The sequence below is a fragment of the Heteronotia binoei genome, chromosome 4 (assembly GCF_032191835.1).
Source record: "Heteronotia binoei isolate CCM8104 ecotype False Entrance Well chromosome 4, APGP_CSIRO_Hbin_v1, whole genome shotgun sequence".
In the NCBI taxonomy this organism is placed as follows: Eukaryota; Metazoa; Chordata; class Lepidosauria; order Squamata; family Gekkonidae; genus Heteronotia; species Heteronotia binoei.
The window spans coordinates 12,576,531-12,863,787 of NC_083226.1; the positions used below are offsets into that span (position 1 = coordinate 12,576,531).

The 287,257-nt window shown below is 48.0% G+C and overlaps 5 protein-coding genes across 6 annotated transcripts in view; 1 reads left to right on the forward strand and 4 right to left on the reverse strand.

Moving 5' to 3' along the window:
- Positions 1-1,583: 1,583 nt before the first annotated feature.
- LOC132570288 (cytochrome c oxidase copper chaperone) lies at positions 1,584-6,757 on the reverse strand. Its single transcript, XM_060236795.1, has 3 exons — positions 6,489-6,757; positions 2,835-2,948; positions 1,584-1,908 (listed from the first exon to the last, which is right to left on the reverse strand). The coding sequence occupies exons 1-2, from the start codon at positions 6,710-6,712 to the stop codon at positions 2,864-2,866; spliced, it is 309 nt and encodes a 102-aa protein (XP_060092778.1). The 5' UTR covers positions 6,713-6,757; the 3' UTR covers positions 1,584-1,908; positions 2,835-2,863.
- Positions 6,758-10,710: 3,953 nt separating this feature from the next.
- Positions 10,711-65,913, forward strand: CFAP91 (cilia and flagella associated protein 91). The gene is made up of 17 exons (XM_060236339.1): positions 10,711-10,871; positions 14,221-14,297; positions 16,595-16,752; positions 20,094-20,177; positions 24,055-24,111; positions 26,854-27,035; positions 28,508-28,685; positions 31,472-31,629; positions 36,985-37,167; positions 37,502-37,644; positions 39,120-39,236; positions 42,304-42,375; positions 44,876-45,022; positions 49,439-49,660; positions 50,909-51,057; positions 54,862-54,953; positions 65,404-65,913. Exons 1-17 carry the CDS (start codon positions 10,775-10,777, stop codon positions 65,655-65,657), a joined length of 2,370 nt encoding a protein of 789 aa, XP_060092322.1. The 5' UTR covers positions 10,711-10,774; the 3' UTR covers positions 65,658-65,913.
- Positions 65,914-77,288: 11,375 nt separating this feature from the next.
- GSK3B (glycogen synthase kinase 3 beta) lies at positions 77,289-199,194 on the reverse strand. Of its 2 annotated transcripts, XM_060236806.1 has the most exons (12): positions 198,903-199,028; positions 153,811-154,004; positions 134,606-134,689; positions 129,949-130,059; positions 120,963-121,093; positions 115,937-116,043; positions 112,508-112,605; positions 111,276-111,371; positions 100,073-100,111; positions 95,236-95,422; positions 93,316-93,414; positions 77,289-77,451 (listed from the first exon to the last, which is right to left on the reverse strand). In XM_060236806.1, the coding sequence occupies exons 1-12, from the start codon at positions 198,988-198,990 to the stop codon at positions 77,384-77,386; spliced, it is 1,302 nt and encodes a 433-aa protein (XP_060092789.1). In that variant the 5' UTR covers positions 198,991-199,028; the 3' UTR covers positions 77,289-77,383. The 2 variants fall into 2 exon arrangements, with proteins under 2 accessions (XP_060092789.1, XP_060092790.1); XM_060236807.1 differs by lacking the exon at positions 100,073-100,111 and having other exon boundaries at positions 198,903-199,194.
- A 32,349-nt stretch (positions 199,195-231,543) lies between these two features.
- GPR156 (G protein-coupled receptor 156) lies at positions 231,544-254,316 on the reverse strand. The gene is made up of 9 exons (XM_060236340.1): positions 254,179-254,316; positions 250,799-250,935; positions 249,403-249,538; positions 240,665-240,775; positions 239,231-239,356; positions 238,376-238,471; positions 235,899-236,135; positions 233,884-234,045; positions 231,544-232,873 (listed from the first exon to the last, which is right to left on the reverse strand). Exons 1-9 carry the CDS (start codon positions 254,308-254,310, stop codon positions 231,554-231,556), a joined length of 2,457 nt encoding a protein of 818 aa, XP_060092323.1. The 5' UTR covers positions 254,311-254,316; the 3' UTR covers positions 231,544-231,553.
- A 26,155-nt stretch (positions 254,317-280,471) lies between these two features.
- LRRC58 (leucine rich repeat containing 58) overlaps positions 280,472-287,257 on the reverse strand; it is an 18,974-nt gene continuing 12,188 nt past the window's right edge. The window contains exons 3-4 of the mRNA XM_060236302.1: positions 282,739-283,016; positions 280,472-280,714 (exon numbers count right to left, since the gene is read on the reverse strand). Coding sequence (XP_060092285.1) covers positions 280,506-280,714; positions 282,739-283,016 — 487 coding nt within the window. The 3' untranslated portion in view covers positions 280,472-280,505. The remainder of the gene's footprint in view (positions 280,715-282,738; positions 283,017-287,257) is intronic.

Consider the following 287,257-nt stretch of genomic DNA (forward strand, 5'->3'; position numbering starts at 1 on the left):
TCTGTCCCGTATGGACCTTGGAGGATAGCTGCTCTGTGTTTTGAGTGACAGCAGTGCAGAGATCAGAATGCTGGGACTCGAACGAAGGCAAGTCGGGGACACAGAACAGGACACGGAACTAACTGGGATGATTCTCTCCCAGCCCAACCACCTTCATGGGCTTATTGGTGTGACTCGCAGGGGTCACGACGTAGAAAAAGAGGTGCCGGAGCTCGTTAGCACAACTCATTTGCGTATGCCACACCCACCCAACGTCACCGGAAGGTGTACGTAATTATATCAGCTCAGCATCTACCTTAAAGTGCTTCTTGAATTATATTGTCATAATCAAACAGAGCCCCGTGGCGCAGAGCGGTAAAGCTGCAGTACTGCAATCTGAACTCTCTCCTCACAACCTGAGTTCAATCCCGGTGGAAGCTGGGTTCAGGTAGCCAGCTCAAGGTTGACTCAGCCTTCCATCCTTCCGAGGCCGGTAAAATGAGTACCCAGCTTGCTGGGGGGGGGAAGTGTAGATGACTGGGCAAGGCAATGGCAAACCACCCCTGCTGCTGCAAAAACGTCGTGATGCGGCGTCACCCCAGAGTCTGGGGTGACTGGTGCTTACACAGGGGGCTACCTTAACCTTTTAATCAAACCTTATCCCCATCATACTTTTAAAATTACTTTCTCCTATGTGGCCAAAGCGGCATGATGAAGATTTCTGTCTGTACGCTTTATATGTTTTGGTTATTCCCCCATTTTCTGGTGGGGAAAAATATTAGGAAGTTTGTCAAATCTTAGATGTGAGCAAAATTCTCACAGGGGGGTTGAACAATGGAGCCCAGGAGAGAGTAAGAAACAAAAAGAAACAAAGGAAGGAAGGAAGGAAGGAAGGAAGGAAGGAAGGAAGGAAGGAAGGAAGGAAGGAAGGAAGGAAGGAAGGAAGGAAGGGAGGGAGGGAGGGAGGGAGGGAGGGAGGGAGGGAGGGAGAGAGGGGGGGGTTGAACAATGGAGCCCAGAAGAGAGTAAGAAACAAAAAGAAACAAAGGAAGGAAGGAAGGAAGGAAGGAAGGAAGGAAGGCAGGAAGGAAGGAAGGCAGGAAGGAAGGAAGGCAGGAAGGAAGGAAGGAAGGAAGGAAGGAAGGAAGGAAGGAAGGAAGGAAGGAAGGAAGGAAGGAAGGAAGGAAGGAAGGAAGGAAGGAAGGAAGGAAGGAAGGAAGGAAGGAAGGGGGAGGGAGGGGGGTTGAACAATGGAGCCCAGAAGAGAGTAAGAAACGAAAAGAAACAAAGGAAGGAAGGAAGGAAGGAAGGAAAGGAGGGAGGGAGGGAGGGAGAAAGAGAGAAAGGAAGGAAGAAAGAAAGAAAGAAAGAAAGAAAGAAAGAAAGAAAGAAAGAAAGAAAGAAAGAAAGAAAGAAAGAAAGAAAGAAAGAAAGAAAGAAAGAAAGAAAGAAAGAAAGAAAGAAAGAAAGAGCACAATAAAATTTAGAGGTTCCAGAGCTCTGCTCCTGAGAACCCCTGCCCAAAATGAGGCCTGTGCGTGAGAGGATAAATCCATCCATATACACCACCCCGAGTGACGCGGAAAGAGAACGAAACACAAAGGTGAGGAATGAAAGCACAGTGAACTGGTGGCAGCTTTACTGATTGCGCCAACTTCGCCTTTAGGGAAAGGAAGCACAGAAAATGCGCTCCAGCGAGAACTTTTTAAAAATATATATATCCAACTGCCATGTCATTGCACAGTCTGGATCCTGCAATGGGGGAAACCAGTCAGACTATATCAATATATATAACTTTGATTTTTAGAAATCTGTCATAAATATATTTGCAATAAATTTAAATAAAGTCATCTTCTGATAGAGATTAAAAAAACCCATTCAAGCTGATACGAACATCCAAGTGCCTGCAGTCGTCCAGCAGCAAATCACCTGGAAGAAAAAGGAAGAAAAGGCCCAGTAAGAAGCAGCTTCAGCTAGTTTAGTCTCTCCCCTGCATCTTTCTTCTTCACTACTGACACTGGGAAGCATCGCAGCCTAGCAAGCTTGACAGTAACAACTTGCTTGTCCTGCTGCAGAAGCACCATCTAGTGATCTCAGAGAGCAACACCACCATTGTGAAACTTTATGAACTTGCCTCGAAGCTTCCATGCAAGTTACTATGAATCTGGACTTGTCAACCGAGAGGACGCTTCCAGATCACGGAAGAAAAGCTTAAGAGCTGGAGAGTGTTTCAGAGGAGAGCCGCGGTGGTCTGCGGTACGACGGCTAGATTCGAATCCAGTAACAACTCAAAGAGTCCCAACAAGATTTTTGGGGTACGCGCTTTGACTCTCAAAAGCTCACGCCCCCAAAATCTTGGTAGTCTCTTAAGGTGAGACTGGATTCAAATTCAGAGCTGAAGGACTCTTCCTGCAGGTTTGCCCAAGGAAGGACCCTTTTGGTGGTGGCACAGTTCATTCCAGAGCCGGAATGCTCTTACTAATCCTCTACTAATCCCTCCAGTAGCAGCAGGCCTGTTGAATCAATCAGAAGTGGCCAACCAGATGCCCTTAAAAGGCCATAATCAGGGCCCTGAGGCCACAGCTAGGTTGTTTTGGTTATTTTGGTTTAATATTAGGTCATTTTGAGTGTGGTTCTGAGTTTCAATTGTGAACCATTGATGGAGACACACGTCTAGGGGGTCAATCTTTGTCCTCGGACCGCGTACAAGTAGGGAAGGAGACTGTACAAAAAAAATCCCTGCAAACCCCTCCCTAAGTAATTTTACCAGGAAGGAGCAACACGCCATAAACTGGGTACATTTCCAACCAACTCTCTTGAGAAGAACACCACTGAGAGACTGTCGGTCTGCCTACCATCCATCCGGATCCGTAGCTGAGCATGTTTATATCTTAAAGCCGAGGGCTCTCATGCACTCTTTGTGGGCCTCAATGAGCGGACCGCAGCGCTCTTCTCCTTTTTCGATGATGCTGCAAATCAAAGGCTTCCGATTAGGCAATCTCACACGTTATGAAGTTTCACAAAGGCCGGACTTGCGTTAAGGGTTCTCGGAACAGGAGTGTGTTACTGTATTGTTCTACTTTGTCTTTTTCGGTGTTCCTTTTTTTCAGATTACCACTCGGGGGTCTATTCAAACCATTTCCAGAGTGTTACGAATAGTGCAACAGCAGCAAAGACAAACCCAGGTGCTTCGCTCCAACTGCATTTGCAGCTTTTGGGAAGAAGATACTGGATTTCTATCCCACCCTACACTCTGAATCTCAGAGCGGTCACAAGCTCCTTTACCTTCCCCCCTCCCCACAACAGACACCCTACGAGGTAGGTGGGGCTGAGAGAGCTCTCACAGCAGCTGCCCTTTCAAGGATAACTGCAAAAGCTATGGCCGACTTAAGGCCATTCTAGCAGCTGCAAGGAGAGGAGCGGGGAATCAAACCCAGTTCTCCCAGCTAAGAGCCTGCGCACCAAACTGGCTCTGCATTACAACGGTATGTTAATTTGTTTTTGGAAAAGGAAGCACTCAAAAGGCAAAGCCCAGTCACGTGGGCGTCTAGTGCACTGCCGACGGTAGGAAAATCTTCCAGAAATTCCTACCGGAGCCAAAGTCTGTACGCTTTCAGAATATCTGCGAATCGAAGCTCTTTTTAGCTTCAGTCGCACAGGGGAAATGGTTTGCGTTGGGGTGGCAGCTGCTGCCAAAGCAGTACTTTTAAAAGCCAATCAAATCTTCAATAGTCAATCAGGGAGGCTGCCAGAAAAGGTGTTCGCGAGCACCACCTTGGAGACCCCTGTTGTAGCAGAAGGTTCATTTGTGGAGAGATGTGCAATGCACAAACCTAGCCAGGGGAAACAGGAATCAAGCACTTTGCAGAGCTTTGGAAGTGTCGCTAATCCACCGCGACAGAAGCCTTGCAGCATGAAAGCTCACACCGCCACAAGTCCCAGGGCCTCTCCCACAGCAACAGAGGCAAACCGGCCTACTTCTGAAACACGACACAAAGCATGTGAGCTTTGCGGGACAGCAGAGCGCCGTTCTGAGGATTTCAAGTCCGCGTCAGGTCTTGTCAGGCACACATGACTTGGGAATTCCTTGCTGAAACTTAATTCCCAGGCACGCACAGGCTGGATTTGGGGTAGAGGGGCAGTGTGTGAGGAGAGGGGGCTTCACCCCCGCCCCCAAACACACACACACAGCTGGCCTAACCTACAATAGACTAGTTGTTTGTCCCTCTGGGACAAAACACACATACCCCTGGCCAGTGTGATCTGGGAGACCCCGATTCGAATGCCCACCTGCCATGGAAGCTTGCTGGGTGGGCCTTGGTGAGACAGCCCAGCCTACCTCACAGGGTTGTTGGAAGGGGGAAACGAAGGAAGAATGAAAAAGACTGCAGATTTATACCCTGCCCTTCTCTCTGAATCAGAGCGGCTTATAATCTCCTATATCTTCTACCCCCACAACAGACACCCTGTGAGGTGGGTGGGGCTGGAGAGGGCTCTCACAGCAGCAGGGAAAGAAGAAGACTGCAGATTTATATTCCGCCCTTCTCTCTGAATCAGAGACTCAGAGCGGCTTACTATCTCCTATATCTTCTCCCCCCACAACAGACACCCTGTGAGGTGGGTGGGGCTGGAGAGGGCTCTCCCAGCAGCTGCCCTTTCAAGGACAACCTCTGCCAGAGCTATGGCTGACCCAAGGCCATTCCAGCAGCTGCAAGTGGAGGAGTGGGGAATCAAACCGGTTCTCCCAGATAAGAGTCCATGCTCTTAACCACTACACCAAACTGAAGAAGAAAAATTGCAGATTTATACCCCGCCCTTCTCTCTCAGTCAGAGACTCAGAGTGGCTCACAATCTCCTTTCCCTTCCTCCCCCACAACAGACACCCTGTGAGGTGGGTGGGGCTAGAGAGGGCTCTCACTGCAGCTGCCCTTTCAAGGTCAACTCCTACAAAAGGCTCTGGCTGACCCAAGGCCATTGCAACAGGTGCAAGTGGAGGAGCGGGGAATCAAACCCGGTTCTCCCAGATAAGAGAGCTCTGGCTGACCCAAAGCCATTCCAGCAGGTGCAAGTGGAGGAGTGGGGAATCAAACCCGGTTCTCCCAGATAAGAGAGCTATGGCTGACCCAAGGCCATTCCAGCAGCTGCAAATGCAGGAGTGGGGAATCAAACCCGGTTCTCCCAGATAAGAGAGCTATGGCTGACCCAAGGCCATTCCAGCAGCTGCAAGTGGAGGAGTGGGGAATCAAACCCGGTTCTCCCAGATAAGAGAGCTCTGGCTGAGCCAAGGCCGTTCCAGCAGGTGCAAGTGGAGGAGTGGGGAATCAAACCCGGTTCTCCCAGATAAGGGAGCTCTGGCTGACCCAAAGCCATTCCAGCAGGTGCAAGTGGAGGAGTGGGGAATCAAACCCGGTTCTCCCACATAAGAGAGCTCTGGCTGACCCAAGGCCATTCCAGCAGGTGCAAGTGGAGGAGTGGGGAATCAAACCCGGTTCTCCCACATAAGAGAGCTCTGGCTGACCCAAGGCCATTCCAGCAGGTGCAAGTGGAGGAGTGGGGAATCAAACCCGGTTCTCCCACATAAGAGAGCTATGGCTGACCCAAGGCCATTCCAGCAGGTGCAAGTGGAGGAGTGGGGAATCAAACCCGGTTCTCCCACATAAGAGAGCTCTGGCTGACCCAAGGCCATTCCAGCAGGTGCAAGTGGAGGAGTGGGGAATCAAACCCGGTTCTCCCACATAAGAGAGCTATGGCTGACCCAAGGCCATTCCAGCAGGTGCAAGTGGAGGAGTGGGGAATCAAACCCGGTTCTCCCACATAAGAGAGCTCTGGCTGACCCAAGGCCATTCCAGCAGCTGCAAGTGGAGGAGTGGGGAATCAAACCCGGTTCTCCCACATAAGAGAGCTCTGGCTGACCCAAGGCCATTCCAGCAGGTGCAAGTGGAGGAGTGGGGAATCAAACCCGGTTCTCCCAGATAAGAGAGCTCTGGCTGACCCAAGGCCATTCCAGCAGGTGCAAGTGAAGGAGTGGGGAATCAAACCCGGTGCTCCCAGATAAGAGAGCTATGGCTGACCCAAGGCCATTCCAGCAGGTGCAAGGGGAGGAGTGCGGAATCCAACCCGGTTCTCCTAGATAAGAGAGCTCTGGCTGACCCAAGGCCATTCCAGCAGGTGCAAGTGGAGGAGTGGGGAATCAAGCCCGGTTCTCCCAGATAAGAGTCCGCACACTTCACCACCACACCCAAGTGTCTCTCCAACTACTTTGTCAACCACTTTGGGGAGGAAAGATAAATGAAGTAAAACAAAAGAACACCCGTCATGAGGCAAGCAGAGGCTCCCTGCAGCTATTTGACGTTGCGACATTACAGGAAAGCCCGCGGGAAGGGAGGGGGAGGCCGCTGAAGCCCCGAGAAGGCCTTCGCGCACACGCGTGTATGTGTGAACCCTCTCCGGGACGCGTGTCACCGCCACCCGCCCGCGCCCACCCACCGTCGTTCGGGCTGCCTACCCACCAAGCGTCGCGGGCCTGCTTCGTCTCCGGGCAGGCGCAGCAAGGCTTGAGGTCAGGCGGCGGCTTCTGCTCGGCCGGAGGGGGCGCGGGAAGACCCGAAGCGGCGCTGGCCGCCACGCTCGACATGGCTCCCGATGGCGCATGCGCAAAGCCCGGGGAAAGGGCCAGCGGCCGGCACTTCCGCCTTTCGCTAACAAAGGGCCGGCCCGGCGCCTGTGACGTCATATGCACGCGACCGCGTGTCCCATGGAGATGAAGGAGTGGGGAGAGAGTGGCGCGCTTCCTCGGAGATCCAAGGTTATAGCGTTGGTTTGAAGCCGCAGCAGCGAGTTTGAATCCGGCGGCACCTTTTAAGACCAACAAAGTCTTATTCATGGTGTAAGCTGTTGTGTGCACGTATTTATACCTTGAATAAAACTTTGTTGGTCTTAAAGGCGCTGCTGGGCTCGAACTGTTTTATGAAAGAGAATGGCACCCTTGCCACCTACTGCAGGGGTGGCCAACAGTAGCTCTCCAGATGTTTTTTGCCTACAACTCCCATCGGCCTCAGCCAGCATAGTCAATGGCTGGGGCTGATGGGAGTTGTAGGCAAAAAAAACATCTGGAGAGCTACAGCTGGCCACCCCTGACCTACGGCATTGATCCACCCTTCTCTATTTTAGCCCGAACAAAGAAAACATTCGGGGCACTTCCTGGTCTGGCCCACGTTCAACAGAAGCAGAGATTCAGGTGGGCAGCTGTGTTGGTCTGAAGCAGGAGTGGCCAAACGTGCCCAAAGTAAGAGCCACATAGAATAAACATCAAATGTTTGAGAACCACAAGCAGGAAGAAAGGAAGGTAGAAGCAGAAGAATTGCAGATTTATACCCCAAATAGATGAGGGGAGAGGTGGAAAGAAAGCAACTTTATCTTTAAATGCCTTCTCCAAGCTGCCAGCTGGCTTGGAGAAGTGATTTAAAGAGACAAATGCTTTCGCCAAGCCAGCTAATGGTGGTGGGAGCTTCAAGAGCCACACAATATGTGTGAAGGAGCCACATGCGACTCTCGAGCCACAGTTTGGCCACCTTTGGTCTGAAGCAATAGCACAAAGTTGCTCTTAAAGGTGCTACTGGAGTCTGTTCAACAGAAGCATGTTTCATCAGGAAGATCAATTAAATTGACAGTTGCTTTGCAGACCAAATTTCTTGGTCACATTTCTGAAACCTTAGTAAACCTCATAGTAGTAACAGCAAGACTAGGATCCTATGTCTTTTATTTATTGATTTGCTTTGATTTATATCCCGCCCTCTCCGCCGAAGTAGGCTCAGGGCTTCCTACTTACAATAAGCGAAGCACAGCGGTACAGACCATAGTCCTCAATCTTTTATCTCAGCACGTTTGAAAACCACTTTGTGCAGTACAACCCTAGCATGTGAGCACAGAGGAGCTCTTGAACCATTCAGTTTTGCATAGTTTGTGGAAAGCCAGGAGTGCCGGGCTTTCCTCACTCCTTGGGCAGGCTGTGCCACAAAGCAGGAGCCACGATGGAGCAAGCACCTGTACCAGCAGTTGTCCGTTTTACCTGTATGCAGGTCAGCACCTGCAGAAGCCCCTGCTGACCTCAGTGAAGTCGTCCTGGTGGCACATTGGGAGAGAGATCCTTTGGCAAATAAGAGGGGTGTCAAGCGCCGATATTTCCCAATAACAGAGTCCTTTTGTTTTGAATCAAAAGATAGGTTTATTGTAAGAAACGCAGGAGCTTTGCCAAGGACACAAGCCTTGGGAGTAATGGGGTACAGACAGTTACACAGTTGCTATAAAGGATCTCATCAAAGGGTTACATTGCAGATGCATACTTGAGTCACGGGTTCAAAGGTTACTAAGCAACTATCTATTTTACTACTAAGGACTCCTAGGCTATTGGAAACATCAAATCTTCTCACACTCCTCTGTGAAGAGATAAGAGTTGTCCGTGTGAAAAGGGGGTGGGGTGGGCGGCTTGGAGGTACCAGTGGCCGGCTTCTAGTATGAACATCCCAGGGCCAGATGTTTTCACTACGTGCCCTCTGGATTGTAAATAATGGGGAAGAGCTGGAGAGCTGATGGCATGCTCTCTATATAGTAAAATGTGGTCCAGAAATGAGTGTGCTCGACAAGGGGCCAAGGCCATGGAGGGCTTTGTATGCAATAGTTGTTGTTCAGTCGCACAGTCGATTCTGACTCTTTGTGACCCCGTGGAACAAGTCACGCCAGGCCCTCCTGTCTTTCACCATCCTCCGAAGTCTGCTCAAATTCGTGCTAGTTACATCAGTAACGCTGCCCAGCCATCTCATCTTTTGCCATCCCCTTCTTTTTGCCTTCTTTCTTTCCCAGCATCAGGATCTTCTCCAGGGAGTGCTCCCTTCTCATTTGGTGGCCAAAGTATTTGAGTTTCAGCTTCAGCATCTGACCTTCCGGGGAACAGTCTGGGTTGATTTCCCTTAGGACTGACTGATTGGATCTTCTTGCAGTCCAAGGGACTCTCAAGAGTCTTCTCGAGTACCACAGCTTGAAAGTATCTATTCTTCTGTGCTCGGCCTTCCTTATGGTCCAGCTCTCACAGCCATACATTACTACTGGGAAACCATCGCTTTGACTATACAGACTTTTGTTGGCAGGGTGATGTCTCTACTTTTTATTATACTGTCTAGGTTTCCTACAGATGCCCTCCCAAGGAGTAAATGTCTTTTAATTTCATGGCTACAGTCACCATCTGCAGTGACCTTGGATCCCAGAAATGTGAAGTCTGTCACTACTTTCATGTCTTTCCCTTCTATTTGCCAAGGTGTGATGGGGCCAGATGCCATGAGCTTAGTTTTTTGATGTTGAGTTTCAAGCCTACTTTTGTGCTCTCCTCTTTCACCCTCAGCAAGAGGGTGCCCAACCAGAACAAACAATACCTTAAACTGAGCCAAGTAATAGATGGGCAGCCAATGGAGTCTCCGCAGAATGAGGGCAAAAATGCATACTCTTGTCTAGCTCCCATGAATGGCTATTTACGATATTTTTTTTTGTTTTGCGCTTTTAATAGTAACTTGCACAGGATCTTGCCTGAAAAAGCTGAGGCACCTACTAAGCTGGTGGGCAAACAGTGCAGGGCGCCCCTCACCTTTCAAAACATCAAGAATGTCGCCAGCTCGAATGTTGCAGCCAAATTTGGAACGTGTATACATCTGGTTGCCTTTGAGATGCAGGGATCCTGAGCATATGTGCAATGAAACCATGGAAACTGGTTAAAAATAACCTTGGAAGAGCAACGCTGGCTGTCAATAAATTCCCGAACACAACTCAGTGTCCTACCCTTAACATCTACCTGGATGTATGATTTGTTTGTTTAGAATATTTTACCACCGCTGCTCCAGGAACCAGTCCAAACATTTTTTTTAACAATTAACTAAATCCAGTTGTAAAAAAAAGACCCAACCCAGACTGGGTTGCCAATCCCCTGGTTTGGAGGCCCTCCTCCTTCTTCAAGGTCATCAGAAAGGGGGGGGGGAACGAGGAGGGAAATGTCTGTTGGGCACTCCATTATTTCCTTTGGAGACTGAGTCCCATAGGGAATAATGGAGAATTGATCTGGGGCTCTGGAGGGGCTGTTTTTTTGAGACAGAGGCACCAAATTTTCAGCATAGCATCAAGTGCCTCTCCCCAAAATACCCCCCAAGTTTCAAAAGGAGTGGACCAGGAGGTCCAATTCTATGAGCCCCAAAAGAAGGTGCCCCTATCCTTCATCACTTCCTATGGAAGGAAGGCATTTAAAAGGTTTGCGGATCTTTTAAATGTGATGGCCAGAACTCCCTTTGGAGTTCAATTAGGCTTGTCACACCCTGGCTCCACCCCCAAAGTCCCCAGATATTTCTTGAAATGAACTTGGCAACTCTAAACGCAGTATATAACTATGATGAAGAGTCCCAAAGAACTGGAGAATCTGCACAACGTTTTGAGAGATTTGGGTCGCATCTAAATTTGATTTCCCGCAGTCACTTTTACAGTAAAATCCAAAGCAGGATCCCACCAATCAGAGTAACTCCGCCCCCCCAGGGGCCGATGAGCGGCACCCTCCTCAGCCAATCGGCGTTCAAATCCGTGGGCGTTCCTTCTTCCCTTTGGCGCAGAATCAGAGAGACGGGCCGTCCCGCCCCCTTAGAGGGGCGTGGCCTCTGCTGCCGTCGGCGTTCTAAGGACGCCCCGCCCCCGTGCCCCGCCGCGCTTCCGCGTTGCCGTGGTTACGGCGTCCGCCGGCCTGGAGCTGTAGCAGAAGGCCGCCGAGATGAGCCAGTCCGTGATCGTGACGCGGCAGCGGGCCCACGCCTCGTCCCGGTACCGCAGGGACATGGCGCCCAATCGTGCCTTCGACTTTCTCTACGGTAATGAGGAGGGGGCGGTGGGTGGGGCCGCGCGCCCCCTGCTGGTGCTTAACGGTCGCGAGGGAGGGCTGCGAGGCGGTACTTCCGGTGGGCTGGAGGCGGGGCCTTCCTGAATTTGCTGGTCAAAAGGAGGGGAGATGTTTCCCCATAGAGACGGCTGGGGAGCGGAAGCTGTTTCTTGCGTCTCTGGAGAACCATAGAGATCAGCTTTCTTATTCAGACCGGCACTTCCGGTTTCTCCACGAACTATCATAGATTGAAAACTCCTAGAGCGGTTGCTCAGCGGAGACCGGATTTCCTGAATGTTTTGGGTTGCTTTGCTGGCTCTGTCCGGGGGGGGGGGGAGAGTTTGCCAGTGATTTCTCTCTCCTGGAAGTTTCCTACTACGCATTAGGGGGAAATATTCGGAGCTGCTTAAAAGCCACACCCCTAACCCCGTGCAAGTTGCATCTGTTCCGTCCATCCCATTGGCAGGTGCTTGCAAGCGCCTCGAGTGCAAAGCAGAACTCAGGCTGGAGCAGAGGTGGCCAGACTTCCTTAACTTAAGAGCCACATGGTATAAATGTCAGACGTTTGACAGCCGCAAGACATGAACGTCAGATGTTTGAGAGCCAGAAGGAAGGAAGGCAAATAGATGAGGGAGGGAGAGGTGGAAAGAAAGCAACTTTAAATGCATTCTCCAAGTCGCTGGCTGGCTTGGCTTGGGGAAATGATCTAGAGAGACAAATGCTGTCCTCAAGCTGGCTGATGGGTAGTGGGGGCTTCAAGAGCCCCACAATCTGTGTGAAAGAGCCACATGTGGCTCCCAGACTGCAGTTTGGCCACCCTTGGTCTGGAGAGTCTTCCTTTGCATTTCAGGAGTTTGCATTTGCAGAAGTGAAGAAGAACGTTTGCAATCTCCTGGGAGTGAAGGGAGGAATTTCTGCAGAATTGCTTATACCAGGGACAACCCAGCTGTGGCTCTTTCACACATATTGTGTGGCTCTTGAAGCCCCCACCACCCCATCAGCCAGCTTGGAGAAGGCACTTGTCTCTTTAGTTTACTTCTCCAAGCCAAACAAGCCAGTGGCTTGGAGAATGCATTTAAAGTTAACCAGGTTCCATAAGGAGGTCCACTAGTGGGGCCAGGACACTAGAAGCCTTCCCACTGTTGCCCCCCAAGCACCAAGAATACCGAGCATCACGTTGCATCCAGCAGGGTTTTCTCCCAAGCCTAACAATGCAAAGGCTAACTTTTTGGGGTGTAAGTCCCACTGCGCAGACTTCAGTCGAATTCTGAGTAGACCTTCATAGGATTGCACTGTAAATCACCTACAGCCATAGCATCGGCATTCTGAAGACCAAATGATATTTCACGTGGAATATATTTCATGGCAAAAGGGAAACAACACCTCCATGCGGCGATTCAGCGGAAGGTGGGCACCGTCGGCCTTGTTCATTTGCCTGCAGGCCTTGTGCTTTAGCTGTTCTCTCAGTATCAGATGAAGAGCTCGGGTCTCACTAAGCCCAGAGCAACCCGCAGCTATGTGCAGACGTGTGCAATGCACCGTGGCAAAAAAAGCTTCCCATTATCCTGCAGAGAAGGATGCATGTTTGATTTTCAGCCTGTCTTACCTCCTGCATAAGTTCCATTCTGTCCTCCCGGAGGTCAGGTTGGCGGATTCTAGACTGAAAGGTTGAGTTGCTCCCACCTTCATGGTCCTGTACCTCTTCTCTAACAAGCCAGTCCTGTGCCTCTTCTCTAACTTCATGGTCCTGTACCTCTTCTCTAACAAGCCAGTCCTGTGCCTCTTCTCTAACAAGCCAGTCCTGTGCCTCTTCTCTAACAAGCCAGTCCTGTACCACTTCTCTAACAAGCCAGTCCTGTGCCTCTTCTCTAACTTCATAGTCCTGTACCTCTTCTCTAACAAGCCAGTCCTGTGCCTCTTCTCTAACTTCATAGTCCTGTACCACTTCTCTAACAAGCCAGTCCTGTACCTCTTCTCTAACTTCATAGTCCTGTGCCTCTTCTCTAATTTCATAGTCCTGTACCTCTTCTCTAACAAGCCAGTCCTGTGCCTCTTCTCTAACTTCATAGTCCTGTACCTCTTCTCTAACAAGCCAGTCCTGTACCCTCTTCTCTAACAAGCCAGTCTTGTGCCTCTTCTCTAACTAGCCAGTCCTGTACCTCTTCTCTAACTTCATGGTCCTGTACCTCTTTCTCTAACAAGCCAGTCCTGTGCCTCTTCTCTAACTTCATGGTCCTGTACCTCTTCTCTAACAAGCCAGTCCTGTACCTCTTCTCTAACCAGATGCAGAAGACTTCTGAAGGCTCCCTTCATGGTGGGAGCAACTCAGTGGTGGAACCAATTATTGGGGGAGAGGGGCTCCGCCTTGCTGGAGGTCTCCCAGCAGTGGTTCCCAACCTTTTCTGTATGGGGACTAGGGTGCCAACTCAGTGTTGGGAAATCCTTGGCGTTTGGGGGGATGGAACTGAAGGAGGGTGGGGTTTGCAGCATAATGACATAGAATCCAACTTCCAAAGCGGTCGTTTCCTCCAGGGGAACTGATCTCTGTCTCCTGGAGATAGGGTTGCCAAATCCAATTCAAGAAATATCTGGGGACTTTGGGGGTGGAGCCAGGAGACACTGAGGGTGGAGCCAGTAGCAAGGCTGTGACAAGCATCATTGAACCCCAAAGGGAGTTCTGGCCATCACATTTGAATGGACCTTTTAAATGCCTTCCCTCCATTGGAAATAATGAAGGATAGGGGCACCTTCTTTGTGGGGGGTGGTCATAGAATTGGACCCCCTAGCCCAATCTTTTTGAAACTTGAAGGGTATTTTGGGGAGAGGCACTGGATGCTATGCTGAAAAATTGGTGCCTCTACCTCAAAACACCACCTCCCCAGAACCCCAGATACCCACAGATCAATTCTTCATTATACCCTATGGGAATCGATCTTCATAGGGAATAATAGAGTTCCCAGCAGACATTTCTCCCTCCCCCCCTTTCTGATGACCCTGAAGTGGGGGAGGGCCTCCAAACCGGGGGATCCCCTGCCCCCACCTGGGGATTGACAACCCTACCTAGAGATCAGTTGTAACAGTGGGAGATCTCTAACTGCCACCTGCAGATTAAAACCTTAATGAAGACCCACAAACCCAATTATTCTTGGTATGGTGACCGGTTCAGGGCTGGCCCAGGTTTTTCGGTGACTTGTCGTGGCTCACGATACCAAAAAGGTTGAGAACCACTGTTCTAAAGACTGCATGGCATTCCTGCCGGCCGTTTCAAATTCATGCGAACGTCTAGGCAGACAGTCCTCCTTGAATCTAGAAATGTTTCCATTTGTGTCTCTGCATTTTAGATCCATTGTACACCCTTTCAAGCGAGAGAGACCATGCGCAAGCCACCGTTCGGGCGCATCTGCTGAACGATGAAATGGTAAGTGGCCATTGTTTGAAACAGAGATTCCTTTTCTCGTGTGCCCATAAAAATGGACTTGTTGCGGCTGAGAATTTACACCAGAATTCTGCTAGTTAGAAGTAACTAGGACAGGGGTGGCCAACGGTAGCTCTCCAGATGTTTTTTTGCCTACAACTCCCATCAGCCCCAGCCAGCATGGCCAATGGCTGGGGCTGATGGGAGTTGTAGGCAAAAAACATCTGGAGAGCTACCGTTGGCCACCCCTGAATTAGTATATTGTTCATACAGAATATCACATACTGATTTACAATCTGGCTTGAGACAACTGAGTTCAAAAGAGGTGGCCAGTGTTCCCTCTAAGCCGTTTAGTCTTGTGAGCAAAAATTCTACTTTGGGTGCTGCTGGCATTAAAGTGGCGAGCTCCTGCGTCAATTGGTTTGCCCTGGGGCTATTTTTCCTGAGCTAAGACAGAAATGTGGGAGCCGGAGGCCAAAAATCTGTGAGCTAGCTCACACTAACTCAGCTTAGAGGGAACACTGTCTGCTACTACTACTGGATCCGGTACTGAAAACAATATAATTCTTCTCCAGAATGGTTTTCCATGTTCCATAACTACATTTGATTTATGTAGCCGCAGAATGTCTGTCAACAACCGCTGCCCTCTGATGCATTTCTTTTGTGATACTTGTATAATTCAGGGGTCTCCGACTTTTTTAAGCCTCTGGGCTTAAAACCACTCAGTCGATTGGGAGGTGGGTTACAAAACTCCCTTGTTTCTGCCGGTGAGGGCCTTCAGAGAACCCCAAGTTACTTTTCCAGTGCCATCCCAAGCAGAATTACACCCTTCTCAGCCCAGTGACTTCAGCGGACAGAAGGACATAACTCCACTTGGAACTCCACTGTTCCGGCTAAGATGGTGACTTCCGCTGACCTCTCCTTCCTGCTGCAGTCCCTCAACCCCCCCCCCCCACACACACACACATGCCATTCCTTGGGGTCCCCTTTGTGGCAGAAGTAGCGTTTGGTGGTGATCAGTTCATGGCAGTGGGAGGGGAGAGGCTGGAAAATTCACTCTGGATTCAACCCCTTGCCCTGCACTGTAAATTACAGCAGGGTCTCCGACGCGGGGCCTGTGAGCACCAGGCCACTCACTCACTCACCCCATTCCCAGCACCTACCAAGCACTGTTAAAAAAAATAGGAGAGACTGAGGGGGCTTTAATCCAGCAAGGCTTGTAATTGTGCGCAATAAAAGATGCCTTCTACTACTGAGCTCTGTTTGAAATGTTGAAGAGTTACTGTTAGATATCACACTAGTTTATGTCGGGCATAAAAAACTTGCGGGGAGCCATGCTAGACGTAAACCAGTGCAATATTGTATTGACCACTGGAGGGAGCAAAACAAGTGTGGAACAGCAGCACCCCCACCCTGAAGAAACCAGGAAAATGAGAATGCAGAAAAGCCCATCATCTTCTCAGCTGAATTTTATAGATACTTCCAGAACCTTTTTTTGTAGCGGGAACTCCTTTGCATATTAGGCCACACACCCCTGATGCAGCCAATCGCCCAAGAGCTTACAGCAGGCCCTGTATGAAGAGCCCTGCAAGCTCTTGGGGGATTGGCTACATCAGGGGTGTGTGGCCTAATATGCAAAGGAACCCCTGCTAGAATTCTATCTCTGGGCCCTGCACTTAGAGCCCTGTAAGCTCTTGGAGGATTGGCTCCAGCAGAGGTGTGTGGCCTAATATGCAAAGGTGCCACTGGTAGAATTCTATCTCTGGGCCCTGTACTAAGAGCCCTATAAGCTCTTGGAGGATTGGCTACAGCAGGGGTGTGTGGCCTAATATGCAAAGGAGCCCCTGCTAGAATTCTATTTCTGGGCCCTGTACTAAGAGCCCTGTAAGCTCTTGGAGGATTGGCTACATCAGGGGAGTGTGGCCTAATATGCAAAGGAGCCCCTGCTAGAATTCTATCCCTGGGCCCTGTACTAAGAGCCCTGTAAGCTCTTGGAGGGTTGGCTCCATCAGGGGTGTGTGGCCTAATATGCAAAGGAGTTCTTGCTACAAAAAAAGCCCTGGGTCTATCAAAAGCCCCCAAGCCATCCTCTAGCTCCCCGTATGTTCTCCATATACGTGAACTGGGAACTCTGGAATGTCTAAACGGTGGACCCGTCTCCCCAGATTATAGATAACATATTCGGCAGTTACGTTCCCGCAAACCCTGTGTTTGGCTGTGATGTTGCTTCAAACGTCTTGGTGAACAATATTTGCATTTCTTTTCTTCCCCCCCCCCCACCCGCTCCCCCATCGCCGAAGAGAAAGCTGCCAGTGTTCAGAGCTATGTTCAGCAACCTGGTTCACTATCCGCCGTTCACAATGAAGCTGGAAGCGAAAAACCCTATCCCCCCCTTCATTGACCAGCGGTGGAGGGGAAGAGCGCAGCAACGCCTGGAGGCTCTTCAGAATCTGGTCCTGTAAGTCTCCCCCTCTCTGTTGGGCTGGGCGGGGGGGCGGGGCTTTTAAAAATTAATCTCTCCGAATATACCGGAGGAGTTAGCCTTGTGAGTCTGTTGCTGCAAAATAGGAGAGTCCGGTAGCACTTGAAGACGTAACACTTTTTATTGTAGCGTAAGCTTTCGAGAAACAAGTCCGGTGGCGCCTTTAAGACCAACAAAATTTTATTCAGAGTATAAGTTTTATTAGGTACGCATGCATGCTTTTTCAGACGAAGGGATGGGCTACAGTGAGCTGAAATACAGGCAGTTGGTGGGTTGTTTAAACTGTTCCAAAGGATCAGATGGCAAAATAGTATAATAAGTTGGAAGACCATTGGTCTGGATAGCAATAAAAGGTAATAAAAGTTGCCTGTTAATTGCTGTTGCTGGAGCACCACATTATAAACATCACTTACATTGCACTTGAAGGATTGAGTTCCATTGTCAATTTTGTAATTTTTTGCATTAAGCCTGTGGAAGCTTCAGAGGAACGGAGGCAGAGAGGCGCCGCCTTCGTAGCTGTCTGCTACTGTTGGCTTTTTTTCTGCAGCAGTTTGAATCGTGAAGAAGACTCTTATCTTGCCAGTTCTTGGTTGAAACCATTTGGAGGAGTATTGGTCCCAAGAAAGACCGTGCATATTATAGAACTTCACCTATTTTGTCCTTTTCAAGGACCATGCATGTTGTATGACTTCATCTTATGTACAATTTATTGCTCTAAGTGTTTGTTTCTGTTTCTGTTATAAACCTTAATGAGAATTTGTTGAGCATATCGGAGGCTGGTTTAGTCACAGAACCCTTAGGGGCTCCCTTGCTAGTCATTTATCTGTGATTCTCTATTGATATTGGGAAAGTCTAGGTAAAGCAAAGGGACATGCATTTTCTCGTTCTTGTCATCCTAATCTACTTTTTTTTAACATAATTGTATCGTATCGTTTTATTTTAGTACGAGCAGAGTGGTAAGCTGCAGTACTGTCGTCTCTGCTCACAATCTGAGTTCGATCCCGGCGGCAGCTGGGTTCAGGTAGCCGGCTCAGGTTGACTCAGCCTTCCGTCCTTCCGCGGTCGGTCAGATGAGTCCCCAGCTTGCTGGGGGGAAAGCGTAGAGGACTGGGGAAGGCAATGGCAAACAACGTCGTGATACGACGTCCGCCCCAGAGTTGGAAACGACAGGTGGCTTGCACAGGGGGCTACCTTTTTTACCTTTCTAAGCTTTTGAGAAACACAGCTCTCTTCATCAGATGCATGGAGGGTATGTAGAAACTGGCCAGAGATACATAGGTGGTGAGGGGAGGGCAGAGTTTTGTATTCTGCCTTCCAGTTGACTGAGTCGAACTTGTAATCCACCCTGAGTCCCAGTGAGAAAGGCTGGCCATAAATAAAGATAAATAAAAACAAATACATGCAGTAATGAAGCAGAACCAGGAGATCACTGGTCTTCTGGATTTGACCGGAGTTGAGTACAAGTTTCAGGGATCTGGTAAGACAACATCAAGTGGTGAAATGGCTGGAGGTAGGGGCACGTGGACCACATGGAGTATCCCTCTGAAGCCACGAATATGTGGTATATGACATAGGCCAGACATTCCTTGTAAGATCGAGTTCACAGTCTAGGCATCCTCATGGTTGTCTGTTGCACTCCTGGATTCCCGGAGTGCTTTTCTGTTTGGCCTCCGCTGCTCTGCTGGCTGCTTTTTGTGCAGGACAATCCGGCTCTCCCCACAGCGACCTCTCGATCAGGCTCTTAGATGCATCAGGCACATTCAACGAGGCAAAGCTTTTGCGCGCTTGTGAGCCAACCGGGATCCTGTTTCTTCATTGCCGAACCATCCGGCCTGTTCGTCTTGCCAGTTTCCCCAGGATCACGCGAGAGATTTGGCCCAGCCTAGCTACACCTTCCCTCTGGATTTAATGTGCGCAGGGCTTTTATTTTATTAATAAAAAGCCCAGCAGGAACTCATTTGCATATTAGGCCACACCCCTGACAATCAGGCTCCAGCTGCCTCAGTTAACTTCCACATACCTTACTCCATTGAGACTTACCGCAACTGCGACAGCTGTCATCTTAAGAGGGAGCAAAGTGTAACTTCAGAATGCTCTCTCTCTGGGCGGGCTCACGCTGGGAATTTGGCGCGGCGGTTTTTCAAAGCCGGTTCTCTTTGACGCGTGCTGCAGCAATTGCACATCTCCCACCCTGTTGCCCGGAGGGGCACGTACCTCAACGCTAGAGGAACGTGCAGACTGTTCCTGCGTGTGCAGGGTAGATGCCCATTCAGACAGCTGGGAAATCCACCCTGCATTATTATTATTATTTGTTCGATTTATATCCCGCCCTGCCCCACCAAGGCGGGCTCAGGGCGGCTTACAATACAAAAAGCTAACAAAGATCAGTTTAAAATACATTAATAATTATACAATAGAATACATAAAAATTCATAAAACTCACATCAATATGCACTATGCTACCTTTTCCTTAAATCAATTCTGCAAGTATTCCAGTGTTCAATATTCTGATGTTCAAAGTTTAAATATTCAGGCATCCTGATATCAATTAATTGTATGTCAACCGGAAGAGGGCTGTTTTACAGGCCCTGCGGAACTGTTCAAGGTTCCGCAGGGCCCTCACCTCCTCCGGGAGCTGGTTCCACCTACAGGGGGCTGCAATCGAAAAGGCCCTGTCTCTGGTCGCTTTCAGACGGGCCTCCTTTGGCCCAGGGATTGTAAGGAGGTTCTGAGACCCCGATCTCAGCACTCTCTGGGGAACATGTCGGGAGAGACGGTCCCTAAGGTAGGTAGGTCCCAGGTCACAAAGGGCTTTAAAGGTCATAACCAGCACCTTGTACCGAACTCGGTATGTTATTGGCAGCCAGTGCAGTCCCCGGAGCCCCGCCTGAATGTGCTCCCGTCTAGGGAGCCCTAACAACAGCCGGGCAGCGGCATTCTGCACTAGCTGCAACTTCCGGGTTCGGCACAGGGGCAGCCCCATGTAGAGGGCATTGCAGTAGTCCAGCCTCGAGGTGACCGTTGCATGCATTTTAGATGTTTGCTACCGGGAAGTTCTGGCTGTGGCTAGCTTGGTGTCAGGGGTGTGGCTGGCTTGGTGTCAGGGGTGTGGCTGGCTTGGTGTCAGGGGTGTGGCCTAATACGCAAGTGAGTTCCTGCTGGGCTTTTTCTACAAAAAAAAAAAAAAAACGCCCCGTGCACATTAAATCCAGAGGGAAGGTGCGGCTAGGTTGGGCCAAATCTCTCGTGCGATCGTGCCCTCTGTCTCTAGAATGTCAGATCCAGTACTGAATTTTCATCTTGCCTTTTCCTTCGAGATCTCAGCCTTCCCTTCAGCTTCCCAGAGTCGAGTACGAAGATCCTGAAGTCACAGGAAGGAATCGCTGGAAGTATTTTGAACGGTGAGGCCTGAACAGGGCTGGCGGTGTCGAATCCAAAGGCAGACTGCCAGTGCGATGCAAGCGCTGCTCAAATGCAGGGAAGGAGGCCCGGGTTCCAATCCCCGCTCTGCCATGACAGGTTGCTGGGTGACCTTTGGCCAGTCACACACCCTCAGCCTAGCCCACAACGCACAGGATAAAATGGAGGAGGCGAGAGAGATGGAAACTGCACGGGATCTCCATTGCAGAAGGTCCCGGGTTCCGTCTCCGGCATCTCCAGTTGAAACGACCAGGCGGTAGGTGATGTGAAAGACACTGGAGAGCCACTGCTGGTCTGAGCAGATGATACTGACTTGGAGAGGTCCCAGGTTCAATCCCCGGCACGTGCAGTTGAAAGGACCAGGCACGAGGTGATGTGAAAGACCTCCGCCTGACACCCTGGAGAGCCCCTTCAAGTCTGAACAGCCAATACTGAAAAGATATAAATTCTCTAAAGTATAATAAATAAAGAATACATGAACCACACGTGATTGTGCCTTATGCTGAATCAGACACTCAGTCCATCAAAGTCAGTAAAGTTTTCAGTGGCCCCGGAAGGTAGGACCAGAACCAGTGGGTTGCAATTAAATCAAAAGAGTTTCCGGCTCAACATTAGGAAGAACTTCCTGACCGTTCGAGCGGTTCCTCAGTGGAACAGGCTTCCTCGGGAGGTGGTGGGCTCTCCTTCCTTGGAGGTTTTTCAACAGAGGCTAGAGGGCCATCTGACAGCAATGAGGATCCTGTGAATTTAGGGGGAGGTATTCGTGAATTTCCTGCATTGTGCACAGGGTTAGACTGGATGACCCTGGGGCTCCCTTCCAACTCCATGATTCAGTATTGTCTATTCAGACTGGCAGCGGCTCTTCAGGGTTTCAGGCAGAGGTCTTTCACATCACCTACCACCTTTAACTGAAGATGCCAGGAACTGAACCCGGGACCTTCATGCCTAGCAGATGCTCTGCCAGTGAACCACAGATAAGCTCCCATCTCCCCAAAGCACTCCAAAATGATATCGTGCCGGCCCGGGACAGGATCTTAATCAAGCGGCTAAGAGCCTTATTTAGGGGATCCTTTAGTCGCAGTTTCTTGCTCTCCTGTTTCTAGTGGTGGAAACAAAAAAAGGAGCGTATGGAGCTCTCCTTCCATGAGCTGCGGATTACACTCATCTAAGCTGTTAGCGTGAGCCAGCTTGCAGATTTTTAACCCCCCAACGCACACATTTTTTGCCTTAGCTCAGGAAAAATAGCCCAAGAGCACACTGATTTATGCAGCAGCTCACCATTTTATTAGCTCACAAAGTTCATCTTTTGAGACGGTGCCTCCTTTCCCCTTGTTTCCCGTAGCAGCCTCACGTATGACTCCAAGCGGCGTAAGGAACCGGAGGGCAAACAGCACGCCTTGCAGCTGGAGAGCTGTGATCACCTCGCTCCAAAATCCCCACCTCCCCCCACCCCTGGCCTTCAAGCAGACAAGCGGGGCGAGGCTGTGTCCCATTCTCCCTCCCCCCCCTCAAAAATCCCTGTTAGCCACTGGCCAGCGGGCTCCCACATAAGAGCAGGGTTCCAATATAAGAAATGCATCAAGAACACCAGCACAAACTGGAGAGCCAGTTTGGTGTAGCGGTTAAGTGTGCGGACTCTTATCTGGGAGAACCGGGTTTGATTCCCCACTCCTCCACTTGCACCTGCTGGCATGGCCTTGGGTCAGCCATAGCTCTGGCAGAGGTTGTCCTTGAAAGGGCAGCTGCTGGGAGAGCCCTCTCCAGCCCCACCCACCTCACAGGGGGTCTGTTGTGGGGGAGGAAGGGAAAGGAGATTGTGAGCCGCTCTGAGACTCTGTCCTTGAAAGGGCAGCTGCTGTGAGAGCCCTCTCCAGCCCCACCCACCTCACAGGGTGTCTGTTGTGGGGGAGGAAGGGAAAGAAGATTGTGAGCTACTTTGAGACTCTGTCCTTGAAAGAGCAGCTTCTGTGAGAGCCCTCTCAGCCCCATCCACCTCACAGGGGTGGTCTGTTGTGGGGGAGGAAGGTAAAGGAGATTGTAGGCCGTTCTGAGACTCTGTCCTTGAAAGGGCAGCTGCTGTGAGAGCGCTCTCCAGCCCCACCCACCTCTCAGGGGGTCTGTTGTGGGGGAGGAAGGTAAAAGAGATTGTAGGCCGTTCTGAGACTGTCCTTGAAAGGGCAGCTGCTGTGAGAGCCCTCTCCAGCCCCACTCACCTCACAGGGTGTCTGTTTTGGGGGAGGAAGGTAAAGGAGATTGTGAGCCGCTCTGAGACTCTTCGGAGTGGAGGGCGGGATATAAATCCAATATCTTCTTCTTCTTCACTTATTTAAGTATCCAAAATAGAACTGGGTTAAAAAGGATGGAATGAGTCCAGTTGTAGCCATGAAGACAGCTGAATGTGTGTGTGTGTGTTTTAAAAACTGAAATATGAGGGTGTGATGTTGTATCGTGTATAATTGAGATGTAGAATCAGAACCGCAGAGTCGGAAGGGGCCATAGAGGCCATCCAATCCAACCCGCTTCTCAGTGCAGGATCAGCTTGCAGCGCCCCTGACAAGTGTCTGTCCAGCTGCTGCTTGAAGAGTGCCAGTGGCGGGGAGCTCAACGCCTCCCGAGGAGGCTGATTCCACTGCTGAACTACTCTGACTGGAAAAACCAGAGGTTACCTTTCTGCCTGCAATTTAACCCCATTCTTGCGAGTCCTCTCCTCTGCTGCCGACAGGCACAGCTCCCCGCCCTCCTCTGAGCGACAGCCCTTTAAATAAGTCAAGAGAGCAATCATGTCCCCTCCGCCAAACTGAACACTTAGCCTTTCCATGTGGTCTCTTGAAGATCGGATGGGCACCAAAGGATAGCTGCGTAATGCCCTTGCTGACAAAGAAGAAGATGATGATATTGTTGTTATATCCCGCCCTCCACTCCGAAGAGTCTCAGAGTGGCCTACAATCTCCTTCCCCTTCCTCCCCCACAACAGACACCCTGTGAGGTGGGTGGGGCTGAGAGGGCTCTCACAGTAGCTGCCCTTTGAAGGACAGAGTCTCAGAACGGCCTACAATCTCCTTTCCCTTCCTCCCCCACAACAGACACCCTGTGAGGTGGGTGGGGCTGAGAGGGCTCTCACAGTAGCTGCCCTTTGAAGGACAGAGTCTCAGGGCGGCTCACAATCTCCTTTCCCTTCCTCCCCCACAACAGACACCCTATGAGGTGGGTGGGGCTGAGAGGGCTCTCACAGCAGCTGCCCTTTCAAGGACAGAGTCTCAGAGCGGCTCACAATCTCCTTTCCCTCCCTCCCCCACAACAGACACCCTATGAGGTGGGTGGGGCTGGAGAGGGCTCTCCCAGCAGCTGCCCTTTCAAGGACAGAGTCTCAGAGCGGCTCACAATCTCCTTTCCCTTCCTCCCCACAACAGACACCCTGTGAGGTGGGTGGGGCTGGAGAGGGCTCTCCCAGCAGCTGCCCTTTCAAGGACAGAGTCTCAGAGCGGCTCACAATCTCCTTTCCCTTCCTCCCCCACAACAGACACCCTATGAGGTGGGTGGGGCTGAGAGGGCTCTCACAGCAGCTGCCCTTTCAAGGACAGAGTCTCAGAGCGGCTCACAATCTCCTTTCCCTCCCTCCCCCACAACAGACACCCTGTGAGGTGGGTGGGGCTGAGAGGGCTCTCACAGCAGCTGCCCTTTCAAGGACAACTCTTGTGAGAGCTATGGCTGACCCAAGGCCATTCCAGCAGGTGCAAGTGGAGGAGTGGGGAATCAAACCCGGTTCTCCCAGATAAGAGTCCACACACTTAACCGCTACACCAAACTGGCTCTCCGTTAGCTTTCCAGAGAGCTTCACTGGTTTTCTGTCTTTTTCAGGCCTTTCATTCCATTTCACAAGCCAATTCCAATGAGCGTCGTTTACGCAACAGCCAAGTAAGTAGAGGCTGCATTTTTGTTTTCTAATAATGAAGCTATGTCGGAAGAGCAACTTTGACACACAGAGCGGAAACTTGGTGGGGTTTGGGAACAGCACCCAGATGTCCTGGTCCCTGCAGAGACCCCAGACGTATGACCATGTTGCCCTTCAGACGGCTTGTTTGAGACAGATTGTCGTCTGGGATTATTGCAAGTGGCATTTTCAGAATCGTTTGGTGTTAGCATGAATGTGCCAAACAAAAATGTCTGAGAGAGCAGTTTTGTAAAGGGGTGGACAGAATTTTGATAAGCAACAGGTTTGCAGTCTGTTGCAATATTTATTGTATGTGTCGTCTTGCTCTTGCTGCATTGTCTTCTCATTTCTGCATTGCTTGTGGCAGGCTTCCCCAACATGGGCGTCCGAGTGTCTCCTGACACCTTTCCTGGCGCTTTGGAAAAGTGGGCGGGTCTAGGAGGGGCTTTTCCCCAGTAGGGCTTCTGATTGGCTGTACGGATTAAACAGAGCTTCTGCCTGAATCATTGAAGAAGTACTGTGAGAGCTGCATCTAACTCAATCCCTGGCATTTTGTAGTTGGCCCCACCCGCTGCGGCAGTCATTTTATGACTGGCTTTGCCTCTTGTGGCAGCCATTTTGTAATCGCGTCCACCGTCCTTTGCCCGAGTTCCAACGGTGCCCTCCGGCACAAAGCGGTTGGGGATCCCTGGTTTATCGTATGACACGCCTTCGACAGTTTTTCTTCCTGGCGCTGTTTTCGAATTCTGTCATCCTAGTCCTATTGCGCTGTGTCTAGCCCCAGGGGACTCCATCTTTGCTACTTGCCTGGAGTCTCTCGGGAGAGGACAGCATGAGCCACTCTCGGGGGAACATTCTCGCTCTCACGATCGTTAGCAGGTCCTTATTTTCAAGGCTGGGGTGGTTTCTCCCCCCCCCCCCACTCATCTAAGGCTTGGGGAAGCCTGGCTTATCCAAGAGTTTGGGATAGCTTGTTTAATCACTTCCAGACTCTCTGCCAGCATTTAGGATATAAGACTAGTGTAGTTATGGTCTTGGTCTCAAGGTTTGGCTAAGGTCAGCTGCATGTGTGTGGGCATCTTGAGTCCCAGACGATAGAAGCTCAGCTCAGGCCTGCCTCTGCTTTGAGAACTGTGATCGGTGATTAAAGCTCTCCTCATAAATAAACCTGAAACTCTTGAGTCGGTTCCTTGGGGACTTCAGCAAACCTGTGGAGCCCCTGGCCAGGGTCCTTAACACATTGTTTATTGGACGTCTTGGGCTGTTCCTCTGAATTTACATCTATAAAAATACAGACAGACAGCAGAGTATCCAATAGCAATAGTAATTTCCCTTGAGCCTTGGCTAGATAGGCAGATTGTGGATGAAGTATATAAATAAACAGGTCTTTTTTTGTAGCAGGAACTCCTTCGCATATTAGGCCACACACCCCTGATGCAGCCAATCCTCCAAGAGCTTAGGGTAGGCCCTATACAAAAAGGCCCGGAAGCTCTTGGAGGATTGGCTACATCAGGGGTGTGTGGCCTAATATGCAAAGGAGTTCCCGCTACAAAAAAAGCCCTGCAAACAAATAAAATTTTGAAGGGGACAGCAAGCTGCGGAGGAATGAAACATCTGCTAAGAGCCTTTCTGCAGGTTTTCTTCTTGTAAAATCACCCGTGGCCATTTGGCAGTTATGAGGATAAACATTCGACAGCAGATATAGTATTAGGTGGCTGCTGAAGGCTGCGGCTGTGTGGCGGCTACAGTGCCGCACTGTGTCTGTGGTCAAAACCCTGCTCTGTCCTTAAGTTCAATGGTAGACCAGGGTCAGTAACTGCAGCTCAGGTTCACCAGTGTCTCAAGCTGGCGATGGTTGGGCAAGGGAGTGAGAGTGAGCATTTAGTACAGTGCAGTTCTGTTGGGGCATAATGTGCGTCGCTCCGGTCGCCACAGCTCGCAACGGACAGCGCACAGTTGGGGAAAGTACAGAAGAGGGCAACCGCATTGGCTTAAGGGGTTGGAGCACCTTTCCTTTGAGGAAGAATCTGGGACTTTGCGGTTTAGAAAAGGGACAACCACAGGAGGTGGGGGAGGCATGATAGAGGTTTATAAAACGATACTTAGAGGAAAGTGATTTCTCCTCCCAAAGTGTGAGAACTTGAGGACGCTCAATGAGGCTGACGGGCAGTAGGTTCAGAACCGTCAAAAGGAAAGACATCTTTACGCAGCAAAGAATTAAGCGACGAGCGGAGGTACCGAACAGCTGCCTTCAAAGGGAGGATTAGACAGATTCATGGAGAAGTCCACCAGTGGCTTCTAGCCAGCTAAAGTAAAGGGAAAGTACTGTATTCAGAGGCAGTAAACTGCTGCACAGCAGTGCCAAGGGGCAACGTCAGGGGAAGGCCGCAGCCTCTGTCCCCTCATTGTCGGTTCTCCAGGGCAACCAGTTGGCTGCTTTGTGAAACAGGTTGCTGGACTAGATGCACCACCGGTCTGAGCCAGCAGGGCTGTTTTGACGTATGTTACGGGGTGGGCAACCATGCGTTCTCCTCTGAGCTCTTTAAGGAAGTGCGGGGTAAGACATTAATAAATAAGACGATCAAGCCATCTGAATCGTAATCTGAGATTGGTGGGAACATCCGGCAGCCGTCCGAAGCAGGTCTACCCAGAAGTAAGTCCCGTGTTATCCGACGCAGTGTGTGGGGACGGTCTGGAAGCGGGTTGGGCTCTTCTTTGCCTTTCAGGCCGGAGCCGTTCAGCCTCCACGCGGCACCCAGCGATAAGCCCTCCTATCTCATCTCCCAAACCGTGGCTACCCAGACCGATTATCGGGACAGCGAAGCCCAGACGGATCCCTACAGCCCGGAATATGTGGTGACTTCCGGATCAATCCCTGAGTTACTGACCCTTGCCACACTGACCTGGGGTGAGCTGCCTAACATGCAGATGGTTTTTCTCAAGCGTCGCTTCTCAGGGTCTGACGTGGACACAGGCAAGGGGGGGTGGAGGGGTTTGTTCCCACTTCTGGTTTTGCATTACTGCATCTTCAGTAATACAGGCCCCTAGGAATCATACGTTAAAAACTTGCCATTTTTGCAGTGCAGTCTTAAGGGGTGTTGCCCCCACGGTTGCTAGGCAGTGGGAAGGGTTTGGAGAGGAGGGTCAGAGTCCCAGGAGAAATTATTATTTTTAAAGAAAAATAAGGCTTTGCTACTTACTGGAAATCAGAGCCCTGTGGCGCAGAGTGGTCGGCCGCAGTACTGCAGTCCAAGTTCTGCTCACGACCGGAGTTCGATCCCGACAGAAGCTGGGTTCAGGTAGGCAGCTCGAGGTTGACTCAGCCTTCCACCCTTCTGAAGTCGGTGAAATGAGTACCCAGCTTGCTGGGGGGGGGGGGGAAGCGTAGAGGACTGGGGAAGGCAATGGCAAACCACCCCGTAAAGAGTCTGCTGTGAAAATGTCGTGATGTGATGTCACCCCAGAGTCAGAAATGACTGGTGCTTGCACAGGGAACTACCTTTACTTTTACTTACTGGAAATTCTGCCTGTAGAGTTCTTGGCAATTCCTAGAGCTACCTGGTAGTGTCAAGGGTAGCTCTAGCAATCACCAGGAATTCAATTGTAAAATTACAATAGTATTTCTGGAAATTGTTAGAGCAACCCTTGTAACTTCTGAGTAGTGTTAGGATTCATCAAGAACACTACCGTCAGAATTTCTGGTAAGTAGCCAAGGCCTTATTTTTTTTCTTTTTTCCCCTCCCCATGACAATTGCACCCTCTCTTTTGGCCCCAGTTTCTCGTGGTCAATACTTTGAGCCTAAGAGCCAGGGGAAAACATGAAATGGCTGGGCAATCGACTGAGCCTTGGCGGGCCAGGGCTACAATTGGCCAGAGGCTTCCCGCTCTAAACGGGTAGATGGGAACTCTAGTTGCCCACTTCTAAACCAGTTTATTCCTGACAGACTTAAAAGAAGAAGATGATGATATTGGATTTATATCCCGCCCTCCACTCCGAAGAGGCTCAGAGCAGCTCACAATCTCCTTTCCCTTCCTCCCCCACAACAGAGACCCTGTGAGGTGGGTGGGGCTGGAGAGGGCTCTCACAGCAGCTGCCCTTTCAAGGACAACCTCTGCCAGAGCTATGGCTGACCCAAGGCCATGCTAGCAGGTGCAAGTGGAGGAGTGGGGAATCAAACCTGGTTCTTCCAGATAAAAGTCCGCACACTTAACCACTACACCAAAAGGGCATGACTCTATTATGGATGGCGTTGGAGGTATCTTCCTTCAAGGTGCAGCCGTTCAGCCATGATCGCGCTTGGCCTTGCACGTTGCCGTTTGAAGCAGCGCTCCTCAGATCAAGCTGCTGTTCCACATTTTGTTCTTTCCTGTCCTCCCAAGGTCGGGGCCTTCCAGCGACCCAGGCAGAGGTGGAGGTGATTGAGCGAGCGCGAGAGAAACGGGCCTGGGAGGCGACTCTTCCCCCTCTGAGTGACGCCGCACACATTGCCAAGAGGAGGAGAATGATGGAGGATATGGAGAGGAAAGAGTGGGCCTTTCGAGAGGAAGAGATAGAAGAGTAGGTGCTGAATTCTTCCCTTGGCTTATCCTTCCCTCTTAATCAGGGGTGTCAAACTCATTCGTTACGAGGGCCAGATCTGACATAAATGAGACCTTGTCGGGCTGGGCCATGTCAGGTTAGGCCATGTGTGTACCTGTTTTAAGCTTAATTAGCAGAGATATATTTTATAAAGAACACAGACAAACACAGATATATATTTAAAAAACTTAAAACATGCTTAAAATGTTAGCACTCGTTGGTCTTAAAGATGCTTTCTTTGTATTTCTTCCATGGGATCCAGGGAACTGGGCAAAGGAAGCTCTGGCTCTTTCCTTCCTTCCCCAGGGGACTGGGGAGGGAGCCTCAGCCAATAGAAGGAAGAGGGGCTTGGTTCATAGTTCTGCTGTGCGATTGAGAGAGCCTGGCAAAGCAAGATGTTCCTCCTCCCTTCCTCCCCAAGGAAGGAGTCTCAGCCAATGGAGAATGTGGCGGAACCGGCCCGATTCTGCCTTCAGACCCGGTCCCGTCAGCTCCCTATGGAGTCGCCAACTCCTGGAGGGAGCTATTTCTCCTCCTGCCCCTTGGGCGCGCTGCCACCACCTGCTCAGTCCTGGGGTTCAGATTGAGAGGAACAGGACTCCCAATCCCCCTCTCCTGCTGTGAGGCCAGGCCTCAAGGTCCTCTGCCACTCTGCACTTGGGTTTCACAGAGACCTCAGCGCTTATTTGGGGCACCCCTGGAGGATTGGCACCTTATCCAACTGCATGCCTTCCCCCTTCCCCGGGGCCCCCTTCTGGACACAGCGTGGTCTAAAGCGGTTTGGGGATCTATGTGGTACAGAGTTTGACTGCCAGCATTTAAAACAGAAAAAACATTTATTTAAAAGAGAAAAATATAGGGAAAGAAAAACAAAACAAAAACAGTTGCATCTACAAAATTAGCACAGCACAGCACACGCACAGCAAACAGCCTGACAAACAAAATGTGTTATAAACGCGTCCTGCTGGCCCTGATCTAAACTTGCCCTGTCTTGTGAATTACTTACTTAGTCAGCCTGGCTGGGGGCCTCCCAGGCAGGAGCCTCCATTGCTCACCACATGCTCGCTCGAGCCCCAGTTCAAATCTGCCTTCTCTTCCTGCCTAACACATGCAAGGAACAACAGCACTTCCTGCCTCTCTAGGAGATTTCCCCCCCTAGCGTTGTTGGTTTGGCTCTGGAAGGGAGGGGGGGAGTGAGGGGAAGGCTACAAAGCCTGCTGAGGGATTTACTGACCCCTGCCAAATGAAGCACCACCACTGACTAAAATGGCGTTTCTCCACAGAGAAAATAGAGGTTTTGCTCTGTAGCTCCTGTGCGATTCAGCAAGCCTGGCAAAGCAAGATGTTCCTCCTCCCTTCCTCCCCAAGGAAGGTGTCTCAGCCAATGGAGAAAATAGAGGTTTTGCTCTGTAGCTCCTGTGCGATTGAGTAAGCCTTGCAAAGTATGGAGAAGGAAGCAGATGGTGCCATTTGCTCAGGGGCCTGATAGGAGCCCTCCGGGGGCCTGATTCGACCCCTGAACTGCATGTCTGGCACCCCTGCTCTTAGTCCTGAGGCTCAGCCTACTGGGCAGCAGGACCTGCAGAGAGAGCGCTGGTTGGCCACAAGCGCTGACCTTTCCCAAGAAATTCTCCTCCCCACTTTATCTCTACCAAATTTATCTCCCGCTCTCCTGAACGGGACTCAAGGCGGTTTCCTTTTTCCCCTTTAGGGAGGCACTTCTTCCTTTAAGCTTCCGTCACCGTTACACTTTGATAGCCAGTAATGCTCATTCTGTATGTTGTGTGTGTGTGTGTGTGCTTGTGTATAAAGTGCCATCAAGCCACAGCTGCCTTATGGCAACACCTATAGGCAAGAGCGTAGCCAGGGTTTCTTCGATCTGGGGGCTTGTTGAAAATTTGGGAGGCACTCGAATTTTTTTTTAAATCCCCCTGACCTAAAAAGGCATAGACCCACCATAGACCTAAAAAGGGACCCACCGCCTCTCGCTCTCCCATCCTGCTCTGCCAAGCAGGAGGGGAGGGAGAGGTGGGGCCATTGGGCCCTCTATGGCTGGGGGGAGCCTCTACCAGAACTCAGGGGTGAGGCCCCCAGAGGCCACCCCCATAGCTGTGGGCCGGCCTGTAGGGCTCTCAGGACAAGAGACAGAGAGAGGTGGTTTGCCATTGCCAGCCTCTGCACAGCCATCCTGCACTTCCGTGGAGATCTCCCATCCAGGGGTGGGATTCTAGCAGGAGCTCCTTTGCATATTACGCCACTGATGTAACCAATCCTCCTGGAGCTTACAAGGCTCTTTTTTGTAAGCTCTTGGAGGATTGGCTACATCAGGGGGTGTGGCCTAACACGCAAAGGAGCTCCTGCTAGAATCCCATCCAAGTAGCACCAGGGCTGATGCTAACTCAGCTTCAGAGATCTGACGAGTTCAGGCTAACCTGGCCCAACCAATCAGGGCACTCTCTGTTTGGAACCTTGAAATGTCCCCTGATGGACGGCAGCAGTGACAGAGTTCCTACTACCCCCTTGGCCCACTGGAATTGCCACTCATGGAGCCAGGCACCGATTCATGTGTCACTGAGATGCCTTGGAGTACTGAAATACGCTGTTACTCCCCACAGAGAGTAATACGGCCTGCACTCTTTTTTATTAGATAAATTAGATTTGAGTCCAGTAGCACCTTAAAGACCAACCAGATTGGGGGGGGGGGGGTGCGAGGATTTGAGAGTCGGAGTTCCCTTTGTCAGGTCCCTCTTCTTTTCATCCTGAAGACTGCAAGAAGTCCGACTAGTACTTTTAAAGGCTCTGCTGAAGAATCGGGAAGAGAGGCACAACGAGATGGACGTCAGCCGCTTAGACAACCGCTGGTTTTACCTCACGCGGCAGAAAGAAGAGAAAGTGAGGAAGATTCTCCACGAACACACAAAAGGTAAACCGGCCGTTTTGACCCCTGCGGGCACCTTTGAAAATTCTGGAAAAGCCTGATGGGGGCGACCACAGAATGGCTGCCGCAGGAGGTGGGGCCAGCCATAAAATGGCTGCTGGAGCCAGCAGTGATTAAAAGTGGGTTTGATTCCCCATTCCTCCTCCACGTGCATAAGAACATAAGAGAAGCCATGTTGGGTCAGGCCAATGGCCCATCCAGTCCAACACTGTATCACACAGTGGCCAATATATATGTGTGTATATGTGTGTGTGTGTGTGTATATATATACACACACACACACACACACAGTGGCTAATAGCCACTGATGGACCTCTGCTCCATATTTTTATCCAATCCCCTCTTAAAGCTGGCTATGCTTGTAGCCGCCGCCACCTCCTGTGGCAGTGAATTCCACACATTAATCACCCTTTGGGTGAAGAAGGACTTCCTTTTATCCGTTCTAACCTGACTGCTCAGCAATTTCATCGAATGCCCACGAGTTCTTGTATTGTGAGAAAGGGAGAAAAGGACTTCTTTCTCTACTTTCTCCATCCCATGCATAATCTTGTAAACCTCTATCATGTCACCCGACAGTCGACATTTCTTCAAGCAAAACAGCCCCAAGCGTTTTAACCTTTCTTCATAGGGAAAGTGTTCCAAACCTTTAATCATTCTAGTTGCCCTTTTCTGCACTTTTCCCAATGCTATAATATCCTTTTTGAGGTGCGGTGACCAGAATTGCACACAGTACTCCAAATGAGACTGCACCATCGATTTATACAGGGGAATTATGATACTGGCTGATTTGTTTTCAATTCCCTTCCTAATAATTCCCAGCATGGCGTTGGCCTTTTTATTGCAATCACATACTGTCTTGATATTTTCAGTGAGTTATCTCCCACAACCCCAAGATCTCTCTCTTGGTCAGTCTCTCCCAGTTCATACCCCATCAACTTGTATTTGTAGCTGGGATTCTTGACCCCAATGTGCATTACTTTGCACTTGGCCACATTGAACCTCATCTGTCACGTTGACGCCCACTCACCCAGCCTCAGCAGATCCCTTTGGAGTGCCTCACAATCCTCTCTGGTTCTCACTTTCAAGCATGCTATTTCTGTGTATTAAATCAATGTAGGTATTGGAAGCTATTTCCTCTCTGCCTTAAAATCCTTCTCTCTCAAAGTTGCATTTCAAAGCTTCCCCCCCCCCCCTTTCTCTCCTCTCCTTTCTTTCTCACCCCTGGGTAGAAGAGTTAGAATATGCAAGTAACCTTGATGATAGAAGAAAGTCGCCTCCCCCGAACTGTTCCCATTCATACATCTTATCAGAAAAGCAGGAATGTCTAGGAACCGGGAGAAGTTGTAACCACATAATGGTAGTTGGTAGTACCCTTTGAACATCTGTTGCAATTCACATCTGTATGTTATGGTTTGAAGTTATCTTTCCTATTGCCCTTGAAGTAGCCTTTAAGAATCTATACCGTGTGAAACTTTGCATCACTTCCAAGGTATCGTACCTTGGGCAAGTACCAGATTCTCATTAAAACGAGTCTTTGTATCAAACAATTGCTTGGTTAGGGCTTGTAGAGTCTTTCGGGATCAAGTGCCGTGTTCTACTGGAGACAGTTTTCCTTCCAGACGTTTCGTTCTCAGCTGCGGAGAACATCCTCAGTGGCGTTGCAGCCGGAGCAGGCGCTCAGACCTTCTTGGCTGCTGTGCATTGAGTGAGGCCAGGGCTGCTGGAGAGCTAGAAATTCCAGCCTAGAAATAGCAGCTCTCCAGCAGCCCTGGCCCCACTCAATGCACAGCAGCCAAGAAGGTCTGAGCGCCTGCTCCGGCTGCAACGCCACTGAGGATGTTCTCCACAGCTGAGAACGAAACGTCTGGAAGGAAAACTTTCTCCAGTAGAACACGGCACTTGATCCCGAAAGACTCTACAAGCCCTAATGATGTTACCAGCCGTGAAAACCTGAAATCTTTGATAATTGCTTGGTTATTCGAAATACCCATGTTTGGCACTCACCACCAGCTGCTGGGTGACCTGGGGTCAGTCACAATTCTCGCAGGGCTCTCACGGGGGTGTCTGCTGTGGGGAGAGGAAGGGAAGGAGATTGTAAACCGCTCTGAGCCTCCTCCTCCTCCTCCTCATCAGGCAGTGAAGATCTTTGTGCTGTGGCGGCAGCTGCTTCCAAAGCAACTGCAGCGAAAGGGGGGAGCAAGAGGTGCCTAGACAGATATGGTGATGGAACGTGGTCCGTGCCGATGAAGAAGGGGAGAAATACGGCGTGCTCCATATGTCAGCGAAGGTTCATTGAAGCTCCCAAAATAAGCAAGCTTGGTTATTTGAATCAAAAGTTGCATTTATTGTATACGCCAAAGTTACTTCAGCGTGATAGGCATTGGAACTGACGGCAAGCAGTTCGAATCATTGGTATTTAACATTCTACATCAAAGCAATTGCAACTACCCCCCAATTCCCAAAACAAAGGCTGCTTTTGCATGTGAGACTTTTCACACGGCTCCCCGTTATCTCCTACAGTTGGTGGTTACATTTCCCGGCGGCGATGTCCTTGCTGCCTCTAGGGGGGAGGTGAGAATCTGCCGGGCATTCTCCACTTCAAAGACTGCCTAACAACCTTTGATATTCCTGGGAAGCTACTCTTCGGCTATTCCCTACTTGGCCCCCCTTCTGTTACTAGCATAGGTTAGTGAGCATATATGTGCATTAATCAATCTGGTTAGTAATCAATGAATCAATGAACAGAGTCTGACACCATACAGCGCATCCCTTTCCAATTGGAAGGGACAACCCGCTAGTTCAGAGGTGTCCAAATTATTTGTGATGCGGGCCAGATGCTGACGTCAGCTAGACCTTGTTGGGCCAGGCCATTTGTGTCATAAAATGCAATCCCAGGTAGGAGAGCGAGACACTTTATAAAGTGACACAGACAAACAGTTAAAGTTTTTTTTCTTAAACACCTTAAAATAAAATTTGATTAAAACATTAGCACTGCTGCAATATTTTGGTTGTCGAAGTCCCTGATAACTGACACCGCTTGCTCTGGATTGCTGCATCGAAATCTGGAGACAACGTCTGTGCTGTAGCAGTCTTGAATATGCTGCTCACGTGTATCTATAAGTTGGAAACCTACTTTTGATTTATTGACATCCGTTACAGAAATCTCATGGTCAATGCTGTGAGCCTAAGACTCAGGGGGAAACATGAAATGGCTGGGCATTGTGAGCTTTTGTACATGAGTTGCTTCATGCGCTGGTCAGCCAATGGAGAACACAGAGGCTTTGCTCTGTAGCTCCTGTGTGATTGAGCAAGCCTGGCAAAGCAAGAAGGAAGCAAGAGAGGGAGGAGGAAGCAGACAACAGTGAGTTGCTCGCCAAACTGATAGGAGCCCTCCGGGGGGCCTGATCTGGCCCTCAGGCCACAGGTTTGACACCCATGCATCCTTTGATGTGTTAACCGTTTCTCAGTTGGAGGGTCCAGGTTAAGTGGGCTTGACTCCCAAGGCTTGCATCCAAATTGGCTGGAAGTCCCAGAACACACGTGGGGAGAGATGTGAAAAAGGGAGTTGTCCCTTTGTTAGGGGACTCTGTTTTGGCACCTCTGGAGCATGTGAGGCTAAAGTTTTTAATAGTTTTAATAGTTTTTAATTATCTGTCGGTTTATATTGTTAGTTATAACTCAACGTATTTTAACTCAATGCATAACTCAATTAATTTTGTTGTTAGCCGCCCTGAGCCTGCTCCGGCGGGGAGGGCGGGAAGAATAAATAAAATGTGAATGAATGAATGAATGAATGAATGAATGAATGAATGAATGAATGAATGAATGAATGAATGAAGAGATTTGCAGATGCACCAGAGAGAGGAACATCTTGCAACCTCCAGAGATCAGATATACTTTAGTTAACAGCTATCTTTTGGTATATTTTATTGAGTGCATCTAGATTCTGTCCTTTACAACATCCTCAGTTTGGGCCTTGTGGAAATAAAGTTTGTTTCGCTTGAGAGAGAAGAAGATATTGGATTTATATCCCACCCTCCACTCCGAATCTCCGAGTCTGAGCGGCTCACAATCTCCTTTACCTTCCTCCCCCCCCCCACCTTGTAAGGTAGGTGGGGCTGAGAGAGCTCTCCCAGAAGCTGCCCTTTCAAGGACAACTCTGCGAGGGCTGTGGCTAACCCAAGGCCATTCCAGCAGCTGCAAATGGGAGAGCCTGCATGAGGCTTTACCTGCCTGCCGGTCCATGTGGTAGGCTGTTGACCGACACCCCAGAATGGGTAGCTTTGGGCAATTGATTGGAAGGGGCGCTGGATTTTACCCAAAGTGGTGGCAGCGACCATAAAGGGGAAGGGGGGCAAAACGGTGGCTAGTCTTGCCTCCACAATATGGCAGAGACTGTGAAAGAAGCATTACCCACAGTGCCAGACCGCCCGTTTTCGGAAAACAGTTGGGCACCAGGAAAGATATTGACGAGCGCTGTGGCAACCCACAGGCACCATGGTGGGGTACCCCCGAGGTCAAAAGAGAGGAGGAAAACGTTTACCTGGTGATCCAAGTTACGGCCAACTCTGAATGAAGGGGTCCATGGGCTCGGTTGAGTAACTCCGTGGGGAGAACAAAGTAGGAGAGTCCGGTAGCAATTTTAAAGACCAACCACGTTTTATTCCGAATGTAAGCTTTCGTATGCATGCAGACTTCGTCAGACAACGGAATGGGGTACAGTGAGCAGAGCTACATATAGCTGAGGGGGCAGTGGTTAAGAATGCAAAGTGGCACCAAGTTAGAATCCGACGGTGAAATAGTGAAATTAAATTGCAAGAACATTTGGTCTGGATAGCATTTGCGTGGGAAACCAATAAAACAGTAACATGTCAGAATGGGAGAATGAGACAATAAATATTGTCTGTTAATTGCTCAATAGCTTGAAAGTCTGGGTTAAACTGAGGACACGTCTTTCTCAGAGGTGTTCCTGTCCATCTAATTTACTTTTGAACTGGATCTGTCTTCATGGGGAAAAGAAGAGAAGAGCTGAGATTTATATCCCACCCTTTGCTAGCTAAAGGAGTCTCAGAGTGGCTTACAAATCTCCTTTCCTTTCCGCTCCCTACAACAGACACCCTGTGAGGTAGGTGGGGCTGAGAGAGCTCTGACAAAAACTGCTCTTGAGAGAAACAGTTCTACGAGAGCTATGGCATGTGGAGGAGTAGGGAATCAAACCCAGTTCTCCCAGATAAGAGCACTCAAACCGCTATATCGGACTGGCTGTTGAGCCGCTGTTTATCTAAAAGCCCGAGTGGAGTTTTCACTCAAAAATGCCTCTTGCCTGGAATTTCTTTTCAGCCATCCGAAAAATAATTGCCAAGGGGAAGAACGTGGAAAGGAAACTGGAGAAGAGAGACATCATCAAGGACTACACGGAGTACGAATCGCAGACTTACGCCCCACTGTCTAGAATTGGTTACTTTCCAGACAATCACGCTGACCGTTACGTAGTGAAGAATGCCTACCTCAGCACCTATGAGGGTAAATGACCTTTAGAGAGCTGTCTGGGTGCTTTTTTCCTGCCCGAGGGCACTGTGTGGAACTAGTGGGGCCCCCCTTCCGTTGGAATGGAAGGAGCAGTTCTGGTCCGTGACTTACGGGCACGGGAGTGGTCCCCTCCCTGGAAAACAGTGCAGGAGGTCTTTGGGAACAACGGAGCTCTGGGTGTGTCTTGGCACTGGAGCCCCTGTCCCTGGGGAGGCCTCACTGGCCTAGGGAGAGATTCTCTTTCATGGCCCAGTTAAAATCCGCTTTCTCCTTGACCTCTTCCTTCCTCTTCCCCCCACCCGCCCTGCTCTCATTTTATCCTCCTTAGGACTGCTGGAGCTGGAGGCGTCTCTCCCGGACTCCATCACCCAGCCTCGGACGGAAGCTCCCAAGCCCCGAAGCCCCACCACTAAAGACGGGTTTACGAAACGGAGCGCCCGGCTGGAGATGGAACTGGCGCAGGTCTATGAGGTAATGGGGGTTGAAGGTACATAAGAACATAAGAGAAGCCATGTTGGATCAGGCCAGTGGCCCATCCAGTCCAACACTCTGTGTCACAGAAGAACATAAGAGAAGCCATGTTGGATCAGGCCAATGGCCCATCCAGTCCAACACACTGTGTCACAGAAGAACATAAGAGAAGCCATGTTGGATCAGGCCAATGGCCCATCCAGTCCAACACTCTGTGTCACAGAAGAACATAAGAGAAGCCATGTTGGATCAGGCCAATGACCCATCCAGTCCAACATTCTGTGTCACATAAGAGAAGCCATGTTGGATCAGGCCAATGGCCCATCCAGTCCAACACTCTGTGTCACATAAGAACATAAGAGAAGCCATGTTGGATCAGGCCAATGGCCCATCCAGTCCAACACTCTGTATCACACAGTGGCCAATATATATATATTGGCTATCAGTGGCTATTAGCCACAGTGTGTGTGTGTATGTGTGTGTGTATACACACACACACACACACTGTGGTTAATAGCCACTGATGGACCACTGCTCCATATTTTTATCCAATCCCCTCTTGAAGCTGGCTATGCTTGTAGCCGCCACCACCTCCTGTGGCAGTGAGTTCCACATGTTAATCACCCTTTGGGTGAAGAAGGTAATTGAAGGGAAGGAGACTGTAAATTGCTCTGAGACGCCGAGCCAAGGACAGGATATAAATCCAACCTCCTCCCATCCCCCCCTCATAGCTGCACCTACCTTCCCCCGTTTCTTCTAGCATATCAGGACAATACCTAGCAACGTCTGATTGCGATTTAAAAAACCCGAAATTTGGACATCCACAGCAAAAACTATGATATATAATAGATCCAGGTGGGCAGCCGTGTTGGCCAGAAGCAGTTGAACAAAGCAGGAGTCAAGTGGCACCTTTAAGACCAACCAAATTTTATTTAGGACGTAAGCTTTCGTGCGCTCTCTTAAGCACACTTCATCAGACGAGGGGATCAGGTGTAGTCATTATATATATGATATATAATGTTTATGGTAAATGGGGACGAAGGAAGGGAGGAAAAAGGCATGTGAGAAATGCATGAAGTTGCCTTCTACTGAATCTGTCCCTTGGTCCATCAAAGTCAATGTCTACTCAGTCTGGCAGCGGCTCTCCAGGGTCTCAAGCTGAGGTCTTTCCCATCACCTACTGTCAGATCTTTTAACTGGAGATGCCGGGGATTGAACCTGGGACCTTCTGCATGCCAAGCAGCAGCCACTGAGCTACAGCCCACTTCATGGCTCTCCAAGATCTCAGGCTGAGGTCTTTCCCATCATCTTCTGCCTGGATCTTTTAACTGGAGATGCCGGGGATTGACTCTGGGGCCTTCTGCATGCCTGGCAAATGCTCTACCACTGACCCGCGGCCCTTCCTAAAGAGAGGGTGGGGAAATGCCATTGAAGCCCACAAACCAGGTTCCTTAGCTGTGATTTGCCCCTTTCAGATCCTGCAAAGCAAGAAGATTCAGGTTCAGGAACCGCGGAAGCCGCTTCGATTCCTCCAGAAGGTATCCAAAGTGATCAGCCGTGCTCCAACTCCGTCGCTGGAAGTACCTTCACTGGTATGTCAGCTGTTTCTGGCAGGTCATGGCATAAAGCTACCACTGCTTGTAGTATTATAGGAGTCCCGGACAAGGAGAACTAGAGACTATCTAGAGCACTTTGCTTTAAAATCTAGCTCTTTAAAAGGGACTTTGCTGACTTTTGCCAAATTAGAAAGCTGCCTAGCTCAAATGTCCCTAACGTGGTGCCCGCAGGTACCATGGCACTGCCAACACCTTACATGGTACCTGCCAAGTGTTTTCAGAAAGTGGGTAGAGCCAGGTGGGGGCTCTTGGCCAGGGCAGCTTCTGATTGGCCATCGGAGATGTGATTGGCTGGGCAGGTCAAAACAACATCATCTCAGCAGCAGCTGCCCCTTGTATTAATTTTATTCTCTCAGCCCTCTTTCCCAGTGTATTTTTCAAATTACCGTTTTTCTCCCCTGCAGCGGGACTCCCTCTGGGTGTCTCTGTAGCTCCGCCTCCTGCGACAGCCATTTTGTGCTTGTGCTCACTATTCTTTGCCTGAATTCCAAAGATGCCCACAGGCTCAAAAACGTTGGGGACTTGGCCTAGCTGTTGAAACGGGGCACGTTCACATTTAAAAGAACATATGCTTTAAAGTTATGAGGCTGATTGGTTTCCTAGATCCAAGAGGGCAGCCGTGTTGGTCTGAAGCGGTTGAACAAAGCAGGAGTCAAGTGGCACGTTTAAGACCAACCAAGTTTTATTGAGAACATAAAGCTTTCGTGTGCTCTCTAAGCACACTTCATCACACGAGGGGAGAGGATCAGGTATTGTGGGCTGAATACATGCAGTGTGAGTGCAAACTGGCTGTGGTCACGTGATAAAAACAGTGGGGCTTGGCCATTTGGTCTGGATAGCCATAAAAGGTAATAAAGTTCCTTCCGATTGGTGTTTTTGCAAATCACAGAAGGACATGTATTTCCTAGTTGTAGGCTACCTACTTTATTTATCAGCCTCAATCTATACATTATAAACATTATTCTAATCTGCCATTAGAAAACAAGAATACATAAAATGAAAACGGGTTAGGTATACGTAATGAGAGGAATAGCCAATATCCCTTATTTGAGCATGTCAGTATAAAACGGGTGGCCAACGGTAGCTCTCCAGATGTTTTTGCCTACAACTTCCATCAGCCCCAGCCAGCATGGCCAATGGCTGGGGCTGATGGGAGTTGTAGGCAAAAAACATATGGAGAGCTACCATTGGCCACCACTGGTATAAAACATTCTTCTGATACACTATTATAAAAGAGAAATACTTTGGAATACTGTGGGTGTATAGCTATACTCACTGAGAGTGGGTTTACCATATGTAATGAGATTTTAAAAAAACCCCAATATCCTTGTTAAGTCCTGGGGTTTCCTGTTTTCATCTCACGACGGAATGGATTGGCATGTGCTTTGACCTAATGCTATAGCGGGGAAGAAAAGAGCCAGGGTCTGGTAGCGCCTTAAAGACTAAGAACGTTTGTGGCAGCAGATGAGCTTCCGTGAGCCACGGCTCACTTCTTCGGCTGGCAAGGATTTATTATAAAATCAGCTGGGAATATTCATTGCTAAGTGTTGTATAGGAACTTGGAGATCGTCTCCGTTTCAGTCTTGAAAAGGGAACTATTCTTTTGCCAAAGTCACAGGCTGCCTTCCGCTTCCAAACGTACAGCTTCATGCTCCATTTCCAGATCTCTTCTTTTCTGTAACACAAGGCTTTTTAAAGAAATGTGTCAATCATGAATTTGCTCGTAAACCGTTCATCTTTGGGCATGGAGTCCCCCCAGAACTCCCTATTTATTTTATCTTCCTAGACGGAGAAGAGAGCCCCATGGCGCAGAGTGTTAAAGCTCTGTGTTACTGCAGAGTGTTACTGCAGTCCTAAGCGCCGCTCACGACCTGAGTTCGATCCCCGGCGGAAGCTGGGTTTTCAGGTAGCCGGCTCGAGGTTGACAGCCTTCCATCCTTCCGAGGTCGGTCAAATGAGTACCCAGCTTGCTGTGGGGAAAGTGTAGATGACTGGGGAAGGCAATGGCAAACCACCCCATAAAAAGTCTGCTGTGAAAACGTTGTGAAAGCAGCGTCACCCCAGAGTCCGAAACGACTGGTGCTTGCACAGGGGACTTTTCCTTTCCTTCCTAGAGGAAGAACTAGAGACTTTTTCCATGTGTGGTGTTACCAAAAGGACCCCTGCAACAGGGTGTACACATCTGGGAAAATAGTTTCCAGGGGACCTTTTAAGTATATGTATACATACAGCTCCAGGCAATTTTCTATAAGCTTCCAGAAGAGAATGAAAGGAGTAGAGATTAATGCTTAAACAAAGGGTAACTGTATTGTTGTAACCAAGATACAGAGTAAGAAATAGAAGTTAAACGATCACTTCCTCTTATGCGGCAAAACATGGTAGCAAGTCTTGGCAGGTCATTGATACAGTGCGGTGGCGGTTTCCTTGTGGCCACCTTCCTTTGCAGGATCCCGTTATCTATTTGTTGTTATTTTAACCCCAAATAATGTGTTCCTCCCACAAGGCTAGTTAGTTAAACCACTCAGGAGCAGAGAAAGGTGCGGGGTTGTCCCAAAAAGGGGACACAAAGATCAGGAAGGGGAAAGAGGTTCAGTAGCAAAAGGGAAGGTCCCTAGCTGGCGTTAGAAGGCAGGAAAGTCCACGCGTAGCTGGGGGCAATAGCACAAGCTGGGAGGGAGAGGTGGAAAGAAAACAACTTTAATTTTAAATGCATTCTCCAAGCCACCAGCTGACTTGGCTCGGAGAAGCAATTTAAAGAGAGAAATGCCTTTTCCAAGATGGCCGACTGGGCGGTGGGGGCTCCGAGAGCCACACGATGTGTGTGAAAGAGCCACACGTGGCTCCCGAGCCCCCGTTTAGCCACCCCTCGGCTAGCTTGAGCTATCCAGGTTGAGGCATACCGGGATGGAGTGGGCCATATATGAGCCCTTTATAGAGGCAATCAAGGAGATGTCTTGTGGGTCCACCCTCTGTGCCTTTCCCTGCGCGCCTTCCTGAAACCAAGCTGCGGACGACGAACGATTCCTCCGTTGTGTTTTGGCAGATAGAGGAAGAGAGAGAGCTGGCTGTGATTAACCTGCAGAAGTTAATCCGAGGCAGAGCCGTCCAGAACATGGTACCCTCTTTTTTCCCCCTTTTGGTATTTAACAACCCAGTGACAAGGCTCTGTGTGATCCTGGGTGGGATTCTGTTTCTCTCCCCGCCACGTGCATCATGCAGAGTTTGCCCTGAGAGCTCCATCATACAAACTGGGTTCAGAGCTTAATAGGAGGGGCCCTGCGGCTGTCGGGTTCATTCCATCCCTCTCGCCAAGCCGTGGTTTGCAGAATCATAGAATCCTAAAGTTGGAAGGCACCTCTTGGCCAACAGTAGCTCTCCAGATTTTTTTTTTTGCCTACAACTCCCATCAGCCCCAGCCAGCATGACCAATGGCTGGGGCTGTTGGGAGTTGTAGGCAAAAAACATCTGGAGAGCTACCATTGGCCACCCCTGCTCAAGGGTCATCTAGTCCAACCCCCTGCACAATGCAGGAAACTCACAAACACCTCCCCCTAAATTCACAGGATCTCCATTGCTGTCAGATGGCCATCTAGCCTCTGTTTAAGAACCTCCAAGGAAGGAGAGCCCACCACCTCCCGAGGAAGCCTGTTCCACTGAGGAACTGCTCTAACGGTCAGGAAGTTCTTCCTGATGTTGAGTCGGAAACTCTTTTGATTTAATTTCAACCCATTGGTTCTGGTCCTACTTTCTGGGGCCACAGAAAAAATTCCACACCCTCCTCTATATGACAGCCCTTCAAATACTTGAAGATGGTGATCATATCACCTCTCAGTCGCCTCCTCTCCAGGCTAAACATCCCCAGCTCCTTCAACCTTTCCTCATAGGACTTGGTCTCCAGACCCTTCACCATCTTTGTCGCCCTCCTCTGGACGCATTCCAGCTTGTCTATAGCCTTCTTTAAAAAACCAGATGGGCTTTTGTTCTCCCTCTGAGCAGCGCTTCACCGTCTCTGGAGGCCACGGCCTTTGGTGGCCAAGTCACATCCCTCACTGTGGTTTGATCATTCAGATGTCACGGTAAACCCCAGTTAGCACAAACCATGTTTTTAAAAAACTTTGGCTCGTTGGGCATTTTGCAAACCACGGCTGGTCAATCTGGACTTCCTGTCAGACCACAGTCAGTCCTCCTCAAGCACGTTTTCAGCACAATGACTGAACTCAGCAGACATATATATACATTTCACGGAGTTTTGTGAAAACCAGACAGACAGACCTGCTTTGTCTGTTTTGAAAATAATGGCCTTCGGGTCAGGAGTCTTTTTGTTTCCCAGTGTGGGAGGGAAGGTGATTCATCTTCATCGTCATCACCACCACCACCACCAATCAGGGCTCTGTTTCTAGCAGGAGCTCTTCTGCATATTAGGGCACACCCCCTGACGTAGCCAATCCTCCTGGAGCTTCCAGTAGGCCCTGGACTAAGAGCCCTGTAAACTCTTGGAGGATCGGCTACATGAGGGGGGTATGGCCTAATATGCAGAGGAGCTCCTGCTAGAAAAAGAGCCCTGATCGTCATCATCATCATCTCCTCCTCCTCTCCCCAGTTCCCAACACCAGCGGTCTCCACCTGTGTGCCCGACCCACTCACAGCATCTGTGTTTTGCTGATGAATGACATGCGAGAGAGCTAGATCGTGGGTCTGCTCTGTTACATGCAGCTTGGTCCCTAGGCACACCCAGATGTCTTGTCCTCTGAGCTTGCCTGCGCTGTGTCTCTGGGACCAGGCTTGGGGGGGGGAGGGGGCTTACCAGATGGGCTCGGAACCCCCAGCAGTTTTTGAGACCTCACGTTCAGGTGCACGGCTGGACGCTCCGAACCCAGAACCTGCAGCACCTGTCCAGTAAGTATGGTTTACCAGACGACAAGGGAAGCAGGGGCAGGCAAGGAACTGTCAAGCATGCAAATTTCTATGTGCAAAGTAGACATGGCAGACATAGAGCAGAACACCACTCTGGTCTGTTCCCCCCCTCCTCCTTTACAACAAGAGGGTGCATAATAAATCCACCTGGACCCAGGATGTTTAGGTTCGCCTTGCAGTAACTGTGTAAAGTGCCTCTCCCCCAGATTCACACATTCAGATCTTATCTGCTCTCAGAGAATGTGTGAGATAGGGAGATGTTTTTATTAGCTTGCATTCCTTAGCCATAAAAGAGAGACTAGCGAGTAGCCTTTGAACCCGTGACTCAAATTGCATCTGTATATTATCCTTTTGAAGTTTTCCTATAAGTAACTATGCAATGCTGTATACGTTATTACTTCCAAGGAATCCGTCCTTGACCAAGCTATGGAGTTTTTACTATAAAGCAACTTTTGATTGAAGAACAAAAGCTTGATTATTGAGAAATAGCGATGCTTGACGTTTTGGAAGTAATGACGTATACGGCACTGAATAGTTACTTATCGGAAAACTTCAAACGCATTACATACAGATGACTTCAAAAGGCTCGATTATTGAGAAATATCGATGCTTGACAGGGACTCCCAGCCCCCACGTCGGAATGGGATGACGATGTCAGTTTTGCCTTCCCTGACCTATGATCTCTTGACTTTAAATGAAAGATGTTCGAAGGGAAGGAGAAGCGCTTGGAGTTGATCCGGGAGCTGCGCACCACTCACGCTCTCCAGGAAGACGGCCAGCTCTTGAAGAAAGCCGAGAAGCAAGTGACGCTGGCCTTGCAGCGGCAGCGAGATTTACACGAGAGCAAGGTTGGGCTCCGCTGTTCATACCCCCCCCCGTCGCATTTAAAGCCCCTCCCCTATGTGTGCTTCACAGCTGTGGAGTGGAGGGGAGAGAAGGAGCCCCCCTCTGGCCCAGGAGCAAAGTCTGACGTAGACCCACCTCGAGAGAAGGGCGAGGAAGGGGCAGTCTTAAAGGTGCTTTCTTTGTATTTCTCCCATGGGATCCAGGGAACTGGGCAAAGGAAGCTCTGCCTCTTTCCTTCCTTCCCCAGAGGACCAGGAGGGGGAGGAGCCTCAGCCAATAGAAGGAAGAGAGGCTTGGCTTAGTAGCTCTGCTGTGTGATTGAGAGAGCCTAGAAAAACAGGCTCTGCTTCCTCCCCCCCCCCCCACCACCCTCCCTCTGGTGTCCGAGCAAGAGCAGTTTGTGGAGCGAAAAATACAGGAGGGCTTTTGCAGTTCTCCAAAGTAGGAAGCGAGCGGGGGACGTTGACGTACGTGCACTGGATTATGTCAGCTCACCGTGGCTGATGACCAGAACTGTGGATCCTGAAAAAGTGCAGGCAGTGTCCATTGGGCACACGGAATATTCTTCAGAGGTGGATTCAGGTGAGGTGGCCATGAAACGACAGAACAGAGATTGCATCCAGTGTTGGTCTTAAAGGTGCCACCGGACACGTTTTTAATGGCCTCAGAGATCCTCTGTAGACGATGGAATGCAGTCCTTCTCAGGGGACTCTTCAAAGCCAAAAAGAAACCCCACTGGAGTTCCTCATCAGCCAAAGTAAATCCCCTCAGAACTTCACATGCATTTCTTGGCCCGCCCCCCCTACCTAGAAGGGATAGGCAGCAGGTGTTAAGATCACCTTCTCTGCCCAGAACAGAGGTTCTGATCTGCCCGTCTGTTGACGAGCAGCTCAATCCTCCATGACCCAAACCGGAAGCCAAGGCCCTCAGCCCCACCACCCTCGCAGCGCACCCTTCCTTCTCTCCCCACCTGCGCACACAGCCCGGGCTTTGCCTGAGCGGAGGGGGGTGGGAAGAGGAGAGGTGGAGGCAGTGAGGCTGCTGCGCTGTTCCCGCTCAGCCTTCCCGAGTCTGTGCTTCCAACAGAAGCACAGACCCGTCGAAGGCTGAGCAGGGTTGGTGCGGCGGCGGGCGCAGTTGGAGCCTGGCTCCGAGCACGGCCACTGCTGTGCTGACCTGCTGATCCCGCTCAGCCTTTCCGGGTCCCGAGAAGACTTGAACGGGGTCAGCACGGTAGCGGGTGTACTTGGACCTGGTCCCGAGCATGCCTGCTGCTGTATTGCCCTGCAAACCGCGGTGCCCTTTCCTCCCCACCCACCCACAGGTAGGCGGAGAGGCGGGCAGCAAGGGCTGGAGCAGCAGGGAAGGGGCACCGAGGGCAGCGGGGTACGTACGGGGGTCTCGCAAGCTGCCCCTGAGGCCAGGTAACACCCTAGGCGACCTGGGATGTGCTGGCCCTTTCGCTGGTTCAGCCCCACCGACCTTCTTCGGCTCCAAGCTGTTTCTCTTGGGCTGGGCTGGGCTGGGGGGTGGCAGAAGTGGAAAAGGAAGACCTTTCACTGGTTCAGCCGCACCGACCTTCTTCGGCTCCAAGTTGTTTCTCTTGGGCTGGGCTGGGCTGGGCTGGGGGGTGGCAGAAGTGGAAAAGGAAGACCTTTCACTGGTTCAGCCGCACCGACCTTCTTCGGCTCCAAGCTGTTTCTCTTGGGCTGGGCTGGGCTGGGCTGGGGGGTGGCAGAAGTGGAAAAGGAAGACCTTTCACTGGTTCAGCCGCACCGACCTTCTTCGGCTCCAAGCTGTTTCTCTTGGGCTGGGCTGGGCTGGGGGGTGGCAGAAGTGGAAAAGGAAGACCTTTCACTGGTTCAGCCGCACCGACCTTCTTCGGCTCCAAGCTGTTTCTCTTGGGCTGGGCTGGACTGGGCTGGGCTGGGGGGTGGCAGAAGTGGAAAAGGAAGACCTCTTCGGAATTATCCAGGAGCTCAGGCAGCGTCAGATTTCTGTGGCGCTCTTGGACCACGTTTTCAAAGAACTAATCAGTGCTGTAAGGCTGGAAAGACCCTGGGCCCGCAAGTGCTTAACGGTTACGACATCCGTATTATATGGAGTGGAAGGAGATGGGGGCTGGTCCGGTACGGAAGCCGATTTGAAAGCCCAGATAAAAAAGCTTGTTGAGAAAACGGTCGGTGTCAGACCAGCATCATTATGTCCCTTTAAAGGTCATGAATCACAAAGTTCAGTAAACTTGGCCTATGTAACAGAACCTCTATAAGCTGGCCGCATCCTAGAACCCTTGTAATTCAATGAAATCGACCTTCCCCCTCTTTGGGCAAAGCTCTGCGTAAGAAGCTTTAAAACGTAACCATTTTCCTTAAAGTCAACTTAGACAGAATAGGAATGACTTAGGTCAGGGGTGTCAAACTCATGAGGGCCAGATCTGACCTAAATGAGGCGTTGGGCTGGGCCATGTGTGCACCTATTTAAGGTTAGATAGCAGAGATATAAACTTTTTAAAGGACACAGGCTTAAACATTAGCACTCATTGGTCTTAAAGGTGCTATCTTTGTATTTCTCCCATAGGATCCAAGGAACTGGGCAAAGGAAGCTCTGGCCCTTTCCTTCCTTTCCCAGAGGACCAGAAAGGGGAGGAACGGAAGCAGATGACAGCCAGTTGCTCGGGGGCCTGATTTGGCCCCCAGGACACATGTTTGACACCCCTGACTTAGGTGTTTATATAGAACATAAGAACATAAGAGAAGCCATGTTGGATCAGGCCAGTGGCCCATCCAGTCCAACACTCTGTGTCACCTAAGAACATAAGAGAAGCCATGTTGGATCAGGCCAGTGGCCCATCCAGTCCAACACTCTGAGTCACATAAGAACATAAGAGAAGCCCTGTTGGATCAGGCCAGTGGCCCATTCAGTCCAACACTCTGAGTCACATAAGAACATAAGAGAAGCCCTGTTGGATCAGGCCAGTGGCCCATTCAGTCCAACACTCTGTGTCACATAAGAACATAAGAGAAGCCATGCTGGATCAGGCCAATGGCCCATCCAGTCCAACACTCTGTGTCACATAAGAACATAAGAGAAGCCATGTTGGATCAGGCCAATGGCCCATCCAGTCCAACACTCTGAGTCACATAAGAACATAAGAGAAGCCATGTTGGATCAGGCCAATGGCCCATCCAGTCCAACACTCTGTGTTACATAAGAACATAAGAGAAGCCATGTTGGATCAGGCCAATGGCCCATCCAGTCCAACACTCTGAGTCACATAAGAACATAAGAGAAGCCATGTTGGATCAGGCCAGTGGCCCATCCAGTCCAACACTCTGAGTCACATAAGAACATAAGAGAAGCCATGTTGGATCAGGCCAGTGGCCCCTCCAGTCCAACACTCTGAGTCACATAAGAACATAAGAGAAGCCATGTTGGATCAGGCCAGTGGCCCCTCCAGTCCAACACTCTGTGTCACATAAGAACATAAGAGAAGCCATGTTGGATCAGGCCAATGGCCCATCCAATCCAACACTCTGTGTCACACAGTCTGCCCCAGGAGCACAGCCACTCCTAATCAATCAGCAACAATCACCTTCAGCCCACTCAAACCAAACAAACAGCAGTTCCCCAGCAACCACAAACTCAGAATTTTCAGCAATCACACAGTCACACAAACTCAGAAATTCTCAGCAACTTCCCCAGCTGTTTAGAAAGCCAGACCTCACCCTTATAGCACTTCTTACCTGCTCTCTCTCAGAGCTCTCTGAAATGTGCTCAGCCTCTGGCAAAAGGTGCAGCTTAATAATGCAAAGAGGGTGGGGCCTCAGTCTGCCCCAGGAGCACAGCCACTCCTAATCAATCAGCAACAATCACCTTCAGCCCACTCAAACCAAACAAACAGCAGTTCCCCAGTTCGCAAATCAATATAAGATTGATTCCTGTGGGATACACCAGTGTATCTGTTCAGTCAAGTAACGTTGAATCAGATCTAGAAGTTATCAGAATTCTTTGAAATAAAAGCTTTCATTTATACATAGTTTGAGTGCTGATTATCTGAGAAGTCCAGAGATTCGCTTTGAGTGTAGAATAAATAAACCAACCTTAGCACCTTCCTTAGATTGAGGGCCGCGACTTGCACGACTGAATGTATTAAGGCAGTATTTGATTACCAAGCAGCGCTGCGGTTTAGTGACTATCGCATCGCTTCCATCAAAGAGGTTTCAATCTCCATCTGGCTATTTCAAAGCAACGCCTCCCCGCGGGTGGGTTCCAGCAGCTGCCCCATTAGCTCAAACAATGAGATGTGGATAAAGCCTTCGGTCTCCTTCTAGGTGGGGTCCTGGGGCCCCCGAGCACCACTTTCATGGAAGCGGGTCGCTTCGTCTAATGCAGTGCGATCCTCCTTGTTTTGCCCTCAGCTGTACATGATGGAAAAGCATCTGGCTCAGGTGGAAGGAAGGGCCATCGCAAACCTGGTGGACTTTTTGTCCAAGGAGCTTGTCAGGCTCCAGGAAGAGCGGCGGATCCACGCTTTTGCGATGCTGGCCGAAAGGCAACGGCGGATGCGGGAAGCAGAGGAGAGCGGGCGCCGGCAATTGGAAGAGAGGCGCCGACGGGAAGAGGATGAGATCTTCAAGCAGGCATGCGGGGGGGCAGGCGGTCAGAAAGATGCACGATGGCCTGGTCACCGGCCAGTGGAGCCTGAGAGCCAGTTTGGTGTAGCGGTTAAGTGGGCGGACTCTAATCTGGGAGAACCGGGTTTGATTCCCCACTCCTCCACTTGCAGCTGCTGGCATGGCCTTGGGTCAGCCATAGCTCTGGCAGGAGTTGTCCTTGAAAGGGCAGACTCTTATCTGGGAGAACCGGGTTTGATTCCCCACTCCTCCACTTGCAGCTGCTGGAATGGCTTTGGGATAGCCATAGCTCTCGTAGGAGTTGTCCTTGAAAGGGCAGACTCTTATCTGGGAGAACTGGGTTTGATTCCCAACTCCTCCACTTGCACCTGCTGGAATGGCTTTGGGCTAGCCATAGCTCTCATATGAGTTGTCCTTGAAAGGGCAGACTCTTATCTGGGAGAACCGGGTTTGATTCCCCACTCCTTCACTTGCACCTGCTGGAATGGCCTTGGGCTAGCCATAGCTCTCGTAGGAGTTGTCCTTGAAAGGGCAGCTTCTGGGAGAGCTCTCTCAGCCCCACCTACTTCACAGGGTGTCTGTTTTGGGGGAGGAAGGTAAAGGAGATGGTGACCGCTCTCTTGAGATACAGACTGTAGGGTGGGATATAAATCCAATATCCTCCTCCTCCTTCATAGCTGTGCAGTGGGGCCAAATGGTGGCGTCAATCCAACCATCCTCTAAGTAGCCTTCCTCAAACTTACGCGGCTCTTCCTCTGATGTTTGAGGCTATCTGTAAGTTTTGCCAATATGTAGAACTCCCACGCTTTCTTGTGCCATTGAGAAAGTGAGGAGGAAACGGCACTGTCCCAATTCCTAGCAGCTGTTGCCTTTGCAGCAGATAAAAGCAGCAAGATCCATTCAGTCGTTGAAGAAGCATGTTTTCATGAAACCCAACCATTTTAAAAAAGATAGTTCTGGAGTGGGAAGGATGTTGATGCGTAATTGATTTCTTCCTCTACAGTCTTGAGTAAGTTCAAACATGCGGGCAAATGATGGATCCTTTGAGTAAAAACCAAGGGCTTCACATATGTCCTCAGCTAACCTCCATCATGAGTAAGCTCCACAAACACAGTAAGCTTGAGAAGGCAGCCGGGGGAATGACGGGGAATCCTCCAGTATGGTGTGGTGTTATTGTCTGGGGCCACACGACTGGCCGAAGTGCAGAAAGCTCCTCCTATGATTTGAGGCTAAGACGACAATTTTCTCTCCTAGGTTGTTAACATACACCAAAAGACAGTTGACTCCTACCTAGAAGATGTGATTTTGAACAGCATGGAGACGACGGCTGACGAACAAGCCAGAGAGGAGATTCAGAAAGTAGCCATGGAAATCAACGATGTTGCTTATGAGATGGAAAAACGGTAGGGGCTCTTTCAGGAAGCAGAGCCTATGGGCGTGTAACAGAAGGGAGTTTGTCTTCATGGTCTTTGTACCGTCACACTTAAGGGTTCTGTGCCTCTGGAGAAGCAGCTTTAGAACATTCTAGAGCTCTACCCAAAGGCCTCAAATCCCCTCCCCCAAAAGAGAGCTTTGCCTTTTTGCACATTACGTGAGGGGGACGAGCAAGCACCTCCTCACGCAGTTCTCTTCTAACCACCATGTTTGAAGCAGATCTTCTCTCACCTTTCTCTTCAGGAATATTTTCCCTCAGATTTAGCCTTCCTTTCCAAGCAAGCCCCCTCCCTCACGCAGTTTTCTTCTAACCACCATGTTTGAAACAGCTCTTCTTTCACCTTTCTCCTCAGGAATACTTTTCCTCAGCTGTAGCTTTCCCTTTCCTATTCTTAGCCTAGACTTTCACCTCTGGAATCCGCATTTGTCCTTGCTTCATTCCCTCGGGTTATTTCTTCTACATTTTAAAAATGATTGGACTTGAGGCTCCAGACAAGCTGTGTGAGTAATGTCCTCACAATCTGCGCCTCAGGAATATTTCTTTTCCCCTCCGTTTTAGCCTCCTTTCCCCTAATTTTAGTTTAAGCCTTTGTTTCTGTGTTAGAAGTAGGTGGACATTTGCCCTCCTTTCCTTCCCTTAGAGAATTTTCTGCATTTAAGTATTGCTGGGGGAGGCAGATCCGTAATTATATGCTAAGCTGCTCTTTTCCTGAAGGTAATATTTGCCTCAGTTTTAGTCCCCTTTCTTTCTGTGCCCCCTCCCCCTCACAATTTCTAGTTTGCCCTTTAACTTCTCGGTTAGAAAAGGGGCCTGTATTTTTGGCTCAAACTCTACCAGCTCCAGTGTTATACTTGCTTATTCCCTTCAGTAACTTCTCCAGCCTTACAAAGAGAACAAAAACTCGAGTTGCTGGTGAGAATTGCCCCTCTCTCCCCATCTTTGCTCTAGCAGCCCTCTGTCATGCTTCCTCGTGTGCAGTTCTGATGCCTCGCGTTGCCTCTGCTCCACCCTCAAGAAGCCCCTCTCCATCTTGTACACGCCACAGCTGCTTCTTGTCTTCTGTGACTTCGGCTAAGTTTTGTAGGCAAACAGCTGGTTTGTGGTTGGACGGATAGAAGCAGCGGGCACAGACAAGTGCAAAGAAGCAGCGGCGTCACTAGGGCGGGGCCAAGGGGGCCATCGGCCCTCCCCCAGAGCATTCTCATTGGCCCCAGGCACTGACCCATGGTCCCCCCCAACAGGAAGGGGCTGGCCCTGGGACTAGAATGCTGCTGCTGTGTGTGGGCTGGCCGGGATTCTGAAACCGGGGCCGCGCTGCCGCCGACTCAGCTAAAAGCGTGTGGGTGAGTGGGGAAAACTTAAATGCTGCAAAACTGGTATCTTGGATTACGGATGAGGGAGGGGCCATGTGAAGTGGGCGGGGTTGTGTGCGGAGGGGGTGACGCAGCCCTCCGAAAGGGGTGATGCCCAATGGGGGGGTGACTTGAATCAGTTACACCCCAGGGTGCAACCCACCCTAGTGACGCCTCTGCAAAGAAGGCAAGCGCCCTTTGATGCTGAAGCCTGAAGAGATGAGCCCCCTTCATTTCTGGTGCTTTGTGCCCTCTTTCCTTCCCCGTCACTAGAGAAAGGCAATGCTTTGCCCTGACGCAGCCATTTTACCTCAGTTTCTTTGTTTTCCCTGTCAGGATGTCCCCCTTTCTATTGCTCTTGCCTCCTCCCCACTCCCACTGGCAGCTCAAAGGCCTCTAAAACTTGAAAGGCTGAACATGCAGCACTGGCCAGGGCCTGGAACAAACCTTTTCAGTATAGCAAAAGGTCAAATTGGTAAAAGAAAGGCTGTTGCCCTTTCAAAACAGCAGTTTCCTCCTGATTCATGTCCAGAATTCAGTTGCACAGCCTCCCCTGACCTGACCGTTGTCCATCTCACACAGTGCCCCTGTTTGGCTCAGGTTGTCAGTCCGACATTCCATTCCCACTGAGGTGACCCAGCACCCACTTCCTAACAGATAAGCGACACAGAGATCCCAAAGAGGAAAGACAGATTACTCACTTGTAAGCGATGTGGTCATCTGGGCAGCCTCACCACCCACTGTCTCCCCTCACCACTTGGTGTATCCCCTTGTGACATACGGAGAAGAGCTTACGGCAACCAGAAGGAGCCAAGTGGGGCCCCTCCCCTTGGAGTGTGCTCAGAGGAACAGTGCCCCGCCTCAGGGGTTTGAGGGCCTGTATTTTTGGCTCAAACTCTACCAGTTCCAGTGTTAAGAGCACAAGAACATAAGAGAAGCCATGTTGGATCAGCCCAATGGCCCCTCCAGTCCAACACTCTGTGTCACATAAGAACATAAGAGAAGCCCTATTGGATCAGGCCAGTGGCCCATCCAGTCCAACACTCTGTGTCACAGAAGAACATAAGAGAAGCCCTATTGGATCAGGCCAGTGGCCCATCCAGTCCAACACTCTGTGTCACAGAAGAACATAAGAGAAGCCCTATTGGATCAGGCCAGTGGCCCCTCCAGTCCAACACTCTGTGTCACACAGTGGCCAAAAACCCAGGTGCCATCAGGAGGTTCACCGGGGGGGCCAGGACACTAGAAGCCCTCCCACAGTTGCCCCCCTAAGCACCAAGAATGCGGAACATCACTCTCCCAGACATAAAATCCTAAGAGAAGCCATGATGGATCAGGCCAAAGGCCCATCCAGCCCAACACTGTGTCACACAGTGGCCACAGATAGAAGCAGTGGGGCACAGACACATGCGAAGAAGGCAAGCGCTCTTTGATGCTGAAGCCTGAAGAGATGAGCCCCCTTCATTTCTGGTGCTTTGTGCCCTCTTTCCTTCCCCTTCACTAGAGAAAGGCAATGCTTTGCCCTGACACAGCCATTTTACCTCAGTTTCTTTGTTTTCCCTGCCAGGATGTCCTCCTTTCTATTGCTCTTGCCCCCTCCCCACTCCCATTGGCTGGACAGGGGCCATCAGGAGGTCCACCAGTGGGGCCAGGACACCAGAAGCCCCCCACTGTTGCCCCCGCCCAAGCACCAAGAATACAGAGCATCACTGCCCCAGACATAAGAACATAAGAGAAGCCATGTTGGATCAGGCCAATGGCCTCTCCAGTGCAACACTCTGTGTCTCATAAGAACATAAGAGAAGCCATGTCGGATCAGGCCAGTGGCCCATCCCGTCCAACACTCTGTGTCACACAGTGGCCAAAAACCCCAGGTGTCATCAGGAGGTCCACCAGTGGGGCCAGGACACCAGAAGCCCCCCCCCCCCACCCCCCCCCCCCGTGACAGGTTAACAATCTACTAGCGTCTTCAAAGACTGTTTGGAACGTTAAACCTGCATGGACCGGGACTGACTTCATCAGCTTGGCCAGAGCAGCATTTTCTCGGTCGTCACAGTTTGCTCCACACTACATCTTTTTCTTAGTTTTGGAAAATGCCCCAAGGCTCTGTGTGCTGTCCCCGATGAATGCAGCTGCCATTCTGTAAAAAGAGAATAGCTGGCCCTTTGATGCATTCCTCTGAAAAACCAGTGGTTCTGGGGCCAGCTAACAGAGGCTCACCATGTTCTCAAGCCATGGCAAGACCCCAGCCGCTGCGGATCCGAGCCTGGGTCCCAGAGGACGTGTGTTGTTTGGCCCTAAGATCTCCTCTCAGCCGCAGGGGCAGAGTTCTTCACAAACAGCGGAAGAGGCAAAAGGAAAAGTATAGTGGAACTGGCAGAACGGGGAGACAAAACTTACTTTCCTGCTCTGCTTTACAGCCAAACTCGCCTGCAGTCAGAGGAGATTGTGGCCGAACTGGTTTATCGCTTCCTGATTCCAGAAGTGCAGAAAATGGCCATCAAGGAGAAAGGTGAGAAGTCCGGTTTGCTGAAATGTCTCTCTCCTATGAATCCCTGGCTCCACTGTCCAGCCACAGGGGGTAGTGTTGGCCCCAGCAGCAAACCAGTGTCAGAAGATTGGGGTTTTTTGCCAAGTTCTGTGCAACATTCATTAATTACACCTCTTTGTCGTAAACTCTGTCATAATAGGTGATTTTAACTACCCGCAGATTGATTGGGTCAATATGTGTTCCGGTCGAGAGAAAGAGATTGAGTTTCTTGATGCTCTCAATGACTGTGCTATGGAGCAGATGGTCTCAGAACCTACCAGGGGTGGGGCGATCCTGGATTTGGTCCTAAGTAACGCCCAAGACTTGGTGAGAGATGTAAAAGTGATGGCACCGCTTGGGAGCAGTGACCATAACGTTATTGATTTCACCGTTTGTATAAATAGGGAGTTGCCCCAAAAGACCGGCACAACCACATTTAACTTTAAAAGTGGTAAATTCTCTGAGATGAGGAGGCATGTGAAGAGGAAACTGAAAGAAAAGGTAAATACAGTCAAAACCCTTCGGGAAGCTTGGAGGCTATTTAAAACTACAATCCTAGAAGCTCAGATAAAATATATACCACAAGTTAGGAAAGGCACAAACAGGTATAAGAAAAGGCCTGCATGGTTAACAAACAAAGTAATGGAAGCTGTAAAAGGTAAGAAGGACTCCTTTAAGCGGTGGAAAACCAGTCCAAGTGAGATTAATAAAAGAGAACACAGGCTGTGGCAAATCAAATGCAAGACTGTGATCAGGTAGGCAAAAATGGACTATGAGCATATTGCAAAAAACATAAAGACCAACAATCAAAATTTCTTCAAATATATTAGAAGCAGGAAACCAGCCAGGGAGGCAGTGGGGCCGTTGGATGACCAAGGGGTCAAAGGATTACTGAAGGAGGATAGGGAAATGGCTGAGAAGCTGAATGCATATTTTGCCTCCGTCTTCACTGTGGAAGATGAGAAATGTTTGCCTGCTCCAAAACCACTTATATTGGAATGGGTGTTGAAAGACCTGAGTCAGATTGAGGTGACAAGAGAGGAGGTCCTACAACTGATAGACGAATTAAAAACTAATAAGTCACCAGGTCCGGATGGCATACATCCAGGAGTTCTGAAAGAACTCAAAGTTGAACTTGTGGATCTTCTGACAAAAATATGTAAACTTTCATTGAAATCTGCCTCCGTTCCTGAGAACTGGAAGGTAGCAAATGTCACCCCCATCTTTAAAAAGGGTTCCAGAGGAGATCCGGGAAATTACAGGCCAGTCAGTCTGACTTCAATACTGGGAAAGTTGGTAGAAACCATTATCAAGGACAGAATGAGTAGGCACATTGATGAACACGGGTTATTGAGGAAGACTCAGCATGGGTTCTGTAGGGAAGATCTTGCCTCACTAACCTGTTACATTTCTTTGAGGGGGTGAACAAAGGAGACCCGATAGATGTTGTTTACCTTGACTTCCAGGAAGCTTTTGATAAAGTTCCTCATCAAAGGCTCCTTAGAAAGCTTGAGAGTCATGGAGTAAAAGGACAAGGTCCTCTTGTGGATCAAAAACTGGCTGATTAATAGGAAGCAGAGAGTGAGTATAAATGGGCAGTCTTCGCAGTGGAGGATGGTAAGCAGTGGGGTGCCGCAGGGCTCGGTACTGGGTCCCATGTTCTTTAACTTGTTCATAAATGATTTGGAGTTGGAAATGAGCAGTGAAGTGGCCAAGTTTGCAGATGACACTAAATTGTTCAGGGTGGTGAGAACCAGAGAGGATTGTGAGGCACTCCAAAGGGATCTGTTGAGGCTGGGTGAGTGGGCGTCAACGTGGCAGATGAGGTTCAGTGTGGCCAAGTACAAAGTAATGCACATTGGGGCCAAGAATCCCAGCTCCAAATACAAGTTGATGGGGTGTGAACTGGCAGAGACTGACCAAGAGAGAGATCTTGGGGTCGTGGTAGATAACTCACTGAAAATGTCACGACAGTGTGCGAATGCAATAAAAAAGGCCAACGCCATGCTGGGAATTATTAGGAAGGGAATTGAAAACAAATCAGCCAGTATCATAATGCCCCTGTATAAATCGATGGTGCGGTCTCATTTGGAGTACTGTGTGCAGTTCTGGTCGCCGCACCTCAAAAAGGATATTATAGCATTGGAGAAGGTGCAGAAAAGGGCAACCAGAATGATCAAAGGGTTGGAACACTTTCCCTATGAAGAAAGGTTGAAATGCTTGAGGCTCTTTAGCTTGGAGAAAAATATAGAGCAGAGGTCCATCAGTGGCTATTAGCCACATTGTGTGTGTGTGTGTGTATTTTGGCCACTGTGTGATACAGTGTTGGACTGGATGGGCCATTGGCATGACCCAACATGGCTTCTCTTATGTTCTTTGATGTAAATAAAATTAGGCTTTATTTAATGATGAGCATGTTCACAGCAAGGAGTGGTCTTGCTAAAACTGACCTCCAGGTCAGGCAATACCTTTATACTTTACTGTGACGGTTAGTCATGCAGGCATTTAGGAGCACAAATTCTGGCGGGCAAATACAGTAAGTCAAAGAAAGACACTCTCCCTCTTCCCCCCAAAGTTCAGACAGTTTTCTTCAAAATCAAAAGATAACATTCTCTAACCGGACAGAACAACAGGTGACCTTCAGTGCTCATGAAAGGAATGTGTGTTGCTGGCTATGGCAGAGAGATTACTTCTACAACGTTACAAAGAATGTGGGCATACAGACAGAGAAACCAAAAGCATGAGAATACAGAATACATGAAAAGGCAGGTTACATGATAACATGGCAAGAGCCGGATCTTGACCGTTTTTGCTTATCCCTGGAGAAGATGATGATGATGATGATGATATTGGATTTATACCCTGCCCTCCACTCTGAATCTCAGAGTGGCTCACAATCCGTGTTCCCTCTAAGGTGAGTTAGCGTGAGCTAGCTCACAGATTTTAGCCTCCAGCTCACACATTTTTGTCTTAGCTCAGGAAGGATGACCCATCCCAGAGCACAGTAATTTATGCAGTCGCTCACCACTTGAATGCCAGGAGCTCACAAAGTAGAATTTTTGCTCACAAGGCTCTGCAGCGTAGAGAGGACATTGCTCCCAATCACCTTCCTTTCCTACCCCCACAACAGACACCCTGTGAGGTGGGTGGGGCTGAGAGGGCTCTCCCAGAAGCTGCCCTTTCAAGGACAACCTCTGCCAGAGCTCTGGCTGACCCAAGGCCATTCCAGCAGGTGCAAGTGGAGGAGCGGGGAATCAAAGCCGGCTCTCCCAGATAAGAGTCCGTGCACTTCACCACCACCTCAGACAGTCCAAAGAGTCCGTGCAGCTCTCCACTTTGCCCTGTCCCAGGCACCCCTGGTGGGTGTATGTGAAGAGCCCTCAGTGTGTGGAGCAGAACCCTTTTCTGTGGCATTGAGGGGTTTTTAAAGTAGTTCTGAAGGCAAGTCCCCAGAAGAGCTAACAGCACCAATGGCTCTTCCTAGGAAAACAGTAGGCCTCGGCCGCCTTTAGAATCTTGACGGGGTAGTTAGCACAATCACAAAATGGTTGCCGCAAGAGGCGGGGCCAATCACAAACTGTCAGGGAGCAAGGCTTCACGTAACTGTAATAGCACCTCTTCAACAGTTCAGACGAAAATGCCGTTGACTAGGACGCCTTTTAATCTGCAGAGCCAATCCGAAGCCCTGCTGGGCAAGAGCCCTGCTGAGCCCCACTTGCTCAGTGGGCACCAGGAAAGAGGTTGGCGGGCACCATAGGCGCCCATGGGCACCACATTAGGGACCTGGTGTAGGCCACCATCTTAAAAGTGTTACCCATTTCCTAGCGATGGCAACCATACCCTGATGCAGCGGCAAATGCCTGGGAGCTGAGAGGAGTTTACAAAGTAATTGTGGGATTGGGGAACAAAGAATTGGGCCAGTTTATTGCTTTTTCTTGGCTCCAGGCCTGCAGCGTCTCCAGGAAAAATGGCGCCCTGGAATTCCAAAGCAGGCAGATCCTTTCCCCTGCTTGGCCAGCAGTGTTCCTTTGCAGGAAGAGCTCATGCTTCTCAGGCAGCTGAGCTGGGTAGGGATAAGTAGAAGCCGATGTTTCCTGGAGACCCAGACTACACTTTTTAAAGCGTCCCAATCAAGCCCCGTTTTGGGCAGAAGCTCACAGGAGTGGAGCTCCAGAACCCCTAAATTTTATTGCGCTCTTCCCTTCTCCTCCCCCCCTCCCTCCAAATAGTTGCTTCCGGGCTCTGTTGTTCAAACCCCCCTGTGAGAATATTGCTGAACTCGAAGATTTGACAAACTTTCTAATATTGCCCCCCACACACACAAAAAACCGGGGAAATGACCAAAACATATAAAGCAGACAGATGGAAATGATCATTGTGGCCCTGTGGCCTACACAGGAGAAAGTCATTTAAAAAGTATGATGGGAGGAAGGTTTGATGAGGACATTTAGAATTCAGGAAGCATTTGAAGGTAGATGCTGAGCTGCTATAATTTAGTCCACCTTCCGGTGATCTCAGGGGTTTATCGCTTTATATGCAAATAAGTTATGCTAATGAGTTATGCTAGTGAGCTCCAGCACCTCTTTTTCTACCAAATGACCCCTGGTCCCGAGCAGGGTCAACATAAGAACATAAGAGAAGCCCTGTTGGATCAGGCCAGTGGCCCCTCCAGTCCAACACTCTGAGTCACATAAGAACATAAGAGAAGCCATGTTGGATCAGGCCACTGGTCCATCCAGTCCAACACTCTGAGTCACATAAGAGCATAAGAGATGCCATGTTGGATCAGGCCACTGGCCCATCCAGTCCAACACCCTGTGTCACATAAGAACATAAGAAAAGCCCTGTTGGATCAGGCCAGTGGCCCATCCAGTCCAACACTCTGTGTCACATAAGAACATAAGAGAAGCCATGTTGGATCAGGCCAATGGCCCATCCAGTCCAACACTCTGAGTCACATAAGAGAAGCCATGCTGGATCAGACCAATGGCCCATCCAGTCCAACATTCTGAGTCACATAAGAACAAGAGTTGCCATGTTGGATCAGACCAATGGCCCATCCAGTCCAACATTCTGAGTCACATAAGAACAAGAGTTGCCATGTTGGATCAGACCAATGGCCAACCCAGTCCAACATTCTGAGTCACATAAGAACAAGAGTTGCCATGTTGGATCAGGCCACTGGCCCATCCAGTCCAACACCCTGTGTCACATGAGAAGCCATGTTGGATCAGGCCAATGGCCCATCCAGTCCAACACTCTGTGTCACACAGTGGCCAATATATGTGGCCAAGATCGAGACAATCTCTGGGGATGACCAAGGACTGCCTTTAGTTTATTTTAACTTTCTTTCCCGGTGAGTTTTTCCACCCCCCAGCCTTAATCTCCTGGCCCTCCTGGTTACTTGCCATTGTGGATTTCTTTGCTGAATTGTGTGAAGAACAGTACCCACAGCAGCCGCAGTCCTCGGTTCCCTGACCTTCCACTTCGTGTCTGCAGCCAGTGGCGTAGGACCACAGTCTCTCATGAATGACATGGTGTGTGTCAGCACACAAGCCTGCAGCTATCTACGTGAGATGCTCCTCCACGTGTTGAAACTAATATGCATCAAAGGGGCCCGAGCACATCTGCTCTCTGGCTCATGTGCATGGCCTCTCTGTGTGTAGTAGTCTAGAGAGCCAGTTTAGTGTAGTGGTTAAGTGCACGGACTCTTATCTGGGAGAACCGGTTGGATTCCCCGCTCCTCCACTTGCAGCTGCAGGAATGGCCTTGGGTCAGCCATAGCTCTCGCAGGAGTTGTCCTTGAAAGGGCAGCTTCTGGGGAGAACTCTCTCAGCCCCACTCACCTCACAGGGTGTCGGTTGTGGGGGGAGAAGATAAAGGAGATTGTAGGCCGTTCTGAGACTCTGTCCTTGAAAGGGCAGCTGCTGTGAGAGCCCTCTCCAGCCCCACCCACCTCACAGGGTGTCTGTTGTGGGGGGAGAAGATAAAGGAGATTGTAAGCTGTTCTGAGACTCTGTCCTTGAAAGGGCAGCTGCTGTGAGAGCCCTCTCAGCCCCACCCACCTCACAGGGTGTCTGTTGTGGGGGGAGAAGATAAAGGAGATTGAAGGCTGTTCTGAGACTCTGTCCTTGAAAGTGCAGCTGCTGTGAGAGCCCTCTCCAGCCCCACCCACCTCACAGGGTGTCTGTTGTGGGGGGAGAAGATAAAGGAGATTGTAGGCTGTTCTGAGACTCTGTCCTTGAAAGGGCAGCTGCTGTGAGAGCCCTCTCAGCCCCACCCACCTCACAGGGTGTCTGTTGTCGGGGAGGAAGGGAAAGGAGATTGTGAGCCGCTCTGAGTCTCTGATTCAGAGAGAAGGGCGGGGTATAAATCTGCGGTCTTCTTGATCTTGGGTACAAAGAGGCCGTCTGTGCTCTGAAGCCAGCGATCACACAAAGGCAAGGCAGGCAGACTTGGCCTGCTGCTGCCCTTCGTGCCTCGATTTTAGGATGCCTTCCTCCAGACAAGTCGAAAGCGGGCTCCTTAAGCTGACATTTCAAGCCGGCTCCTTCGGCTGGGGGAAGAGCTTTGAACTGTGTTTGGGGGGGGGGCGGGGTCGGAGAGAGGAAAGACCCCCCCCCCTTTTCTAGACACATGCAACAGTCTGGGGAAAAAAGAGGTTTGTTTTCTGCCTTGTATCAGGTCTTATGCTTGGAACAGAACCCTTGTTAAACAACGGGAAGGAGCTCTTTTGAGGGCCTGGCTGGGCTCCCAAGGACTACGTGGGACCTCCCCACCCTCTGGGCTGAAGAAGACGACGACTGCAGATTTATACCCCACCCTTCTCTCTCAGTCAGAGACTCAGAGCGACTCACAATCTCCTATATCTTCTCCCCTCCCCCACAACAGACACCCTGTGAGGCGGGTGGGGCTGAGGGAGCTCCCCCAGAAGCTGCCCTTTCAAGGACAGAGTCTCAAAGCGGCCTACAGTCTCCTTTCCCTTCCTCCCCCACAACAGACACCCTATGAGGTAGATGAAGATATTGGATTTATATCCCGCCCTCCACTCCAAAGAGTCTCAGAGCGGCTCACAATCTCCTTTCCCTTCCTCCCCCACAACAGACACCCTGTGAGGTGGGTGGGGCTGAGACGGCTCTCACAGCAGCTGCCCTTTCAAGGACAACCTCTGCCAGAGCTATGGCTGACCCAAGGCCATTCCAGCAGCTGCAAGCGGAGGAGTGGGGAATCCAACCCGGTGCTCCGAGATAAAGAGTCCGCTCGCTTAACCACAACAGCAAACTGAAGCCCTGCTCCCTTCCTGCTTCAGCTCCTTTCAGCCCAAGGGAAACTCTTTCCCCCAGACGCTGCAGCCAGCAGAAGGAACCTTTGAAAGCACAGAATGGATTGACCTTTGGCCGTTATAAGGCTTGTGAGCCACCCTGAGCCAGTGTTTCTTTTCTTTTTTTTAATGGAGATGTGGCCCAGGCAGATTCTAAATCAACTTTGGCCAAAGAGACCTCCGCTTGCCCCTGTGGTTTTCTCCAGGGCTACTCCTTCTGAGAGGGAGAGGCCAGGCTAGGCCTCAGAGTCCAGCACAAAGTCCCCAGACACTGCAGTTGTCCTAACACGGCCAAGTTACAAAGTCATTCCTTCAGTAGCATAATCCCTTGGCAACAAACAATCCAATGACAAGTGCCCACCTTCCCAGGAAATAAACCACTGTGCTAAAAACTCTCACTCAGAATTTCAAAATATAAATCAGTTATTCAGCATTAGCCGCAGTAACAGTACAAAAGAATATAAATGACAATAAGCAGCACAGCACCGATGTCAAGTAAATGGCTCCAAAAATCTCCTTAATCTTTCAGTTATAAGGCAAAAAGTCCATTCTTCAGTGGAGTTGTAGGAGTCCATATAACCATGGTCGGTTTTGAAGGGCATAATAATCCTTAATCCTTCACGTGATCGCTAGCTGGAGGTCTCATGTTTCGCTGTAAAATAGCTTCTTCCAAAAGCCAAAATTCTTATTTTCAATTAGTAAAGTACAACACAAAACACACCGCATATCTAAAATCACAAAGCACATTTGTGACCTGGAGGGAAGGAAATAAAAGGCCAATTGTTGTCTCTGGAGAGGCTGCAGTCAGGCGGGTTCTCTCTGGGAAAGGACTGGGCTGGAAAAAAGGCTGCAGTCATGAGAGCTCCCTCATCCAAAGAGTGGTGAGTCAGTTGGAATTAGAGGAAGGGAACATATAGCTAGTTGTGTCAGAGCTTTTTTTTTCCCCCTTTGCTCCACCTTTACTGTTGTTTTTCACTTTCACTGTTGCACTAATAATTAAAACCACTTCTTGTTCTTGAGCATTTACAACAAACTTATTGTTGTTACACTGCCTGGGTCTGCACACCTCATAAGCCACAGATAAAAGGTGCTTGTTGAGAAGGAAGGAAGGCCTCTGGCCCTCCCAGACAGACCCTTCCCAGAGTCGTGGCAGCCAGTAGAGGCCCTCCCTGATCTCCTGCTTGTGATGAAGACTCGCAGCTGAAATGTGGCAGTGGAACTAGCAACCTCCTGGTAGCTTGAGTGGGGCCTGGGAACGTTGCTGGTTTTCACATTTAGCTGAGGGAGCGTTGGTGCTTTGCAGAATGTCTCAGGTTCAATCCCTGGCATCTCCCGTTAAAAGGACCAGGCAGTAGGTGGTGTGAAAGCCCTCTACCCGAGACCCTGGAGAGCTGCTGCTGTCTGAGTAGACCATACTGACCTTGATGGACCCCAGTGAGCTGAGTCAGCAGAAGGCACTTCATATGTTTAACTACTGGGGTGGGGGAGGAGGAGGGGTGCAGGATCCCTATTCAGTTTGGTGTAGTGGTTAAGTGTGTGGACTCTTATCTGGGAGAACCAGGTTTGATTCCCCACTCCTCCACTTGCACCTGCTGGAATGGCCTCGGGTCAGCCATAGCTCTCTTATCTGGGAGAACCGGGTTTGATTCCCCACTCCTCCACTTGCACCTGCTGGAATGGCCTTGGGTCAGCCATAGCTCTGGCAGAGGTTGTCCTTGAAAGGGCAGCTGCTGGGAGAGCCCTCTCCAGCCCCACCCACCTCACAGGGTGTCTGTTGTGGGGGAGGAAGGGAAAGGAGATTGTGAGCCGCTCTGAGATTCTGTCCTTGAAAGGGCAGCTGCCGGGAGAGCCCTCTCCAGCCCCACCCACCTCACAGGGTGTCTGTTGTGGGGGAGGAAGGGAAAGGAGATTGTGAGCCGCTCTGAGATTCTGTCCTTGAAAGGGCAGCTGCTGTGAGAGCCCTCTCAGCCCCACCCACCTCACAGGGTGTCTGTTGTGGGGGAGGAAGGGAAAGGAGACTGTAGGCCATTCTGAGACTCTGTCCTTGAAAGGGCAGCTGCTGTGAGAGCTCTCTCAGCCTCACCCACCTCATAGGGTGTCTGTTGTGGGGAGGAAGGGAAAGGAGATTGTAGGCCGTTCTGAGACTCTGTCCTTGAAAGGGCAGCTGCTGTGAGAGCCCTCTCAGCCCCACCCACCTCACAGGGTGTCTGTTGTGGGGGAGGAAGGGAAAGGAGATTGTGAGCCGCTCTGAGATTCTGTCCTTGAAAGGGCAGCTGCTGTGAGAGCCCTCTCAGCCCCACCCACCTCACAGGGTGTCTGTTGTGGGGGAGGAAGGGAAAGGAGATTGTGAGCCGCTCTGAGACTCTGTCCTTGAAAGGGCAGCTGCTGTGAGAGCCCTCCAGCCCCACCCACCTCACAGGGTGTCTATTGTGAGGAAGGAAGGGAAAGGAGATTGAGAGCCGCTCTGAGACTCTGTCCTTGAAAGGGCAGCTGCTGTGAGAGCCCTCTCCAGCCCCACCCACCTCACAGGGTGTCTGTTGTGGGGGAGGAAGGGAAAGGAGATTGTGAGCCGCTCTGAGACTCTGTCCTTGAAAGGGCAGCTGCTGTGAGAGCCCTCTCAGCCCCACCCACCTCACAGGGTGTCTGTTGTGGGGGAGGAAGGGAAAGGAGATTGTGAGCCGCTCTGAGACTCTGTCCTTGAAAGGGCAGCTGCTGTGAGAGCCCTCCCAGCCCCACCCACCTCACAGGGTGTCTGTTGTGGGGGAGGAAGGGAAAGGAGATTGTGAGCCACTCTGAGACTCTGTCCTTGAAAGGGCAGCTGCTGTGAGAGCCCTCTCAGCCCCACCCACCTCACAGGGTGTCTGTTGTGGGGGAGGAAGGGAAAGGAGACTGTAGGCCGTTCTGAGACTCTGTCCTTGAAAGGGCAGCTGCTGTGAGAGCTCTCTCAGCCTCACCCACCTCACAGGGCGTCTGTTTTGCGGGGAGGAAGATAAAGAAAATTGTGAGCTGCTCTGAGACGCTTGAGATTCAGAGTGGAGGGTGGGATATAAATCCAGTGTATTATTGTTGTTGTTATTTCTGGCCTTTCTCGTTTCTCCCTTTCGTGTGCAGTGAGGCAGGCCCAGAGAAAACACATCCACGCCGCCCATCAGATCATCCACGGGAGTACGCCGACAGCCGTCGGGACGCTGTTTCCCAGAGAGGCTGCGAGCCAAACGGCTGAGGTCGGAGGCCCAAGCGCTCCCCCCACAGCCGGACCCCAGGACGTTCCAGAGGCGCCAGGCCAGCCACCTGCCGCCGAGCCAGAACCGCCGCACAGAGGAGGACACTGCGATCATGACCACGTTCTGCCCCACAGCCACTGAGGACGGGGGAGACAGATAAGATGCACTTCGCTTCCCCGAACACTGGGCCCCATTTGTAAGAACAGCAGCCGAGGATTGACGCTTGTACAACTCCACTTTCCCTGATGCGACCTTCGGACCGGGCGAGGAACTGAGGAGTAGAAGGGACTCTCCCCCCAGATAGTGTGTGCTTCGGCCTTGGAGAACGGTGCGGGGAGCGAGACAAATTCCTTCTGTTTCTGTTTCTCACCCAGTCAAGAAAGTTATTTCACGAAAAAGCTCGAAGGCCCATTTTGTTCGCCAAAACCCCAACCCCCACAACGATTCTGTACCCCCACCCCATCCCTGGCTGTGTCCTTCTTCATCTCCAGGCCAGTCCAGTAGAGAAGTTCTCTGGTCTTTGCCCAGAAGCTCTTCTAGACCTGCTTAATTCCCCCCCCCCCAAAAAAAAAATTCTCTGGAAGAAGAACTACCTCAGAACAACAGCCTGGGGCAAAGCAGGGGGGGAGGAGGAAGCCGTGAAACAAAACAGGTCTGCAAAACAGCTCGGCCAAGCAGCCGTCAGAAGGCTCAGCGGGTGGACCAAAGGCCGGAAGACCACTTGCCTCATCAGAACGCTGCACCGTGCCTTGCCCCCTGGCCTTTTGGTTTGTGGCTCAAAACGTGCCGATCGCTTGTATGTACAAAGAAATAAAGCCCAATTGCTACCAACACGGCAGGGCTGGTTTCCATCAGAGGCAAGTCATGAAAATACATCCAGCTGGGCAGCCGTGTTGATCTGATGCGATAGACTAAAGTTAGCGCCTTTAAGACCGACCGAGTTTTATTCGAGGTAGGAGTAAAATTACAGAGCAACCCACCAGTGTCTCAGAGACTCACGCAGAGACACTAAACGAGCCACTGTGGCGAGCACTCTGCAGAGGGTGGGTCTCATGGTGTACCCCCCCCTCCCCGTGGCAGCTGGTTCTCTTCCCGCTGCAAGGCATTTCGGGCTGTTTGGCTCTTCCTGCCCCACTCCCCAGGAGAAATCACATTCATTGCCATATCATTCCCACGGCCACCAGGAGAAAAGTTACCACAGAAGAAGAGGTTTCAGCGTGAATGCAAGCCAAAAAAAAAATAGAATCATAGAGTTGGAAGGGACCTCCAGGGTCATCTAGTCCAACCCCCTGCACAATGCAGGAAACTCACAAACCCCTCCCCCTAAATTCACAGGATCTTCATTGCTGCCAGGTGGCCATCTAGCCTCTGTTGAAAAACCTCCCAAGGAAGGAGAGCCCACCAACTCCCGAGGAAGCCTGTTCCATTGAGGAATCGCTCTAACGGTCAGGAAGTTCTTCCTCACGTTGAGCTGGAAACAATGCAGATGCTTCAATCCTAATATAATTTTAAACCCATGTATACCAAGTTCTGAAATTCTTTCAAGTAGGAAGAGCCAGGAAATCTTTACAGCCTTCATAAGACGTCCCCTCTAGATTTCAAGACGTTCAGTGCTGGTCTTTTTCAGTTATCAGGCTGTCAAACTGGAACCCGATTTCATTAGGAACCCGCATCTTGCCGAAACGATTCTCGGGATCCCCTCACTTGATTTGCTCAAATCGATTGAACGACAAACCAAAAACAACACTTTGCAAACCCACCCGCCCCAGTTTCACCCACTGAGATATTTTGCAAAAAGAAAAAACAAAAAAAGGGGGGGGGGCTTTTAAAATTCCCCTTTCCAGTACCAAATCAAAATATGGAATTAGGGGTGGGGGAGGAGAAAAGATCGGTCTCCCCACATGTACGTTGTGCCTTCAGAAAACCCCAAACCCGTGACTACAAACCAGATCTAGGCAGGCCTCAGTCTTGCAGCTCTGAATGGGTGGGGGAGCCAAGCAAGGCTGGAAGGTACCAGAGGAGGCAAAGACTGTCACATGGAAGAGAACAAAGCAGGAGTCAAGTAGCATCTTTAATACCAACAAACTTTTATTCAGAATGTAAGCTTTCATAGAATCATAGAGTTGGAAGGGACCTCCAGGGATATCTAGTCAAACCCCCTGCACAATGCAGGAAACTCACAAACACTTCCCCCTAAGTTCACAGGATCTTCATTGCTGTCAGATGGCCATCCAGCCTCTGTTTAAAAACCTCCAAGGAAGGAGAGCCCACCACCTCCCGAGGAAACCTGTTCCACTGAGGAACCGCTCTAACGGTCAGGAAGTTCTTCCTCATGTTGAGCCAGAAACTCTTTTGATTTAATTTCAACCCATTGGTTCTCGTCCTACTTTCCAGGGCCACAGAAAACAATTCCACCCCATCCTCAAGATGACAGCCCTTCAAGTACTTGAGGGTGGTGATCCTATCACCTCTCAGCCGCCTCCTCTCCAGGCTAAACATCCCCAGCTCCTTCAACCTTTCCTCATAGGACTTGGTCTCCAGACCCCTCACCATCTTTGTCGCCCTCCTCTGGACCCGTTCCAGCTTGTCTATATCCTTCTTAAAATGTGCACACTTCAGACGAGGAATGAGGTACAGTAAGCAGAGCTTCATATAGCTGCTGGGGTTTAGAATGCAAAGTGGTCCAAAGTTAAAATCCAATAGCAGAATAGTAAAATTAGCAAATTCGGAAAACCCTTGACCTGGGTTGCATCAGCATGAGAAACCAATAAAACAGTAACACGTCAGAATGCCTTTCCTGAATTTCAGGTTTTCTGAATCTGTGCCTCATTCCTCGTCTGAAGAAGCGTCCATGCACACGAAAGCTTGCATTCGGAATAAACGTTTGTTGGTCTTTAAGGTGAAACTTGACTCCTGCTTTGTTCTACTGCTTCAGACCAGCATGGCTGCCCGCCTGGATCTATCTACGTGGAAGAGGAAGACGAGGAGGGAAGGTAAACCGAGGAGGCCAAGACGGTGATCTGTTGGCGGGAGACCTGGAATCGGGCTTGAAAGAGAAATCAAATGGGGAAGTGAAACACCCTGACCTGGATAGATCAGGCTAGTGTGGTTTCATCAGATCTCAGAAGCTAAATGGGTGCAGCTGGTGGTTAGTAGTTGGATGGGAGACCAGTAAAGAAGTCGTTACGCAGCTCTTTCCGAAGGTCCCTTCTCTCCACAAGCCAACTGTGACTCGGCTGCTTTGAAGGGCCTGGACTTCACCAAGAAACACAGAGGGCTAAATAGTGAGACAAAAGGAGCATCTACACTGGGGTGGGGTGTGGAGCGGCGTTCCCTCTAAGCTGAGCTGGTGTGAGCTAGCTCACAGTTTTTCAACCTCCAGCTCACACACCTTTTTTTTGTCTCGCCTCAAGCAAAACAGCCCCAGAGCAAACAAATTTAGTACAGTAACTCACAATTTTAAGGCGGGTAGTTCATGAAGCAGAATCTTTGCTCACAAGATTCCACAGCTTAGAGGACACATTGTTGTGGAGGCAATTCCTTCGCTGGCTGGTCCCCATACCTAAAGTAACACGAATGTCAACTTACCATATCCAGGCGGGCCCACAATACCCAGCTTGCTGGCCTTCCAGGGAGGCGGAAAAGTAGACCTGGTTAGAACAGCACCCAGGGCCAAGCGCACCTCAGCTGTCGTCCAGAGTACCGATACCCTGGCTTGTTAGTCTTTGGGGCTTCCTCGACATCAATCCCATTACTAAATGATTCTAATTCTATCACTATTAACCTCGTTTAGGGTCTAAGCCAAGTTAGAAGAGAAAGGAGGCTGGTTACTTTTTAAAAAAAAAAAAAGCCTGACATCCCTCAGTAAAAACGATCAGCGCTTCCTTTCATAGTGTTTTTCGTCTTTGGTGGTCTATACTGGGGATCCCCAATCCCCGGGCTGTGGACTGGTACTGATCCATGGCCTGTTAGCAACTGGGCCATGAGTTGTATCATTATTTCATTGTATATTACAATGTAGTAATAATAATAACAAGACACTGGATTTATATCCTGCCCTCCACTCTGAATTTCAGAATCTCAGAGCGGCTCACAATCTCCTTTCCCTTCCTCCCCCACAACAGACACCCTGTGAGGTGGGTGGGGCTGAGAGGGCTCTCACAGCAGCTGCCCTTTCAAGGACAGAGTCTCAGAACGGCCTACAATCTCCTTTCCCTTCTTCCCCCACAACAGACACCCTGTGAGGTGGGTGGGGCTGAGAGGGCTCTCACAGCAGCTGCCTTTCAAGGACAGTGTCTCAGAACGGCCTACAATCTCCTTTTCCTTCTTCCCCCACAACAGACACCCTATGAGGTGGGTGGGGCTGAGAGGGCTCTCAGAGCAGCTGCCTTTCAAGGACAGTGTCTCAGAATGGCCTACAATCTCCTTTCCCTTCCTCCCCCTCAACAGACACCCTGTGAGGTGGGTGGGGCTGAGAGAGCTCCCCCAGAAGCTGCCCTTTCAAGGACAGAGTCTCAGAGCGGCCTACAATCTCCTTTCCCTTCCTCCCCCACAACACCCTGTGAGGTGGGTGGGGCTGAGAGGGCTCTCACAGCAGCTGCCCTTTCAAGGACAGAGTCTCAGAACAGCCTACAATCTCCTTTCCCTTCCTCCCCCACAACAGACACCCTGTGAGGTGGGTGGGGCTGGAGAGAGCTCCCCCAGAAGCTGCCCTTTCAAGGACAACTCTGCAAGAGCGATGACTGACCCAAGGCCATTTCAGAAGCTGCAAGTGGAGGAGTGGGGAATCAAACCCAGTTCTCCCAGATTAAGAGTCCGCGCACTTAACCACCATACCAAACTAAATGAAATAAAGTGCACAATTGTATCATCCCAAGACCATCACACACATACCCCAGTCTGTGGAAAAATTGTCTTCCATAAAACTGGTCTCTGGTGCCAAAAAGGTTGGGGACCGCTGGTCTATACCACCCCACCTCCCCCTGTACTGCAGGACTGAAGCTTCCGGGAGAATCCAGTGATTTCATTGCTGGCACATTTGGCCATGGAAACAAAAGGCCACTTGCTATATCACCTGGGACCGTAGACGGCAGTTCTTTTATCACTTGACAAGTTTGGGCTGCACAAGTGGACTGGAAATAAACGTCGTTGGGCAACCTTGTTTCTTTGCTGTGTGTGAAAAATGCTCGGGGCTTTTATTCCGTCAGCCCACCTGCTTGGACAGATGGGTGTGGTTGCCCGAATCCTCTCTATGCTTTTTCTTTTTTTTAACTAAATGATCTGTGGGAATCTTTTATGGCCCCTTACGAGACCAGCTTTGTAGAGAGTCCTGTGAAAGAACGGAAAAGTTCGGCAGGGACGGCTGCAAAGAAAACATGACGAAGAGCAAGGAGGAATCCTCATAAGGTATCCGCAAGAACCATCATCCCAATAAGGGGAACTGGAGAGCCAGTTTGGTGTAGTGGTTAAGTGCTCGGACTCTTATCTGGGAGAACCGGGCTTGATTCCCCACTCCTCCACTTGCAGCTGCTGGAATGGCCTTGGGTCATCTATAACTCTTGCAGGAGTTGTCCTTGAAAAGGCAGCTTCTGGGAGAGCTCTCTCAGCCCAACCCACCTCATAGGATGTCTGTTGCGGGGAAGATAAAAGGAGATGGTGAGCCGCTCTGAGATTTGGAGTATAGGGGGCAGGATATAAATCCAGTATCATCATCATCTTCCATGCAGCTATTGTCATGAGAAAAAAAAGGCCTCTTTCAGTTTAGAGAACCTTTTGCTTGCTCATTTTTTGTAATTCCGCATTTGTGCTTTTGCAGACGCCTGGAGCCACGTTTCCCATAGAGTCCAAACAGCGTATCCCTAGAGGCAGAAATCAAGACCCCAAACCCTTTCAAGCCTGCAGGCGACTTGAGAATTCTGACCCTGGATGCAATCATAAAATGGCTGCTACCGTAGGCGGAGCCAGTCACAAAACATCAGTGAGGTCACACAGAACCCTAACAGTAACTCCTCAACATTTCAGGCAGACACTGTTTAACAGGATGCTCTTTTTAAATGAGCGTATTATTTAAAACTGTCTTGCACATACGCGGAACAGGAAGATCCTTGTGGTGCGGTGGCCACTGCAGCCGTATCGACTTCTTAAAAACCTCCGCAGCCAATCAGATCTCCGGTAGCCAATCAGAAGCTCTGCTGGGCGAAAGCCCCACCAGGCAGCTACCAGGAAAAGGCACTGGCGGGGTGGGTGTGTGTGCAGCGGTGCCCACTGAAACCATGTTGAGGAACCCTGCCCTAGAGAAACACATATTGCAGTTGTCTACAGCTCTCGCTCCACGACTCAAGCTCTTGAGGCCTTTCGGGGAAGGGCCATACCACCACTTTGTGCCTAGCATACTGCAGCAACACTGAGCACGCTCCTTCCTGGTGGAAAGAAGAGTGCAGGGCTTTCCTTTGAGCAGGGATGCGGTTCCGGCTGGCTTGGTGGCAGGAGGTGGGGCCTAATATGCAAACGAGCTGCTGCTGCGCAAAACAATGATGCTGCCAGAGGGAGTGGCCTAATATGCAAGTGAGTCCCTGCTGGGCTTTTTCTACCCAAAAAATAAAGGCCCTGGTAGAGTGTATGAACAAGGGTAGCAGTTAATGAGTGGGTGTAATAGAAATCACGTTTAATACATAAGTTATCCAGGACGGAAAAAGAAAAACCCAACTCAGAGATGGTATGCCCCACGAGACATGGTTATGGCAAACTCTTCACAGCACTGCCGAAAGAAGGGGCAGGAAGAAAGGAAGAACTTTCGAGGACGTCTCTGCACATCTGGCAGTTGTACTGCAAACGGGCATTGCTATTAATGTTCGTGGCAAATTAGGAACCTGCATCTCTCCACCAAATCAAACCATTTGGGTGGGAGACGGGAACGCTTTTCACTTGCAAAAAATATCTGATTAATACAGGCTATTTTTTTTTTAATGACATTTTTTCTGCATTTTTTTCTCTTAGTCAAAATAACTGATTTTTGGAGCAAGTGGGGACTTTTGGACAGAAGTGAACAGTAGAAGAAAAGGAGTTTTAAGACAAGTGAACAGAAATGGCTACAAGTTGTGAAATAAAGACCACACACGTTGCATTTTTTTAAAGTTCATGTCCAGGCTAACCTACTTTTTATTTAATGCAAATTACAGTACCAGTTAACTATTTCCGAACCAAGTCACACGGAACAAAATGTATTTACAGGAGCAGAAAGGGAGGAGGTAAAAATAATAAAACATTAAGCATACTTTCCACAAAAAAGTTTATATTTAAAATGAAAAAAAAAAATCAGTCACAGAGGCATTCAAGTAGTAATAATGTTATACATGTTTTGCTTCTTGGAATCAAGACAGCTTTGCACAAGTGTATGCCATAGTTTGTATACAACCCACAGTCCATTATATATATATTTTTTTAGATTTCTGCTTTGAAGATGGAAGTGATAACACTCATTGTGTGTACAGGCCCGAGTGATCTATCAGCAACATAGTAACAAATGCAAATTGTACAGGCAAGCATATTATTTATATATATAAATTGTTACTTATATATATAAACTGTCCCCCCCCCCCACACACACACACAAAAAAAGCCCTCCAAGAACAAACAAGACAAGGAAGGAATATACGTATCTCAAGCTAACCTTCCGGATGCTTGCCTTAATATGCCTTTCCATTTTGCTTTTTACTGCCTTGAACACAAAACGGAGAACAAAATTTGAGAAGTTCGGTTAAAGCCCCAGTAAAAAATATCGAGGATTCTAAGGCTGTCTGATGCTTACACCGAAAAACAGGCCCTGGGGGGGGATACGGAACTGTGCTTTTCATTAATGGGTTTTGACCTCCAGTCGATGAGATCTCTTTAATGGAGAAAAGTTCTTTAAGGGAACGTCTCTTACTAAGCCGGGGACGTTTCAAAGGAACATTAATTACAGACATCCACCATTACTTGGTTTATTAATAACAGGAACTATGTCCAAGCATCAGCCAGACTGGTTTAGAGCAATCTACCTCGAGTAAAATGTTAGTTATTTCCTCTTTTTAGCTGAAGGAAAGTACTTCGGAGTCAAAATAACCAGTGTCTTGCCTGACATTTTCGTCATGGACACGGGAGCAAAATTAATGCCGTTTCGGGGACATGCAGCGTAGACAAAAGGAGAAACCGAGAGGCCGTGTCGGACTTCGAAAGTGAGCCACGAAACTAAAACTCCAGAGTGGACTGTCGGAAATAAAATGCTACCACTGACCTCTGTGTCGCCAGGAAAAAAGTGCAGCCTCTGCTTTAGTGGAATGAACACAAGATGGTTGACGTGCGCACGCACACACATATACGCAGCCCTCCCCACCCCCACCCCCAACAAAAGCCAGCAACCTTTGGTATGATAAAAAGTTCAGCATTTTGCCATTGAAGACACTCTTACGTGGAATACTAACAAGGTAGAACACACACGTGAGCAAAGATAAAAGCAAGGCCTTTTTGTGCTGGGCACAAGAATTAAGGGCAACGTCCTTAAGGAAACAGCAATTTGGGGGTGGGGGGTGGAGGCGGGAGGAAGAGTGGTAATTTTATAGCCCCTCAATACCACAGATTAATCCCTGGCCAATATATATTTTTAATCTCTGCACAGTAGCGGGGAGGGGGGGATGTGTGTCGATTATTCTACCCCCCCCCCTCTCCGATTACAACCTCTTCTGTGCAAAATCCAAATTTTGCCTCGATAGGAGGAACAGAGTCCCAAAAATGGAGGTTCCCGGAAGCTGCTGTCTACGAGAACTCTTCGTGAAGATACCAGGAGCAAAAGGAATTCCTGCCACCTCAGTGCCAAGAAAGCAAACGACAAAATGAAAACCGGTCACTGTTATAAGGGAGGGCGGCGGGGAGAGAAGAAGAGAAGGACAAGACTTTGAAACGCCGACGACAAAAGCCATGGGTTCAAAACGAAACCAGTCGCGGACACAGTTTCTGTGAATGATGCTACTGACCCTGGAACTGCTGAAAGGAGGGAAGCAAAGATATTTCCATACGAGAGGCATTTGTTATGGAAAAGAAAGAAAGGAAAGAAAGAAAGAAAGATGAACAATGAAAAACAAAATCCAAAACATCATGGAAGCAAAGGCACTCCAAACTATATAATTATACTATACATCGCTAAGAGTTATTGTTACAATAATACAGGCCGGTTATCTACTGTACAGAGTTAGAACTATATGGCTTTAAAAAGCTCGCCTACATTTTGTCTGATTATTAAAACAGAGTTAACTGCCCTGAATGGTAACTTTTTGCTCAATAACAACAGTTCCTGGGTCCACTTATTTACATACAAAGCAATAAAACTAAAAAAAAAAAATTCTGTTTTCGTTTTAAAAACAACTAATGTACAAACTTGAATTTGGTGAGGAGCTTTGTCGGCTTATTTACAAAAAAAAAAAAAACTGGTATCGAAACACCTGGATCTAAATTTGTATAAAACTGTTTTGCGGTCCTGCCATGATCCTCAAGAAAATAAAACTCTCAGGATCCTCGTCTGCACGCAAGCACACACACACACAAAATAATTTTTTTTTAAAAAAGAATTAAAGCTTTTAATTCTTCTCCCCTACGAGTTTTAAACTAAAAAAAGAGCAATGCGCGTTCTAAGACACCACGTTCTCATCCTAAAAGAAGCAGCAGCCGTCGTTCTGCACCCAAGCCTGCTCTTCGAAATGGACCCTTCTCTCTGCCGCTGCCCGGGTTTTCTTCAAAGGCGTCCGGAGCTCCGATCGCGAAGGCCTCAGACTCGACATGGAAGACACGCGTCGGACTTGTTTCCCACAACCACTGCCCCTTTCTCCCTGCCAGGCCTTTCGTCTTCCGCAGGTTCTTCTGGAACAGTTGAAGAACCTGCTTCCGTAAGCGTAGCCCTTGCAGTGCTTGGCGAAGAGCACAGTCAAGTTGCTAACAGTTTCTGACCCGGCCTTTGAGGCGGTCGACTCACTCCCTCCCTCCCTCGCAGGCACCTTTTGACCAGATCGGACCTTAGTTGGGCTGGCTCACTTTCTGTCGGCAGCAAAGAGAGTGCCGGAGTCCAGAAGTCCTCACTTGTCCTGGGGGTGGAGGAGGGGGGGGGGAAGCAGCATTTGCATAAGTGCATCGGTCGTAACAGTTGATCGCGTTTCAAAAGGCACGCTTATCAACTAAGACTCCCAGGAGCACCAGATGACTAAAAGTTCATTTGAACGTTCACGTAAGGCCTAGGTGGACACTCCCGAGGACACTCCAAATCCGCGAGGAAGAAGCGAGGCCCGAGAGCCCATTCGTTGCTGCAGCAGCAGCAGCAGCGACGTCTCCACCCACCGCTTGACAAGCCCCTTCCGAGGAGTATTGCTTTAACTACAAAAACAAGACTCTTGACTTCGCCGCTACAAAAATAACCCAGGACTAAAGACACCAGAACGCATTTCCTGCTTCAGTCAGACCGGTTATAGATTAAAAATAAAAAATAAAAAGCAGCACTGCATCTATGTATATATTTATAATATATATATGCATATGTATATGTGCATATATACACACACAATTCACTTTTCTCTTAAGTCAGCAGGTGCCAAGTAAACCGATTTGTCTGCTTATCAATATCCACTGTGAAAACCTCAACAGCAGCGATTGCCAAAAGATCAATAAATAAAGGGTTAGAAAGGAAACGGTTTAAGTTACAACCTGTCCTAAAATTTGTCTTTAAAGTTAACCTGTAAAACAACGCTGCAATTTGAAAGTTCCAATCGCACTGAAAACAGTACGTGTCATAAAATACCTTATAAACCGGGTCGTTTCTTTGCTTCTTGGGTAGAAAGCCAGTTTTAGAGTCAGAAATGGGGTACACGGCGGGTGCGGAAGTACCTTTTATGGTTGGTTTCCGACCCCTTTTCTGCCCCAGGAAGGATCACACCTTGCCCGTCTGTAGGAGGCGGCAAGCGACTGGCCACCGTCGTTTTTTTTTTTGTGCTTTACAGATCCTTGAATGTCCAGGTCCAAACTATTGTCACACAATCACAGGTTCGGCGAGCGAATTTTCTGAGTTCAAGCTGACGGTCTGTGTGTATATATGTAACATACATATCTACAGGATTTCCCCAATGCAAGAACGGAATTTTCGATCAAGTCCTGTCCCTAACGGTTCCGAGCATTATTCACTTTGCAAACCCCCACCACCACCCCAGTTCCCTTTGGCAATCCAGCATATCCTTAGCGCCTCCCTCTTGCCCTTCTTTTCCTTCCCTTCCGACGCAGATCCAAAGCAAGTTAAGGGCTCCTGTGAACAGTATTCAAGGTAAGCGACTCCTGCTAAAGCTCTTGACCAAATTCAAGTTGCGCACTACACCAAAAGTTGAAACTTTACTTAAAAATAGAAGGCTTTAAAAAGGAGCTTCAGCAGAATAAGGGTTTTCCTTCTCCCCCCCCCCCTTGCTGTGGGAGGGGGCATGAAACATGATTCCTGATTCTGAAAGCAGATCAACAGCAATTGGTTGAAATAAAAAGATTGTCAATGGGAAGAGAACCCCGGCGTGGTCTAATGGCTCCACTTCCCCCCTCTTCCCACCCTACCAATCCCCTGCCCCAAAGAGCCTGCAGAGAGTGAGGATACAATGAAACTGCTTTGTATTTATAGATATTTTACAAGGTTAAATAAGAACAACAATAATTATAAAAAAAAACAAAAAACCGAACACTATAATGAACAGGGTTGTTTTTTTTTTTTTTATCCCCCCCTCTTTTTAATTTTTCTTTCCAAATGTGACCAGCGTTGCTGAGTGAGACTCAAATTACTGGCGACTGTTCTGTACAAGTTGTTGCTTGTGACCTGTTCAGGTGGAGTTGGAGGCCGACGCCGAAGCTACATTATTGGTCTGAACTCGGTCTCCTGCGTTAGCATCTGCAAACACCAAAAGAGAAGAAAGAAAGAGGTTACATGCGGGCAAGTTTTGTGGGCAGGGCCCTCATCTTTCTCTGCGGCTCTTTCACGCGTATCGTGTGGCTCTCGAAGCCCCCACTGGCCCATCGGCTGACTTGGAGAAAGGTTTTTCTCTTTAAATCACTTGGAAAATTGCATTTAAAGTTAGTTGCTTTCTTTCCACCTCTCCCTCCCCATCTATTTTCCTTCCTTCCATCCTGCCTTGCGGCATCCAAACATCTGACATTCATGCCTTATGGCTCTCAAACATCTGACGTTTATTCTATGTGGCTCTCTTGTTAAACAAGTTTAGCCACTCCTGCTCTTGACCCATCCGGGACCCTGAATCCATGCAGAACGGCACCTGAAGAGCCAACTGGGTAGCACAGAGTCCCGTTTGACAAGTAAGAATTCAGTTTGGCTCCATAAGCCAAAGACTTGGATTCACGCATCCCTCCTCGTTTCTTCCCTTCCCCCTTCTTTCCTTTCCCTTCCCCCCTTCTTTCCTTTCTTCTCCTGTCTCTCTTTGGCTTGAATGCAGCGGAAAACTTCTCTTTGCCATGAATGAGGGAAAGAATCCAAGCGTGCAAGAGGGGGGGGGGGATTGATGTCGTATTTGAGATAAGCCAGGGGTGTTCTACAACAGCTGGACTTGCTCCATGTTTGGGGCTCAGGGGAGACCAACACCAACATTTGATCCCAGGCACGGGCTTCATAGACAATCCTAAACCTGTCCACGCCACAACGGCAACTCTCTCCGCCCTTGTTTCAAGTATGGCGCTGGCAACTGGTAAGTACGGTCGATGCTCCGGAGTAGGGTATCTGCAGGGCATGCAGAAAGTCTCAGGACCCTGTCAGTTCATATCTCCAGCATTTCTGGTTTAAAGGATCAGGCAGGGTGATGGGACACACCTCAGCCTGAAACTCTTGAGTAGACAAGACCAGTGCTCCCTCTAAGCCAAAGGAGGCCAAATGGAAGAGTACAAGAGAAAAGGGCCTTTTCGATCGCAGCTCCACACTGGGGGAACCAACTACCGGATGAACTGCGGAGTCCTGTTCAATTCCGCAGGGCCTGCAAGACTACCCTTTTCCAACTGGCCTTCTCTTAAGGTGGATTTTAGTCTACTACATACGGCCGTCATAATTTACAAGAGGAGAACATCTAGATCGTGGCACCTGGAAATGTTAGTTGTTAACTTTTGATGGTTTTAATTACCATGGTTTTAAATAGCAACTATTATGAATTATATATTGTATTGATATAATGTTTATATTGTAATTATGTATCTATTATATGTTGTGAGCCGCCCTGAGCCTGCTGCAGTGGGGAGGGCAGGATAGAAATAAAATATTATTATTGTCGTTATTATTATTATTTTTAGCTTCCAGCTAACACATTTCTGTCCTAGCTCAGGAAAAAATGGCCCCAGGACGCATTTGTGCAGTGGCTCACCATTTTAATGCCGACAGCTCGCAAAGTAGCATTTTCGCTCACAAGACTCTGCAGCTAAGAGGGAACATTGGACAAGACTGACCTTGATGGACTAAGAACCAGCGTACGGCAACCTTAGATGTGTTCCCTTCGATATCTACTCCTGACGTGCCGCCATTCAGGGATGAGGCAATGTGGAGAGAGGGGAGCACTAGAAGGGCAGCCTGCTGGATGTGAAGAAGAACCCTGCTGGATTAGACCAGCAGCCCCTCTGCCCAAACAGCTGCCCCAGATGGCCAAGCAAACAGGGCACAGGGGCGGAGGCCCTGACTCCTGACTCACAAACCCAGCATGTACTTTCACATTATGATTAGCACCACAGTGATGTATTATGGTTTTGCACGGTTAGCCGTTTTAATGTAATCTGTGTTAGCAAATGCAACTTTTTAGCTGTTTAATGTACTTTTTTAGCTGTTGTTGGCTAGCCTGAGCCCGCTCGCGAGGATATAAATTTAAAGTAAACCAATAAATACCCTCTGACTCTGTGCATGAATCTCCCCATGGAATCGTCCCGTTGTGTAATGATGAACCCAGTTAAGGATGGCCATACGTGTAAGAGGAGAGGGGAAATAAATACCTTGGGACTTTTCACTGAAACAGTCTGTCTTCTGAAATAATTATTATACTCAAATTACAAACGGACATGATGAAATTCTCTATCACAGGCCAAAAGGGGCGGGAAGACTGACAACTGACACAATTCAATTCTATGAAGTCTGAGCAAAAAACTCCGAAACAAAACAAAACGCGACCAGACCCGGGGAAAAAGGGAAAGGGTTATGTAGCTGGAGGTTTGCATGCCCTCTGACTCTGCGTGAATCTCCCCACGGAATCGTCCCGCTGTGTAATGATGAACCCAGTTAAAGATGGTCATACGTGTAAGAGGAGAGGGAAAATAACTGCTGTAAAATGGACACGTGTGTGTGTGTGTGTGTGTGTGTGTGAGAGAGAGAGAGTGTGAGTGAAAGAGAGAGAGAGGGAGTTCTACTGACCCATATCCCAAGTTGCTAGACCTTAATGAGGAATCTGTCTCTCCAGTCTGGTTCCCCCCCCCCCCAAAAAAAAAAAATAAAATAAACCAACCCAGAAATAAGAACCTCTCATTGCTGACTACCACCAAAAGCCTGAGGAGATGCACCACCTGAGTCAGCCTTCTGGGACAGCTAGCATGGTGCAGAAGTTAAGAGCGGCAGATTCTAATCTGGAGAAAGGGGTTCGATCCCCCATTCCTCCACCATGAAGCCTGATGTGTGACCTTGGGACCAGTCACAGTCCTCTCAGGACTCTCTCAAAGTGCCTGATGTGGGGAGAGGAAGGGAAGACGGCTGGGAGCTGCTTTGAGACTCCTTTGGGTAGAGAAAAGCAGGGTGCAAAAAACCAACTCTTCTTCTAAACCATCTTTGACTATATAAAAACTCCGCTCTGAGATGAAGAACCACAAGCTTTTCCTGGTCAGTTTAACTCTGACGCTATTTTTTTTATTGCGCTTGTACTCCTCCATTCTCCCCAGTGGTGTCTCAAAGCGGCATACACGGTTCCAAAGCGGCATACACGGTTCTCCTCTGTTCCACTTTGATCTCACAACAATCCTGAAAGAACAGGTTCGGGAGAAGAGGAAAGAAGAAGAAGAAGAAGAAAGGAAGAAGTGCAGATTTATACCCCGCCTTTCTCTATGAATCAGACTCAGAGCAGCTTACAATCTCCTATATCTCCTTACAATCTCCTATATCTTCTTGCTGGGGGGAAAGTGTAGATGACTGGGGAAGGCAATGAAAAACCACCCCATAAAAAGTTTGCTGTGAAAACGTTGTGAAACCAACGTCACCCCAGAGTCGGAAACGACTGAAGCTTGCACCCTTTACCTTTCTCTCTAAATCAGAGACTCAGAGCAGCTTACAATTTCCTTTATCTTCTCTCCCCACAACAGACACCCTGTGAGGTGGGTGGGGCTGAGAGGGCTCTCCCAGCAGCTGCCCTTTCAAGGACAACCTCTGCCAGAGCTATGGCTGACCCAAAGCCACTCCAGCAGGTGCAAGTGGAGGAGTGGGGAATCAAACCCGGTTCTCCCAAATAAGAGTCCACGCACTTAACCACTACGCCAAACTGGCTGGAGCGTGTGGCTAGGATCTGGGAAACCAGTTTCTTCTCCTCACCCTGCTATGGAGGCTTGGGCCACTATGCATACAAGTGGCCCAAGCCTCCATAGCAGGGTGAGGAGAAGAAACTGGTTTCCCCAGATCCTAGCCACACGCTCCAGCCGCTGTACCACTCTGGTCGAGGGTCAGGTCTTAGGAGTCCAGCCTGTTTGGAATCACTCAAGTCCAGGCAGGAGTTGCTTCGCCCTCTCTTTGTAAAAACGTCTCCACCTTAGGATTCCAACGTGTGGCCAGAATGACCGACCTGAGACGGCAAAAGACTTTAACAGGAACGGAAGCCACCAATGACTCAAAGCAAAAAATCCATAATGAGTGAATAAAAGTCTAACTCCTCCTGAGAGAAAGGGAACTAGAAACTTCACAGGGTGTCTGTTGTGGGGAAGGAAGGTAAAGGAGATTGTAGGCCGCTCTGAGACTCTGTCCTTGAAAGTTCAGCTGCTGTGAGAGCCCTCTCCAGCCCACCCACCTCACAGGGTGTCTGTTGTGGGGGGGGAAGGTGAAGGAGATTGTGAGCCGCTCTGAGATTCAGAGTGGAGGGCGGGATATAAATCCAATATCTTCATCTACCGCACAGGGTGTGTTGTGGGTGAGGAAGGGAAAGGAGATTGTGAGCCGCTCTGAGACTCTTCAGAGTGGAGGGCGGGATATAAATCCAATATCATCATCATCTTCTCTCTTCCATATTCCCACCTCAAATTCTTCTTGCCATACAGGGGGCCCTAGAATGGGCTGTGCCTCCATCCTTCATCTCTGTGGGATGAGATCCGTATCCTGCGACTCTTGCAGCACCTTTTGCCACTGAGCTGCCTTCTGCTCCTTCTTGGGCACGTGGCCCTCCCGGCCTCTGCAAGATGCTGCAGGCACTGCCTACGCAAGGACACCGCTGGGGCTCAGTGGGAGAACATCTGTTTGGCATGCAGGAGGCCTCAAGTTCAAAACTCCTGGAATCTCCAGTCAAAAAGGAGCAGGCAACACTGACACTGGTGGACTGACTCAGTATAAGGCAGCTGGGTGTGTTCCCCCGTAGCAGGACCTGAACCCTTCACTTGGGAGCCATTACATCTCTGTACAGACCTCCCACCCACAGCTCCATGGCGGCTTGCACAGGAGCAGGCACTGGGGTTTCTTACCCACCTGCGAACAGGTCGTCGTATGCTCACGCACGAGCGAATGGGGCTCGCTGATATCGTTTGGTTGTCGCCGTGTATAGAATGGTGTCTTCCATGCACGGGAAATGTGGGAGCTCTGTCAGCGTGCTTAGCGAGCAGGGCTTCAAGCGTGTGCGCGCGCCGAGACAGCCTTAGACTGCCTAGCGCCCTAGCCAAGGGCTAACTTCTGGCACCCCTCCACCCCCCACTGATAATGTCACTGAGTCACCAATCTGGCGCCCCAGGAGGTCAGCACCCTAAGCAATTGCCTAGTTTGTCTCGCAGCAGGGCATGCATGCTGGTATATGTGGTGTTGCTACATCAGATTTTATTACGTGGACTATTATCCTTGTGGCCCTGTTGTTAAAGGAGCGCGCAGAATCAGACTACAACGCATCAGTAATAACCGGCATAAATGAGAACAAATGCAGTGAAGGAGTTCAGGTGGATGTCCAGGCCTTGGCCGCTAGGTCACCCGAGGGCATTTATGGCCCTGGGGGAGAAGCCACGGCTCTGCGGTAGAGCAATGGCAAGCATGCAGCAGTCACAGATTCAATCATGCACACCTCCCATTCAAGGGGCATGAAGAACCTGTCATAGAAGGGCTGTCATCTAGAGGGTGGTGTGGAATTGCTTTCTGTGGCCCAAGAAGGTTGGACCAGAACCAATGGGTTGAAATTAAATCAAAAGGGTTTCTGGCTCAACATTAGGAAGAACTTCCTGACCGTTAGAGTGATTCCTCAGTGGAACAGGCTTCCTCGGGAGGTGGTGGGCTCTCCTTCCTCGGAGGTTTTTAAACAGAGGCTAGATGGCCATCTGACAGCGATGAGGATCCTGTGAATTTTGGGGGAGGGGTTTGTGAGTTTCCTGCAGGGGGCTGGACTATATGATCCTGGAGGTCCCTTCCAACTCTATGATGACTCTAACCTCCACCAAAGATCCTGGAGAGCTGCTGCCAGCCAGAGCGGACAATACTGACCTTGAGAGGCAGACGGTCTGATTCATTATAAGGCAGCTTAAGCGTTTATGTGCTCACACTCTCCTGGCCTAACCTGCATCGCAGGGTCATTAGGAAGATAAAATGGAGGAGGAGGGAATCATGGGAATTGTTCTGAGTTCCTTGGAGGAAAGTTAGATTAAGAAAAAGTGAGAGAGAGCGAGAGATGGCAGCCGCTGGTGCAGTGCGACTGTAAGACCAACCTGTGCAACAGTGGTCAGCTTATCAACCTCCTATCTAAACTTTGTGTATTTGAATTGTGCAATTCAGTCAAGTCTAAATTTATTATGAGATCTGCCAGAGTCGCAAATTATAAACTGTGAAAGCATAACGTGCGCTGAATCTTAATTTTAGGCCATTTTATAATTTAGTATTACCTTACCGATTAGTAGACATTACACTGAGCAGCACTGCTATAATGGACTGAAGCTGGGTAGCGAAAATAAAGGGAATCTCCAATTATGTCCTCTAATAATGAATCGATACACTTCTTGTTCTGAATCGGGGCCCGCGCATTCCGACAGGATCTACTGCCGTTGGGGGGACTGAGGGATTATTTGTTTTGACCTTTGAAATGAAAAATAAAAACTAGAACAGACTGAATGCAGTTGTCTGCTGAGAAGGCGAAGGACAAATGAGTAACACAGTGCAGGAAATGGATGGTTTAGATATGAGAGGGGAAAAAACCAGTTTGCGTTAACAGAAGATTGCTCCTTGCAGAGTTAGTTTGCCAAATGCATTGAAAAACAAGAACAATTGGCATGTTGGTAAAACAAAAGCAAGAGTTTGAGAAGTAAACTGAGTTGCTTTGTTTATACCCCTTTCTTTTCAAAGCAATTTACAGCGTTCTCCTCTCTTCCCTTTGAAAGAATTAAAGCCCGACCGAGCCCTTAATGGATGGAGGCCTGGTGGAAGGGATGGCAGGTCTTTCGCCAAGTGACAGGCTGCTGTTCTCCTAGGCCTGAAAGACGGCCAGGTGAGGCACAAATTTGCCTATGGACTAAAAGCCTAAAAAAGGCTTGAGTGACATACTTAGAAATGACACATGAAAAAGCTGACCCATCAAGTTTGGGCAACCATCAAATGCAGTTATTAATAGCAATCTACTGGAGACTTGGGTTTTTCTTAAACATTTATTTAAATTAAACTATAAGAAGCAAGCCAGGCAGATAAGACCCTTCCGCAAGTGCTATGCCTGGTGCTTGCACTGTGACCTGACTCGTGAGAGGGGCATGCAGAAGAAGAAGAAGCTACTGGATTTATATCCCGCCCCCACTCTGAAGAGTCTCAGAGCGGCTCACAATCTCCTTTCCCTTCCTCCCCCACAACAGACACCCTGTGAGGTGGGTGGGGCCGAGAGGGCTCTCACAGCAGCTGCCCTTTCAAGGACAGAGTCTCAGAGCGGCCTACAATCTCCTTTCCCTTCCTCCCCCACGACAGACACCCTGTGAGGTGGGTGGGGCTGAGAGGGCTCTCACAGCAGCTGCTCTTTAAAGGACAGAGTCTCAGAGCGGCCTACAATCTCCTTTACCTTTCTCCCCCACAACAGACACCCTATGAGGTGGGTGGGGCCGAGAGGGCTCTCACAGCAGCTGCCCTTTCAAGGACAGAGTCTCAAAGCGGCTCACAATCTCCTTTCCCTTCCTCCCCCACAACAGACACCCTGTGAGGTGGGTGGGGCTGAGAGGGCTCTCCCAGAAGCTGCCCTTTCAAGGACAGAGTCTCAGAACGGCCTACAATCTCCTTTCCCTTCCTCCCCCACGACAGACACCCTGTGAGGTGGGTGGGGCTGAGAGGGCTCTCACAGCAGCTGCCCTTTCAAGGACAGAGTCTCAGAACAGCCTACAATCTCCTTTCCCTTCCTCCCCCACAACAGACACCCTGTGAGGTGGGTGGGGCTGGAGAGGGCTCTCACAGCAGCTGCCCTTTCAAGGACAGAGTCTCAGAACAGCCTACAATCTCCTTTACCTTCCTCCCCCACAACAGACACCCTGTGAGGTGGGTGGGGTCGAGAGGGCTCTCATAGCAGCTGCTCTTTCAAGGACAGAGACTCAGAACGGCCTACAATCTCCTTTTCCTTCCTCCCCCACAACAGACACCCTATGAGGTGGGTGGGGCCGAGAGGGCTCTCACAGCAGCTGCCCTTTCAAGGACAGAGTCTCAAAGCGGCTCACAATCTCCTTTCCCTTCCTCCCCCACAACAGACACCCTGTGAGGTGGGTGGGGCTGAGAGGGCTCTCACAGCAGCTGCCCTTCCAAGGACAGAGTCTCAGAACGGCTCACAATCTCCTTTCCCTTCCTCCCCCACAACAGACACCCTGTGAGGTGGGTGGGGCTGAGAGGGCTCTCACAGCAGCTGCCCTTTCAAGGACAACCTCGGCCAGAGCTATGGCTGACCCAAGGCCATTCCAGCAGGTGCAAGTGGAGGAGTGGGGAATCAAACCCGGTTCTCCCAGATAAGAGTCCACACACTTAACCACTACACCAAACTGGCTCTCCTTCCTGTCTCATAGCAATATCAAAAGGGTTGAAGGAAGGTTGGAACCCAGCAAGAAGGACCAGTCTTCTAGCTCGCAGTCCCTGGAACACTGCAGTCCCAGCCAACTCCCAGGAATATCTGAAAACCACTAGCAGTCACTAGCAGGGAAGAGCCCCGTGGCGCAGAGTGGTAAAGCTGCAGTACTGCAGTCCAAAGCTCTGCTCACGACCTGAGTTCGATCGCGGCGGAAGCTGGACGCAGGTAGCCGGCTCAAGGCTGACTCAACCTTCCAGAATCGGAAACGACTGGCGTTTGCACAGGGGACTACCGTGACCTTTTACTTTTAGCAGTCACAGGACTGGCTATGGCTTTAAAACAAGGCATGGGCTTATTACTTGTGTTTTGAAGAAGGTTTTTTGTACCCGCTTTTCTCTGCCCTAAGGAGGCCTCAAGGCAGCTTACAAAACCACCTTCCCTTCCTTTCCCCACAGCAGACACCTTATGAGGCAGGTGGGGTCAAGAGAGTTCTGAGGGAACTATGATGGCCCAAGGTCACCCAGCAGGTTTCATGCGGGGAGTGGGGAATCTATTTCGTTCTCCATAAGAACATAAGAGAAGCCATGCTGGATCAGGCCAATGGCCCATCCAGTCCAAACACTCTGTCACACAGTGGCCAATATATGTGTGTATGTATACACGCACACAAATATATATATACTGTAGCTAATAGCCACTGATGGACCTCTGCTCCATATTTTTATCCAATCCCCTCTTCAAGGTGGCCATGCTTGTAGCCGCCACCACCTCCTGTGGCAGTGAATTCCACATGTTAATCACCCTTTGAGTGAAGAAGTACTTCCTTTTATCCATTTTAACCTGACTGCTCAGCAATTTCATTGACTGCCCACGAGTTCCTGTATTGTGAGAAAGGGAGAAAAGGACTTCTTTCTCTACTTTCTCCATCCCATGCAGAATCTTGTAAACCTCTATCATGTCACCCCGCAGTCGATGTCTCTCCAAGCTAAAGAGCCCCAAGCGTTATAACCTTTCTTCATAGGGAAAGTGTTCCAAACCAGATTCAAATCCTCCACTCTTAACCACTACGCCATGCTGAATCTCCAAGAGAACCAGAAAGAGAGCTAGCAGGAAGACTTTGATTTTTTTAAAAGAAAGCTCTGATATCCCTAAACAAGGATAAGAAAATGTCTTGTTCCAACTGAAATAGTTAAAACAGAGGTAGCTAACAAAGTCAATATATATTAAAGAACTGAATTTTATAAGAATTTTGGGGATCATTCAGTCACAATGTTTAAGAACTGCACTATTAGCAGCCCTGTGGTAACACTGATTATGTTATCTTTCATAGGAAGTAGAAATCAGTCTCTTCCAGCAGTTTAAAAAAAACGGCAAGAACATAAGAGAAGCCATGTTGGATCAGGCCAATGGCCCATCCAGTCCAACACTCTGTGTCACATAAGAACATAAGAGAAGCCATGTTGGATCAGGCCAGTGGCCCATCCAGTCCAACACTCTGTGTCTTATAAGAACATAAGAGAAGCCATGTTGGATCAGGCCAATGGCCCATCCAGTCCAACACTCTGTGTCACACAGTGGCCAAAACCCAGTGGGACCAGAACTCCAGAAGTCCTCCCACTGTTTCCCCCCCCTCCCAAGCACCAAGAATACAGAGCACAATTGCTCTAGACATAAGAACGTAAGAGAAGCCATGTTGGATCAGGCCACACAGTGGCCAAAACCCAGGGGCCACCAAGGAGGTCCATCAGCAACGCCAGATAGAGATGAAGAGTTGATCTGGCAAACAGATCAAAGATTATTTATATCAGAAAAGAAGAAGATATTGGAATTATACCCCGCTCTCCACTCCGAAGAGTCTCAGAGCGGCTCACAATCTCCTTTACCTTCCTCCCCCACAACGGACACCCTGTGAGGTCGGTGGGGCTGGAGAGGGCTCTCACAGCAGCTGCCCTTTCAAGGACAGAGTCTCAAAGCAGCTCACAATCTCCTTTCCCTTCCTCCCCCACAACAGACACCCTGTGAGGTGGGTGGGGCTGGAGAAGGCTCTCACAGCAGCTGCCCTTTCAAGGACAACCTCTGCCAGAGCTATGGCTGACCCAAGGCCATGCTAGCAGGTGCAAGTGGAAGAGTGGGGAATCAAACCCGGTTCTCCCAGATAAGAGTCTGCACACTTAACCACTACACCAAACTGGCTCTCCATGCTAGGTTCATGCTAGGACAAAGAAGATCTCATAGTATCAGAAGGACATTAAATAAGCTGTATAAATATTAAATATTTAATGCTCTGGAAGCAAGAAAAACTGCTTGACATGGATGGGAAAGAAGCACTTCAGCAGTCTTAAAAGCTTTTAATCTACCTTTTCATTAATGAAATTAATTGATCTGTGTCATAAAAACCTTTCAGCCATAAATTGTGCAACCGACTCTGCAATGAGGCTGCAAACAAAGTTTTACTCGTACCAGTACAGTACAGTAAAAATGTATTGCGTAAAACCATTGGCCATTGCAATGACAGCAATTTACAAGGAGCCAAGGACTCTAAGATTAACATATTAGATTATTCAAAATCTTAAATGACACGCGGCAACCCCATGATTCCCAAGTTTTACTTCGGCTGCTGCAATCAGCCCTCAAGACAATGCCCAAGGAATCAAAAACAAGAGCGAAAAAACCATTTGCGGGCTGGTGCTCCTGCTAACTTTGACTAGCAAAAATGGTTGGGATTTAATAAGTAACGACAGTGAGATCTCATGCTATAAAAATAAATCCAACTGCAATATTCTCAAACTACGCACAACAGGGAGAAAGATAAAAGGAAAGAGATTGATTTGGAATTTTAAAATTGCTTGCTCTGATATTTAGGGATTAAAAACTCAAAATGAATTGGTGGGAATAAATGACCCGTGAGAATCTATTTGGAGAATTTAAAAAATATATATATAGGGACTACATCCATTCAATATTTCATAGATGAGAAGGGAAGCATCAATTAAGATTTTTTTTTCCCCTCCCAAAACTGGCTACTTCTTTGATAAAACTGACTGGTATACAGCACATATAAAATTTAGGAACGGGTGGAATTGATTTTACAACTGAAAGGTTCAACCTAAGAATGGCACCTGAAGCAATGAATGATCGCCCAAAAGGAAGGAAGCCGAGGCCCCGTTAATATCGCTTCGTATTATTACATCAGTCAATTTACAGTTCAAAAAAACACCTGAAGGTAATTCTCAATGGAAAGAAACAGAGAAATCTTTTTTTAAAATAACTCCGAGGTTCATTTTTGTGATCAAAAGAAACGCGGCATATCCAGACTCGAGATGCTTCTCTAGATCCAGTCGGGGTTAGGAACTCTAGAAAGTTTATTCCAGAATTTCATCTCCATTCTTTAGAGCACCTTTTATAGAGAAGTTTTAATGGACCCACTGATATAAGGATACAATCAACAAACCCGGTACAGACTGCTCACTGCCCAGGGAGGAAGAGCACTGGCCCCACCGTCGGCCTCTGTCCAACTGCCTGGACATCAGCAGACTGCAACTACACGGAAGAACTGGAGGCACCTGCACCCTCTCCCCATGGGAAGAAGCATTCTGAAAGCAGGCATGCTGATCACAGGGCCATGTCCTCCAAGGGGTTGCGCTCTAAAGGCAGAGACAGGCAGCGAGGGCACCTGCTCTCCTTCCTCCCCGCATGCTGAGCCAATGCAAAGTGGTTTGTCTATACTGGGCCTTTAGATTAATGGGCCTCTGAGTAGATTGTCGTATCACTGACTATCAGTCTATACCAGAAGATTTATTTTGGACAAAAAAAAAAGTCCTTTATTTTAGCATTTCCAGACTAGGTAGCTTGATTTGGGTCAAGTTATTGCACAAGCGCAGCAAAGTATGTAGACTCTTCACCCCCGCCCCGGACCTCACAGAGCCCCCTGAAATTCTGCTCATGGGGGTTAAGAGGCCATAGTGAACAGCACAGGGGTAAAGTGGGGGTCCACACTGAACTCAATGGGACTTAGTTCTGAGTAATGTTTTGGACTGCACTGCAGGGTGGAAGTGGATCACAACCTGGAACCAGAACCTGGGTGCTTCTGGGTGAGAACCTGGACAATTATAACTTTCCAGAGAGCCAGTCTGGTGCAGTGGTTAAGTGTGTGGACTCTTATCTGGGAGAACCGGGTTTGATTCCCCACTCCTCCACTTGCAGCTGCTGGAATGGCCTTGGGTTGGCCATAGCTCTGGCCAAGGTTGTCCTTCAAAGGGCAGCTGCTGTGAGAGCCCTCTCAGCCCCACTCACCTCACAGGGTGTCTGTTGAGAAGGAGGAAGATATGGGAGATTGTGAGCTGCTCGGAGTCTCTGATTCAGAGAGAAGGGTGGGGTATAAATCTGCAATTCTTCTTCTTCTTCTTTCAGAGAATGCAGAAACAATATTTGGTTTGTCTTAAATACAAAAGAGTTTGTAACATTATAAGGTACCGAATGGATGTGAATTCCCATTTGATTCGTGAATATATTAAAACTGTCCCCCCCCCCACCGCCCTTTAAATCAAGTGCAAACTTCAGAAATTCTTTACCATTACAATACACCATTTGCACACTACAGGTGAGGATCGTGTGTGCGTGTTTAAAACAATTCTTTAATATATTCATTTATAAATTAGCTAAAGCAAATTAACGGATGAGGTAAGGTTAATAGAGCTCACTGGTTGGTATGTTTACTCGGCCATGAACAATGGTGTTTTTGATTTCTCTGGGGTTACTTTTTTAGTCGTGAGTTGTTACAGATTTTTCCAAATGTATAATACATGAAATTATCAACAGAAAAGTAAATTAAAAGGGATCCGGGCAACACGGCCAGGGAAGACTTCTGCCTGAGTCCTTGGAGAGCCAGTGGTAGGACAGGCCACCTGAGGTGCAATTTCCTGCAGGGGGCCTGGACAAGATGACCCTCGGGGTCCCTTCTAGCCCCCCGTTTCTGTATCTCAGTTCTATGCCTGTTTTGCAAGGAAGAAGATCTTCTCTGCCCTACAAGCGCAGAACACTGATCCTAGCTAAGAAAGGGGGGGGGGGGTGAGACAGTCCACAGCATTGGCCGTTTCTGTGACACATCGTGCAAGCCACATGGGCTCTTGCTGCTGGTCTCTTCTGACTGTAGGTCAGCTGCTACCTTATACTGGTGGAGGCTTTGAATGTATGCTGAAATCTCGTGTTGTTACAACCGATGGACTCATCTGAGCTGTCCATTCCACGTTAACATAGAAGACAACCGCAGATTTATACCCCGCCCTTCTCTCTGAATCAGAGACTCAGAGTGGCTTACAATCTCCTTCCCCCACAACAGACACCATGTGAGGTAGGTGGGGCTGAGAGAGCTCTCCCAGAAGCTGCCCTTTCAAGGACAACTCCTACGAGAGCTATGGTTGACCCGAGGCCATTCCAGCAGGTGTAAGTGGAGGAGTGGGGAATCAAACCCGGGGTTTCTCAGATAAGAGTCCGTGCTCTTAACCACTACACCAAACTTCACATAGGTGAATGCAGTACCGTACAAACAAACAGGAGTGAGAGCTTGGACGTAGGTGAGGAAAAAAAATGGGCTCAGGGTTCTCTGCAAGCCTATTCCAGTGACAAAAAAATCAGTACTTTTCTGCCACCTCTGCATGCTTTCAGAGTCATTCAGCGGACCTGGTTTGAACAGCAGGTCTTCCAGACTTTTGAGCAGGTCATACAGAATCCCTCAGCAGCCTGCTGTGACTCATTTGGCTGAGAGCTGATAGAAAGCATCCATCGTGACACCTGGAAATACCGGATACTCCCAGAATGCCTTCTCGCCACTTTTCAGTTGCTGTGAGGATGCAGACCCAGCGCTCGGAGAGGTATAACTTCCCACCTGCTTTCTAGACCATTAGCGGTTGTAAACTGTCAGAGAAAAGAGCCTTGCCTCAGCTACAGAGGCAGAGGCACAGAGGAAGTTCTCTGCAATTCTGCTGCAGCAGCAATTACTGTTCTCAGCATCTGCACATGCTCTTCTTTCTCTTCAAGAGGAGGAGCTCTTCGTGCCAGTTTTGGCACTCTGGCTCTGTTTGGTTTTGAGTAACCAGGTTCTGTCCATTTGTGAGCCTGCCCAGAGACCGCCACGTCACTTTCTGAAGGACAGAAGCCTGCTATGTGCCTACCTTAAGTTCCTCAGGGGGCAAATCAGTGTGGTTGTATACTTAATCGGTATTTTGCAAGACGCTATATTCAGCTACAGAAAGCCTAGGAGAGCCGCACTGGATCGCTGAGCTCGCTATTTCGAGCTGAGTCATCACGATCTCTCCTTCCCCGGGGCATTCCTCCAAGATCCACTGTCCAATCGCTAATGCTGCTCAACTGGCAGCCTCTTTCGTACACAGCGGCAGGCCAAATACGAAGGTATTTATGCAGCCTAGGGAGAGGGCTCTCCTGCAGGTGAGGGTTTCCAAATCTTTCTATGGCGCAATGAATTCTTGGCAGTCCTCCCCCAAGAAAGCCACAAAGATGAAGATGATGATGATGATATTGGATTTATATCCCGCCCTCCACTCCGAAGAGTCTCAGAGCGGCTCACAATCTCCTTTACCTTCCTCCCCCACAACAAACACCCTGTGAGGTGGGTGGGGCTGGAGAGGGCTCTCACAGCAGCTGCCCTTTCAAGGACAACCTCTGCCAGAGCTATGGCTGACCCAAGGCCATTCCAGCAGGTGCAAGTGGAGGAGTGGGGAATCAAACCCGGTTCTCCCAGATAAGAGTCCGCACACTTAACCACTACACCAAACTGGCTCTCCTGTAATAGACCTGTAATAGGTCTAGGAAACAAAGCATACATATTAAGCATGATAAAAATAGGAAGAAACACCTCCGATTATCCCCATTCATTGGAGGGTGTGTGTGTGTGTGTGTGTGTATTTTTTAAAATTGTGAGTGCGTGTGTCTGCATCTGGAAGTCATGGCCACTTCTGGTGTCTGACCCCCTACTGGGGGCCTGGAGGATATTCAGAGAGGCGGCAGAACAAAGCCTGCCCCTGTCCTCTCGACTGCTGGTATTCCGAGGAGGCCTCCCATCCAAGTACTTGCCAGAGTCACCCTGCTTAGTTTCCAAGATCTGGCAACACTGGGCTTGTCTAGGCTATCCAGGCCAGCACCGATTAATCCCCATTCATGAAGTAACCTCCCCCTGACCCACGCACACCATTTCCAGAAACAAGCTCTTCCAAACAGGAAGGGTCTGTCTCCCTGATAAACCTATGAAGCTGTTTATGCCCATCCCGACCAGTCAGAATCCCATCCTCAACAGCGCCAGGCAGAAGAAAGCATCTTCCCAGCTACGTTAAAAGGTTAGTCTTCTGTTTCTTTCGTTTCACAGATTGCAGCCACCGGGACTGGCATTTCCAAGGCAAAACCAGGAGGGGGAGGGGGAGAGAGACTCTTTCCCCTTGCATTGCTTTCCCGCTGAAAATGCCCACCGTCAAGCTGCTGTCGTTCTGCTAGGGACTGGAGTGCGGCAGGTGCGGATGCGCTCTCACCTGAGGCTGCTGGAGCATTTGTAGGGGTGGAAGCAGCAGCTTGATTCCGAGCATGAGCAGGGATGAGGGTTGAAGCCAAAGATGGATTACTTGACAGTTCTGGAAGGGAAAGGGGAGACAATGAGTATCACTAGCCGACGGAGAGGGTCTATCAGCACCGTCGCTGGTCAACAGGCAGGTCCTTGCCAAGGACTTTTAAAATCCATTTATCCTCCGTATTACGTGATTCTTAGACAAGCAGTCACAACACTTTGCTTTGTTAAAAATCCACGCAAATGCCACTGAAGGCACAAGGCTCAACTGCGGTGCCTCAACAGAAAGCACCTGCTCGGATTCACAGAGCTCCAGGGGCTTGCCATTCCACACACACCTGATGGGAAAAATGTGTTTTCTCCCAAGGTATACCTGTACACCAATGACCCAACTACACACATCTTTTCAGTTCATCTCTTACCGCTGGTACTACTTTTCGTGCAGTCATTTAAATGTACAAAACGATTACGAAAATGCATTTCTGTAATTTGCGCTAGTGTATTCATAACCTTCCCCCCCCCCCCCATTTCCAGCCAAACATAAGGAAAAACCTGGAAGGGGAGGGGGTGGAGTCAGTCTATTGGCAATATAAACGTTAAGGGCCATGCCTTAATCAGCTAATCCTCGAGCAACAAGATTTGAAATGGAGACTCTGGTCAAAGTTGTCTGCTTCCTTTCCCAACAGTCCACTCAGTGGGGAAGGAAACGGAGAACTTTGACCAGAGTTTCCAATCCAAATCTTAGTGCTCTGGGATTAGCTGATTCAGGCCCTGAACACTCAAGTGTTTCCCCAGCTCTGGGATAAAATATATCTGCTACATTAAACTTTGCTTGGAGTGCCTTCTTGAAGCAAGGAAGAGAAGAGAAAGAAAAGAAATCCAGCCTGTTTGCACCCCGAGCCTGGGACATTTCTAAAAGGATATGTGTGATCTAATTAATATACTCCAGTGGATTTTATAAATCTAGATGGAGCCAATTCAGTGGTAGGATCAGGCAAATGACAGGTCAAATGCAAGCACCCAAGGCAGACCGCTCAGGTGAGCACCGAGGCTATTTTAACAGGCAGCGTCTTTTCCAAAACTGGCAAGTGACCCAACTCCTTTCGTTGACTTTAGTACAGACAACTGACATCTCCCAAGAATCTAAGCAACAAATGTAAGCCATCAAGTATCAATCTGTTTAATTACCTCAATATAACATGAAAAACTCCAAAGCTCTCAACTCTGACTGTCCTGGAATTTGAAATCCCTTGTATAGGTTATTAAACACAACTCCAAGGAAAGAACAGAACAGAACAGAAGCTCTGTAGTCCCAAGGACACTTCAAGTCTTCTGCCGCTAAAGGCATTTTCCTGTATGATCCATGGGAATCTGAGCCTCTGCTGCCGTCATGACACAGGCACTAGCCGGACTGTAGATGAAACTCTATGGTCAGAGAGCCTATGGGTCACCAAGCGTGAGCTGACCCAAGGTTAAGCCAGTTAGCACCGCCAAACCTTTCTCTCCATTCTTCACCCACCCCAGACCACATTTTGGAAAGAGGGCTGACTTTTCCAACTGCATTTCATAGAATCCTAGAGTTGGAAGGGATTTCCAGGGTCATCTAGTCCAAACTCCTGCACAATGCAGGAAACTCACAAACATCTCCCCCTAAATTCACAGGATCTTCATTGCTGTCCGATGGCCTCTGTTTGAAAACCTCCAAGGAAGGAGAACCCACCACCTCCCGAGGAGGCCTGTTCCACTGAGGAACCGTGCTAAGGGTCAGGAAGTTCTTAGGAAGTTCTTCCTAATTTATTCTTCCTGGCTTCACTACACAACTCTCATACACGTTTCTGGCAGCAAAAACATCCGGAACACCATCTTCATTCACAATGCCCGGGCTTACCTTGAGTAGTGAAGTTAAAGAGCGCAGGTTTCTCTCGCCCACTCGGTAGTTTGATGTTTGGGTCCCGTAATTCATCGAAGAAGGAGTGCGCACACGCTTCCAGTGGGGTCAGACGCGCAGTGGGAGTATATTCAAGCAGGCGGCTACAAAGCGCTATTGCTTCTGGTGGAGTGCGGGGCCGGAAGACCTGCGGTGGAAGAGAGGCAGCCTATTAACAGCTGGCGGGTGCTGTCGTCAAGCAGAATGACCAGTGAAATTCTGGGTGGAAACTGGACTTGCTGTTTGTTTGTTTTAATGAACCTTCAAGGAATGAAACCTTAACCAACTTTCTAAGGCTGAAACAGTTAATTGCAAAGAATTTATGTGGTACTCCAGTGAAGCCGGCAAACAGCTCAGGAAAAAGCCACATAAGTGAAAAAAATAAATAAATTAGAAAGCGAGGGACTAATCAGTTCAAAATGAAACAGGTATGCAAACTGCCGTGCGTATGGGCCAGAGGATGGAGAAAAGAAACTGAGGGGGGTTTCTGAAAAGACAGAAATGACTACGGGCCTGCCTCTTTTAAAAGCAAGGAACTGATGTTCTCCTGGGGAGGGAATTATTTCGGCAGGCCAGGTGACGTCGATCTAGTCTCACACTTTTGGTTAATCCTCTAATTATATACAGCGAATACTTAATCGTTTGCACTTTGGACATTAGGGAGTACAATTACAGGGTAGGAAGTGAGCCAGCTACTTTACTCCCCCAGAGATTATAAATCAAGCAGCTTTCAGATGACGTTCCTCTGATCGCTACCCTCTTCTCAGGCATCCTTCTGTCATCGACACCTTCTGGCTTTCCCTTCTCTCCCCCTTACACACAATCGAACAGCCACACGTGGGTCACCGACATGTTCTTAAGAACTCCTTTCGGTCACCGTTGCATGCGGAATGCTGCCTGTGGGAAAGGTTAAACTGCAAGCCTTGGCGCTGTCAATCCCAACGCACAAAAGCCAGCACGCATGCGACATGCAAATCAGCTGCAAATCTACCGAAGCCCTTTTTAACAAGGAGACATTAGAATTCCACAGGATGGAAACTATTTTGAGAATTTCCTGGTCACTGGTCTTACGGCTCAGTTACGCCAAGGCTCCTCATTTCATACAACAGAAAGTGGAGCCACAACTGCTGGGGGCCCCCTAAAAGCTCAAGGAAATAGACAGTCAGCACTAGGGTTTGGGCAGAGGACCATCTGGCACACACCAGTTTGGTGTAGTGGTTAAGTGCGCAGGCTCTTATCTGGGAGAACCAGGTTTGATTCCCCATTCCTCCACTTGCAGCTGCTAGAACGGCCTTGAGTTAGCAGGAGTTGTCCTTGAAAGGGCAGCTGCTGTGAGAGCCCTCTCAGCCCCACCCACCTCACAGGGTGTCTGTTGTGGGGGCGGGAGATAAAGGAGATTGTGAGCCGCTCTGAGACTCTGTCCTTGAAAGGGCAGCTGCTGTGAGAGCCCTCTGAGCCCCACCCACCTCACAGGGTGTCTGTTGTGGGGGCGGGAGATAAAGGAGATTGTGAGCCGCTCTGAGACTCTGTCCTTGAAAGGGCAGCTGCTGTGAGAGCCCTCTCAGCCCCACCCACCTCACAGGGTGTCTGTTGTGGGGGCGGGAGATAAAGGAGATTGTGAGCCGCTCTGAGACTCTGTCCTTGAAAGGGCAGCTGCTGTGAGAGCCCTCTCAGCCCCACCCACCTCACAGGGTGTCTGTAGTGGGGGAAGAAGATAAAGGAGATTGTAAGCCGCTTTGAGTCTCTGATTCAGAGTGAAGGGTATAAATCTGCAGTCTTCTTTTGGGGCTGCTGTTAGAAGAACTATGGAAACGCACCTGAAGCCAATGCGGGCCTAACTCTGGGGAGGGGAGATCTCGAGCAATGCCACAGTCAGCTGGAAAGAAATCCCAAGCCCCTCTTACGGCAGATACGAAACTAGACCCTCTCTGGCTCACTTTGCTTTGGCATGGTGTGTGTATGTGGGGGGGGGGGAGGCAATCCTCCCTCCTCCCAGCACAAAGGATGTGGTGACGCTCTACTGCACAGCCACCGCTTCAATTACACATCACCTGGCAAACCGAGACATTCACTGGGAACATCGTGGTTTGGGGGGAGGGGGCAGATTTTAGAGGAAAGGAACAAACAGGCAAGAGGAGGAGAAGGGAATACTTAACACGTCGTGTGCTGTCCTGTTCTCCCCTCAGAAAGCACTTAAGCTTTAAAATAAAGCCGAGACGAGTTACAAAAGTCTCTTGGTAAAAAAATAAATAAATAAAACTATTTCACCACAAAAACCCTGTAGTGATCTGGGCAAGGATCTGGGCAAAGAGTCAGAGAACACATGAAAAAATGCGAGGATCTACTGAACGGGATATGGTCTGATTGGGGTCTTAGCCTATGAAAACACAAAGGACCCTGAATGGATCTAGGATTCCACCCTGGGACTGAGTGTTAACGTAATCAGGTGGATTCAGGTGGGTAGCTGTGTTGGTCTGAAGCGACAGAACTCAGCCCAGTGGTACCTTCAAGACCAACAAAGTCCAATTCTGGGTATAAGCTTTTGTGTGCATGCACACTTCTCCAGATCTGAAAAGTTTATACGCAAGCTTGTGCCCAGAATGAAACCTCGTTGGTCTTGAGGGTGACTGCATTCAAGCTTTGTTTGTTACGATCAGCTGGTTAAGCTTTCCTTCAGAAGAGCAACACTGCTAAAGCCAATGGGGCAGCTCTACAAAGAACTGCCGCTTCAACAAGTTTAAGAAAAGTGGTCAACCTACAAGGTGGGAAGTGCAGCAGTTTACCTCCTTTGCTCTTTTGTCCTCCCCGCCCCCTCCCCTTTCTCTTTCAAACACTCACTGGCAAGAAATAAATAATTTGCCACCTCCAGCATAAGAAAACGGCAGAGATTCTGCATGCACACTTTTGTTTAAAGCACAATCTAACTGGCCAGCGGTAACCAACTCGCAGAAGAAAAATGTAATAAGTCATTTCTCGCTTCACGGGTGTGGGGGCATTTTTTTTAAACAAAGTAAATAAAATTAGGTGCCATTTTTTTTTAAAAAAAACCTTAGATCTTTTTGCTGACACTCATTCAACTGGAGTACTGGGACCTCCTCATGCACATCTTCACAAATATACCTTATAACTGGGGTGGCCAATGGTAGCTCTCCAGATGTTTTTGCCTACAACTCCCATCAGCCCCAGCCATTGGCCATGCTGGCTGGGGCTGATGGGAGTTGTAGGCAAAAAAAACATCTGGAGAGCTACCGTTGGCCACCTCTGTCTTATAATCAACACCTCCCCGTATTGGCCAAGTGTTTAAACGGGATTGAATCACCCATCCCGAAATACAACCTCAGGGGTAAAAGGAGGGAAGTACAGTCATGCTTTGACATGCACAGAGGGCATTTAAAACAACAACGGCTTGTTTGCATTTCTCTCCATTACTGTCTTTGCATTAAAAGGTGGGAAATGTCGCATTCCTGTGGCACTCGGGAGTTGGCGCAACCTCCCCCTCTTCCGTGAGTAAGCGGCCCTTCACACGTCATGTGCATCATAATGCACCGCTGCTTTGATTCCCACTAGCTCAGGCCCTTGTGAAGACCAGGGCTTGGAATGGGTCACTCCACTGGATGCCACTGGACTCCGTTGACTTGCACTGTGTGGTCCGCCTCGAGTCTCGGTGAGAAAAGTGGACAATGAATAACATAAGCGGTTATCTAAAGGACCGCCTCCTTCCATGTGTGCCCGTGCCCCCATCTACAGTTCGCAGGCAGCCATCTCTTGGCTACCCACCACTGAGGGTGGCCCAGCTGACATCAACCAGAACCGGGCCTTTTTTGTGGTGGCTCCGGCTGTGTGCGGTGGGCTCCCTGAAGACCTCTCTTCTTGGAGATTGTCTTCAGGAAGAGCTGCAAGGCCTACCTGTTTACCAGAGCTTTTGAGGGTATTTGAATGATTACAGGGGGGGGTTGCCAATCCCCAGGTGGGGGCAAGGGATCCCCCCCTTTTGGAGGCCCTCTCTGCACTTCAGGGTCAGCTGGGGGGGGAGGGCCATGTCGTCTAGGCACTCCATTATTCCCTATGGAGACTGATTCCCACAGGGTATAATGGAGGATTGCTCTGCAGTTATCTGTGGCTGGGGGGGGGGGGCCTGTTCTTTGACGTAGATGCACCAAATTTGCAGCACAGCATCCAATGACTCTCCTCAAAACACCCTCCAAGTTTCAAAAGGATTGGACCAATTCTATGAGCCCCCAAAGAAAGTGCCCTTATCCTTCATTATCGGCAATGGCGAGAAGGCATTTAAAAAGTGTGCTGTCCCTTTAAATGTGATGGCCAGAACTCCCTTTGGAGTTCAATTATGCTTGTCACACCCTTGCTCCTGGCTCCGCCCTCGAAGTCCCCAGATACTTCTTGGACGCGGCAACTCTAGTTGTGTGGGGGGGGGCTGCTCTTTTATCTTTGGTTTTAGCTCAGGTGGTTTTAATTACTGTTGTAAGCCGCCTTGAACCAAGAGCAAAGCTGGGACAGAAATGCTTAAATAAATAACACACAAGCAATTAACAGCATTATTGACATGAACACCACCAGAAAACAAAAAATACTATTCCCGTCCCCCATAAAACTAGCTACTGAAAACGAAAGCTGGAACTGCCCCCTGGGTTATCTCTACATTCTCACTCCAGAAAACGATAATAATCTGATAGACACCTCAGGTAAGGGTCGCTCGGGGTCCGCCTTCCTACTCCCACTTTGGCCGCTCCTCCTCCAACAATAAACCTGAGGATATTTAAAAAAATATTCATGTACATACCCGGACTCCTGAGGTGAAATGTCCTGTTCCTGACGAGTCCTAAAGATGATAATGCAGTGAAATAATCCAAACAGGGGGAGTCAATCCAAAAGAATAGTCCAGCAAGGAAAAATATATCCAATATTATAAGAAATCCATGGTGATGGGGAAATATTAAAATGTTCAATACAATCAGCACCCTTCAAACAGTCTCCATTAAGAAGCAAGTCCAACGTCAAAAAAAAAATCTGATTTTTGCACGGGTGAGGCATAGTACAGAAACATTCTATTTTAAGTGCATGTTCCAATGCCAGCGATTTTACTTTAAGAGGTAATGAAAAGGTGAAACGGAAAGTCTTACGTAGCGGTAAAATTATACTGAATTTTCAAAGAGGAAACTTCCTGCTCCCTGCCTTGGAGACAGAATGTCCAGAGACTCAAGGAAGAATGCGAGAATTGGTTCGCATGCGCAAGCTACACACACTTTTCTCTCTCTTCATTTGTCCCAAAGGCACAAAGCGAAAAATGCAGGGTTTTTTTTTTTTTTTAAAAAAAACAAACCACACGGAATCGATACGACGCTTTACACTTCGTTCCTAAAATGTCAGTTTAAAATTTGGATAAACTATGTGCGTGCCAGGCCGCCGCGGATTATTCTTCATTTTGGATTGACTTCCCCGCCAATGGATTCTTAGCATGTTTTTTAAGGGTCTTTTTGGCCGATATTTCACTAGGATGCTTCAGGAACTGGACATGACACTTCGGAAGTGCTGGAAAGGTCTTAAGTTTCTTTCTTTATTGAAGCTGTCTTCCTTATGCCCTCACATCCATTAGAGGCGGAGGGTATTCCTTGTCTCTCCCCTAAGAGCACACTGATAATGAAACAAAAAAGCCGCATCGTTGACTAACAGTAACCTGTTCTGCTGTCTTATTCACCCACCAAGAACTACACAAAAGCATACAACATGAAACATTAAGAGCAAGGGACAGGTCACAGTTACAGGTCAATAATGCGTTTGCCAACACTGAAGCACAATGGGTCGCCTCAAAAGCCAAGGGTGGTTTTCAAGCGCTCTATCGTGCTTGGGTGGGAAAAGACGCCTGGAAGAGCCCACTGTTAGCTGTGAACGGCCCACACTGTCATGTTTTGAGGAAAAACAGTTTGCTATACTTAAAATGTAGTTTTCAGTGAGGGAATTGCTTTGGTAAATAATCCGCGGATTATTGTTTAGTCTGCGGACTAAAATTTAGCGCTCGGTTTAAAAGCCGGCCCGTCGCAGTGAAATCTGTTACAGTCCGAAAGATTTCTTAGCAAAGGAAAAGAAAAGCAAAGAGCACGAAAAGAGAATGCAGGTGGGCAGACTAACCTTTAGTATGCAGACTAAATAACGGCCAGGTAAAATGCACAGGAAAGCCACAAGGAGAAAAACAAACCTACGAAAAGGGAAGTGAGCACTGACAGGAACTTTTGACCAAAAAAAAAAAGTTTTAGTGTGTTTGCCATTTATTTGCAAGTGTACCTCATCATGACAAAGCATAGCTGATTTGTTCAGTTTAGTTCACACAATTTTGTTCTGAAACGGCAGGGGCCCCTGGAAAATACACATGTCAGGTTACGACTCTGCCTGTGTGACAACGAAGCCACGAAAAATTTCTCACATAACCACCGTTAGGCTCTGGCTTGCAGTGCGACTGCCCTACGATCCAAGATCACGTATTGATGACATTAGGCATCCTAATTTTATTCATTCCCTGGGGAGGGGAGAATCCAAAGGAGCGCTAATGAGAGTGCCATGGGGGGAGGGAGGGCCTGAACAACAGAATTTCTGTACTTCCAACACCACATGTGTTTGTAAAGTGCGGTCAAGCCTCCGCTGTGGTATGGCGACTGCCATGGGGGTTTTCAAGGCAAGGGGTGTTCAGAGGTCGGCTTGCCGTTGCCTGCCTTTGAGTAGCAAGTCTGGACCTTCTTGGTGGTCTCCCATATCGGTACTAACCAGGGCTGACCCTGTTTAGCTTATGAGATCGGACTAGACTGCGCCGCCCAGTTCAGCGCGCTCCAACACCACTCTCTGAGGACAAATACCCCAGACGTTACGGCTGGTTTGAAACAGGTTTGATCCCTTGTGAAGGATACTAGCTCTCCCATCATCGACCCATCAAGGCCAGGAAGCGTGTATGCTTCCACCATCTCACTTTGGCCATGAGTACTCCTCACTTGTCAAAAGTCTGGGGAACAAGGGGGGCAATTAGAGAGGCCACTGGGCTCTACGGCACTCTTACTGACATCACTGTTAGTGTACCAAGGCCCAGTTCAAAACGGGATCAAGAAAAACCAAGTTGTTGATACTCAATGAGTCCTCTTGAAAATAGGTTGTTTTACCCAAGCCCGTTCCTATTTGGGCAGGGGATTTGCCCAAAATCATACCCACCAGCAGTTCAAATCTGACTAGACCAGGTTTCCCAACAGATATCTATGGGACTTACTTTGAAGTAACATATTCAAGACTGAGTGAAAGTAACAAAATACGGTTAACAATGGTTGTATGGAACGGACACACAGTGACATCTGAAGAACCGAAATGACTTTTTCAGCGCCACAGTGAAGTAATCAGAATATAAGAAAACATATCCCTTTGTCCAACGCTGATCCTAAGAGTTGAAGTAACGACGAAAGAACAAGAGAAGGGTGCATCTCTACTAAGCAAGGCCTGAAACAGTCTGTCTTCATCTTATGTGGTTTTTCCGTTGCCGGAAAGCTCCTTAGGCTGGAAAGACTTCTTCCAGCCTAAAGCAGGATACCGCCCAAGACTGATTATTTCCTTTTGGTGGTGGAAAGTCCCGTCAAGTCACAGCTGACTTATGGCCACCTCACAGGGTTTCCAAGGAAAGAGATGAACCAAAGCGCCATCGCCTCTTAACTTGCGGTAAAATCTGTACTGTCCGTTCTCTTGAATCAAACCACTGAGCTCAGACAGTTCAAAGAGCCGCAGGCGTGGTTTTATTACATTTTCATCCCACTCTTTTTCCAAGCGGCTCATCACGAACGCCTTCAGAACTGACAATGGGCAAAGCTTTATCTCTAGGAGTGCACAGGGCTGGGCCTCTACCGCATGGTGCCAAGGCAAAGCTAACTTCTGGTGCTCCCACTCCCACACTGATAACGTCACTGAGTCACATGGAAGTCCCACAATTTGGCACGTCCCCAGAAGGCCAGCGCCCTAGACAATCCCCTAGTTTGCCTAGTGGCATGGCCGGCCCTAGGAGGGGACAATACTGTGCACATTTATTCCCAAGGAAGGCCCACTGAGCCCTCTCTATGAATAAAGTAGCTCTAGGGTAAGCCGTAATAACAAATGCTTTGGAAAGGGATGCTGGAAATTATAGATAAAAGGTATGAAAGGGGAAGCGTGCATTTCAAATGATTATTTACAAAGGGGCTTGGGGGTGGAGCTAGAACATATGAACATATGGAGCTGCCTTCTACTGAATCAGACCCTGGGTCCATCAAAGTCAGTATTGTCTACTCAGACGGGCAGTGTCTCTCCAGGGTCTCAAGCTGAGGTCTTTCACGCCTACTTGCCTGGACCCTTTTGAGTTGGAGATGCCAGGGATTGAACCTGGGACCTTCTGCTTATCAAGCAGATGCTCTACCACTGAGTCACCATCCCTCCCCTTAGACATATGAACATATGAAGCTGCCTTCTACTGAATCAGAGCCTCGGTCCATCAAAGTCAGTCTTGTCTACTCAGACTGGCAGCGGCTCTCCAAGGTCTCAAGCTGAGGTTTTTCACGCCTACTTGCCTGGACCCTTTTTAGCTGGAGATGCCGGGGATTGAACCTGGGACCTTCTGCTTACCAAGCAGATGCTCTACCACTGAGCCACCATCCCTCCCAAGATGCACTTGATTGTATAACACCTGTGTTCACGTTCCCCATTCTGTGCAGCTACTCAGTATGCAGTCACAGAAGCAATTACGTACATGCGTGTACCACCTCAGGGTCCACACTTAGATGTGAATCCCAACCCCAAAAGAGTTGAAGGTCTGTGAAAAATGGAGAATGGAATCCTCTACACATAAATTAGAGACTTATCTTTCACACCACCCTCCATGCAAAAGACACAGTGCTCCTTCCTCGTCGCCAAAACCTCCAGCTTCAAACCTTTTTGGGCCAAAAGGTCACTGCTGACAAGAACAGAACTCGGAAGACGATGTCTTCTGATGCGACAAACCAAGTAGGCTTGAAGGGGTTATGGAGAACATTCTACACAGCCATCCTGCTTGCCGTCTCAAAGCGTCTGAGCTTTCTTCCAGAGAAAATCCAGGAGCTTCGAGATTCCAGCCGAAAGCTCCGCTCTGGCACTGCACAAGCACTGCCCAGGGAGTGCCCTTCAATTCGGTGATTAATGTAACTACTGGGCTGATAGGTGAAAATGAACCGAACACAGAGAAGACTGGGCTTCTGCGTGTCAGGACTTGCCAGTAGTTGCATCTCTGTCTCCATGGGGGGGGGGGACAGCTGAGCCATTCCAAATCCAGTGCACAGCTGCAGCATGTTTGGGAGCACCCAGGATTCTTCCATCCCCACAGCCCTTAAGGTCCAAGCGGCTGTGCTCTACAGGATGCAAGTGGCAGCAGTAAAAATGTCTCTGGCTCTGTTCAAGCGGCGCATGGTTTCTGTACCAGGCTGTGAGAGGAAACGTCTACCACGTGCCCAAGGAACTATGAAAGTGCTTTCACGTCAAACATCAGCGAGAGTGTACTTCAGCCCACTTGGCAAAGCAGCTTTTTCTTTTCCTTATCTTTGCTGCGCTACCGTCTCCTTGGACCAGCAGGCATTACCCAGCTATCATGGCAGGAACAGGTCTAACACTGAGTGGATAGAAGACCAAAGCTCCAACAAGTGTGTGTTATTCTCATCCTCTCAGCTGGGGCTACTTTTCTTGTGCTCAGCATTTCCCAGTAGGCTCTCTGGGTCCCTAGAGACCAGGGCTTATGGTAGCCTGAATCCTTGGCCGAGCTTTTACTGAGGATATCTGGGCCACCTGAACAGCAATGGTTTGGTTTCTTGCAAGACCTTCTCCAGCAGGTGAGCTTTCCTTGCAGCCTGCCTCTGAAAGGGGTAAGCAGCCGCCCAAAAGCATTTTGAATGGACGAGCTCAGAGCATCTTAGACAGGGGTCCTCAAACTACGGCCCGCGGGCCAGATGCGGCCCACTGAGGACGTTTATGCGGCCCGCCGGGTTATGGCAAAATCAGACCGGAAGTGACGTTCGACCTAAACTCGCGTTAGCAACGCACACTTCCGGCACTGGGCTGAGGCGGCGGAGACAGAGTGTGAGGTGATACCGAGGTGAGGTGAGTTCCCAGGCCGGGGTGTGTGGTGTGGGGAAGGGAGAGAGATGCAGAAGACGGAGAACTGACGGCCCGCGGCCTCGTACAGTAACGGCAGTTCGGCCCTCCAACAGTCTGAGGGACAGTGAACTGGCCCCCTATTTAAAAAGTTTGAGGACCCCTGATCTTAAAGGTGCACGGAATGCAGAAGCCTCATTGTGGGCTAAACTTCCTGAGGCAGGATAATCTTCTCCTCTCTTTCTTGGATGCAAATTGGGTCAAACACTGTCCTCAGTCTACGAGACGAAGGAGGAACCTGTGCTCGGTTCACAGAATGCTCTTCTCATAGTTCACTTATTACCTAAAAGTGCATTTAAGCCGATGCTACATAAAATGCCTGAAGCAATGCACAACGCGACAGTGCAACATCAGAACAAGGGGAAAACACACCCTTTAATAAACCAACCACATTTAAAATTTCACAGCTGTAAACTTGCCATCAACAATACAACCTAGCTGGCCAACAGAACTGTTTGAAAAGTCTTTGGAAATAAAAGTTTTAACCTGGCAGCGAAACAAGCGCAACCAACTTGCGGCATAGATCTCAATGCAGGGAGTCTCAAAATGTTATTGCTAGCAGCCATACATGATTCCAGTCTGAAGGACGTTTGAATCACTATGAGGGCATGGAGTTGGAAGGGACCTCTAGGGTCATCTAGTCCAACCCCCTGCACAATGCAGGAAACTCACAAACCCCTCCCCCTAAATTCACAGGATTCTCATTGCTGTCAAATGGCCATCTAGTCTCTGTTGAAAAACCTCCAAGGAAGGAGAGCCCACCACCTCCTGAGGTAGCCTGTTCCACTGAGCAATCGTTGTAACGGTCAGGAAGTTCTTCCTCATGTTGAGCTGGAAACTCTTTTGATTTAATTTCAACCCATTGGTTCTGGTCTGACCTTCTGGTCACAGAAAACAATTCCACACCATCCTCTAGATGACAGCCCTTCAAGTACTTGAGGATGGTGATCATATCACCTCTCAGCCACCTCCTCTCTAGGCTAAACATCCCCAGCTCCTTCAACCTTTCTTCATAGGACTTGGCCTCCAGACCCCTCACCATCTTCGTCGCCCTCCTCTGGACCCGTTCCAGTTTGTCTATATCCTTCTTAAAATGTGGTGCCCAAAACTGAACACAATACTCCAGGTGAGGTCTTACCAGAGCAGAGTAAAGCGATACCATCACATCACGTGATCTGAACACTAGACTTCTGTTGATACAACCCAAAACTGCATTTGCCTTTCTAGCCACCGCATCACACTGTTGACTCATGTTCAGCATATGTTCCACTAAAACCCCTAGATCCTTTTCGCACAGACTACTGCTAAGACAAATCTCCCCAACCTATAACCATGCATTGGATTTTTCCTACCTAAATGCAGAACTTTACATTTCTCCCTGTTAAAATTCATTTTATTGATTTTAGTCCAGTTTTCCAGCCTGTCAAGGTCATCCTGCATCCTGTTTGTCTTCTTCTGTGTTTGCAACCCCACCAAAAGGACCATTGGAGGACAACAAAGGAGGCCTATTATAATTCTTGCTGTGAAAGAACCCTTAACCAACAGCAGAAGAAGGAACGTTGTACAAGGGCTCATCTGGTGATCCGAAAGCTAGATAAACAGCAGCTGGCATGCTTGAAGCTTTAAAGGTAAAACTGTAGCACCCTGAATTGGGCCTGGAGGAGAAGCGGCCAGTGGAGGTAGTCCCTTACGAGCGGTGCTGTGCGTCCTCTGCTGCCCACACTTGTCCACAGGCAAGCCGTGGCATCTTGCAGTAGCTGAACTTTCCAAACTATCTTGAAGAACAGTCTCACATAGTAGGTGTTGGATTAGTCAGATGAGAAGGTTACTTATATGTGGATAGCCGTTATGAGATTTTGATTAGAGAGGATGAGGAATTGCCAGTGAACCAGAAAAGCAACCCTGGCCATGGCTGCCACCGGAGATCTCAGAAGCTTTTCTGCAACTGAATAAACATATGGAGCAGAGGTCCATCAGTGGCTGTTAGCCACAGCATATTGACAGAGCTCTCTGCGGCAGTGATGCTCTGTATTCTTGGTGCTTGGGGGGGGTGTAAAGAGTGGGAGGGCTTCTAGTGTCCTGGCCCCACTGATGGACCTCCTGATGGCACCTGGGATTTTTGGCCACTGTGTGACACAGAGTGTTGGATTGGATGGGCCATTGGCCTGATCCAACATGGCTTCTCTTATGTTCTTCTGTGACACAGAGTGTTGGACTGGATGGGCCACTGGCCTGATCCAACATGGCTTCTCTTATGTTCTTCTGTGACACAGAGTGTTGGACTGGATGGGCCATTGGCCTGATCCAACATGGCTTCTCTTATGTTCTTCTGTGACACAGAGTGTTGGACTGGATGGGCCACTGGCCTGATCCAACAGGGCTTCTCTTATGTTCTTCTGTGACACAGAGTGTTGGACTGGATGGGCCACTGGCCTGATCCAACAGGGCTTCTCTTATGTTTTTCTGTGATACAGAGTGTTGGACTGGATGGGCCATTGGCCTGATCCAACATGGCTTCTCTTATGTTCTTCTGTGACACAGAGTGTTGGACTGGATGGGCCATTGGCCTGATCCAACATGGCTTCTCTTATGTTCTTCTGTGACACAGAGTGTTGGACTGGATGGGCCACTGGCCTGATCCAACAGGGCTTCTCTTATGTTCTTCTGTGACACAGAGTGTTGGACTGGATGGGCCATTGGCCTGATCCAACAGGGCTTCTCTTATGTTCTTAATTCCATCAATGACAAGAATATCCTTGTTCTTGAATTCACCTGGACCCAACAGCCATAAATGGTGAATCTGAATTCAGCAGAACAATGCTCAAGGAACCCAACGCAGGTAGCTCATCAGAGATGGGTAATGTCAGCACGTTGATGAAATCACCATCCCATGTTTTTCTGATGATCCCTCTCCCAGCAGCATTATAAATATCTAGATATTAATGAGAATTGGGGATAAAAGAGAGCCTTGCAGGACTCCACAAGTTAAATACTGGAGGTTACAGCAGAAGCCACTAAACACTACTCACAGTGTCGTTCGGACAGGTATGAACTGAGCCACTGGAACGCGGTGTCTCTCCACCAACAACCCACAAATATTTGAGGGTTGACACTATCAAAAGCCACAGACAAAGCCTAGAAATGCAGCCACATGCCACCTGACAGATGCCAGAGAATCAACTGGGACCACCGCAACAAGCTTCCGTTCTGCACCCTGCACTGACGGCATCCAGGACATTGGTAAAATCCAACAGCGTGAGAACTGTAACCTCACTCCCTGCTCAGCTGCCTTGACTGATAACAAAAAAAAGAAGCAGGCAAGTTACTGAAGATAACTGGCCTGGAGATATTCTTTGGCAGAGGATTATAAACATTTTTTTTTAAACTCCCTAGTGGTGCTGCATGTGGGTGATGACAGTAGCAAGAAGGAAGGGCAATTTGGGATGGATCGCCAACTGGTAGCCACTCCTGCTCCATCGTGCTTAACGGGGATGGAATTCTAGCAGCAGCTCCTTTGCATATTAGGCCACACCCCCTGATGTAGCCAATCCTCCAAGAGCTTACAGGGCTCTTAGTACAGGGTCCAGGGATAGAATTCTAGCAGGGGCTCCTTTGCATATTAGGCCACACACCCCTGCTGGAGCCAATCCTCCAAGAGCTTACAGGGCTCTAAGTGCAGGGTCCAGAGATAGAATTCTAGCAGGGGCTCCTTTGCATATTAGGCCACACCCCTCTTATGTAGCCAATCCTCCAAGAGCTTACAGGGCTCTTAGTACAGGGTCCAGAGATAGAATTCTAGCAGGGGCTCCTTTGCATATTAGGACACACCCCTCTGATGTAGCCAATCCTCCAAGAGCTTACAGGGCTCTTAGTGCAGGGTCCAGAGATAGAATTCTAGCAGGGGCTCCTTTGCATATTAGGCCACACACCCCTGATGTAGCCAATCCTCCGAGAGCTTACAGGGCTCTTAGTGCAGGGTCCAGAGATAGAATTCTAGCAGGGGCTCCTTTGCATATTAGGCCACACACCCCTGATAGAGCCCTGTAAACTCTTGGAGGATCGGCTACATCAGGGGTGGGTGGCCTAATATGCAAAGGAACCCCTGCTAGAATTCTATCTCTGGACCCTGCACTTAGAGCCCTGTAAGCTCTTGGGAGGATTGGCTATAAGTGCAGGGTCCAGAGATAGAATTCTAGCAGGGGCTCCTTTGCATATTAGGCCACACCCCCTGATGTAGCCAATCCTCCAAAAGCTTACAAGGCTCTTTTTTGTAAGCTCTTGCAGGACTGGCTACATCAGGGGTGTGTGGCCTAATATGCAAAGGAACTCCTTCTAGAATTCCACCCCTGGAAGTTACCCCACAATGGAAGAAGGAAATCTCCACGGCAGAGCCCTCCTTTTTAACGTCCCAGCCCTCCCTTGCAACTAAAGGCCCCGTATCTGGAGTCCCCCACACGGCTGCTCCTACATAAGGCAAGAATCCCCTTTTTATCCTAAATAAAAGACTTGGAGATGAGCGATCCAAGCTAAAGACAAATGGCTGCTGCTCTTTTTTTTTTAAAAAAAACAGACACTCTGTATGATAAACAGCAGTGACACCAGGGAAAGGGGACTGCCAAAGGTGGGGCAAAGGAGGGCTTAGGAAGGACCCCTCTCTTTTGGGAGTAAGGTGCATTCAGGCCTTGAGGCCTCCTCTCTTCTCTTGGCTGTGCCTGGCCTTTCTGTGGGGAACAAAGAGTGCCTCGCAGTCCGTCTGCCCATTCTGGGAACAGAGAATCCTTCAGGAACACAGCCCCATATAGTGTCACTGCACACAGAGCATCTCCGTCCCCAGCTGAAGAGAGTCGTCTGCTTGGACCTTCCCTGCCCCAATTTGTGTATTTTGCTTCCCAAGGCCAGCGAGGTTGCAATTGCAAACTAATCCTATCATCCAAGATAAAGCTAACTAGGCGGGAGAACTAGCAGGGAAAATACCAAGGACAGCTTTCCTGGCGTCGCTTCCTGGGAAGGCACAACCTAACTGCCCTGACATACCAACTGCAATGCCCCACGCTTGGGGCATGGGGGGCAGAGTCATACAAACCTTTGAGTACAGCGCTGAGCAAAGAAAGCAAATATAGAGATCTGTCACAAGACAAACGGTAACGTCTGCATTTAAATCTTCTCACGAACAGAAGCAGCTTAGCTTAAAAACCTATTATATATTAATTATTTCCTTGTTGGCTAAGCGATCAGATAGTCACGGGACCCTGTACTGAACTATGATGCAACCGTATACTTTCCTTCTTAGTTAAGAGATAGGAACAGTGTGCTCAATACACGATGTACTTCCTCCTTCCTTTATATTCCCCTAAAACTTCTCACACGCGCTGATCTTAAAGAACAGAAACCTGGTCCCAAAGACCTTGCTGTATGAGCAGAAGACCTTCCCACTCGTCAATGCAAGAGTGCTCCAGGGTCCCAAATCTAGCTCCGGGGGGCTGGGATATCTTCCAGAGGAGCTTTTCGGGAGCAGCAGGAGGCTGCAGAAACAGGGAGGGGAGCTCCACTGGCTCATGGAGTAAGATCTTTTGGCTCTACGCTTAAAAAGCATTCCAGGCATGTCCTTTTGCTGCGATACAACCCGCTGGGGAGTTGCAAAAATCCAATCTCCAGGCGTGGAGAAATAATGCACAGTGCCGGTTTACAGGGGGTATGGATGCATCTCGGTTCACTTCCGCTACTTGTGAGAATTAACACAGAGACCTCAGAGTTATACGTATATATATTCCCCACGTCATTGTTATTTTTTTTTTTTAAAAAAGACTCACCTTAGTCCATGGATGTGCCTTAATCTGAGGAAATTTAAATTCAGTGTAGTTTGGATTCATTTCTCTAATTTGTTCTCTTGTAGGGGTTCCAAGGACCTAGAAAATAGGAAGGGGAGACTCCTGATACCTTGGCAACCAGACAACAGTAACATTTATTTATTTACTTAAGTTATACCCCCCGCCTTTCTTCCGAATTATCGGCAGCGTTTGGGATGGCAAAAGCCATGGTTTCCCCTCTAAAATTAAGACAGGTCCCTGCTTCCAAACAGCTCTTCATCAAGACTGTGAAAGAGAGGCCAGTGCTCCCAGCACATGTATCTTGGTTCCACAGTGTGTGAATTTTGTTTCCACGGGTGCACGGACCCATTCACAAAGCTGAGCTCATCCTTACGTTATGCTAAAACAACTCCCACGCAAATTAAATAGCCGCCGGCTAAATTCCGGTGGCTTCCCTGTGAAGCGCTTCCAAGGCCGGTTTCTGGCCATCTGATCACCCCGGCACACCATGGAAATGCATGAGCAGCACGATCGTTCCATTCCATTTCTGGTGCATCCTTCCCACCCATCCCACTCCAATGTACGCTTCTACGCCACCATAGAACTGGCCAGGGGTGTATGCCCATTTGTCTGCTTCTGCACATGCAGAGTGGGATTTTTTTTGGGGGGGGGCAGGGGGGGGAAATCAACCCAGCCACAGGTCTGTGGTTGTGGTGCATTATCAATTTGGACGACCAACCACAGGCTCGTGGCGCTAGTTTTGCTGTCTGATTTAACATAAACTGTCCCAAACTCACGCAGTTTATTTAAAGCCAAGATACTGCCACGGCAACCTGCCCACCTGACCACACCCTCAGTCCTGTCTGACAGAAAAGGAGAAAACCACCTTGCTACCAGACAGCTTGGACAGGTCTTCCTCTTCCACACACCAAACTTGAAGGTTGAGCCTCCTGATTTTGAGTCCGCCCACTACTAGTTATTTCCACATGTTTTGTTATTGTGGAAGCTAATATTTAATGGACAATTAAGAAGGAAGAGTGACACAACCCCTGTAGAATGGATCCCACAAAAACAGGGTTGCACTTACCTGTAACTGTTGTTCATCGCGTGGTCTTCCGTGCAGGCCGTAGCTGGCCTCCGCACATGCACAGAAGTCACAACAATGAGCCATAATTAAACAAAAGTAGTGTTATCACACCTCAACATTATGCCCAGAAAAACCAACACAGCCGTACCTTGATTATTTCCACCAGCTGATCAACACCACTGTCCCCTGGGAAAATCGGTTGCCCTAGTAATAGTTCCGCCAGTACGCAGCCTGCTGACCAAACGTCTGAAGAAAAGGAGAAGACCCAAAAGGAAATAATAAGATGGAGGCACGCTAAATGAGCAGGCAGTTGGGGCAATTCCACGTATTGTGCGCTAGGCAGACCAAGTTTCACAACAATATACCAGGCTTCCCAGTGTGCTGCCCACAGAGGCCTCAACCCCCCGTCAAGCGTTTCTAGAAAGTGGGTGGGGCTCCTGCCTCAGCAAGACTTCCGATTGGCCGTTTTGAGATTTGTTTGGATATGCAGATTAAAATGACACTGTTTTGGTGGCAGATGCCACTACAATGTTGGTTCTATTCTCCTTTTCGCTCTCCTTTACCAGTTTATTATTATGTTTTTAAATCCTTGGGCTTCTTGGACTCCACCTCCCACGGTGGCCATTTTGTGGTTGTGCCCTCCCACCCCATGTCAGAATCCAAAGGTACCCATGTGTTCAAAAACATTGGGGACCCCTGGAGTATACAAGTGAGCAACCACGATTTACAAACAGATTCAGAATTACTTAATGCAAGGGAAGCAGAAATGTGGGAAAGGAGACCAAAGCTGCTAGTCCAGGTTTTTCTCTGTAAATTATGCGTATTGTTCATTCTAGGATCTCTAAATCATTATTTTTCCCCATAGAGACATAAATGAGTGTCTTCCACTGCTGGACTCATGCTTTCTCACGTGTCAAAAACTTGGGAGGGATCACTTAGGTGCCATCTGCCCACCAAGCGATGAAGTGAAAAGGGAAAGTGGCATTCCCAAGGATGCCTTTAGTCAGCCGCTTCTGAGTTGTGCACTAACAGCTGGAGAATGCCATAGAATCATAGAGTTGGAAGGGGCTATCCAGACCATCTAGTCCAGCCCCCTGCTCCATGAAAGATCAGCCTAAAGCATCTCCAACAAATAATCACCCAGCCACGTTTTGAAGGCTGCCAATGAAGGGGAGCTCACCGCCTTACTAGGCAGCTGCTTCCACCTCTGAACTACTCTGACCACAATTTTTTTTCCCCTAATATCCAGCCAGTACTTTTCTGCTTGTAATTTGAGCCCATTGTGTGAGGTGGCCTGAGAAGAAGAAGAAGACTGCAGTTTTATACCCTGCCCTTCTCTCTGAATTAGAGCGGCTTACAATCTCCTTTATCTCCTTCCCCCACAACAGACACCCTGTGAGGTGGGTGGGGCTGAGAGAGCTCTCTCAGGAGCTGCTCTTTCAAGGACCACCTCTGCGAGAGCTATGGCTGACCCAAGGCCATTCCAGCAGCTGCAAGTGGAGGAGTGGGGAATCAAACCCGGTTCTCCCAGATAAGAGTCCGCGTACTTCGCCACTACACCAAACTGGCTCTCTGTGAACTGAGCGACGACAAACTCTTCAGCATGCCACACACAATTTCTTAAACAAACATTTTGTAAAGGGCCCCCCTCCCCCAGTTCCCATTCATTTTAATTGGAACGTTTTTAAGTGAATGTGATTTTAAAACCTGTTGTATAATTTATTGTATGGATTGAGATGTTGTTAGCTGCCCTGAGCCTGCTTCGGCGGGGAGGGCGGGATATAAATAAAATTTTGTTGTTATTATTATTATTATATTATTACTAAGGATAATCAACCTGAGCACCCCCCCCCCCGCCCTGCTCCCCTCTGTGTTCTGATATCTTTGTTCTGTTCTCTGCATACTTATTTCTTCTACAAACGTGTTAAGAGTATTCGCTCTCTGGGATGAATGTAACTTTAGTAATAGGTTATCGGTCATTCAAAATGCACCATGGCATTGCGTATAATGGCAGGCTGTGAGCTGTGTGGCACTGCAGCAATGACTCGAGCATTGAAGGTTGGGTGTGATGTAGTAGTTAGAGCATCAACCTAGGAGGACTGACTCTGAATCCCTTGCTCATCCATGGAAGCCTGCCAGGTAACCTAGGGCTTGTCACAATCTCTCAGCCTAACCTACCCTCATAAAGGCTGTTGGTGTGAAGGGCGGGGGAGGGTGCAAAAAGCCGCTTTGGGTCTCTGATCAGGGAGAAAAGTGGGCTAGAAGTTAAAAAATAATAGTCACTCTGCATCAGCTCCACATTCTTAGATTCATCTTCTACGGTCCCTGAGGAGGGGGCTGAACCCAGACAGGAGACAAGCCAACCAAGCCAGCCTAGCCATATTTTAACAAGGCAAGCTGCAAATGGCAAAAAATTGGAGACTGAGGGAGTGATTTACCAGGGACAGGGGGCAGAAAACAGGAGCAGATAAAGGGATATGTTTTACAGCAGGGGTGGCCAACGGTAGCTCTCCAGATCTTTTTTGCCTACAACTCCCATCAGCCTCAGCTGGAATGGCCAATGGCTGGGGCTGATGGGAGTTGTAGGCAAAAAACATCTGGAGAGCTACCGTTGGCCACCCCTGCTTTACAGAGTTCTTCAAGGCCAAAACAATAATTTAAAAAACCCTCTGTATTACAAGGCAACTGGGCAAATGGCAAATAATGAAATTAAAGAATTGGCAAAAGCTAACTCTTTCTCACAGGGAAAAAAGAACCAAACGGTTAAGAGAGTGATGCAGCAGAAATCTGTCTTGGACAGATGGAGGGGGCTCCAGCAAAATAATAAAATGATCAGAATAAGCAATACTGTGCTGAGTCTCCGAATGCCCATTCCCTCCACCTCCATTTCAAGTCTCCATTCCCCAAATGTAAGAAGTCCACCATGCTGCTCTGACCAGCATTAGGAAGACAACATATGGAGTTCACTGATCTGTTCAAAGCTCCATGTTACTGTGGCGTTAGGCTAGGATCGGAGAGAACCAGGTTCAAATCCCCACTCTGCCAGGATACTTCCAGTGAGAAGAAAGGTGGGTTATAAAGGAAGTCAACCGCTACTAATACTATTGATTTAGAAGTGATGGCAGATATTCATATCGCTTTACTTTTGCTTCCGTGTACTGCCTTGAGGATTTTTAATGGAAAGACAAGAGACTACGTTTTAACAAATGGGTTCAGTGCATGTCGCGCTTCAAAGGAGATTCGTTTACATCAGAAGCATCTTGTTATCACATGAGAATTTCAGACTGATGCCAATTAAAGAATGAAAAGGCAGATACAACAGGACAGGAGGCTTTAGTCATTCAGAGCATTCTGGGCGGGTAAAATCAAGAGTTTACGACTCCAAATTACCATCTCAGATGGGACCTCGGGTTACTCGTTCATGGCAGTTCCATGAGGTTTTCCTAAAAAGGTCTAGTTATTTGCGGATACAAACTCTCTGGCTTCCACCGAAGCCTTAGACTTTCACAAAAAGAGAAATCACACTAAAACATAAACATTTTTTTAAAAAAATAAATAAATAAGAAAACATACATACCTATACTGGAGGTATAATCAGTGGCTCCAAAGATCAACTCTGGTGCCCTATAGTACCGAGAGCAGATGTAAGAGACGTTAGGCTCTCCACGGACCAGCTGTTTAGCACTGAACACAGGGAAACAAAAGAAGGATGGCACACGTTAGACCTGGAACTCAGCATCACTGAGATTCACCCTCGTGGCCCAAGAACGCAGGCAGCCTTCCTTGGCTGCAGTCCTTAAGGGGGTACTTGTGGAAGACGTCTACAAAGAGGCAGTTTGTTTAAAGCTGTGTAGGTTTGCAAGGTTTTATTCCTAGGCTGAAAGGAAGCCGCTGTGATAAATTCAAGCAATACTAGCTTTTCATACAGTCTACTACCTCATTGCGGGAACTAAGTTCACCCATCACAGAGATGTGGTGTTTTAAATACCATGAAGAAGAGCACACGTTTAAGGGACTCTCAGGGCAACCCCACCGCACTCCCAACCTTTCCTATTGTGCAAGCTCCGAGGGATTTAGCTTTTGGTTAGGGCTTTCGGAACTCCACAGGCAAGAGCTGAGGAGGAAGCTATAAGCAAAAGGGCAGTAGCCCTAGCAGCAGAGAGAAGAGAAACAGCACCTTGTTTTCCTCGTTTCAGAGGACAGCTGAGTTGATTTGCAGGAGGATAGCTAGATTCAAGACCAGCAGCAGAGACCAACAAGATTTTTGGGGAATGAGCTTCTGAGAGTCAAAGGTCCCGTTGACAAAGAAGAGTTGATTTTATACCCTGCCCTTCACTACCGAAGGAGTCTCAGAGTGGCTTACAGTCAGTCACCTTCCTTTCCTCTCCCCACAACAGATACCCTGTGAGGTAGGTGGGGCTGAGAGAGCTTGGAGAAAACTGTGACTGACCCAGGGTCACCCAGCTGGCTTTATGCGGAGGAGGAGTGGGGAATCAAACCTGATTCTCCAGATTAGAGTCCACCTGTCAGGACAGCGACTCAAGGAACAACTCAGGTCAACGGTTCAGTAGTTTATTCCAGATATCGTAAGGCAGTACACCAGATCCTTGCTAAGACTGACGTCTTAGCCCAATGCTAACCCCTCGCCCTAACCGTTACAATTCAAGTGCAAAGCGCGGCAAAGCAACAGCGGCTTTTGGCAGTACCCACTCCTCCCAAGTCTTGGGAGTCCAGGTGGTTATCTGTACTTCGTTAGCGGCTGACCTTGGTCGGTAGAAACAGCTTCAATAATAAGTTCCTCAGATAAGCATGCAGAAAGCAAGATGAGCTAAGCAGGAATGCATTCCAGCCAGATAATACTGTTACAGCAAAACCATGGCAAGAGGGATACAGAGAGCATAACTCCTGACACCATCGCTCTTAACCACTGCACCACAGCTAGCTCTTTCAGACACCCGACAGTCATACCTGACAAAGGGAGCTTTGACTCACAAAAATGTCTCCCCTGAAAATTGGTTTCTAAGGTGCTTCTGAGCTTGTGTTCCTTGAAGATTCAACCCCAGGGGCACTGGGATGAGGCCTCAGTTCAAAGTATGCATGAAGAAAGGTTAAAACGCATGGGGCTCTTTAGCTTGGAGAAATGTCGACTGCAGGGTGACATGATAGAGGTTTACAAGATAATGCATGGGATGGAGAAAGTAGAGAAAGAAGTACTTTTGTCCCTTTCTCACAATACAAGAACTCGTGCGCATTCGATGAAATTGCTGAGCAGTCAGGTTAAAACGGATAGAAGGAAGTACTTCTTCACCCAAAGGGTGATTAACATGTGGAATTCACTGCCACAGGAGGTGGTGGCGGCTACAAGCATAGACAGCTTCAAGAGGGGGTTAGATAAAAATATAGAGCAGATGTCCATCAGTGCCTATTAGCCACAGTGTGTATATATATGTGTGTGTGTGTATTTTTTGGCCACTGTGTGACACAGAGTGTTGGACTGGATGGGCCATTGGCCTGATCCAACAGGGCTTCTCTTATGTCCTTATGTGACACAGAGTGTTGGACTGGATGGGCCACTGGCCTGATCCAACATGGCTTCTCTTATGTCCTTATGTGACACAGAGTGTTGGACTGGATGGGCCATTGGCCTGATCCAACATGGCTTCTCTTATGTTCTTCTGTGACACAGAGTGTTGGACTGGATGGGCCACTGGCCTGATCCAACAGGGCTTCTCTTATGTTCTTATGTGACACAAGAGTGTTGGACTGGATGGGCCATTGGCCTGATCCAACATGGCTTCTCTTATGTTCTTATATCCCTCGTTTTCTTCAGCAAGGACTTCTTGCTGCCTTTCTATGGTAAGGTTCTCACACAGTTCTAGTTTTCTACTCTGACGGGGCCAAGAGAAATTTGGTTTATTTTCCAACCTATGTTGCCTTCAGACCTCATGGACAAACAAGAGCTCTGTACTAGCGCAAGCCATGAGAGTCAGCCCCAGCTCTAATAAGCGCTTCACAAAAAGTTTCACTGATTTCTTTTATCCCACATCTCTGCGGTTGGTGCGGCAATAATACCTGTATTCCAGCATGACATTACTGCAGATTTTCCTATCATGCATTCATCATGTTTTTGACCAGCCCTTCTTCTAGAGTGCTGTTCCTTGCCGTATTTTAGCCTAACAACCACCATATGAGGTAGGTTAGATTGAAAGAAATGACAGGCCCAAGGTCAACCAATGAGTTTCACCGTGGGGATCTGAACCTGCGTCTTCCCGGAACATACTCCGACAGTCCATTCATTACATCTCACTGTCTTTCAGCAGAGATCAGTATGAGAAACCAGTACACCGTGCCACAGAGTAGATAAAAATTAATGGTGGTATATCTGTGGTTTTCTACAGAGTTTCACTTTTGAAGCTATGCATGTTCAGGCCATCTTTGGAACATGACAGCACTCTGTTCCTTCACCTTTGGCTCATGGTTTTATCTGCCTTTTGATCATACGGGAGATGCCTTCCCTCTCTCTGCCACCACAGAAAGAGGAGATCCAGATGTAGGTTCAAAGCTCCAGACAAAGGGAGAGGAGGGAAAGATCTGAGGATACAGAGGCAGATAGAGGCATGGATCTTACGAGCATATATGCTGTGCTGAAAACCCTGGAGTTTGCAGAGATCTCTGAGCCACAGATGTTTAGAGAAAGAACACATCCCTGAGGAACCCCAACAGAGAAGATGAAGGTACAACTCCTTCAAGAAACAAAGACAATGAACACTTGATTCAACAGATGGAAAGCCAGAGACTTTGGAAGACGGCACGGATAACAAGGATAATGTGTCTAACATTAGGCTCAGTTCACACATTCTATACCATGCAGGGATTTTTGTTTCTGGAATCTGGCAAAAGACCTCATCCCACCCCATTTCTGATACCAATGCCAAAACACCATAAATGCTACTTCTGTCTGGATTTTCTTCCATCTACAGACTTTCCACAATCCTTTCCTTTGCCTATTTCAAAATAAAATTACGAATCCTTCCTGCAATGGTATTCCTTTGCTGTCTTTGCGATATCAAGACAACAAACCCAACATGGTATAATAGTCTGAGCAAGTAGAATGTGGGAGACCAAGTTCAAATTCTACCTCTCTCACAAAAACTTGACTGGTGACTTTGGGCCAGTCACTCTTTCAGCCTAACCTCCATAGGTTAGCGTGAGGATAAAAGTAAGTAAGAAAGAACCATGTATGCCCTCTCCCCTCAGTTCACTGGATGGAGGCGGGGTTAAAAATTTGAGAGAACAAGAGAGAGTTAAGTAAGCAAGCTCACTTGCACGGAAGAAAAGTCTCAGTCCCAACTTGCACAATGGCAGCTTAAATCTGTTGACAAGGGTATTTCTGACTAGTGAACATTAGCCTATCTTTAAATTAATCAGGGAGATATACTGGACCCAATGTTGCCCCTTACACCAGGCCGCTCAGAACTGCAAACAGTCATGTGTACTGGGAGAGAAGCAAATTTTGGACTCCTCTGGTTTGATTTAGAAAAGGATCTATCTACAGCAGAAGCTGCTCTGCTAAGCAACGTTTAGAGCTTTCACACAGTCCACAGAACCTTCTTCCAGCTATGGTGGTCCTTTCTCTACCAGAATTGCTCCTTAAGTTGGAAAAAAGTTCCCCTGGTAGATACTGCACAACCAAATACTCTAGGTCAGTGGCTCCCAACCTTTTCTGTCCCAGGGACCGGCCCCAGGACTGGCTGGGCCACTGCGGCCCCAGAGCCGGCAGGGTGGGGGCACCCAATTCGGCCTCCCTCTACTGCGCCTCCCCCCCATTTGCTCCTCCCTCCTCTGCCCCACCCCCCACAGCCCCCACCCCACCCCGCGTAGCCTCGCCATCCCCCGTTTTCACCATTTTAAGACCGGGGAAGGGGCCGTGAAACGCCTTCCAGGCCGACCTCCCCTCCTCCTCGATCAGCTGATCTGATCGGCAGGGAAAACCGCAGCAGCGTGGCTTTTTCAGCGGGTCGTTTGCCTTTTCTGCAGCGGTTTCCCCTGCCAATTGGATCAGTTGATCGGCAGGGGGGAGGTCGGCCTGGAAAGTGCTTCATGGCCCCTTCCTCAGCCTTAAAATGGTAAAAATGGGGGACGGCGAGGCTGCGCACGGGGGGGGGGGGGGGCAGCAAGGCTGTGAGGGGCGGCTGCGCAGCCCGCTTGAAAACAGGCCACAGACCGGTGCCAGTCCGCGGCCTGGGGGTTGGGGACCCCTGCTCTAGGTAATATAAAAGGTAAAATAAATTCTTACATTGCATGTCTAGATACTCATTGGGGGAAAATTATTAAAATATTATAGAGGCAGGAAATATATAAATGGGGGAGAAGAGGGGAAGTAGTCAATATGATACACAGGCTTGCTCCCTGGCTCATGATGGGGGCTGACTGCTCTGCAGACTTTGCTGACTTTCAAAATAGTGACTGGAACTATTAAAATGGAAACAGCTTTGACACACAGGACAGGATAATCATATTTATCCAAAACCAGAGCTCAGACTAAGTCTTAACACACCATAACAAATACATAAAGTTTGTGCCAGGATATTAAAGAAACCTACCTTCCAAAATCACAAAGTTTTAGGACAGCTGTGTCAGGGTCCAGCAAAAGGTTCTGTGGTTTTATATCCCGATGGCATATTCCAAAGGAATGGATATAGGCTAAACTTCGAAATAGCTGATACATGTATAACTGGAATATAAAGAAGAAATAGGGTATAATGAACCTTCAGTTTCAAATCATGGGTAGATGGTTGAAAGACTAACACCAGACAACTACAAATAAACGTACAGCAGTTAAAATTTGAAGTGCTGCCAACTCAGATGGCGAAAGCCTTCTGCTTCCTAATATAATGTAATTGATCAAATCCATAAAATAAATGGCAATTTTTTCCATTTAAAAACACTCTTTTGAAATTGAGAAGGATCCAGGAAAAAAGCGCAAGTCACAGGAATCTCTAGAACTGGGCATGCTCCCCCAGAAAGGAAGAACAGCAAACTCCCAAACCCCAGGCTGGATTCCTCCTTGGTTTATGTGAACACTGGGGAAGAGAAGATACTTCCACCAGCTGCCCCTTTCCAATACAAGCCCCTATGCTGTATTCCCTGCCTGCCCCAAGATTTCCCCATCCCTGCAGAACAGCTTTTCCAGGGGCTGCAGCAGAAAGGAGGAGTTGCGAAAGATCAACTCTGTGATCTAATTTCTGGATACTCCCCCCCCCCTTTTTTTTTCTTTTTGAACATCAGCCAGAGGTGGGAAATCAATGCAGTTTTAAAGGTACCAGGACCTACAGGAAACGGAAAAAAATATTCACATTCACAAGCAAGGGGCACGAGATTACTAAAAGAAAAATTCAACTTGTACACATTTGAAGTTCACACCCATTCAAGATACTCTACTTTTAGCAACTCTGGATTTTAATCTCTTTTCCCCTTACATGTCATTATTGTGGTTATCTCGGACATCAGCACTCAGGCACCAAGGATGCAATCCTGTGCAGAATTACCTGGGAACAAGCCTCAGAGTAGCTAGTGGGAGTTACTGCCAAGTGCACACACGTGAGATGGTGCTCAAAGGAAATGAGATCTTTTTTCTGCAGACTGCAAATGTCATTTCATCACAATCTGGCAACAGCACAACAAGGCTGCAGACCAACCTATGATACTTCTTTAGCTAGCCTCACAGACAACACTACAAGAAACTGGGGTGGGGTGGGCGGCATGACAAAGCAGTCTTCTGACGCTCTGTGGGTGGAAAGACAACAGAATCACAGTTCTCCATTAAGGAAGGAATTCCAAGAGTAGTCATGCTATAGCACCCAAACTACCCTGACCTGCATAGCCTAGGCCGACCTAAGCAGGGTTGGTTTGGCTAGTATTTGGAAGGGCAACCTCCAAGGAATACCAGGGTCGTGGCGCAGAGGCAGGCAATAGCAAACAACCTCGGAAACGTCTCTTGCCATAAAAACAAGTCTAGCTTACCACCTAGTGGTGCATAATGCTAAACGAGCTAGAACTTGTGTCTGCCAGACAACCTTAGGATCGCCTAGCTATTTTACGCACTATGCCTTGTTGTTGTTGTTATTTCACCCTAACATGAAACAAGATGAGACAGCAACTGGGGACAATGCGTCCCCTGCTTCACTTGGTTTGTCTTGGATTCTCTGGTTTGATATGGGGGGGGGGGTTGCCACATTGGCCTGTGGTCTGCTGGGATTCTCTAGCTTGACACTGGTTCTGTTTGCACTGAGCGGTTTTGGCCAGCACTTCCTTACTCTTGTGTGTTCTACTACTGGTTTCTTTGCATGGAATTTTCTCCATAGGAAATAATGAATACTAGTAGGATGCCTGGGGGCCCCTTGATCAGGGGCGTGTAGAATTGGTCCCTGTGATCAGGAAGGCCCAGCTCCCTGCAATTTTGTTGTTTGGTTGAAAAACAGCCACTCCAGCCCCACAATAAAAAAAATTCCGTAGGGAATAATGAGCCTGAATAATTAAGAGGATTCCGGGGAGAAATTCAGATCCAACCCAGAGTTAAGGACCAGGCTCACCCAAAATGTCAGTATTTATGCCCTTCTGAAATCTGAATCAGAAAAATCCCAGTGGGTATGTTACCACCATAACTGCCTGTTGTGAATCTCTGATTTAAATCTGTTCAAGACACTGGAACAAATGCAGATGCAACCCAGGACTTGCATGGTGTGCTCAGGGTGACAGCTGGAAGCAAGTATAACTACTGGTGCATTTTTTATATACAGTGGTGCTTATGTGTCCAGTTCTATAGTCTTGTCCAGAAAACAGACCTGTTGTGTAGATTACTCCATGCACAAGATTACTCCATGGTGGTTAAAGTTCTACAGCAAGGGTGGCCATCTCCAGATGTTTTTTTGCCTACAACTCCCATCAGCCCCAGTCAGCATGGCTGGGGCTGATGGGAGTTGTAGGCAAAAAACATCTGGAGAGCTACCATTGGCCACCCCTGTTCTAGAGAAATCTTGAGTGCCTCCTTCCCAAATGATTGTTACAGATACTTTACTGCACTGTTGAGTTGCTTGCGGATACAGCAGTGCTTTCCTACATCAGCCGTGAATATGTTTGCATTCTACGGCTCATGGCTGTGCCGTTAACTTGAAGATACAAGCTGTCATCAAATCTGAGTTAATTACAGGTGAGGAGAAAGTGGCAAAGCTTGGTGGAAAGGTATGTTGTGGTATTGTTACAGATAACATTCCTGATAGCTTATGGTCCATCTTTGTGGAGGATGTCAGTATACAGTGCCTCAGCAACCATGGTGGCCAGAACAGTGTTCTCTCAGTGACAGTCAATCAACTGTAGATTCCTTAGGAAGTCAGTAATGTCTAGGATGTAACTGGAGATGTTCATGGCATTAGTCTCCATAAGCCAGAAATACCTACTATGACAGCATCATGGGGCAGCCTGGGTTGGAGGTTTGTGCTTTTTAGACAGTAGAAGAAGACGAAGAAGATATTGGATTTATATCTCACCCTCCACTCCGAAGAGTCTCAGAGTGGCTCACAATCTCCTTTACCTTCCTCCCCCACAACAGACACCCTGTGAGGTAGATGGGGCTGAGAGAGCTCTCACAGCAGCTGCACGTTCAAAGACAGCTCTGCAAGAGCTATGGCTGACCCAAGGCCATGCCAGCAGGTGCAAGTGGAGGAGTGGGGAATCAAACCCGGTTCTCCCAGATAAGAGTCCGCACACTTCACCGCTACACCAAACTGGCTCTCCGGTAGATATCTACACAAACATATTATATTTGCAATTTGGAAAACTCCACCACAAAGACTGCAACATCAACATCTACGAGGTCTGAGGTCACAAGGTCTTCACACAAGCAGACTCTAAGACTTGCTGAACCACTTGACCACGACAACGATACAGAGATGAAACAACAGAAAATCAAATTCCTGCTCCCAGGTCTTCTATGCTATTCTACAGCCAACAGAAGACACTGGTGAATCTGGAGACCAACTGAAATCTTTCACAAAGCCAGCCATGTTATCGTGCCAATATGACACAGCAAAAGAAGGACCAGGGAAAGCTGGACGGCGGGATACGCTTTGCATTTACAGTTCAACAGAAAATGCAAACACTGTTTCATTGAGACGGAGGCTAGCCAGTGCAGTGTCATCTCGGCAGTCAGAAAGGAGGCTCTTCAGTATGACAGTCTGAGAATGCATTTGTAAATAATGAACTTGAGATGCGGTGCCATCAGCAGATAGCACCAGAGAATCATCTCCAAGGGATTCAGAGCAATTGCAAACGAATGTGTGAAATGGAGGAAATATAAAAGAACAGACGGTCCAAATACAAAGAGTATTTAATACCAATGGAGACGCTGCAGCAAGTACAGCAGTGACGATAAGTCATTTGAGAGCACTGGACTCCCAAGCACGACTTTAAGAATTTTGTTGTTAATGAATAATTGAATGTCAATTAAATGCATCGCAATAATTTCCTAAAAATAACAGGAACGATCCAAACACGGGTACTTTTAAGTCTTGTGGATTTCCATACCAAGGATTTAACCACTACTCCAACTCTCGCACTGAAGCTATATTCAGGTGGGTAGCCATAATGGTCTGAAGCAGCAACGATGTTTGAGTCCAGTGGCACTGAAATCGGTAGGGCTTTAATGACTTCACTTGAACTGGAGTGTGGCCATTTGGCTTTATAAAACTGAAGAAATAATGACCCAGGAATAACTGAAGCGTTTTTTCCCCTCTGTATATGAAATACATTGCTGTCCAAGAGATGCTGTTCATTTGTAAGCAAAAATACAAAAATACAAAATATTGTGCACAAACACTCTTAACTGGTGTATATAAAGTTCTACTATAATGAAATGAACAGCCTACAACAGTGGGCATACATTCATACAGTATAAATAGAAATAGAGAACAACAGTCTCAGAACAATATTCCAAGGAGGACCCCACACAGTCACAGAGTTTTCAAAATGAGTACAATGACTCAAAAATAAAGTTCCACAGGAGTCCCTCCATTGTTTGTTGACTTCTGAAGGACAAATTCTAGCCTTCACGCAAACCCCGGATTTGATTGCGTTCCGCTGCTCCTGCAGCTTCCTCGTAAGTCAACTGAAAAATCCAGCCAAGTTCTTTCTCAAACGCCCATTTTGATATCTTAATTTGCATTGGGCGTTTGAGAAAGAACTTGGCTGGATTTTTCAGTTGACTTACGAGGAAGCTGCAGGAGCAGCGGAATGCAATCAAATCCAGGGTTTGCGTGAAGGCTAGAATTTGTCCTTCAGAAGTCAACAAACAACGGAGGGACTCCTGTGGAACTTTATTTTTGAGTCATTGTACTCATTTTGAAAACTCTGTGACTGTGTGGGGTCCTCCTTGGAATATTGTTCTGAGACTGTTGTTCTCTATTTCTATTTATACTGTATGAATGTATGCCCACTGTTGTAGGCTGTTCATTTCATTATAGTAGAACTTTATATACACCAGTTAAGAGTGTTTGTGCACAATATTTTGTATTTTTGTATTTTTGTATTTCATATATTGTGCTGCCACTGTTCTTTTGCATTGGTTCATTTGTAAGCAGCTGTTAATATGCGGTTCAGCAGGCCAAATCTGCCCCGACCTGGATGGCCCAGGCTTGCCTGATCAGTCACATTTGGGAAGCTAAGCAGGCCCTGGTTAGTACCTAGATGGGAGACCACGAAGGAAGTCCAGGATTGCCACGCAGAGGCAGGCAATGGCAAGCCACCTCTGTACATCCCTTGCCTTGAAAACGCTGTTTTACAGTTCCTGTAAGTCAGCTGTGACTTGACAGCAGCCTCCACCACCACCACTAGTTCTGATTTGCTCCATAAGATACTTCTCTAAATACAAAAGTGGCTTCAGTACGATTATGTGACAATTAAATATGAAGTTACATAACTATCTACCAGGATAAGGTTATGCATGTTTGGGGCACCCCCCCCCACCCCCATGCACTCTGACTTTTTTCTGGAAACAGAATTTGATGCTTTACATGCTAGGTTTTAAACAACTTTTTAAAAAGAATTATTTTGGCTACGTGCACAATCTATCCAGATTTCTACTATGCACCAATTTGAAGTTTAATGTACTCTTTCAGATGATTTTGCGGCTGATGGTCTTAACTGAGTCCTGGAACAAAGAAAAACACTTCTGCTTTGGATATGAAGCTGAACTGTCTGAATTACAACTGCTCTCCAGATGGCAGAGATCAGTTCCCCTGGAGAAAATGGCTGCTTTGCAGGATGGACTCCGTCATTATACCCTGAAGAGGTTACTTCCCTCCTGCTTTAGTCCCCACTGTGGAGAAGGACTATACTTTTCCTAGGCAGAGGCTGCAGCGAGGGGGAAGGAGATGGAAAACTGAAGTCAGATCATTTCCCCTACAGAAAATGGCCGCCTTGAGGCACAAATTGTATGGTACACCATAACACCACTATGCCAGGCCAAAAAAGACAGATCATGTCCCAAGCGCACACTGTTGCTGACTATGACAAGAAAAGGCAACAACAACTCACTGCAGACTAAAGGAATGCTGAGCTTCAGCCTCTGCATGATCGTCATGCTATGATGCCACAGCAAATTGATGCTGAGTGTCCAAGGCTGGGGCACTTGCCCAGAGTCTCTTTGTAGAGCCCACTGTATTTATTCCCACAACAGGCCTTACTACTACTGTTGCTGCTGCTTCTTATCATCATCATTACCACCATCATCCCAACAGTCAAATAAGGCAATTTTAGGGAGTGGAGTGAGGACTCCTGTGTACTGTTTAATCTTTTGGAACGAATGAAAAGCTCCTTAAGACAGGGTTTTCCTCTCCAAAGTACATAGCATGAAAAAGTCCCAGTGCTTTTTCAGTTTCTCTGATAGAATTTTGATAGTTTCTCTGATGGAAATTTTGGAGAACCCTAGAGGGAAAAAAACTCAAGTGAAAAAACTTTTCCATTTGTAGTCGGTGAAGTTCTTTTAAGGTTCTACTCAAAATGTGCAGTATACATTTTTTTTAAATAAGGCAATCTACACTACAGAATTAAGTAACTCCTATGCATACTGCAGACATACAACTTATGTTTTTTTTTACATTTGAATAGTTTTGGCAACAGTTAATATGGTATAGTGTATTCAATGACAATTTTTCTCCTGTTTCTCACACTAGTCTCTGCCCACATTAAGACACCTGTCCTAAGGTAGCACAGACTGCAACAAGTTGTAACTCTCTCTGCAGTACTGTATACCTTTGCAACTATTCTTACAGAAAACTGTATTTATACTTTGACATTCTATAAATATACTGCATACTTAGAATACACAACAAGTTATAAATGATGCATTTTATGTTAAAAATCTGTAAAATACATTGGGATTAGAGAAGTAAACGTTGCACATATTTCTATTTTTCTCCAAACTGAAAAATACACTGGGTAGTTTCTGTTGCTTTAGAATGTCTAAAAAAAAATTCACCTCTAGACTCTGCCCACTTCCCTCTGTTCTTTCAACGTTAAATTCATTGCAGATGTAATGAAGTTTTGGCTGCTAAGCTTTTAATTGCTGAGAGGACTGGCTCTGAGTTTTGCTCCACTGCTTCGGAACGCACTAGATTCGAGTCCAACAGAACCAACAAGATGTTGGGGGGGGGGGGGGGCGGGGTTATAAGCTTTTGAAAGTCAAAACTCCTTTCATCAGATTACGAATGCAAAGTTTCTCACTTTGGATAATTTTTAAAATGAAAAGTAGATAAAATATTCTAGCGAACAAGCAATAAAAAGCGACATAACCCTCTTCTTTTCTGGCACTGCCTCTTCAAGGCTGGCCTGCAGTTCTCTCCGCAAGGATCCCCGAACACTTCCCTGACAGACTCCCAGCGGCACAGGCTCTGAGACCAAACTTGGAAACAGCCGCTTTTACATAAGGCAATCTACACCACAGCAAGTGCCTGCAGCAAGTTAAAAACCATTCCCGAGTGACCAAGCGAGGAAGCTTATGTCAAAAAGATGAGAGCTGATTCTTTTCTCCTCCAGGCTACGCTGATGTGCCACTAATGACTAACAGGGGTACTTGGGCAAGCTGGTTTGCTGTGATGGACTAGCAACTTATTTGCCAACTGGCTGGGAGGGACAGTTTCATTCCAAGCCATTGCCTGAGAGGCTATGACTCTACGGATCTCAACAGCCTGTGCTGTCATAAGATGGGACCTCACAAGGAAAGGGGCGAGGCGTATGTTCATCAGTCCCTGGGAGACACCGAAGCATACACAGAAGGAACCTGATGTAAGCTGGGGAGACAGGCAGGATACAAACGAAGGAAGGAAGCACACAGGCACCTGCTTTCACTGAGGAGCTTACCCAAAAGAAACCGGTGGCGCGCCTCCTTCTCCCTCCGTTTTTATGATGTGAAGCCAGGAAAGCGCCTTCCAGGCTCCTTAAAAGCTCACCCCCCCTGCCAATCAGCTGATCCACGGGGGAAACTGCAGCAGCAGCGGTGAGCGACCCACGTTGCAAGGGTAGTGCTGCTTGTTCAGCGGTCGCTCACCACTGCCGCCGCGGTGGTGGTGAGCTGTTAAAGAGCCTGGAAGGCGCTTTCCCTGGTTTAACATCGTAAAACGGGGGGGGAGGCGCCGCAGAGGGGCACGGGGGGGGCGGCGGCCCGGTTGCTGATGAGCCACGGACCCCTGATTTAAGGTATCCTCTTTATACAGCCATTCCCACATCCCAGCAAATCATCTGGAATGGTACTACAGAAAATAATGTTATTTTTAAAGAACCAGAACAGCCTTTGTCCTTACTTAGCACCAGACGATAACTTGATCTGCTAAGCGAGTCAGTATTTGTTAGCTGTAAGACTGGACGTGCTTTGAGCAAAACCCTCTCATTCGGGCAGACTGTACAAGACTATTCCCTTTGCAGTATCTACACCATTTTTTCTCTGGAGATTCCTGTAGCTTTTTTTTTTGCTTCCCCCACCTGTATTCCTTGGGTACTACAAGAAAAAAAACAAGCTGCTCACCTGTAACTGGTGTGCTTTGAGGGCTGACTTACTGGCGCTCTACATCTGTGCAGAGCACCATCCAGAGTCTTCAGAGCAGAGTTTGAGTGAAGGAGAACTGAAAGGAGGTGCAGCCGGTGGGGGAAGGGGAGGCTTAGCTCTAGAAAACTGCAAGCAGTGCTCAGCTCCAGCACAGCACAGGGAAATTCTTCACACACAAAGAAACTCTGGAGGTTTTGCTTTTGTTTTTTTTTTTTGGGGGGGGGGTTGAGTGGGAAGGGGGGGACTCTTGTACACAAGGAAACTCTTGCTGCCAAAATATGCTGAAAAACCCTTCAGGTATGATTGTGCATATCCGCCCCCCCAGTGCTGAAAAACCCTTCAGGTATGATTGTGCATATCCCCCCCCCCCCCAGTCCACCAATACAATCTCGTATGATGAAACCCTCAGTTGCCAGAGGCGGTCCCATTATCTTCACAACGCAAGCTGTCTTGTATCTCTGAAGTCCCCAGCATTCAAACACGTGATCGCCTACCTTCACAAATATCATCGGGAGTGTCTGCTTGGCCCGACTATAATGCCTGGCGACTCTGTATACTGTTTCAGGGACATAGTCCAGAACCAAATTAAGATATACTTCATCTTTCTGGAAGAAGGAAAAAAGGTGAGAGGAAGAGAAATGTAAGAGATTACGTACTCATAATGGAATCGGTATAATATATTCGCACACAGGCAGCATTGCACAGAGTCGTAGTGTGCAAAGAATGTGACAAAAGCTGCCAGTGTTAATAAGGAACATGACAGGAAATGTATTAATTTTCTTTGCCTGGGTCAAATCAGGTCTGTAGAAGCTACATCTGCTCATACAGCTTTTCCCCAATGCAAATGCGATCAGACAGGCAATGAGATTCGTTTTATTTTATCACTTCAACCAAGTGGCTGGCTGGTTTTGTTTTTTAAGCAGCGTGTTTGCAAAGGGGACTGTTTGGTATATCCCAACGCCAAGTGCCACCGCATGCCCTCTCCCTGCCTGGAAACTTGCTCTCCGTTCCTAGAACTCAGTCCTTTCTGCCCTGACCAATCAGGTGGCGTGGCTAACTGCCCATCTCATCCCCTCCCCTCTCACCGAGCCTGGAAAGAAAAGAGCCTCTTGTTTTGGACTCGAGCTTCTTGCCTTCCAACTGGGATCAGAACCTGCCCTCAAATTAAGAAAGAAACAGATGCCCGCGATTATCCCTTCTGGGGAGCTGTCTGTTAACACAAGCCGTGCGGTTTTACTTCCCTTCTCTTACCTGGTGAAATATTTGCTACCCAAATGCCACACCCGTTTTGGGAACGGGCCGTCAGCCTGGTTTGGTAGCCATAGCCTCTGCTTTGCCCCCCCACTCTACATCTCTTTGCCCCCTCACTCGACATTCCCCCCATTTTTGAATGATTCTCAGCATATAATTTTTATTTTGCCAGCACGGGTAGCAGCAAAGGAAAGACGTATCTATGACTTGCTCACTCTCTTTGAAGAGTAATCCAGGATAATCATCCTTAGCATTTATGTACAGCATTTTGAGCACTCAGACTGCTGGTCATGGGACGAAAATGCACTGCACAGAATTACGCTAAGGTTTGGAGACCACTGGCCCTCACTTCCTAGAAAGCCTTCAAAGTGTGGATTGAATTAGAAAGTGGCAAGCAGTGATCACTATGTTTGAATACTCAAGGTGACTGGCTTTGGAAGCAGGCTTCCAGCAACTGGGCAATGCTGGGCAATGGGTCTTATTTTGACAGCTTAAGCTTGGTAATTCTTCAGTCCCGATTTCAGATTTCTTGTACTCAAAACGTTTTCCTTCCAAGCTTACAGAGCTGCCTTGGCACTTGGACAAAGATTCACTAGAGCAATATGTGGGTCACGGCCGAGAGATGATCTACACTCAACTACAGCCTCTAAACCTGCAACTTTTCAATGCAGGAGTGAGAGGTGGGGGAAGGAGGGGATTCTTCCTTGCATCCAGGCTGTTCAGCATCAATCCGGACTCAATCGGGAAAGGAGGCACCTGTCCTACTAACAAAGAGGTTCTTATGAGGATAGCCCTGGAAGTCAGTCCTTTATAAAGGCAGAAGGTGAAACTTGTGCCATTTGGTTAAAGTGAAAAAAGAAGCCCTTCCGGTTTTCTTGGGAATGAGGACAAGGACTGTCCACCTCAGGAGAAGAACTGGCTTCCCCCTCTTCTGGAGGAAGGGAGCTCACAACACTTCCACTTGTGGTCGCTTCCAGACCACCTTCCAGACCTAGCTAGAAAATGGACTGATTGGCCTCTGGAAACAGCTTCTTCCTATAAGCGCCAATTGGTTGAGAGTATAGTCCTAATCAGGGCTTTTTTTATAGCAGGAACTCCTTTGCATATTAGGCTATTCCCCCCCTGATGTAGCCAATCCTGCAAGAGCTTACAGGGCTCCTCTTACAGGGCCTACTGTAAACTCTTGGAGGATTGGCTACATCAGGGAGGTGTAAGCCTAATATGCAAAGGAGTTCTTGCTACAAAAAAAGCCCTGGTCCTAATGCAGTCATTGTAGTAACTTCTGGTATAAAAAAACCCCCGTTTCCTTCATTCTCAACGCAAGAGATTTCATTAAAGAAAGAGACCGACACCAACACCTCTCCATGGACAATTAACAGCCAATGGTGTTTTTCAACTGAATACCAGAAGTTCAGGTGGTATGTGATGCTAGTCTTTTTCTATAAGGAGCTCTGAAAGTGTGTTCTCAGGTCTCTTCCCATTCCTGCCAGCTGGCCTCTAGATCCACATCATCAGCCAACAAGGAAGTCTCTCGTTTCCCCCAGTGCAAAGTCCCTTCCAACCAAAAGGTGACACTGATTGGAACTTGGGTCGGGGCCAAGTCGAGACCTTAAGAGAATCAACTTTCTGAGATCTGACCTGGGAGACACAATACAAACATTAGGGGAGGGACGGTGGCTCAGTGGTAGAGCATCTGCTTGGTAAGCAGAAGGTCCCAGGTTCAATCCCCGGCATCTCCAACTAAAAAGGGTCCAGGCAAGTAGGCGTGAAAAACCTCAGCTTGAGGCCCTGGAGAGACACAGGGAGGGGCTGTGGCTCAGTGGTAGAGCATCTGCTTGGGAAGCAGAAGATCCCAGGTTCAAGCCCCGGCATCTCCAACTGAAAAGGGTCCAGGCAAATAGGCGTGAAAAACCTCAGCTTGAGACCCTGGAGAGCAGGGGAGGGACGGTGGCTCAGTGGTAGAGCATCTGCTTGGGAAGCAGAAGGTCCCAGGTTCAATCCCCGGCATCTCCAACTGAAAAGGGTCCAGGCAAATAGGCGTGAAAAACCTCAGCTTGAGACCCTGGAGAGCAGGGGAGGGACGGTGGCTCAGTGGTAGAGCATCTGCTTGGGAAGCAGAAGGTCCCAGGTTCAATCCCCGGCATCTCCAACTGAAAAGGGTCCAGGCAAATAGGCGTGAAAAACCTCAGCTTGAGACCCTGGAGAGCCGCTGCCAGTCTGAGCAGACAAGACTGACTTTGATGGACCAAGGGTCTGATTCAGTATAAGGCAGCTTCATATGTTCATATTTTCAAGATGCAACTGGGAAGGTCCCAAAGTGTTGTCTTGAGGACTGAGGTGACAGAAGCACCCACGAGGCATACAGGCGGTCAACCCTTATGGAGATGAAAGGGTGGGCTGGCCTCTCTGAGACGGGCAGAGAAAAGATAAATTTCCCCAAACCCAGAGGGTCATTTACAATCTATAAGGAAAACACACCGGCTCTTTGATGCATTAACACCTCTCAACTGGGGGACCAATTCTGACAGGCTTGAGCTGCAGGTGTCTCAGTCCATGTGGGTGTCTGAAAAGGGCTGCTGTCCCTCTCTTTGGAGCTGAGAGGGATGAAAACACAGTGAGGGAAGTGTGCTCATTTGTACGTGCGGCTGGGATGAGGGATGACAGGAGAATGATGCTGGAGGATGCTTGTGGTTCAGGGGTGGGAGCCCCGTGCAACCAGCAGGACCAGATAGTAAAATATTTTAAGTAACTAGCCAGTCACCTTGGGGGGGGGGGGTTCTTTTTCTCTTCTTGTAGCTACCCTGTTTGTGCCTTGTAGTAATAAAGTTGCTTAACTAAAGGCCATGCACACATCCCCACTAGCAGCCTTGCCTCTCAGCAATGCCAACAAAACGTATCTCTTTAGTGACAATCCTCCGGTAGCACTAAAAGATGGAGGGGCAGATTTTCAACCCCGAGGTGGTGGCATGCTGCCAAAATGAACAAAAGAGAGCCAGTTTGGTGCAGTGGTTAAGTGCATGGACTCTTATCTGGGAGAACCGGGTTTGATTCCCCACTTCTCCACTTGCAGCTGCTGGAATGGCCTTGGGTCAACCATAGCTCTGTAGGAATTGTCCTTGACAGGGCAGCTGCTGTAAAAAAGCTCGCTCAGCCCCACCTACCTCACAGGGTGTCTGTTGGGGGGCGGGGAGAAGGTAGAGGAGATTGTGACCATTCTGAGACTGAGATTCGGAGTATAGGGCGGGATATAAATCCAATTTCTTCAAAAGAGAAGGGCAATATGCAGCTTTCTGATGAGGCTGCAAGCTGGTAGGGGGAGTCTGGGGAGAAAGTACCCTCACGTTTACAGTGCAGTAAATCTATTCTGCCACACCTGGAAGACAGTGACATTTAAAATCTAAATCGGGGGCTTCAGATTGCTCAGGGTTGAGGACTGCTGGTCTAGGGTACACCTATCTTCTGAGCACATATTGCAGCTTTTCCCACATGCCTCCCCCTCCCAAGAAGAAGAAGATATTAGATTTATATCCTGTCCTCCACTCCGAAGAGTCTCAGAGCGGCTCACAATCTCCTTTCTCTTATTCCCCCACAACAGACACCCTGTGAGGTGGGTGGGGCTGAGAGGGCTCTCACAGCAGCTGTCCTTTCAAGGACAGAGTCTCAGGGCGGCTCACAATCTCCTTTCTCTTCCTCCCCCACAACAGACACCCTGTGAGGTGGGTGGGGCTGGAGAGGGCTCACATAGCAGCTGCCCTTTCAAGGACAACCTCTGCCAGAGCTATGGCTGACCCAAGGCCATGCTAGCAGGTGCAAATGGAGGAGTGGGGAATCAAACCCGGTTCTCCCAGATAAGAGTCTGCACACTTAACCACTACACCAAACTCCCAGTGCTAAACTTACCTTCTCTCCACTGGAGTAAAAGAAATAACGCAATCTGACAATGTTACAGTGATCGAGCTTTCTCATGATTTGAAGCTCTCGATTCTGAAAAAGAGAATGTTTTGCTAGTTATTATCCAAAGGGCAAAACAAAAAGAAATAGTTCCTTTCCTAAGAGCTACAGGAAATTATTACAAAAACCTTTTTTGCTTTAACTTTCACCAAAGTAATGAAAGGGTGTACAATGAGGCAAGATTTGCTTTGCCTGCAGCTAAGCAGACTAAGGACATACATGAACTGATTTTGAAATCAAGGCAGATCATAAGAAGAATGATTTAAATCAAGTTTCCTATTTGGTAATGACTGTATCTGTTGAACAAACATACGTAAGAAAAGATTAGGGTCTGAACAAATTTAGAGTCCAATGGCACCTTTATAAAATTATTATTATTATTATTTATACACCAACAAAAGTTTATTCAAGGTATGAACTTTTGTTTGCACACACACATCTTCAGATACATGGAAAGGGTGTTTATGTTCCACATATATAGGCAGATGCCTCTATACATATGAACAACAAATTAGCATACAACTTAATGATGTTTCCACATGTGCAAAGGACTTAAATATTGGGGTCTGTCAATGACTGCAACAAACCTGTGATAGGCATGAAGTCAATTTTTCCTTTTCATTCGCACTCTTCAGGAGGGAGAACAGAGCACTTCTACGGCTACCTGGTTTGCAAAGTTCCAACCAAGCTCAAATCTGCCATGGCATTTGAATATATACACAGTCCATCTGCTCTCCATAAATGGGGAATCTAAACCAGTTTGCCTATCCTGTCCATTCAGTGAATTAAGCACATTGGCTCAGGTCAAGCGACATGCTGATGAAGCCAAGGTCCTGCACTCTTCTCTCTTTATTAGAGGACTGCATAATCCTCGACACTTTAGGTTTAAATTAAAAAAAATGTTAAAAGACAAAAGCACATGAGGGATACCCTGTGAATTTGCACGGAATGCTGCCCTTAAAGTGCATTCAGAAGCTAAAGTACAGAAGGCTGAAGCCAGAATGCTAGCTGGAGTGGGTCACAGGGACAGCCATCACTCCAATCTTGTTCTTCCTACCCTGGCTCCCGGTCAGCTTACAGACCCAATCCATGGTGCTGGTACTGACCTTTAAAGCCTTATATGGCTTGCAGACCTGTAGCTATGGGGAGCCCTGTCCCCCAAGTTCCTGACGCCCCCCCCAACTTGGCCTTCCCCAAGTCCCCCAGGCCCCCCCCCAATCCATGGCCTTCCCCTGTTGCTGCTACAGGCACTGCCTGAGCAGACACCCCACTCCTGCGCCATTTAAAGGATCAGCCAATCAGTGGGCCCTTTAAATCACGAGGGAAGCCGGCAGTGGCTCATGTTGCCCCTCCCAGGAAGGCCCCACCCTCTTAGCGCAGGAAGGGCAGCAGCTGCTCTGGGCAACCTCCAGCATGATTTAAATCACCTGGGAGGGAGGGGGCAGCCCCTACCCTCTTAGCTTTCGCCTCTGCAGCCCTTCAGGAGAAGAAGGTGACAGTGGGGAGAGGGAGGGCTGTTTAAAACATGCAGGACAGGTGGCAGAAGCAGCCATGCCTCCTGTGGGAGAGGGGGCCGCAAGGAGGAGGAGGAGAAGATATTATTAGATTTATATCCCACCCTCCACTCCGAATCTCAGAGCGGCCTACAATCTCCTTTCCCTTCCTCCCCCAGAACAGACACCCTGTGAGGTGGGTGGGGCTGAGAGGGCTCTCACAGCAGCTGCCCTTTCAAGGACAGAGTCTCAGAGCGGCCTACAATCTCCTTTACCTTTCTCCCCCACAACAGACACCCTGTGAGGTGGGTGGGGCTGGAGAGGATTCTCACTGCAGCTGCCCTTTCAAGGACAGAGTCTCAGAGCGGCCTACAATCTCCTTTACCTTCCTCCCCCACAGCAGACACCCTGTGAGGTGGGTGGGGCTGAGAGGGCTCTCACAGCAGCTGCCCTTTCAAGGACAACCTCTGCCAGAGCTATGGCTGACCCAAGGCCATTCCAGCAGGTGCAAGTGGAGGAGTGGGGAATCAAACCAGGTTCTCCCAGATAAGAGTCCGCACACTTCACCGCTATACCAAACTGCCTCTCTTCAGAGCTACCCCAACTTTTGCTCATGCTTCCCGTCATCAGAAATCCTTCTACAGAGCTGATGGCTTATGACCAAGAGATTTCAAGGATCTACAGACCTACCCATTCACTGTGGTCATCTCCAGGGACCCTTCTAGGTACCCTTGGTGTCTAATGTTAGATGGGTGGCTACGTGAAAAAGGCCTTCCAAGCCATGACATCAAAATTACAGAATTCTTTCCCTGAGGAGATTCATCTCCCTGCCTGCCCGCCCCAATCACAGTCTTCAACCAGTAGGTAAAGACTTATCTTTCTTGTTTGGCATTCCTACACTGACCCTCCTTCCTGTTTATGTGTTTTGCTCAATTGCTGTTTTTAACTAGTTTTGTAATGTGTATTTTTAAAAACAATTTTAATCATTTTGACTGTTCGCTGCCTCGGGGACCTCAAGCTGGGTGGAAAAGTGGCATGCCATGTTCTGAATACGCAAATAAATATATGGTTTATTTGTTTTTCCAGGCAAAAGTTGTTGGTACATGCAAGGAGCTCCTGGCTCCCAAGGGAACAAGTTCATGCCCTTGAGGCTAAAGTTGCAAACCGGCAGCCACCTCAAGATATGGAGATGAGACCTCCAGTGACCTGCTAAAGGGACCTGCTGAAGCCCCTTTCCACTGATGGCTCTGCCCTCAGGAAGAAGAAGGTTCTCAGAGTAGGGAGTATGGGACACCATAGGAAAGCACTTGTTCCTCAGACAGCAAAACACTGCCCTCTCACACCAAAGGAATGGGGATGTGGCTCTTTGGTAGATCTGATCCTGAGGAACACAGGCAGAACAGTCTGTGACAGAACAGTCTGTGATGGATGTCTGGAGCACATGGTGTCTTGAGCGGCTGGTTCAAAGGTTGTGGATATTACACACCACCTAAGATAAGGACCTGTAAGGAAAGAGCTGATGGCCATAGTATGCATAGTCCAAGGTTGTGTCACCTCACGTAGAAGAAGAAGATGAAATTGGATTTATATCCCGTCCTCCACTCAGAGCAGCTCACAATCTCCTTTCCCTTCCTCCCCCACAACAGACACCCTGTGAGGTGGGTGGGGCTGGAGAGGGCTCTCACAGTAGCTGCCCTTTCAAGGACAGAGTCTCAGAGCGGCTCACAATCTCCTTTACCTTCCTCCCCCACAACAGACACCCTGTGAGGTGGGTGGGGCTGGAGAGGGCTCTCACAGTAGCTGCCCTTTCAAGGACAGAGTCTCAGAGCGGCTCACAATCTCCTTTACCTTCCTCCCCCACAACAGACACCCTGTGAGGTGGGTGGGGCTGGAGAGGGCTCTCACAGCAGCTGCCCTTTCAAGGACAGAGTCTCAGAATGGCCTACAATCTCCTTTACCTTCCTCCTCCACAACAGACACCCTGTGAGGTGAGTGGGGCTGCAGAGGGCTCTCACAGCAGCTGCCCTTTCAAGGACAACCTCTGTCAGAGCTATGGCTGACCCAAGGCCATCTCAGCAGGTACAAGTGGAGGAGTGGGGAATCAAACCTGGTTCTCCCAGATAAGAGTCTGCACACTTAACCACTACACCAAACTGGCTCTCTATTAGAGCTATGGCTGACCCAAGGCCATCCCAGCAGGTGCAAGTGGAGGAGTGGGGAATCGAACCTGGTTCTCCCAGATAAGAGTCCTCACACCTAACCACTACGCCAAACTGGCTCCATGACCATCTGCTCCAAGTCACAATGGTTTGGAGTAGGTAGGAAGATAAATTGTATACAGACAAGGGCCATCAACAATATAACAAAAACTGCCCAAGCAGTGATTAATAAAACAACAGTCAAAGCACGATAAAATTGAGATGCGATGTTAAAATTTCCAGGGCCAAAACTTATTAAAATTGCTGTGTGTTACCTTCTTAGCAGTCAGTGCATTCATAGACAGCACATTAATAACATGCAGATTCCAAGATTATTTTTCTACTGCTGAGCATTAAGCCAGAGAGGCTAAAACGATTGCAAGAAAACGGAGCAAAGGCAGCAAAACAGCAACGGGGGAGGTCCTTGAGTTTCAGTTTGGAGTATATCAAACGGTAACATCTCACGATCTGAACACGTATCGGCTCAGGCAGGGTGAGGTTAGTTAAAGCCGCTCTTCGTTACGCAGCTCTCTTCTCTGGTTACCTGGCTAACTGCTTTCCCATTTAAAGGTCACCCTCAGAGCTTCTGATCAGGTGAGTGATAAGATTAGAAGGCGAAGAAAGATCCAGGTGGGCGGCCATGTTGGTCTGAAGCAGCAGAGCAAAGCTGGAGTCCGGCAGCGCCTTTAAGACCAACGACGTCTTATTCAAAGTGTGAGCTTTCTGTCTCTCTGAGGAACTTTGTTGGTCTTAAAGGTGCCACTGGACTCCAACTTTGTTCAAAGGCGCAGCAAAAGTTGGTATTTCCACCCATAACACACACACACACTGTGGCTAATAGCCACTGATAGACCTCTGCTCCATTTTATCCAATCCCCTCTTGAAGCTGTCTATGCTTCCAGCTGCCACCACCTCCTGTGGCAGTGAATTCCACATGTTAATCACCCTTTGGGAGAAGAAGGACCTCCTTTTATCCGTTCTAACCCGACCGCTCAGCAATTTCATCGAATGCCCACGAGTTCTTGTATTGTGAGAAAGGGAGAAAAGGACTTCTTTCTCTACCTTCTCCATCCCATGCATAATCTTGTAAACCTCTATCATGTCACCCCGCAGTCGACGTTTCTCCAAGCTAAAGAGCCCCAATGAGACATATCTCATTGATTTTCCCTGTGCCGTCAGATTTCTGAAACATCTGTTGCATTTAGCTTAACATTAGGAGTTTATTTCTCCTCTCTTAGATCCAAGGTTTACAGCATTTAACACAGAAACAAAATCTATGCCTGATTCCTTCTCCAAGCTTCCTTGGCATGCACGTTTTCCCCTGCAGCCCTCTGGTCTCCCCTTTAAATAGCTGTCATATTCTGGCATCCATCTAGACTGCCCGAGCAGTTGACCCTTCATCGCCTAGGGATGAGTCGTGCCGAATGAGAAGTTCTCCTTCTCCTGTTAGGTTTTCCAAAGAAGTCAGTTAAAAAATCTGCTCTGTGACCGCCTTGATATAAAACACACCAGCAGTCAGGCTCCATTTAGTTCTAGTGAAGCTGGTGCCTTTTTTACAGGGTGGCAGGTCCCAAAACGTTCTCAAGTGCCTAAGAAGACTTTTGAAACGGAAAGCTACCCCACGTGTCCAGCGTGAATGCAAAGCTACTCCACATGTCCAGCATGACTTTAATTGAATTCAGAACTGGGTCTTTCTTTAAACTCTGGAAATCCTGCCCAAACAAGGTGATTGAGGATGACTATACCCAAACAAAAGTGCAGTGATAAAGCAGATGAAAAGAGTGCATGAGAAGCGTTGTACTAAAAACCTTACAACGGACAGTAAGAATTTATTTAAATACACCCCAAATAGAAAACTGGTAGGTGGGGACTAGGTGGGTGGCCGTGTTGGTCTGTTCACTGTATCAGAGCCAACACTTTCACAAGATCCAACCGTAACAGAGGCGATGAGAGATGAATTATTGGGTCAGAGACTTCTGAAGGCAACTCAGTAGTACATGCCGGATTGGAGCGGAGAGGATTTGAAAAGTCACAAACATTGTTAACCTATATTTTGCTTTCCAGGAAGCTTATAAAACATCAGAAGCGTGGCATGGTATGTGTGGTGTGCGTCTCACTTTACACTTCAATCGAAAACACAGGAGAGGTTGGGGAGAAGGGCTGGAACTTGAAACTACTATTGAATGGAGATACTCTCTGGGTAAGCAGTTTATTCAGTTCCCAAGCGTTACAGCTCTGCATGAACACCAACACACCGACTTATGGCCAAAAAAGCAAAGCCTATTTCTGCCCCCCCCCCAACCAACCAACCCTGTTGTCTCCAAATCAGAAATTAAAAGAATTTTCCTTCTGACACCCCAGTCCAATGTCACAGAGCTACGCTAATCTCTATGCAATCACTTAATCCAATTAAATACGAATTGACAGTTTAAAGAAGAGAAAGGGGAAGACCATTCTATCCACTGCACCCCCTCTGCAGCAACAATCTGAGTTAGGATTTTTTAAAAGACCTCACTGACCAGCCCCTGTCATATTTCTCTAGCACCTTTCAGACTGTTTAGCTCCAATTCCCTTCCTTTTAAGAACCAAGTTCCAATCGGCAGAGCTGCAAAACGTGGCCATCTACGGACAAGGCAGATGTTTCTTAATCCTCGGCAGAGTCCCCAAGTACGTATACTCATCCCACCCACCCCACAAAATTACTTGTTTTAATTTGCAAAGAAAGGAGCTCTAAAAAATAGTTTGATAAGAACTGAGCATGCTTGCTGCCTTCAGGAAGCATGGAACGTTGATTAGATATGGATGGGCTAAAGCCAGATTATTGGTAAACAGTTTTACGTCAGGCCCGTTTATCACTCAATGAGGCACTAGGCGAGGCTGCCCTATTTGGCCATTACAATGGAGCTGTTCGCCACGTACAGTTACGAGGACGGGCGGCAGCAGAAGAGGGAATCTACATCTGCAGCCTCTTCTAGAGGGGCTTCAAAACCTTGTTAACCGAGGCACTGCAGAGGAAGCGGAGTCTGGAGACACCAGGCAGATTCAGACCAGACCATTTAAAACAGGGGTGTCAAACATGTGGCCCAGGGGCCGAATCAGGCCCTCGGAGGGTTTCTATCAGGCCCCCGAGCAACTCTTCCTTCTCCTTTGCTTCCTTCTGCATCTCAGGTTGCTTTGCAAGACTTGCTCAATTGCACAGGAGCTACAGAGCAAAGTCTCTATTTTCTCCATTGGCTGAGGCTCCTCCCTTGGAGAGAAGGGGGGGGGGGAGGCAGAGCTTGCTTTGCCAGGCTCTCTCAATTGCACAGCAGAGCTACTGAGCCAAGCTTCTCTTCCTTTTATTGGCTGAGGCTCCTCCCCCTTCTGGCCCCTTGGGGAAGGAAGGAAAGAGCCAGAGCTTCCTTTGCCCAGTTCCCTGGATCCCATGGGAGGGATACAAAGGAAGCACCTTTAAGACCAATGAGCGCTAATGCTTTAAGCATGTTTTAAGTTTTGTTTTGTTTTTTAAAAAATCTGATTGTGTTTGCCTGTGTCCTTTATACAGTTTATATCTCTGCTACCTAATCTTAAATAGGTACAAATATTGCCCAGCCCAACAAGGTCTCATTTATGTCAGATCCTGCCCTCATAACAAATGAGTTTGACACCCCTGGTTTAAAATGTTTACATCTTGGTCTTTCTCTCCAGTAGGGACCCGAAGTGGCTGACATCGTTCTCCTCCGTTTTTACCCTCACAACAACCAGAGGTAGGTTAGGCTGAGAGTGTGTGGGCTGGCCCACTCAGCAAACTTCCATGACGGCATGGGGGGCCTAAGCTGGGTCTCTCAGATCCTGTTCCAACACTGTGAGCACCCCACCACACTGGATCGTAGTGGTTTTCTAAGACTGAAGATTCCTTGACTACTATTCTGAATCAAGATAACAGACTGAAGCAGTTTCTTAGTTCTTTGAAAGAAGCAGCCTGGGAAAAACACCTCCAAAAATTCTAAGACTAGCTCCACCCATCCGACATTTTGAGATTACCCTTGTTCCTACAGCAGCCTTTCCCACCATCCAAAAATGCTCACAGATTAAAAATGGCTGGGGGGGGGGGACTCCTGGTTTAAGATTTCCTTCCTTGTGTTTGCTCAACAAAATCTATAACAGAGACCCCCCGAAGTGGTGCCAGTGGGTGCCAGGGTGTACTGCCCACAAACACCTTGCCTGAGGCCTGCCAAGTCTTTTAGAAAGCAGGTGGGACTAGGTGGGGCTTTCTGATTGGCCACTGGAGATTTGATTGACCGTTCAGGTTTGTTTGCTTGTTTTTTTAAACATTGCTTCAGCAGCAGTTACCATGACAAGGATTTTCACTGTGTGACTGAAGGGAAGTGGCAGCAGCCATTGTATGGCAGGCTCAGCTTTCTATGGCAGCCATTTTGTGGTTGTGCCCACCAGGCTCAAATTCCAAAGGTGCCCGCAGGCTCAAATGGGTGGGAACCCCTGGTCTAGAACATCACACCCAGCACGACAAGAGATGTGAAAGAATTTTCCCTTTAATACCAGCAATTACTCCTTTGTTTGCTCTAAAGCAATAAGCAACTGATCTCCCAGTTATCTTACGCTATCTTTTATTAGTCCAATAGTTCCATCCTAGATCCCCATCAGTCCGGCTTCTGCCCAGGTCATGGGGCGGAGACAGTACTGGTCGCCCTGGTGGATGACCTCCAGCAGCCTCTGGACCGAGGCGGTTCGGCGGAACTGATGCTGTTAGATCTTATCAGCTGCATTCGATACGGTCGACCATCAGTGCTGACTCACCGTCTCACCGACGCAGGGATTCAGGGGTTGGCCTTGCAATGGCTTTCCTCTTTCCTATATGGTCGGGGACAAAGGGTGGCGATCCCGGAGACACTTACTTAATTGTGGTGTGCCTCAGGGGGCGGTGCTCTCCCCGATGCTGTTTAACATCTACATGCACCCCCTTGCTCAGATTGCCTGGAGGTATGGGCTGGGTTGCCATCAGTATGCTGATGACACCCAGCTCTATCTACTGATGGATGGCCGGTCTGGCTGTGCCCCAGAAAATTTAGACCTGGCACTGCAAGTTGTGGCAGGATGGCTCAGGCTGAGTCGACTGAAGCTGAATCTGACAAAGACAGAGGTTCTTTGCCTTAGTCACAGCGGTCTGGGCAGGGAAATTCCCTTACCAGCTTTTGATGGGGCGCCGCTGGCAATGGCATCCAGGGTCAGGAGCTTGGGGGTGCTGCTGGAGCCTTCCTTGACAACAGAGGCCCAGATAGCAGCCACTGCCAAATCTGCCTTTTTCCATCTTAGGCGAGTGAAGCAGTTGGTTCCCTTCCTCGAGCGCGGTGACTTGGCGACCGGGATCCATGCAACAGTCACCTCGAGAATGGACTACTCTACATGGGACTGCCCCTGTCTCGAAACCGGAAACTGCAGCTAGTGCAGAACGCGGCGGCCAGGCTGTTATTGGGGCTCCCCAAGTGGGAGCACATACAGCCGGGGCTGCGGAAACTGCACTGGCTGCCAATAGTATACCGGATTTGCTACAAGGTGCTGATTATTACCTTTAAAGCCCTATATGGCCGAGGACCTGCCTACCTTAGGGACCGTCTCTCCCCACACGTTCCCCAGAGGGTACCTAGATCTGGGACGAAAAAAATCTATTAGCAATCCCCAGGCCGAGGGAGGCTAGACTACAGAGAGTAGGCCTTCTCAACTGCTGCCCCCTATTGGTGGAATCAACTGCCGGAAGAAGCTAAGGCCTTGCGAGACCTCGCTCAGTTCTGCAACGCATGTAAGACAACTCTATTCCGGCAGGCCTTTAATCTGACATCGAAGAACTGATATGGGGTGACTGAGATACTTTGAAAATAGACTGAATGCTATCTGAAGCAAGAAAACATCAGATACAACTAGCACCAGACTGTTTTAATTGTTCTTAACGATTTTCATTGTTTAACTTGTTTTATTGTTTTAACAGTTAAATTGTTCTTATTTTCCTGGTTGTGAGCCGCCCTGAGGGCGGGATATAAATCCAATAAACCTTAAACCTTAATAAAGTTTAAACCCATTTTGTCACATAGAATGTATAGAACACCAGGATTGAACAAGTCAGATGACAGGTATTTTAGTTTGAACAACAGTGACATTTCAAGAGAGAGGCAGAGGGCAGATAGTTAGGAAGACTTGCTGTATGCAACTATTTCTTCCTCATCACTCTTCAATCTGCATTTAAGACATTTAGCCAAGATCCATCAGAGCTTCAGAGTGGATCGTCACCATGATACAGACGACACTCAGCTTTACATCGTGGCATCTAAACCTCTGGAGGCACCTGAGAAAGTCCTGGGCCAGCATCTTGAGGCTGTGGTCAAGCGGCTGAGGGTAAACAAACTGAAGCTTAATCCGGACAAGACACATGACGCAGCGTGACGCAGAGCATTTGCTGGCCTTGATATGCCAAAGTCAGATGGAGTTAAGCTCTCCCTTAGTAAATTAAGTTTAGATCCTGGGGTTGCTCTTGGGCATAGTCCTGTTGATGGATAAACAGGTTGGAGACACTGCTAGGAGTGCCGCCTTTCAATTACATCTGGCTCACAAGCTGGCCCCTTATTTAGCGTCTGCTACACCAATCGACGCTTCCGTAACCTTCAGACTGTGCTATTGTAATGCAATTTTCTGTGGCTCAAAGTAGCCTTTGAAGACTGCTTGGAAGCCTCAGCTGGCACAACATGCGCCAATGAGTCTCCTGTCTGGAGCCAGCAGCTTGGGACATATGACCCCAGTGCTACGTCAAGCACACTAGTTACCTATTTGCTTCCAGGCTCAATTCAAAGAGCTCCTTATCACCTTTAAACCCCTTCAAGGCCTAGAGCCCCTGGACTGAGCAAACTGCATCTCTAAGTGCGCTCGCCCACACCCGTTACACTCTTCAGAGAGCATTCTCCTCATAATGCCCTCTCTTAGCCAAGCTTTCTGAGAGAACCAGTGCTCAGGAATGACATACTAGGGCGAGTGTAGCGGGAACCTTTCGCTAGATGCAAAGGGAAGGCTGGAAGACAGTTCTGTTTCAGAGGCTATGTAGCAGAGAATAAACTGTTTGCGTAGATTTGGCTACAGCTGTCATCTTCAAGTTTGTTTTCAATCTGTACATTTTTTAAAAAATATATATATTTGCATTATATGTTAGTTTTTACCCTAATTAGCTTGTTTTGTTGTGTCCTTGCAATCTCTGTTCCTATATTAGATGCGAGACCTGTACACCGCAAAGCTGCATAATCCAATACAAAAAGGATGGATGGAGAAAGTAGAGAAAGAAATACTTTTCTCCCTTTCTCACAATACAAGAACTCGTGGGCATTCCATGAAATTGCTGAGCAGAAAGGTTAAAACGGATAAAAGGAAGTACTTCTTCACCCAAAGGGTGATTAACATGTGGAATTCACTGCGACAGGAGGTGGTGGCGGCCACAAGCATAGCCACCTTCAAGAGGAGGTTAGATAAAAATATGGAGCAGAGGTCCATCAGTGGCTATTAGCCACAGTGTGTGTGTGTGTGTGTGTTTGTGTGTGTGTGTGTATATATATATATATATATTTGGCCGCTGTGTGACACAGAATGTTGGACTGGATGGGCCATTGGCCTGATCTAACATGGCTTCTCTTATGTTCTTATGATGCAGACCACCTTCTTGGGACTGAAGAGCCATGCCTTTTGTCAAAGAAACCCTCCTCTGCAGGGTTTTCTCCCAGCTCATGAACTAAAACTGACTCAGGATTTTCCTTCCAAAACAGATAGTTTCACAGGGCAGCTGTGCTGGTCTGCAACAGAAAGACTCAAGCATAGCCGCCTCCTTAAAGACCAACAATGAGAGTCAAAGCTCTTTTTGCTAGAAGAGATCTTTGACTCATGAAAGCTTCTGTTCCCAACATTTTGTTGGTCTCTACCGGCTCCAGGTTGACTCGGCCTTCCATCCTTCCAGGATCAGTAAAATGAGGACCCAGCTTGCTGGGGGAAAAGTGTAGATGACTGGGGAAGGCAATGGCAAACCACCCCGTAAAAAGTCTGCCGTGAAAACGTCGTGATGTGACGTCACCCTAGAGTCGGAAACGACTGGTGCTTGCACAGGGGACTACCCTTACCTTTACAGTGCTACTAAGATTTGAATCTAACTGTTCTACCGTAGCCCAATACAGCTGCCTTCTGAAACCGATGGTTCTGTTGTCAGTTAGAACGGGGCGCACAAAGACGTGGCCCTGGAGGCTCTTGTAGTACAGCTTGGCCCTTTGAAAAGATCAGAACAACAATTCCCAGCTGACAGCATTCTGACGCCCCCCCGCCCCCCCACACACACATAACCACCACCCAGAATCTCTTACTCAGTCCCTACTGTGAAGCATCCCCCACCAAGGGGGAAGGATGAAAACATTGACTCTCAGCTGGGAGACATCATTGCGATTCTCACCAGCAGGGAAGCTCCTTGCTACTTTCCTTCTTTTAATTTTCCATTTTTAACAAGAAAAAGAAGGCGAACACGCACAAAAGGACATCACAAAAAGGGACATTTGTCATAAATTTTTGACAAAAACACAAAAGGCAACCGACCACCATTAGCCTTATAGTTTCACACCATTATAAGTCAAGTCCATCCTTCCGTAAACTTATCAGACCTTAAATCTTCACAATCGGTAGTTCTACTTTGATATGGCATTATAAATACAAGAGCAATTTCCCACGCTCTCATAATCCACTCATTAATATTGGGAGCTGCAGAGTCCTTCCAATGGGATGCCACACACATTGTCTTGCAGCAGTTAAGCAAGCTCCTGATAAGCTATCTGATGCAAAAACACAATCTTTAATGTAGCATAATAAAACAACCACAGGACTGACAGGTCAAGCACGGTTTGTTAATTCTAAAATACAGGAAAAGATCTGGCACTGAAAAACATCTCCAAAGAACGTGTTATTAACTCAGCCGGAGTTGAAGAAGATATAGGATTTATATCCCGTCCTCCACTCCTAAGAGTCTCAGAGCGTCTCACAATCTCCTTTCCCTTCCTCCCCCACAACAGACACCCTGTGAGGTGGGTGGGGCTGAGAGGGCTCTTACAGCAGCTGCCCCTTCAAGGACAGAGTCTCAGAGCGGCCTACAACCTCCTTTCCCTTCCTCCCCCACAACAGACACCCTGTGAAGTGGGTGGGGCTAGAGAGGGCTCTCAGAGCAGCTGCCCTTTCAAGGACAATCTCTGCCAGAGCTATGGCTGACCCAAGGCCATGCCAGCAGGTGCAAGTGGAGGAGCAGGGAATCAAACCCGGTTCTCCCAGATAAGAGTCCACACACTTAACCACTACACCAAACTGGCTCTCCAGTTGAGTGAAAACTTATACCCAGAATTAAACTTTGTTGGTCTGAAAGGTGCTACTGGACTCAAACTTTGTTCCCTTGCTTCACACCAACATGGCTGAATCTACCTCCCATGTAAGTCCAGGTATCCCAAGCACAGACAAGATATTTTGTGCAGCGTAAGGTACCACTTTTCGAAATAAAAAATTCTCTCCGCTCAGATGAAATTAGCGGCTGATACGCGTGTGCCCGTAATCATTCCCAAAGATCTTTTTGATAGCTCTAAAAACAACATTTCGCTCCAACTCTCAATGTATTTAGGATCTGTATTCCCACCAATAATGTATCCAGCCCTGAAATACAGCCCTTGAGGAAACCAATAATCAGCACTTCCAACTGTGTTTTTAGCTCCAAGTTCCTTCTACGTCCTGAACAAGGCGTTTATCACACATCTGATCTGTAGCAACGGGGACTGCATCTCTGCTGGCTTGATGCAAGCAGCCCTTCTATGCCATCCGCTGTCACTCAGTAGAGGCGAGTCAGGAGGCTCCAAGCCTTCCTTAAAATTGCCGCTGTTCTGATGCAAACAGTCCCTGCAAGGGGAGCGACGGAGAGCCAGCTGCTGCAGCAGTGTTGTCGAAACAGCCGGCTGGGCAGCTGTCCGCTCGCCAGAGTGCCCTTTGTCCTACAGGCCACAGCCTACGTTGCCAGCCTCACGCCCCGCCCTTTCTTTACAGTTATTTATTTGTTGGAAGTGTTTCTGTGCTGCTATTATTTCCGAAATCAGAAAACCGTTTCAACTCATAAGCCAAACAGGGAAAACACAAATATGTCTGGGCTGGCCTTAGCTCAGCAAGCTTCTGGGCTCTGCCTGGGAGCCACAGATTAAGAGCCGAGATCTTGGGCCCGAGGATTCTCTTCCTTCCTGCGCAGTTCTTCCTGTCTTTGCTTGCTTCAGGTAGGGGAGACGGGTGAGGCGGGAGAGCACTCTCCAGCAAGAGGCAGCGATTTGAGGGGCATTTCCCCCTTCCTTTCCCCTCAAGTCTCTTCGGGCCCTGGCACTGCTCTTCCGCTTCAACCCACCAACACAAAAATCTCCTCATGGCTTGCAATTCAATAAAGCTACCAACACTATGGAGAGCCAGTTTGGTGTAGTGGTTAAGTGTGTGGACTCTTATCTGGGAGAACCGGGTTTGATTCCCCACTCCTCCACTTGCACCTGCTGGAATGGCCTTGGGTCAGCCATAGCTCTGGCAGAGGTTGTCCTTGAAAGGGCAGCTGCTGTGAGAGCCCTCTCCAGCCCCACCCACCTCACAGGGTGTCTGTTGTGGGGGAGGAAGGTAAAGGAGATTGTGAGCCGCTCTGAGACTCTTCGGAGTGGAGGGCGGGATATAAATCCAATATCTTCTTCTTCTTCTTCTATCATACTACCAACAGAGAAATTCCAAGAGGGAGGGGTCAGACAGGCAGTTCTCTGTCCTGACCCTGAGGAGAAAGTTCTCAATTCAAAGGTAGGTGGGTCATAACGGAAGATGGCCTCCTTAGCTCTGGTCAAGATCCCTTTAAGCCCACACGATGGACTATGCACCCCACGGTCACAAGTACAAAACAATGCTATCATCGATGAAGAAGTGGTAGAGCATCTGCTTAGCATGCAGAAGGTCCCGGTTCAATCCTTGTCTTCTTCCTTTAAAAGGATCAAGTAGTAGGTGGCGTGAAAGACCTCCACCAAGGATCTGGGAAGCCACTGCCTGTCAGAGCAGATGCTACTGACCTCGATGGACCAAGGATCCGATTCAGGGAATACTTCTCCCTATACCTGCCATTGCAACGCCTAATATATGGCAAATAGCTTCAACTCAAGTTGCAAGGGGTAAAGGACAACTTCATTTAGTATCTTTTTGACTATAAAGACACCTCTGATATACAACTGTTTACCAACAGTATTGTTTTACAGCATTCATACATAGAGGTGACCCAAATTAAAAGCTGCTAAATACTGAAAAAAAGCGTTTCCGTTCTATCAATAAGTTCTGTTAAAAAAGGAATATTGTGGATATATTAGGATTCTAATATACAAAGCCTTAACAGCCTCAGAATTTTTTTTTATGAGTGTGATATATAAATGGGATAATTAAATAAATACATACAGCGAGACCTAAATTACATGCTAGGGTGAACCCAGTTCGGTCTAAAGAAATGTACTTCCTTATGCTCTGATCTAAAAGCTTGCACTGTAGCTATATTATTATAATCATATTTAAAATATGGAATCATAAGTGATTATTATCATCCCCCAGTATTCCTATTAAAACAATCTGTCCTTTAGACCAGCTTACAGGGTTATTTTTACATTTTTCTGAATTTCATTTATAGTATCACTAGTTTCACTAAAGTATCAGCAAAGATTTTAAGTCTTCCAGTGACAAAACCATAACCTTGGTGCCTTATTTTTAATGCTTTTCAGTGCTGTTGTAACCCCTGCTTGACATTTGAATTCACATTACGCTATTGTCCCTGTAATTATAGCCTCCTAATCTTTATAATAGTTCTATTTAGTTGTATGCTATGATTTAAAAGACTATGGCCTAATAGGTGTTTCTCTTTAGAAACCTGTTCAGTAAAAATGAAAAACCTCAAGTTAATTTTTTTTCTTTTAGAAAACTGGTTTATCTTGGCAATTTAAATTGCGCTGCTTTTTACCAATCCATTCATCTTACGATGAATCAAGTAATAACCCGTCAAATTCAAGCTCCAAAAGTTCAAAATCACAATCCTCCCACAAGATGTGTTGGGGGCAGGGAGGGAGACTGCATACTTAGCTGGAGACCCTGGAGAGCCGCTGCGAGTCTGAGAATACTGACTTTGATGGACCCAGGGTCTGATTCAGTATAAGGTAACTTCATATGTTCAAATATTGAAACGGGTGTTCTGCTTCAATTGTTCAGCCTCTCAAACATGCTAGCTTCATGTTTTTAACATCCCTTGGAACAACTCCAAGGAACAGATGAGAAATATTAGGGTTTGTAGAATCTTTCGGGCTCAAGTGCCGTGTTCTACTGGAGAAAGTTTTTCTTCCAGACGTTTCGTTCTCGGCTGCGGAGAACATCCTCAGTGGCGTTGCAGCCGAAGCAGGCGCTCTGACCTTCTTGGCTGCTGTCAGAGCGCCTGCTTCGGCTGCAACGCCACTGAGGATGTTCTCCACAGCCGAGAACGAAACGTCTGGAAGAAAAACTTTCTCCAGTAGAACACGGCACTTGAGCCCGAAAGATTCTACAAACCCTAATGATGTTACCAGCCGTGAAAACCTGAAATCTTTGAGATGAGAAATAAACTGAACAAATAAAATGACCAAAACTGTAAAGGAATGATTTTTAAAAATGATGAAAGCAGAAGCCTGCGGCAATACAATGCCAAGCGACCCACAAGGAGGGCACGCATCAATCATCTTCTTCCGGAAGAAATCCCCTACACGTGACTCAAGGCCATTCTTATTGCTGTCTGTGTCCCCTTTTTCAACCTTCTTATCAAGAGCTTTCAAGGAAACATATATGGAAGTCAAAACCTACTGATGATCCCTGACCCAGAAAATCTCTGATTATCCTCCACCATAGCTAGGGCTTTTTAGGTTCTGGCCCTGACAAAATTTCCTGCAGGGCCTAATGCAGTTCCACAGGGCCTGAAAGGAAGAGATGTTTCCAGGCCTACAGTTGAGGACAGCAATGGTTTTCCACCTTGCTTGGCTTTTCTTTCCCCACCCAAGGGGTAGTGACAAAACTGTTCTATTTTAACACTATTTGGAATTGTTATCTTGTTATTTAACTTGGTTTGAATCTGTCTCTCGAAATTGTTGTTCCCTGCCCAGAGCCTTGTTTTCAGCATAGGATGATCTCTAAGCCAAATTTTTTAATAAACAAATATATGTCCTCTACACAGAAGAGTGCCACAAACTGAAATAATTCTAGATAAAGTGCCCTTTACCAATATTGCTCAGTCATGACTGCTGACATATTTCCCTTTAGCTTTTTAATCCGTATTAAACCTCTTATTTTAAAACAAAGCTGAAGTCCAGTAGGCACCTTTAAGACCAACCAAGTTTTCCTGAGAATGTAAACTTTCACGTGCTAAAAAGCACACTTCATCGGTCAATATTTTGTCCGATCAGGAATCAAACCTGGAATCAACCACCTCCTGGGAAGCAGAACTTCCTTGCTAACCCCCTTTCACACCTCCCCCAACACAAAAGCAAAAGGGAAGGAGCTATCCGACTCCTTGTTCACTCGACCCTGGGCTGTATAGTTCTGATGATTCCATTTCCCACTACTAGAACCCCCTCTCCCTCCAACCCTTGAGACCTTGTTATGAGAGGATCATCACGCAAGGAACAAGTTCCTTCTAAGGAATTTTTTCTGCCCCCCTCAACCTGACCCCCTCTAAACTGGAGATTTCAGCAGCACAGGACTGACCCTAGTGTGGCCTAATATTTTGTCCCTATAGGTCAATGGACCCTCAGGTGCATAGGAGGTTAAGTGGTGGTCTGCAGTGGGAATGGAAAACCAGCAGAAATCACTGCCCTCTCTTCCAAAGTCCTTTAAGTCAGAAGTGCATGGTTAGATACGCGCCATTTAATTTAACACCCTACTCTTCAGGAGGGGTTGCCCTGTATCTCTTCAAAATAATCTGCTGAGCCTTTCACTTATCCCTAGTTTAACTGCTACCTGCTCAATAACGGCTCTTTCTATATACCAACAGAGAAACATCGACTTCCATGTCATGGAGAAAGACCATTCTGAACAAGTGTTGCTTCTGGAAAGTTGGCAGCACTTGGCCTGAAATTAAGCGACTGTCCTCAGCGACACTGCAGATGTACAGAGTGAAACGAGCAAAATCCACATTTAGAACTAAAAATACAGTTTATATGTCGCCGCTCTCTGTGTTTAACCTGAACCTGTGCCCTGCCCCCAACTCGACTCCTCGCGAAATGTCACCGAGCTGGAACGCCATTTTGGAACAACTGGGCTGGGGACAGCCCAAGCTCACGGCTTCTTGGGAACAGCCTGCTTGAAGACATGAAAAGAGCCCCCCTCCCACCTTGACTCAACGTTGCAGACTACTTCAGACCATCTTGTTTAGAGGGCTTTGGCAAATATTGAGAAGCAAAGAACTATGTTGATGGATGAAACATCAGACGGCTGATATTAGCTATGTGAGCTGATGTTCTGGTTTTTAACCTTTTTGTTCACCGGGTTCGTGCTGATTTGAAACCCGCCCTCAGTCACAATATGCAGGGGAAATGAAGGTTGCGAGATTATAAATAAATGGAAAAGTAACAGTTCTAAAGCAGCTCGACACAAATCATGTTAAAAGGCTTCTTTTAGAGAAAAGGGGAATGGTTTGTTAAATAGTAAAACTATTCTTAAGCACCTAAGAAATTATGTACACAAAGAGCGTGCAGTCTTGCATAGTATAAAGGCTGTACTTAGATGCAAATCAACATGCTTTTATTGTTATATAAGGCAAATACCAGTACAAGTAATTTGGCATAGGAGATACCCAACATAAAAAGGAGAAACTTCATTTAAATCACTCTTCCGTTGGCAATTTAAAATAAAAGCATTTAAAACATTGATCATTTGGTTAAAGCCTTTATGCAAACCCTGTCTCTCTCTGAAATTTCTTGAAAAGCAGAATGAAGGTAATTCCTTCCTCACAGTGTTGACGATAAAGAAGTAACACTTTTTCCCCCCACTTAGTGACTCACTATCATGTATTCTGCATTCAAATCAGGACTTTCTTCCTACTCGTTTTATACAAATCACAATGGAACATCAATGAAGACAGCACGCATACACGCACACCCATATACTTGATTATTCTTGGTAATTTATTTGTTCTTTGATTTATCTCCTCTTGACGTTAGTCATTATTGATTTATTTTTCACACGATTTTATAAATAATCAAATCAAATCAATCAAACCTTTAATGGCATACAAATAAATAAAATCCAGCGAAAAATAAAGCAACGACGACTAGCCTCAAGGGAACAGAAGCCAACATACAAATAAATTACCAACAATATCATGACTTCCCCAAAATTTAACAAGATCACTCACCTTAAATCTTTTGTCCTGCAGAACTTTCTTAATGGCGACCAGCTCTCCCGAATCACAGAGTTTGGCTTGATATACGACACCGAAAGATCCATTTCCAATCACCTTGGTGTCCGTGTAACTAACTTCTTGAGGCCTGTCTGGACCTTGTCCGGGAGTTGCTACCACTGTGGTCACTTTGCTGCCATCTTTATCTCCTAGAAACATCAAAAATGAAGCAGGACGGTTAATACAGATGAATTTATGACAGAGGAGGAGTGACATGAAAGAACAAACCGCTGTCATTTCTTCTCAGAGGGGAGCCACTCGGGAGCTCACAGTCCCCGGAAATGGTTTCAATTAGCACCAGGGAAGCATGTCCAGAGGCGCACATTCCTCAACCCAATTTCCCCTTCATGCAAGAAGGAGAGGCAGAATGCCCTCAGGCACCCATCTAGTTCAAGGTTAGATGAGCAGTTTCCTGTTCACACAGACTCAAAGCTCAGCAGTCAGGGCATCAGCGGTATAATGCTAGGTGGCTTTGGTTCAGAGGCAAGCGAACCCCCTGAGCTAATCAGCCATCACACTATTGTGCTACCGAGGGAAGGGGAAACTTCCACATCATTGATTTCCTTTTAACAGCAAACTGCAGAGCAGCAAAACGGGTTTTGCTCAAGCTAACAAGGTGGGAGTTGCAACGTATTTGGGAGGGAATTACCCAGCTATGCAGGAAATTATTATTACTTCCTAAATCACAACAGAAAGCCCTCTTCCCCAGTGACCTGATGGGGAATTGAGCTTCCAGGAGGAATGGGATGCTGTGCTTCAGTCAGAAGGGAAAAGAAAATGGATGGTGGGGCAGCTATTGGGGGGGGGGAGGGGAAAGCCTCTGAGGCAACCTTTTTCCGGACTGAAGAATATCCCAGCCCCAACTCCGACGTCTCCTATGGATTCTTTAAACCCCAACCACCCACAATCAAAGTATGGAAGAGCACACAAGCTTTAAGATAAAAATTGGTAGCATGTAAGCTAAAGGTCTCTTATTTACAACCCTGCTGAGCTGCTGTATTTCTGTGAGGTAAACTGATTCACCTGCTTCTTAGATTTTCGACTTGACAAACAAAAGACAGAGGGAGACGAACGAAGGTTTATTTAACAGAAAATAAAATTATTTAACAAGATAAACATGCCGTGTCGACAGCTTGGATAAAGTAAAGCTGGCTTTCAAATAGAGTAAACAGCCCTAAAGGGAGGTTAGGCTCTCCTTCCCCCGGCCAGGTTACCTCAGCAGGTTCAAAGCTGCTCTTTTCTCTCACAGAGCGCCTTTCCACAGAACCTGCACACCTCAGTTAGGAACGACGGGCCCTGACCAGGACACTTATTTGTCACACTAAAACAAGCTTTCTTCCCTAAGCCAACCCCAAGCCCTAACAAAACAAAACAAAACAAAATAAAGCAAAATAAAAGCCCTGCTAAATTAACTCTCCTTTCCAGAGCTGCAAAATCCCATTCCCAAAAGAGAAAAAAACGATTCACTCCCGACTCCGCCCCACCCATGCAGTGTTGTTCTATGGGCTCTGCTTGGCTGATTATCACTTCGATTTCCATGTGGCCTAAATCACAAGGATTGGTTGAGAGCCCTTGAGGAGAGGACCAGGGCCGGTGCGTGGGAGTAGGCCAGGTAGGCAGCCGCCTAGGGGCGCCACCTGGCATACAGGCACCATGAGGCACCCCCTCTCCTCACCCGCTGTGCCTGCTAACTTCCTGACCTTGCAGAGGTCTTCCAAGCCTCGGTGAGGTCAGGAAGATAGCGGGCACGCTCAGAGTCGGGCTCTGAGCATGCTCACTACCACACACCCCGACTCAAAGTCACAGGGGCGTGGCAGCGAGCGCACTCAGAGCCCAGCTCTGAGCGCGCCTGCTGTCTTCCTGACCTGCTCCGTGTCCAGCCCTCTCCCGCTTCAGAGGGAGCTGGGAAGAGGTCTTTCCTTTGAAGCGGGAGAGGACCGAGCACAGGGGTGGGCCAAGTGCTCGTGCCCCGATGACATCACTTCCGGAGACGTCATCGGGCCGCACACACGAATAAACCCCTTGGGGTGTGGGATGCAGGTTTTGGCCTGGGGCACTAGAACCCCTAGTGCCGGGCCTGGAGAGAATGGACTTTTAAGGATGATTGCCACAGCAGGGGGAAAAGATCTCAGAGCATGATGTACATATCCCCGAAGTTTGAGTTCAGTGGCACCTTTAAGACCAACAAAGTTTTATTCTGGGTATAAGCTTTCATGCGCACTCATACTTCTTCAGATACATTGAAAGAGAAGTCACCAGCTGTTACATATAGAACAGGGGTGGCCAACGGTAGCTCTCCAGCTGTATTTTGCCTACAACTCCCATCAGCCCCAGCCATTGGCCATGCTGGCTGGGACTGATGGGAGTTGTAGGCAAAAAACAGCTGGAGAGCTACCGTTGGCCACCCCTGATATAAAAGATGAGGAGGAAGCTGCCAAGAAGGACCAATCAGTTAAGATGCATAAGATGGGTAGTTTTGCCACCTATGTCTGTAAGATTGTTTATTGTGCTGCTCCTGATTTTGTAATGCTTGCTTTTATGATATTATTTTAATTCTGTTTGATTTCACTGTTGTAAGCCGCCCTGTGCCCACTTGTGGGATAGGGCAGAATATAAATCCAAAAAGTAAAGTAAATTAAATTTAAAAATTAAGGAGGAGTTAATAGCTATATTTTAATCTCTTTTTTCAACCACTTTGGTTACCCCCCACCCCCAGACCCCAAGGAATACCAGGATCACTACACAGAGGCGGGCAAAGGCTCTTCTGAATGCCTCTCGCGGCAACTTGTAGTCTGTGAAGAGACGGCAAAACAAAAGTTGGAATATGCGGGCTCTCGAACAACGTACTTCGCTAACAATAAAACCTGCAAGAAGCAAAACACGAAGGCTTAGGAAAACCGAAGCTTTAAAAAGTCAGCCTATTCCAAATACACTTCTTGTTTTTGACCTTAGGGCTGGTCTAACTGTGAAGGTGACAGCGCCATTGGCCAAACAGGTGTACAACTTCAGACTGCAAGAGGGAGAAATCTCGTTTTGATGTTCCCCCAGGTAAAAAAAAAAAATCTGTGATTTTTTTTTTTTAAAAGCACATTAGAGGAAGAGGTTCCGCTTTTCTTCTTTCAGGGAACAGTTCACGAAGGGGCATTTCTGAACCATCATCCTTCCCCTGAAGTCTATTCTACCATCTTGCGATCACCTCATTCTGATGCACGTGTAGACCAGGCCTAAGCGAGCTCTGTTCACTCTTGGTATTACCTGTCTCAGCTGTTTCTGATTTTGGGACCCGACGTTACATTCAGCCCAACAGTGCCTGGGAAACAGCAGGGAAAAGTGCTGCTGCAGTCCCTCTTACGGTACAAGAAACCGTTGCCGTGGCACAGTGAACTAATTCCTAGGCTGTTCCCCCAAACTCTACGCAACCTGTCTGACAGGTAGGAGAAACAACAGAAGTCTCCTTGTAGTACTGCAAGCAAGGAACAATGACAGTAAGGCACTTCTCGACATCAGCTAAGTTCACGCTTCATCATTTAAAACAGCTTTTCTTGGCCGTACCCATTTCCTAGTGATGCAGACTTCTTTGTCATAGTTTTTAATGCCTGGATAATCAGATTTAGTTATGCCTTTTGATGTTCTGTGGTGCAACCACAAGCTGTCTTTGAGATTCCTTTCCTAGCGGATCAAGGAAGTGGGCCTACTCTGCAAAGAACACAAAACAATTTCTTTTTCAGTTTCTTGTGAGATAGCTCTTCTATTTCTTTTTTTAACATTTAGGGCAGGAGTGTCAATCGTGCAGTCCGGGGACTGGATCAGGTCCCTGGAGGGCTCCTATCAGGCCCACACGCAAATCTGCTTCCTTCTCCCTCTCTCTCTCTTCCTTCTGCATCACAGCTTGATCTGTCAGGTTTGCTCAATCGCACATCCCCTCCCCATCCCCGCTCATGTCGACCCGAACGTGTGGCTCGGCCTGTCCCTTGATGGAGAGCTCAGGCAGCAGGGCCTTGGAGGAACAAGCCAGGCCCACGCTTCAGCCAAGCCACCCAGCCCAAGCGCACCTGACCTGCAGTGGGGGCGGAGGGTGCAGCTGGCTGGCCAAGGGACTGAGAGTTCACGCGATACACATGGCCCAATGACATCTGGTGATGTCATTGGGCCACACATGCTAGAAGACCACGGGCTGGCCTGGGGCGCCAGAACCCTTCGTGCCTGCTCACAAAATCCCATTTATGTCAGATGCGGCCCTCATAACAAATGAGTTTGACACCCCTGGCCTACAGTGCTCGTCCAGCCACTGCTTAAAGACTACCAGTGAGGAAGGCCTTGTGATGAAGTATGTACAGTACTGGTTCTTGCATATGTAGACCATATGTACTTTTAAACCCTGTATTTTTGTAAATTGATATTTTTCTTGATACTGGGATTAGATACTTATTGCTGCTGCTAATCATATTTTAGCATTTCTATATGCATCGTTAAATTAAATACTGGTGTTTTGTACATTTGTACTACGTTCATAGTAACATTTTAATCTCTGTCATTGTTCCAAACGCTTTGGTCACCCTTCTTGTGCAGGGTTGTGTTTTCCTCTCCTTTTTTGGTTGCACCCTTCCTTGATGGTCTCCCATCCACGTACTAACCAGGGCTGACCCAGCTTAGCTTCTGAGACAGACAGCTGGAACTTCAATGTGATTTCTCAGTCTTTCAATTAGAGCTCACAGTACATTTTGCCAGTCTCCTAAACAAAATGAAGAGCTGAGCAGGAAGAACACCCAAAAAAGAGAACTGTGTCCTACACCCGTGGCTCTGAAGCTGTGGAAACGCTCACCAGGGCCACTTACATTCCTCCAAATTTTGGAGAAATATATTTTAAACCTCCATCAGGCATTTGGGATTTCGCTGGAAGTTGTCTGCGTGTTTTATTGTTGCTTTGTTTTTAATTGTTTAATTAAAACGTTTATAATTATGTGTGAGATGTTTTTAATTGCATATAATAAAACAAGGCACCCTGGGAACATTTCAATTAAAAGACTATGCGGAAGTGATAAAAGCAAATATACAAACTAATCTTCACCTCAATATCTTGGTTTTCAAGACAGTTATTACAGTACAGTGCTTTATATCGTTGTTCTTCAGTTTGAAACTGAATGCTTGGATGGAGCAGATTATGAAACAGAAATGCTGAATGTCCCCAGCTTTGCTGTGAATTCTCAAAGGAGATTGTGAGCCGCTCTGAGACTTTTCGGAGTGGAGAGCGGGATATAAATCCAATATCATCTTCTTCTTCCATTTTCTCCATTGGCTAACCAGCACATGAAGCAACTTATGTACAAAAACTCACAATACCCAGCCATTTCATATTTTCCTCTCGGTCTCAGGCTCAAAGCACTGACCATAAGATTTCTGTAATGAATGTCAATAAAAAGTAGGCTTGCGACTTACAGACACACACCTGAACATCACTTGAACAGCCTACTCAAGATTGCTACAGCACATTGTCTCCAGATTTTGATGCAGTAGTTCAGGTGTCAGTTATCAGAAACTTAAATAAACAAAATATTGCAGGACTTCTTGAGGTTCTGTGTAGGAAGCATTCACCTTCAGTTCCGAGCACTTCCTTTCAGGCTGACCACAGCTCCAAAAGTATTCTCAAAAATCAGACTCCTGATATCACAGTTAGGCACACAACTTGGCTGTCTCATTGAGGATTTTCAGTCGGCTAAATAAATAATAATAATAATAATAATAATAATAATACTTTTTATTTATAAAGCAGGCTCAGGGCGGCTCACAACACGTAAATACAATGTACAATAAAAACCATATAAAACCATAAAAAATAAATAATTTTTTAAAAAATTTATACCCCGCCCTCCTCGCCTAGGCAGGCTCAGGGCGGCTTACAAGACATGGTACATATGCCATGATATAACAATAAAATCAAAATAATACAGTTAAAATACAATTCATAAATTTAAGTTAAATAAATAATTTAAAACGGGTGTAAATTAATGGTGCTACAATTTCAGTACATATATAAAGATGGCTTGATGTCATTGCCAAGGTTCCACCTTAGAAGGCAAGTTGGAAGAGGGCGGTTTTACAAGCCCTACGGAACTGGTTAAGATCCCGTAGGGCCCGCACCTCCTCTGGCAGCTGATTCCACCATTGGGGTGACATTATCGAAAAGGCCTGCTCCCTTGTTGTTTTTAGCTTGGCCTCCTTTGGCCCAGGGATTTTCAGAAGATTTGTGAACTAGATCTCAGTGCTCTCTGGGGAACATACGGAGAGAGACGGTCCCTAAGGTAGGCAGGTCCTCGGCCATAAAGGGCTAAGCCAGTGGTGTCTTCTTGGAAGTAAGTGTGGAAGTTTAATTCAGGTAAAGACACAGAAGAGGAACGCTGTTTCTGCTCAGGAGAAAGTCTTCAGTCATTTTGGCCTTTTGGTCCACACAGTCCCATGCTGGAGAGATCTAGATCAGAGGCGTTGGAACTCATTTCTTATGAGGGACAGATCTGACATAAATGAGATCTTGTCGGGCCAGGCCATGTGTGTCATAAAATGTAAAGCCAGGTAGCAGAGATACAAACTTTATAAAGGACACAAAATCAAAAGATTTTTGTAAACTGAAAAATATTGCTTAAAAGATTAGCACCCCTGCAATATTCTGTTTATTTAAGTTTCTGACACGTCTTGCTCGGAACTACTGCATCAAAATCCAGAGACAATGTCTGTGCTGCAGCAATCTTGAGTGTCCGGAAAGTACTAGAATATGTAGATAGGCTTCTGTAAGGCCTATTGATGTGAGGAATTCTGCCAATTGCAATGCTTATGTGATTGATCTGAGAGTCTCTATCCAGAAGTGTCTGCGTACGATCAATTTGTTTAGGAATTGGAGGTCTAGCATGGCTCTCCAATCCCTGTTTTTTGGGGGGAACTGTGAACAAGACTGAATAAACTCCCCATCCGTTTTCTGCATTGGGCACCAGTTCCACTGCTTGAATATCCAGGAGATGCTGTACAGCTTTGAAGGTTACAAGTCTCTGGTGTAAATTCCTATGTAGAGGGGAGGAGATGTATTGTTCTAATAGGTTTCTGGCAAATTCTAAAGAGTAGCCCTTCAAGGATCTACTTCTGCCAACCAGGCATCGGTGCGAGTCAACATGTCTTGAAATTGAAGTAGCCATTCCCCCTCACCGGAGCGCTTTTTGAGTCAGTCCTGCAACTTCATTTTGATGACTGTTTGGTGAAACTGGTGTGTGTGGAGGGGAGGTCCTCTTCTGAACGTTTGTCTGGAGGTTCCTCAATTTGTTATTTTTATAGATCCAAGTGGGCAGCCGTGTTGGTCTGAAGCAGAAGAACAACGTAGGAGTCAAGTTGCACTTTTAAGACCAACAACGTTTTATTCAGAACGTAAGCTTTCGTGTGCTCTAAGCGAGCACACGGAAGCTTACAATCTGAATAAAACTTTGTTGGTCTTAAAAGTGATGCCCTAACCTTTATATTCTTATTTAAATCTGGGCAGAGTACGCCGCAAACAAAAGGGCTGAGTATTCAAGGCTCGCCTGTCAGAACCGTGAAGTATTTTAAGCATAGCTTTCTTTTTGTCCCTGGTCTCAATCAGGATTTTTTCCAGGGAGCCTCAATGAAAAGTTTGTGACCCTGAAAGAAAAAGGCGGAGATGGTCTTCTTGGAACGGAGGTCTGCCTGCCATATTGATAACCACAGGACTCTCCTGGCAGGTGTAGCCGAAGCCATGGCTCTTGAGGAAAAGGTTAGGGCATCTACGGTGGCGTCTTTTGTGGACTACCTGGCTTCTAAGACTCTGTTGGCCTCTTCTAGAAGTCTATGGCTATTTTCTGGAATCAAGTGGACCAGCTTCCTCATCCATACTCTCTATGGCTGCTCTGGAGATAGTGGATGCTGTGGCAGATGCCTTAACAGACGTGGTCGTGGCCTCATGAGCCTTCTTTAGTGTCATTTCCGCTCTCTTGTCTAAGGTGTCTCTGACTGTAGGTGTCTTCTGATAAAAAGGTGTATGACTGTAGGACTAGAGGAACCTGTAAAATCTCAGAAGCAAACGATGGCAACGCATACAGCTTTTTAACAAAATTAGGAAAATATCAATTAGCCATAGGTTTAGCTAATTCATTTCTGAGCTGTCTCTTGTAGAACTTAAGGGAAGAGAAAAACCTTCTCTGTGGTATTACGTCTTGGAAAAAATTCTTTGGTCTTGGTGCCCCCGTTTGGGGGGAGGAATTGTCCTTTTCAGGTGACTCTTGAAGCTCTAAGGCTGCCAGGTACTTGCTAAGTAAATATTAATAATCCTTGGGTTTAGAAAGACAAACTGACCGCTTGGGCACATTGACTACTTCCATTTCTTCATCTGATAAAAATCCCCCTTCTTCCTATCCTCCCTGTCAGCGTCTGAGGGGTGAAGGAAGCTGGCTGAGTGGATAAGATTTGTCCCAAAGAGGGAAAGAGATCTGTCCCAAAGAGATTTGTCCCAATCTAATTCTCCCAGCAGGAGACTGGTTTCCATGTCTGGTCCACCAGCTCTTCCTCTGGGATGATCACCCTCCCATGTGGTTTCCCTGTGTTTCTTCCCCCCAAAGTAATTTGTTTCTGAGCAGCCTCAGTCAGCTAGCGAGATTCACAGAATCACAGAGTTGGAAGGGGCCATACAAGCCATGTCACGGGAAGAGGAAAAATTAGTTCCTGCCTCCCTGATAGGATGGTGGGAATCACGAGATGAGGGAGAACAGGCTGTTAGATCACCCTTCTTTGTCACAACAATATTGCTCTTTATCAAATAATGGAAAGTTGCAGACATAATGCCACTTTAAAAAAGGGGTAGTCAGGAAATTATAAGCCAGTTATCATAGCATACATTTCAGATAAGCTGCTGAGAGTAGTAAGAGTCATTAAACTTATTGAAGAACAAGCCCTATGGAGGAAGAACGAGCTCAGCTTCTACAAGGCCTTTCTTACTCGCGAAGCTTTTGGAGGCTCTTTTTTTAAAAAAATGTTAACAAACATGTGGTGAAAAGCTGGTAGTCCCTTTCTTTCTTTCTGCCCAACCTGAATAAACTGAACTCAAAATGCTATTCACTAAACTTAAGTGGTCACTTTCATTATAGGAGGAGGCAATGACTAACAAATCTTAAAGAACAACATTAATGTATTTATTAATGTACCATTGGTCACTGTGTTGTTAGCCGCCCTGAGCCTGCTTCGGCGGGGGAGGGCGGGGTACAAATAAAATTTATTATTATTATTATTATTATTATTATTATTAACACCAGGGTGAAAAATTGGTAATCCCACGCTTCTGCTTCTTTTGAATGTGTCTATTACAAAAAACAAAAGCTGTTTCCTGAGGTCAATGTTGTAATTCCCATTCTGTGATTTTTTTTAAAAAAAAAAGCACATGAAATGGTTATTCATACTGAACAATTACTTCTGCAACATCTGTTGCTCACAGGAATGGAATAAAACACTCCTGTGCCGATTATCCAATTTTTAAGCAACAGCAACAGGTCGCGTCTTGAGATTTGCTTCACACTTCCAGCATTTCCACTACAGAAGCTTAAGTTGACATCATTCTGTCAGAAGTGATAATGTTATGAATTCATTAATTCTACGTTTGCATATTACGCCGCACAGCAGTTTCTCTTGTTTACAATTCTGGCACTTTGATCTGCATCCAGTGGAGCAGGAGTCCCCCTGTTGAGTCTGTGGGCATTTTTGGAACTTTGAGAACGGGCACAAGATGGCTGCCACTGGGGGCTAGGGTCAACAACAAAATACCAGGACGTTCCAAGCTGAGCGTTCTCCTACAAGGTAGGCAGTGGGAACTCCTCCCTGCAGAACCCTCCTGGGTTCTTCTGAAGTGCTACCTAATCCGCATGAAGTGGAGGAAAACCACAACTGGCTCTTGGCCTTGGAGAAGAAGCAAACAGGTACCAGGAAACCTACCGGTGGGCACTACGGCACCCACAAGCACCACACTGGAGATCAGTGCAGTAGAGCATCCACTTGTGATCCATTTGCCCAAATGTCAGGCACTGGAGATAGTTACATGAGATTCAGAACAAGTTTCCCATCACATTTTGTCTAATCCGTTCTCTCTGTAGATGTTAAGGTCTCGTCAGCCACCATACAACTAAACGGTAATGAACTCTCTTTATATAAAACTTCAGTGCCATGGCTTGTAGGAGGAAATGAACATATGAAGCTGCCTTGTACTGAATCAGACCTTTGGTCCATCAAAGTCAGGCTTGTCTTCTCAGACTGGCAGCAGCTCTCCAGGGTCTCAAGCTGACGTTTTTCACACCTATTTGCCTGGATCCTTTTTTGGAGATGCCAGGGATTGAACCTGGGACCTTCTGCTTTCCAAGCAAATGCTCTACCACTGAGCCACCGTCCCTCCCCACAACTGGCTCTTTGCCTTGGAGAAGAAGAAATGCTTCAGGTGACCGACGTTTTGCCAAACAAAAGCACTGCTTTTATCACCGCTGCCTCCATTAGGACGATCGTACATCTTAGAAACTTCTCTGCTGACTTGCAGCTTTCTTGATAAAGATCAGCTTTTCCTATATTTTTAAGACCAAGAAGTGAGCAAAAATGCATCCCAAGCTGTTTTTTTCTGCTATGCCTAGCAATGTGGGAGACTGTAGCACGATATGGGACTGTGCAAGTTAGATGTTCTGTGAAACTCAGCAACTTGTCACAGGTGGTGCACACAAAGGATAGACTTAGGCTTCACCCATGTCCCTGATTTCATCAGTAGTTTTCTTAACTAAAATAAGCAGGAGCCATTCGGCCACCGCTAAACCCTTCTTTTTGTCGCCACAGACCAACACGGCTACCTCCCCTCTGGAACCTTTTCCACGTCATCCTGCTAAAATAAGCCCAAATTATTCTGCTAAAAGAGCAACCATGCCCACACAACCGCAGAGGCATAATAAGCACGCATAACAGCATAGTACAGTTCTCAGATCAGCCTGCCCCTCATGATTGGCTACCAATATACTTGTGCCTACGGTGGAACTGCAAGATTTCATTTTGTCCTCTCCGAACCCTCTGGACATGATCACAATCTTGTTTGCAGGTGCCTGGAATAGCCTTCCTTTATTGCCCGGGAGAGCAAAGGAAAAAAAATCTGTCCAGTTACCTGGAAACAAAACTGCACCGTCTTCAGCGAGTCTCTAACGTGGCAATTATTTCCATTATTTACGTTCTGCCCTTTCTTTGGTGTATTCCGATCCGCATCTGCCGCGTGCAAGAGCAGTCCCGTCAAAATGATGCTCGCTGCAAAGAACAGATTTCCCAAAACTGTCAGCCGGGTCACCAAAAATGCTACTGCCAAAGGCCTTCCCTAGCATCACCACAAATGCTTAGCTATCAATCACAACATGCGAAGTACTTTCAAGTGTTACCTGAACAAAGGACATTTATTGTCTTGTTTCCTGCTCTGTGGCTTTCCTTTCAGTTATAAAAGTAAATCGAAGAGCTCATGTAGCAATATTTTTTTCTATTACCCCTTACCACCTTTTTGCCCATGATTACAGGAGACAAGACGGTCAGCCTTAACAACAGCCTTTACTTCGTCTATATCGGCAATGCATAAAGTGACGCAAATGTTGGAGGATTTATCTTCTTCCGGCCTCCAGATGGCACCTGGAGATCTCCCGCAATTACAATTGATTTCCAGACAACCAAGATCAATTCTCCCAGAGAAAATGGCTGCTTTGGAGGTTAGACTCTGTGGCATTATATCCCCACCAAACCTCACCCTCTCTAGGCTCCACACCCAAAATCTCCATGTACTTCCCAACCCAGAGCTGGCAGCTCTAATGGAACCTCATTTGCAAAGTTCCCTTTGCAGCCACCATGGGTCTTCTCCGAACAAAAGCAACCCACTGCTCCTGACCCGGTTGTTCGGCATCGAGCGGTATCACCTCTCCAGCCAGATCCACTGCCACAACAGCATGAGGAAGCATTGTGCCAGATGAGGCAGGAGATAATGTACTGCCTCCTTCCAAAGACTTGAGCAATTTACATTCGCTGCAGCAATCTGCAGGGCATGTGACCATCAACTTTAAAAGCAAATGTCAACCTCATTTAGGCCACAGTGTGGGCCTGCACAGTGAAAGTAGGCACATGATGAGTGCTGAATAAGTTATTACAAGTCTTATATTCCTCCTCCCCTCTTTCCAGTGACATACAGTCATTCTCGGGCATGTGGGCAGGATCAACCTGACTGAATCTTCCAACCAAGCCTGCAGTTGCTCTGCTAGAACCAATCAAGAACCTCCTAGGGACATTTGTGTAAGATATGACTTCTCCCCGGCATAATTTATATGATCTTATCTTTTGAATGCAAAGAGATGCAAATACCAAAAGTTATCTACCTGAGCTCTTATGAATGGCAGGAGGATTGCACCCCTGGCCATATAGTGACACCAAGAACAACAATAGGGATTGCTGTTCCCCAGAGGAATGGCAAAATAAGAAACCGTATTGACCCTTAATATAAGAACATAAGAGAAGCCATGTTGGATCAGGCCAATGGCCCATCCAGTCCAGCACTCCGTGTCACACAGTGGCCAAAAAAACCAAGTGCCATCAGGAGGTCCACCAGCGGGGCCAGGACACTAGAAGCCCTCCCACAGTGCCCCACCCCAAGAATACAGAGCATCACTTGCCCCAGACAGAGAGTTCCATCTATACCCTGTGGCTAATAGCCACTGATGGACCTCTGCTCTATATGCTTATCAAATTCCCTTAAAACATCCTTTGTTCACTAAAGGAGAAGCACAATGGGTGAAAGCCCCTCCCTCTCCCTACAGTCTCAAGCATGCCCCTGCCTATCCAATTCTGGAAACAGTTATCGCCCAAAGAATGCCCTCATGGTACCACAGGAGAAATGTACTCAATATATATGACTTCCAACAGGAAAAAAGTTTTTAAACTAAAAGATAATCCAAGAGAAGTGTGGAGAAACACCCTCCACCCTAGAATTCATGTCAACAAATCAGCCATTGGGAGCACACTCTTGTCTACGTATAAGAAGTAGGGACGGGCATGAACTGTATTTTTTGCGGTTCAATTTGTGGTTCATGGTTCCGCATGAACCAGAAGGCTGCTGTGCAAACTGACCCAGTTCGTTTGGGTTCATGAGCCATTTAATGTTTAAACCCCTGCTTTCTACTCTTTATGAACTGCCACAAACTGCTTCAAAATCTGGAAAAGTTTGTGAAGGTTCTTCAGTTCGCGAGCGCTGCTTTGTAAACCATGAACTGGCCAAAATTCATGATGAACTTGAGTTCATCGGCCAGTTCGTCCCCATCCCTAGTTAGAACCCAACTGCAAACTCAGTTGGTGGAAAGGAGGAGGCCAAAACCCCCAGACACATTATTATTGCTTACAAATGCTGAAGCAGAACCATTTTTTAAAGGAAAAAGCCCAGCAGGAACTCATCTGCATATCAGGCCACATCCCTTGATGCCAAGCCAGCTGGAACTATGTTCCTGCTAAAAAAACAAACAAACTCTGGTTATACCAACTAACAACAAGCTGGAAAGCCAAACTTCAAGGGACAGAGAGCAAGGTACAAACAGCTTAAAAAAATCTTCAAGGGAGAAAGATAAGAACTATGCTGGGGGGTTGATAGACTCTCCATGCAGAGATTATAAATTCTCTGCCCAAAGAAAGAGCAGCTGTCATTTTACAGCTTCTGACCTGGGGGCATAATCCATGGAGGACTAAGTCTTTAACTAGGGACTCCATCTTGGCCACATGGCAGGGAACAATGAGAAGTTACAAGAATGAGAACAAAGGACAATGGGAAGAAGTCACAAGCGTGAGAGCTACGATAATACTAAACTTCAAACTACTTGTAACTCAAAGTAATGGTAGCCTATCCTAGTTAAAGAAGAAGAAAAATTGCTGATTTATAGCTCGCCCTTCTCTCTGAATCAGAGAGGCTTACAATCTCCTATATCTTCTCCCCCAACAACAGACACCCTGTGAGGTGGGTGGGGCTGAGAGGGCTCTTACAGCAGCTGCAAGTGGGGGAGTGGGGAATCAAACCCGGTTCTTCCAGATAAGAGTCCACGCACTTAACCACTACACCAAATTGGCTCTCCATATATGCTAAATATCAGCTAAATATAATTTATGCTAAATATCGGCTGCAGGAAAAGGGGACTGAATATTTGTTTTCACCTTTTCTTTGTACCCTTGCTCAGCCTGATGCTTGAACTAATCATGTGCATTTTTTAATTCATTTATTAAACATCCTTATATTTTGAATCCTCTCAATCTGATTTATGTAACTACACCATGCCTATTTAGTCTTACTGCCTGAAGTGTGGTTAACTGGGAAGTTCAGCAAGTATGGTCACCATCTCTGGAGATGGATAGCTCAAAATTGAAAGTTCATTCCCATGTGAGCTTATAGCAACGAAACATGAAGTGCAGCAACTAAACAGCGGTTCAAATTCAGGAAGCCAGATGTGAAACTCCATCTAACAGGAGATAGTCTCATGCAGCTTGGTTTTGGGACCCCACCCTCCCCTGGAGCAAGAGAAAAGGGCAGCTTCACTTAACAGTCTTGGAATGGCCACAGGGACCCAAAAGAATACGAGTTTGCAAACTCCAAGATCACAGAAAATGGGGGGAAACATGCAAGTAAGAAAATCAAACCTTCCACTGGGAAGCACGCTGAAATAATTATTCAGCGGCTTTTAGAAAAATACACAGAAAGAGTTAAACAAAATGCCAGAAAAGATGTGATCATTATGGTTGAATCCATAAAGTATGAATAAAGTATGAAACATAAAGTATGTTTTCAATGGCAACCGAAAACTGAGGATCTGCAAACTGTGTGGAACTGTGGTCTGTGAACCTGACCCATAACGATGGCTGTGCTTCAAAATTTAGCAGATGCCGCCCGGTTCCTCTGCAAACCATGCCTGGGTTCCAGAAACCACCAGGTGTTGCTGCTATGCACCTTCCAGCAACACCACAGCTGCCAGAAGCAACTTTTTCAATAGGCCTCCAAAGCCTTGGAATAAATCTCCCAAGGCCCCACTGTTTCTGGAGAGGGACTGTCCGCCATGTTTCCCAGCCACACCATCATCAGTCAAGAAAAAGAGGAAGAGAAGGTGGCTTCTAGACTCCAAATCCAGTTGAGATTTGCTGAGTGAAGGAGCTGCGTGTGTCGATGCAGCACACTCAAGTAGGGCTTCATGAATTAGCATTAATGGCAGAATGACTTTGAACTATCAGCTGGGTTTGGCAGCCCTGTTAAATGTGGCTATGAATTTGCACAAAGTGTTTACCATCGACCCCGACCTGGACGGCCCAGGCTAGCCCAATCTCAGAAGCGAAGCAGAGGAACACCTGGCCAGTGTTTAGATTGGAGACCACCAAAGGTGGGCAACAGCAAACCACCTCTGTACGTCTCTTGTCTTGAAAACTCTATGATGCCACCGTAAGTTGGCTGGCTGCGACTTGACAGGGAAAAGTGGGATTCAGTTCCATCAAAATTGTCGACTGCAAGGCGTTAAAAAGAACTCCTGGAGTTAAAGAGATCATCAATTAAAACCCCAGAGAATTGCAAAGGGAATAAAAAATGTATTTGGCATTCCAAAAATGAGGAAGAAACACCCATTTCTTATAAGCCGCAAATAAATATAGTGAACAGTAGATTATTGGGATAAGGGCTAGAGAAACAACATGGTATAAACCAAACAGAAATTCTTTCTTCCACACGGTACACCAAAGGATCCTGAGCTTCAAGTTCAACCGGAAGGAAGCTACGATTATGAAACTTTGTCGTGTCAACTACCAAAGGGCATTTCCAATCGTTGGATTCAGCACTTTTCACGAAAGTAGGTAATATTTGCTACTCTCTTTTGCCCTTGACCATTTAACTCCCGAGAGAAGGAAGAGTGTCCTTCTGTTCCTTATTTATAGTCTGCCTTCTAGCCTGTCAAAAGCCAGCGTGGTGTAGTGGTTAAGAGCAGCGGACTCTAATCCGGAGAACCGGGTTTGATTCCCCAACTCCTCCTTATGCAGTCAGCTAACCTTGGGTCAGTCACAGCTGTCTCGGAGCTCTCCCAGCCCCATTTGCCCCCCGGGGTGTCTGCTGTGGGGAGAGGAAGGGGGGAGGCGATTCTAAGCTGCTCTGAAACTCCACTGGCTAGCGAAGGACAGGTATAAAACAAACTCTTCTCCTTCCTCACTGAGACCACCCCTGCGCTTTTGCCAGGCTTTAAAATTGCAACTGCGGGGAGCGCCTCCAGAACTTGATATTTGGTGATCAACCTGAGGAGGAAGAAAGTGCCGCTGAGTCACTATCAGCTCACTATGGCCCCTTCCACAGGACGTTCCAGGCGTTAGATGAGTAGAGGCATTTTGCCATTGCCTTCCTCTTTTTTCATGGTCTTCCGTACAAGTACTGACCGCAGGCAACCTGCTTAGCCCCCAAGCTCTGACAGGCTAAACAAGGGTGGTCAGACTGCTGGCTTTCAACTTACCCATGGCGCAGAGTGGTCAGCTGCAGCACAGCAGTCCAAGCTCTGCTCACAGCCTGAGTTCGATCCGGGCAGAAGTAGCTGGCTCAAGATTGACTCAGCCTTCCATCCTTCCGAGATCAGTAAAATGAGTACCCAGTTTGCCTGGGGTAAAGCGGAGATGACTGGGGAGGGCAATGGCAAACCACTCCACAAAAAGTCTGCCAAGAAAACGTCATGATGTGACATCGTCAAGGGTTGGTAATGACTCAGTGCTTGCCCGGGGGACTACCTTTACCTACTATTTTATATCTTGATTTTATTTTGGTCGCTTGCAGTATTTTCTAAGTTTTTTTTTTATTTTACATTAAATAAATATATGCGCTACGGCTTCCTTTTGTATTCTGAATGGAATACAATCCGAGAGAGGTCACTATAATGGATAACACAACAAAAAATGCAAGCCAGTGACCAACTTACTAAGTATATAGAAATCAGTCCAAATGTCCAAAACATGTATATTCAAGTCCCAAAGCAGTGTGGTGACAAGCCAATCGATTAATTACTTGTTTCTTTCCAGTCTTCATCAGACCTGGGACCAATACTGATTCAATTATATAGATTCTTTACACAATTTTCAAAAAAGTGGGACGCAGAGCGTCTCCAGCAGCAATTTCACATCGGCTACAGCTCAGTATGTGGCTTCTTGCTGTAGCCGATGTGAAATTGCCGCTGGAGACGCTCCGCGTCCCTCTTTTTTGAAAATGGTGTAAAGAATCTATATAATTGAATCAATATTGGCCCCAGGTCTGATGAAGACTGGAAAGAAACAAGTACTTAATCGATGGGCTTGTCACCACACTACTTTGGGACTTGAATGTACATGTTTTGGACATTTGGACTGATTTCTATATACTTCTTAGTAAATTGGTCACTAAATTGCATTTTTTGTTGCGTTATCCTTTTGTATTCTAGCAACTCATGCAAAAGTAAACCCCGGTTTGGGGTCCAATGCACTCCTTTACCTCTGCATTTCATGCTTACACGTCTGCTGACTGTACATTTCCAGCTAAAACTACTAGGAGGAATGACTCAACTGCTGCACATTAAAAAACGGGTCATAGTTTACCAAGTGTTGCTCAATTATTTCAAGTTCTAATAACCAGGTCCTTTTCTAACTAACCAGATGCATGGCCCCAGGCTGTAGGTCCCACTCAAGTATTCACAGGGGTGGGAAGGAACAGAGCATCACTAGATATATGAAGGCCTCGGGGGAGGGGGGGGTCTTCCCCACCAATGGTAAAAATTGGTAAGCAACAAAAAAGCTCTTAAGAATTTTTCTTTCTTCGAAATGAGCGAAGTGCGTTTCAAGACAAGCTTTCCCTATTCGAAACATATGGCATTAAAGTCTGAGGGTGTGAGCGTGTTTTTTAAATTTCTTCCAATGGAAATTTTTGAGAACACACACACACACAAAAAAAAAATTCCCTCATGAAATATTCCTTCTTCTTTCTGAATGAATAAAATGCTTTCCCCCCCCTTCCCCCCCAATCACGGCTCTGATCACACAAAATGTACATCATGGAAACAAACGCCTGAGGACTAAATCAGCCGTGCAGCTGGAATGCCTTGATCTGCTCTGCGCTCTTCCACTGCCCAAGACAAGCCCTTGCAATCGTTCTGGGGACAGAGGAAAGTCTGAGTGACTCTCCCTACCAGCAGAGTACACAGAATGAATGCATTCACCCAGTCAGGCATTCCACAAGGGCTCATCCTTGCTCTTATCAAGCAAGGCCCTACCCTAAAGTTTCCTCAGTCTTGCTGAGTCTTGTAAGCAGTTTGGGAATTTTCAGAACAGGAAGTGGGCACCTCTACAAACTGGCTGTCATGGATGCGAGGCCAAACACAAGATGAAGGTAGCTATTTATAAGTGGGTGTGCTCCCTTGCAGTCGTGGGAGGGGGCAATCTGGCTCAGTGGTAGAGCATTTGCTTGGTATGTAGAAGGACCCCAATCCTGAACATCTCCAGTGAAAAAGACCAGGCAGCAGGGTGATGTAAGAAACCTCCGCTTGAGACCTTGGAGAGCTGCTGCCTTCATGGAACTGACCTTCATGGAACAAGGGTCTGATTCAGTAGAAGTAGGGTGACCAGATGTCCTCTTTTTGTGTGTCTCCATCTTCTTTGGGGCTCTTTTTTTTTTTTTAAACCTGATGCAAATGTCCTTTTTTGGGGTTGGAAGGTTAGGAATATTTCTAGTTAGTGGCAATTATCACAGCTTAGATAGGCGGGGCATTTAACATGAGATGTGTCACCTGGATCAGTAGCCGGTTGGGAAGCAGTCAGTCGGGAAATATGTCCTCTTTTTTGATTTTTCAAAATAGAGTAAGCCTAGTATAAGGAAGCTTCATATGCGTCCCAGGTTCTACTGAAGCGCCTTGTTTTCCAGCGAGGTAAAGAAAGCCAGGACTTCTTGCTTTAGGGAAGAAGCAGAGGGGTGCATCAGGAAACCCATCGATGGAGGCCACACTGGAAGCTGCCAGAACCACTGCCACCAGCTCACCCAAATCCAGGGTGTTCTCAGGTGACACTCTAGCTGGATTCCTGTGTAAACCCGTGTGCGGGACTAGCAGGGGCTTGCTGGGAGCGTAAAAGGAACAAAAGCCATCTCAACCTCGCCAAGATTTATCACAGACCTTCCCACCATCTCGTGAACAGCCCCTGATCAAGTCAAGGCCAGCAAGGCACAGACGCAGCAGAAAGTCTCGCCAGAATGAATTTTCACAGGTCACCACTCGTAACTCAGATTTATGTTACCCAAATGGTATTTTGTTCTTTGGAAATCAGCGATCCAATATATAACGCTAGTTTCAAATATCATTCAAGACCCTAATAGGATTTGCAATTTCCCCCCTGGAAAAAAAGGAAACCAGAATTACTGCTATTCTTTCCCGTTTTGACCTGTTCATCACCCTGCTATATTTCAAGTTCTTTGTCTTTTTATTTGCTTCCGCCCAGCGCACTGCCTGTTTCTTGCAGGATCAGCAACTGCTCACTGAAGGGCCGCTAAGCAAATATTACGGCACCTTCAATGGGTTTTTTTTTTCCCTGCACAAGTGAGCCCATGTTCAATAGGCTTTCGCACTGATCGCGCTGCATTTTTGCGCAATAAAAAAAAGGTGAAAGATGGCACAGAGCCCCAGTAAAGCTGCTTCTACACAGATGATTTAGTCAGCACCAGCTCTCAACGCAACATCCTCCTCCTCTTCCTATCCACCTTCCACGGTTTCCCCTCCTTTGCATCAACAGTTCCCAAAGCATTTAAAGCGAAAGTGGCGCTGCTCACAGTGTGGATGGGGAAATGAGGGAGGGAAGGGAAGTGAAGAGCAGAGGAGATTTCAGAGGGTTCAGAGATGTGTCTGTTCTTAGTAACAATGACCAGTCTATTCCTACTAAGTGATAAGGTGGGGCCCCCAGTGTGGTCCTCAGAGGTACCACGGCGACTGCTGACAGCTTTCCTGGTGCCCATCTAGTGTTTTTTAAAAAGTGGGTGGAGCTAGGAAAACCTTTTCCTCAGCAAGGTTTCTCATTGGCCACTGGAGAGTTGCTGAATATGCAGGTTTTTAAAACACTGGTTTGGCAGTAGCTGCCCCCATAGCACAAGGATTCCCTGCGTGACCGAAGGTAAGCTGCAGCAGTCGATTTGTCACTGGCTCCGCCTCCCGTGGCAGCCATTTTGTGGCTGCACCAACCATCCTGTGGCAGAATTCCTAAGGTGCCTACAGGCTCAAAAATGTTGTGGACTTCTGTTATAAGGAAGATGATGATGATACTGGATTTATATCCTGTCCTATATTCTGAATCTCAGAGCGGTCACAATCTCCTTGACCTCCCCCCACCACAACAGACACCCCGTGAGGTAGGTGGGGCTGAGAGAGCTCTTACAGCAACTGCCCTTTCAAGGACAACTCCTATGAAAGGCTATGGCTGACCCAAGGCCATTCCAGCAGCTGCAAGTGGAGGAGTGGGGAATCAAACCCGCTTCTCCAAGATAAGAGTCTGCGGACTTAACCACTACACCAAACTGGCTCTTGAGAGAGACGAGAGCCTTTGATACCCTCTGCCTCTATTACTTGAAGTTGTTGGACTTCCCCCACCATTTAAACTACTACAGGGTTCAAATTAAGACACAATGACTGGATTGGAAGACTGTCCACCTTCCCCTGAAAAATTAGTAGCCTTATCTCATATTAAACTCTAGGGAGGGTAAAGAGAAAGTAAGCAAAATATTCAGCCTCAGTTCCACAATGTGGGTTTCCAAGAACATCTTTAATTGGGAAAAAAAAAATCCCAATGCCTTGAAAAAAACAATCTAGTGTAGCATGTTTCTTCTGACTTAAATTTAGTGAACAAAATTTTATAAGTACCCCCAGTTAATTCTGTGGCACAGTTACAAATACTTGACCTGAAATAACTGATCAGGAAAAAAACAAAATCAAGTGTGGTTTAAATGTTCTATTCAAAAAAATTCAAAGCCAACAAACAATGTAGTATGTACTTCGCTTGTTTAAATTCAAGGGGAAAAAAATTCCAAAGGCATTGAAACATGCTGAAGCAGAAATGTTTGTACCCTGGAAGAACTGTGGATGATATATGCTTGGCTCCGGATACAGCTACCCACCCATTTCAAGAGAACTGAACTCTCTTCCATGGGGGGAGGGGGGGGAACACCTCAGTTTCACTGTCACTCTCCACAGCATCTCCGCATCACTTGTTAGCTCCCTATCACTGTGGATGAGATGCTATAATCACACCAGTGTTATAAGAAACATAACGATTTTAGCATTGATTTAGATTTGCCCAATTGTGTGAAATTATAACTTGATTTTTAAAAATAAAAAATTGAATTATAGTATGTATCTGTGCTTTTATTTCCTCCCTGTACAACCCAGTTTACTACAAACAATCATAAAGAGGAGCTGATTTGGGCAAAAAAACCCCTTTTCTTAGTTGCCATATAAGGTGTGTAACCAATGCATAAATTCTCCAAAAGGTGCGTAACCAGTGCAAAAATTCTCCATTCCCACCCACTATGGGGAGGGGGGGAGTGCTCCTTTTAAATTTGCCATTCAAACAATTTTGGCTTGGATTCTACGGCCAAAATCCATGCGCGCTAGAGTGCCTCTCCTGAGAAGCACACTTCCTTTTGTACTAGCATTTACATTTGTGCAGGCTCAGTGGAAACCACTGATCTTGTGCAAATGGAAGTGTTGGAAGCACACACCATGGAAGGGACGCTCCAGCGCAACCAGAATTTGTTCAGATGACCCAAACCTATGTAATTTAGGGGAATGGATTCGGGGTCTGAAAATATATATATATATATATATATATATATATATATATATATATATATATATATATATATATATATATATATATATATATATATATATAAATGCATGTGAGAACAAGCAGGACAGCTAATAAAAAAGAAACACTGGCCGTTTTCCCACTGACCTTACTCCGGAGCGACGTCCCTCTTCACTGCGCAGCGTCTGCGTGGATTTCCCACCATCTGCCACGGCTTTTGCGTCGCAGATGTAAACTGGTTTTTAGCAGTTTACATCTGCGACGCAAAAGCTGCAGCACTTCCTGGTTGTGCGCAGCAGTTGGTGCGAAATCCGTGCAGACGCTGCGCGGTGAAGAGGGACATCGCTCCGGAGTAAGGTCAGTGGGAAAACGGCCACTCTGTGATTACTTCTGGAATTATATGCAAAGGACCACATCAACTTCCTTTCAGGAAGGGCTCTGTTATTTCAGACCCAAGCCCAAAGCTGCAGGCGCAAGACGAAGAAGGCTCCATGCAGTAAAATGAAACTGGAATCAGTCACGATAAAATGAAACGGAAATACATATAATACTCCTTGCTCCAGGTATGAAAATCTGAAAAACTTATCCTCCACAGAAAAATTACAGGCCCAGATGAAAAGATCAGAGTTACGTGTAGTAGTCTTTAGAGAATTAGGGATGACTGAGCTTTGAGAGTTGTTGCGGGACTAGTTATTTCGTTTGTACAGTGATCTATGGATTTGTACTGCCAACCCCTGACCTCGACACCCCAGACTAGTCCAATCTTGTCAGATCTGGGGAGCTAAGCAGGGTTGACCCTGGCTAGTATATGGATGGGAGACCCCCAAAGACTAGTGATGCGGAGTCAGGCAATGGCAAACCACCTCTGGCCGTGTCTTGCCCTGAAAACCTCACGGTTTGATGGCCCTCCGACACTGCTAACCCCACTGTTCAACCACCTCCCCCCTCCTAAGCGCATCTTGGCATCATAGATTTCAATATCCACATAAAAGCTTTGCTATCTCAAGCATCTCAAGACTTTAATTGATACCCTGCCTTTCAACCCAGCTGGGATCCAAAGAGGCTTAACATCAGTCTCCTCTCCTCCACTTCATCCTCACGGTAACCTTGTGAGGCAGGTCACCCAGCAAGCTTCTACAGGATTTGAAACGGAGTCTTCCAGGCCCTAGTCCAACACTCTAACCACACCAGCCCTCTGTCTCTTCATGGCTGCCATGATATGTGAAGCGCCATGCATGTAATTCATCATTCCTTTGATTTGGTGCCCAATCCAAGATGAAGGTCACCTTATTTACAAGGGGAAGAGAGGAGTATAACTTAATCATGACGAACCTGGTAGGGGGGGTCTAGAGCAGTGTTCCGTCTAAGCTGAGTTAGCGTGAGCTAGCTCACAGATTTTTAGCCTCCAGCTCACACATTTTTTGTCTTAGCTCAGGAAGGAGGACCCCAGAGCACAATAATTTATGCAGTCGCTCACAACTTCCAATACCAGTAGCTCACAAAGTAGAATTTTTGCTCACAACACTCTGCAGCTTAGAGGAACATTGGTCTAGAGTAGTAAACTCTTCAGGTGTGCAGGACACTTTAATCTGTCACCTTCAGAGACTGATGGATCCAGATGGTTTCTGAATGCTTTGAGGGCCATTTCTTATTGATGCAGCTAGAAATCACGTCCATGAGTTGGCTGGCCGCTGGCGTCAGGGGCCAATATGAGTGCCATCAATACAACTGCTCCTAAATGCACGCTCATGCACACCAATTCTCATTCCTCTCACTAGTTCTCTAGAAAATTATGGCTTTGAAGTGGCAGGGATGACAAAGCAATGCTGACCCTAAAGAAAAGACACTTCAAAACTATTCTGTGGTGGTGATGGCAATGCAGAAAAGGCACTTCCAATAATGCATCCGCAAAGTACCATCCAGCAATGGCATTCAAGAAATGGAACACTGGAACGAAATGGAAACACTAAACTTGTTCCTTTTATTTGAAGGCAAGAAGAGCATCTTGACTGGTGGGTGATTCTTCTGCCTCCCACTATTTGGAGGTCAGACAATTCTGCTGCTTCATGCTGATGCTCCTTTAGAGCAAGATTTTCACAAGCAGAGGTCAGCGGACTAGAAGAAATGGTTTCATCACTCCCACTGTAAAACAGATAACTAAAAACTGAGCTCGTCCCAACATGCTCCAGGGAAGAATGTTATGTGTACAAAAGCCACTTAGACAAAGTGGAACAGTCAAAAGAAGGGACCCATCATAAACGATCCAGCAGAATGTCAGGTAATAACTGCAGTTCTGGAGGCCTCACTTCAAGAAGGATGTGAACAGAATGGAGCGGGTGCAGAGGGGAGCAACAAGTGTGATTGTTGGCGACCAAACCCTATGAGGAAAGGCTGAAGGATTTGGGAATGTTCTGTCTGGATAAAAGGAGATTGAGGGGAGACATGGTTGCTCTCTTGAAGTATTTGAAGGGCAGAGAGCCGCTCCTGTTGGCAGGAGAAGAGAGGACTAGCAATAATCGGTTTAAATTAAGGATGAGAAGGTAGCGACTGGATATTAGGACTAAGTATATTGCAGTAAGAGTACTTCGGCAGTGGAATCAGCTACCAAGGGAAGTGGGTGAGCTCCCCCTCACTGGCAGTCTTTAAGCAGTGGCTGGATAAACGCTTGGACTAGATGGCCTGTATAGCCCCTTCCAGCTCTATGAGCCTATAATTCTATAATACAGTAGAGAATTAAGCTTTCACGTGGCAGCAGTCACCTTCCCTACCCCAGAAGAGACGGGCAGGGTAGGGTAATATCTTTATCTCCAAGTAGGAGACACATCAAATGCTTAGTCCAGCCTCAAGAAATGTTCCATCTATTCTCCAAAGACAGCATCCTGACTGATATGGAATCCAAGAGCAATAGCCTTTCTGCGAGGGATGCCCTCGCAATCTAATGAGCTGCTAGAACGAATTCCACACCAACAGGGGCTAAGGTACCTGCTTAATGTAAGCAGATTGACAGTGAAGGTGACATCCACATGCCTTCTATAAAAACCTGAAGGTCAAGTGTCTTTCAAGCAGCTGTTTCCTCTAATAGTATCTGCTGCAACGCCCACAGGTAGAATCAAAGAATCACAGAGTTGGAAGGGACCTCTAGTCCAACCCCCTGCACAATGCAGGAAACTCACAAACACCTCCCCCTAAATTCACAGGATCTTCATCGCTGTCAGATGGCTATCTAGCCTCTGTTGAAAAACCTCCAAGTAAGGGGAGCCCACCACCTCCTGAGGAAGCCTGTTCCACTGAGGAACCGCTATAACGGTCAGGAAGTTCTTCCTAATGTTGAGACGGAAACTCTTTTGATTTAATTTCAACCCATTAGTTCTGGCCCTACCTTTTGGGGCCATATAAAACAATTCCACACCATCCTCTATATGACAGCCCTTCAAGTACTTGAAGATGGTGATCATATCACCTCTCAGTCCTCTCCAGGCTAAAGATCCCCAGCTCCTTCAACCTTTCCTCATAGGACTTGGTCTCCAGATCCCTCACCATCTTCGCCGTCCTCTTCTGGACCTGTTCCAGCTTGTCTATATCCTTCTTCAAATGTGGTGCCCAAAACTGAACACAATACCCCAAGTGAGGTCTTACCAGAGCAGAGTAAAGCGATACCATCACTTCACGTGATCTGGACACTATACTTCTGTTACTACAACCCAATATTGCATTTATTTATTTATTTTAGTATATTTCTATTCCGCCCATTCCCCATAGGGCTCAGGGCGGAGTACAACATATGATAAAACAGTAAAATAAAATAAAAACATTCATTTGCCATTTTAGCCACCACATCACACTGTTGACTCATGTTCAACATATGATCCACTATGACCCCTAGATCCTTTTTGCACATACTACTGCTAAGACAAGTCTCCCCCATCCGATAACTCTGCATTGGATTTTTCCTACCTAAATGCAGAAAATTACATTTATCCTCGTTAAAATTCATTTTATTGGCTTTAGCCCAGTTTTCCAGCCTGTCAAGGTCATCCTGTATCCTGTTTCTGTCTTCTACTGTATTTGCAACCCCTCTCAATATAGTATCATCAGCAAACTTAATAAGTATTCCCTCTAGTCATCCAAATCATTGATGAAGATGTTGAACAAAGCAGGTCCCAGGGCAGATCCCTGAGGCACTCCACTTGTCACTCCTCTCCAAGAGGATGAGGAACCATTCACAAGCAGTCTTTGGGTGCAATCTGTCAACCAGTTGCAGATCCACCTAACAGTAACAGGATCCAAACCACATTTTACCAACTTGTCAACAAGGATAGTATGTGGAACCTTATCAAAAGCATTACTGAAATCGATGTCTACAGCATTTCCCTGATCCAGCAAGGTAGTCACTTTCTCAAAAAAAGAGATCAGGTTAGTCTGACATGACTAGTTCTTGAGAAACCCATGCTGGCTCTTAGTAATCACAGCCATCCTTTCTAAATGTTCCAGGATTGACTGTCTGATTTGTTCTAAAACTTTTCCAGGGATAGATGTCAAGCTGACGGGTCGGTAGTTACCCAGATCCTCCTTTTTCCCCTTCTTGAAGATGGGGACAACATTCCACTGCCTCTAATCTTCCAGCACCTCTCCTGTACTCCAAGAATTCTCAAAATACTAGCCAGAGGTTCAGAAATTACATCAGGTAAGTTTCTGAGATATAGAACCTTTAATATACATACCCAGTACTGCCTTCTCCCAGACCCACAGATGCAAAGTCAGAAAAAGATACTCTAATTTTCTAATGGCTGACTATCCAGCATGCTCTATTTCTTTTCCTTAGGATGCAAGGCTTGGGACAAAAGGAGAGCAGACAGATCTCCTGAGTGCAGAGAGAGGGAGTATTAATCTTTCATAGGAACTGTTCAGAGGATGACTTTGTTTCTGCAAAATATATACAGACTAGGAATGTACCGACAGCGGTCTCGCTCTGACCCTCTGCAACTTAAGTGTTACCTTAACCAGATAAATCACCTTCACTATTAGGGACCTCAGAGATACTTCCTGCCGTGGCTCAAAGAAAGATAAATCCCTGGACCGCTGTATGTCGGGAAAGACAGGCTCATGGACAGATGCAACCTCAGAAAATATTATGGAAGAATGTCAGGTAACAAGAATCCAAGACAAGTCAAGAACCTACAGCAAGTTCTGCACTATCTCAGCATTTTCACCCAGAAGCATTTCTACTTCAGGAACTAGTGTAAAAACTGTAGTCTTAGGATTGCCCTTTTATCACCTGTTCTTCTTTGGCACAGTAAAATAAAACTGTTCTTATGATGTCACTGGCTCTGTTGCATCACTAAAAGTGTGAGGGTTTCAAGCTGCCTGTTCTATTGTTGTTTTTGCTCATTGTGATGAGGCTGGAGATAGTAACTCTGCTATTCCTCTGCTTCAAATGGTGTCCTTTGATCCCAGTTACCTGTGGAAGTTGTCCGCCGTTCACGAATGAAACCCTGAAACCCCTTCCGGTGTTCCTCTGCTTCAGCCAGACTAGTGAGGCGTCTGTGCTGAGGGAGACACTTTGGTAGTTTCCTGTTCCACAAGGATCATTTTTAAAGTTGCAAAAACATGGAAGGTCCCTATAGCAAGCAATGGAAGCCTGAATTCCCTCTCCAGAAGGAAAACCACTGCACTCCTTTCCTTTATCCATTATTTCCAGAAGAATATTGTCCAGAGTTCCTCCAAATAAATTCTCCTACCCACATAAGGAGTGGCAGTTTGTCCAGTTCTTTTTTTAAAAAAAAAACAAAAAACCACAGACTGCACAGTCCTAAGGACATTATAGTTGCTCCAGAATCAACCCTTGAGTTTATTGGGCGCATGGGCCTCTTCCTTCCCACATACGTAACTCAGAAATCATATGAACATATGAAGCTGCCTTCTACTGAATCAGACCCTCGGTCCATCAAAGTCAGCATTGTCTACTCAGACTGGCAGTGGCTCTCCAGGGTCTCAAGCGGAGGTCTTTCCCATCACCTCCTGCCTGGTCCTTTACTAACTGTAATGCCGCGGATTGAACCTGGGACCTTCTGCTTACCAAGCAGATGCTCTACCACTGAAGATGATGATACTGGATTTATATCCTGCCCTCCACTCCAAAGAGTCTCAGAGCGGCTCACAATCTCCTTTACCTTCCTCCCCCACAACAGACACCCTGTGAGGTGGGTGGGGCTGGAGAGGGCTCTCACAGCAGCTGCCACCATCCCTTCTGCATTTCTTCTCATCTCTTCTGCATTTGTGACAAAAAGTTTATCATTTCATCTGAATCAGAAGCTACCGGTTGGGTGTCTTGCCTCCAAACTGTGGCTTGGACTCTGGCTTTAAGAACAAACCCTAGTTCGCCATCCAGATGAAACAACTAGCTACAGGTTGTCTGGGGGCTGTATAAGGACAGGAGTTTGGTTAGGCTGAGTGGGAAAAGGACACAACCCAAGTTCAAGTAAGGACGGCAGTTTTAAACTTGGAATGTTTTCCAGGTGATAACCCTAGGGATTGTATGAAAACATATGTTATACTGATTCGTGCGTGAGAGGGATAAAACCACAAATACATACAATTAAATGTGTGGTTTTTTAAAATCAAGTTATGAATTTATATGCAGGTCAAATCACCACCAATGCTGTCTCCTCCAGCACTGCAGAAAGGATATTGTAATTGCTGATCTTGATACAAAACTAACAAGGGATACAGGAATGCTATGGAGAGGGACTGTGAAACTGTTTCGCCTCCGTGACTTCCATGGAAGGGAGTTAAATTTTGTTGAAACAGATGAGTGGACAGCCACACCAACACCATATTATCACACACGGTTCCTAGAATGGGCTAAAATTAGCATATCAATAGTTTTCAGTGCCTTTGGGCTTCCCTCCCTTTAAATATAAACAATTAAGGGAACTAATGTGCTATATTGTGTTTGAATTCTTAAGAATTATTAAGCCAGGAAGAGTAATTTCCATGTGAAGCTTTGAATTAGTTTGAATGTGAATTATTTTCCCCTCTAACCATTATTACAGTTCAAGTATTTTGTTGCTGCTGGGACATAAAATTAGCGTTTTGTCTAAGTTTATATATATATAAAAAACCCTGCTAAATCGGATCATGCACTATTTTAAGGCATCAGAATTTTTTTCAAGATTCAAATGTTTCAATGATCCAGCAAACATGAAAACAGAGCCCTCTCAAAGGATAAGGTCAGCTTTCCCCTCTGCTGAAGGGAGGGGGTTCATTCAGCGCTGCCCCCTGAAGACCTCCCAGATCATCTATGAATCCTACCCAGAAAATACAAAGATCAAGAACATAAGAAGAGCCCTGCTGGGTCAGACCAGCAGGCCATCTAGTCCAACATCCTATCTCACACAGTAGCCAACCAGTCTGCCTGGGTGGCCAACAACGGGGCACTGGTCCATGGGACTCAACCACTCAGTCCAAACTGCTGCACCCAGGGGAGGGACGGTGGCTCAGTGGTAGAGCATCTGCTTGGGAAGCAGAAGGTCCCAGGTTCAATCCCCAGCATCTCCAAAAAAGGGTCCAGGCAAATAGGTGTGAAAAACCTCCGCTTGAGACCCAAAGGCATCTTATCCCAATAATGTGAGCTCCGTCTGGCAGAAAGCGACTGGCCCAACTCTCAGCCGGCTTCACGGGCAAGTGGGGATTCGAACCTGGATTTCCCCAGTCCTAAACCAATGCTTTAACCATTATATCTTACCACTGGGGAGGGACGGTGGCTCAGTGGCAGAGCATCTGCTTGGGAAGCAGAAGGTCCCAGGTTCAATCCCCGGCATCTCCAAAAAAGGGTCCAGGCAAATAGGTGTGAAAAACCTCCGCTTGAGACCCTGGAGAGCCGCTGCCAGTCTGAGAAGACAATACTGACTTTGATGGACCAAAGGTCTGATTCAGTATAAGGCAGCTTCATATGTTCATATATGTGCACCCAGGTGGTACAATTCTTTTGCAGTCATCACAGTAACTTTCAGTATAAAATTTACACTGATTTGAATCTATTTTCCCTGGGAGGAAGCATCCATTGGAAAAACCAGGCGATGGTGGTTTTGAAATGAACACGGGACATTCGTTCTGTGTATGATGCTTGTCGTGTTCTCTCTGTACGAGCAGCTCTGAAGGTGCTTCCAGGTCCCTTCCAACCCCTTGCTAATCAGCCTTTAAAGGGAAAGGTAGCCCCCTGTGCAAGCACCGAGTTGTTACTGACCCATGGGGTAATGTCACATCATGACATTTTCTTGGCAGACTTTTTACGGGATGGTTTTCCATTGCCTTCCCCAGTCATCTACACTTTCCCCCCAGCAAGCTGGGTCCTCATTTTACCGACCGCGGAAGGGTGGAAGGCTGAGTCAACCTCGAACCGGCTACCTGAACCCAGCTTCCGCCAGGGATCGAACTCAGGTCGTGAGCAGAGCTTGGACCGCAGTACTGCAGCTGACCGCTCTGCACCACAGAGTTAATCACCGTATGGAAGTTCCTTTCTTTCAAGTAATGTAATTGACTGGAAGCTGGGCCCTCACCGGCCTTTGGAGTTGCAGCTCCAGAATGGAGCCTGCAGATGATTACTGAAAAAAATCTGTTCAGCCTCCACATTGCCGCTTACCATATATGGGGGCCAGACATGGTTAACCGTGTATAGATCTGAATGTAAGAACTTAACCCCTTCTAACAGGATGGATCTTTTGTCTAAATTCTTTGCATGGACGTGTGCCTTCCTTGCCTTCCTTCTCCCTCAAAAGCCCAAAATGTCCCCCAAATGCTGTTGTGGGGGCAAGGACCACCAGGAGCAACATGAGGGGGAGCTGAAGGGCTGCCACAGCAGGGACAGAACCAAGAAAAATCATCCCTCCCTCTTGCCCGTGTAGATCTTTCCCACAGTATCCGACCCAGAAGGCCAACACTTAAGAAAAAAAAAAAGGGATGGGATATAAATGGCAAACCTTTTATTAATGTCTAAAGGGTCTAAAGAAGTCCGTCTTAAGTCAACTAGAGGCCTAAAGAAGTCCGTCTTAAGTCAACTAGAGACAGGGCCTTTTCCATAATGGCCCCTACAAGGTGGAACCAGCTGCCGGAGGAGGTGAGGGCCCTGCGGGACCTTACTCAGTTCCACAGGGCATGTAAGACAACCCTCTTCCGGTTAGCCTTCACCTGACTGGGAAATAAATGTAGCTTATTAGACTCCTGTTAATTATATTGTATAAGATTTGATGTTAAGGTTTAAAGGTTTTTAGGTTTTAAATGTCTGACTTTTTAACTGTTTATATATGTAAATGTTAATTTAAACTCTGTTTTATCGTCTGTTGTCAGCCGCCCTGAGCCATTTTTATGGGAAGGGCGGGATACAAGTCATAGAATAAAATAAATAAATAAATAAATGTCGCATATTTGAATATCCTATCTTTCAGGAGTACTCTCATGGGCTAGTGAAAGGAGTTACTATCTCCACTGATTATCTGAAAGTATACGGTACTGCTCAATAGCCTTCCCTTCCATGGAGTGCTCTGATTCAACTTCGATAGCAACACGCAACAAAGTTCATATTGAAAGCCTTAAGCGAGTGCTACAACTGCACATCTACATACATTACACCTCACTAGGCCAGTGTAGATTCCAAGAGATCTTCACACACCCACTCTGAACGGCGGGCATGGCAGGTTTTTTTTTTTGCCATCAAGCCACAGTGACTTGTGAAAACCCCACGAAGTTTTAAGGGCAAGAGAGAAGCAGAGGTGGCTTGCCATTGACTGTCTCGGCATAGCAACTCTGGCATTTCCTCGGTAACTGCCCATCCAAATACTAACCAGGCCAGACCTTGCTTTCTCCTGAGGCCTAATGAGAATAGGGTAGCCTGGGCATGGCACTAGGGTAGCCAGAACTGGCATGGCACTACTCCCCCCCCAAGAAATTATAGGTGACTATAAGAAACATCACCTACATATGATGTAGGTAAATTGAAAGCCACCTAAGCAGCATATCTGCACCTCAGCCAGTTCAAGCTGTCTAAGGAGGCCTTCTAGACATGTGGCTCTTTCACACGTATTGTGTGGCTCTCAAAGCCCCCACCACCCTATTGGCTGGCTTGGAGAATACACTTAAAGTTGCTTTCTTCCCACCTCTCCCTTTCTCATTCCTTCTCACATCTGTTTCCTTCCTTCCAACATCTGATGTTAATATCTGGTGACTTTCAAACACCTGATGTTTATTCTATGTGGTTCTTAACGTTAAGCAAGTTTGGCCAGCCCTGTTCTAGATTAATAATTAACACCAGCTTTAAGTAAGCAAGGTACTTACAGTCTTTTTTCCCCTCACAAGAAGTCTGAAAGATATGGCTTCAATACTCAATGCTGTTGAAAGAACTGGCGTCATTTTTCCTCCATATTGTCTGATCATCCTAATTGCCTTTGTTACACTGGTCTGTCCAAAAATTGATATTTCCAAATGGGAACCTTTGCAGTGTGTGTGTGTTTGATGGTTGCAAAAGGAAAAGCCAGACACTAAACACCCATAAGACCATAACTCCAAAGGAGAAACTATCTGCTAACTTCCCATTCATCACCGTATACAATCTAGATCCCAATGTGTACCACCCAGTGCCACCAAAAAGTACATAAAACACAATAACTATATAAAACCTTTATTGCAGGGAACACACACACACAGTCACCTAGAATCTAGCTAGCCTGACAGGAAAAGTACAACATTTGTCAGACTCCTGAATGCAAACAAAACTCATCCGCTGAGTAAAATTTAACAGGCTACATCACCAGGCCACTCAGCATCTCTCTATGCCTTAGACAAAATGAGGGGGGAAACCTATTTGCCACAATTCCTCACCATAAGAGTATACCACAAGGCAATCAAAAGCCTACAGTATTTTGGTATGATTTACACATTGTTTTGAATCAAATGAGATGGCTGGTTTCCACAAATATTCCATAGAGACTGTCTCATTATCATACCCCTTATCAATATTCTGTTTATTTCTAATCTAGGCATATCAAACGTAAGCTTGGCACTTGATACATTTTTTGTTGGTTAAGGGAGAGCTGGTGTCATTCTGTGCAATCAGCTGCAAAGTTTATAATTAACAATAATTTGTAATTTGTCACTAGTATCTGCTTTCCTACAACAGAACTAAAAATGTAGCAAAAATAGCACAATTATATTGCAAAAAATATTATTTGGTAAGGAGAGCCTGATTCCATCCCAGGAAAACTGTTGGAAACATGCATATAGAGGAGCATAGAGAGGGAAAAGCTTCTTGAGGAAGAAGCAGCATGGCTTCTGCAAAGGAAGTCCTGCTTCAATTAACCTTTTGGAGTTTTTCAAGAACTGTTACTGTTCAGATCTCTTGTAATTACTGTTCCAATCTCTTGTATGTTTTAAACTATATTTTTATTGTAATTGTTCTATTGTAACTGTTTTGAATATGTTATGCATCACCCAGAGCCCTGCTATGGCAGGGATTGGACAATCCATAAATTTAATCAGGCAACTGATCAATTACGTGGTTAAGGATGGGCCAGCAGACATTATACACCTGGACTTCCAAAAAGCTAGCTTCTGAGTAAACTTAGCTGTCATGGCATCAGAGCGACCAGGTCCTCACAGATTACAAACTAGTTAAATGACAGCAAGCAGATGTTAGCCATAAATGGACAAGTATCCCAGTGAGGGGGGAAATGAAGACAGCACTCCCTAAGAATCTGTATTACAACCCGTATTATTCAATGACTTTATTCATGAGCTGGATAGGGATGATTTGTGAAGTGACCAAGTTTGCAGATCACACCAAATTATTTTGTAAAGTGAAAACCAAAGAAGATTGTGAGGCGCTCCAAGAACTCTTAAGTGGACAAGTGAAATCAACAGAAATCAACTTCAACAGTGATGAATACTAGCTTAGCTTTAGCTTAAATTAAAATACTAAGCCTAACTAAAATATGGCGGCCTGAAATGACTGCGGTTGACCAGGAGGAGACATCAAGGTCAGGGTGGAAAGCTTGAAGAAAGCACTGCCTTGAGAAACGGCAGCAGTGAAAAAGGCAAATTCCATGCTAAGGATTCAGAAACCCCTTGAACAAAACAGCTCTACATGGTATAATGTGTACGGTTATGTGTACGGTTCTGGTCACATTTGGTATACTGTGTATGGTTCTGGTCCCCGGATCTCAAAAAGGATGTTTCAGCATTGGAAAAGGTGCAGAAAAGGACAACTACTTAGAAGGGGCGGAACGCTTTCCCTGTTAGGACAGAATAAAGATTTGAGGCATTTCTGTGTAGAATATGGATAACATGGGCTGTTAGAAATCTATTAATGTTCTGGGGAAAGTGGATGCAGAGAGCTTTCTCCTTCTCTAACGATAACGCAATTCAGGGGGACCCGATGAAACTGACTCACAGCGTATTCCGGATTCTTCACACAATACAAAATTATTTAGTTGAGCTTCCTGACACTGGAGGTGATGATGCTGCCCACTAGCTCAGATGGCTTTCAAGGGGGATTGGACACAATTACAGAGCTATTAGTCATGATGGCTGAAAGGGCTGCTGTGTCAAAAGGCAGCATACCTCTAAACACCCATTTCTAGGACAAGGAAGAGATGGCTTTGGTCTCTGTGCTCCTGCTGTGGATTTTCTAGGGCAGGGGCCCCCAACCTCTGAGCCACGGACCGGTACTGGTCCATGAGTTGTATATTTATTTCATTATATATCACAATGTAATAAGAAGAAGACAACAACAACATTGGATTTATATCCTGCCCTCCGAATAGAGTGGCTCCCAATCTCCTTTATCTTCCTCCCCCACAACAGACACCCTGTGAGGTAGGTGGGGTTGAGAGAGCTCTCCCAGAAGCTGCCCTTTCAAGGACAGCTCTGCTAGAGCTATGGCTGACCCAAGGCCATTCCAGCAGCTGCAAGTGGAGGAGTGGGGAATCAAACCCGGTTCTCCCAGATAAGAGTCTGCACATGTAACCACCACACCAAAATAAAAAGCACAATTGTATCATCCCCAAACCATCGCTACCCCCTCCCCCGCTGGTCTGTGAAAAAACTATCTTCTATAAAACCAGTTCCGGGTGCCAAAAAGGTTGGGGACCACTGTTCTAGGGCATCTGGCTAACTGCTTCTGAAAACAAAATGTTAAAACTCAGTGGATCATTGGTTTGATTCACAGGGGATGTACCAGAGGGGTACACACCGATTCTTAGCTTCTGCCAGCAATGCATAAAGCAGTAAAGTAGCACAATTTTAAAAACCAGCATAGTTTGCTGGTGCATTAAGTTTTTAGCATATGCTGAAATTCAGGCCAGTCACTGACTCCCAGATCTCCTGACAGACTTGCTGTGAAGGTAAAACTGGGGAAATCCTATATACTTTACCATAACTGAAGCCACCGATGAGCCTTGGCTTACTCACCTCTATCCAAAACACTTATGATCCCAGTTAACAATTTAGCTGACCAGTGGCTCTCCGTGAGAATCTAAGAAATCACAGCCACAGTACAGCGTCACCAAACCCCAAATTTCTTGATGACCTCTGCCAGCAATTGCATGGCAACGTCAAGCAGCACAGAAGACCGATCCAGGCGGGCAGCCTGTGCCGTTCCAAAACAACAGAACAAAGTAGGAGCCCAGTAGCGCCTTTAAGCCCAACGACGTTTTATTCCAAACGAAAGCTTTCGTATGCATGCATACTGCTTCAGACAATGGAATGGGGTACAGTGAGCAGAACTATAGCTGGTGGGCAGTGTTTAAGAATGCAAAGTGATACAAACTTAGAATCCAATCCATTGGATTGCCAAAGATTGCACTCCAGAAGCCTAAAATTAAATTAAGGTTGCTTCCACACTCTGAGCTTTCCTGGGAAGGCCACACAACCATCGAAGAGTCTCTCCTCCTTTGTCTAGATGACAGCATGCTTGCAAAGGCCGCAATCAATAATGCAAATGCTCGTGAACCACCAAGGACGTTGCTGGACTTCAGCGATTCTCAATCACGCCAAGACCAACAAAACACAAAAGACTACCCCGCGTGTTTTGCTAAGTGGATAGAGTTAGAGTTCATGTGATAAGTGCTGAAGCTGCAACCATGGAGGACAGCAGAGAGAGTCTCTAATATACTCACCAAATGACTAATGAATATTTTTTTAAAAAAAAACCACCAGTAATATAGGGAAGCAGAGTGCTTCTTTCAAAATGGCACCAGGTTGTCAAGACAGTGTGCGGTTGCAATAAAAAAGGCCAACGCCATGCTGGGAATTATTAGGAAGGGAACTGAAAACAAATCAGCCAGTATCATAATGCCCCTGTATAAATCGATGGTGCGGTCTCATTTAGAATACTGTGTGCAATTCTGGTCACCACACCTCAAAAGGGATATTATAGCATTGGAAAAAGTGCAGAAAAGGGCAACTAGAATGATTAAAGGGTTGGAACACTTTCCCTATGAAGAAAGGTTAAAACGCTTGGAGCTCTTTAGCTCGGAGAAACGTCGACTGCAGGGTGACATGATAGAGGTTTACAAGATCATGCATGGGATGGAGAAAGTAGAGAAAGAAGTCCTTTTCTCCCTTTCTCACAATACAAGAACTCGTGGGCATTCGATGAAATTGCTGAGCAGACAGGTTAAAACGGATAAAAGGAAGTACTTCTTCACCCAAAGGGTGATTAACATGTGGAATTCACTGCCACAGGAGGCGGTGGTGGCCACAAGCATAGCCACCTTCAAGAGGGGTTTAGATAAAAATATGGAGCAGAGGTCCATCAGTGGCTATTAGCCACAGTGTGTGTGTATATATAAATTTTTTTGCCACTGTGTGACACAGAGTGTTGGACTGGATGGGCCATTGGCCTGATCCAGCATGGCTTCTCTTATGTTCTTAAGCTCAACAGCATTTTTTGAAGAGGAAAGATTCTGAGATCAACACACCACACGCCTGTCCCTCCTGCAAAACCCCATCAGTGGATGGAAAGTATCCAAAGCCAAATACCTTTATTGGCATAGAAATAAAAAGTACAGCGTGGCAAATTTACATGGAGTTTCAGCTATAAAAACCAGTCAAACATCAAGAAGGGGAGCTAGTCTTTTGCTCCCTGATGGTTAACGGCAGCCAAAAGATACTTTGCAACTAGGCTTGTGATATGGGAACATCGGTCAGGTAGCAGAAAGAAAACTAACTTCGCCTCAGATAATCCATAAAGTTTAGACAGGATAGGTTTGAATATACAGTCCTGCACTTCTCCATAAAAATCACGAAATGAGACATGGGCGACTGTTTCGAAGTACCTGGATGGAAAGTATCAGGCCAGTGCACCTGATGTATCTCAAGGGACTAGGGAACGCAAGAACCAAAGCCTGTTCACAAGTTACAGTGAACACCCAATCCATGTACAGTGTACAATGGGCTGTTCTTTATATGTGAAGTGAGTCCTGTGTTTCAGTCAATGCGTATACAAATTTGTGTGATACAAATCCCACATCTATCTAGCAACTGCTCCTTGGGTGTCATTTGTAAACTGAATGTGCATTGGCACTTTCTTACAAAGATGTACATGCGTACAGGCAGGCTAGGTGTGCATTCATCGGCGGCTAGAAAGAAACTAGCTGGCAAGAACACCATGATGTGCAACCCCGGATGACCTTTGCATCTCTTCTCCCGTATCGCTGCAAAGATGCGCTTTGAGAAGTCTTCAGCTGGTATTTTATTTCACTCAAGAGACTGAGAGCTCTTCTGACTGAATAGGAGTGTCCAGATTTTTTTAAGAAGAGGAGACGGGATTTCTATCCCCCCCCCCTTCCCTTGGAGTCTCAGAGTGGCTAACAATCTTCTTTCCCTTCCCCACAACAGCTATCCCGTGAGGTAGGGGCTGAGAGAGCTCTGACAGAAACTACTCTTGAGCAGAACAGCTCTGAGAGACTTATGACTGACCCAAGGTCACTCCAGCGGCTGCATGTGAAGAAGTGGGAAATCAAACCCGGTTCTCCCACATTAGAGCCCACACACTTAACCACTATGCCAAACTGACTCTTATACCAAACTGGCCATTTGCCCATATTCACATACAACAAAGCTCTTCCCTAATCAGCCAAGGCTATAGCTCATCCCCTCCCATTACTAGGTACGAAGTTTTACTATAGACAGATGGTTGCCATCTGTACACCTATCCACAGAAACTCTTTAGACACACCCTTCCTGTCATAGGAACGGCAGGCTTTGCAACACTTACCACAAAACTACATTTCCCAGAGGTGACTGGAACAAAGCCACCACAGTACAGGTGTGATCAAAGTCATGATCACACATACAGATACAATGAATGGGGAGGAGGTCTTTCCTGTATACCTCCTTGGAGATTTACAGTGTGACCGCAGAAACAAGTCACGGTATTTTGTATTGATTTAATTTTTCAGGAAAAACCTGCAACGTCCGGTTCCAGGTCTCCTAACTTTGACCCATTTATTGTGGTCATTTCTAAACCCCCCCCCCACTCTCTTAAAAGACAAAAGAGACAATTAAAAACAATATAATTTTAACAGTTCCACCATAAAAATTAATTACATATTAAACATAAAGCCCCATTGTCACTCACCAATAACCTTAACCAGATGTTATTCATTAACCTTAAACTTTTAGACTGATGAACAGATTTAAGTGGAAATTATGCAGATAGAACCAGCGCACATAGTGCTTCCAAACATTTGTTGAGGAGAGCTTTGGTGTAGTGGTTAAGTGCATGGACTCTTATCTGGGAGAACTGGATTTGATTCCAACACTCGTCCACTTGCACCTGCTGGCATGGCCTTGGGTCAGCCGTAGCTCTGGCAGAGGTTGTCCTTGAAAGGGAAGCTGGTGTGAGAGTCCTCTCAGCCCCACCCACCTCGTAGGGTGTCTGTTGTGGGGGAGGAAGGTAAAGGAGATTGTAGGCCGTTCTGAGACTCTGTCCTTGAAAGGGCAGGTGCTGTGAGAGCCCTCTCCAGCCCCACCCACCTCACAGGGTGTCTGTTGTGGGGGAGGAAGGGAAAGAAGATTGTAGGCCATTCTGAGACTCTGTCCTTGAAAGGGCAGCTGCTGTAAGAGCCTTCTCAGCCCCACCCACCTCACAGGGCATCTGTTGTGGGGGAGGAAGGAAAAGGAGATTGTAGGCCATTCTGAGACTCTGTCCTTGAAAGGGCAGCTGCTGGGAGAGACCTCTCAGCCCCACCCACCTCACAGGGTGTCTGTTGTGGGGGAGGAAGGTAAAGGAGATTGTGAGCCGCTCTGAGATTCGGAGTGGAGGGTAGGATATAAATCCAATATCATCATCTCAGCCCCACCCACCTCACAGGGTGTCTGTTGTGGGGGAGGAAGGTAAAAGAGATTGTAGGCCATTCTGAGACTCTGTCCTTGAAAGGGCAGCTGCTGGGAGAGACCTCTCAGCCCCACCCACCTCACATGGTGTCTGTTGTGGGGGAGGAAGGGAAAGGAGATTGTAGGCCATTCTGAGACTCTGTCCTTGAAAGGGCAGCTGGTGTGAGAGCCCTCTCTAGCCCTAGCCACCTCACAGGGTGTCTGTTGTGGGGGAGGAAGGGAAAGGAGATTGCAGGCTGCTCTGAGACTCTGTCCTTGAAAGGGCAGCTGGTGTGAGAGTCCTCTCAGCCCCACCCACCTCACAGGGTGTCAGTTGTGGGGGAGGAAGGTAAAGGAGATTGTGAGCCGCTCTGAGATTCGGAGTGGAGGGTAGGATATAAATCCAATATCATCATCTTTGCAGACACTGTGGACAACCCAAAAGACTAACAACTGAGTCTTATGTCAAATCAAGCCCAAACTCTCCCTAGAAACTAAACTAACTGAACTGAGGCTATCGTAATTTGGTCAAAGACAGCGGCATGGAGAATGCATTTAGAGTTGCTTTTTCTCCACCTCCCCCATATATTTGCTTTCTTTCCATCTTTCTTTCAATTTGTCCTCCCTCTGTCCCTCCCTCGTGGCACTCAAGCATCTGATGTTCATGCCTTGCGCGGCTCTCAAAACATTTGGCATTTATTCCACGTGGCTCATGTTAAGCACGTTTGGCCACCTCTGGTCTAGGCTGATCCTGCCTTCAGCCGGGGGTCAGACTAGATGGCCTGTATGGCCCCACAGAACTCTGTGGTTCTATGACTCAATGAAGGCAAGACAGTTAACGATAGGGAACTGTGGAGGTTATTAATTCATAGGGTGGGCATAAGTCCGAAGCGACTTGACAGCACTTAACATGCACACAGCCCCTGCACCAATTTATTACAGTCTAAATGTCTGTAAGGAAAGCAAGAGTCAAGTTTAACCTTTAAGACCAACCATTTTTTATTTGGAATGTCAGCTTTCACGTGCTACTGTTCTACTGCTTCAGACCAACGCAGCTGCCCACCTGGATCTATCTGCAAGGAAAGTAAATACGGTAACAAGAAATGAGTATGAAACAACGGAAGAGGGATGAAGCGTTCCCACAAAAGGCCTGACGGACAGGTGCATTAAGAAGGGATGTGAAAAGCAACCGAGAAGCGGCACAAAAGGGCAAGGAGTGAGGACGGGCAGTCCTTTTAAGCGAACAGCCAAGGCGTGAGAGGGCTAGTGTTTGCTCTCTCTCCCTCACCGATGTAGGCTGACCAAATGGAAAACGGAAAAAAAAAAACAACTTTCAGAAGCCAAGAAGCCAGAAAGGTTGCTTCAACGAGCTGCCTCACTGGCCATCTCCGCCATTAATAGAACACCCCCATGACCCTACTTGCCTGGAAGACTCACAGACCAATCAAAATACAGGAGGAAGAACCAGGTCAGGAAGAAATGCCAATAAACCGCTAGGGAAGCTGCTTCAGCCGGAGTCCTTTTTACAGTGCAACTCACAACAGAGTTATGCTCTTCTAAGTCCATTTACTCAATGGTCTAAGAAGGGTACAACTGCTTAGGACTGCATTGTAAGTGACCCAGCCTATAGAGGCATTGGTAGTAAGTACCCAATAATCACTCAATGCGGCAAATGTGCAAAAAAAACAACAGCCCAACAACAGAGTAAAAACACACATTTTACATTTACGATACAAACACAGAGCAGTCATCTTAAAAGATGTCACAACCGAACTAACATGGACCGCCCCGCTGGAACCTGTATCAGACAGAAAGCCTGCGGTGTTGTGCAGTGGTTAGAGTGTCAGACTAGATGTGGGATGACTGGGCTCGAATCCCTCACTGGACCATAGAAGCGCACCAGGGTGAGTTTGGGCTCTGTCTAACCTACCCTCACAAAGTCGCTGCCGTGCGGCCTAAACAGAGGAAGGAGGAACAATGTGAAAAGCTGCTTTGGTCCCCCAGTCAAGGAGAAAAGCAGGATATGCTAAAAAAAAACATTAAGAAAAGATCTGTGGCAGACGTGAAGCTATTGCCTGTTGTGTAGACCTCAGCCAGAACATTTGCCTACTGAAACAGCAAAGGAGAATATGGGTTAGTAAGAACGGCCAGAAGGGAGGGCCAGCAGAGATCCGCTTCAAAGATCCTGACCCAGAAAGGACAGCAGTGACCAACTGGAATGGCAGTACTAGAAAAACATAAAGTTACTTCAATGCTTTCTTCTACATTGAGAAGCAAAATCAAAAAGAACAGATCAAGTCACGTTATGCCTTTTGTCAGCATGCCCAATTTTCCTTGAGCAAGGAGAAGTAGGAAGCATCTATCCCAAATTCCTATAATTAAAGGCAAGCGCATATGTTTGCCAGGTGCCTCCCTTTCTGAGTTTTAGGCACCAAATGACGATGATTTTTATTTCCCAGAGCTTTGGAAAGAGGTTTCTTCCCTTCCCCCACCCCTCAAACGGTTCCCAAGGCTCTACTACTCTTATTTTCGACAGGGTTTCTGTTTTTACTGTGAAAGGCCAGTGAATCTTTAGAATATTACAAATTTTTAACTGTGCATTGTTTGTGTTGCTTTTTCGTACGCTGCCACAAGAGCATTTTGTAGAAAGGCAACACCAGGACCTTTTAGGGGGACCATCTCAATGTCACATGAGGTCAACACCAAACACAGGACCAGGCATGTCTGCAAGCCCTTCTGCCATCTGATCTAGCTACAGGAGATGAGGTTGTGGAGCCCGCCTCTGTTTCTAAGGCCACCAGTTTCATCAAAGGAGGGATGCAAATACCAGTAGCCCCACCCATCAAAGGAGGATGCAAATACCAATAGCCCCAGAAGCCAGTGAACTTGAGCACAGTTAGGACGAACTCCTCAGCAGGTCTACTTAGAGGAACGTCCCAATTTTTGAAGGTTTTTAAGGTTCCAACCTTTTTTGGATAAAGGGTACAACAAGCATCCAACAAAACGATTCACCATAAGCAAGTCGTAAGTCTAAACTAGAAGAAGAGTTAATATGGTACTGTAGATTAAAACGCTACCAAAATTGTGGTGTCCTGATAATTCATATTATTAGAGTCATAGCAGTTTCTGACAAACTTTATTGGACTGCAATTTCCAATCCACATTCCATGACTCTGATCTCTCTTAAATGTGCAAATAAAGCCATTTTCCCTCCCACATCTCCGATAACCATACAATCATACAGGCAGATTTGTTAACCTCTATTATCTTCAAACAACTGGAGATAAAAAGGAAACCACCACCAGGATTTCACTCATTACATCCTCTTTAAGCTTCACAAACCTGAATGACCAATTAAAATATTGGTTGACTTAATTATAAAAACTATGTATAGCATTGGCAAAAGCTCGTATTTCTCAAATGTGAGCCCACCGGCTACCTAGAACGTGGGAACGTGGAGGAAAATTTGTAGGAGACAACAGGTGAGCCAAAGAGACAACAACCCTCCCCCAGAAAAAGTAGAGGATTTAAAAAAAAATAATGTGATGGAGGAGGATTTAAGGACCTCCCCCCCCCCCCAAAACAGTTCTCACTTGCAAATGTCTCCCACCCCATATTACCATAGTGATGGAAACAGGACTTGGGGTGCACTCCCAGGTTTCCTTCACAACCTGTAGTTCCGTACTAACTGTTGCTTTTAAAGATTACCGTATAACGTCAATCCCGAAAAAGTCAGTATGTAATTTCCCCCCCTCACTGACAAGTCACAGTCAATTTAGGACGACTGTAGGGTTTTTCAAGGCAAGCGACCTTCAGAGGTGGTTTGCCATTGCCTAGCTCTCTGTATCGACCCTGGGCTTTCCTTGGCGGTCTCCCCTTCAAGTAGTGGCCAGGGTCGACCCTGCTTCCGTGACCTGAAGAGCTCGGGTTAGCCTGGGCTATTCAAGTCAAAGCAACATGCGACTCAGTCAGCATCATGAAGCTCCAAGAGCCAGCACACCATCCAGGAAAGAACAGCCGCATCGTTCCTTCTTCCTTCACGGCTACCAGCCAGTAACCTTTTTTTTTTAAATGTCACGTAGCTTTTAAGTTTTGTGGTCTTACTTTTCAACTCGTGCTCAACAATAAATTATGCGGTTAATGCTCAATCCAAGAACCACCCATAAAATTATACAGACACTCTGGAATCCTTAATACACGCTGGGCTCTAGCCGCTCACCCGCCCATTCGGAGCGATACTAGACACACACCTCGACTAGCTCTCGGTCCTCTTACCAGGTAGTCACATGAGAACAAGCAATTAAAAGCAGCGTTGTCCTTTATCAATGTGCATTTAATAAAAATGCGGTTTCTAGCAAATGTACTGGGGAACTAGGGTGGACAGTACGTCAAAAGTTCTATCACTCTTCCATTTAAGCCAGTCAATGTTTTTCTAGCCTGTAGTCTAGACCTGCATAACTTGTGATCCCAAGGCAAATTCGATGATGAACCAACCGCGGTTCTGCTTACCACCTGGGGCTACAAGAAAAGGGAGAGGAGGAATTGTTACACACCCAGAAGACACCATACATGGGGGGGGGGGCTCTTTTCTCCTTGGAAGGCCACAGTTTCTCACAAACCTACAGAACTGAATGGGTGCGCATTCTGCCGGGCTATACCGTAAAGCCACTGAACAGCTCGAGCGCACCTGGGATTACAACCTTTTGCAGTTTTCAGCTTTGCAGTTTCCAGGAGCATAAGAGAAACCAGCTAAAAGCCTGTTGTAGACCCCGTTCATTCCCAGAGATAACCCGACTGAGCTATCTTTACGCGAAAGTTACAACCTTGTCTGGCTTAAGTAGGATGGGAACAAATGAACCGAAAGCAAACGCTGGAAAGAAGATTGCTCACCAACACCATACCGTCACCCGATTAACACAGCAGAAAAGTTGTTGATTCATAGCGAAGCCCCAACATCTGTCTGCGTTTTCAAGAAGTATGCACATCACTACTGTCTAGGTTAATGGAACATGCCAAAGGCCTACGCTTTGGGAAGGCACTTCCCCCTTCACGCCAACTGGGAAACCTCCCTTATCCGCCAGAAGAATCATATTAAAGCCTGATGGCATAACCTAATAAGAAATTATTCGCTGTGGCTGAAACAGAACCTGAAAGAACAAGCATCCGTTTAAAGACTGCCAAAGCATTTCTTTCAAAGACGATGCGCGAACGATGCAGATCCATCATTTCCCCACAGAGATGCCTAACAAAAGCTAAGTCACTGAAACAGGGAGCAGCCACACGAGTCACCCTTCTCCCGGTTCACAGGGAACTACCGACATATTTGCATCCAGCTCCCTGCAAAAAAAAAAAAAAAAGGCATTCCCATCTACAATAAGCAGCCCATGCTTTGGAGAGCATCGTCTCAAATGGAGACCGAATGGACCCAAGACGATTTCAAACCAAAAGGTTAAAACAAACCAGCTTTTTAAAATATATCTATTTAGGACCTATATATATTTATATAGGTCCTGAACGGATGCCGAGGGTGTGCCTTTTCCGGGGAGGGTGGGGAAGGAAGCTGTCTCCCAGCCAGCAACACCCCAGGCCTCCATAGTCTGACAGCTTCCGACCTTCTTCTCCTATGGGTCAGGATTTTCCCCATCACAAAAAAAAAAAGGGGGCCAAAAAGGAGGTCCCGATTTCCACGAAGAAGAGACGCGATGAGTAATGAAGGGGGGTGGGGGAGAAGATGATCCAAGGAGGGGGCGGACGGGAGGGAGAGAGAGAGGAAGAGACTCCATACTCACTGCTAACTTTCATGCTGCCAAAGGCCGAGGGCTGCTGCACCGGCTTGCAGCTTTCCGCAAAGGAGGTGGTTCTGGGGCGGCCCGACATGGCTCCCGGCTGGGTCTCGCCCCCCCGCGCCCTCCCACCCGCCCCAGATCGGCTTCCTCCTTCCTCGCCCTCCTCTCCTTCGTCCTCGGGGGGCTTCTCTCAGGAGCGGGGCGGGAGGCGGCAGGAGGGGCTCAGCGGCAGCGGCGGCTGCAACAACGTGCAACGCTCCAGTTCAATGCACAACCCCGGGAAAAGGGGCGCCCCAGCCTGGGAGAGATCCGCCTCCTGGGGCTTCCTCTCCTCTCCTCCTCCTCTCAGCGCTCCAGCAGGCCCTGCAGCCGCCTCCTCCTCCTGCCCATCAGGGCGAGCCGAGCCGGGTCCACCCGAGGCAGGCAGCCACGCACCCCCAGCCCCCTGCTTCGGGGAAGTGGGCTTGCTTCCTTGCTTCTTTCCTTCCCCGGCGGGGAGCCAGTCACATGAGGCGGCGGCAGAGAGAGAGAGAGAGAGGCCCCCCCTTCTCTTCCTTCCCTTCTTCGGGGACTATTTCCCCCGGCGGAGGAGCACGGGGGGCCCGGGAGGCGACCCTCGAGGCGGAGGGTGCTGCCGCGGCTGGCCAAAGAAGGTCCGGGGCGGGCGGGCGAGGCCGTGAGGAGAAAGGCGGGCAGGGGCGGCGGCGGCCTGGTCCTCCTGCTCGTCCCGCTTCCTTCCTTCCTTCCTTCCTTCCTCCCCTCCTCCTTCCTCCTCAGCGGCTGGAGCTGCTCCTCGTCGTCCTCCTCATAGCGCCCCCAGGGCGGGCGAGCGGGGCTCGGCGGCGGGGCGGCGGAGGGCGCTGCAGTGCGGAGGGCGGGCGGCGAGGGCGGCGGGCTGGGCCATGGCGGCGCCTCCTCCTCCTCCTCCTCCCCTTCTCCTCTTCCTCCTCCTCCTCTCCGACCGAGTTCCTTTGTCCGCGACGCGCTGTGGGGGCCGCTGCGGCGTCTCCTGCTTCTGCTGCTGCGGCTCGCCTTGCGCTCTTTGCGCCGCGACGCCGCCCGAGGGAGAGCCGCCCGCGCCTACGCAGTCGCACTAAGCGGCCTTGGTGAATGCCGAAGCCAACGCTCCATTCCGCCCGGGCTGAACGGCGGCGCTGCGCTTCCTTCGCTGCTGCTGCTGCTGCTACACCACGCCAATAGGGGGAGGGGGAAAAAGCGCCACCAGCCTCGCTTACGCAATCCTACTAAATGCCCTTCCTGACTGCCGAGCCGAACGCCCGAATCCTTCTAGAGCCGAGCGGCATCGGCGACCAATCCGGGAGGGACGTCGGGGAAAGGCCGGCCCTTCCAGCAGAACATCGGGACCAATAGCTGGTCGCGGAAGAGAACGGCCGCGCTGGCTTTGCATCCAATCGGAGGGCGGGCTGCGGAAATTGCCCACCCTCGGCTCCCTTTGGGCGTCCAATAGCAAGCTTCTGCTCCGAAGTAGTCGCCAAGGCAAAGCCCAATAGAGATAGGCGATGTTTCTCACGAAAGCGAGACAGATTCGAAGAGAGGCAAAAATGGGCGGGACTTAAGCAGAGCCGCGGCCGCTTCTCTTCCATTTTGCTTTAGCCCAGAAGGGAAAGGAAAGGATCAAAAGGCAGCTCGCCTGGTGGGCATGTCCCATGGGGGGAGGGGGCGCCGCAGCGAGTGTGTTCTGATTGGCTCATTGTACCTGCGGCGCTGTAACATGATTGGGCAGCAAGGATGAGGCGGTCGAGGAGAGCCAGCCAGCTGTTTTCCCCGGCCCGATGCGCACCCTTGACGCTTTAGTAACGCGTACTTTGATTGGACGGCTGTTCTATAGTTGCGGGGAGGGGGTGTCTTCCGGGCTCCGCCTCCTCCTTTTCTTAGGTTCGCTATGCCCAAGGGAAGGGGCGTTGCCCTTGTATGGAAATGAGGGGGCCGCCCCTGAGGTCTTTTTTTCCGGCCTCGAGACAGCCACGCCCCTTCGGGCGACCCAATCTCGGCCTGGTGGACTGAAATGCCCCCTTCGGCGATGACGTCACCTGGCCGACCTTGAGGCGCGCGGGCTGCCCCGCGGGATTGTGGGTTGCCAACCTCCAGGTGCGGCCTGGAGACCTGGAATTGACAATTGATCTCCGTTCCCTGCAGAATAACCCAAAAAGCAGACTCCTGCATACCAATAGAGAGATCCCCCATTATATGGGGATCATTGAGTATGATGGCCCCCCGAGGCTGTAATGGAGTTGAAGGCATTTTTTTAAAAAAGGACAAGGTAGTCCCCTGTGCAAGTGCCAGTCGTTTCCGACTCTGGGGTGACGTTGCTTTCACAACGTTTTCACGGCAGACTTTTTACGGTGTGGTTTGCCATTGCCTTCCCCAGTCATCTACGCTTTCCCCCCAGCAAGGAAAGGAAAGGAAAGGTCCCCTGTGCAAACACCAGTCGTTTCCCATTCTGGGGTGATGTTGCTTTCACAACATTTTCATGGCAGACTTTTTACGGTGTGGTTTGCCATTGCCTTCCCCAGTCATCTGCACTTTCCCCCCAGCAAGGAAAGGAAAGGAAAGGTCCCCTGTGCAAACACCAGTCGTTTCCTATTCTGGGGTGATGTTGCTTTCATAACATTTTCATGGCAGACTTTTTACGGTGTGGTTTGCCATTGCCTTCCCCAGTCATCTGCACTTTCCCCCCAGCAAGGAAAGGAAAGGAAAGGTCCCCTGTGCAAACACCAGTCGTTTCCTATTCTGGGGTGATGTTGCTTTCATAACATTTTCATGGCAGACTTTTTACGGTGTGGTTTGCCATTGCCTTCCCCAGTCATCTGCACTTTCCCCCCAGCAAGCTGGGGACTCATTTTACCAACCTTGGAAGGAAGGAAGGCTGAGTCAACCTCAAGCTGGCTACCTGAACCCAGCTTCCGCCGGGATCGAAATCAGGTCATGAGCAGAGCTTAGGACTGCAGTACTGCAGCTTTACCACTCTGCGCCACGGGGCACTTGAAGGCCCGTGAGATAGATCCAAGTGGGGAGCCGTGTTGGTCTGAAGCAGTAGAACAAAGCAGGAGTCAAGTTTCACCTTTAAGACCAACAAAGTTTTATTCAGAACGTAAGCTTTCGTGTGCGCCAAGCACACTTCATCAGACGAGGAATCGGGTGCAGTGAGCCTGTTTGTAGCATTTTTTGGTACCATTTTGCATTTTTACTATTCTATCATTGGATCTTAAATTTGTACCATTTTGCATTCTAAACCACTGCCTACCAGCCATATATTGCCCAGCTCGCTGTACCTGATTCCTCGTCTGATGAGCTTGGAGCACACGAAAGCTTACATTCTGAATCAAACTTTGTTGGTCTTAAAGCTGCATTTGACTCCTACTTTGTTTCAAATGCATTGGTGAGGCTGCAGCTTCACCCGGAACAGCATTTAAAGGGAGTGCACTCTTTAAATGCTGTTTAACTGTGGCTATCCTGTTTTTCCGGGTAGTCCTGATTTTTTTTTTCAAGATTATCTGGTATTGGCAGTGCTTGACAGCCAAAAATAACTCCCTTCTATATCCGGCTGAAAGAATAGCTAATAAATACCAATAAGGTATTTATTGCTGAATGCTCATCCTTAGTGTGTTGAACCAACTACAGTGTGGACTACAGACCAACAGATCCAGCATAATTCTGGAATGTTCTAGAGGATTTAAGCAGGCCTCAGATTCAGCAGGAGCTCACAGGAGAGCATCTCCTGAACCATTCTGTCTGTTCCCTCTCTTCCTCCCACCTACCTTGTCCATCGAATCGTAGGTGCAGCTGCATAACAATCCCTGGGTTAGGAGAGGGGGCAGCCAGCCAGCCACCAGGAGCTTTGCCACACTCCCAGCAGCCCTCATTAGCCCTTGGGAGAACCCCGTGCCACCCTTTCTCCACTTCTTAAGTGATTTTGGGCAGGTGGCTTACCGGCCTTTTGACTGGGGCGGGGGGAGGCCCAGGAGAGCCCCGGGCAAGCAAGGCCTGCTTATGCTGGCTGGATCTCTAGCCAGCCCAAGCAGGCCACGCTCGCCCAGGGCTCTCCTTTCTTGCATTGGGTTGCTTTTGGCTGGGAGGGGCATATGCGAATGATCTCTGCCAACTAGTTTCCCACAAAATGACCCCTGGATTTAGGAATACCAAGCAGTAACCCTGTGGATGCCGCAGCCGGGACTTGGAGTGTCGTGCTTCTGGAGGCAGCGGTCGGCACTGTTCTCCTCCTGTTCCCCTCCCATCCTCAAGAGGAAGCCGTGCTCCAAGGTGTACTGTGCTGTCAAGTGACCTGAATAGGGCAGTGAGATGTCTAGAGCGTTGCTGGCGGAAGACTCTGGCCTAATCTGATGGCGCATTTGAAAGCCTATGACGTGGCAGTGACACCAGAAAGGTTACTTATGTGCTACCCCTGCAGCAGCTAGCTCAGCAGCTAGCTCAGGTCTCTCAGTTATTTGAGAGACTTCAGCATCTGTTGACTTCAGGGTTAGTCTCTAAACCAGGGGTGTCGAGCCCGTTTGTTATGAGGGCCGGATCTGGCATAAGTGAGACCTCGTTGGGCAGGGCCATGTGGGTCATAAAATGTAATGCAGAGAGGTGGCAGAGAGATAAAGGACCCAAACAAACACAAAGATTTATAAACAGCTTAAAATAAAACATGCTTAAAACATTAGCTCTCATTGGTCTTAAAGGTTCTTTCTTTGCATCTGAGAGATTTCTTTGCATGGTGGAGAGCCAGTTTGGTGTAATGGTGAAGTGTGTGGACTCTTATCTGGGAGAACTGGGTTTGATTCCCCACTCCTCCACTTGCACCTGCCGGCATGGCCTTGGGTCAGCCATAGCTCTGGCAGGAGTTGTCCTTGAAAGGGCAGCTGCTGTGAGAGCCCTCTCCAGCCCCACCCACCTCACAGGGTGTCTGTTGTGGGGGAGGGAGGTAAATGAGATTGCGAGCCGCTCTGAGACTCTTCGGAGTGGAGGGCAGGATATAAATCCAATATCTTCTTCATCTTCTTCTTCATCTCTCTCGCATGATCCAGGGAACTGGGCAAAGGAAGCTCTGGCTCTTTACTTCTTTCCCAGGGGACTGAGGGGGAGGAGCCTCAACCAATAGAAGGAAGAGAGGCTTGGCTCAGTAGCTCTGCTGTGAGATTGAGAGAGCCTGCCTCTCCCTTCCCCCCTCTCCAAAGGAGGAGCCTCAGCCAATGAGAAATAGAGGCTTTGCTCTGTAACTCCTGTGTGACTGAGCAAGCCTGGCAAAGCAAGCTGTGATGCAAAAGGAAGCAAAAGAGGGAGAAGGAAGCAGCTGACAGCCAGTTGCTCGGGGGCCTGAGAGGAGCCCGTTGGGGGTCTTATTCAGCCCCCTGGCCACATGTTTGACACCCCTGCTAACTGACTGGAGTTGCTCATTAGCTGTTGGGCAGTTGTTTGACTAACCAACTCTCTCAAAGTCTTCTCCAACTGGGAAGCCAACTGTGAAAGGCATTGGGCGGCCACCATTTCAGGGAAACTGTCTGGTCCGCTGGTGACTCACATGAACCTGGTAGCCATGATAAATGTTGATAGGAATCTTTCCGGGTGTTAGATTCCTGTCTAGTACCACGTTAAGAGACAAAGAAGTGTTTCAGGGTATACGCTTTTGAGAGACAAAACCTCATTCCCTGGCCCTGATCCGGACAGCCCAGGCAAGCCCGATCTCGTCAGATCTCATCAGCTAAACAGAGTCGACTCTGGGATGCGAGACCTCCTTGGAACACCAGAAGTTGAGAAGATGGGCAGGCTTTATTCAGCCACCTCTCTGAACACCCTCCAGGTCCCCAGACAGAAATATACAGAAAGGTAAAGGCAGTCCCCTGTGCAAGCATCAGTCGTTTCCGGCTCTGGGGTGACGTTGCATCACGTTTTTACGGCAGACTTTTTACGGGGTGGTTTGCTATTGCCTTCTCCAGTCATCTACACTTTCCCCCCAGCAAGCTGGGTCCTCATTTTACCGACCTCGGAAGGATGGAAGGCTGAGTCAACCTTGAGCCAGCAACCTGAACCAGCTTCCGCCAGGATTGTGAGCAGAGAGCTCGGACTGCTGTACTGCAGCTTTACCACTCTGTGCCATGGGGCTCCCTAGACAGAAATATGCAAAAAAACCCAAAAACCCTCATATCCAGAAATCCTTCATGGTCTTTAAGGTGGCAGTGGACTCAAATCTAAGTGTTCTACTGCAGACTAAACTAGTTATCCTCTGAAACTGTTTTCAGGTGCTGTGAACCCTGCCTGTGGAAACTTGCTGGCATAAGGTGAGTGGACCTCATTCGCACAGTTAACATAAGAACATAAGAGAAGCCATGTTGGATCGGGCCAATGGCCCATCCAGTCCAACACTCCGTGTCACAGAAGAACATAAGAGAAGCCATGTTGGATCAGGCCAATGGCCCATCCAGTCCAACACTGTCACACAGTGACCAAAAAAAAAGTTCACAAGTGGGGTTAGACACCCTTCCACTTTGCCCACCCCCCAAGCACCCAGAATACAGAGGATCACTGCCCCAGACAGTTCCAATAATATGCTGTGGCTAATAGCCACTGATGGACCTCTGCTCCATATTTTTATCCAAATCCCTCTTGAAGCTGGCTATGCTTGTAGCCGCCACCACTCCTGTGGCAGTGAATTCCACATGTTAATCACCCTTTGAGTGAAGAAGTACTTCCTTTTATCCGTTCTAACCCTACTGCTCAGCAATTTCATTTAATGCCCACGAGTTCTTGTATTGTGAGAAAGGGAGAAAAGGACTTCTTTCTCTACATCCCATGCATAATCTTGTAAACCTCTATCATGTCACCCCGCAGTCGACATTTCTCCAAGCTAAAGAGCCCCAAGCGTTTTAACCTTTCTTCATAGGGAAGGTGTTCCAAACCTTTAATCATTCTAGTTGCCCTTTTCTGGACAACTATGCTATAATATCCTTTGTAATAATATCCAATGCTATAATATCCTTTTTGTGGTGCAGTGACCAGAATTGCACACAGTATTCCAAATGAGAACGCACCATGGATTTATACAGGGGCATTATGATACTGGCTGATTTGTTTTCAGTTCCCTACCTAATAATTCCCAGCATGGCGCTGGCCTTTTTTATTGCGATCGCACACCGTCTAGACATTTTCAGTGAGTTCTCTACCACGACCCCAAGATCTCTCTCTTGGTCAGTCTCTGCCAGTTCACACCCCATCAACTTGTATTTGTAGCTGGGATTCTTGGCCCCAATGTGCATTACTTTGCACTTGGCCACATTGAACCGCATCTGCCCATTCACCCAGCCATTGGTGAATTCATTGCATACAGGGGGTTTTCTCCTGGGCTTTAAAAGAGGCAGCTATTTGCCTATTGTCAAAGGAACAATGACTGAAGAATGATGTCTGAAATCTGCCCTTCTTGGGTAAGCTTGAGGGTGGGGTAGCAAAGCAGGCTATCATGGAAGACAAACTATCCCAAAGGGTGATTCACACGTGGAATTCACTGCCACAGGAGGTGGTGGCAGCTCGAGCACAGCCAGCTTCAAGAGGGGATTGGATAAACATCTGGAGCAGAGGTCCATCAGTGGCTATTAGCCACAGCATATTGTTGGAACTCTCAGTCTGGGGCAGGGATGTTCTGTATTCTTGGTGGCTGGGAGGGGCAGCAGTGTGAGGGCTTCTAGTGTCCTGGCCCCACTGATGGACCTCCTGATGGCACCTGGTTTTTTTGGCCACTGTGTGACACAGAGTGTCGGACTGGATGGGCCATTGGCCTGATCCAACATGGCTTCTCTTATGTTCTTATGTGACACAGAGTGTTGGACTGGATGGGCCACTGGCCTGATCCAAAATGGCTTCTCTTATGTTCTCATGTGTGACACAGAGTGTTGGACTGGATGGGCCATTGGCCTGATCCAACATGGCTTCTCTTATGTTCTCATGTGTGACACAGAGTGTTGGACTGGATGGGCCACTGGCCTGATCCAACATGGCTTCTCTTATGTTGTTCTGTGACACAGAGTGTTGGACTGGATGGGCCATTGGCCTGATCCAACATGACTTCTCTTATGTTCTTATGTGACACAGAGTGTTGGACTGGATGGGCCATTGGCCTGATCCAACAGGGCTTCTCTTATGTTCTTATGTGACACAGAGTGTCGGACTGGATGGGCCATTGGCCTGATCCAACACGGCTTCTCTTATGTTCTTATGATCCTTTTCAGTCTGGCTTCAGCATGGGTCACCCCGCTGGATGATCTGCGTTTGATACAGGGGACCACAAGATTTCCTTAAGACGCTTGCAAACTGGATTTGGAGAATGTGCACTGGAATTGCTTGTCTGGTTTCACAGCGAGTGTAACCAGGTGATTACAGGCAGATTGGGTCTGACGCAACAGAACAAAGTCGGTCACAACCTTGTGCTCATATTTTCTCGCCCAGTCCATGAGGAAACAACGTGGGTCACAGAGTTTCGGACTTGGAACCCAGGAGTATTAGTTTATCAATCAACCAGGAAGAATCACAACACGCGAGTCTCTCTGTACCGATGTGTCGATCGATTCATTGTGTTCTTCATAATCTTCAAAGAAATCCAGTACATTACAGTCGGTTATATACATTTCTGATGGTGCGTGTGCTGCGTGGTGCCATTAATGATAATTGAGTCCTTAAACATGACTTCGCGACCTTGTCCCTTCCCCATTGGGTGATATTTTCCCCCAAGATACACCAGCTGGGGCCAAAAGGGTTGTTTTTACAACTTTTCCGGTTGCGCTTCAAGCCAAGTGCATCTCTGGCTAGCAGCTATTCTCAAGGTCAAAAAGAAATTTGCTCACAGAGGCTCGTAGCCATGGAGATGGGTAATCTTATTACGGGATAGGTCTTCCCCTCTCTCAAAGCAGCAGCGTCGTCTGGATCCATCTCTGCATTTGGAATGCGGACGCTTCTCGGAAGTCCTTCTCTTGCGTCTTATCTGAGATAAAGGCTCTGTTGTTTTGAGAGCACTTGGAGGTCTCTTAAGATGACTGCATTTCTTAAGACAAAGTCAAGCTCTTTAGTATAAAGTATAGCTCTGAGTATAAAATATGCAGCCTGGGGACTGAATCAGGCCCCCCGAGGGCTCCTATCAGACCCCTGAGCGATTGGCTCTTGTCTGCTTCCTTCTCCCTCCCTCCCGCTTCCTTCTGCATCATAAGAACATAAGAACATAAGAGAAGCCATGTTAGATCAGGCCAATGGCCCATCCAGTCCAACATTCTGTGTCACACAGCGGCCAAATATATATATATCACAGCTTGCTGCTTTGCCAGGCTTGCTCAATCGCACAGGAGCTATAGAGCAAAGCCTTGATTTTCTCCATTGGTTGAGGCTCCTCCCCCTCCGGGTCCCCTAGGGCAGGGGTCCCCAACCTCCAGTACCAGTCTGTGGCCTGTTAGTAACTGGGCCATGAGTTGTGCCATTATTTCATTATATACTGCAATGTAATAATAGAAATAAAGTGCATAATTGTATCATCCTGAAACCATTATCACACACCCCTGGGTCCGTGGAAAAATTGTCTCCCATAGAACCGGTCTCTGGTACCAAAAAGGCTGGAAACCGCTGCCCTAGGGAAAGAGCCAGAGCTTCCTTTGCCCAGCTCCCTGCATCCCATGGGAAAAATACAAAGGAAGCACCTTTAAGACCAACGAGTGCTAATGTTTTAAGCGTGTTTTAAGTTTAAAAAAAATCTTACATTGTGTTTGTGTCCTTTATAAAGTTTATATCTCTGCTACCTAATCATAAATAGGTACCCATATGGACCAGTCTGACCCAGCCCAGCCCGGCCCACCAAAGTCTGATTTATGTCAGATTTGGCCCTCATGACAAATGAGTTCGACACCCCTGATTTAAGCCTTTATCTATCTGTCTGTCTGGCTGTCTAATTTCCATACTCAAGTACGATTATCTGTGCAGAGCTCTGTATGGCTCTTCTTTGTTCTCTACAGCAATAACTGTGCAAGCTTCAGGTTCACACAGGCTACCCCGTACATCAAAGTTTCAGTTCAGTGGCACCTTTTAAGACCAGCAAAGTTTAATTTGGGGTATAATTCTGCATGCGCACAACAAGCTTATGTCTAGAATTAAACTTTGTTGGTCTTACAGGTGCAACTGGACTCAAGCTTTGTTAAGGTGGTTACAGGAAACTCATCCATGCCTTCAATGTTACATTCTCTTCTAGTTTAGTCATGTTCCAATCAGTGTTCTCTCTAAGCTGAGTTAGTAGGGTTGCCAAGTCCAATTCAAGAAATATCTGGGGACTTTGGGGGTGGAACCAAGATCAAGGCTGTGACAAGCATAATTGAACTCCAAAGGGAGTTCTGGCTATCACATTTAAAGGGACGGCACACATTTTCAATTCCTTCCTTCCATAGGAAATAATGAAGGATAGGGGCACCTGCTTTTGGGGCTCATAGAATTGGACCCCCTGGTCCAATCCTTTTGAAACTTGGGGGGTATTTTGGGGAGAGATACTAGATGCTATACTGAAAATTTGGTGCCTCTACCCCAGAAAACAGCCCCCCCCCCCAGAGCCCCAGATACCCGCGGATCAATTCTCCATGATTTTCTATGGGAATAAATCTCCCTAGGGGACAATAGAGTTCCGAGAAGACATTTCCCTCCCCCCCCCTGCTTTCTGATGACCCTGAAGCGGGGGGAGGGCCTCCAAACCGGGGGATCCCCTGCCCCCACCTGGGGATTGGCAAGCCTATGGGTTAGTGTGAGCTAGCTCAGGCCTCCAGCTCACACATTTTTGCCTCAGCTCAGGAAAAACGGCCCCGGAGCAAACTAATTTATGCAGCAGCTCACAACTTTAATGCCATTAGCTCCCAACTTTAACGCTGTTTGCTCACAAAGTAGAATTTTTGCTCACGAGGTTCCATGGCTTAGAGGGAACATTGGTTCCGATGAATAATTAAGAATCTTCGTCACTTTGAATGAACAGTCTGCATGTACTCACGCTTTCCCCTCAATTGTTTGTACCTCGTCGTTCTATCCATCAGCAAATCGTTTTATCCATCTTCTCGACCAGTTTTCATTCAAGGGTGTCCTTTTTTGCAGTGAGTGAGCTGGCTGCCACTTTGGAATACCTCAACAAAAATCTATACTTGTCTAGGAAGCTGACATGGAAACACAAAAGAACTAGATTCCCTAAAGGATCCTTGGAAACTATTTAAAACCACACTAAGAGAGGCCCAGTAGGAATGTATTCCCCGTGTTAGGAAAGATACTGCCAAGTCTACAAAAGAATGCCCGCATGGCTTAGTAGGGTTGCCAAGTCCAATTCAAGAAATATCTGGGGACTTTGAGGGTGGAGCCAGGAGACTTTGGGGGTGGAGCCAGGAGTCATTAGGGGTAGAGCCAAGATCAAGGCTGTGACAAGCATCATTGAACTCCAAAGGGAGTTCTGGCCGTCACATTTAAAGGGACAGCACACCTTTTCAATGCCTTCCTTCCATAGGAAATAGTGAAGGATAGAGGCACCTTCTTTTGGGGCTCATAGAATTGGATCCCCTGGTCCAATCCTTTTGAAACTTGGGGGGTATTTTGGGGAGAGGCACTAGATGCTCTACTGAAAGTTTGGTGCCTCTACCCCAAAAAACAGCCCCCCCCAGAGCCCCAGATACCCGCAGATCAATTCTCCATGATTTTCTATGGGAATAAATCTCCATAGGAAATAACAGAGTTCCCAGCAGACATTTCCTTCCCCTCCCCCCGCTTTCTGACGACCCTGAAGCGGGGGGGCGAGGGCCTCCAGACCGGGGGATCCCCTGCCCCCACCTGGGGATTGGCAACGCTATGGCTTAGTGACCCAAGTCAAGGAAGCCATAAAAGCAAAATGATTCTGTTAAAAAAAATGGGAGGCCTGCCCGAGTGAAATGAACAAAAGAGCGCAGAGCATGGCAACGTAAGTATGTTAATAACTAGGCATGCAAAAAAAAAAAGGGGGGGGGCAGAAAGTAGGACCAAAACTATTGGGTTGAAATGAAATCAAAAGAGTTTCCGGCTCAACATTAGGAACAGCTTCCTGACCATTAGAGCGGTTCCTCAGTGGAACAGGCTTTCTCAGGAGGTGGTGGTGGGCTCTTAGGGTTGCCAATCCCCAGGTGGGGGCAGGGGATCCCCCGGTTTGGAGGCCCTCCCCCTGCTTCAGGGTCGTCAGAAAGTGGGGGGAGGGGAGAGAAATATCTGCTGGGTACTCATGATTCCCTATGGAGACTTATTCCTATAGGAAATAATGGAGAATTGATCGGCGGGTATCTGGAGCTCTGCGGGTCGTGTTTTTTGAGGTAGAGGCACCAAATTTTCAGCATAGCATCCAGTGGCTCTCCCCAAAATACTCTCTAAGTTTCAAAAAGATTGGACCAGGGGGTCTAATTCTATTAGCCCCCAAAGAAGGTGACCCTCTCCTTCATTATTTCCTATGGAAGGAAGGCATTTACAAGGTGTGCAGTCCCTTTAAATGTGATGGCCAAAACTCCCTTTGGAGTTCAATTATGCTTGTCCCACCCTTGCTCCTGGCTCCACCCTCAATGTCTCCTGGCTCCACCCACAAGTCTCCTGGCTCTATCCCCAAAGTCCCCAGATATTTCTTTAATTGGATTTAGCAACCCTATGGGCTCTCCTTCCTTGGAGGTTTTTAAACAGAGGTTAGATGGCCATCTGACAGCAATGAAGATCCTGTGAACTTAGGAGGAAGTATTTGTGAGCTTCCTGCATTGTGCAGGGGGTTGGACTAGATGACCCTGGAGGTCTCTTCCAACTCTACAATTCTATGAAAAAGAATTAAGAGTGAATCGCTAAAAGCCTCAAGACAAAAAAAAATAAGCACGTCTTTAAATATATCGAGAGCAGGAAACCAGCCAGATAAGGAGTTGGGCCTTTGGATGACCAAGGGGGAAAAAAGACGGCTAAAGAAATACGGGGAGATGATAGAATGATGATAGAAAAGAATATTTGGTATTTGTGCTTCCACACATACACCCAGGGCACAGCTGCTATTTTCAGGAATCTGAAGAACTGGGTCAAGATGAGATGCTGAAAGACGAATTTCCAGAACTGCTGGGGAAATTAAAAACGTACACGTCGTTGGCTCCTGGCAGCATGCACCCCAGTTCTTAGGGAACTCAAATGTGAGACTGTTGATCTACTGACCCATATTTTAAACTTGTCACTAAAATTAGCCGCTGTGCCAGAAGACTAGAGAGTAGCAGACGTTTCACCGGTTTTTAAAAAGAGATCCAGAGGGGAACCAGGAATGGACAGGACAGATAGGCCAACGTCTGTGCCAGGTACATTAGTAGAAACTGTAATCAAAGGAGCCCCGTGGCGCTGAGTGGTAAAGCTGCAGTACTGCAGTCCGAGCTCGCTGCTCACGACCTGAGTTCGATCCTGGCGGAAGCTGGTTCAGGTAGCCGGCTCAGGGTTGACTCAGCCTTCCATCCTTGCGAGGTTGGTAAAATGAGGACCCAGCTCGCTGGGGGGAAAGCGTAGATGACTGGGGAAGGCAATGGCAAACCATAAAAAGTCTGCCATGAAAATATCCTGATGCGAAGTCACCCCAGAGTTGGAAACAACTGGCGCTTACACAGGGGACTACCTTCACCTTTTTATAATCAAAGATAACTAGGTATGTAGAGGAACGCAGCCCCTTGGGATTCTGCAAAGGGAATTCCTGTCTCCCCAAGGGTACCACAAGGATTGGTGCGGAGGCCAGGGCTATTTAATTTGTCCGTGCATTATCTGGAACTGGAAGTGAGCACAGCAGCGGCCAAGTCTGCAGAGGACCCAAAATGATTCATGACAGCGGAAACCAAGGCTGGCTGTGAAGAGTGCCAGGAGAATCTCTACAAATTGGGCGAGGGGGCAACAGTGTTGTCAAATGAAATTGTGTTGGCAGGGCTCTTTTTGTAGCAGGAACTCTTTTGTATATTAGACCGTAGAAGTCTGTAGATTTATACCCCACCCTTCTCTCTGAAGCAGAGACTCAGAGCGGCTTACAATCTCTGATATCTTCTCCCCCCACAATAGATACCCTGTGAGGTGGGTGGGGCTGGAGAGGGCTCTCACAGCACCTGCCCTTTCAAGGACAGAGTCTCAGAACGGCCTACAATCTCCTTTACCTTCCTCCTGCACAACAGACGCCCTGTGAGGTGGGTGGGGCTGAGAGGGCTCTCACAGCAGCTTTCAAGGACGACTCCTAAGAGAGCGATGGCTGACCCAAGGCCATTCCAGCAGCTGTAAGGGGAATCAAACTCGGTTCTCCCAGATAAGAGTCCGCACACTTCACCACTACACCAAACTGGCTCACACTTAACCACTACCACCACCACCACCCCGATGTAGCCAATCATCCAAGAGCTTACAGTAGGCTCTGCAATAAGAGCCCTGTAAGCTCTTAGAGGATTGGCTACATCAGGGATGTGTGGCCTAATATGCAAAAGAGTTCCTGCTACAAAAAAAACCCCTGAGGGTTGGAGTGTTGGAGATGCACCTTGGGAGAAAAGAATCCCAACTTCAAGTAGAGGCTAATGAGGTTTGAGCTTGCAGAGACTGAGCAGAGAGAGACTTTGGGGTCATGGTGGATAGCTCAATGAAGGTGTCCACCCAGGGCGTGGCAGCAGTGAAAAAGAGGAGAGCCAGTTTGGTGTAGCGGCGGACTCTCATGTGGAGAGCTGGGTTTGATCCCCCACTCCTCCACATGTGGCTGTTGGGTGACCTTGGGTCAGTCACAGTTCTCGCAGAGCCAGTTTGGTGTGGTTAAGTGCGTGGACTCCTATCTGGGAGAACCAGGTTTGATTCCTCACTCCTCCACTTGCACCTGCTGGAATGGCTTTGGGTTACCCATAGCTATCTCAAGAGATGTCCTTGAAAGGGCAGCTACTGTGAGAGCCATCTCACTTCCACTCACCTCACAGGGTGTCTGTTGTGGGGGGTAGAAGATAAAGGAGGTTGTAAGCCGCTCGGAGTCTCTGATTCAGAGAGAAGGGCGGGGCATCATTCGGCAATTCTTCTTCTCTCAAGAGCCGTTCTTCTCTCTCAGCCCCGCCTCCCTCACAGGGTGTCTGTCGCGAGGAGAGGAAGGGAAGGCGATTGTAAGCTGCTCTGAGACTCCGAGGGGTATGACTCCGGTCTCCTCCTCTTCTATACCGGGTTTTTTTTAGAAGGATGGAGAATAAAACAGCCAATACTGGAATGTCCCTATAGATCAGGGGTGGCCAACAGTAGCTCTCCAGATGTTCTTTGCCTACAACTCCCATCAGCCACCAGCCATTGGCCATGCTGGCTGGGGCTGATGGGAGCTGTAGGCAAAAAACATCTGGAGAGCTACCATTGGCCTCCCCTGCTATAGATCTATGGTGCAGCCTCGATTGGAATACTGTGGATAGTCCTGGTCACCGCATCCAGGGCTGGATCACCCGCCCCCAGGCAAGGCTCTGCCCGCTGTCCTCCAGTGTGGGAGGGAGGGCCCCTAGCTGAGGCCCAAATCAGGCCCCATTTGAACGGAGGGCACTGTGCAAACGCCCCCCAACCTTCCCGTGGCATGGTAAAGCCGAGCTAGGCTAGATCACTCAGCCCTTCCCTTCCATAGCGCCCTCAGAGGATTCTGGGGAAGGGAAATGCCACTCTTTCAGTTCGGAAGGATTGGGGGAGCTCCTCTCGTTTGGAGTGCTGTGTATAATTCTGGTCACCGCACCTCAAAGAGGACATTATAGCCTTGGGAAAAGTCCAGAAAAGGGCAACTAGAATGATGAAAGGGTTGGAACCCTTTCCCTATGAAGAAAGGTTAAAACGCTTGGGGCTCTTTAGCTTGGAGAAACGTCGACTGCGGGGTGACTCGATAGAGGTTTACAAGATTATGCATGGAATGGAGAAGGTAGAGAAAGAAGTCCTTTTCTCCCTTTCTCACAATACAAGAACTCGTGGGCATTCGATGAAATCGCTGAGCAGTCGGGTTAGAATGGATAAAAGGAAGTCCTTCTTCACCCAAAGGGTGATTAACATGTGGAACTCACTGCCGCAGGAGGTGGTGGCGGCTACAAGCATAGCCATCTTCAAGAGGGGATTGGATAAAAATATGGAGCAGAGGTCCATCAGCGGCTATTAGCCACAGCATTTTATTGGAACTGTCTGGAGCAGTGATGCTCTGTACTCTTGGTGCTTGGGGGGTGGGCAAAGTGGAAGGGCTTCTAAGCCCCACTTGTGAACCTCCTGATGGCACTTGGGGGTTTTTTGGCTACTGGATGGGCTATTGGCCTGGTAAATAGACTGGATGGGCTATTGGCCTGATCCAACATGGCTTCTCTTATGTTGTTATGTGACACAGAGTGTTGGGCTGGATGGGCCATTGGCCTGATCCAACATGGCTTCACTTATGTTCTTATGTGACTCAGAGTGTTGGGCTGGATGGGCCATTGGCCTGATCCAACATGGCTTCACTTATGTTCTTATCTGACACAGAGTGTTGGGCTGGATGGGCCATTGGCCTGATCCAACATGGCTTCTCTTATGTTCTTATGTGACTCGGAGTGTTGGGCTGGATGGGCCATTGGCCTGATCCAACATGGCTTCTCTTATGTTCTTATGTGACACAGAGTGTTGGGCTGGATGGGCCATTGGCCTGATCCAACATGGCTTTTCTTATGTTCTTATGTGACACAGAGTGTTGGGCTGGATGGGCCACTGGCCTGATCCAACATGGCTTCTCTTATGTTCTTATGTGACTCGGAGTGTTGGGCTGGATGGGCCATTGGCCTGATCCAACATGGCTTCACTTATGTTCTTATGTGACACAGAGTGTTGGGCTGGATGGGCCATTGGCCTGATCCAACATGGCTTCTTTTATGTTCTTATGTGACACAGAGTGTTGGGCTGGATGGGCCATTGGCCTGATCCAACATGGCTTCTCTTATGTTCTTATGTGACACAGAGTGTTGGACTGGATGGGCCATTGGCCTGATCCAACATGGCTTCTCTTATGTTCTTATGTGACTCAGAGTGTTGGGCTGGATGGGCCATTGGCCTGATCCAACATGGCTTCTCTTATGTTCTTATGTGACACAGATTGTTGGGCTGGATGGGCCATTGGCCTGATCCAACATGGCTTCTCTTATGTTCTTATGTGACTCAGAGTGTTGGCCTGGATGGGCCATTGGCCTGATCCAACATGGCTTCTCTTATGTTCTTATGTGACACAGAGTGTTGGGCTGGATGGGCCATTGGCCTGATCCAACATGGCTTCTCTTATGTTCTTATGTGACACAGAGTGTTGGGCTGGATGGGCCATTGGCCTGATCCAACATGGCTTCTCTTATGTTCTTATGTGACACAGAGTGTTGGGCTGGATGGGCCATTGGCCTGATCCAACATGGCTTCTCTTATGTTCTTATGTGACACAGAGTGTTGGGCTGGATGGGCCATTGGCCTGATCCAACACGGCTTCTCTTATGTTCTTATGTTCAGAGCCGAGAAAAAATGAGTGGGAAGCGTGAGCGGGGGTGGGGGTGCTTGCTCCCCGCCCCTGGCAATCGCCTAGTTCGCTGACTCCCACACAGCAGCCCTGACCGTATCTCAAAAAGAGCTGGAAAAAATACAGAGGAGAGCAAACAAGATGATTAGGGGATTGGGGGCACCTTCCCTATAACGAAGGAACAGCTGAAGGGTCTGGGACTTTTCCATTTAGAAAAGCGATGACTAAAGGGGGACATGATAGAAGTTATGCATAGGGTAAAAAGAGTGAAAGAGCCCCGTGGTGCAGAGTGGTAAAGCTGCAGTACTGCAGTCCGAACTCTCTGCTCATGACCTGGATTCGATTCCAGCGGAAGCTGGGTTTTACGTAGCCGGCTCAGGTAGCCTTCCATCCTTCCGAGGTCAGTAAAATGAGTACCCAGCTTGCTGGGGGGGGGGGAGGAGTGTAGAGGACTGGGGAAGGCAATGGCAAAACACCCTGTAGAAAGTCTGCCATGAGAACGTTGTGAAAGCAACATCACCCCAGAGTCGGAAACGAATGCTGCTTGCACAGGGGACTACCTTTACCTTTAAAAAGAGTGAACTTTTTTTCTCCCTCTCCCAACATATTAGGATACAAGGGCATTTAATAAAGCAGATAGGCAGGAGTTTCAGGATAGAGAAAAGGAAGCATAAGAACATAAGAGAAGCCATGTTGGATCAGGCCAGTGGCCCATCCAGTCCAACACTCTGTGTCACAGAAGAACATAAGAGAAGCCATGTTGGATCGGGCCAGTGGCCCATCCAGTCCAACACTCTGTGTCACATAAGAACATAAGAGAAGCCATGTTGGATGAGGCCAGTGGCCCATCCAGTCCAACACTCTGTGTCACAGAAGAACATAAGAGAAGCCATGTTGGATCAGGCCAGTGGCCCATCCAGTCCAACACTCTGTGTCACAGAAGAACATAAGAGAAGCCATGTTGGATCAGGCCAGTGGCCCATCCAGTCCAACACTCTGTGTCACAGAAGAACATAAGAGAAGCCATGTTGGATCGGGCCAGTGGCCCATCCAGTCCAACACTCTGTGTCACATAAGAACATAAGAGAAGCCATGTTGGATGAGGCCAGTGGCCCATCCAGTCCAACACTCTGTGTCACATAAGAACATAAGAGAAGCCATGTTGGATCAGGCCAGTGGCCCATCCAGTCCAACACTCTGTGTCACATAAGAACATAAGAGAAGCCATGTTGGATCGGGCCAGTGGCCCATCCAGTCCAACACTCTGTGTCACATAAGAGAAGCCGTGTTGGATCAGGCCAGTGGCCTCTCCAGTCCAACACTCTGTGTCACATAAGAACATAAGAGAAGCCATGTTGGATCAGGCCAGAGGCCCATCCAGTCCAACACTCTGTGTCACATAAGAACATAAGAGAAGCCATGTTGGATCAGGCCAGTGGCCCATCCAGTCCAACACTCCGTGTCACAAAAGAACATAAGAGAAGCCCTGTTGGATCAGGCCAGTGGCCCATCCAGTCCAACACTCTGTGTCACATAAGAACATAAGAGAAGCCATGTTGGATCAGGCCAGTGGCCCATCCAGTCCAACACTCTGTGTCACAGAAGAACATAAGAGAAGCCATGTTGGATCGGGCCAGTGGCCCATCCAGTCCAACACTCTGTGTCACATAAGAACATAAGAGAAGCCATGTTGGATGAGGCCAGTGGCCCATCCAGTCCAACACTCTGTGTCACATAAGAACATAAGAGAAGCCATGTTGGATCAGGCCAGTGGCCCATCCAGTCCAACACTCTGTGTCACATAAGAACATAAGAGAAGCCATGTTGGATCGGGCCAGTGGCCCATCCAGTCCAACACTCTGTGTCACATAAGAGAAGCCGTGTTGGATCAGGCCAGTGGCCTCTCCAGTCCAACACTCTGTGTCACATAAGAACATAAGAGAAGCCATGTTGGATCAGGCCAGAGGCCCATCCAGTCCAACACTCTGTGTCACATAAGAACATAAGAGAAGCCATGTTGGATCAGGCCAGTGGCCCATCCAGTCCAACACTCCGTGTCACAAAAGAACATAAGAGAAGCCCTGTTGGATCAGGCCAGTGGCCCATCCAGTCCAACACTCTGTGTCACATAAGAACATAAGAGAAGCCCTGTTGGATCAGGCCAGTGGCCCACCCAGTCCAACACTCTGTGTCACATAAGAACATAAGCCATGTTGGATCAGGCCAATGGCCCATCCAGTCCAACACTCTATGTCACATAAGAACATAAGAGAAGCCCTGTTGGATCAGGCCAATGGCCCCTCCAGTCCAACACTCTGTGTCACATAAGAACATAAGAGAAGCCATGTTGGATCAGGCCAATGGCCCATCAAGTCCAACACTCTGTGTCACATAAGAACATAAGAGAAGCCATGTTGGATCAGGCCAATGGCCCCTCCAGTCCAACACTCTGTGTCACATAAGAACATAAGAGAAGACATGTTGGATCAGGCCAGTGGCCCATCCAGTCCAACACTCTGTGTTACTGGGTGGCCAAAAAACACAGGTGCCATCAGGAGGCCCATCAGTGGGGCCAGGACACTAGAAGCCCTCCCACTGTGCCCCCCCCTCAAGCACCAAGAATATACAACAATACTGCCCCAGACCAGGGCTTTTTTGTAGCAGGAACTCCTTTGCATATTAGGCCACACACCCCTGCTGTAGCCAATCCTCCAAGAGCTTACGGGGCTCTTAGTACAGGGCCTACTGGAAGCTCCAGGAGGATTGGCTACATTGGGGTGTGTGGCCTAATATGCAAAGGAGGTTCTCTACAAAAAAAGCCCTGCCCCAGACAGAGTTCCATCTGTACCCTGTGGCTAATAGCCCCAGGGCCACAAGAGCCCCTAATAGACCTCTGCTGCTCCATATGTTATCCAATCCCCTCTTGAAGCCATCTATGCTTGTATCCGCCACCACCTCCTGTGGCAGTGCATTCCACATGTTAATCACCCTTTGGGTGAAGAAGAACTTCCTTTTATTTTAGCCCAACTGCTCAGCAATTCCATTGAGTGTCCACAAGCTCTTGTATTGTGAGAAATAGATAAAAAGTGCTTCTTTCTCTACCTTCTCCATCCCATGCATAATCTTGTCAACCTCTATCACGTCACCCCTCAGTTATCGTTTCTGCAAGCTAAAGAGCCTTTAGTCTTTCTTCACAGGGAAAGTGTTCCACCTCTTTAATCATTCTAGCTGCCCTTTTCTGGACTTTTCCCAATGCTATCTTTTTTGAGGTGTGGTGACCAGAATTGTACACAGTACATTTATTTACTCCATGGTTAAAATCTGAAATTTGCTGCCCGGGAATGTAGTGCCATAAGCATAGACAGCTTTAAAAGGAGATTAGACGGATTCACAGAGGGTCGGTTCTGTCAGTGGTACCAGTCACAATGACTAAAAGGAACTTCCATGTTCGGAGGCAGGAAACCTCCGAATCCCAGTGCCAAGAGGCAACAGCAGCGAAGGCGGACTACGGAGAACATAAGCACAAATATCTTCCCCAAGATTTCTTACTATTAAACAGTCGCACAAGCATGATCAGTGCCAACAAGAAGCTTGAACCTGTTTACATTACATTTTTTGCCTGATGTGTTAAGAAAGTGGGAGGAAGGGTCAAAACTCAGCTGCCCTCTCCCTTAGGGACAGAAGAGTTTGTAAAACCTGAGGTGTGCGACTAGAAGAAGATGATATTGGATTTATACCCTGCCCTCCACTCTGAATCTCAGAGACTCAGAGCGGCTCACAATCTCCTTTCCCTTCCTCCCTAACAACAGACACCCTGTGAGGTGGGTGGGGCTGAGAGAGCTCTCTCAGAAGCTGCCCTTTCAAGGACAACTCTGCGAGAGGTCTGGCTGACCCAAGGCCATGCCAGCAGGTGCAAGTGGAGGAGTGGGGAATCAAACCCGGTTCTCCCAGATAAGAGTCTGTGCATGTAACTACCACACCAAACTGGCTCTCCTAAAGTTTCTAGGCAATTGCCTAGTTTGCCTAGCGGCAGGGCCAGCCATGGGAGCAGGGCTATTCCAGCCTCGCAGGGCCCAGCCAGAAGGAAGCTCTTGCAAGTCCATTCTTTCACAAATAGAATCTTTCCCACGGGGCTGTGGTGGGGACTTGCAATGGCCGGCCTCCACCTAGGGTTGCCAATCCCCAGGTGGGGGCAGGGGATCCCCCGGTTTGGAGGCCCTCCCCCCCCGCTTCAGGGTCATCAGGAAGCGAGAAGGGGGAGGGAAATGTCTGCTGGGAACTCTATTGTTCCCTATGGAGATGTATTCCCATCGGAAATAATAGAGAATGGATCTGCGGGTATCTGGGGCTCTGGGGGGGGGGGGGTGTTGTTTGAGGTAGAGGCCCCAAATTTGCAGTGCAGCATCTGGTGCCTCTCCCCAAAATACCCTCCAAGTTTCAAAAAGATTGGACCAGGGGGTCCAATTCTATGTGCCCCAAAAGAAGGTGCCCTTATCCTTCATTATTTCCTATGGAAGGAAGGCATTTAAAAAGGTGTGCGGTCCCTTTAACTGTTATGCCCAGAACTCATTTTGTTGTTCAATGATGCTTGTCGCAACCTTGCTCCTGGCTCCACACTCAACGTCTCGTCTCCTGGCTCCACCCCCAAAGTCCCCAGATATTTCTTGAATGGGACTTGGCAACCCTACCTCCACCACTGCCACTCAACGCAGTCCTCCGCTCAGGCAGGTCCCCGGACTTGCTATTGGTTGACCCGTGTGTCAGAAAGTATTTTGTCTGACTCAGCAGCCAATCATCGCACGCCAGCGCCTGAGAGTCCTCCAGCAAATGCTCAGCTAGCGCACTGACACATACCATGGCTAAATCGAAGGGGGGGGACTTTTTTGCATTTCTTTGCTGATGATCTATGGGCGCTGCGATTAAATGGTCATCGTAACTGTGGTGGAAAGTAATATCCAGTCGCCACCTTCTCTCCACAGCAGCCCTGGACTCAGCACTGGAGCTGGGGCACCGGCGCTAGGCCGCTGCGCCAGGCAAGGCAGACCATCCCTGACGGTCCACCTGACATGTGTGTGAACATATGAACATGTGAAGCTGCCTTATACTGAATTGGTTCATCAAAGTCAGCCTTGTCTACTCAGACTGGCAACGGCTCTCCAGGATCTCGAGCTGAGGTTTTTCACACCTATATGCCTGGACCCTTTTTTTGGAGATGCCAGGGATTGAACCTGGGACCTTCTGCTTCCCAAGCAGATGCTCTACCACTGAGCCACCGTCCCTGGAGAGCTAGTTTGGTGTAGTGGTTAAGTGTGCGGACTCTTATCTGGGAGAACCGGGTTTGATTCCCCACTCCTCCACTTGCACCTGCTAGCATGGCCTTGGGTCAGCCACAGCTCTGGCAGAGGTTGTCCTTGAAAGGGCAGCTGCTGGGAGAGCCCTCTCCAGCCCCACCCACCTCACAGGGTGTCTGTTGTGGGGGAGGAAGGGAAAGGAGATTGGTGAGCCGCTCTGAGACTGTCCTTGAAAGGGCAGCTGCTGTGAGAGCCCTCTCCAGCCCCACCAACCTCACAGGGTGTCTGTTGTGGGGGAGGAAGGGAAAGGAGATTGTGAGCCGCTCTGAGTCTCTGTCCTTGAAAGGGCAGCTGCTGTGAGAGCCCTCTCCAGCCCCACCCACCTCACAGGGTGTCTGTTGTGGGGGAGGAAGGGAAAGGAGATTGTGAGCCGCTCTGAGACTGTCCTTGAAAGGGCAGCTGCTGGGAGAGCTCTCTCCAGCCCCACCCACCTCACAGGGTGTCTGTTGTGGGGGAGGAAGGGAAAGGAGATTGTGAGCCACTCTGAGACTCTTCGGAGTGGAGGGCGGGATATAAATCCAATATCTTCTTCATCTTCTTCTTCTTCCCCCCACCTGCGGCTGCACTGTGCTTGCCGCCCCATCAAGAACGGCCGGGCAGCTCCTCTCTTGCCACCTCCCTCCCTCATTGAGAGCTACTGGCCCAGCATGGGGTATGAACCACTGAGCTGTGAATATTACAGAGGCTGTAAGGTTCCAGAGAGAAACAATATTAAAAGAAATATTTTTGAAGCTGACACATGGTTTAGAGAGCCTCAGAGGAAAGGCTTTTAGTAAGTACGGTTTGGATAAGAGCCCCGTGGCGCGGAGTGGAAAAGCTGCAGTACTGCAATCGGAGCCCTCTGCTCACGACCTGAGTTTGATCCCAGCGGAAACTGGTTCAGGTAGCCGGCTCCAGGTTGACTCAGCCTTCCATCCTTCTGAGGTCAGTAAAATATGGACTCAGCTTGCTGGGGGGAAAGCACAGATGACTGGGGAAGGCAATGGCAAACCACCCTGTAAAAAGTCTGCCGTGAAAACGTTGTGAAACAACGTCAGCCCAGAGTCGGAAATGACTGGTGCTTGCACAGGGGACTACCTTTACCTTTAAGAGCCTCGTGGCACAGAGTGGTAAAGCTGCAGTACTGCAGTCGGAGCCCTCTGCTCACGACTTGAGTTTGATCCCAGCGGAAGCTGGTTCAGGTAACGGGCTCCAGGTTGACTCAGCCTTCCATCCTTCTGAGGTCGGTAAAATATGGACTCAGCTTGCTAGGGGGAAAGCGCAGATGACTGGGGAAGGCAATGGCAAACCACCCCGTTAAAAGTCTGCCATGAAAACGTGAAAGCAACGTCACCCCAGAAAGTATGGTTTTGGCAGCACAAATCTATTTCTATGTCGTATTTTTTGCTGGATAGTGATGTTTCCACCTTGTTGCTTGTTGACTTTTATACTCTTAGGTTATTCATATGTGCATCTCTTGACAAAGATATTAATCGAAAGGGGAAACATAACGATCGAAATTCCATCGAGAACATACTTTATGCACGGTTGGAGAATATATTTTTATCACCTTTTAGTGTTGCATAAGTCTTTACATATTCCTTGGAAGCTTGGAACTGTTATGGAACTTGGTGGTTTGGTTTACGTTATTCTGTATTGTATTTATTGGCAACAGTGTGTGTATTTTGAATTTCTCTCATAAGTAATACTAGTGTTTTGTGTATTATTTATGTGTTGAAGATGTTTAGTACGTTGGTTTTCATTATACAGAAGAGCCCCGTGACGCAGAGTGTTAAAGCTGCAATACCGCAATCCTAAGCTCTCCTCACGACCTGAGTTCGATCCCGGCGAAAGCTGGGTTTTCTGGTAGCCAGCTCGAGGTTGACTCAGCCTTCCGAAGTTGGTCAAACGAGTCCCCAGCTTGCTGGGGGGGAAGCGTAGAGGACTGGGGAAGGCAATGGCAAACCACCCCGTCAAAAGCCTGCCATGAAAACGTTGCGAAAGCGAAGTCACCCCAGAGTCGGAAACGACTGGTGCTTGCTCTTGCCAATCCTCCAAGAGCTTACAGGGCTCTAAGTGCAGGGCCCAGAGATAGAATTCTAGCAGGAGCTGCTTTGCATATTAGGCCATACACCCCTGCTGGAGCCAATCCTCCAAGAGCTGATGAGGCTTTTTTTTTTGTAAATTCAATTCCCCACTCCTCCACTTACAGCTGCTGGAATGACCTTGGGTCAGCCGTTGCTCTCGCAGGAGTTGTCCTTGAAAAGGCAGCTTCTGGGAGAGCTCTCTCAGCCCCACCCACCTCACAGGGTGTCTGTTGTGGAGGAGGAAGATGAAGGAGATGGTGAGCCGCTCTGAGACTCTGAAATTCGGAGTAGAGGGCAGGATATAAATCCAATGTCATCGTCGTCTTCTTATTACTATATTGTAATATGTAATGAAATAATTATACAACTCACGGCCCGGTTGCTAACAGGCCACGGACCGGGACCGGTCCACAGCCCAGGGGTTGGGGACAACTGACTTGGGCATGTAGTCCCCTGTGCAAGCACCAGTCGTTTCCGACTCTGGGCTGACGTTGCTTTCACCACGTTTTCACGGCAGACTTTTTACGGGGTGGTTTGCCATTGCCTTCCCCAGTCCTCTACGCTTCCCCCCCCCCCAGCAAGTTGGGGACTCATTTGACCGACCTCGGAAAGATGGAAGGCTGAGTCAACCCTGAGCCGGCTACCTGAACTCAGCTTCCGCTGGGATCGAACTCAGGTCGTGAGCAGAGCTTAGGGCTGCAGTACTGCAGCTTTACTTGGCTATATCAGGGGTGTGTGGTCTAATATGCAAAGGACCTCCTGCTAGAATTCTACCCCTGGATGTCAGCATGATAGATTTTAATAAATCGTGACTTCCCTAGACTGCCGCTAGATGGCCCCTGAGGCTCTCAGTAATCCCGATTTTAAAAGCCTGGCTCAGCATAATATTGTGTCCATGACTTGTGCGGTCTCTCGTCTCTCTCTTCATTTCCATCTTGGTTTTCATTGGCCTGATACGTCTTCTCTTTCTCATCCCTCGGTGACAGAGGTTGGGGCAGACCTGACGTCTAGGATTAGAGCTCCCGCCCTTCCTTTTTTCGAATTTTGGAGATGGAAAAGATGGGAAATGATTCATTGAAATGCCAGCTGGCATCCGATTAGCGACAATATTTTATTACTCGCTTCGTAAGGACATTTCCAATTATTAACAGCTGACAATTGTTAAATAGATTCATCTACAACATACAAAAATGAATACATATAAATAAAACGACAGATTAAAAACCACATCTTAAGGTTAAATAACAGCACTCTCGTAAAGGAAACTGGTTAAATAAATAAAAGCCAGACTTCCTGCCTGACATTCTTATTAGGTGCAAATATTTTCTAGTAATGAATAAAACTGCATGTTACATTGTTTGTTAGAGTCTGTTTTATCTTCCCAGAGTCGTTGATAGGTCAGACTTGAAAAGCCAGCTCCTTTGCCTCCAATTATCCACTATGGAAAATCCATTACGCTTCCAGGACATGGTATTAATGCCTTTGTTGAAATCAGATTAATCACCAAATATCTATTTCTTTTGGACACCTTTAAGCATTAGCATCGAACCAGATGGAAGCCAAAAGGGATCACATAGCCTGCAATTACGCAAATATCTTGCAAAATGTCTTTGCATTGTGTCTATACAGCAATAGGTTGCTATCAGATACGGAAATCAACCGGCAGTGTTTCTACATCTCCAGCTTAAATCATTCCATCCTCCACAAGGTTTTAACTTCTGCTTAGCGACCTTTTCCAGGGAATTCAGCATAGCTGTCTCCTCACTGAATCCCCACAACAATCCTGTAAGGTAGGCCAGGTTCAGAAAGCGTGGTTCGACCAAGCTTTATGGCTGAGCAGGGATTTGAAACGGTTCTAATCCAAGATGCTAACCTTTACCGGCTTTGAAATATCAACTATGTAACATGTTAAACCAGGGGTCCTCAAACTTTTTAAATAGGGGGCCAGTTCACTGTCCCTCAGACTGTTGGAGGGCCGGACTGCCGTTACTGTACAAGGATGCGGGCCGTCAGTTCTCCGTCTTCTGCATCTCTCTCCCTTCCCAACACCACACACCCCGGCCTGGGAACTCACCTCACCTCGGTATCGCCTCACACTCTGTCTCTGCCGCCTCAGCCCAGAGCCGGAAGTGTGCGTTGCTAACGCGAGTTTAGGTCGAACGTCACTTCCGGTCTGATTTTGCCATAACCCGGCGGGCCGCATAAACGTCCTCAGCAGGCCGCATCTGGCCCGCGGGCCATAGTTTGAGGACCCCTGTGTTAAACACTCTTAAACCCCCAGGGATTTACGACATGCTCCAATGTAGAGTTCCACTGGGAGTCTAAGAATCTAGACTGTAGATCTTAATCTCATATAAATTGACAACTGGAATCTCTGACTTCACGATGCCATCAAACCTCTGTATGTATTAGACATCCCCATTGACATGACAAAGTAATAATTATGTTCAGGGGTGGAATTCTAGCAGGAGCTCCTTTGCACACACCCCTGATGTAGCCAATCCTCCAAGAGCTTGCAAAAAGAGCCCTGTAAACTCTTGGAGGATTGGCTACATCAGGGGATGTGGCCTAATAGGCAAAGGAGCTCCTGCTAGAATCCCACCCCCGGATTATGTTTTCAGCACCTGCTTGTCTGCTATGAATTGTATGATTGTGAATGATTTTCTGAATAAAACTATTTAAAGGCACAGTATTAACAAAGCAACGCAGGATGTGAATTTTATACCTCTATGAAACACAAAAGTGTGTGTGTGAAGCGCCATCGACTGCAGCTAAACGATGGTGACCCCAGAGAGTTTCCAAGCTCAGAGATGGGCAGAGGTGGTTTGCAGAACAGCCCAGGGCTTCCTTGGTGGTCTCCCATACAGGTACTTTTTATGGAGTGGTTTGCCATTGCCTTCCCCAGTCATCTACACTTTCCCCCCCAGCAAGCTGGGGACTCATTTGACCGACCTCGGAAGGATGGAAGGCTGAGTCAACCTCGAGCCGGCTACCTGAATCCAGCTTCCGCCGGGGATCGAACTCAGGTTGCGAGCAGAGAGCTCGGACTGCAGTATTGCAGCTTTACCACTCTGCGCCACGGGGCTCTTCCCTAATCCCTTATCGCCTTGCAGTTCTAACAAGAGAAAGCCTGGTTGATAACACCACACGGCAGACACAGCACCTTCTAGATATACACACACAAAAAAATGCCCTGTCCCTTCCAAGTTGGTACGAAACAGGAGGAAACATCAGGCATGGAAGAAAACCACTGCAGAGGCCCAGAGGTGTGGTCGGGTTCAGGACTCAGAAAGGCAGCCCAGGTATGAGGTCAACACAGATGTCAGGAGCTCTCAGGCGAGGGGGTTCCTGTGGAAAGTCTGAAGGCTTCCAAAGGCCTAAGGAGGCTTCCTCCAACGGATGCGGCTCTGGAAAAAGGAAGGTTCCTTGGGCAATAGTTGTATCTACGCCAGGCTCATCCAACCTACCAGAGTCTTGACAGCACAGACAAGTTGCGCAGATGGAAAAGCCCAATATGGAGGCAGCAGCTTTCTAACATGAAGGTGGCACCAGCTGACCCTGTAGTAGGGTTGCCAAGTCCAATTCAAGAAATATCTGGGGACTTTGGGGGTGGAGCCAGGAGACATTGGGGGTGGAGCCAGGAGACATTGGGGGCGCAGCCAGGAACAAGGGTGTGACAAGCATAATTGAACTCCAAGGGAGTTGTGGCCATCACATTTAAAGGGACAGCACACCTTTTTAAAATGTCTTCCTTCCATAGGAAATAACAAAGGATAGGGGCACCTTCCTTTGGGGCTCATAGAATTGGACCCCCTGGTCCAATAATTTTGAAACTTGGGGGGGTCCTTTGGGGAGAGGCACTAGATACTATACTGAATATTTGGTGCCTCTACCTCAAAAAAACAGCTCCCCCAGAGCCCCCGAAACCTCCAGATCAATTCCCCATTATACCCTATGAGAATCGATCTCCACATAGGGAATAATGAAGTGCTCAGCAGACGTTTCCCTCCCCCTGCCCCCCCCCCCCATTTCTGGCGACTCTGAAGCGAGGGATTGGCCTCTCTACTCACGAGTTGCTGCCAACTTCTTCCAAGTAACACAGACACCCCATCCCAAGAGGAAGCCTTTCAATCGGAGACTGAAGCCTCCGGAGGTGGGAAGGCACATGGTCCTCTGTGGGCGGGGCTTCCCCCCATTGGCCAGCTGACTGGAGGCGGGAAGGAGCCTGGGAAAGCAGAAGAACCCCCGCTGGGACCTGGGGATTGGCGAGCCTACCCTGTAGTCAGCAGTTCTCTGCAGGGCCCACTGAACCTTCCACCCCACACCCGGGGGGGGGGGGGTGACTTCCTCTGCTTTCTGTGTCGTCAGCATAGGAATGTGAGGCAGCAGTTCTCTGTAGAAGCAGGAAGCTCAGGGGTGGTACACAGGACAAGGCTCTGGAGCTGCTAGTCCCAGGATCTAGGTTCGGACCTCCCTTCCCATGGCACCCGATTTAGAATCATAGAGTTGGAAGGGACCTCCAGGGTGATCTAGCCCAACCCCCTGCACAATGCAGGAAACTCACAAGCCCTTCCCCCTAAATTCATAGATTCTTCATAGTTGTCAGATGGCCGTCTAGCCTCTGTTTAAAAACCTCCAAGGAAGGAGAGCCCACCACCTCCCGAGGAAGCCCGTTCCACTGAGGAATCAGAATCATAGAGTTGGAAAGTACCTCCAGGGTCATCTAGTCCAACCCCCTGCACAATGCAGGAAACTCACAAAGACCTCCCCCTAAATTCACAGGATCTTCATTGCTGTCAGAGGGCCATCTAGCCTCTGTTTAAAAACCTCCAAGGAAGGAGAGCCCATCACCTCCCGAGGAAGCCTGTTCCACTGAGGAATTGCTCTAACGGTCAGGAAGTTCTTCCTAAAGTTGAGTCGGAAACTCTTTTGATTTAATTTCAACCCATTGGTTCTGGTCCTATCTTCTGGGGCCACAGAAAACAATTCCACGCCATCCTCTATAGGACAGCCCTTCAAGTACCTGAAGATGGTGATTGTATCACCCCTCAGCCACCTCCTCTCCAGGCTAAACATCCCCAGCTCCTTCAACCTTTCCTCATAGGACTTGGTCTCCAGACACCTCACCATCTTCGTCGCCCTCCTCTGGACCCATTCCAGCTTGTCTATATCCTTCTTAAAATGTGGTGCCCAAAACAGAACACAGTACTCCAGGTGAGGTCTTACCAGAGCAGAGTAAAGTGATACCATCACTTCACGTGATCTGTACACTAGACCTCTGTTGATACAGCCCAACATTTAAATGTAGAACACAAAGGCATTCTCTTCTTGACAATTAGTAGGCCCATTTCTTTCCCTCCGGAGCTCTCTTGTCAGGTTATGTGAGAGGAAATGCAGCAGAATAGATGGAAATGCCAAGTCAGTGTTCTACCCCTCTGCCGTGCTCTGTTGCCAACACTCAAAAGACTTTGGTAGTAGGGATACTTTGGTAGTAGGGATGCCAGCCTCCTGGTGGGACCTGGGGTTTCCCTGGAATTACAGCTCATCTCCAGACTAGAGATCAGTTCCCCGGAAGAATGGGACATTGGGTACTTACCGTGAAGGGTCCTTCATAAGGAGGAGATCTTGATGGGCGTTTCCCCCCCTACTTGTAGGGAGGCAGGAACTAAAACTTCTCCACTTCCTGTCCGCTTGGTGGGATACACCAATCTTCTCTGTTCTGGAACTTCCCAGAAGCAGTAAATAACCTTAACAATGAACTAACAAAACCTTTTTTAAAACCTAAACTAAGCAATCAAAGGCGAACAACAGGAGAGAACAGGATGAATGCTGAGCTGAGAGAATGGGCAGCAAATAGCATAGGCAGATGACGAGAACTGGAGGGCAAAAATGTCCTCCTTATCTCAGAGGAGAAGAGAACCCTTCATGGTAAGTACCCAACGTCCCGTTCTCCAGGAGAACTGATCTCTGTAGTCTGGAGATGTTCTCCCTCTGAAAGGAGGACATCTTGATGGGTCCTCCCACGGGTGTGTCCTCAGCTTCTGGGTGGTCATTATCCTTGTCAATCAAAACTTGCTGCAGGATTCTTCAGCCAAAGGCCGCATCAGCTGAGTTTGGTTTTTTTTTTTCAAATTGCTTCTCAAATGGGAGAAGACCCTTCGCAAAGGAGGAGAGCAGGAAGCCAAGAGCAACTTCCTGCAATATAGAACGGCTAAGGCACATTTCTATTTGGAAGATTTTTATCCCACCCTAGAACTCCGTGGCACAGAGTGTTAAAGCTGCAGTAAGCTCTGCGCAAGACCTGAGTTCGATCCTGGCGGAAGTTGGGTTCAGGTAGCCGACTCAAGGTTAACACAGCCTTCCATCCTTCCGAGGTTGGTAAAATGAGTACCCAGCTTGCTGGGGGGAAAGTGTAGATGATTGGGGAAGGCAATGGCAAACCACCCTGTAAAAAAAGTCTACTGTGAAAACGTGATGCAACGTCACCCCAGAGTCACAAATGACTGGTGCTTGCACAGGGGACCTTTACCTCTTTTACCACCAGGGATCTGAGGGCAGTCTTTACGATTCCCCTACTTTATTCTCACAAATACTGTGTCAGGTGGCTTGGTCTGAGAGAGTATGGCTGGCCCAAAGTCACCCAGTGAAGCTTCATGGCTGGGTTGGTATTTAAGCTCTGATCTCCCACTCCGAAAACCAATACTACTAATGATTACACTGTGCTTACTCTCTGTCCGGCTACCAGGCAAGGAGAGAGCCTGAGGAAATATTGTAGAAAATGGACACTTGGAAAAATGAAATTCTAGAGCAGGAGGCCCTAACTTTTTCGGACTGTGGAATTCTGACCCAACGTGATGGCCTAGGGTTGCCAAGTCCAATTCAAGAAATATCTGGGGACTTTGGGGGTGGAGCCAGGAGACTTTGGGGGTGGATCCAGGAGACATTAGGGGTGGAGCCAGGAGACATTAGGGGTGGAGCCAATTTCAAGGCTGTGACAAGCATAATTGAACTCCAAAGGGAGTTCCGGCCATCACATTTAAAGGGACGGCACACCTTTTCAATGCCTTCCTTCCATAGGAAATAAGGATAGGGGCACCTTCTTTTGGAGCTCATAGAATTGGACCCCCTGGTCCAATCTTTTTGAAACTTGGGGGTATTTGGGGGAGAGGCACTAGATGCAGTACTGAAAATTTGGTGCCTCTACCTCAAAAAACAGGCCCCCCAGAGCCCCAGATACCCGTGGATCAATTCTCCATGATTTTCTATGGGAATAAATCTCCATAGGGAATAATAAGAGTTTCCAGCAGACATTTCCCTCCCCTCCCCCGCTTTCTGACGACCCTAAAGCGGGGGGGCAGCCTCCAAACTGGGGGATCCCCTGCCCCCACCTGGGGATTGGCAACCCTATGATGGCCGCAGCAACAAAATGGCTGCCACGGGAGACAGAGCTATCCACAAAATGGCAGCCACAGTTACCTTCAGTCACGCAGGGAAGATCCTCGTGCTGGGGTGGCAGCTGCTACCAGAGCGACGTTTTTAAAAATCTGCTCAGCCAATCAAATCTCCAGCGGTCAACTGGAAGCCTTGCTGGGCAAAAGCCCCACCTGGCCTCACCCACTTTTGAAAAAGCGACTGGCGGGTACCGCGTCGAGAACCCCTGTTCTAGAACTTCAATATTCCTCCACACACGTGCATGATCTCCCCAGGCCTTCACACATAGGTGGGCTCTAAATCCTCGTTGAAGTTCACAACGGGCTGAGGTTTACCAAGCAGGTTCGCCCAGTGGTATCCAGAGATGCCTGGCTCGCTGTCTGTGTCTGTGCTACAGCTGCTGCTAGAGGAAGACAGGCTGCGGTGGCAACCTTCACAACAGTGTCTGTGGTGGCAGCGCATCCCACCCCCAGAGGAGGAGGTGGTGGTGGTGCTGCTGCCGCCGCTGGAGTCGGAATCCGGATAAAGACGCGGCATGTACCTTGCAAAATCCTGCGGCTGGTGAGGGAATGTCCTGGGGCTTCCGGGATGCCGTTCAGGTGCAACGTTTTCCACGGGGTGCTTTTCTAACAGCCGGCCCTTCTCGTCTCTGCTGGGACGTCCCGACCGGTTCTCAGACTGATCACGAAGCCTGCCCTTAAACGCCGACGACGGCAAAGAGCACGACTGGTGTAAAGAATGCCTTTCAGTCGTGTCGCTAGCCGTGGCCCAGGGAAAGTCATCGGATTTGTGGTGACTCCTCTGCATTCTACTGGCTGTTCTGTTTATGATACACCAAGTACCAGGGACTGTAGACCCAGGCAGGCAAGTAGGAATTTTCCCCTCCGGCCTCGTCTCATACGGGGTAAGCCTCGTGAGCGTGTTGGCTCGGCTGTCTCGTGGCCACCATCTTGCGCTCCTTTCGAGCGCGGCGCTTTGCTCTAGGCCCCTGGGGAAAGTCTGGCTGCCGGCTCTGTAATCCGCGCTCAGCTCCTGCAAGACTTCCCGAAGCTTGTCCCTGCTGACGTAGCTGACCCCCGGCAGCTGCTTCCAAACCGGGGCTTGCTCCGCTCCCCCCCTCGGTGTGGAGGAGTTGTCCCCGTGTGGTTCTCGGAGGGTGCCCACGCCAAGCGGGGGGGCATATTGGAAGAGCCATTCGTCACGGTCATTTGGGCCGCCTGAACGGTCGGAAAACTTTTCAGCCCTGCTCAATGGTCTACGCCTATCGGTAACCTCTGGCGGTCCACTGCACTGACCGACGGGTTCTAGATCATCAACGTAGTCGTTTTTGTTAGAAGACCCCGGGGCACACTGCGAATTTGAAAACACGGAATAACATTGCCATGGATTTTGCTCCTGGCCGGGTAAAGAAAGGTCTGCTGGGGTCTCTTCCGCTGCCCTAGAAGAACAAATGGCCATAGAGCGATCCTGAGGACACGGAGAGGTAGGGGGAAAAGGAGAGTCTGCAGCCACTCGATTGTCTTCTGCAGCTACGAGTCTGGTCAGTTTCTCCTTTGCGCTGTTGACTTGTTCCTGCAGGCTTGCGATCGCCGTTTCTTTCTGCGGGGAACAAAGCGGGGCATACACAGCCAGGGTTAACTTCCCCAGAAGCCAACTGCAGTATGACCAGGGCTGGCTCTGCCGCTAGGTGATTACCTAGGGCGCTGGCCTCCTGAGGGCACCAAACTGGGCACCCCTCTGTACCTCAGTGACATTATCAGTGCGGGAAGGGCGCCAGATGGTCTAGGGCTGGCCCTGAGTATGACATCTCACAGATGAGAAGTCGGGCCTGGTCCACAAATGCAGCCGAATGCGCTGGGAGGGTCCTCAACAGGTTGAAAAGACCGTACCACTTCAGACTCTAGGACGAGGCAGATTCTTTATCACTAATAAAGAATCACAGAATCATAGAGTAGGAAGGGACCTCCAGGGTCATCTAGTCCAACCCCTGCACAATGCAGGAAACTCACAAACACCTCCCCCTAAATTCACAGGATCCTCTTTGCTGTCAGATGGCCATCTAGCCTCTGTTGAAAAACCTCCAAGGAGAGCCCACCACCTCCCGAGGAAGCCTGTTCCACTGAGGAACTGATCTAACGGTCAGAAAGTTCTTCGTAATGTTGAGACGGAAACTCTTCGGATTTAATTTCAACCCGTTGGTTCTGGTCCTGCCTTCTGGGGCCACAGAAAACAATTCCACACCATCCTCAGCCCTTCAAGTACTTGAAGAGGGTGATCATATCACCTCTCAGCCACCTCCTCTCCAGGCTAAATGTGCCCAGCTCCTTCAACCTTTCCTCATAGAACTTGGACTCCAGACCCCTCACCATCTTCGTCGCCCTCCTCTGGACCCGTTCCAGCTTGTCTATATCCTTCTTAAAATGTGGTGCCCAAAACTGAACACAAGAGCTTTAATTAAAGAGCAACGAGCCTCCTCGTGCATCGAACCTAGTATTTAACATCCACCTTTCCAAGATTCCAATATCTCTCCCCCCCCAAAAAAAAAATCTCCAGGAATTTTCCAGCTGAGAGTTGGCAGCCCTGTCTGTCGCTTTGAAAATGCGTCTCACCTCGGCCAGCAGCTGCATCATGGCGTGCTTCTCCTCCACCAGCTGGCAGATCTCGTCCTCACTGTACACCACGGAGTGGAAGTTCCTGCTGGAGCTCGTGAAGAACCTGGCCACCTGGCTGAGGTTTTCATGCTGCTCTTCGAAGGCTTTCCACTGCCGGACCTACTGAACATGAACGTCTGTTACAGTTCCAGAAAAGAAGTTATTTCGGGGAATTTGAAAACATGAAAATAAGGACGGAGTTAGTGAGACGCAGGCAGAAACATGCGACAGAAATGAACGCTTGAAGATTCATCAGCGTCCAGATCGGGCGTGGCTAAACTGGCTCAGGAGCCACGTGTGGCTCTTTCATATATATTGTGCGGCTCTCAAAGCCCACCCTGTCAGCCACCTTGGAGAAGGCATTTGTCTCCTTAAATCACTTCTCCAAGCCAAGACAGCCAGCGGCTTGGAGAATGCATTTAAAGTTAAAGTTGCTTTCTTTCCACCTCACTCTCCCTTCTCCCTCCTCCATTTTCCTTCCTTCCTTCCCTTCTTCCTTCCTTCCTCTGAGGTTCATGTCTTGCAGCTCTCAAACATTTGATGTTTATTCTCTGCGGCTCTTACGTTAAGCTACTCCTGCTCTAGATCTCCCTCAGCCTGCACAGCTGAATGAATGCCTGAAAGTGTTTTCACATGCAGACCTTCACCTGAGCCTCTTTCTGTGGAGAAAAATCCACAGCAGACGATCTGGGCTTGGTGTGAATGTTAAATCGCTGCAGCGATATGTGAACATGTGGACAACTTACCATTCCTTACATGAGAAAGGTCGACTGAAACATCCTGACCAGCGAGTGACGTCGGAGGTGGTTTTGGGGTGTCCGGAACTAAGAGTGTTTACAGACATACCATGCACCTCAATTTATTGGACTGGACATTTTTTGTATCTTGAAGACTCAATTGTTATAAGCAATTATATTACATTATATGGTATGAATGATTCTCAATATATTAGGAATAATTTTTAGTTAATTGACCATGGTCTTTTTGGAAATATATAGTACCCCTGGAGGAAATGGCTACTTTGGAGGGTGGACTTTATGGCATTGTGCCATGCCGAGGCCCCTCCCCTCCAAAACAACCGCCCTCTCCTTACTCCACCCCCAAAGTCTCCAGATTTTTTCCCACACAGGCCTGCAACCCTATCTCCAACTGGCGGAGATCAACTCCCCTGGAGGAAATGGCTGCTTTGGAGGGTGGACTTTATGGCATTGTGCCATGCTGAGGCCCCTCCCCTCCCCCCGCCCTCTCCTGACTCCACCCCCAAAGTCTCCAGATATTTTCCCACACAGGCCTGCAACCCTATCTCCAACTTGCAGAGAGCAGCTTCCCTGGAGGAAATGGCTGCTTTGGAGAGTGGACTTTATGGCATTGTGCTGTGCTGAGGCCCCTCCCCTCCCCAAACCCCGCCCTCTCCTGACTCCACCCCCAAAGTCTCCAGATATTTTCCCACACAGGCCTGCAACCCTATCTCCAACTGGTGGAGATCAGCTCCCCTGGAGGAAATGGCTGCTTTGGAGGGTGGACTTTATGGCATTGTGCCATGCTGAGGCCCCTCCCCTCCCCAAACCCCGCCCTCTCCTGACTCCACCCCCAAAGTCTCCAGATATTTTCCCACACAGGCCTGCAACCCTATCTCCAACTGGCGGAGATCAGCTCCCCTGGAGGAAATGGCTGCTTTGGAGGGTGGACTTTATGACAGTGTGCCATGCTGAGGCCCCTCCCTCCCCAAACCCGCCCTCTCCTGACTCCACCCCCAAAGTCTCCAGATATTTTCCCACACAGGCCTGCAACCCTATCTCCAACTGGCAGAGAGCAGCTTCCCTGGAGGAAATGGCTGCTTTGGAGGGTGGACTTTATGGCATTGTGCTGTGCTGAGGCCCCTCCCCTCCCCAAACCCCGCCCTCTCCTGGATCCACCCCCAAAGACTCCAGGTATTTCCCAACCCAGACCTGGCAACCCGACTTACTTCCTACCTGAGGAATAAAGATCAAGCAGTTTAGGGTGGCCGTGGAGGCAAAGATCCCTCCCGAGGTGGCTCCGAAAACCAGGTTGTGCCACGAATGGAAAAAACGATTTGCCACCAGCACAGTTTCGCCGGACAGAAATATGACAGTAATGCCAGCAACGAGCGTCAGGGACTGATTGACTGGTGGGGAGCTGACATCGTATGTCAGGCCAGCCAGGTAAGCCCCATACATCAGAAGGAGGCCCTAGGGGCGAAAGCAAAGAGATGCACTGCAACGCTCAACAGGTATCCTCAGAAGAAGAACAAGAAGATATTGGATTTATACCCCGCCCTTCACTCTGAATCTCAGAGTGGCTTACAATCTCCTTTACCTTCCCCTGCCCCACAACAGATACCCTGTGAGGTAGGTGGGGCTGAGAGAGCTCTTACAGCCGCTGGTCTTTTGTCATGAGCCCTGACGAGGAGGAGCTGGAAGGGTTAACAGACCTGGAAGAGTTGCCAGCCAGTTCTTCAGCTGAACAAACAGCAGCTGGCCCATCAATCACTCTCCAGGCACCAGTGTCAGCTGTTGATGATCAATCTCCTCCAAGCTCTCCCCCTCCCATCTCAAGAGTTCGAAGCAGGCTCCGGAAAGAACTTTCAGAGTGAAGACATGAGGCACGCCGAGGCTTCAGATGTCTCAGCCCTGAGTTCTAGCAGAGTCACTGCCATCCAGGGAGCAGGCTGATTGAGACTCCCATATAGCTCCCACCCAGGACTTGGTAACCTTGTGGAAGCAACAAGTCTATTCTCTGGCTTGCATCCACGCTCCTTCCTGACCTTGCTTGATTTCCTTAGCACCCTGACCTTTTGGCTTTTGGACATTGACTTCTGATTCCAGTTTGTGATTCTGCATTGGTGACTTGGCTCCTGCTTGACTTCCTGGACTTTGACCTTGGACTGGCTTTGGACTCCTGCCTGCACCCTGAGAATGTGACACCTTTCAAGGACAGCTCTGCAAGAGCTATGGCTGACCCAAGGCCATTCCAGCAGCTGCAAGTGTAGGAGTGGGGAATCAAACCCGGTTCTCCCAGATAAGAGAGCTATGGCTGACCCAAGGCCATTCCAGCAGCTGCAAGTGTAGGAGTGGGGAATCAAACCCGGTTCTCCCAGATAAGAGAGCTATGGCTGACCCAAGGCCATTCCAGCAGGTGCAAGTGGAGGAGGGGAGAATCAAACCCGGTTCTCCCAGATAAGAGTCCATGCTCTTAACCATTACACCAAACTGAAGAAGAATTGCAGATTTATACCCCGCCCTTCTCTCTCAGTCAGAGACTCAGAGCGACTTACAATCTCCTTTGTCTTCTCCACCCACAACAGACACCCTGTGAGGTGGGTGGGGCTGAGAGGGCTCTCCCAGCAGCTGCCCTTTCAAGGACAACTCCTGCAATAGCTATGGCTGACCCAAGACCATTCCAGCAGCTGCAAGTGGAGGAGTGGGGAATCAAACCCGGCTCTCCCAGATAAGAGTCTGCGCACTTAACCATACATCAGAAGGGATGTATGGTTACTTGGGGAGGGACGGTGGCTCAGTGGTAGAGCATCTGCTTGGGAAGCAGAAGGTCCCAGGTTCAATCCCTGGCATCTCCAAAAAAGGGTCCAGGCAAATAGGTATGAAAAACCTCAGCTTGAGACCCTGGAGAGCCGCTGCCAGTCTGAGAAGACAATACTGACTTTGATGGACCCAGGGTCTGATTCAGTATAAGGCAGCTTCATATATGTTCACTACACCAAACTGGCTCTCACTGTTCAATAGTAAATGTCACTGAGTAAATGCCACTGATTTCAATAGGACTTAACCCCCAGGAAACGTGTTTAGGATTGGCACAATACAGGGGGAGGGAGCACATAAAGCACTTTCAACCCACTTCCAATGCACCTTGCAACTGGATTTTACTGTGTGAAATGGCAGAATCCACTTGCAAACGGTTGCTGAACTGCTGGGCTTTTTTTTTGTAGCAGGAACTCTACAAAATAGCATATCAGGTCATACCCCCTGATGTAGCCAATCCTCCTGGAGCTTCCAGTAGGCCCTGACTAAGAGCCCTGTAAGATCTGGGAGGATTGGCTACATCGGGGGGTGTGGCCTAACACTCAACGGAGTTCCTGCTACAACAGCAGCCCTGCTGAACTGCATTGTTTAACATGTGTGAATGCATCCTCAGAGGATCAACTTAGGGCATTATACCCCTGCTGAGGTCCCTCCTTTCCCCAAACCTTGTCCTCCTCAGGCACCACCCTCAAATCTCCAGGAATTCCCCAACCTGGAGTTGGCAACCGTAACAATGAATTGATTTGTGAATAAATTTGCATCATTAGAATTCACGCTCTTTTGTGTTGTTATGGAACTGCAATGCTCAACTGAGTTTTGGTTAACGTTTCTGACAGGGTTTGCCGTGTTTTTCTACTCTATTGTTCCAAAGGGTTGAATAATAAGCGGCATACCTTAAATCCCACGAAGAGAATAAGCCAGAGATCAGAATACAGAGACATACAGAAGTATCCTCGGTGCGCAACACAAGTGAGGCCCTTCTCGGTCACCTAGCGGAGAAGGGAAGCACAGCGCTGAAATTGTCCCCTCTTCTCTGCAGTGCCCAGCCATCCCCCTGGGCTGGGCGGGGGTTCTCCCACCCTGGAGGTTCCCCACCTGCCGGCCCACAATGGGCCGGCAGTGGGGGGAAACCTACCAACGTGGCCGGCGCAATGATGTCACCTGCCATCCACTCTAGGCATTTCCAGGAAAACTCTATGGTTTTCCCAGATGCTCTAGCAATTTGGAAGGGAAAACTCTATGGTACAAAAAGTCCCTCGCTGGAGGACTTGGCAACTCTACCCCTACGTCTGGATCTCTGCCACAGCACCATGCTTGAAATCCGCACTGGCATTAACAGAACATGCCACCCACACACCCCACTTTCCTTTAAGGTCACAAATAACCATGGCACCTGCCGACACTTTTCTTGGACCCCCAACAGCTTTTTTTAGAAAGTGGGTGGGACAAGGTGAGGCTATTGCCCAGCAGGACTTCTGATTGGCCACTGGAGATCTGATTGACTGGCCGGATGAGAATAATGTTTCAATGGCAGCTGTCGCCCCAGGGCAGGTTTTAGTCTTGTTCATTTCTCTTTCACGGCATATTTTTAAAGTCACCATTCTTTTCTCCTGTGCTGGGGCTTCAGCTCTTTTGTGATTGCCCCCACCAGCCTGTGTCATAATTCCAAAGGTGCTCCCAGGCTCAGAAAGGTCGGGGACCCCTGGCACGCACCTTTTCCTGTCTGAACCTTCCCTCCCTCTTCTTACCTTCAGCTCTGCATTGAGGTTTTGTAGGCACTGGACAGGATCCAAGAAGATCCAAGCAGAGAGCAGGACAACGTCGGCCCCCACTAACGCCCCCACCATCACCAGTAACTGCAGGTCTTTGATAATCTGCAGGGCAGAAGGACAAAATCAAAAAGAGTTTCCGGCTCAACCTTAGGAAGAACTTCCTGACCGTTAGAGCAGTTCTTCAGTGGAACAGGCTTCCTCGGAAGGTGGTGGGCTCTCCTTCCTTGGAGGTTTTTCAACAGAGGCTAGATGGCCATCTGACAGCAATGATGGTCCTGTGAATTTAGGGGGAGGTGTTTGTGAGTTTAGAGCGATTCCTCAGTGGAACAGGCTTCCTCGGGAGGTGATGGGCTCTCCTTCCTTGGAGTTTCTTAAACAGAGGCTAGATGGCCATCTGACAGCAATGAAGATCCTGTGAATTTAGGGGGGAGGTGTTTGTGAGTTTCCTGCATTGTGCAGGGGGTTGGACTAGAGGACCCTAGAGGTCCCTTCCAACTCTATGATTCTGATTCCTCAGTGGAACAGGCTTCCTTGGGAGGTGGCAGGCTCTCCTTCCTTGGAGGTTCTTAAACAGAGGCTAGATGGCCATCTGACAGCAATGAAGATCCTGTGAATTTAGGTGGGAGGTGTTTGTGAGTTTCCTGCATTGTGCATGGGGTTGGATTAGAGGACCCTGGAGGTCCCTTCCAACTCTATGATTCTGATTCCTCAGTGGAACAGGCTTCCTTGGGAGGTGGCAGGCTCTCCTTCCTTGGAGGTTCTTAAACAGAGGCTAGATGGCCATCTGACAGCAATGAAGATCCTGTGAATTTAGGTGGGAGGTGTTTGTGAGTTTCCTGCATTGTGCATGGGGTTGGATTAGAGGACCCTGGAGGTCCCTTCCAACTCTATGATTCTATGACACCCAGCGCAGTCAGCTCAAGATGTCGTAAGGCCGGGAAGCAGATTCCCTGAGCACAGATCAAGGGCTTTAAAAACAACAACATTTCAGCATGTGAACTGCAATCTGAAGCTGTACAGACCAGACATGTTTAGGGGTAGCCATACTTATTTATTTACTTAATCCCAGAGTTGTAAGGAACCAGCATGGTCACCTAGTCCTCCAGCCCCCTTCCACTGCAGGACTATAACGGTAACATCTCCAACAAGTAGGTATCCCATTGATACATAAAACTCTCCAACAAAGACCACTTCATCAGGGCGTCTGTTCTAGTGTTGACCACACCTCACCATCAGGAAGTTCTTCCTCAAATTTGGACAAAACCTTTGCTCAACAGAAAAAGGCCCTACTCCTCTCCCGGTGAGGGGCACCAAAGGCCTGTTCCTTCTCTTCTAACAGGGTCCAAAGAACCCAAGCAGTCTGATCGCCACTCCATTTTGGAGAAGTGAATGGGCAGGACAGAAACTCACCACTCTCCTGTCTGGGACCCGCTGCGTGAACACTTTATACAGTCGCCAGCTCTTCCCCAGGATGGGGCCAAAGGCCAGGGAGCTCCCAACACACAGCAAACAGATCCTCATCTGTAAAACAGAGTCAGGGGAAGAGGCTAAGAAAAGGACCCATATTGTGTCTGCTCTTCCTGAGGGCTAACCCTAAACCTTAAGAGGGCAATTAAGGGCATGTCAGCTCTGAAAAATCCATAAATAAGTGTATTTGTAAAATCAATTTAATCCATAAATAAGTTAGGCTTGCCAATCCCCAGCGGGGGTTCTTCCGCTTTCCCAGGCTCCTTCCCGCCCCCAGTCAGCTGGCCAATGGGGGGAAGCCCCGCCCCCACAGCCACCATATGACTTTCCACCTCTGGAGGCTTCAGTCTCCAATTGAAAGGCTTCCTCTTGGAATGGGATGTCGGTGTTACTTGGAAGAAGTTGGCAGGAACTCGTGAGTAGAGAGGCCAATCCCTCGCTTCAGAGTCGCCAGAAACGGGGTGTGGGGGGAGGAAATGTCTGCTGGGCACTTCATTATTCCCTATGTGGAGATCGATTCTCATAGGGTATAATGGGGAATTGATCTGGAAGTATCGGGGGCTCTAGGGGGGCTTCTTTTTGAGCTAGAGGCACCAAATTTTCAGTATAGCATCTAGTGCCCCTCCCCAAAATATCCCCCAAGTTTCAAAACAATTGGACCAGGGGGTCCAATTCTATCAACCCCAAAAGAAGGTGCCCCTATCCTTCATTATTTCCTATGGAAGGAAGGCATTTAAAAAGGTGTGCTGTCCCTTTAAATGTGATGGCCAGAACTCCCTTGGCGTTCAATTATGCTTGTCACACCCTTGCTCCTGGCTCCTCCCCCAAAGTCTCCTGGCTCCACCCTCAAAGTCCCCAGATATTTCTTGAATTGGACTTGGCAACCCTAAAATAAGTGTATTTGTAAAATCAATTTACCATCTGCACACCTGTTTCCAGGTGGCAGAAAAATAAAGGTACATAAACCACCGTGAAAACCAGCTTCTATTATTGAATTATACAAAGTCAACAAAGATAAACATACTCATATAAATTCCATCACCATAAATTACAAAACAACCATAACTTTTAGTCCTTAATGAAAAAGGAAGCATTAGCTCCAAGAGTCCTTCTTTTCATCCTATGGTGAAACTTCCCATCTCATTCCATGAAATCCTGGTGTAGCACTTCAGATGTTTAATGCTTGTCAAAAAATGCAGCCAATAATCCAAGTTCCCAAAGACAAGGTCGTACTGAACTTTTGTTTCGCGTGAGCTTCTTCAAGCTTCAATAATCCGCTTAGCAACTGAGCTTCTTCAAGCTGCAATAACCCTCTAAGCAATTTCTCTTAAGTATTAGGCCAAACAGCCAGCATGTTTAAACGAACACCTACAAGGATTAAAAGTTATGGCTGTTTTGTAATTTATGATGGTGGAATTTATATGAGTATGTTTATCTTTGTTGACTTTGTATAATTCAATATTAGAAGCTGGTTTCCACGGTGGGTTATGTACCTTTATTCTTCTGTCCTTTTGCCGTGTTACTCTCTGTGTGTTGTATAGCCTCCAGGTGGCAGCTGGAGATCTCCCCTATTAGAGCTGATCTCTAGTCAACAGAGCTCAGTTCCCCTGGAGAAAAAAGCCACTTTGCAATATGGGTTCCATGGCAGTATACTCCACTGAAGTCCCTCCCCTTCCCAAACTCTTCCCCCCCCCCTCAAACTCCACCCCTCAAAATCTCCAGGTATTTCCTAACCCAGAGCTGGCAACCCTATCCTCAGAGGACTGCCTCTTCCAGACTGCCAGCAAAGATCTTCCTCACATCACCTGCTAGCCAGGCAGCATGCAGCGGCAGGACATTTTCAGTGGTGGCCCCTCGATGCTTGCTTACTGACTATGCTACTCTCTTTTAGGCACCAGGCTGAAACCTTTCTACCTATGCCGGCTTCTATAATTAAGGAGCTGATCGTAATGTAATTTTCATGGCCCGCTTTTAGTCTGAAAAAATTCCTTTTAAGCTGATTAATATTTTATGTCCTTATGCTCTGGCATAAGGTTTTATTGCAACGCTAGGTTTTCATTAACAACTTTTATGGGATGCTATGTTTTCAAGAGGCTTTATTTTTAAAGCCGCCTGGGCGATGTTGGGTGGAGAGGCAGCACAGAAATGTTCCAAATGCACAGAGGAAGGGTCCCCAAATGTGACCCCCTTGGGCACCATGGCACCTGCCGAGTGTTTTTGGAAAGTGGGCGGGGCCAGGTGGGGCGTTTGCCCTGCAAGGCTTCTGACTGCCGACTGGAGATTCTGATTGGATACATTTCATTTCATTTCATTTATATCCCACCCTACCCCACCAAAGCGGGCTCAGAGCGGCTCACAACATAAAAATTCTAACAATGAAATACAAGAATTAAAATACAATAATAATTTACATAATTAAAACAACTAATATCAATACATCAATCAGTCTCAGTGTGCTATCTTATGGCTATATTTTATAGCCAGCTTCGCCTCCTACGGCAGCCATTTTGTAGCTGCCATTTTGTGGGTGCAGCTCCTGTGCTGTGCCGGGACTCCAGTGGTGCCTGGAGGCTAAAAAATGTTGGGTACCCCTTGACATCAAGAATTCCACTCCCTCCCTGAGTACATAGAGCAGCTCTCTTTCCAGACACTTACACAGCAGCGGCTGGTACCCAAGTAGGGTTGCCAATCCGCAGGTGGGGGCAGGGGATCCTCTGGTTTGGAGGCTCTCCCCCCGCTTCAGGGTCATCAGAAAGCGGGGGGCGGGGAATGTCTGCTGGGCACTCCATTATTCCCTATGGAGACCGATTCCCATAGGGTATAATGAATTGATCCGCGGGTATCTGAGGCTCTGGGGGGGGCTGTGTTTTGAGGTAAAGGCACCAAATATTCAGCATAGTATCTGGTGACGCTCCTCAAAATACGCGGTCCATTTAAATGTGATGACCAGAAATCCCTTCGGAGTTCAATTGTGCTTGCCACACCCTTGTTCCAGGCTCCACCCCCAAAGTCTCCTGGCCCCACCCCCAAAGTCCCCAGATATTTCTTGAGTCGGACTTGGCAACCCTATACCCAAGACCCAGAGCCAGATTAACAATTAGGCCATGTAGGCACTGGCCTATGGGCCCCCATGCCTTTAGAAGCCCTGGGATGGCTTTCCCCCTTGTCTTTCCCCTGCTTCCAGCCTAGGGTTGCCAAGTCCAATTCAAGAAATATCTGGGGACTTTGGGGGTGGAGCAAGGAGACTTTGGGGATGGAGCCAGGAGACATTAGGAGTGGAGCCAAGATCAAGGCGGTGACAAGCATAATTGAACTCCAAAGGGAGTTCTGGCCCTCACATTTAAAGAGACGGCACACCTTTTCAATTCCTTCCTTCCATAGGAAATAATGAAGGATAGGGGCACCTTCTTTTGGGGCTCATAGAATTGGACTCCTTGGTCCAATCTTTATGAAACTTGGGGGGGTATTTTGGGGAGAGGCACTAGATGCTATACTGAAAATTTGGTGCCTCTACCCCAAAAAACAGCACCCCCCAGAGCCCCAGATACCCGCAGATCAATTCTCCATGATTTTCTATGGGAATAAATCTCCCTAGGGAATAACAGAGTTCCCAGCAGACATTTCCCTCCCCTCCCCCCACTTTCTGACAACCCTGAAGCGGGGGGAGGGCTGCCAAACTGGGGGATTCTTCTTCATTCTAAGATCTGAGTCCATTAGGAAAACTGACTACATGTTTATCAACATCTCAGGAGAGGAAAGGGAGAGGAAGTGGGTAAGAGTAGAGAATGAGGCAAATAATGGAATAGGGAATTTAGGGGTTTTCACTGGACGCAAGATCAAAGTTAACATATTAGAAACAGGACCGAGGAAAACAGCACTAATGATTTGGAGAAAATGGCAATTAAAATGGTTAAAGGGAACATCTAAACAAACCCCATTAGAGGCCTTGGATGAAAAGAATGACGATAAAGGATGGTGGAGATTACTCAGTAAAAAAGGGTATAACAAGCTACAAGATATGTTAGTTGGGCAGACACTCAAACCATTGCAAACGCTATACGATGAAATAGGTAGGAAATATTGGCTGAAAATAACAGGATTATATAACAGAATTAGGAAGACAATAGAAGACAGATTGGTGACTGAAGGAGAACCAATGGAGGAGTTGTTAAAAGGGATGATAAAAACAAAGAAAGGGACAGTAGGAAGGATATATAGGAAAATGACGACGGATAAGGAGGAGATAAAAAATTTAGTTAAAAAAAATGGAGCTCTGAAACCAACTTAGCAGATAATGTATTTGACAGTCTCAAGAAAGGTATACATCAGCTCAAAATGCATAAATTTAGAGAACTGGAGTTAAAGTTCCTCACAAAATGGTACAGAACACCAGCAACATTAGCCAATATGTTCCAGGGTTTGAATTCTAACTGTTGGCACTGTGGAAAGAAAAAAGGATGGTATTCCCACATGTGGTGGGAATGCTCAGAAGTTAAACCCTTTTGGGAAAAGGTAATAGAGCATATCCATAACTTTTTTGCTATAAGACCAACGATAGATCTAGATTTAATGTTCGGGAGCATATTAAACAAATACGGAATCAATAAAGAAGGGCTGGATTTATTCAAAGCAATGGTGCTAGCTGGCAAGGCTGTAATAGCCTTTGGCTGGAAGGATAAAACCAAATGGACGGAGCAAAACTGGCATAATTATTTATCTGAATATGTTCAGTCGGACATTATAGCTATGCTTAATCGTGATGAACAATGGGGGTCAAAAACAAAAAGGATAAAGGAGAAATGGTTTCCATATTTAAAGTGGTCACTAGAAGGTCAACGGCGGGACATTCGGTGGAAGCTTCTTAATTTGTGCCCCTGGCTAGAAAGTTGAGCACACAAGGGAGGGAGGGAGGGATTAGGGAAGAGAAAAATAGATTGATAAATGTGATAGGAAATCAAATCCTATGTATTAAAACATTCTCATCCCTATCGTCAGGGCAGGAAAAGCTCGGAAGTGACAAGAATATGAAGGTGAAAGAGAAAATGGACTTAATAAGGCCTAGAAGGAGAAGATTAAAGAACGACGGTACTACTTGGAAGCAAGAAGACCTCAATATGGACTGATATAAGAACATTTAAACTAAAAGGACCGAGCAAGAATACTTTGTAAAGGGAGATAGAGATTCAGATGTATACTCTGTATGAGAAAAAGGATAAGCTCAATGTAAATGACTAAAACAATAAATATATTCATATATTAAAAAAAAAAAAATCAACATCTCGCCTCCAAGAGCTGGGGATAAGATGTCTACTTCGTCAATTAGTGCAGTTCTAAAGGCCTGGCTGTATCAGTGAAGCATATAGGGCATCAGGGTTGCAGGTTCCTAGCGGAATTACTGCCCATTCGCTTAGGAGTGCCTCCACAACCGCGGCACTGCTGAATCGGGCTTCAGTCGAGGAGGTGTGTAGAGCTGCTACTTGGTCCTAAGGCACTATAAGATCCATTCCATGGCATCAGCAGATGCAGCATTTGGGAGAAAGGTATTACAGCATGTTTTGGGGGAGGTCAGCGATGAAGACCCACCCGATTAAAGGGGACTGCTCTGGTAGGTCCCACAGAGATGTCCGACAACCTCTGAGGGAGAACGGCCCATTGGACTTACCGTGAGGGGTCCTTCTCCTCAGAGGTTCGGAGGACATCTCGCCACTCCCAAATTTATCTTCATCGCTTATATCTCATTAGGTTCTACTTACTTCAGCTTTTCTCCCTTGTACTGCGTTACTTTCAGTACTATCGGAGTTCAAGGTTACAGTTTATATTGTAGTATAAGTTGTTAGTTGTGTTTATAGTCCTTCTAGTTAGAGGGAAGACGATACTGCTTTCGGAGTCCCACAACTGAGGGCGGGGTTATTCCGAAGGCACCAACAGGAAGGTGAAAAAAGTGTTTCCTGCCTCCCTGAAGGAACAGTAGGAATAACCCAGCAGACATTTCCCTCCCCACCTGAGGATTGGCAACCATATTCCAGCCTTCCCAGCCTGCACGCGCAGCCAGCAACTGAGCTGCCTTTTGCCCAGCTTGGCTGGTGCGTCTGCTGCTGGCGTCGCCACCTAGTTTGCCTCTCTCTGCCTCTCCCCTGCAGCTTAGTCACCGGGGCTTTTGAGAAGGGGCCTGCAGGCTGCAGCGGGGGCCACAGGGAGTGAGGCAGGCACTCAGACTCTGAGATAATTTTAGGGTTGCCAATCCCCAGGTGGGGGCAGGGGATCCCCCGGTTTGGAGACCCTCCCCCCGCTTCAGGGTCGTCAGAAAGCGGGGTGGGGGGGGAGGGAAATGTCTGCTGGGAACTCTGTTATTCCCTATGGAGATTTATTCCCATAGAAAATCATGGAGAATTGATCCACGGGTATCTGGGGCTCTGGGGGGGGGGGTTGTTTTTTGAGGTAGAGGCACCAAATTTTCAGTACAGCATCTAGTGCCTCTCCCCAAAATATCCCCCAAGTTTCAAAACGATTGGACCAGGGGGTCCAATTCTATGAGCCCCAAAAGAAGGTGCGCCTATTCTTCATTATTTCCTATGGAAGGAAGGCATTGAAAAGGTGTGCCGTCCCTTTAAATGTGATGGCCAGAACTCCCTTTGGAGTTCAATTATGCTTGTCACAGCCTTGATCTTGGCTCCACCCCTAAATGTCTCCTGGCTCCACCCCCCAAAGTCTCCTGGCTCCACCCCCAAAGTCCCCAGATATTTCTTAAATTGGACTTGGCAACCCTAGATAATTTGCAAAGGGGCCCCCAAGGTTTTGACTGCCTAGGGGCCTCCACAAGGCTTAATCCGGCACTGCCAAGATCACTTGGCACCTCGAGCAACTCTCTAGCTCAGGCCTACATTCAGACTGGCCTTGGCCAGGGAAGCCCAGAAGTGGCCAGTCTGTCACCCACTGAAGTAAGAACAGCTCGCCTGCATCACTTCCCCTTTCTGCGATGGGCAGAGAAAAAGGCAAATATCCTCGTCCCCTTATTAACCGAAAAAGGAATCATCTGAAAGAGTGCAATTTCATGCGGTTTAGGAGAGGAGGGGGAAACTAATCCACGGGGCAAGGGTCGCTTTACATTTAACAACATTGCTGCCAGCGATCACTCCTGTAGGACTTCCAGTTTGCACTTTAGCTTCTTTATTGCACTTTGAAACCTCAGGGATTAAGAAGCAATGGAAACAAGCATGCCCAGACAGCTGGATTCTTTGCTCCAGCTTTATAAACTGCCTTCCAAACACAGTAGTCCAGAGGGATCCCTTGGAAGAGTCAAAGACGACCCGCCCTAGGGTTGCCAATCCCCAGGTGGGGGCAAAGGATCCCCCAGTTTGGAGGCCCTCCCCCCATTTCAGGGTCATCAGAAAGCGGGGGGAGGGAGGAAAATGCCTGCTGGGCACTCCATTATTCACTATGGAGACTTATTCCCATAGGAAATAATGGAGAATTGATCTGCAGTTATCTGGGGCTCGGGGGGGGGCTGTTTTTTTAAGTAAAGGCACCAAATTTGCAGCATAGCATCCAGTGCCTCTCTCCAAAATACCTTCCAAGTTGCAAAAGGATTGGACCAGGGGATCCACTTCTATGAGCCTCCAGAAAAAGTGCCCCTATCCTTCATTATTTCCAATGGAAGGAAGGCATTTAAAGGGTGTGTGGTCCCTTTAAATGTGATGGCCGGAACTCCCCTTGGAGTTCAATGATGCTTGTCACAACCTTGCTCCCGGCTCCACCCCCAAAGTCTCCTGGCTCCACCCCCAAAGTCCCCAGACATTTCTTGAATTGGACCCTGCCCCCAAACACACATGGTCTCACTGATGGGGAGGGACGGCTGGCACAAGTGAGCTTATCCTGCTGTACTTGAAGGGAAATATAAGAACATCCCTTTCTCAGAAAGGCTCTGGACCTACCCGTTAAGCGAAGCTGAGGCTACAGAGCACATGTTCTTCATATGCCTGTATTACAAGGTGGCACGGAAGGAGAGCATCACTCTGCTGATCAAAAAAATGCTGAGCTTTTCCGAAAAAGCTAAACGAGTTCCTTCTATCTGATAGATACCCCAAGATTACCTATCTAGTAACCATTTTCTGCAGGGCAATACTCAGGTGATGGGAAACGCACGGCAGTTAGAAAATAAGCGATTACTTGATTTTAGACAACATTTTAAACTTTAAAAAAAATGTTTTTAAAGTATTTTTAAATCCTGGATGCTCTGTGTTTGTATTCTCCTTTTGTACGTTTGGTCTAAGGACTGTAAAATTAAAGCTTCTAAGCAAGCTTATCCCATCTCCTGACTCTGCAAGGTTGCCTGCAGGGGCCGTGGCTCAGCGGAAGAGTCTCTGCTTGGCATGCAGGAGGTTCCAAGTTCCATCCCCGGCATCTCCAGTTAAAAGGACCAGGCAGCAGGCGATGGGAAAGACCTCAGCCTGAGACCCTGGAGAGCCGCTGCCAGTCAGCATAAGCAATACTGATGGACCAAGGGTCTGATTCAGTAGAAAGCAGCTTCACGTATGTGGGACTATGCAATGCTAGTGGGTAAAAATATGTGCGCACATGCCACATGCATTCATACATCCCTCGGGACCTCAGCTAATGTGAATGAATACTGTCCAGAGCATCATCGGTTCTCTCGCTTCTCTTCCCAGTTTGCTTTCACCCACCTGAATGAGCATCTCTGTGTACGGCTTGGACAACAGATTTTGCTTCTCGATCCCAAAGAGGTAAGCGCTGCCGTAGGTCAAGCCACTGCCCAGCAAGGACACGACATTCAGGTTGGGACTGGACATCTTCACAATCCTCCAGTGGACAAAACGGTGAAGAAAACAGAGAGAAAAGGGGTTACTGAAAGAGGAGTTAGAGCCACAAATCCAATTCCCACCCACCCAACCCAAGTCATATGAATTTGCCTCATGCTTTACTCTGTCTGAGCCATCTGACAGCGATGAAGAACCTGTGAATTTAGGGGGAGGTATTTGTGTGTTTCCTGTACTGTGCAGGGGGTTGGACTAGATGACCCTGGAGGTCCCTTCCAACTCTATGATTCTCACCTCAGCGTTAGGCTTCCCACCTCTTTATATTAAATTAAAATCCTTCTTTGACATGGAGGCTTTCGGAAGTTGACTGCAGACATCTAGCCCACACAAAGGTCTAATTCTCAAGGTACCCGGCTGTTACTCCTTACAGTGCACATTTGGGATCTCTCGCATCCGAATTCTTCCTCCAGCACTACCTCCGTTGCTTAGCAACCAAAAAAATATTTCATTCTTCCTGGATGCATCACCCCCGCAAAGCAGCCAACACTTGGTCAGGTGACCTTATCAACTGGTCAGTAAAAAGCAAGGTTGAATTTTAGCACATGATCTGTTCAGCACCATCCAGTGAGGAAGAAGCACTGTGTGACTTCCATTGGCTGGCCTGAAAGGAGGAGCTCCCTGGCTTCCTGATGTTCAGTCCTAAATTCTTTGGGATCAACATGCCTGAAGGACTGCCTAATCCCTTATGAACCTGCTCAACCATTATGGTCATCTTCGGAGGACCTTCTTTGAGTGCCCTGTCTTCTAGCATTAGGCAGGTAGCCATCTGGAACATGGCCTTCTCTGTAGTTGCACCAAAGCTCTGGAACTCTCTCCCTTAGGGACAATCGGTCCCCTTCTGTTGTCACCTTCCGCCGATGGCCGACAGCTCTTTTGCTTTGTTTGGCATCGCCTCAATGATCCCTCCTTCCCAGCCAATGTTTTAATTGCTGTTTTATGTCATGTGTGCGTTTTAACTTCATTTTAAAATCGTTTAATTATGTGTGTCTAGGAAGAGGGGTTGATTTTAATGGTTTTATGTGATTTTATCACATAAATTTCAAATTGTTAGCCAACTTGGTGGACCTTGGAGAGTCAGAAAGGCAAGATACAGATTTTGTAAATAAATATTTCAGTATTTATTGAGAAGACCTCCAGACTTGACATTCAAAAATGCATAGGGGATGGGGTCTAGCTTTTGGATGGCTCCTTCCATTCTTGAGAAATACTGGAACAAGAAGGAACAATCATCACCAGGTCTTACCTATTTTTCCTGAAGCGAACTGTGAAGATGAGAAAGAAGCAGCTAAGCAGGATTCCGCCTGTAAGGAGGATCCACACAGTTCCCAGAAGAACAGCTGAGGGAATGGGGAAGCTCTTACAGCTGCTGTCGGACGATGACTGAGGGGAGACAAAGATGGCGGATGGTAAGAACCAGCCTGTGGAGATTTCTTATAGAACGCCACACCAGCCTCACCAGACGCAGCACTGGCAGAGCTCTCTCAGTAAAAAGCAGCAAAAACTGAACTCCGTTGGTCTTCTCTACCTCAGGAACTTTTCACTCCTGAGGTGGATGGCCGGCCTTTCTAGTACTCTTTTTGAATACTTCACAAGACCATTTCAAACATGGGTTTTTATATGATAAAATGCTTGTAAACACACTGCCTGACAACTTTCAGGCTGTGTGACACGCATGGCCATCCCCGAGGCTTCTCTTTCACAATACGGTGCCATTTAAATTTTCCCCTTCCACAATCAATGATGTAGCAGCAGAAATACGAACAGGGCAGCGCAACAATGAAAACAGATGAGTGTCTGAATATCAATACTTCCCGTTGTCCGGAAGAAAATTATTTACCAGACCTTTTAAAAACCAGCCTCGAGTCATCAGGAAAGACACGTTCATGTTACCAGGGCAGTTCTGCATCCCATCCAAATCATATTGAAAATGCAAATACAAGTGACACTTTACGTGCAGCCAGATGTATCTCTTCTCTGACATTTTCTTTTTCCAGTGAGTTTCAGCAGAAGAGAGGGGGGAGAGGAGTGGGGGTACCCTCCTTCCCATCCATTTTCCTATTCAAGATCGTATTAGCTCAGGGGTGGCCACACTGCGGCTTAGAAGACGCATGTCGCTCTTTCACACATATTGTGTGGCTCTCAAAGCCCCCACTGCCTCACTGGCCGGCTTGGAGAAGGCATTTCTCTCTTTAAATCACTTATCCGAGTCAAGCCAGCCAGCAGCTCGGGAAATGCATTTAAAGTGGCTTTCTTTCCACCTCTCCCTCCCCCCATCTATTTGCCTGCCTGTCTGCCTTCCTTTCTTGCAGCTCTCAAACGTCTGACATTTATTCTATGTGGCTCTTACTTTAAGCGAGTTGGCCACCCCTGTTCTAGCTCATGCACAGTTCTCCCATTCAAAACGCTGAAGCAGGAAATCCAGTCAAGCTCGCATCACTTCAGACACATATAACTGAATGTTCCTCCAAGGGAGGGACGGTGGCTCAGTGGCAGAGCATCTGCTTGGTAAGCAGAAGGTCCCTGGTTCAATCCCCGGCATCTCCAAAAAAGGGTCCAGGCAGATAGGCGTGAAAAACCTCAGCTTGGGACCCTGGAGAGCCGCTGCCAGTCTGAGAAGACAATACTGACTTTGATGGACCAAGGGTCTGATTCAGTAGAAGGCAGCTTCATATGTTCATACAAGAGGGGGGGAAATCCCTGCACACAGAAAATGAATGCATTAGGGACAAGGTTGTTGCAAAGACTTCTCCCTGACCAGCTAGTTTTCTATATACAGAGGACTGTTCTGTTACATGAGCCTGCAGTCTGGAGTGATACAGCCAAGAAACATCAGTTGCAGGGGTTCCCAACCTTTTTGAGCCTGTAGGCACATTCAGAATTCTGATACAGTGGGGTAGCCACAAAACCATGGCCACAAAATGGCTGCTGCAGGAGCTGGAAACAGTCACACTATGGCAGCCGCAACGACCCGTTCAGTGAAGGTCCTTGAGCTGTGATGGCAGCTGTTGCCAACACAACATTTAAAAAAAAAATCCGCATAGCCAATGGCCAATCAAAAGCCTTTCTGGGTGAAAGTCCCAACTGTCCCCGCCCACTTTCTCAAAAAAAAACAAAACCCCAACCCCTTGTCAAATGCCTGGAAAGATGTCAGAAGGTGCCACATTGGGCTTCCTGATCCATTGCCTCAGTGAGAACTATCCCAAATTAGGCAGAGCCAAAGTACAACATTTCACCTCCCAAAAGAAGAGAGAAAAGCCTGAACAGTTGTTAGCATTTGCACGCTGCGGTGACTCAAAGGATGCTACAACCCACTGTGGAGGTCAAAAGCAGCTGTGTCAGAATTTAGATGCCAATCTAACTAATTCCATTATCTGCTATTAGGCCTTACGGAGTCCTGCAGGGCATTCTACCGGGTTCTTAGAGGCGCTGGCAAAACCTGATATAAAACCCTCTCGATTGGCTGTGCTTCCTCTGGGGAGCATCCTCCATTCCCAGCACTTCTTGTGAGGAATGAAACATTGTGCATCCCAGGGGTCCCCAACCTTTTTGAGCCTGCAGGTACCTTGGGAATTCTGCCACAGCATAGTGGGCACAGCCACAAAAAGTTGGCAGCAGGAGATGAAGTCAGCTACAAAATGGCTGCCGTAGCTTATCTTCAGTCACACAGTGAAGATCCTTGCGCTGAGGGGCAACTGCTGCTGAAGCAACATTTTAAAAAATCTGCACAGCCAGTCTAAGCTTCAATGGCCAATCAGAAGCCTTGCCGGGCAAAAGCATAACCTGTCCCCACCCGCTTTCTAAAGACACTTGGTGGGCTTTAGGAAAGTGTTGGTATGTGTTGTGGTGCCCACGGGCACCATGTTGGGGACCTCTGGTCTACTCCAGAAGAAGAAGATTATTTGGAATTATACCTCACCCTTCACTCGGGATCTCAGAGTGGCTTGTAATCTCCTTCCCTTCCCGTCCCCTCAACAGATACCTCAACAGGTAGGTAGGGTTGAGAGAGCACTGAGAGAACTGCTCTTGAGAGAAAAACTCTGAGAGAGCTGTGACTGACCCAAGGTCACCCCGATGGCTGCATGTGGAGGGATGGGGAATCAAGCCCAGTTGCCTAGATTAGAGTCCACTATTCTTAACTGCTACACCAAACTGACCACTAAGTATAAGAGATCCACATCCTTTATTCAAACATGTCAAGAGAAGCCCTTTAGACTGTCCCATCAATTGAAAAAGCTCATTTGGTGGACACACAAGACAGGGCCTTCCCAGTGACAGCCCCATGATTATGAAACAACCTTCCCAGGGAGATGTTCTTGACCTCTTCACTCTCAATTTCAAGAGGCAGTTGAAATTTTTTTTTTTATTTAGGACCACATTTGATTAAGTTACCAGCAGCCCTAAACTGTAATTTTAAATTTTGATTTTTTTAAAATGTATTTCATGTACGTTATCTATTTTGTAACCTGCCTTGAGTTCCATAAGGAAGAAAGGTGGTTAATAAATGTTTTAAGTACATAAAAATAAACAAAACCTTTTTTAGACTTCAATCTTTCCCACAAACAACAACATTCTTTGCGGAGTTTTCAATTCAGCACTTGTCCTCCTCCCCTCATATTTACCCACAATTGTTATAGTGCAGAAATCCTGCGCCGTAATGTTCTGATGCGCTAGGCTCCCACAGCTGCCTTCACATGGGTTAGAATGATTGAGCTCTGTCTCCACTGCGCATCCAAAGCCACCTCTTAACCACATCATCCAGGCAGTAGCTCCACAGTGCTGGATCTCAGGTAGAGCCAGGATCAGCCAGAGTTCTTCAAAAAGAATCTCTCTCTCTGGAAGTGTCTTGGGCTGGAGGTGAGGTGGGATCAGAAACAAAACAGTTACGGGAGCACAGTCAGAACAACTTCAACCATCAGCCTAAGCATGCTTACTTTGGAAAAGTTCTCCTGAAACACCACTTAGAGTGGGCAGTAAAGCACAAAATAAATCTCTGTCAGGTTTACACAGCCTTCCACTCTCACACAATAACTTAAGGGACAGCTAGAGTTTTGAGTCCAGTTCCACCCTCACACAATATCTTATAGGGACAGATAGAGTTTTGAGTCTTGTAGCACCTTAAAGACCAACGTTTTGGAAATATGAGCTTTTGAAAGTCAACACTCATTTGGAATCAGAGCTCATACCTTCAACAGATTTTTGGTCTCTAAGCTACTACCAATATAGCTGCCATCTAAAACATCTTGTAGAGGATCTCTGGTCAAGGGGTTAGATCAGGGTGGCTAAACTTGCTTAACGTAAGAGCCACATGGAATAAATGTCAGATGTTTGAGAGGTGCAAGACATGAACGTCAGATGTCTGAGAGCCAAGAAGGGAGGAAGGAAGGCAAATAGATGGGAGGAGAGGGGGGAGGGAGAGAGATGGAAATAAAGCAACTTTCATTTCAAATGCATTCTCCAAGCGGGCTGACAGGGTGGTGGGGGCTTCAAGAGTAGGGTTGCCAAGTCCAATTCAAGAAATATCTGGGGACTTTGGGGGTGGAGCCAAGAGACTTTGGGGGTGGAGCCAGGAGACATTAGGCGTGAAGCAAGATCAAGGCTGTGACAAGCATAATTGAACTCCAAGGGAGTTTTGGCCATCACATTTAAAGGGACGGCCACCTTTTTAATTCCTTCCTTCCATAGGAAATAATGAAGGATAGGGGCACCTTCTTTTGGGGCTCATAGAATTGGACCCCCTGGTCCAATCTTTTTGAAACTTGGGGGGTATTTTGGGGGGAGGCACTAGATGGTGTACTGAAAATTTGGTGCCTCTACCCCAAAAAACAGCCCCCCCCAGAGCCCCAGATACCCGCGGATTATTTTCTATGGGAATAAATCTCCTTAGGGAATAATAGAGTTCCCAGCAGACATTTCCCTCCCCTCCCCCCGCTTTCTGATGACCCTGAAGTGGGGGGAGGGCCTCCAAACCGGGGGATCCACTGCCCCCACCTGGGGATTGGCACCCCTATTCAAGAGCCACACAATGTTTGTGAAAGAGCCATAGTTTGGCGACCCCTGGGTTAGATCTTCTTTCACTGTTTCACTAGCAAAGGGGCTGTCCTCTGGTGGACTGGGCCTTTTCCAGATGTGAGTTCTTGTCTGGTGTGGCCTTCCTTCCCACTCCCATGTTCTGAAATGGATGCACGAGCCTCTATCTATAGAACAAAGATTCATATGTGGGATAAATTATATCATGTCATAAACTGGAATACTAGAAAATGGAATTAAATAGTCCCAGATACAAAGCTTCCTTTGTTTGTAAGAACCTTTTTCGGGGAAGAAAAAAAAAATACTTGGGAGCTGAGTTGGGGGTCTTGATATAGTATACAGGTGTTAAAGGATTTTCTTTTTAAAACCTAATGAAAACCCCCTTCCTCTATTTAGGAGATAAAAAAACTCATTTCGAGGCTTTTCTGTTAGCAAAGTAAGCCATTTTATTTAAGAATGAATTCTTTCCCACACCAGCTCGTTCGCCAACGAACTGACATTCTCAGTATACACATAGTTCATTCTTTATGCCAAAAAAAGGACAGACTTCAGTAACTCATAGGATGGCAGAATTCACTCCGCTTTTGTTTTACAGAAAATTTCAAATCCCTGGGAGACCGTAACATGCAAACAATCCTTCTACGGCTTAAAAGAGAGAGACACGAGTCACCACACTGAGACCATGAAAATAGTTGCCTAAAAAGTTCAAAGATGTTAATAAAATTTGGGCAAGGGTGAGAGAAGGGACAGAAACATCAGAAATATCGACACCTAATTACGAACATAATCGATCTCATGCCCAGTGACCAAATGGTTGTGAGGAAATTGGATCCTTACTCAGTATTTTAATGATGAACTAAATTTCTCTGACGACGTAGAACAAATTCTCAGGTACTTAAGAAGAAGATATTGGATTTATATCCCGCCCTCCACTCCGAAGAGTCTCAGAGCGGCTCATAATCTCCTTTATCTTCCTCCCCCACAACAGACACCCTGTGAGGTGGGTGGGGCTGAGAGGGCTCTCATAGCAGCTGCTCTTTCAAGGACAGAGTCTCAGAACGGCCTACAATCTCCTTTCCCTTCCTACCCCACAACAGACACCCTGTGAGGTGGGTGGGGCTGGAGAGAGCTCTCACAGCAGCTGCCCTTTCAAGGACAACCTCTGCCAGAGCTATGGCTGACCCAAGGCCATGCTAGCAGGTGCAAGTGGAGGAGTGGGGAATCAAACCCAGTTCTCCCAGATAAGAATCCACACACTTAACCACTACACCAAACTGGCTCTCCAGCATCTGGGAGAACTAGATTTGATTCTCCACTCCTCCACTTGCACCTGCTGGAATGGCCTTGGGTCAGCCGTAGCTTTCGTAGGAGTTGTCCTTGAAAGGGCAGCTGCTGTAAGAGCTCTCTCAGCCCCCCCCCCACCTCACAGGGTGTCTGTTGTGGGGGTGGGGGAGGTAAAGGAGATTGTGACCGCTCTGAGACTCAGAGTATAGGGCGGGATATAAGTCCAATATCATCATCATCATAACACACGACTTCCTAGGAGTGCCCCAAATTTCTGTAAAGAGGCCGAATGCAATTCTAAGATATGCTAATGGGCTGGATGGAACTTTGGCTGCTCTCTATTTTGCACATCAAGGCAGACCCAGGAGCAACTGACACGGCTGTAATCTCATCCTTACCGCTTGAGGCACATGGCTCCGGATGATGAAGAAGAGACTCTTAATTGCCTACAGGCAGCCATTCAGCTCCTGGGCTCGCTCCATCCTCCTGTTCTAGAAAGAAGCAAGAAAACACAAGAGTCAGCCGATTACAGGGAATGAGTGGCGCAGGCAACCCACAGCCCTAATGAGACCATCAGCAGTAATGAGGGAACGAATCCCCCCTCATGAATATTGCAGGTCTCCACTTGAATATTCTAATAGCTGAGTTGGCCAAATCTAAGGATACTTACATCCGGTGACTGGAGCTGTTAATAGGGAAGGCAGAGCTTTCTAGGAAAGGAAAGGTCCCCTGTGCAAGCACCAGTCGTTTCCGACTCTGGGGTGACGTAGCTTTCACAACGTTTTCACGGCAGACTTTTTACGGGGTGGTTTGCCATTGCCTCCCCCAGTCATCTACACTCCCCCCCCCCCCCGCAAGCTGGGTACTGATTTTACCAACCTCGGAAGGATAGAAGGCTGAGTCAACCTGGAGCCGGCTACCTGAAAACCCAGCTTTCACTGGGATCGAACCCAGATCGTGAGCAGAGCTTAGGACAGCAGTACTGCAGCTTTAACGCTCTGCGCCACGGGAAGTCCCCCAGACACCCTAGATTTGCAGAAAAATGTGATATTTAAAAAAAAAATAAACGGAAGGGGTTTGAAAACCCCACCAAATAATAAAAAGAGCACCTGTCGCTTTAAGAAATGGATTCCTTCAGTGGCTGTTGCTAGGCAACTACAGCATTCCAGGCTTGAGGTTTTCCAGGGCTGTTTTCGCCTTTGAGAGAGGACTCAGGCTGGGCCTGAAGTCAGGGCTGTCAGGTTGGGAAATTCCTTCAGATTTGAGGTGGAGTTTAGGGAGGACAAGATGGGAAAAGAGGAGGAACCTCAGCCAGGTAGAACGTCATGGAGTCCACCATCCAAAGGGACGGTGGCTCAGTGGTAGAGCATCTGCTTGGGAAGCAGAAGGTCCCAGGTTCAATCCCCGGCATCTCCAACTAAAAAGGGTCCAAGCAAATAGGTGTGAAAAGCCTCAGCTTTAGACCCTGGAGAGCCGCTGCCAGTCTGAGTAGACAATACTGACTTTGATACTGACTTTGATGGACCAAGGGTCTGATTCAGTATAAGGCAGCTTCATATGTTCATATGTTCAAAGCTGCCATTTCCTCCAAGGGGAAAGATCTCTGTGGTCTGGAGATCAGTTGTATCTCCAGGTGGAAGTTGACAACCCTAGTCAGCTGACAACAGGACAGGTCCTCTTGTGGATCAAAAACTGGCTAATTAATAGGAAGCAGAGAGTGAGTATAAATGGGCAGTCTTCGCAGTGGAAGACAGTAAGCAGTGGGTTGCCGCAGGGCTCAGTACTGGATCCCATGCTCTTTAACTTGTTCATAAATGATTTGGAGTTGGGAGTAAGCAGTGAAGTGGCCAAGTATGCAGATGACACTAAATTGTTCAGAGTGGTGAGAACCAGAGAGGATTGTGAGGCACTCTAAAGGGATCTGTTGAGGCTGGGTGAGTGGGCGTCAACATGGCAGATGAGGTTCAATGTGGCCAAGTGCAAAGTAATGCACACTGGGGCCAAGAATCCCAGCTACAAATACAAGTTGATGGGGTGTGAACAGGCAGAGGCTGACCAAGAGAGAGATCTTGGGGTCGTGGTAGATAACTCACTGAAAATGTCAAGACAGTGTGCGATTGCAATAAAAAAGGCCAACGCCATGCTGGGAATTATTAGGAAGGGAACTGAAAACAAATCAGCCAGTATCATAATGCCCCTGTATAAATCGATGGTGTGGTCTCATTTGGAATACTGTGTACAATTCTGGTCACCACACCTCAAAAAGGATATTATAGCATTGGAGAAAGTCCAGAAAAGGGCAACTAGAATGATTAAAGGGTTGGAACACTTTCCCTATGAAGAAAGGATAAAACACTTGGGGCTCTTTAGCTTGGAGAAACGTCGACTGCAGGGTGACATGATAGAGGTTTATAAGATTATGCATGGGATGGAGAAAGTAGAGAAAGAAGTACTTTTCTTCCTTTCTCACAATACAAGAATTCGTGGGCATTTGATGAAATTGCTGAGCAGTCAGGTTAAAACAGATAAAAGGAAGTCCTTCTTCACCCAAAGGGTGATTAACATGTGGAATTCACTGCCACAGGAGGTAGCGGCGGCCACAAGCATAGCCAGCTTCAAGAAGGGATTAGATAAAAATATGGTGCAGAGGTCCATCAGTGGCTATTAGCCACAGTGTGTGTGTGTATTGGCCACAGTGTTACACAGAGTGTTGGGCTGGATGGGCCACTGGCCTGATCCAACAGGGCTTCTCTTATGTTCTTATGTGACACAGAGTGTTGGACTGGATGGGCCATTGGCCTGATCCAACATGGCTTCTCTTACGTTCTTATGTGACACAGAGTGTTGGACTGGATGGGCCATTGGCCTGATCCAACATGGCTTCTCTTATATTCTTATGTTAACAACCACTGGGTGCCATGATACCCCCCCAGCTAGCATGACTCAACTGGCTGGTTGCTACTGTTGGACATCCACCACCCTGTGAAAGCCAGAGTAACACTTGTGAGACCCACATTTGAATCCCCATTTGGCTGTGGAAGCTCACGGGGTGATCTGGAACCAGTCACATACTTTCAGCTTAACCCACTCCACAGGGTTGTTGTGAAGATAAAAAGGAGGAGAGGGGAATAATCATTGGGGAGAAAAAGCGGGGGCATGCATGAAGGCAGTACATCATTACTATAGCCAAAGGTGGGAGGCAAAGACAAGGTAGGCTGATGAATAGCTGAGAAGGAGGGAATGAGGCAGAGGAAGGGGAGAGGATATGGGGGTTAACAGGAGGAGGGAAAGAGGAAACAGTGCAGGGAGGGGGATACAGGAAAAAGGCACGTCCTCCTCAGGCCTTTGAGGTTTCCCTACCATGCAAGCAGTACTCCCTCCAAGCTGAGTTAGTATGAGCTAGCTCACAGATTTTTAGTCTCCAGCTCACACATTTTTGTCTCGTTCACAAAGCTCATTGGCTGTTCATGAGCCAATGAGTATCACTCAGCGTAACACTACCATTAAACGGATGAGGCTGAAGCCATATTCACTACCCCAATTTCCTTGGAAGGAAGTTGAGATAGAGATTCAGACTATTCCTGACAGACGTCCCCTTCCCAAGTTTCTGTTACTGGTTTTGCCGTTTCCAAAAGAAAGATGCTGTTCCTGTACGAGCCAAAAGCCAAAGTTTGCAATCCATTGCATACTTTCTTGGAAATAAATCCCACCGGCGAAAATTAAAATTTGCAAATTTGTTTGGTCCAGACCAGCATCAAAGTGGGAAATAGTTCAAAACGGTACAAAACACCGGAATCCTCTAGGAGGAATTCTCTATCTGTGGGCGACTCCCCAGTTCTTCAAATGCACGTGGGACTCTGTCAGCCAGGAAATCGGTTCACGTCACTTGCGTCCCATCTCCAGTCCCAAAATCACTAATACAGCCCTGACCTTTCCAATGAGCATACCGGGCAAGAAATGCACAAATGCAAGCAGCAAAAACAGGAGCGTCCCAATTAGGGGCTTGCAAGTAATCCCTATTAAGGGATCATGTGTGTGCGGCGGCTGTACACACACAATGCCCCTCAATTCAGAAATTAAAGAGTTTCGAGCAGAAAGTTCCTTCCTCCGCAGCCACAAGACTGAAAGGGCCCCCTTGGGGGGGGTGCAGCTGAGGGGCGGCCAGCCACACTCCCCCCTCCCCTCAGGGCACCAGACCTCTCTCGGTTGTCCTTCCGCTAGAGAAGGTTTAAACAGCAGCAAGGCGTCTGTATTCTTCTCCAGTTAAGGCGACCTGCTTCCTCCTCTCCCAAACTGGCTTCACAACAACCCTGTGAGGTAGGGCAGACCCTAATGAAGACCTCAGCCATCTGTTCTGAGTTCAGCCCTAAAAGGCAACCTGTTACATGGGCAAAAAGTAGAGCCAGAAGTAGGCAGAGTGCGGGGTACCTAATCTCAGTATCTCACTCAGCCTGTGAAGATCCGGATTCAAATCCCTGCCTATTCACAAAAAGCCTTATTGAATGATCTTAAGCCAGACTGCCCCTCTTGAGCCCAGTTCAGGGGATTACTCTGGGGTGGAGGGAGTGTGCCAGTTCCCCAGTGCTGGGGGGTGGGGGGGGGGGCGGGGTTCCTCACAGCAAGAGAAGCTGGAATCACCAGAGAGGATCCAACCAGCTTTCTCACAGATGGAAAAAGGAAGAGGGGAGGGGTCCCTCAGTCTTTCCTCTACGCTGAGTTAGTGTGAGCTAGCTCACCGTTTTTTTTCGCCTCCAACTCACACCTTTTGGTCTTCGCTCCGGAAAAATGGCCCCAGAGCAAGCTAATTGATGCAGGAGCTCAGGGGTGGCCAACGGTAGCTCTCCAGATGTTTTTTTGCCTACAACTCCCATCAGCCTCGGCCATTGGCCACGCTGGCTGGTGTTGATGGGAGCTGTAGGCAAAAAAACATCCGGAGAGCTACCGTTGGCCGCCTCTGCGGTAGCTCACAACTTTAAAGCCAGTAACTCGTGGAGTAGACTTTTTGCTCAAAAGACTCCACAGCTTAGAGCACGGTGGCCAGACTTACTCGACATAAGAGCCACGTCGAATAAATGTCAGGCCGCAAGACATGAATTGTTAGATGTTTGAGAGCCACAAGAAGGAGGGAAGGGAGGGTTGAAAAAAGCAACTTTAACTTTAAACACATTCTCCCAGATTCTGGCTGGCTTGGCTTGGAGAAGTGATTTAATGGCCTTCTCCAAGTCAGCCAACGGGGCGGCGGGGTCTTCACGAGCCCACAATATGTGTGAAAGAGCCCCATTTGGATCCCGACTCCTGAGCCACAGTTTAGCCATCCCTGGTTAGAGGGAGCATCTCTACCGCCAGTGAGGATATAGGAGCAGGCAAGAGAAAGGTAGTCGGAGAGAAACCCCACCGGCCCTCCCGCGGCATAGCCTCACAGGCCTGGGTGGGAGTCAAGGTGAACTGGCTTCGGGGAAAGGCAGCATGTCTGAGCCCTCCGTCTTGGGGCGGGTCTGCAGCCGAGGAGTCCCCCAAAGCCTGGGGAAGGGGGCGTCTAGTTGGGGTAGGGGTCATCCACGGCCTTCCCCTTTGCAGGGAGTGGGGCTGGAGCAAGCTGGGGTCGCTGGCTCGGCCGGGCCAAACCCCCTGAACCGCCTCCCCTTTCGGGGGAGGCAGAAGGTGAGATAGGGTTGCCAAGTCCAATTCAAGAAATATCTGGGGGCTTTGGGGGTGGAGCCAGGAGACTTTGGGGGTGGAGCCGGGAGACTCTGGGGGCGGAGCCAGGAGCGAGGTTGCAACAAGCATCATTGAACTCCAAAGGGAGTTCTGGCCATCACATTAAAAGGGACCGCACACCTTTTCAATGCCTTCCCTCCATCCCTCCATCAGAAATAATGAAGGACAGGGCCACCTTCTATGGGGGCTCATAGAACTGGACCCCCTGGTCCAATCCTTTTGAAACTTGGAGGGTCTTTCGAGGAGCGGCATCGGATGCTATGCTGCAAATTTGGGGCCTCATCTCAAAGCAACAGCCCCCACCCCACCCAGAGCCCCTGATGCCTGCAGATCAGTTCTCCATTATACCCTATGGGAATCGGTCTCCATAGGGAATAAAGTGCCCAGCGGCCATTTCCCTCCCTCCCCGCTTTCTGATGGCCCTGAAGCGGGAGGAGGGCCTCCAAACCGAGGGATCCCCTGTCCCCATTTGGAGACTGGCAACCTGATGAGGACAAGACTGTGGAAGGAGGGATCTTAGAATCATAGCGTTGGAAGGGAGCTCCAGGGTCCTCTAGTCCAACCCCCGGCACAATGCAGGAAACTCACAAACCCTTCCCCCTAAATTCACAGGATCTTCATTGCTGCCACCTAGCCTCTGTTGAAAAACGTCCAAGGAAGGAGAGCCCACCGCCTCCGGAGGAAGCCTGTTCCACTGAGGAATCAGAATTAGTGTTGGGACCTCTACGGTCATCTAGTCCAGCCCCCTGCACAATGCAGGAAACCCACAAACACCTCGCCCTAAATTCACAGGATCTTCATTGCTGTCAGATGGCCATCTAGCCTCTGTTTAAAAACCTCCAAGGAAGGAGAGCCCACCGCCTCCCGAGGAAGCCCCTTCCACTGAGGAATCAGAATCATAGAGTTGGAAGGGACCTCCAGGGTCATCTAGTCCAACCCCCTGCACAATGCAGGAAACCCACAAACACCTCCCCCTAAATTCACAGGATCTTCATTGCTGTCAGATGGCCCATCTAGCCTCTGTTTAAAAACCTCCAAGGAAGGAGAGCCCACCGCCTCCCGAGGAAGCCCCTTCCACTGAGGAATCAGAATCATAGAGTTGGAAGGGACCTCCAGGGTCATCTAGTCCAACCCCCTGCACAATGCAGGAAACCCACAAACACCTCCCCCTAAATTCACAGGATCTTCATTGCTGTCAGATGGCCCATCTAGCCTCTGTTTAAAAACCTCCAAGGAAGGAGAGCCCACCGCCTCCCGAGGAAGCCCCTTCCACTGAGGAATCAGAATCATAGAGTTGGAAGGGACCTCCAGGGTCATCTAGTCCAACCCCCTGCACAATGCAGGAAACCCACAAACACCTCCCACTAAATTTACAGGATCTCCATTGCTGTCAGATGGCCCTGTAGCCTCTGTTGAAAAACCTCCAAGGAAGGAGAGCCCACCACCTCCCGAGGAAGCCCGTTCCACTGAGGAACCGCTCTTAACTGTCAGGAAATCCTTCCTAATGTTGAGCTGGAAACTTTTGATTTAATTGCAACCCACTGGTTCTGGTCCTGCCTTCCGGAGCCACAGAAAACAATCCCACCCCATCCTCTCTAGGACAGCCCTTCAAGGACTTGAAGGCGGTGATCCTCTCCCCTCCCAGCCGCCTCCTCTCCGGGGATCTCGGCCACGTGCAAGCCTCTTACCCGGCAGGCGAGCGGCGACCAAGCAGCAAAAGAAGAAAGCCCGCTCGGAGCAAGAAGCCCCGGAGAAACCCAAGCCCGGCTGGCCGAGCGCGCAGCCTGCAGCCGCCGCCGCTCCTTTGCTCTTGGACGGGGAGGGCTGGAGGCGAGTCGCCCCGCTGGGAAAGCCGCCCTTCCTCTCGGGAAGACCTCTCTTCTTGGGCCGTTGCCCACCCGCCGGCTCCTGGGAAGGGAGGGCCAGACCGGCCAAGCGCCGCCCGGTGGAAAGGAAAGGAAAGGAGGCGCCTGCTGGAGGGGCGCCGGGGGTAGCCCCCCCAGTAGGGTTGCCAATCCCCAGGTGGGGGCAGGGGATCCCCCGGTTTGGAGCCCCCCCCCCCCCCCGCTTCAGGGTCGTCAGAAAGCGGGGGGAGGGGAGGGAAATGTCTGCTGGGAACTCTGTTATTCCCTATGGAGATTTATTCCCATAGAAAATCATGGAGAATTGATATGCGGGTATCTGGGGCTCTGGGGGGGGGGCTGTTTATTGGGGTAGAGGCACCAAATTTTCAGTACAGCATCTGGTGCCTCTCCTCAAAATACCCCCCAAGTTTCAAAAAGATTGGACCAGGGGGTCCAATTCTATGAGCCCCAAAAGAAGGTGCCCCTATCCTTCATTATTTCCTATGGAAGGAAGGAATTGAAAAGGTGTGCCGTCCCTTTAAATGTGATGGCCAGAACTCTCTTTGGAGTTCAATTATGCTTGCCACAGCCTTGATCTTGGCTCCACCCCCAACGTCCCCAGATGTTTCTTGAATTGGACTTGGCAACGCTACCAAGATAGCCTTCGGACTTTCCAAATATTCCTGCTGCCCTCCCCCTTTTTTGACCCCCAACCGGCCGCGAAGGGCCAGCTCGAAAGCAATGCGCGCCTGGAAACGGCCTGTTCTTAAGAAATCCGGCAAAGCGCGAGGTTGCCAACTCCCGGTTGGGGATTTCGGGAAACTTTGGAGCAGAGCCTGGGAAGGGACCCGATGCGTGGTATAGCGTAGGGGTGGCCAAACTGGCTTAGGAGCCGCCTGTGGCTCTTTCGTGCATATTGAGTGGCTCTCCAAGCCAGCCAGCAGCTTGAGGAATGCATTTAAAGTTGCTTTCTTTCCACCCCTCCTTCCCTCCCCCATCCATTTCCTTCCTCCCTCCCTTCCTGCGGCTCTCAAATATCTGAACAAAGCAGGAGTCAAGTTTCACCTTTAAGACCAACCCATTTTTATTTAGAACGTAAACTTTCGTGTGCTCTTCAGCACACTTCATCAGACGAGGAATCCGGCACAGTGAGCAAAGCCATACATAGCTGAGCAGAGCCATACATAGCTGGTGGGCAGTGGCCCAGAATGCAACATGGGGCAGATTTAAGAACCAATGACAGTGAAGTAAAATTATCTGGTAAGCAGTGGTTTAGAATGTAAAATGGTACAGTGACAGAATAGTAAAATTAACAAACTGAGCAAACCTTTGATCTGAGTATTTGATCAAATACTCAGATGTTCATGTCTTGTGGCTCTCAAATAGCTGATGTTTATTCTATGCGACTCTTATGTTAAGCAAGTTTGGCCGCCCCTGGTATCGTGGCATACAGCCTATTCACCAGAACTGCCATTTCTTCTAGAACTGATCTCTAGTCTGCAGATGAATTGTCATTCCAGAATAGATTCAGATGGGTAGCCATGTTGATCTGAAGCAATTGAACAAAGATTTCAGGTTTTCACGGCTGGTAACATCATTAGGGTTTGCAGAATCTTTCGGGCTCAAGTGCCGTGTTCTACTGGAGAAAGTTTTTCTTCCAGACGTTTCGTTCTCAGCTTTCTTCCAGACGTTTTCGTTCTCTTCAAACCCCTTCCAACCCTCCCAGCAATTAACACAGAACAATGGTCACATTCAACAGCCAGTTTCCTTATCACTACCCTTCCGGGAAGCCCCACCAAACAATGGGCACATCCACAAACCAATTGCCCTTTCATCACACCCCCTGCAGCCTAGAAATAGCAGCTCTCCAGCAGCCCTGGCCCCACTCAACGCACAGCAGCCAAGAAGGTCAGAGCGCCTGCTCCGGCTGCAACGCCACTGAGGATGTTCTCCGCAGCTGAGAACGAAACGTCTGGAAGAAAAACTTTCTCCAGTAGAACACGGCACTTGAGCCCGAAAGATTCTACAAACCCTAACAATTGAACAAAGTTTTGACCTTGAAGACCAACAAAGTTGAATTCTGGGTATAAGCTTTCATGTGTACGCATACTTATTTGAAGAAGTGCGCACACAGATGCTTATGTACTCAGAATTCAATGTCAGATGTTTGAGAGCCACAAGACAGGAAGGAGGGAGGGAAGGAAGACAGGCAAATAGATGGGGGGAGAGGTGGAAATAAAGCAAATTTAACTTTAAATGCATTCTCCAAGCTTGGAGAAGTGATTTAAAGATAGAAACGCCTTCTGCAAGCCAGCTAGTGGGGTGTTGGGGGCTTCAAGAGCCACATAGGATGTGTGGTAGTTCGACCACCCCTGGTCGTAGTTTGATCACCCCTGGTCTAGGTCCTAAAGGTGTCCCTGGACTCAAACGTTGCAATTCCAAAAGATTGCCAGACTCTGCCTAGTGGTTGGCAACGTTCCATCCAGTATATCTCACGGTCAAGAGAAAAGGAGGTATTCGTGATGGCTTCACACACCTTGAAACTCAGCAGTTTGGACCTGACGTGAAGGCAGGGCAGAACTTGGCAAGCCGTCCTTGGGAGAGAATTCTGCAGCCTCGAGATAACTACTCAAGGGCACTGTGCCAAGGGCCAGTTTCAAGTATTTTGTCCCCCTGCCGCCTCACAGGCCTGCACCCCTGCCCGCTGGGTCCAAGCCAAGCCCCTGACGTGCAGGTCGAGGAAGGGGTGCCAGCAGAGAGGTCATCTGCCTTTCTGTCAAGTGCGCTCATTTCTGGACTGCGTTTGTCTATGTAGAGAGCAGGTCATCAGCTCCCCATCTCTCCGCCCTTATTTACAGCCGGCAGGCAAGTAGTAAACCATCTGGCCCTGAGATGTTTATGTTACAGACTGGCCGTAAGTACCTTCACGTCACGGTTTCACACAGACAGTCCTTAACTCTCCCCAAAGAAGTGTGAGAAGGTTTGATGTTTCCAATAGCCTAAAATCCCTTAGTAATAAAACAGATAGTTGCTTAGTAACCTTTGAACCCGTGACTAAAGTGTGCGTCTGTAGTGTAATGATGTCCTATATAGCAACCGTGCAATTGTTTGTACCCCATTACTCCCAAGGCTTGTGTCCTTGGTACAGCTCCTGAGTTTCTAACAATAAACCTACTTTTGATTCAAAACAAAGGACTTGGTTATCGAGAAATATCAGCGCTTGACACTTCCCTTCAACGCGGCACCGCACAACTTGCCTGGCCTTGTCTTGTGTAGCCACTGGCCATCTCTGTCAGGGAAACACAGCACATGCTGACCAGTGTCCCCTTTAGGGTTGCCAATCCCCAGGTGGGGGCAGGGGATCCCCCGGTTTGGAGACCCTCCCCCCGCTTCAGGGTCATCAGAAAGCGGGGGAAGGGAGGGAAATGTCTGCTGGGAACTCTATTATTCCTTGTGGAGATTTATTCCCATAGAAAATCATGGAGAATTGATCCGCGGGTATCTGGGGGGGCTGTTTTTTGGGGTAGAGGCACCAAATTTTCAGTATAGCATCTAGTACCTCTCCCCAAAATACCCCCCAAGTTTCAAAAAGATTGGACCAGGGGGTCCAATTCTATGAACCCCAAAAGAAGGTGCCCTTATCCTTCGTTATTTCCTATGGAAGGAAGGAATTGAAAAGGTGTGCTGTCCCTTTAAATGAGATGGCCAGAACTCCCTTAGAGCTCAATTATGCTTGTCACAGCCTTGATCTTGGCTCCACCCCCAAAGTCTCCTGGCTCCACCCCCAAAGTCCCCAGATATTTCTTGAATTGGACTTGGCAACCCTAGTCCCCTCTAAGCTGAGTTAGTGTGAGCTAGCTAGCTCACAGATTTTTTAGCCTCCAGCTCACACATTTTTGTCTTCGCTCAGGAACGATGACCCCAGAGCACACTAATGTATACAGTACCTCACAACTTTAACGCCAGTAGCTCACAACTGTAATGCCGATGACTCACAAAGTAGAATTTTTGCTCACAAGACTCCGCAGCTTAAAGGGAACGTTGATGCTGACCCAAGACAAAGGTGTCTCTGAGCCACTGTTGGTCCCTGACCTTTTAAGATAGGGGTCTCCACCAATACTCCCTCTAAGCTATGGAGTCTTGTGAGCAAAAAATTCTACTTCGTGAGCTACTGGCATTAAAGTTGTGAGCTACTACATAAATTAGTTTGCTCTGGCGCCAGCCCTCCTGAGCGAAGACAAAAATGTGTGAGCTGGAAGCTAAAAAACTGTGAGCTAGGTCATACTAACTCAGTTTAGAGAACACTGGTCCCCACCTTTTTGAGCATGTGGGCACCATCGGAATTCTGGCAGAGCATGATGGGTGCAATCACAAAATGGCTGCCACAGGAGGCAGAGCCAGCCACAAAATGGCTGTCACAGCTTGTCTTCAGGCACACAGTGCTGTGATGGCAGTTGCTGCCAAAGCCATGTTTTTAAAAATCTGTGCAGCCAATCAAATCTCCAGTGGCCAATTAGAAGCCTTGCCAGGCAAAAGCCCTATCTGGCCCTGCCCACTTTCTAAAAACACTTGACAGATGCCAGGAAAAGTGTTGGTGGGCATTTGGAAACCAGCTGGGAGTCAAGTGCTTCCAAATGGGAATAATGCACTCCCTTAGCCTAACCAAACTCACAGCGTCCTTATGAGGATAAAACAAAAGGGCAGGGCTTTTTTGGTAGAAAAAGCCCAGCAGGGACTCATTTGCATATTAGGCCACACCCTCTGACACCAATCCAGCTGGAACTGCATTTCTGTGCATTCCTGCTCAAAGCAGCCCTGAGAAAAGAAGAACCAACTTTACCTCGCTGAGTAAGAACATAAGAGAAGCCATGTTAGATCAGGCCAATGGCCCATCCAGTCCAACACTCTGTGTCACATAAGAGAAGCCATGTTAGATCAGGCCAATGGCCCATCCAGTCCAACACTCTGTGTCACATAAGAACATAAGAGAAGCCATGTTAGATCAGGCCAATGGCTCATCCAGTCCAACACTCTGTGTCACATAAGAGAAGCCATGTTAGATCAGGCCAATGGCCCATCCAGTCCAACACTCTGTGTCACACAGTGGCAAAATTTTTTTTATATATATATATACACACACACACACACACTGTGGCTAATAGCCACTGATGGACCTCTACTCCATATTTTTATCTAAACCCCTCTTGAAGGTGGCTATGCTTGTGGCCGCCACCACCTCCTGTGGCAGTGAATTCCACATGTTAATCACCCTTTGGGTGAAGAAGTACTTCCTTTTATCCGTTTTAACCTGGCTGCTCAGCAATTTCATCGAATGCCCACGAGTTCTTGTATTGTGAGAAAGGGAGAAAAGTACTTCTTTCTCTACTTTTTCCATCCTATGCATTATCTTGTAAACCTCTATCATGTCACCCCGCAGTCGACGTTTCTCCAAGCTAAAGAGTCCCAAGCGTTTCAACCTTTCTTCATAGGGAAAGTGCTCCAGCCCTTTAATCATTCTAGTTGCCCTTCTCTGGACTTTCTCCAATGCTATAATATCCTTTTTGAGGTGCGGCGACCAGAACTGCACACAGTACTCCAAATGAGACCGCACCATCGATTTATACAGGGGCATTATGATACTGGCTGATTTGTTTTCAATTCCCTTCCTAATAATTCCCAGCATGGCGTTGGCCTTTTTTATTGCAAATGCACACTGTCTTGACATTTTCAGTGAGTTATCTACCATGACCCCGAGATCTCTCTCTTGGTCAGTCTCTGCCAGTTCACACCCCATCAACTTGTATTTGTAGCTGGAAGTAGGGGCACCGGGGAAGGTCTAGGGGTATGAGATGACCCCAAGTCTCCATGAATTCCCCGCAGACTTAGGTAAGGCTTTTTGCAAAGTAGTAGCACTGTTGTGTGTTTCAATCAAGTATCCTGCGGGTGTTTTGTTTTACTCAATTCGTAGCCCCAAAGCTGGCTCTGAGCGGATGCCTTCTTATAAATATATTAATATACAATTAAAAAGCTTTCTAAATATAACATATAATTACTCAAAAACCACCACAGCAGTAAAATCAGTATGGCAATTTCTGTAAGAAAAATCAAGATGGTCCAAGCCAGGGGTGGCCAAGTTTGCTTAACATAAGAGCCACACAGAATAAACGTCAGATATTTGAGAGCCACAAGATATGAACTTCAGTGCTTGAGAGCGTAAGACAGGAAGGAAAGGCGGCAAGAAAGCAAATACATAGGGGAGGGAGAGATGGAAAGCAAGCAACTTTAAATGCATTCTCCAAGCTGCCAGCTGGCTTGGCTTGGTGAAGTGATTTAAAGAGACAAATGCCTTCTCCAAGCTGGCCAACAGGGTGATGGGGGCTTCAAGAGCCACTCAATATGTGTGAAAAAGCCACATGTGGCTCCCGATACACTGTTTGGCCACCCCTGATCCATTCTCCTGCAGTGCGGATCCAGGAAGGGGTGCCAACTGAGAGGTGATGCATATGGGGATAATACGCAAAACAAATAAGGGGGGAGAGGGGAAGCATGGGGAGACGAGAAGGCAAGAGGGGCCAGACTGTAGCCCATCAGCTCGGGCCTGGTACTGTCATCAACCGTAGGGCCAGACACCCAGTGGAACAACTCAGTTTTTCAGGCCCTATCCCTGTTCTCCTGGGAGGCTGGAGGAATTATCCAAAGAAGGGCCCAGTGGGAATTTTTGCAGAGGAACCTTAGGGACACCCAGCAGTTGTTGGGAGGAAGGGCAGGATAAAAATGAACCAACAATGTGGCCACAGTCTAAGCCACATTGGCCTCTGAAAACGTCTCCCAGTTAGCCCCACGTAGTGCACTCTGCAGTAGTCTATCACTTCCTTCAGGAAGGAGGATGCTAGACTTGAGCACTAGTCTAAATTGGGGCTGTTGGTTAAGGATATATTTATTACTTTCCAAATGGCAAGGTTTGTTGGCGCCGTAATAAAGATAAAAAGATGATGATCCGGTGTGCTGATGTAAGCACGGTTGGCAGCGGGCCAACTGAATGCAAAGTTACCTCAGTTTTATTATCTGTTCGCCTCACACATCCCACACCTGATTCCACCTGACCTTTTCTCCTCCAGGTTAAATAAAACATTTTGGGGTTTTTTGATATTTCAAAAGCCTCTTGTGTAAAAGCCATTCTGGATCCAGCAGCATACCCAAATTACAAACTCTAATGGAGGGCATAACCATGTGCCCAGCGGCGTCTGTTTTATCCAGATTAAATAGGGTCCCCGGCAGTCTTTATTGCATCAGCAAACAAGGCTTTGCAATAATAATTCCATTAAACTTTTTTTTGGCATTAAGATACATAAATGATCAGTTTTAAAACATCTCCAAATAAAGAAGGTGATGATGATATTGGATTTATATCCTGCCCTGCACTCTCAGAGCGGCTTACAATCTCCTTTACCTTTCTCCCCCTGCCAACAGACACCCTGTGAGGTAGGTGGGGCTGAGAGAGCCCTTTCAAGGACAACTCTTGAGAGCGCTATGGCTGATCCAAGGCCATTCCAGCAGCTGCAAGTGGGGAATCAAACCCGGATCTCCCAGATAAGTCTATGCACTTGACCACTACACCAAACTGGCTCTTATTACAATAAGTCAGTTATTGTAAGTGTGTGGACTCTTATCTGGGAGAACCGGGTTTGATTCCCCACTCCTCCACTTGCACCTGCTGGAATGGCCTTGGGTCAGCCATAGCTCTGGCAGAAGTTGTCCTTGAAAGGGCAGCTGCTGGGAGAGCCCTTTCCAGCCCCACCCACCTCACAGGGTGTTTGTTGTGGGGGAGGAAGGTAAAGGAGATTGTGAGCCGTTCTGAGACACTGTCCTTGGAAGGGCAGCTGCTGTGAGAGCCCTCTCAGCCCCACTCACCTCACAGGGTGTCTGTTGTGGGGGAGGAAGGGAAAGGAGATTGTAGGCCGCTCTGAGACTCTTCGGAGTGGAGGGCGGGATATAAATCCAATATCATCATCATCATCAAAAGTCACCTTATTACAATCCAGATTGCTACCTCGCCCTCTTCCCTCACAGGCAGGATTTTTCCTTCTTTCTTGCTGAGCAGCCCTTTTATCTGTTTTCTTCTTATTTGCTTTCTAAGGCTGTTGCTTTATTTTATATAAATCTCACCTTCTTATATTCTATTTTTGAAATGGTACACAAGAGGCTTTTGAAATATCAAAAACCCCAAAATGTTTTATTTAACTTGGAGGAGAAAAGGTCAGGTGGAATCAGGTGTGGGATGTGTGAGGCGAACAGATAATAAAACTGAGGTAACTTTGCATTCAGTTGGCCCGCTGTCAACCGTGCTTACATCAGCACATCGGTTCATCATCTTTTTATCTTTATTACGGCGCCAATAAACCTTGCCATTTGGAAAGTAATAAATATATCCTTAACTGACAGTAGCAATAGTCATTTATTCTGGTCTAACCTTTTTAGGAAACAAGATACTATGGCTCTCAAAAATCTTCTTCGATCAGCCTCAAATCTGAGGCACTGGAATGTGAGATAGGACAAATCGTAAGAACATAAATGAGGCCATGTTGGATCAGGCTAGTGGCCCATCCAGCCTAACACTGTGTCAGAGTGGCCAAAAAAACCAGGTGCCATCAGGAGGTCCATCAGTTGGGCCAGGACGCTAGAAGCCCTCCCACCATTGCCCCCTCCAAGCACTAACAATACAGAGTATCACTGCCCCAGACAGAGTTCCAGCTGTACTGTGATGGACCACTGCTCCATATATTTTCTTGTCATTGCTTTTAAAATGAGCCTCATTCCTGACCACCTATTGGGGACTGAACTCAGACTGCCTTTTGCCTCAGTTTACAGGAGCCAACCAGGCCAAGGAAGGTCCCCCCAGAGGGCTCCTTTATTGTTAGGAAACGTGATCCGTTCCCTTCAGGGGCCTCGAGTCAGACCATCTACTAAAATATTTAACTCAGGGTAAGCAGATGTTCAGCAGCTCTTCTTGCTTCTTCAGCCGCCCACAAAAGCTACTGAATTGCTCGATTTAATGCCTGGCTCCAAATTCGGTGTTTCAGTACAGCAGCCTTGGAACACCTGAGCTTCTTTCTTCCACACACTTGAGAGGCCTACACACAGCAAAGAGAAGCACAGAAGAGGCACTCCGATGGCAGAGAACAGAGCACTGCCGTATCACACACGACCAAGCAAGGCTTGTGTGTATGCCTCTTGGGGCATTTGTGCCTAGGCACAATGGAACACAACTCTACTCAGACAGTCCTTTTTGTGATCGCTATCAGGCATACGGCTATATATCCTCTTTATTTTTTTATTTGGAATAATACATTGGAATAGGTCTTGAAGGTGCCACTGGACCTATGGGTTTAGGGCCCAACTAAAAGTCACCTTTAACTGGTGCCCAGAATTTTTTTGCAAGTTAAAAATTGTTGACCCCATTCCCCCCCAGGAAAACAGCAAACCGCACACGTTTCTGACAAAGGGAACTTTGACTCTTGAAAGCTTCTGCCCACAAAACCTTGTTGGTGGCTAAGGGGTGGAAATTGGACCCGAATTGAGCAATTTTACTGACATTACTCAAGCTAAAATAACACGGCACATGCTTTTGTTTCGTTATAGCTAGTTACAGAGTGCAGGTTTTATGTGGATTGTGGTTTGTTTTTGGACCAGCGGAGCTGCGAACAGGTTTTGTAAAATGAAACGTACTGGACTTTAGATGCCTACGCTTCTGTGGTGAAGCATGACTGCAAGAGACGGGGCCATTCCTTTTAAGATGTTGAACTTTTGCTCGGTGGGGATACAAACTTCAGCAAACGCAGGCAGCAGGGGGGGATCTACTGAAGACACACACAAATTCAGGTGTTGGTCTGAAACAACTGAATGAAGTTTAGAGTCCTGTGGGACCTTTAAGGCCAACTGAATTTAATCCTGGGTATGAGCTTTTGTGTGCATAAATTGTATCTGGAAAAGTATGTATCTGAAGTATGTACATGCACAACAAAGCTCATACCCAGGGTCAGAATTAAGCTTTTTTTTGTTCTACAGACGCACACAAAGTAATGCTTCACAGAAAAACACAAGGATGAAACCAGTGGGTGGGGAAGTGGCCATTACCCCTAAAAAGGAACAAAAGGAACATGAGAATAATCTAGGAAAATACCAGAGATTACTTATCTGCATACAGACCTCATCACAGAAATTACCGGAGATACACTTCTACCATTTGTTTTCAGAGAGGACATAGTTTTATCAAACAGAGGAAACAAACTCCTGTAAAAGGGAGGCAACATTCAGTCACAAATTGTTCGGATGGGGGTGAGGGAGGGGGGGGTCTAAATAACCCACCCTATTCCCGGACTGGAAAGTTGTAAAATTGGGTAAAGTATACCTGTCAGCTGAAATATGTGCTGAAAAGCCAATTAAGGCTAATAATCTTGTCTTACTAGCATTTTGGAATTCTTTGAAGGTGTTATTAAGTACTAAAAAAGGTATAATGTTGTACCCAGGGCATATTTGCCTATGTCATCCTAAAAGATGGGGTGCTCAAAGCACCTCTTAACTCTGTGGGTTATATTAGGAAACAGATTATCAGCTTCTGCTGCAGGTAAGCCGGCAGGGGGACCTGCCCTTGATAAATCACCAAACATCACACTGTGCAGAAAAGGGGGGGGGGGGGGAGGGAAAGACAACTTGTCCTTCAGCCACTATGCATGGTTAAAGGATAAGTTAAATAGAAGGCTCACCAAGGACATCTTAATAGAGGATCCTTTTGTGTGCCCTTTAATTCAAAGCAAAGGCCGGAAAAGCTACCTTCAAAGAAAAGATCGACTCTTTTAGAAAAAGATAACCAGAACTTTGGAACCAACAGATAAAGCCAGTATCATCTCAGGATACCACTGATAGTTAATTCTCAAGAAGTGAGCTTAAGAGCCGCATCAAACCAATGGCCCATCTAGTCCAGAATCCAGATTCAAGGCTCCCAAAATGTGGTGCCTTTGGGTGCCAAGGCACCAGTCGATACCTTTCTCGGCACTCGCCAACAGTGTTCCCTCTAAGCTGAGTTAGCGTGAGCTAGCTCACATACTTTTAGCCTCCAGCTCACACATTTTTGTCGTAGCTCAGGAAAAACGGCCCCCCGAGCACAATGATTTATGCAGTAGCTCGCAACTTTCAGGCCAGTAGCTCACAAAGCAGAATTTTTGCTCACAAGACTCTGCAGCTTCGAGGGAACATTGCTCACCCATTGATTTTAGGAAGTGGGCAGGGTCAGATGGGTTTTTTGTCCCACATGGCTTCTGATCAGCCACTGGAGAGCTGATCACCTGTGTAGATCTTTAAACATGTCAAAGCAGCCACCACGGCACAAAGCTCTTCACTCTGTGACCAAAGGTAAGCTGGGCATACTGAAGGGGGGGGGAAGGATGTTCATATTAAACCAATCTATTTGAAATGCTGAGTTACAATTAGACTTATGCATAACCTAACTCTGATGTTGTGAGCGGCTCCATTGCCTGTGGTTTGTGGTTGTGCCCACCAGTCTATCAGAATTTCAAAGGTGCCCACAGGCTCAAAAGGGGTTGAGGACCCCTGTTCTACCTGGTGCCTCCTAGCACTGGTATTCAGATCTCTGCGACCTCTGAATATTGAGGCCCCATTTCCTTTCCACAGTAGTAGCCACCAATGGGGCTCCTCTTTCATGAATCTGCCTAACCCCCTTTTGAAGCCATTTATGCTCATGGCCATCACATTCTCCTGTGCAACCCACTGTTTAATTACCCGTTAAGTGAAAAGGCTAACATGGAATTCAAAACCTGTGTGGCTGTAGGTACACAGAGGACACCAAGGCCCGTGTGTGTTTGTGTTGGACTTGTCATTTGGGAATTATGATTCTGTTCCATTCCCTCATAACAGCCGCACATGGTGTAACAAATGAGAAACAGAGGCAGGGTTTAAGTCTGGGGTTGTTTTTTTTTTGGTTTAGTGTTCAAAAGCAGCTTACAATTCATAATGAAATACTGTTAGCAATACTCTACGCCCCTGCCAAAGTATTAAGATTAACCAACATAAGGCACATTTAAAAACTTGGTAGAACAAATGCAAGGCACATGATTACACAGGAGAGAGGTGGGCAAAACCCAACCCCACCCCTCCCCAGAGTTCCCAGTGCAATCGAATCGGGCAGATGAGCACATGTCAGGCTGATGGCAAAGTTGAAGACCGGAGTGCGCTGAAGCACGAGAAGAACTCCCAAGAAGTCCGAGAGCGCTGTTTTGAAAGTATTCGAGAGGGGGGGGGGAACCCCACATCTCCCTGGAGCAATTAAGACGCATTAAAACAACTCTTTGAAATGGGTTAACAAAGAAGCGCTGTTAGGGATTAAGTTTCATTACCTCCGTTGGTTTCAAATCTCTCCCCATTCACCGCTGCTAACTGGAATATAAATTTTAAAGGCCAAGATCTCCGCCTTGCCAAGCGACCCTACGGAGACTTCAAAGGCGGGATCGGAAAGGTCACTGAGAGACGCATGAGAAAGACCGCGGGAGCGCTTCGCTGGGTGTGTTGAAAATACTCAGCGAGTCCTGCAATTCCTGAATGTGGAGAAGCACGTAAAGGCTGGTAACTGTATTAATTGCTTCCAGTCAAGTAGCTATTTTGTTCCTTAAAAACATTCCCTACTGATTTTAGCACAGCGGGCTCTCATTTAGCAACACCCACTGGCTGCTCTTGGCTAAACAGATAGAAGAAGGCACCGTAGGAAAAGACGGGGTTATTTAACACACAAAAGGACTTCTAACCATTTCCCACCCCTAAATGCGATGGAGATAAAATAAGGGAATTAGTATATGCAGGAATGAACAGATGTTTTGACGAAGCCTCAAAAGACGCCAGCGGACGATGAAGACTCTAAGAAAATATAATTGCTTGGCTCAGAATCACCTCCTAGCACATCGAGTGTTAAAACGGAAGGATTCGAGCTTAGTTTTGAATTGTAGGCTTTTTTAAAAAAAAAACTGCACAAAGCATTTAGTGTTTCTGAATGCTACTTTGCTAGATTTTCCACACGAATCTTTTATAAAGATTTTTTGTTCTTTTTCCGTCCGGACCCAAAAATTCATCAGCAACCCAGTTTCACATTTCTCTCGTCTCCTTAACCAGCCACGACGGATGCTTTCCAGATACAACTTTTTTTGTTCTTGTCGGTCTTGACCAGCAATCAGCTGCCAGAAAACGCAAATAAAACAGCGCAATCTTAAGCACAGACTCAGAAGTAAATCCCACTGTGTCCAGCGGCACTAACCTGCAAGCAGGCGTGCTTTAGGATTGCAACCTGAAGCCTCAGGTACCGTCTGCCTTGGATACCTGCTTTCAGTCCCAAATCAAGATTCCATGCCACGAGAATCGCTAATGCGGAAAGACACCCAAAGGAGATAATTCGCAGCTTAAATCCCCAGGGTTCAGTTTCATGAAGAATGAGATGCAGTGAGGTATTTCAACTTGAAAATGTGCTCGTGGAAGATATTGGATTTATATCCCGCCCTCCACTCCGAAGAGTCTCAGAGTGGCTCACAATCTCCTTTACCTTCCTCCCCCACAACAGACACCCTGTGAGGTGGGTGGGGCTGAGAGGGCTCTCACAGCAGCTGCCCTTTCAAGGAGAGAGTCTCAGAGCGGCCTACAATCTCCTTTCCCTTCCTCCCCCACAACAGACACCCTGTGAGGTGGGTGGGGCTGGAGAGGGCTCTCACAGCAGCTGCCCCTTCAAGGACAGAGTCTCAGAGCGGCTCACAATCTCCTTTCCCTTCCTCCCCCACAACAGACACCCTGTGAGGTGGGTGGGGCTGAGAGGGCTCTCATTGCAGCTGCCCTTTCAAGGACAGAGTCTCAGAACGGCCTACAATCTCCTTTCCCTTCCTCCCCCACAAAAGACACCCTGTGAGGTGGTTGGGGCTGAGAGGACTCTCACAGCAGCTGCCCTTCCAAGGACAACCTCTGCCAGGGCTATGGCTGACCCAAGGCCATGCTAGCAGGTGCAAGTGGAGGAGTGGGGAATCAAACCCGGTTCTCCCAGATAAGAGTCCGCACACTTAACCACTACACCAAACTGGCTCTCCAACTGCACTTCCAACGTCTAGAGGAACAGAGGTCCCTCTTGGGAGTCTGCCAAATAACCTTGTGCTAGGGGAGGAGGAGGAGGCTTCACTTTTCACTGCATAAGACTCTCCTCTGCCTTCTCCCTTCGAGTTAGCTTTCCTTGTTTCTGAAGGGGATCCCAGTGTCTTTCTTCAAGGTTGATCTTCCACTACGGGAGAGCTCATGGCTTTTCAGCCATCAGACAGTATTCCGTCAACTGAACAAAACTGACCAAGACTTCCCCTTCTCTGAATCAGCATACTCGTTGCAAGCTTGACTTAGAAAATGCGAAAGGGTCACTGCTGCATATTAGATCGTGCCCGTGGTATTCCTAGCAAACGTCCGACTTGTGTGACCTTCTGTCGCTTTATTTTTATCTTCCACCGAGGCTGACTGCCACGCCTAACAGGCATCCTGATGTGGATACAGAGAAGTGTGGAAGCAGGAAAGGGTTTGGTGGAAAGGCTCAGTTCTACAGCAGTGCGGGAGAGGTTTACAATAGCAAAAGCGTGCATAGCAGGACAAGAGGAGATGGCTCAGCATACAACATGAAGGACATGACAATGGAGGGAGGGAGGGAAATGGAGGAAGTGGTACAGTTAATGATATTGGATTTATATCCCGCCCTCCACTCCGAAGAGTCTCAGAGCGGCTCACAATCTCCTTTCCCTTCCTCCCCCACAACAGACACCCTGTGAGGTGGGTGGGGCTGGAGAGGGCTCTCACAGCAGCTGCCCTTTTCAAGGACAGAGTCTCAGAATGGCCTATAATCTCCTTTCCATTCCTCCCCCACAACAGACGCCCTGTGAGGTGGGTGGGGCTGGAGAGGGCTCTCACAGCAGCTGCCCTTTCAAGGACAACCTCTGCCAGGGCTAGGGCTGACCCAAGGCCATTCCAGCAGGTGCAAGTGGAGGAGTGGGGAATCAAACCCGGTTCTCCCAGATTAGAGTCCGCACACTTAACCACTACACCAAACTGGCTCTCCTACAGTTAGTCTGACTTTGCGGAATGGTATAGGCATAGGTATTAACAAATCCCATGCCGCTGACTGCTACTTTCTGGGTATGGAATTATGTCCTTTGACAAATGTATAAAATGGAAGCTTGTTAAATAATGGCACTTGGTTGCAAATGAGCTGAAATATAACCCAAGCTTATTAGTCTTACTGGTCAATGAGGATTTCTACTCCAGCAACTTAGGATGTACTGAAAACACAGTGAAGAAAGTTCTCCTAGAGGAGCATGAAGAGGGTCTGCGTAGCTAGAGGCACATGTCACAAATGGCTGAGGCAGCAGCTCTAATGAAGAGATGAGCAAAGCTGAACGAAGGCACCAAAGATATTCCCAAAGCTATATATATATATATATAAACAGGAAGATACAGCTCTCTCACTCTCTCTAGAACTGAACACTGGGTCCAAAGAGAATAAGAAAATTAACATGCCTTTGTGGCTAAAAATAAATAGAACGATTAAGCACTGCTGGGGGGGGAAAAACTAGAGTTCAAGTATGATTGATGCTAACGATAGCCCCTGGTTATTCCCCCACCCACCACCCTACTGGCACTATTTTATCACAGTGACATAGTTCAAAACGGTCCTCTTCGTATCAGTCTCAGTAGCGAAGGGCTTTAAAGCACCCTTTAACAAGGCCTCCAATACCTCCCGCCCATTCTTGTAATGCACATCTTTACCGTGCCAGTTTCCCCCCCCCCCCCCAAAGAAGACAATGATTTGAGCATCTTCAGGAGCAGAAAACCAGAACCAGTTCAACATCTGCCAAGATACTCTGTCGATGAGCGACAAAAGAGCAGGCAGGTCAACTTAATGTTTCACAAACGCTCCCTAGAAAGGGTCTTCTAACACCGTCATCCCACAGGTGTTCTTCTCACACACACAATTCCCTTCCGGGCTTCTGTCGCCCCCTTTCACCCCAGCAGAACCTTCTGCATGCGGCGAGCGGCGACGATGGCTTCATCTTCCGAGTCGGACTCGCTCTGGGAAGTAGAACTCTGGGAGGCGGAGCTGTAGGGGGAGGAGCACTCCGGGGAACACAGGTAGTGCATCAGCGGGAGGCGGTACTTCCCACAGAAGTCGACAAACTTGATCTGTCGGACGCAGCTGTCAAAATAGACTCCTAGGGAAGAAAACATTGAATATTGTGACTCTGCATGCAAGAGAACCTGAGAGGGAAAAGATTAAGACAGGGGTGTCAAACTCAATTTGTTCTGAGGGCCGGATCTGACATAAATGAGACCTTGTCGGGCCGAGACATGAAATGTAATGCCAAGTAGCAGAGATATAAACTTTCTAAAGGACATAGACAAACACAGTTAAAGATTTTTTTTTTAAAAAGGCCTAAAACAAAACATGCTTAAAATATTAGCACTCTTACAATATTGCAGTCAGCATCAAAGCAAGCTCTCCCCCCGCCACCGTCCTCCCCAAGAGAGGAGCCTCAGCCAATGGGGAAATAGAGGCTTTGGTCTGTAGGTTCTGTGCAAAGCAAACTGTGACACAGTAAGAAGCAAGAGAAAGGGAGAACGAAGACCTGTTTGTGGGCCTCATCCGGCCCACGGGCCACACACTTGACACCCCTGAGTTAAGAGAATCACTATGTACTCTTGTCAGTTGACCCCATCTTCTCATGGGTTAGATGTTAAGCCTCTTTGGCCGGTGCTTGCCTCCTGCAGCAAGTTAACTTTTTTGAAGTTTATCAAAAGTGTAAGCTAGGTGTACTTATATGAATACCTCATGTAATATGCTTCTATTTCTGTAAGTAAAATTTCTTTCTCGTTACCACTGGAGTCAGATCATCTTTGTAATTTATCTGAATAGCATTTTTCTCTTAACTGAGAAACAGGGAGGACCGGGGATATTGTATAAAGCATCTGCGCTTCCAACACAATTTTTTTTTTCACATTTCACCCAACAGAAAAATGGTCGTTTCTAAGGTAATGGACGTTTTGTCAACAGTGAAAATGTATATAAAACATCTTGATTCAGACAGCTGTATAATCCATAGCAAAATGTTTCTGCATGCTTACACAACCAGCCAGTATCAGGAAAACCCATCTTAACTGGCAAGTCAACTGGCTACCTTAAGTCAGGTCAAATTTGAGGAGCCCTGCTTAATAGCTCTTTTTAGTATGTGGTGCTGTCAAGTCAGTGTCAAAGTGTCACGTCGGAGTCTTCAGACGTGTGCATGCACACAAAAGCTGACACCCAGCATTCTGGTCTGAGAGGTGCCACTGGACTCAAACTCTGTACGATTTCTGATTAGTGAACAACACCTGGAAAGATGCAGGTGTACCCTCAAGGTTGTCTTGCTAAAAACCCAAGGGCTTTTCCATCTGTTTTGGAGCAACAGCTGGTTTATTATGCTGGAGGAGAGCCAGTTTGGTGCAGTGGTTAAGTGCGCGGACTCTTATCTGGGAGAACCAGGTTTGATTCCCCCCTCCTCCACTTGCGCCTGCTGGCATGGCCTTGGGTCAGCCAGAGCTCTGGCAGAGGTTGTCCTTGAAAGGGCAGCTGCTGTGAGAGCCCTCTCAGCCCCACCCACCTCACAGGGTGTCTGTTGTGGGGGGTAGAAGATATAGGAGATTGTAAGCCTCTCTCTGATTCAGAGAGAAGGGCGGGGTACAAATCTGCAATTCTTCTTCTTCTGCTCTCTGCATATTTTTTGTAGCTCTTGATAACCTAAGTGTGCCAATAAAACCACCTGATTCAATTAGCTGCTTAAGCATTTTGAAATCTGTTCAGACTAGAAAAAGATAAGAACTTGGACTCCAAGGGGAGAAGATGATGCAGTGGCACAGAATGTGTGCACAAAGGTTATATGGGGGGGGGGGGAGCTGGCAGAAGAAGAAGAAGATATTGGATTTATATCCCGCCCTCCACTCCAAAGAGTCTCAGAGCGGCTCACAATCTCCTTTGCCTTCCTCCCCCACAACAGACACCCTGTGAGGTGGGTGGGGCTGGAGAGGGCTCTCACAGCAACTGCCCTTTCAAGGACAACCTCTGCCAGAGCTCTGGCTGACCCAAGGCCATGCCAGCAGGTGAAAGTGGAGGAGTGGGGAATCAAACCCGGTTCTCCCAGATAAGAGTCCGCACACTTAACCACTACACCAAACTGGCTCTCCTCCATACTGCAGAACTCACCTCCGCATTTGGGGTTGGGGCAATTGCTGGCCAGATCCAAGTACTGGAGGAGGTTCTCCGGGAGATCACCAGATGCGTAAGGAACGTTGCGGGTCTTAATGGTGCGGCCAGCCAGTTCCTGGAGACTGGGAGGGTTGTAAGTCAGGTCGCGGACAAACCGCACGACCAAAGGATTCCCACGCAAGCTCAACTCTTCGAGGTGAATGAGATTGAGGATTTCCCGAGGAAGGTAGGTCAACAAGTTGTTATGGAGGCTCAGAGAACGCAGGGAAGGCAACCTGGAAGCCAAAGGGGAGAAAAAGATCAGGCAGACGGTGCTAGGCCTGTGGCGCTCTCAGATCCCTGGGTTCCCACAGGAGAAACCTCAGGGAGCCGATCTTAACACCTTTCAACGACCTTTCCACTAGTTTCTGAACGTGACAAGAAAAGCACAGTGCCGACTACCCCCAGGATTTGACATCACGTCCTGAAGCTTCTTTTTAACATTTATTTTAACACCCAGCCTGAAGAAACGTTCTGAAGAACTCAAAAGCTTGCGCGTTGCTACACGTCACTGGACTGGTACTAACAAAAGGTATCAGGTGGACTGTGTTCTATTTTTCTTTCGGACCAGCATGGCTGACAACTCGTTCCTTTATGCAAGGGGAATGTGCTTGGAAGGCCCTATACAACAGGACGTGCATAGCTCACCTCTCTTTCCTCCTGCATACCTGTGCAGCCAGGCCCTTCTCAAACCCCATCTGTTCTTGTTCCACACATAAGCCAGCCATTAAGACTAGCTACAAGGCACTGGGGCTGCTGGTCTGGTTTCTGAGCTGCGTATTTGACTGCAAAGAAGATTCCACCTCAAGGTGCAGAGGGCCATTCCTTCCCGTGTCATCTAGATTCCCATCACATTCTCCTCTGTCCAATCTCTTCCAAAGATCTGAGAAGGGGTGGGGGGGTGAGACAGAGGCACAGATCTCAAGAACACGGACATTCCCGGCACGTCCCCACTGGCGGAACCAGCCAAAGACAAAGCAGGACAGCTAGCAAATCCCTCCAAGACTCCAAAGCCCATCAAGGGACAAATGTAAAGTTCTGCATTTAGGGAGGAAAAAATCCAATGCATGGTTATAGGACAGGGGAGACTTGTCTTAGCAGTAGTATGTGCAAAAAGGACCTTAGGGCCTTAGTGGATCATGCGCTGAACATGAGTCAACAGTGTGATGGGGTGGCTAAAAAGGCAAATGCAATTTTGGGCTGTATCAACAGAAGTCTAGTGTCCAGATGATGTGACGTGATGCTATTGCTTTACTCTGCTCTGGTAACACCTCACCTTGTGTTCCGTTTTGGGTACCACATTTTAAGAAGGATATAGACAAGCTGGAATGGGTCCAGAGGAGGGCGACGAAGATGGTGAGGGGTCTGGAGACCAAGCCCTATGAGGAAAGGCTGAAAGAGCTGGGCATGTTTAGCCTGGAGGGGAGGCGGCTGAGAGGTGATATGATCACCATCTTCAAGTACTTGAAGGGCTGTCATATAGAGAATGGTGTGGAATAGTTTTCTGTGGCCCCAGAAGGTTTCAACCCATTGGTTCTGGTCCTATCTTCCAGGGCCACAGCAAACAATTCCACGCCACCCTCTATAGGACAGCCCTTCAAGTACTTGAAGATGGTGATCATATCACCTCTCAGCTGCCTCCTCACCAGGCTAAACATCCCCAGCTCCTTCAACCTTTCCTCATAGGACTTGGTCTCCAGACCCGTCACCATCTTTGTCACCCTCCTCTGGACCCGTTCCAGTTTGTCTATATCCTTCTTAAAATGTGGTGCCCAAAACTGAACACAATACTCCAGGTGAGGTCTTACCAGAGCAGAGTAAAGCGATACCATCACATCACGTGATCTGGACACTATACTTCTGTTGATACAGCCCAAAATTGCATTTGCCTTTTTAGCCACCGCATCACACTGTTGACTCATGTTCAGCGTATGATCCAGTAAGACCCCTAGATCCTTTTCGCACATAATACTGCTAAGACAAGTCTCCCCCATCCTATAACCATGCATTGGATTTTTCCTACCTAAATGCAGAACTTTACATTTATCCTCGTTAAAATTCATTTTATTGATTTTAGCCCAGTTTTCCAGCCTGTCAAGTTCATCCTGTTTCTGTCTTCTTCTGTGTTTGCAACCCCTCCCAATTTAGCATCATCTGCAAATTTAATAAGCATTCCCTCTATTCCTTCATCCAAATCATTGATAAAGATGTTGAACAAAACAGGCCCCAGGACAGATCCTTGAGGCACTCCACTTGTCACTCCTCTCCAAGAGGATGAGGAACCATTCACATGCACTCATTGGGTGCAATCTGTTAAGAAGAAGAAGAAGATGATATTGGATTTATATCCCGCCCTCCACTCTGAAGAGTCTCAGAGCGGCTCACAATCTCCTTTACCTTCCTCCCTCACAATAGACACCCTGTGAGGTGGGTGGGGCTGGAGAGGGCTCTCACAGCAGCTGCCCTTTCAAGGACAGAGTCTCAGAATGGCCTACAATCTCCTTCCCCTTCCTCTCCCACAACAGACACCCTGTGAGGTGGGTGGGGCTGGAGAGGGCTCTCACAGCAGCTGCCCTTTCAAGGACAACCTCTGCCAGAGCTATGGCTGACCCAAGGCCATGCTAGCAGGTGCAAGTGGAGGAGTGGGGAATCAAACCTGGTTCTCCCAGATAAGAGTCCGCACACTTAACCACTACACCAAACTGGCTCTCCAGTTACGGATCCACCTAACGGTAACAGGATCCATACCACATTTTGCCAACTTGTCAACAAGGATAGTAGGTGGAACCTTATCAAAAGCCTTACTGAAATCAAGATAAACGATGTCTACAGCATTCCCTTGATCCAGCGAGGTAGTCACTTTCTCAAAAAAAGAGATCAGGTTAATCTGACATGACTTGTTCTTGAGAAAACCATGCTGGCTCTTAGTAATCACATCCATTCTTTCTAAATGTTCCAGGACCGACTGTTTGATGATTTGTTCTAAAACTTTTCCAGTTATAGACGTCAAGCTGACGGGTCGGTAGTTACCCAGATCGTCTTTTTTCCCCTTCTTGAAGATGGAGACAACATTCATCCGCCTCCAATCTTCTGGCACCTCTCCTGTTCTCCAAGAATTCTCAAAAATAATAGCCAGAGACTCAGAAATTACATCTGCAAGCTCTTTTAGAACCCTTGGATGCAATTCATCTGGCCCTGAGGACTTAGTTTCATTTAAAGAAACTAGGTGTTTATGTATTACCCCTATGCTGATCCTAAGTTGGAATTTCATATCCTACTTATATGTTCTGTTTTTGCCATGTTGAGCACCGTTTCCCTCAGAAGAGAAGACTGAGGAAAAATAGGAATTGAGCAGTTCTGCCCTCTCTTCATTACCTGTTACAATTTCACTTTCTTGCCCTCGCAATGGGCCTACTGTGTCCTTGCTCTTTTTCTTACTCTGAAAAGAACCCTTTTTTGTTGTTTTTAGCATCTTTGGCCAGCCTAAGCTCATACTTAGCTTTAGCTTTCCTAACTTTTTCTCTACAAGCACTGGTGATTTGTTTATATTCATCCTTGGTTATAAGGCCCTCCTTCCAATTCCTAAAGGAGTCTTTTTTATTTCTCCAATCTCTAGAGAGCTGTTTATGGAGCCGCTTTGGCTTTCTAGACTTTTTCCATTTTTTCTTCTCATAGGAATCGTCTGTGATTGTGCTTTCAATATTTCGCTTTTAAGAAACTCCCACCCCTCCTGAACCCCCTTCCTCCTAAGTATTTCTGACCATGGGATTTTACCCAGCATAGTTCTAAGTTTATAGAAGTTTGCCTTTCTGAAGTCCAACCTATAAGTCTGACTACGTATAGCTTTTCCCTTCCCTAAGACTGTAAATTCCAAAATCACATGGTCACTACTGCCCAGGGTGCCCACTATTTCCACTTCTTCAATCAATTCTTCCTTGTTGGTGAGAATCAAATCCACGATAGCAGATCCCCTTGTTTCCGTCTTCACTTCCTGGAAAAGGAAGTTGTCAGCAAGACAAGTCAGGAATCTATTTGACTTTTCATTTTTAGCGGAATTGGACTGCCAACAGATGTCTGGGTAATTGAAATCTCCCATGATCACGGTATCCCTTCTCTTGGAGAACTTTGCAATCTGCTGTAGAAGTTTCTCATCCAAGTCCTCTGCCTGACTTGGTGGTCTATAGCAGACCCCCACAATAATATCACTGTTATTTCTTACTTCTTTTATTTTTACCCAGAGACTCTCAACTGAGCTGCCATGCTCAGATTCACATTTTTCTCACAAGTATATACCTCCTTCACATATACTGCTACGCCTCTGCCCTTTCTCATTTGCCTGTCCCTTTAAAATAAGTTGTACCCCTGAATCCTAATATTCCAGTTGTGAGTGTCATCCCACCACATTTCAGTAAGGCCTATTATGTCATAGTCCCCTTCCTTTATTAGGACTTCCAGTTCCTCGTGTTTATTTCCCATA

Coding starts and splice junctions, on each gene's coding strand:
- LOC132570288 (XM_060236795.1), bottom strand. CDS start 6,712: ATGACGTCACAGGCGCCGGGCCGGCCCTTTGTTAGCGAAAGGCGGAAG. Junction 2,949..6,488: donor AAGCAGGCCCGCGACGCTTG/GTGGGTAGGCAG, acceptor TTTGATTTGCAG/CATCATCGAAAAAGGAGAAG.
- CFAP91 (XM_060236339.1), top strand. CDS start 10,775: ATGAGCCAGTCCGTGATCGTGACGCGGCAGCGGGCCCACGCCTCGTCC. Junction 16,753..20,093: donor GCTCTTCAGAATCTGGTCCT/GTAAGTCTCCCC, acceptor TTTTCCTTCGAG/ATCTCAGCCTTCCCTTCAGC. Junction 54,954..65,403: donor AATGGCCATCAAGGAGAAAG/GTGAGAAGTCCG, acceptor TTTCGTGTGCAG/TGAGGCAGGCCCAGAGAAAA.
- GSK3B (XM_060236806.1), bottom strand. CDS start 198,990: ATGTCGGGCCGCCCCAGAACCACCTCCTTTGCGGAAAGCTGCAAGCCG. Junction 130,060..134,605: donor TTTACTCCAGTGGAGAGAAG/GTAAGTTTAGCA, acceptor TCCTTCTTCCAG/AAAGATGAAGTATATCTTAA. Junction 116,044..120,962: donor AAACTTTGTGATTTTGGAAG/GTAGGTTTCTTT, acceptor CCCTGTGTTCAG/TGCTAAACAGCTGGTCCGTG.
- GPR156 (XM_060236340.1), bottom strand. CDS start 254,310: ATGATGTGGTTAAGAGGTGGCTTTGGATGCGCAGTGGAGACAGAGCTC. Junction 239,357..240,664: donor GGGTCCCAGACAGGAGAGTG/GTGAGTTTCTGT, acceptor TCTGCCCTGCAG/ATTATCAAAGACCTGCAGTT. Junction 236,136..238,375: donor TTCTCTTCGTGGGATTTAAG/GTATGCCGCTTA, acceptor TTTCGCCCCTAG/GGCCTCCTTCTGATGTATGG.